Source organism: Cheilinus undulatus, linkage group 15 (assembly GCF_018320785.1).
Source record: "Cheilinus undulatus linkage group 15, ASM1832078v1, whole genome shotgun sequence".
Classification (NCBI taxonomy): domain Eukaryota; kingdom Metazoa; phylum Chordata; class Actinopteri; order Labriformes; family Labridae; genus Cheilinus; species Cheilinus undulatus.
This window is the reverse complement of record NC_054879.1, coordinates 6504248-6792605: the sequence shown is the minus strand read 5'-3', so window position 1 is coordinate 6792605 and position 288358 is coordinate 6504248. Positions and strand designations below refer to the sequence as shown.

Genomic DNA, 288358 nt, shown 5'->3' with positions numbered 1-288358 from the left:
GGCCTTAGTGGGCATGAGATTATTTGATCCAAGCTGGATACTAATCTGTGGTTCCACAGTGGGACTAGCTGGAATAATAATAAGCTCGGTCCTGGACAGGTTGAGCTGAAGGTGATGTTCCCTCATCCATTTAGAAATATCAGCAAGGCAGGATGAGATCTGAGCTGAGACAGGAAAAGCTGTGTATCACTGCATAGCAGTGAAAAGAAAAGACATGGGAGTGAATGATTGCACCAAGTGAGGTGGTATATATTGAGAAAAGTAGGGGGCCAAGCACTGACCCTTGAGGCACCCCTGTTGCCACTAAGAGGGCAGACCTTGAGATACCAAGTGCAGAGAGTGAACTGAGGACTGCCCAGCTGCTCTAGCCAAACGCAGTGATTCCGTTACCAACAAACGCGCAGTTTCAGTCGAGTGGCCCCACCTAAAGCCAGACTGATTCTGATCAAGTAGATTATTGTTCTGCAAGTATTCTGAGAGCTGGCTGAAGACTGTGCGCTCCAGTACTTTTGATAAGAATGGGAAGAGTGAGACTGGCCTGTAATTTTCAACCTGGGCTGGGTTAAATGTGGGTGACCTGCGCTTCCTTAAATGCAGCAGTGAAAACACCTGTGGACAGAGAGGAGTTGATGATGTGTGTTATTACAGTTAGTTCACCAGTTAGCTTCTCCCTTCCTATCTCAAAAATCAGAGCTTGTCCTGCTGGCAAATCAAAACCAGATGTTTACATACACTGTATAAAAATACACAAGCCTTTATTTCTCACTGTCTGGCATTAAATCAGACTAAACTTTCCCTGTTTTAGGTCAGTTAGGATTACAAAAGAAATGTTGGTAAATCCAGGAGGACAATCTTATTCAGCCTTTGAGAGGACTACAGCTTTGGAGAAGATTTATTTTTCAGCAAGACCTGAAGCATGCAGTGACTTTTTTTCTAGCCAAAAAAGCCAAATGGTTTAGAGCATGACTGATTTATTAAATCAAAAGTGTAAAACATCTAAACTGGAGAGCCTTAATTTATTTTTATTGTATTTATTTAGCCTTAAATTTCATTCATAACAGTTTATGTTATGAAATGTGTCTCTCAATATTCAGTGAATGGGCTACAACAGCTGGTCTGTGTGCAAGGAGGGTTGCTGTTGTTGGTGTGTAATGATTAGTCGAGCGCAGAATAACATCGCCAGTGTCAACTGCAGAAAAACAGTTTAAAACGAGGGGAGAGGTTTATATTAAACACAAGACAGCACACTGTCTCATCGACAGGAGGGGCGTTACAGCAGGTGTCTCATCTCTTTTTCTTCCTCTCCGTCTGATCAGCTGCAGGTATGCACAGCTTCCAGATTATAAAAATGTGAAAAGGCATCACATCCTATGCGTAGAATTTAGAAATAAAAAAATTCATTGTGCATTTTCAGTGCTGCTGTCATGCAGCACCTCCCTGTTTTCCTTCAGAAATGTGAGAAAATGCTGTGAATGCACAGCACCTAAACACGGGGGATTAATGACTTATCAAAGGATCCCAGGTAATGACCGCAGTTTTGCTTTCACTGAGCTTGAGAAAATGTAAAGCCATGCATCTTTGAGACAGTCAAAAAAGTAGGTCCAAAGGATTACAGCCAGATTTCCAAGAACAAGTAAAGCTGCTTGTCATCAGCATAAAGATGCAAAGAGATTCCATGCTTTTTCAAAATGGATCCAAGGGGAAGTTAAACAGAAAGAATAGCACTGGACCTTACTTGAGCCCTGGAGCCCAGAAAGCTAAGGAGACAGTTGTCTCAGGAGATTAGAAAGAAAATTATAGACAAGCATGTTAAAGGTAAAGGCTACAAGACCATCTCCAAGCAGCTTGATGTTCCTGTGACCATATTATTCATAAGTTTAAGGTCCACGGGACTGTAGCCAACCTCCCTGGATGTGGCTGCAAGATGATAATACGAATGTTAACCAAAGAGCCCAGAACAACTTCCAAAGAGATTAGAGTTGAACTCCAAGGTCAAGGTAAATCAGTGTCAGAACACACCATCAGCCACCGTTTGAGCCAAAGAGGACTTAATGGAAGACAACCAAGGAAGACCCCACTGTTTTAAGTCATAAAAATGCCAGACTGGAATTTTCCAAACTGCATATTGATAAGCCGCAAAGCTTCTGGGAGAATGTCCTTTAGACAGACGAGTCAAAACTGGAGCTTTTTGGTAAGTCACATCAGCTCTATGTTCACAGATGCAAAAATGAAGCATTCAAAGAAAAGACGCTGAACCTTGTGTGAAACATGGAGGAGGCTCTGTTATGTTCTGGGGCTGCTTTGCTGCATCTGGCACAGGGCGTCTTGAATCTGTGCAGGATACAATGAAATCTCAAGTCTATCAAGGCATTCTGGAGCCAAATGTCCTGCCCAGAGTCAGAGAGCTTGGTCTCAGTCACAGGTCATGGATCCTCCAGCAGGATAGTGACCCAAAACACAGAGCCAAGAATGACGGAGAACAAAACACTGGACTATGCTGAAGTGGCCTTGGATGAGCCCTGATCTAAATCCTACTGAACATTTGTTGAAGGAGCTGAAATATGCAGACTGGAGAAGGAACCTTTCAAACCTGAGACAGCTGGAGCAGTTTGCTCACGAGGAGTGGGCCAAACAACCTGGGACAGGTGCAGAAGTCTCATAGAAATAACTTGATTGCAGCGAATGCCTCAAAAGGTTGTGCAACAAAATATCATGTAAAATCGAAACTCAAATGAAAATCTCTGAAAAATATCATTTTGGTGCACAAATAACGGTCAAATGCAGTTTTGCTTTGCTTTTCATTGCTACTTGAATGTTAACTTGCTGACGCACCAGTCATGGCTTCAAAGAACTGCAGACCTTGGCAATTCGTTTTTAAGCACATCTAGACTTATTTAGTTTACCAAATACAAAAGAACATACTCAAGGGAAGCTGTTTTGAAAAGCAAATGAATGGCAGAGAAAAAGGCAGAAGAGAAACCAAAAGGAGAGAGAATCACATCATGGAAAAGCCAGTTTGATACTGACCTGTGATGAAAATGGAGACGTTTAAATCTCCTTCAAGGCATAAAGGATTCATGAGAATAACTCAGTGCTTCAGCAGAAACTTGCCATGACCTGAGTAGATACACACTTCTAAAATCATTATTGGCATTATGATTTTCACTCATTTCATATTTCTCACACCTTTGCCGTCTATTCTACTCACATGATTGCATTCCACTCTTTTCTGAACATTTATTTCATCCCAATTTTCACAGAAAAATTCAAAAGGTAATAGCCTATGACAAATGAACCGATGAAAGCATTGATTTCACTGCTCCAGCCTGTTCGTCTTCTGTCTCTGTGTCCTGCAGCTGCTCCAATCTCTGGGGAGAAGTGAGAAGAAATGCAATGCCTCTGTAGGAATTTTAAAGAAATCTTTACACCTCAGCTTTGGCTGGCTGCCGTCTCTAACAGGATTTTCTATTATCAAAGCTCTCATTTGCATCAGTATCACATGGCTTCATTTTGTCACCATTATTATTTTTCTTTTCCTAATTATCTGTGCACATTCACAGGAAACCAGTTCAATCTGGCCGTTATTAAAAGTCACCCGCTTTATTTGCTTTTCACTGCTATAATGAGCCATGTAATCCTGCGGTTAATTAGAGAAATCATTACACAGGGCTAGGTATAATAAAAGTTAAATGCACTGGGACTAATATCTGGTTGTAAAGGATGGCACATGTTTTCACATCAGATCTTTATAGCAAACAGACATCGTCTGTGTAAGGTAGTAACCGCTGAATCAGAAATAAGCCATTTAAGGCACGCTTCCTTGATCTGCCACCAGACTGCATTAAGTTTCTGTCAGTTCACCCACATAAATTTAAAAGCCTTCTTCAAACCAACTTCTCTCTCCTTCTGTGCTGTTTTGCATTAATGCATTTAAAATCCAAATAATCACACAGCCTGGATGTGTTCTTTCAACTTTTTCTGTTATGTCTCATCTACAATTTTTGTATACATTTTGACTAGTTTAAGTATTTAAAAGATGTCAATAAGATAAGTGTATGGAAGAAAAACATTTTTTTTTCACCTGTCTTATTCCTGGGGGCTCCAGTATAGACCTTAAAGGACCTGTAGAGTGAAATCCAAAATTTTTGATTTAACACTCTAAATATGTTGGAATATGGCTGCTGAAAACATGTGAAAACACTGAGATCTACATGGATCCTGGATTTGTACTGTTATAAAGTTTTCACCTCTTTCCTGGCTTGGTTTCATGTGGGCGGGGCCAATATGTGGGCTCATGATGTCAGGAGCCCACAGTGGGGAATGACCCCGCCCCTCTAACACTACTATATAAAATCACAGAGCAGTTCATCTCAGTCCAGTCTGTTGTGAGCTGGTGTCACTGCCTTTATTGAAAGTTAACAGTCAGTTAAATGCTGTTTTTTTTGTTCATTGTGAGGTAAATTTGCCAAATCTATCAGCCATAGTGGTCTATGGGTCATTGAAAGAATCATAACAGAGATTTGAGTCAGAAAACAGACTTTGTCTCTTCCTCTAAGGTCAGGCTAATGGCATTAGTGCTTTCCTCCATTCAAATTGGAGCTTTTTTTTAATTTGAGAGAATTGTATTTCGATTCAACAGGCACACCCACACCACCCTGGAGCAGATGTTACTGCCTCATGTTTCATGATTTTGAAGCTTAATTTTATAAACTTAGAGTTGCTTTATTTAACTGAAACTTGACCTGGGGGTTCATAACACAGTGACCTGTCATAACAAACCTAAATACAGATTTATTTTTACTTTACAGGGTCTTTAAGCATCTGACTCCACACAGTCTGTTCCTTCCAGCCTCCACCCGGACAGCAAAAGAGGCATGTTTCACACTTAAATGCTCATGCTAGATAAATACCCCTGTCAACAAATTCTCCACAGTAATCAGTGTAGTGCACATTTTGTTCACGGAAGGTTAAATAAGCTTATCAGTGCTAGATTCACGGTTTGATTCCCATTCCTTTTTCTTTTTTTCTGTGTGTGTTAAGACTGAGACATGACAAGCTAGCCAGCTAGATGTTTAGCTTGTGTCATGGAGAGGCACACACAGTGGATGGGGTGAGTAGGTGACTGAGACTTGAGTAAAATGCAGGGATTTAGTTTAGTACAGTGATTTATTTTAATTTTTCATTTGCATCCCACCCTGACTGTAAGCCAGGATCAGCCAGCTGTGGCTTCGTTGTGTGATTCATTTGCAGTCTGGACGTGGAGAGGTGAACATCTGCTCTGACTGCAGCTGTGAGGGACGGCTGAGTGAGGACCAGGCTGCCTGTGGGTGCTTTCGGACGGGGGAGGGGCCCACGGCAGCACCTGCTGCTTTTTGAGAAGGATAAGAATGATAAATGCTTTCAAGTCAGTCTCCAAAAGTCTCCAATAACACCAGAAAAAGCTGCTAGATTAGTTGCTTGTCACTTTTTTTAAAAGAGTCACTAGAAGGGTCTGAGTACTCGCTGGATATAGCTACAAAGTAGCAAAGTTGGCGACAATGTGAGGATGAGAAATAAGGCAACTCTTGTAATTCTATTCATTTTAAGAAGTTTTATTCTTTAACACTTAAAAACTTGATTTATATTTAAACAAAAATACGGCCCCTGATTTGGCAACCATAGTTTATCATCAACTGACGGCCCGGGGGCCAAATCCAGCCCCCCAAAGCTTCCTGTCTGGCCTCCAGAAGATCATCAAATTCAGAAAAGAAAATGTTGTGGTTTTAAAAATCTTATGGCTTTAAATGTCTGCAGCTGTTAAATCCAACCCAAAAGCAATTAATATTGAAAAAGTCACATTTGATCTGTCTTTACAGAAATTCACTCGTCAGCTATTATTAGTAAATATTAAAAATGTGTTAAAACTGGCAAAAATGAATGGATAAAGTGGGGAAAAGGGGTTGAAGAGTGGCAGAAATGGGCGATAAGCATCCAAATGGGTTGTGGAGTGGCACAAAGGGACAAAAACATGCAGGAAAAGTGGAGAAAACAGGTTAAAATTTGGCAAACCATTAGTATTAAAGGACAAGAGGGGCAAAAGTAGATCAAAAATGGTTGAAAAGTGGCAAAAATGGTGAAAAAAGTAATGCAAAGTGGCAAAAATAGACAAAAAGTTGCAAAAATTGATAAAGGAGTGTAATACAAGGGATAAGAAAGGCAAGAAAAGTGGTTTAAAGGAGTTGAAGAATGGCCTACAGCATTGTAGATTGGGAAAGATCTCACTCTTAATGCTTAAAAATGTCCTGAGTTTCCAAAGAAAATACAAATACTAATAAAATAATATGTTAACCAGGACACAATACTGATTTAATTTTTCTTTATTTGGAAGTCTAGCCCCAGAGACTCTGGCAAGACTAAATCTGGCCCTTGTTCGAATGTACTTGATGACCCCTGGTTTATCATTAGGAGTAGCATGAAGTGAGGCTAGTCAAGGGGGCTCAGACTACACTAAAGGTCGCACCACTAATTGGCCACTCACGCCCCTCCTGTCATGTCTCTGTGACTCCTTGAGAATCTGTTGAGCTGCACAATCCTTGTAGTGCATCCAAACAAAGCTCCTCTGAACTGTTATTGGACGTAAAGCCCGACTGGCTGCAGCAGTAAACGAGCGAGGCTCTGTTCCTGACAGAGCAGACCACATGAAGCCAGGCAGCTGCTGAGAAAATGTGCAGAAATGCAATAAATGAAGCAAACACTGATCAAAACACTGCAGCCGCATTATCAAAGGGATGTCTGTGGTAATAAGGTACAAAATAAGAAGGATTGATAGGAAACCTGATGAAAGATGCTCTAAAATGAGAAACAGGAGTTCTGCGTGTGATGTACAGAGTGATTGGATAAAACACAAAGAGGGCACCATGTGTGAGATGACTCAATGGTGTCTCATTTAAAGAAATGAATAAGAACCATGAAGATGAAACTCACATTCACTCTGTGAGATTGAAAAGCAGGAAAAAAGAATGTGGCAAGGACCATGATCCTTTGTAACCAAGGTTTATTGATTTCATGTAAGATCACACTGATGTGATGCATGGCAGCAGCGAGGTGGACATGTGTCACAGACAGCTGAAGAGCAGCATCTTTCATTAGCCGTGTTCAGCTCTGATCTCTGTGGCTTTGATAATGTCAGCCACGCAATTAGTCGTCTCCCTCTCCCCGACAAAAAGCATTAAGTATGCTACACGTCACCTTTTTGTAAACAGGTCCTCCTTCCAGTCTGCTTATTTGCATTTAAATGAGCGATCTGTATGAAAAAACAAGACCCACCGTATGAAAATATAAGCATTTGCAGATGCAAACCCATAAAAACATCAGTCCTGTCATGGAAAACCTTTTCAGGAAATTGATTCTTAAAAAAAAAAGCCTTATTTGATTGTTTAAAGTTAACTTTGGCAGGTCTTTAAAGGATTCATCTGTGTACATGTATTTGCTGCAAAGCTTTTACAACCTGTGTAAAGACATCTGTCAGTACAGTGCTGCCATCTAGGGGTGAGATCTTCAAATAGCAGAGGAATTTTAACGTAAGAGAAGACTTCTGCATTGCAATCTGAACCTTTGAACATCCTTTAACATAAAAATCTTATATTTTTTTAAATAGTCTATGGTGTCTCTCTGCTTGCTTCAGTTATGCTGCATTACTAATTTTATTAATGATTCTACAAGTATGACAGAAACAGTCCTGATCAAGCAGATTACAGAGGGGGCACCGCCTAATCTCTCATTTTCATGAAAAATGGTTTATGCTAATTCATCTCCTGAGGACGGAAAATTAAATCCCTCTTATATAAACATTTTTAGGTTTGTCTCATCATGCTAAAGTTCATTTTCATCCTGTTATTTTCTATAAAAGTTGAACTTTTATAAATTCTAGCTTCATTTCATACAAAGTGAAATATTCCACAACCTTTTTTTGGTTTTAATCTTGATGATTACAGTTTACAGCTCATGAAAATCAAAAATCTACCATCTCAAAGTATTAGAACATTATGGAAGACATGGGGAAGACTGCTGACTAGACAAATATCCAGAGGATAATCACTGACACCCTACACAAGAAGGGTAAGCCACAGAAGGTCACTGCTGAAAGGACAGGCTGTTCTCAGAGGCTGCATCAAAGCAGATTCATGGAAAGTTGACCGGAAGGGAAAAGTGTGGTAAGAATAGGAGCACAAGCAACAGGGATGAGCTAAGCCTTCAGAGGACTGTCAAACAAAGTATATTCAAGAACTTAGGAGAGCTTCACAAGGAGTGGACTGAGGCTGGAGTCAGTGGATCAAGAGCCACAGTGGACTACAAGTGTCTTGTTCTCATTGTCAAACCAATCCTGAACCACAGTCTTCATCATCAGTGTTTCACCTGGGCTATGGAGAAAAACAGCTGAACTGTTGCTCAGTGGTCTGAAGTCCTCTTTGCAGATGAAAGTACATTTTGATTACATTTGGAAATCCAGGTCCCAGAGTCTGGAGGAAGAGAGAGGAGGCACAGAATCGAAGGTGCTTGAAGTCCGTTTTCCACAGTCAGAGATAGTGCCACGTCATCTGCTGCTGGTGGTCCACGGTCTTATCAAGTCCAGAGTCAATGCTGTCAGCTGTCTACCAGGAGATTTTAAATGCTTCCATCTGCTGAGATGCTTTAAAGAGACTCGGATTTCCTTTTTCAGCAGGATTTGGCACCTGTCTATAGTAAGGCTTGCCCTCATTTTAATATTTTCAGATAGTGCATTTTTGATTTTTGTGAGCTGTAAGCCGTAATCATAAAGATTAAAACAAGAAAAGGTATGAAATAATCCACTTTGTAACAGATAAATCCAGAACAAGGAAGTTCCACTTCTTGAATGTAATGATGGGAAGAAATTAACTTTTTCATGATATTCTAATGTTTTTGGATGCACGTGTGGCTCTGCTCTCCCATGTTTCATGGTGAGTACCCCTCTGTACCAATCTGGGTGTAAAGTACATTATGTAAATCAATGACAGAGATGTAGTACCTGTTCGGTGCCGAGCCTGCCTCTCCTCCCTGAGGGCTTGAAACCAATGAGGCAAAAGGTGCTTTCAGCATTCTCGCCGTGTTGGACTCAATGGACCTTGACAGCTCTGAAGATTAATGAGGGTAGCTCCTGCTGAACAAGCAGGCTTAGTCTCAAAACATATGTAGACGTGTTCGCTGTGGCGGCTGCTGCTCACAGCTCCGATCATGGCCAGGTCAGCGGTGAGTTAGTATGTGGCAGAGCAATTTGACACAAAGGACGTCTAATTTACAACAAAAAGAAGACAGCATGTGAAATCACAATAGTTGTATTTCTTTATTGAAATATAATCGACCCCTGAGGCTAGATTATAAAGGCCACAGTTTGTTTGTGCCTCGTCTAGCTCCTCAGTCTGACACAGCCACTAAGAACACAACAGACCTGTCCAAAAACACACAATACACAACTCGGGTGAAAACTCCACATTTTGCTTTTTGATGTCCAAACTTTGAGTTCACACCACCCCCTTCACGAACTGACAACATTTCAGGACGTACACAATAGAACAAAACTTCAACAACACAAGGTGTCCATTGGAAGTTTGCTAGCTCTCCAATTCATGAAAACAAAAGTGCTCAATTTAGCTCAAATCTGACTAAGAATCACATTATTGACATGTCTTTTCACGCTCAGCATTTTTATTTGGTCTGCCTGAAACGTGAAGACGGCACAATGAATCAGCAGGTTTCTTTTTTGCAATAACCATCATGATTTCAAGCCGTATTTTGGACCGCTAACCAGAGTTAAAATGGCAAAGAGGACACCTTATTGATACACAAGTCAAGTCTAAATCAAGATATTGTGCTATTCTTAAAATACACCCACTGTTTGTTAGCGAGAGATACATGACAAGACTGATACCACTTTTGTTTGTGTACTTAATATTCAGCTAAGCTAGCTTTGCCTAGCATAAATATTGGAAACACCCAGCTTGCCTTAAGCCTCCTACACACTGTGCATTTTTAACTATCTTACACATTTCTGGCATGCTACTCATGAATCTCATGAAATTTAACTCCTACTTAACACTGCTGAATCGTGGCCAAGCCGATATGCAAAAAATAAACGTCATCATCGTACGCTGATAGCCCGTCTCCACCGCTGTTGCCGTGGTAAATAATGAAGCAAAGCAACAACGTCATTGATATTATAGCATTCATATGCTTAGAAAAGCATCTGAAATCAAGATTTTCCTCCTTTTATGAATAAAAAAAAAATCCAATTTTTAGCAGCGTCACGCTTATGGTTATGTCATTTCTTGCTGCATTCCTATTGGTTGGTTAGTTGATGAGGTCATAGCAGCAGTCATATTTGGAGATGGTCATTCTAAACTTCGACCGGTCAAAATTTTATCTTAGGCTATCTTTGGTCACAAGACACGCATCTACTACCTGACATACTTTTCAATGACCTTTTCTCAGAGTTGCTTGGAGTGTTCTTCTGTCTTAATGATGTAATGGTAGCCAGGAATACGGATGCACCAGTGACTGGACCTTCCAGACATAGGTGTCTTTATTATTCCATCACTTGAGACACATTCACTGCACTAAAGTGATCCAAATTTCACTAATTGTGAGACTACCAGCACCTTTTGGCTGTTGAATCAGTTCAGTCACTTTAAAGGGGATGAACATTTATGCAATCACTTATTTTACATTATGTTTCCATTTAATTGGCATTACTTTGAAGAAATGTTTCCACTTTGACATAATTTTTTTTTTTTTTTTTTTTGTCAAAGAAGTCAAATTACAGTAACAGCGATTTATTTATAATATAAATATAAGGGTAAAACATCCAAGGGGGTGAATACTTTTTATAGGCATTGTTTGACAACAAGGGCCACCAGTTGACACAGTGGCCTGTTAAACCTAAACACCCCTGCTCCAGTATTCATGCTAAGCAAAACTAAGCTAACTTGCTTTGTATTTACGGACTTAAAAGACATGGGTATCAGTCTTATTATGTAGCCATCAATAACACAATGAATCTCATTTTTCCTTTTAGAAATCTCACACTGAACATAGACATTTTTAATTTCTCAACTTGGACGATAAACTTTCCATACGTTTTACCAACATTTTCCTTTGTGAGGCTATCCAGATGTGCTCCAGTAAAGCAGAGGTCCTTTTTCCTTTTTCCAAACATCAGAACAAATTTTGTCTTGGTCCAATGGCATGTTCAAAGTCTCTTGATCTGGAGGCTCAAAGGCAAAAGGCCTGTGACCCGTTAAAAGTCCCAAAGAAAAAAAAAAGGGGGGAGCAGTTAAGCTTTTTGTCCAGGTCTGGGACAAGCTGAGGTAACATAGACAGTAATAAATTATTCAGTTGTTTAAAAAACACTTTGCAAGAATCATATCAATAATACAAAATGGTATCAAACATACATGATGCAACATTTTCATTAAACACATTCAGATTTTTTTTGTACTCCACTATGATCCAGTCTGTCTTGCTTCATTGCTCAATGATCAGTTTTTCTGGTTTCTGTCCTTCACTGGAAACTCTGTGTGCAGTCCCTTTAACAGCTGAAGTAGATTTACTGTTTCCTTCATTTGCTGAGGTTGATTTTCCACTTTCATACTGAGGTGAAGCTGTATGCCTTTGTGAAAATGAGACTCAATCATGTTAAATCAAAACAGTGATACAGAAGTTTTCTTTCATACCTTTCCAATTATTAAACTCTTATTTAATCTCTGTTACAATCACTGCCAAGGTAACAGGCATACGCAGGCACTAATCCTAATCATGTCTGCTTATTTTAATATTTGATTTACATTCAAATCAATTTGACCGTGCCTTACATTTCACTCGCAAACTAAACACAAGACAACATGCTGATAGGAAAGTGAGAAATTGTATTAAAAGTGCAAAAATGTATTCTTTCAAGAGACCTTTTTTTCCCAGACCGATAAAAGTTGTCCACTGAAACTTTAGTGCGTTAACAGTACGAGCCATTTCATAGTTTATTAAATTGTACATTCCTATCCACTTCATGGCTACAAACATGAGCACAATGAATGTCTTGTTGCTTTGTGGGTGGTTTTCTCTACAACTAAACATAAGCTGTAGCTAGGTCAACATGGCTTTAAGCCCCAGGAGCATCACTGCTGATTCATCTCTGACACATTCCCAGGGCTACAGTATGCCTCCTTAAACTGAAGGATATCCTTGTGAGAGCTGGACTCCTCTTTATAACATTGTCCTGAATTCTGTGGTGCTGTCTGAAAAGCCCCAAGATTGAAAGAAAATGACATCACATTATTTTGGTTAGTGGCCAGTGCAAATCAGCTTCTCCAGCCTGTTTCTCATCAGAAACACGAAGCTCTGACTATCCCTTATCTATTGTACATATACCAGCATTTAATTAGTTTAAATTTCCACCTATAATTAGATTTTTAACATGACAAATATAATTGTAATTGTCTATTCTTAAATAACAAAGAAAATGAAATGTAAATTGGCTTGAGGAGAATTTACATAGATGAAAAAAATCTGGGCTATTGTTGATACAGTACTGATGAGGACTGCACTCACCATGCTGCTGGTAATGAGCGGAGGCAAACTTGATTAAACATAATTATGCTCTAATACTTCATGTAAAATGGCTCTAATATACTGTCTGTATCAATGATGAGATAATTAGCCATTTATGAGTGTCTGTAAACATGGCTACTGACATGTCAGCGTTGGTCCAAACCCTGCTCTCTTTACATTTTACTCTAACCACAAACACTGACCAACCTCAGCATCATTTACAATTACAATATTTAAACAATCAGAACTGATATGACACTTTTCTCTTCGCATCACATCACATTTCTTTGCTCTTCACATCACATCCCCTCCACCCTTTCTGAACCTACTTTTCAAAACCAAAGCAACACAAGAGCACAAGGTACAGATGTACTCACATTCATCCACAACACCACACAAAAACTATTTTGACCACAAACGTCGCCGTCACTGATCCCATAGCCATCCACTCTGCCCTTATGATGTTCAATCTACAAAGAGAGAACACAGATATCATATCCTGAAATTGAGGGAGGATAGAAAGCTGAGACCAGACCGGCTGTTTGGAGTTTGTCCTGCAAAATAAACTGCCATTCTCAGCCGATTCCTCCCTTTTTCTTCCATTTTCAAGATAAAAGTCCCAATATCAGGATCACTTCCATCTCTGGCTTTTCTCCCAGAGTCTGTTGTCTTGTGCCACATTTGATATCAAATTCAAAAGTTACACTCGATTAAGAAAAAGTTCTCAGACACTGCAGTTCTGCGTTGAATACAGATGGGAGGGACCAAATGACCTTTGGAAAGGACCGTATGTTGAAGAGAGAGGGCAGAGCACTCATCCCAAGGCATTGAGGAGGTTAAGGGGACATCCGACACTTCACATCCTCCTCTTCTTGTGTCCCATCCAGCTATTCATCCATCCATCCCTCCCTTTTGTGCTCCAGTAGTTAACCACTGCTTGGGAATTCCCTGAAATCCAAAGGTGTGTGGGTGTGCGTGTTGGTGATTATGTTACTAGAGATAAAAAAAGGGATGAGGGAGGTCACAATATGGCGCAGTGGAACCTGTGAGAACCTGCAGAACGTTCTGCTCTCCATTTCATCTTCTTTTTCTTCTTTTGGTTTCGCTCTGGGACCTGTTGTCTGTTGGGGAAGAGAAAAAACAACAAAGAGGAGATGGTTTAATCGATAAAGTCAAAGCTAATGTTAAAGGAACAATCCAACAAGTTAGGTCTGGAAAAATGCTAATTTTCTTTCTGCTTCAACAAAAGATGACTGGTATCACTCGCATGTTTGTTCAGTAAGTATAAAACGATAACCATTATTCCTCCACACAGAAGTTTGGGTTATTATTATAAAGAATATTACAAAAACAGCTTGAATTAGCACAGAGAGAATAAGTGGAAGAAACTGCTAATTATGTTCTTTCTTAAGTCAGTTTAATGTGTTCTTTAGGACCTTCTTTTTATTTCTAATGTCATAAATGTATAGAGCTCTTAAACTTTGATACAGTTTCTTTAAACACTATAGTACATTTCTCCTTTTACATCTATTAGCGCAAGAATATTCTGAAACTTACCAATAGAATTTTTAAAATCTTATTTATAAAGGATATCATTGTGTTGTCCTCTGATCTAACAATAGATTATTTTTATTTTTCATGGGCAGACTTTGCAAGCTTTGATTTGAATGGTATTTGAATTAATTTACTGATATTGTTGGTGTTCATTATACATTGTCCATGATGGTGGGATGCGCTCTTATATTAATGGATTACAAATCCTGTCAAACTGGGATTTTCTTTGTCCTTAACTCTATTTGTTGATGCTTTAGGAACTAAATGTTGTATTTCTAATAAGGTCTGCATAAAAGAAGAAAAGGTTGACCTCTTTTTTTTTTTTTATCTTTTCTTCTTTATATTACATTTTTTCACTGTGTCTATGATTTCTGCTCCAGAATGTCAAGCTGCAGCTTTTTTAACAGTTAAATAAGAGGCTATAGAAGTGAGACATCCATTGTTTGAGCAACTTAAGAGCTATTCAGGCCCCCAAATTTTGAAAAAACACACTGCAAAGGCAAAGTACACCATTATGAAGAGGGTGGAAAATTTTGCCTGAACTGCTGAAGCATCAGTCAGAAAAATGCACAGTCATTATGTCTTTATCCACTTCATGCATGTCTGGTTTGCCTTAGTCTGACCACAAGAGGGCAATATTGATTCATCTGTCAACTCTGCTCAACTTTGGTTGAAGCTTGGAAAAAACATCTATAAAATTCTGCTGAGCTTAGTTTTTTCTTCTTGTTCTTCGCAGAAAGAAATGGACTCAAAAATAATGAGAACATTTACAAAACACGCAGAGTTTATCTGAAATTACACGAGAGAAAACAGCTCAGGGATGTTTTCATTTAATTTTCTCTTCTTACAAAGAACCTTTCCAATCCATCACTTACCAGTTAAACACATTCACTACCACTAAAATCAAAAGGAATTAAATGGAGATTGAAATAAAGGAAGAAGGGTGGTATACTTTAAATCAAGGTTAAATCAAAACAGCTGTTTTTACAAACTATCAGCTCAAAATGTATTTTAGTGAATAGGAATCATAGTATTTGTCTAAATGATAAAGTAGAATGAATCAGGACTTACCTTATAACACGAACAAGCTCATGAAAGGCTTTATCCACATTCATTGGAGGATCCTTGGCACTGGTTTCTATATAAGTTATCTAAAGAAACAAAGAAATACATAGAAGCAAAATGTAAGTTAGGGATGCACAATAATGTGTTTTTTCTGATATCCAATATTATACAAATTCAATTTAGCTGAAACTTAAATATAAATGTAGTTCAGACCTCAAACTTCAGTCCTTTCAACAAACTTTGACTTTTGAGGATGTGGATGAATGAAGAAAATGATTTCAGCAGACACAGGTATGTTGGCTCTGCTTAAAACTACGATTTTCATACATTTGGTCAAAATTTAAAACCTATATGTTGATATTTATAGGATATCTATAGGTTGATATTTGCAGATGATGTATCAACTACAGATGTGACTTACAGTGCATTCATAAAGTATAAGACCCCCTTCATTTTTTTTTTTACTTCTTATGTTGCAGCCTCAAAACCTGACTACAGTAAAAAAAAAAAACATTTTTATTCTCATTAATCCAAACTCACTACCCCGTAATGACAAAGTGAAAACAGACTTATGACTTTTTTTTTTTTGCTAATTTGTTTAAAAATAAAAAACTGAAATATAATATTTAGATAAGTTTTCAGACCCTTGGCGGGATCCTGTCTCTGACTATTGTTGAAAGGCACAGATATACTGTACTACAGAGTGCAGTGGCCTCCATAAATCTCATTTGGTACAAGTCTGGCACAACCAGGACTCCTTCAAGAGCTGGTCATCCAGCCAAATCAAGCAACTGGTGGGGAAGTGCCAAAGTAAGAGAGGTGACCAAAAACCCAATAGTCACTCTGACTGAGCTCCAGTGAGCCTGTGTGAAGATGGGACAAAGTTCTAGGAGGACAACCATCACTGCAGACCCCCACTGATCTGGGCTTATGGCAGAGTGGCTAGTAGGAAGCCTCAGGTCAGTGCAAAACACATGAACGCCCATATGTCTTATGTAAATGTGATATTTCTGTTTTTTTAAATTTTGCTACATAAGACAAAAGAAAAAAAAGTAAAAAGGGTTTGACTACTTTCTGAATGCACTGTAATTGTAAAATTATGTAAGCAATAAAACAACCCAACTCCATTCTAAATGGTCAAAATTAACAGTTTGCTGATGGTCCAATCTATTGGAAAATCATGTCAGACAGAACTGATATCAGCAGAGTTAAAACTCATTCATTCATCCTCACTAAATCATATATACAGTGAAAAAGATGCTTTCTTACAAGTGACACACCAACCATAAAATGACACCTCCTGTATGTATGAGATTTGTCTAATGCCAACTAGTGTGTTGCATTTATTCACTTGACTATGACTGGTTATCAAAGTTATGAAACAAAAAGGATATTAAGTGTGTAATAGTGAGGCTGTCTGTTGTTGACATTAGCGCCAGTTTTAAGCCAAGACATTTTAATGTCACGTATCAACAGCCACTGGAAGGCAACAGAGTGTGGAGGAATAAGGAGCATGCTTTAAGCACAGAATCATAGAGGCGGGTATTAGCACCCCACATTATACAGTAGAAAAATGCACTTCCTATTAATTTTCATCATTATGATCAAGATCTGGTGCATACAATTATTACTCTTCATTTTGAAAATTTGAAAGGGACACTGGTTTGCTCAGTCAATATAGCGGGCACCTCTTGCACAGTGTCTGCAGTCTCGGTGTTGTACTGGTGGCTGGCTTGACTCCCAGTCCTGACACTAGCTGGTGCATGTCCTATCCCACTCTCTCTATTTATATATCCCGTCTCTCTCAAACTGTCCTATCTAAAAAAGGCAGAAAATCCTCCCACAAGAAAAAAAAAAAATTCAAAAAAAGAATACATTTGAATCTCTACGATTCTCATAATTTGCTCTAAAACATGAATAAGCTGTTGAATTACGTCAAGCCTGATGTTAAATTACCCAAACAAATTAACCCTATTCTCTTCTAGAAAATAGGGCAAACAGCAAGAACATTAACACTGGTACAACAAAGCTGTTACTTGCATCCTTACAAGAGGACCTGTAATAACCAAAACATGACTGTTTCTGCCAAAAAAAAACTTAATGTGGAGCCTGTTAGCAAAGGTTAACTACTTACACTATGCTTTGCAGCCATCTCTTGTCCTTGATCAGTGGTGACCTTCCTCAGGTGAACTAAGTCCACTTTGTTTGCCACTAACACCATCGGGAAGGCCTCCCTGTGAATACAAGCCCAACAAACACACAATATATCATATCATTCCTTTACAGTTGAAATACAGAGATCAAAAAAGACCAAATGGACTTAAATTTTCATTAAAAACAGATCATAAGCTACACAGGAGGCAGATTTCTGCAAAACTCTTGATCATGAAGGAGCTACAATAGAGCCCAACACAATGTCAACTTTCATCGGCTTACTTAATAAAATAAAAAATAAATAAATAGATAAACTAACCTGTCCTTTACTCGCAGAATGAGCTGATGGAATCGGTCCACATGTTCAAAGCTGGCCTTGTCCGTCACCGAGAAGACGATGAGGAAGCCGTCTCCTGTCCTCATATACTGCTCCCTCATCGCGCTGAACTCCTCCTGTCCAGCTGTGTCTAGCACTGCCAAGATAAAGGAACACAGTTTTTTCATTTTCACATTCTGATAAATTACTATACACTTCTGAGCTGTACTTTGGGGAAGAAGTCATTAGCTTTTACAACTTTTCCAATTAAATGCACCATCTAACTTATGGGCCTGTGTCCTCTGACAGCAGGGTTGTTTTTTTTCTTTTTTGTGCTGTAAGTGCTACGACCTCAATTTCAGGGCACTTCTCACAGGAGCTTACTGTTGCTGGGTTAAAAAAACGTTGCTCATGGAATTCTCACTTTTACTGGTAGAGGCAGTCTGTTTCAAAGTGCACAGAGAGTGTAGTATTTGCTTTAATTCAAGGAAATTTCATTGAGAAAATGAGAAAATAATGGGAAGGAAAGTCATTCTAGTTGAATTAGAAACAGTCTGGAAATAGTTTGGTTTCCTCCTTGCCATTGTTGTTGACAAATTGAATGCGATTGGTTGGTGAAGTGACATTGATGAGCTCAGTGGTGTTGCAAAAGTTGAACTACTTTCAAATGGGAGCTTTGCAAGTGCAGCAGCAAAAACAGTGACACTGACCATGTTTTTGCACTTAGGAATGTAAAAACACTGAATGGCACTGATATTTTTGTAAAATATTGCAGGACACATGCTCATAAAAACATATTTTTTAATGTCTCATTGGCAAACTGCTTATTTACATGTCATGTTTTACTGTACACGTACCCTCAAATTTAGCCTAACATTTACAAATCAGTTACAATGCCAAGATCAAATACAACACCAAGTCCATTAAAGTCTGAGCACTGTGTAAAATGTAGAAAAAGCAGAATGCAATAATTTGCAAATCTCATAAACCCATATTTTATTTACAAAAGAACGTAAACAACATATCAAATGTTGAAATTTAGACTATTTCCTTACTATTTCATGAAAAATAGTAGTTCATTTTAAATTTTACTGCAGCAAAACATTTTTTGAAAAAAGAAGGGACAGGGCAATGAAAGGCTGAATAGGTAAGTGGTATTAATGAAAAACAACTGGAGGAGCATTATGCAACTAACCAGGTTAACTGGCAACAGGTCAGTATACTGAAAGGGTATAAAAAGAGAATTCTAGAGAAGCATAAAGGCAAAGTCTATCAGAAGATGCGCAGAGGTACACTAATCTACAAAAAATTGCATGTAAAATTTTCAGGAAAAGGTTTCTCAACATGAAACTGCTAAGACTTTTTTACACGATATAAAAAGATTTAGAGAATCAGGAGAAATCTCGATGCTGAAAAGTATATAGAGGTGTTAGAGCAAAACAGGTTCCCATCCAGACATCTCTTTCAATGAAGGCCTTGCATTTCATTTCTAAGCAAGACGTACACCCATCACAGCAGCATGGCTTTGCAGTAGCAGTCCAGACCTTTCACTAATAGAAAACATTTGGTACATCATAAAGTGAAAAATCCAGCATAGATGACCCAGGACTGCTGAGTAGAGTCCTACATCAGACAAGAATGGGAAAACATTCCTCTCCTCAAATTCCCAAATCTAAAAGAAGAGGGGACGCATTACAATGGTAAACATGCTGCTGTCCCTACTTTTTTGAGATGTGCTGCTGCCAACAATTTCAAAATGAGCTAATATTTTTCATGAAATGGTAAAATGTCAGTCTTAGCCTCTGGCATGTTTTAAGTGCTATTGTGAATAAAATATGGGTTTATGAGATTTGTAAATTAATGCATTTTTTTTATTATTATTATTTTCACATTTAACTTGGCATCCCAACTTTTTTGGAGTTGGGGTTATACATAGTTAAGAGTTACACCAAGACTTAGAGTATTGTTGTGTATATTTACTAAAGGAGAAACTAGTCTAGTTTTCAGTAATCATTGTACAGATAGGATATTCTGTTTGGTTGTTTTAGTTTGGTTTAGTTTAAAACGGTCCTCACTACTTGTGAGATCACTTCCATCTATGTAATCTCTTGAGCTTGAGGTGCCTGGCACTTTTAGTGACCCTATAACCAACTGGCTCTCAAACTGGGGTCCAGGGACCCCTGGGGGTCCACGAGCCACAGCTTGGGGGTCCACAAAATAATTCAGAATAAATTATTATAGTAATGCCATGTAATTAAAATACGTACATACAGGGACCACAGCTCCATAAAACAATCATACTAAACGAATAAAAACTCAGAATTGATCGTGACATATCACGTAAATCTATCACTCATCACACATCAGTCACTTTGCTCAGGACACATTTGGTGTGCAGGTCCAGCTAGCAACAATGAATAAATATTTAAGCATGTCCACTTCATCAAGTGATGCTAGGCCCAAACCAGCTAAACTGAGAAAATATGATGACAGCTATCTCAAGTTTTGTTTTATTGAGAAGAGCGACAGAAGACCAAAATGTGTTGTGTGTCTTCATGTGAAGCCATGAAACCGCCAAGCTAAAGCGTCATCTGACAACAAAGCATGCAGAACGAAGCGAAAGATTTTTTCTGACGAAAGGGTGAGGAATACATCAACCAGAAAACACGAATGGTGAACCTGACCACAATCTCAGAAAAAGCACAGAGGGATTCTTATTTGGCTGCTCAAAGGATCGTAGAAAGTAAGAAGCCACACGCTGTTGGACTAGAGCTTGTATTTAGGCTTAAGAGTTTAAAATACAGCATCTAGAAGTACAAATGGCTGTTAACATGTTTAATCAACGTGAGAGTTATGTGGGGGTCCTTGGAAAATTTTTTGCCCTGTAAGGGCTCCCTAGCCCCAAAAAGTTAAAAAAAGTAATTAAAAAAAAAAAAAAAACCCTGCTACAACCCCGTGCTCTTTCCTACACTGTCAACCTTAAGATCTTTGTTCCCCGGACACATTTGCTGAATCACAACAGCTTTCAGCACTTCAGAGAGCATAATATTCCTATTTCATCATTAGTTCAGTGTGTTAAACAGCAACAAATGAAGTGTTATAAATCTAAAAAAAAAAAAAAAAAAAAGTCTCATTTGAAAATAAATAGCCCAATGACACCCATGCTCAGTTGAAACATAAGAAAATACTGACTGAAAATGGGACACGGATGAAAATAAAGTAAAATGATCTCCCTGTTTCTGTGACATTACTACTCACCGTCCAGTATTGCCCATTGTCCGTCTATTTCTGTGTGTTTCAGATATGAGTCTTCTATTGTGGGATCATAGTCTGGCACAAATATCTTCTGGAAAAACTGAATGGTGAGGGCGCTCTTTCCAACACCACCATCCCCCACCACCACAAGCTTGTATGTTGGCAGGTTGTCACTTGGCACGGCGCTGGTTGCCATGGCTACTTCGACAGAGGTGGTAACGGTGGGAAGTAGGGTAGTAGAATGCTGAAGGGTTACACCTGGCTGTAGGGAAGATCAACAGAGAAAAATCGATTCAGTGAGGGGGAGAGGACAAGGGACACAGGTTAAGAGTTTTTTTATGTATTACATTTTGTTTTTGTACACCATGGAGACCACAGACCACAGTTAGATGAACAAAGGAAGAAAAAATATAAAAGGTGTGAACAAAAGGCAGAAAAAAACACTGCCACACACATTATTCAACAGAACAAAAAGTTAAGTGATAGTTTTACACGGAATTAAGAGAAGGAGGATAAAAAAGCAATGACAAAAAAAAAAAAAAAAAACGGGGGGGTGAGTAATCACCCTCACTAGTCAGCAACAGCACTCTTAGAGGATTACATACAGTTACATTCTTTTATTTGTGTAGGCCCACAATGCTGATTCAATGATGTGTCTATGCTGTAAAAATTCCAGTTAATAGGCCTCCTTTTCCTGATCCACCGGCCAGATGTAAACCAGCACAGAGGAAGCAGTGCAGACCTAAAAAAGCAAGAAAGACCAAAAACTGGTGGTGCAAGCACTGCTCGCTTTAGCTACACCGGGCAAATCGGTGCTGAAAGGAAAATACTCTGCAGCTCATCACGTCAATGACTGCACAGGGTATGTTGAGTTTTCTTGCCTTTAGGCAACTCAGTCAGTTCAATTTAGATTTCTGTTTAATCAGCAGGGAAACTAATTACTCGTAAAATACCTCATCTTGGAGCCAAAGTCTAACAGCTATCACAATAACTACCTGCTTCTAATACAACTGGATATCTGAATGTAGTATTTATGCAAGCCAGGCAAAATTTTATTCTGGACTTCTACTTGCTCAAAAAATATTTCATTACCATTAAAGTGACACAATTAGAGTACTTGAGCTTCATAATTTTTTAGTATTTAGTCCTTGTTATTTCTTAATTTGGACTTTGTGTTTGTTGTCTTTGAAGGTCAAATTTCACCCACCCTGTTAAACGGTTTTTAAAGTATGACAGCATAAAGTGTCTGTTACTTCTGTGTTGCATCATTTTCTTCAACTCAATTCTATCTTAACATAAGTTTTACACTTTTTTTCTTAAATTCATGACCATTATGCCTCTTTTGTATGAGATGGTTCCTTGTTTTTGAGCTTAAAAATAATACGACTTAATTTTTTCTCTCTAGTTAGGTTGAGAGAAACATTTGATGATTGATGATTAGAGCCTGGTATAGGTTAAATTTAAGTTACTTTACTTTTATCTGCTCTTAAGTAAAACTGGGTGACCTGTCACACACTAACACTCGGGTCATCTTTGACCAATGAAGACAACAAATGCTATGCACTTTTAGAAAACTTCTAAGTTCACTGTAAGGTAGATCATGTAGGGTATGTGCAAAGTGTGTGTTATGGAGAACCATCCATGTTATTTTAGGCAACTCCATAAAATAATCCCATATTTATTAGTTAAATAACTTTTAAAAATGAATTGTGACCCAAGGACAACATAGAGAATAATGTTAAACTCATATAGTTATGTAGGGACTTCGCTGTGTAAAATCACACCTTAGATCCTAATTAATAAATTAATCATATCAGCCAATGTTCATCCGTCGTGTCCAATCAGTTTAACAATGGCATCTACACCTTCCTACTGAATCAATAAAGAGATATTTGACTGGGCAGAGGAAGTGACCCATTAGACCAGTTCTGATTTGTTGTTGTGATTAAACATCAGAGAAATCATCGGCACAGTGGGAGTCTTACACCAAAGGATGTGATGAAAAACCGTCAGCAACATTGGCATCATTGGCAATTAGGTAAATCGATTCAATTTAAACATCACAATTGGCTAACACATTTTAAGAAGCCAGTTGGTCAAATTCTTTACTCAAAATTACAGAATATTGCAGATAACATGGAGCTGTAGCTTTTGAGCAACTGGTCACTTGTATGCCTTCATAAAACAATAATATCAATGAATATATAAAGTACAGTTACCAGGACAACTAGCTTTCTTACTTGAGTCCTTCTTTTGCTAATATTGTACTAAATATTTAAAGTTAGGTCTCTGTAGTAGGGACTACAGAACTCTATTACACAGCCCAACACAGAGAGCAGATACCAAGTTTGAAGGTAATTTTATACACTTTGCATTTCCTTGTGTCTTTTAATATCATATTTCAACATATTTATGATGTCTTTTTGCTTTTTTCATAACAGCCTTTAATGTTATTGCCCTGTTTTCTAAGGTAGTACTTTGGCACTAAACTGATTAGTAGCTGTTATGTGATCTTAATAAGCACTTAAACAGCTTTGGTGTAACATATAAGGGCAAGTGCATTCTGGCTAGTTAATCAAGGACATTCCAAACAGACTTAAGGTATTTTTGTTCCTGTACTAGCTTGCCACAAAAAAGATACTGGAATGGATTATAGAGAATGAACATTCATACATTATTGTTGATTTTTTTAAATCATATCAATCCCCTTTAAACATAGACCTCTCCTTCTTATAAAGCACTGAAGTTCAAGCATCTTTTATGAGAACACTTACAGTTTTCTCCCAAACAGAAACTGAATTTTTTCTCTTCACAGTTTGAAATATCGTTCAGCCACTCAAATACTTAAAATAGCATTTGTCACTTCTTTCCAATCCTTTTTAAAAATTTGGCTACATGTTAAAGACCTGGTGATTGGGGGGGTGTTCTTATCACTGACTGTGGTTTTCATCAACAGGATCTCAAGCTGCCATTGGAGGAATTTCATCTCTGCTTTTTGCAGATGATGTGGTTCTGTTGGCTTCCTCAGCTGGTGATCGCCAGCAGGCAGCTGAGTGCAAAGTAGTCATCTGATGCCATGGTTCTCTGTCAGAAAGTGGTGGATTGCTCCCTCCAGATAGAGGGGCTGGGTCTCTGCCTCAGGTGAAGGAGTTTACATATCTCAGGGCCTAGTTCACAAGTGAGGGTAAATGGAAGCAGGAGATTGACAGGCGCATTGGTGCAGCATCAGCAGGACTGCAGCTGTTGTGTCAGACCCTTGTGGTAAAGACGGTGCAGAGCCAGAAGGCAAAGCTTTGATTTACCGGTTGATTTACCTCCAAACCCTCACCTAGGGTCATGAACTCTGTGTTATGACCAAACGAGTGAGATTACCAAAACAAACGACCAAAAAAAGTTTTCTTTGGAGGGTGGCTGGGCTCAGCCTTTGAGATGGGATGAGGAGGTCAGACGTGCATAGGGAACTGGGAATAGAACAACTGCTCCTTCGCATTGAAAGGAGCTAGCTGAGGTGGTTTGGGCATCTGATCAGGATGACAATGTGAGGCCTCCCTTTGAAGGTCTTTTGGGCATGTTCAGCTTTGGGAGACCCAGAATGCACTAGAGGGATAACATATCCTGTCTGGTCTGGGAATACCTCAGGATCTCCCAGAAGGAGTTGAAAGTATCACTAGGAAGAAAGATGTCTGGGCTGGCTTACTGACCCTGCTGCCTCTGCTAGCTGACCCCGGATCAGCGCGGATGGATGGATGAATACATGTTGAAGACTTAAAAAATGTTTTCATTAGTGTAATCAGAGCTGAAAATTAAGGGAAGAAAAAAATTCTGATAAATACACAAGATCATAACTCTAGTAGTCTCAATCAAATCATGAAATCACCAGAGCCACAGGTCTACCTCAAAGTAACAATTTGGCAAAATTCACTTACGTTTGACATCTGCAACAATTACTCCGATTACCGTGCATTTAAAGGACACCTGGGGACCACTGACAGGAATTAATGGTACTAATTGACTCATCAGAGGGAAAGGTTTAACTTGAAACTTTGTAAATAGTAATGAGTCAGAACAACAAGAGTGAAATGTGCAAAAACACTGATGCCTTGAGCTAGCAGGTGGTACAATGTGCTTAACACTTTGCAACAATAACAGAAAAAACAGCCCAAATATAGCTGATTTGGAATGATCTCATACTATGTTATGTTTCTGCTTTTTAAAGACATGACAGCCTTTGATTTCTGTACTGTTGCTGAAGAGTTACACTTGAACTGCATGAAGTGTTGGGGTTTTATGGTTGGTGTACTGTTTTTTGTACATGTGCAGAAAAACACCCATGCATCCACACATGCAGGATATGCAATCTGCTTTGGTGCAGATGGTTTCACATCTAGACAATGCTGAGCAGTAGTAGCACTATAAATGGCAACATTAGTAGTGTGACTTAATTTTCCAGTAGTTTCAGTGATGTTTTCTGAATTAAATAGCTTTTCAGCAGCTTATCTGCTTTATTGATCAAGTTAAACTTTCATCACAACAGCAGAGCACATTTTGTAAAACAAACTTTAAAGACTTAGTAGAAAGCTCCAGCTGAAACATGGATGTGCTTTTTTCGGACGGACACTTCTGATGATGGTGGAACCATCGTCTGGTCTTTGATGCCTACAATGTCCCTGCTGCTGGCAAACATGCAGACAGGTGGGCATTAGTTTACCTCCTAGGAACACACATGCAAGTGTTTACCCAACAAGCCAACATAACTACCACCTATAAAACTAAACATTACAGTGCAGTCTGCAAACACCAGCTAGCAACTTGTCAGCAGCTAAATTCAAAATTTAAAAGAGGGAAGAGGTTCACAATACTTAAGAAAACAATAGAAAAGTTGGAAATTAGATTTGGCTTTTTCCCTAAATTAATGAAATCATCATTTAAAAACTGCATTTTGTGTTTGTGTTGCATTTAAGTGCAACCAAAAAAGTAGACTAGCACTGTAAATCATTTAATGAGTTAGTCAAGTTTGTTTTTATAGCCCCTTTAACCATTTACCTACTGACCCAGCACTGGCAATGTGTTTTATATGTCCGTAGTATCATTACTGTAACTTCAGAAAAATTCCAACAGTGTTGGAAAGCTGAGAATTGTGGGCATGTGCACATATGTGGCTCATTACGGTACTCACAACCATATAATGTGTAACCTTGCAAAGCAGATGGATATGCCTGTTTCCTTGGTTCTCACTGGTGAATCCATCTTGCAAAGCTCTCATCTGAACCGTTTGGGCCCGGTTAGAAAGTGACAGGACCAATCAGCAACGAGGGGCAGTACTTTCAGGCGCAGTCATGACGTAAACAAGCAGCAGCAAGAGCTGGTGCAGTTATGGAGGAAGAGCTTAGCGTGGATGCTGCCAAAGCGCCAGTTTTATCAGAACTTGACTACATTTCTTCGTTAAAAGAAGAACAAAGAACAGCAGTGAGTTGTTTACTTTTCAAAAACGACAAAAGTTGAGCACTTACTGTAGTAATGTCTGTAGTCTCCATGTTTCGTGTTAGTTCTCAGTAGCTGCGCATGAGCAGCTCTATAGATGCTACGTCACCTTTTTTTGTTGCTCTGATTGGCCCGTAGAGATGTGTTCACTCAATCACAAAGCCTCTGCCTTTTCTCAGACGTTTCCTATTGAAGCTTTCCCAGATGGATGTGAGAAACAAATCCATCTGGTGTGTCAGGTTATATGATGTGGGCATTCATAGCAAAACACCATTTCTTTAATTGCTCTTCTTTTAAACTGCTGGCAATTCCATATAATGTGCAATAATCATTAACCAGATGTTGAAAAGTCAAGTTCAAGTAATCCTGGGAAAAAAGGGACCAAAACTTTCAAATTTCCAGCCATAATAACAAAATATGTCCATATCACCATTTTAAACTCAGTACGTAAAGAGTAAAGATCACACATCACAAAGTGCTTCATTTTACCAGTCCAACTAAATATGCAGAAAAGCACAGACTGTGACTATACGCTAATTGGTTCAATAATACTACAGTGACTACCACTACTACTAACAATAATAATACTACAGTGACTACTACTAACTATAATAATACTACAGTGACTACTACTAACAATAATAATACTACAGTGACTACTACTACTAACAATAATAATACTACAGTGACTACTACTACTAACAATAATAATACTACAGTGACTACTACTAACAATAATAATACTACAGTGACTACTACTAACAATAATAATACTACAGTGACTACTAATAATAATACTACAGTGACTACTACTAACAATAATAATACTACAGTGACTACTACTACTAACAATAATAATACTACAGTGACTACTACTAACAATAATAATACTACAGTGACTACTACTACTAATAACAATAATAATACTACAGTGACTACTACTAACAATAATAATACTACAGTGACTACTACTACTAACAATAATAATACTACAGTGACTACTACTAACAATAATAATACTACAGTGACTACTACTACTAATAACAATAATAATACTACAGTGACTACTACTAACAATAATAATACTACAGTGACTACTACTAACAATAATAATACTACAGTGACTACTAATAATACTACAGTGACTACTACTAACAATAATAATACTACAGTGACTACTTCTAACAATAATAATACTACAGTGACTACTACTAACAATAATAATACTACAGTGACTACTGCTAACAATAATAATACTACAGTGACTACTACTAACAATAATAATACTGCAGTGACTACTACTAACAATAATAATACTACAGTGACTACTACTAACAATAATAATACTACAGTGACTACTAATAATACTACAGTGACTACTACTAACAATAATAATACTACAGTGACTACTACTAACAATAATAATACTACAGTGACTACTAATAATACTACAGTGACTACTACTAACAATAATAATACTACAGTGACTACTTCTAACAATAATAATACTACAGTGACTACTACTAACAATAATAACACTACAGTGACTACTAATAATAATACTACAGTGACTACTACTAACAATAATAATACTACAGTGACTACTACTACTAACAATAATAATACTACAGTGACTACTACTAACAATAGTAATACTACAGTGACTACTACTAATAATACTACAGTGACTACTACTAACAATAATAATACTACAGTGACTACTACTACTAACAATAATAATACTACAGTAACTACTACTACTAACAATAATAATACTACAGTGACTACTACTAACAATAGTAATACTACAGTGACTACTACTAACAATAATAATACTACAGTGACTACTACTAACAATAATAATACTACAGTGACTACTACTACTAACAATAATAATACTACAGTAACTACTACTACTAACAATAATAATACTACAGTGACTACTACTAACAATAGTAATACTACAGTGACTACTACTAACAATAATAATACTACAGTGACTACTACTAACAATAATAATACTACAGTAACTACTACTACTAACAATAATAATACTACAGTGACTACTACTAACAATAGTAATACTACAGTGACTACTACTAACAATAATAATACTACAGTGACTACTACTAACAATAATAATACTACAGTGACTACTACTACTAACAATAATAATACTACAGTGACTACTACTAACAATAATAATACTACAGTGACTACTACTAACAATAGTAATACTACAGTGACTACTACACAATGCTGACTGTATACTCATGCATTACAGCAGAGTTTTTCCATCTCCTGGACATAGTAGAGCACTGCTAGTAGAATTAAAACATAGTTGAAAACAATGCTATAATTAAATATTATGAGTTACACTTTACATTGCATTTAGACATGATCACAACATAAATTAAAAAAAAAATTGTCAGTCACTTTTGGTTTTCAAGAAAACAGCTGTTTTTGAGGCTTAAAAGTGTGACTGATCTATCCGTTGTTTCTTTGCATTTCTAAAATTTGGCTGCTTAAACTGATAAAAAAAAGGAGGATAGGCTTTTAGAGGCAGTTTGTTTCTGCCTATGCCTTTTCAGTCATTAGTCAACACATGACCATAGACTCAGTTTAAAATGTCTATACTGTGTAAAATGTTTGGAGATTGAAAAAACTACTACTACTACCACTACTAAGCTACTGGTCTGGCAGGCTAACACTTTCTTCATAATAAGAGCTTCGCATTGAAAAACCACAAAAGGCTTTCATGATGCTACAGACTCAGGAAATGCAGCCACGTCTGTCATCAACAACCCCTTCTTAACTGCTAGGGATTCTCCATTAGGACATGGACAGCATTTGTACATCATTGTATGCATGTTTTTAATAAAGTAGTAAAAGAGCAAGCTGCAGCTGCTAATACAATGGGTGGGGTTGAGTTAAGTAGCTGAAAAGACACTGTTCTGGGCTCTTTTCAAAGTCATTCAGAGCAAAGATATCCCAACTGGATGGAAAAGCAGCTAAAATGAGCTTCGGTGAGCTTGGTTTTGGCCTAGCAGCAGAAAACAGTGGAATGACGTCTACCCTCAGAGGCCCACTGTAACCACAGAGCCGGCAGAGAAATATGATGGCTTCAACACAGATGGATTGCTCTAGTTTGCAATTATGGCTTTTCAGAACAGAAATACACATCTCGTAGCTACGATATGAGAGGTTTAACAAAGAAGCAGGATAGCACAGTGCCTGTACTATCCTTTCGGGGCTGCTGTAGAAATTACAAAGATATTGTAAAAGGGGACCAAATACTCTCTTTAGATAAAAAGAGCTCATAATCAAACTTAACACAACGATTAATGTTTTTTTCACGATTATACAACAATGAAAACATACATAAAATATTATTTCCATTTCTGCTAATAGTTTCCAGATTTTACACACTGGACCTTTAATATGTGTCACGCTAGGTCAGGCTCATACGAAAATCTCAGTGCACAGCTGGTCTCAAATATTGAGAGTGCTACAGAAAGAACAAGTCACAGGAGGGAAGCAAAAGCGGGGAGAGGGAAAGGAGGTTGAGAGAAATCGGAAACAGACGAATGAGGGGAGAGGAAGCGAGGGCACATGAGGACAGAGCTGAAAGAAATGGTACAATATGGTGTTGAGTTAATACAATAAACACCTCCATTTTACCATGTGCTCCCCATTTCTGGACAGTTTTTCCATTGTTATTTCTAATGACAGCTGTTTCCAGCTTAAAAATCATCACTTCAAGCGTGTTTAAAAGAAAAGAATAATCAAACCCTTTCTACTGAGTGATCTGATCTCTTAGGTATCATCTGTAACAGGCCCAGACTAAATGGACAGGGCGGATTTCATCAGTCGTGACACCCAAATCACCATTCTGGCATCTTCAACAGAGTTGTTTCTGCAGTGTTTGCATTTTAAGACAAAGGAAGGGTAGAGTCAACACTGAAGTTAAGTTGCACCAAAGATGCTCATGTACATGAGAAAGTGAGTAGGCGAGACAGAACCCATTCCTGCGGCAGGTTTCACACTATCCCACTGATGGTCAGTTGGAGGTGATAACAAACAGAGAGAAAGAAAACTGCAGCAACAAAGGCAGAGGAGAAGACTGTGGATGTAATCGAGTCAGGATTTATTATTTCTTTAGGAAATAAACAGGAATCAAATATTTTTGGCATTGTAAAGCTCCAGTATGTAGATTTTTATACTGATATGTCTACATTAGTTACAAGTGACCACTCAAATTATGTATTTAAGATGAGCACTTACATTACCTCAACAATTTACAACCGTTTTCAGAGTCAGAGACAAGTGGTCGACAAATATTGATTTCTGAGGGCCGACACAGATACTGATTATAAGTAGCTCATGAGACAGATAACTGATATATTTGGAACTGATATGAATTTATTATGACGTACAAAATGAACTTAATGTGGCAAAAGTAAAATAACACAATCAAAAAATGAAGGAATATGAAACATCTAGCCACACTCAATTAGTATGAGAAACAGCAGAGACCAGAACACAGGAAGTGATGCCATGCACCCAGGATCAAATACTGATTGGCTAGTGCTCATGTGACATCTAGCTAATCAGACTGTATAAAGGACATATAGCGAGACTGTGGGCAGAGAAAATAAAGCCAGAGGGGAAGACGCACCTTAAAGAGGAACCACAGTTGCACAATTTGATGAATTAGCTTTATTGATTATCTGTAAAATAAAATGCTGATACCAATAAACGGCAAAAAGGCCAAATATCGGCCTCATTATTGGTCAGACTAGTAACCAGTCTCCCTATCAGAAATGCCCTTACTTTTTATGGTTGTAACTGGATGTGACCTGTATGAACTGTGTTTTGTGCTGCTTAGAGCTTGGCAATTAATTGAAAAATAATCAAAACCAACATTTAGAGCCTCTAACCGACGTAAACATGCTGTTTTAATTATTTCAATTTTAAAAATTAGACTTTTTATGAAAAATTTTTCATTTCAGCTGATGTGTGTTTTGATTTCAAAGGTTTCAATGAATAACCAGAAATTGTTCATCTGTGCCTGTTCCTTTCAGTTGTTTGTTCTAAAATTATTCAAATATTTTACAGAACAAACAGAGTTGGAGGTTGGGGGTGGAATAATTATCCATTAATCATAATCGAGGTAAAAAGTTCACTTAATCATAATTTTCATTTTTGCCATAATCACCCAGCCCTAGTGCTGCTTATCTTTGATGGACCATGATTCATCTCTACACTCTGGTGAATACTCGGTCGCCAAAGCCCAAAACACACCAGTGCCAAACAATCGCATCGCAACCACTGTCCCTAGCACACACAGCAATACATCAACAGCAAGCCATTGCATGGTAAGGTGCTTGATACCATAGCTGCCAGCCTGCTCGGGGCTCGCCTCCCCAACTCACCAGGTATGTGAAAAAACAATAGGAGCAGCAGTACTGCTGCACCAGCAGGTGAGGCCTTCCACTTATTTTACACCTTGTAGCGCCACATTATGTAATAACGCCGCATTAGGTAATAACCCTAACCACAGGACTTAGTGTAGGCTCAAAGGCATGCCCTACCCTACTACCTTGCTCTAACTAACCGCTTAGTGACTTATGTCTAAACCTAACCCCCCTTTCGGGCTCTAGACTAAACACCTAACCGTAACCCTAGGACTTGAGGTGGGTGCCAGGGTATACCCTACTACCTTGCCCTAACCCTAACCACTTAGTGGCTTACAAAATGCGGTGCTATTACAAAAAGTGGTGCTTAATTTCTTTTACTGTGCTCTCAAACAGAGCTGCTACTACAGCAGCAGAGACGGACAAAATAGATGTTCTCTCAGAAAAACTCTCAGTCAGCTGTGGCTGGTAGAAGAGGGAATAGAGCAGAGGCATAAAGTGGCACGGGGCCTCCCCCCAACCTTGTTCTCATGCGGTTGTGGCCTAACTAGACATTTCCAAGCCAATTAGACCAGCAGAGATATGCTACTCAGCTCCATCCATCTTCCCTGTTCATTGTATTTTATTGAGAGCCCTTCTGGTGGCTGCTACATACTGTGAGTGTAAGGAAACTGGTTTCTTGTAAAGTTTGATTTTGCTTTCTGTGGCTGAACAAAAGTAGACAGGCGAATTTGCCACATACACAAAGGCCTAAATTCACACTAAGAAGCACAATTTCCCATGTAAGTTTTCAATTATTTTAGAAACCGCTAATGTAAATTCAGAACAAAGTGGAGGATCTGTGCATTTACGGGTTGCTTTGAAAATTTGGGCAGCAGTAGTATGAACATTTTAAAGTGAAACAGAATCTGAAAAATGGCTAATCTACTAGATGTCATTGTGAAACCTTCAGATGAGATTTGTAATTCTCATAAATCATTCCAGCAGTTCCAATTAGACACAAAAAGCCACATTCACTCACTACTAGCACAACACCCACACACCCACGCACCCATTCCTCCTCCATCCACCAGGAAACAGCTGTCAGCTGGCTATGGTCCATCCTTTCCTGCCCAGCACAATGGAGGGAAGGAAGATGTTTCCTTCCTCTCCAAAATCAGCCAGCCACACAGCCAGTCACTCTGCAGCAACCAGACAGCAAGGTTAGGCAAAGAATTTCCAGGCCAGATTCCTGATGTTCAAAAGCCTCTTCAGTCAGGTCAAACGCTGGCTTTCATAAAATCACAGAGCAACAGTGTATGCCACCGGAGCATTTCAGGCTTTCAGTGGGCTCTGCATAGAAAAACAAGTCAAATGGAATCAGAGTACCTGCCAGGCGTTTTCTCGGCAGTCATGCCTGGTGTGGCTGAGCTGTATCCGTGCCAAATCACAAGCGTGTGCGGTGTGTCAGCATTCCCCTCTGTTAGTCTACTCGGTGGAGTGAACAATTCCATGAGATGCCACTCATCATTGTGTGAGACTAAAATAATCCACACACATGGCTTACACCAAGCATTTTTTGGGAGTGGAGCCTGGTTAAAGACATTTTAACATGTGTCCAACCAAATATAGTCATCTGGCTGATGTGGCTGACTCTACAGCTTTATAGGCTATGGAGTTTCACAAAAACAATGAGTGCCAGGTGAACCCTATGTTTATGTCAACCAGCTTTGAGAATAAAGTAGAGCCACTAATTACCGGTAGCCTTTGTCCTGATAAACACATGAGCAGAGTTAGCATATTAGAAGATATGAAAACAATCTGTACTATTAGCTTAGAAACATGTGTTTTCAACAAAGATATATTAAGATACAATCAAATAACTTAAGTCCTAAAGGACATTTCAGGATTCCAAAGTATATATTGTTAATTAACTTATCAGCATTAAAATTCCTTTCTTTTTTGGCTAAAATATCCAATCTTGCTTTCCAACATCCCAATGTTTCTGACAATTCAAATGACATTGTATTAGGCAGCTTCATGGTCTGGTTAAGATTAGGGAAAGGAAATTCACTTTAAGACTATAAAATCTGACCAGAACCTTTTATTTGCTGACCTCAGCATAAAGGCTTTATTCGTTCTACAGATGGGACTACGCTCAAAATGCATCACTCCATCTCAATTCTTACATTTTGCACTATGCTGACAAGCAGATATTTATGCCACAGTTTAAAGTGGTAATCAACTAAATCAAGATTTTTAAATAAACCAAGATTGGGCCAAGGGATGACAGCGCAAGAGTGGAAAAAGGTTTGATGAGGTAATTATAGCTGAGAACAGATAAATGCTGCACAAGTCTATGTTAAAGTTATCCAAATCTTTGATACTTCGATTCTTACTCATGTTTTGTTTGGATAATAAGACAATCTGCATTTTTTTATGTTCCAAAGCAATCAAAAAGTACCAAAATATCAGATATTTGGTCATATATTTATGACAAAAAAAGTGGTCAAATACATTTCCATATGAAACACTACCAAAATGCATAATTAACAGTGATTTTAGACCAGGTGCGTGGCAGCTGTGTCTAAAGTGAGCCTTGGCCTGATTTTCATTTCGGTGTCCATGTTAACAAGTGAAGGAGCATTTACAATGCCAGCAAGCACACAAGTTTGGCTTGCTGGGTGGAACTGGTGCCAACATACATGGCCTGTTTCTTTTCAGCTGTCCCATCCAAAAAGAGGCCAAAAAAGCCCAAAAACAATCTTTAAGAACAGAGTCAATGCCAGTAGGTCTAGTGTCAAGTCCCTACACCACTTCCTTATTTATGAATCACAACCCAAATTTCTCAAACCAAGTGTTTCAAATTAAAAGAGGGCAGTTTGGACTTAAGATGCAACAAACCAAAGAAATGGAGGCATGTCCTTCAAAATAAAAACATATCAAAGACTAACTGCCATATGCAGAGCTTAAAGGTGTGTTTGGACCAAAAACTGAGGCTGAAATTGTGAGTATGCCTGCCTTAGAGAACCATCAAGCAGAAAGGGGGACTGACACAACCCAGGCTGTGCTCTGGATGTCCTTGCATGTTGCCAGGGGATGGGAAAATAATCTGTTGGCAAAATAACAAGGTCCACACCTTTAAAGCAGAGTAGTGGATGTGGGGAGTAAGCACAGCCAAGGATACAGGTACAAGGGTTGCTCAGAGCCCCTGATCATGCTGTGGATATTCCAAGGACCCTAAAACAGTCTGTGGCCTATCACCAGGGGTTATAAAGCCTGTACAAAGGAAATGCCCCTGCCCCCACCCCCCTGGTTGTGGCACATACATAAAACTTTTGCAAATGAGTGTTTTTTCCTGGCACACTTCAACAACCCACTTTTGGGTTCTGACTCACCAGTTGAAAACCAAGAACCTAGAGAATAGAGGACTTGCCATTTTTTTTCTGCAATCATCCTTTAGCCTAAAGAGACAAAGAAATTATAAAAAGAGGGCCTTATTGATATTGTTTAACAGATATGTTTGTCCACACTGGAAGATTATGCTTGCAATGCTTTCCTTGACTACCCTGATACCACAAACCAAAATGCATCAGATTAATGAGCTTCTTCTCTAAATTACAAGTGTTGCAGGAGCTTTCTGTTTCCACATTGGCAGAATATGTCACAGCAAAGTAAATACAGTACAATTACACTTCTGGTTTGTGCTTTTTAAAGCTAAGTGTGCAGGATGTTTGCAACTTTCGGTGATTACAAACAAGGAAATACTCAATGCTTGCTGCTCAGGACTTGCTGTGTTACTGAAACAAGTATCAGTCTATAATTATACGCATTTCCTTTTTTTTTTTTTAAATATATGCGCTGTACTTGTCACATTATCATGTTTTCTTGTTCCTCTTTCTTATACGCTGTTATATCATTTATGCTGAATAATAAAGGCTGTGATGATCAGTTGCGTGACCTCATGTATTAAGCACACTTGTGTATGCCCGTTTAATTATGCTGAGTGAACATGAGGAGCCATGAGGAAGAATTCTCAGTGTGTGGTGAATTATTTCCCTCCCTTGGTTACTTCGCCCCCAGAACCAGCATCCCAGAACCTAGACTGTGCACAGAGATCTCTGTCAAACAGATATCAGTATCATTTGATTTTAAGTAGCATCATACTGAGGTTGAAAATTCTTGTATCGTGACATCCCTAGTCCATACATGTCAACGACTGAACCATTCAACGGATACTATTTAAAAGATGGTAACAAACAACGCGCATATTTTCTTATGTCTTGGCCTTTCCTATAAAAAAAAGTTTAAAAACACTTTGAAATGGCATTGGTTTTTAGATGACACATTTGGAATGATCCATACTATGACAAAGAGTTGATTTTTTAATGGTTCATTAAAAAATAATTGTTTAAACATTAAAGATACATCTTTTTTACACACACAAAAAACTTTCAACCAAACTTTAGGCCCAAATGCAACCAAAAACAGATGTTTTAATGTGATAAACAACACAGGCAGCTGGAGTGTATTAGACGTCACATTTTGCCTGCTTAAAAGCTCACCGGGCTCTTGAGAAGTGGCTACTTACTGCCATGAGAAAGGATAGAGGGACTTCCTTCTTCACATGGGAACAAAGCAGCAACATATCACACAGAACGTGTTTAAGGAGGAACACAACAGTTCACAACCCGGCCTGTGCATAGTGTTCATATCAACACACATCAATCATCAAAAGGAGGTGCTAAGACACAGGTCACAGAGTTCAAGACATACTTATGGTCTCATGTTACTGCAGACACTTTTTACTTAGGCCAATACTACCCTTGATTTTCATTTATTTCATTTGTGGAAACAATTTAAGCAATAAAAATGCATTTTAATGTATTGTGTAGTCTTCCAGAATAACTATTGTAAAACTACATCTTTAATTAGAGTTGAGAAGCATTTTTCCCCAACTAAAGCAGCTGCAGTGAAAGCAATAACCTGTGTGGGGCTTTCTTTATCTTTATCCTTTGTGCACAAGGAGGGAAGCAGTAATATTTGAAACATTCTCCACTTTTTAAGGCTGCTAGGAATAAGGAAAACAATATTTTGTTTTCATACTTAAGCTTAGTCTTCCACTACTCTTGCCTAACAATTGAAAGTTTTTCCACAACAGTTTGTTTTTTTCCGATGCCCATTGGGCAGTTTAGCTTTGCTAATAATGCTCTGTACTTAGGCATCTTTTAAATCACTTCTCATTTTAGTTAAGCTAAAACAAAAGAAAAAGTCAAACTGAAGCTGTTTGTTCATCACATCTTCTACAAAGGTGACAGATTGCATCTTTAACACCTTGTACAACATTAGGCTGGGAGGACAAAGTGCAAACAGTGTTAACAGGGAGTTTTTTAACAGGTCACACGAGTACAAATAACTACCTTCTTACTTGGTCTAGGGTGTAAATCGCTTGTGAGTGATAGACTAAAACATTTTTGTCTTACAATAAGCAGGTAATAAGCCTAATCTTTACCAAAACTTTGAAATTCAGCTCCATTCTTTTGTTTCTGCAAATATAAATAGGATCCAATCTCATATTCTAAAACAGAGCCTGAAACAATATATTTAGATACATGCAAGAAGCTTCCATTTGTTGACAATAACAAAAAACGACTTAGTAGGCGTAACTTAATAGTTTCATTCAAGAACTGGCAAGCGGATAAAAGCTGATTCCCAAAGAGCTGAATCATGCGAAGCTTAGTGAAGTCCAAGAATAAAACTATGAAGCTGGAGGTAAGCACAATCGGTCAGCTTTAAGGGGCAGAGAATCAGGAGAAAGCTTTGACCTGGCAAGGGAACCTGTTGGTTCAAAGTTAAGTGTTTGTGTGCAAAACACAGAGCCAGCTGAGTTTCTATATATGGAACATTAAGCTATTTATTTAAAAAAATAATAAAAAGACTGTATCAACAGCATGCCAAACATTTACTTCACGACTGATGTATTAAGATCTCATTAAACAAACTTAAGACTGATAGGAAATAAAGCTATTGCATTATTAGCATAGTGATAGGAATGATGTGTTGTGGCACAGTAGCTGCTGAAGAAAGACTAAGCAGTGGAAAACAACTACAGATACTGTGGCATGTTTAACAGAGATTTTTATCCATGAAAACCACTAGTTTACCCCCCTTTTTACCTCAATAGGAAGGTTATCTCCAACATAATGTATATATTAACACCAGCTATGATGTGAGTAAATACATAAAAAAGTATTTATTTATTCTTATTCATCAAGCTTAGTTTCTTACCCATGTTGATTTGAATTTTATTGCAATGAGATTTGCAATAAACACAAAACAAAAGCCTGACCTGATCAGAAAGTCAGTTTATGCAAATGAGCAATGCTTTTAAACGAAGCATGTGTACATTTTACATGCTCTTGCACCATTTGTATGCAGTCAGATGAAATTGGAGCTAGCTATTAGCTACCCTGTATAACTGTTGCAAATCTGGCCAGGAAAAATGCTTGTATTCACAAGAAGTAGCTAAAGGAAACCCAGATTCTTTAGTATTAGTTGGTTTAACCCATCTAATGTCAAGGATGAGCAATACAGACCAAAAAGCATGTCTTGATTGTTTTAAGCTAAATGAGATACAAAATATTTACCTTGCATTTTGTCTGTCATGCCTTAGTCAAATCCACATCGAGCAAATGCCTAACAGCCAGCTGTACAATGTTAACATGTACATAAAAATGGCACTAATATAAATGGCCCATTTATGAAAAAAAATAAAAATGCACTTTAAATATGATGAAGCAGATAAAACGTTGATTCTCCATTTAACCATTACACTTCAAATAGATTTTCTTGTGGGCTGTTATTGGTTCTGAGAGTTAGCCTAACTATCTTTTCACTGAGAACTGGGCCTAGCATCTACTGTTTCTTCCTCAAACTAACAGCAAGGTAAACTATATAGCTAGGAACTATATGGTCTTGAATTAATTGACTTTAGTATGGTTCAAGTAAAAATCAAAATATTTTGATGCCGCACTGATAACAGCAAGAATGCATGTCCTACAAATCCAATTTTAAGCAATAATATGTTTTCAGTTATCAAAAAAATGCAAATAAACTCTTACAGATCAACTCATTTATCTCTTATTTGTACAGAAACATTGACAACATTTCAAAATATTGAGGCTGCCCTCATTTTCTCTTAAATATCATGTGTTTCAGAATGATTAGACATATTTTTAATCACTAGTAAAATGCACAGAACCTTTATTATTTATTGTCTACTTCTGGTGCTTTACATGGTATAACGCAACTGAATTCAGCTGTTTTTTCAACCTAAGTTAACTTGCAACTGAGGATGCGCTGATATGTAATTTTTCTAGACCAAGTACGAGTCTGATAACAGTTTGAATGTGGAGCTAAAGGAATTACCAAACAGAAACCTTTTCAAAAAGCAGAATGGGAAGATGATTTCTCGAGGTACAGGGATGAAGAAGGCGTTTGATTCTTACTTGGTGTTTACTGATTTTTCTATTGTTTTGGTATTGTTCTACGTTGACCCTCACCTATTAAAATTATTTGTTTTTTTCAGCTGAAAATATTAGCTTTAATTTTCAGAGACACTGTCTTCAAGTTGTTGAAGCATTAATGATTTGGTTAATTTATTTCTTTAAAGGTTTTCAGGTATGGTTGAATGACATGTCAGCATATGCTGCATTTCATCTGAATTCACAAATCTGCATTGAGGAAAACGATGTTTTGATAAGAAGACTGACAATTATTTCTGATTAGGATGAATATACAAACAAAACAGTTTTTAAATGTGCTCATATAGAACTACACTTTATGATTGTGATATATATTGTGAATTATTTATACATTGTTGTTATACATGTTAGATCAATATGTAGTAAGTGTTTAAGAAAAATGTTAAAAATTATTATATGGATTTATTTTAATATGGAGGCACAATGATGGTATTAGTCTAAACCAGTGATACTCAACGTGTGGCTCTGGAGCCACGTGTGTCTTTTTTGTGATGATTTGTGGCTCTTTTATGTTTTAATTTAAAATATTATTCCCCAAAAAAAAACTTAAAAAGGGGACTCTGACCTCAGAAATTAATCACAGTGATCAGTTTGTTTCCTAGACTTATTTAAAAGGCTTTGTCAAGCTTAATTGTCCCATTTATCCAATTTTTCACACATTTTTCCCATTTATAGGTCATTTTTATTTATTTTTTTGCCACTTTCCAACCAATTAAACTACCTTTGCCATTAAAAACCACTTCTTTTTCCTTTTATTAATCCATTTTTTGCCCCTTCTTGTTGTCACTTTTTGCCACTTTTATCAATTTTTGCCACTTTTTACCCATTTAAGCTACGATTTTCTATTAAATACCTTTTTTTTTTTCTTTTTTTGCCCATTTTTTGCCACTTATTTTTTGTCACGTTTATCACCACTTCATGCCTATTTAAGCTATCTTTCGCCATTAAATACCACTTGTTCCCTTTTTTGTTGTCCATTTTTGCAACTTCATTTTGCTACTTTTTCCCCATTTTTGCCACTATTATCCCATTTTGCCCATTAAAGCTACTTTTTGCCATTAAATACCACTTGTTTCCTATGTTTTGCCACTCTTGACTGCTTTTTGCCCATTTTAGTCACTTTTCTCTCATTTTTTGCCATGTTTTGCTACTTTTGAATATTTTTTTTTCCTCCTTTAACTTATTTTTATTGCTACTTCAAGCTGTTTTTGACACTTTTCACCACTTAGATTATGGCTCTTGCGAAGGTTTTTTTTTTCAACAGTTTGGCTCTTTAGTTGAGCATGGTTGAGTAACACTGGTCTACACTATGTTAAAGGGGTGGGATACAATACGTTTATACTTCTTCCTGCTCTTCCTGTTATCGTTTCCATTTCATCACTTCATTATTTTTTAATTTTGTGTTTGTCTCTATGAATTTGTATGATAACTTTATTTTCTTTATGCTTTTTTAAACATGTTTGAAATAAACATTTCAATCAATCAGTCATTTAAAGCTAACTAAATGCGACTTATTAACTTGAGAGCAGAAAAACGAATTCAATTGCTTGTTATAAACTGATGCAAATGTTAAAAATAGTTCCGAATACTTTCTTTCAGAGAGTCAATTAAATACATATTTTAAACTACCCATTTGAAAATAAATTACTACATACAAATGCAGCTTAAAAAATAAAATGAAATGAAGATTCCCCTTTTTTACATAGCAATTCAATCCCGTAGTCAATAAGCATGTTAACAATTTCTACTTTTAGCATTAGGCCTGACGTCTATTTTGCATCATTAATTAGGCTATATAAGCAATATTATATATTACATAAGCAATTTTATACCATACTTGATTGGAAAATGTATCCATCTATCTTGATAACTCTTCCTAGTTAGGATGGCAGGATAAATAGGATCTGTCTCCAGACTGCTAAATTATCTGGTGATTTCACTTTGCTATTAATAGTGATTAACGCGTGTCTCTGTGTGTGTGTGTGTGTGCAGACTCTGTGTGTGTGTGTTTGAATGTGTAGACTGCCTGGTGCTTCTGAATGATCTCATCCTATGATTTGATACATGAAGAATCTCTCTGTTCTTTGTGTCCAGCGGTTAAACGTGCACTCTGCTTCAGTGCTGGACGCCACTGTCTGTACTGTACACAGCTGCGTTGGTGGGAAAAAAAAAACACGGTATATTTGGTTTAAAGACATTCTTCACTGACGAGAAGAGACAAGCAGTGTGTTTTTGTTTCGTCCTCACGGGAAAATGTTTGACACACGGAGGAAAGGCCCGTCAGTTAGTGCACGAGCGCCCGAATGGAAAACCCAACAGTAGCCGCCCCTAAATAACGGTTTTCGGTTGCTTCATCTTTCTCTTTAAGTTTGCAGCAAAAAGGAATTTCCGCAAACGGGCTACACTCGTTCAAATTCATAATAAAAACAAGCTAGTCTCCTTTGGCTGTTTCCCCCGCTGTCATTTAACGGAATACTGTGTTGACAGTTAGCTAGGCTACAGTAAGTTGTTGATACACTGAGAGTAGTTGGGAATTTTACACTGACACTAGGTGTTGCCAGCGCTGTCCGTGGGTACAGACGCCTGCATTCACGACCTCTTCTCTGTCAACATGAAAGCTACTTACCGATAGGAGCCTCGCTGTGGTGAACACAAAGAAACGTCCTCACACCGACATATTCCTCCTCATTCCTCTCGTTTCTTAGCTTCGGACCACCGCCGCCCTTTCACCACAGCCGGGAAGTGTGCTCCTCACATCTGCGAAACAATACGTTGAGTAGCTAATCTTTGTATTGCAACAGCTGATGCTAAAAATAGAAACGCCCAAAAGGGGTGAACGCCGTTTTCGAGAAAATATTAAGTCATAACGTATCAACCTTCAGTGTTTTATAGTATGTATATTAAAGAGTTGTAAAGAGTGGAACTGTTGTTATTCCTTGTACTAAGCTCTTTTTCATTTATACTCGGATATCTCAGCAAAAACGACAGAGAGTTCCCCTTTTAGTGAAATGGGCTGTCCCTTTATGTAGCGGACTTCTTTAAAGGGATAGTCCTGTCAAATTAGCCTTGCCAAAACTAAAGGAAGGCCAGATTTTCGGTGAAAAGCCTGACTTACAGAGAATTGGTATGATTAAGTAGCTATTATTAATTCGATTATAAGGATAAGAGTTCAGAGGTATTGACAGGTCGTTGAATTATCCCCATCAGCCCTATGAGGTCAGATTTTATCTCTTTTTTGCACATTTCTACTGCAACTCCTGCAACCCTTATAAACCATCTGCATTTGTTGTTCCGCAACAAAATAAGTTCCCAGGCTTTTGTTAGACCAGTAATCACTAACATACAAATAAAGAAGACAGCATTTCTTTTATACAGGTGCTGGAAAACTCAGCAACAGGTGAAGTACATTAAAGCTGCAAGGAAGCCAGGTTTATCAGTTTAGTACTTCATGTTGCAATCTATAACTCAACTATTTATCTGTTCTTCTGCTTTACTTTTTGCTTTTTTATCCTCAAAATGATTCCCCCATGCTCTTCTCAACCATTTCAGTGTCTTCTTTTCAATTACCATACACTATAAAAACTAGATGCTGCAGCAGCTAAAGGAAACACAGCTATAATGACTTCAGTAATTTACCTGTGGTTTTCCCACTGTGACTTTCGAGAAAGGACCCATAGGCAAGGCCGCCCATAAGGGGCATAAAGAGGGTAGCTTTCTGGGGTCCAGCCAAACTAGGGGGCCATGGTGGTCAGCAAAATCAGGGTAAGCTGTGACAATAACCACTCTTATCTAAGCAAAAAAAAAAATGTATTTATTTGTTTAAACTTTGGTACGATAGCCTCCTTAAAAATGTAATTCCTTAAAAAAGAAAAATTATCTTTTTATTGGTTACAATAATATGGAGGGGACACCAAACTAAATGATTAGGAAAGTGTGTCCGACTTCATAACTAAGCCACGATGTGCACAAATATCAAACGTCAAAAATAAAGTAAAAGAAATGCAGACAACTTTGATTGAAAATAACTGAATAATTTTAAAGAGACAATTGATAAGGGTGACAAGCAGCTAAACAGGGTTAAAATAGCAAAAAGAAGTGGCAAAATTGGGGGGGAAAGTGCAAAATTGGGCAAATAGGATAGAAAAAAGAAAAATTGGTTAAAAGTGTCAAAAAGAGCTGGAAAAAATGGGCAAAAACAGTAAAAAAAGGGTTCAAAATGGCAAAAGAAGCAGAGACATTGGGTAAAAACTGGCAAAATGGGTTAAAAATGGCAAAGAAGATGCAAACAAGACCAAAAAGCAGAAAATAGGTTAAAAGTAGCAAAAGATGCAAAGAGGGCGAAAAGCAACAAAACTGACTACACGTGGCAAAAAGTGGAAAACAATTAAGGGCAAAAAGCAGTAAAAAAGGTAAAAGGTAACAAAAAGAGGTGGCAAAAATGGGCCTTTATTTTACAGAAAATGGGTTAAAAGTGGTAAAAAAAAAATAAACAAGGGCAACAATCAACAAGAAATGTGTTGAAATTATCAACAACAAGAGACAAAAAATTATTTAAAGTGGGAAAAATTGGAAAACAACAAAGGACAAAAAGCAGCAACAAAACTACTCGAAAAGTGTCACAAAGAAGTAGCAAAATGGGTAGAAAAAGTGTTGAAATGAGTTAAAATGTTGCAGGAATAAATCATTTCAACCTTAGAACCCAATCAAAGTTTGATATTTTTCAGCTCCAAAATGAGGAAACTGTTAGCCAGGATGCTACTCATCCAATACACATGCTCTGATATCATCAATAAATCACAGCTGAGGAGGGATCCTTCTTTGGATTTTTTCAGGGGCCAAGACAAAATATTTTCATCTGCCAAAAGCAGGGGTTTGGTAGGGAAGGTTTGGGAAACACTGTTGTTGGGCATGTTCATATAAAGACAAGCAGGCTTAATTTCACAGCAGCATATTCATTCATCAAAGATTATGAAAGAAGATATTTTTATCAAATTTCTCTTTTTTACCTATCTTTTTTGCATAATAATTTGAGGCTTTTTATTTTCTTTCTTTAGTTTTTTGTCTTTATTGGAGCAATAGGACAGAAGATAGAGTTAGAATCAGGCATGAGAAAGAGTGAGATGACACATAAAATATAGTGATTAAGCTCCTTCATATTTATTGTTTGTCTTTTTGTCTGATCATAAAGGTGATTTTATACCTATCCCCGCTGAAGTCTAATTTATAACAAGTGTGTTTGCCTCTAAAATCAGAGCAAAGGTAAAGTGGTGTTAGAGAAAGAGGTTGGTGATATGAGAGAAGATGCTGTTGCATGGAGAGAAAATATTTGCATGCACCAACAGATCAGTGCAGATGAAATAAAGATATTTCTACTTACACACGTCTTAATTACTTCTGAGAAATCCCACTGTGATGTCAAATCATCCTCAGTCACAGGTTGGTCAATTAAAACAATGCAAATATCAACTAAAGATAAGCTGTCAGTCGGTTTAACTGTTGTTATCAAACATAAACAGAGACCTGATGATCAATGACAGGGCAGAGTTCAGGAAAGAGCAGGTCTGTGTTCTGACATTTATATTGACTCATGCATTATTGATTAAATATAAATATATATAGCAGCAGGGTATTAAATAGGATCACATACAGTAATACACAAGTGCTAGATAATGCTCAGACCATGGAAAACTCCTGATCTGAGCACACTGGCACATTACTGGCAAGACTGTTTCTGATGAAGCAGTCCATTAACCATCAGTGTGTGAAGCGAGAAGGAGAGAGATGTAAATAATTCAATTGAAATGAGGAAGAGTGTGCTTGATATGAGTTTACCTCTGTAAATAATCCAAGCAGAACTCACATTACTGTATGAGTGCTGGGAAATGAAGTGATCGCTCTCCTCATTGTTCGCTTTTTCTGGACAAATATGTGCTGGGGTGGATAAATGCACAGGTTAGCCAAGGCTGCAGCCTAGGGGCCCTACCTACGCAAGGGTAGAACACTAGGGTCTCTGAGGCCATTTAAAGTTACGTCAGAGGAAAAAGACAGTATTGGAAATATTTATTTATTAAATTAGCACCAGATTGGTTGGATATAAAGGGCCGCATGTAGCCTACTAAATCAGCAGCTGGCCTCAGTTTTGTTTTCAAATAACATCATCACTTTCACTGTGGTGAAATGTCAGAGAGAAAATATGAAAAGCTAAAGCTGTTACCAGTCTGCAGATGCACTTAAACAGCATTTTCCCCGCAGCATTATTGGTTGCTAAAGGCTCTTATGATAAATGTGCATAGTCTGCTAGTGGGCCTTAAGTGTGAGCTACAGTGTAATATACCTAGTGTGCTTTTATGCACCAAATGACTTCTTCTTGTTATGCCCCACAAAAGAATATCCCATAGGTGCCCATGACTGCACTAATCCCCCACTGAGCCTGTGCTTGCATGGACAAACAGGCCGTTACTCTGCTGATTCTTAACCTCCTAAGATCCTGCATGCACTTATGCTCATAGGAGGGCATTATATTTTTGCTTTCCTACTACATAATAAATTTCTGCTGCTAATTTTTTTAGATAATTGTTATTTGCCTGAATGCTGAAAGAATTGCTGTGAAATTTTCAAGAAATTTTATGAAAATTTTGGGAATATGTCTATTTATTTTTGAAAGCTTCACTGGAGGTTTTGGGGGAAGTTCATTTTGACATTTCTAGGCATTTTCATTTGAATTTGTTTCTAAGTTTGGGGAAATTTGTTTGGAAACTTTTAGGCATTTTTATGAAAATTGAACAGATTAAACAGATTTTTTGGGGGGGGGATTTTTTTGGCAATTTTGTTGTTGATGTCCTATGAAATTTCAATATTTTTTGTGAAAATTTCTAGGGATTTTGGGAAATGCATGAGTACATCTGGGGGGATTTGATATGATTTTTTGGGGGGTGTGGGCTGCTTTGAAATTTTGGGTTATTCATTTTTTAAAAATCAGGAAATTGCTTTGATTTTTTTCTTTAGAGAAATGTTTAGTCTTTTGATAAATTTTCAATGAAAAATATAAAGAATAATAGAAATTCTGAGGAAGTTATTATGGGATACTTTGAAAAGATGTTGAAGTATTTTCAGAGAAATTTTAGTTTATTTATTTGAAATTTAAGGGAATTTGTGTGGATTTGGAATGTTTCCAATAAATTCTGAGTTTTACTTATCCAAATAAGTGGGAGAAATGTAAACTGCACTCCAAGCAAAAGCTCAAGTTTCAAGAGGTTAAATACATTTTGGGTATGCATATCTTTCTCTTTTGAATGTTGGAGATTGTAGCAAATAGAAATAAAAGAAATGTTCATCAGTGCGATATATTTTATTGATCAAAAAGCTTTAATTAGCTGTCAGGGTTATTTATTCCAGTTGATACAAAATCCCTCAAAAGGTGAGTGATGGTACCCGTTTAGCTTGGCACCAGATGTGAACAGCACAACAGCTGGGGTCAAATGGACAAGCCTATGTCTGAGCTGTCTGGTTTCACCCAAGTATGAAGGTCCATTTATCAAGAGAGTTTTGAGACTTGAGTTCATGTCCAGTCATTGACTTCCATCTTGCGTGTCATTCCTCACTCATCTTTGATTTTTTTTACTCTGTTTACTGTTGGATTCAAGACATTATATCAAAGATTTTTTCAGCTTTTTCCTTTATTTGGAGAGGAATTGACTGATTAGGAATCAAGAAGAGAGCAAGGAATGACATACAGGAGAGGAGATCAGTTTTAAATTTGGACTGTCCGTTTGGAAAACCAGCTGGGATGCGACCTAACCACTCTGCCATCTGCACTCCTGGGATATTTTTAAATGCATAAAGGTGTAAAAAAGCAATAACATTCTGTATAACGATTAGATCTTGAAGTTAGTCTTTTCTGCTTATTTTGTCCAACACTTTCTTTGTAATGTCACTTTATTGGGTAGCAAAAATCATGACACTATTTTCTTCAAATTTTCAATCATAACCTTTGTTTATTTTTAATAAATTATAATGTAATTAGTTTACTATTATTTTTAATGATAAATGGGGCAGATTGGATTTGAGATGGAACAAAAGATGTGGTTATACAAAGCGATGGGGACATGTCCTCCAAAATAAAAGCACATCATTGACTTTTGCCACAGTTTCTTCAGGGAGACATCCACAACCCACTAAAAATGGCTTTGCAGCCCACTTTTGGGTCCCAGCCCACCAGTCAAGAACCACGGCCTTAGGGTATTTGAGTATTTAGAATGACTTGACCTTGTCTACTACTTATTATGTAATTATGAAATAATGGTAATCAATGCAACAAAAACAACAACAGCAATTTTTATATGTGCAGTGGAGGAAAGCTCGTGGATGTTTCAGACTGTGGCTTAATATTCTTGACAGAATTTGGCCATCAGAGAAACTAATTGAGGAAATGAAAAGAGCATGTTGACCAAAGATGCATGTTCTCATGCAACAACAATAACCCCAAATCACTTTAGAGGGCATTGTAGCCTTCAGTGTGTGAGTGTCTGGAAATGAGATCCTGTTTCATACAGACAGGCGTCTTGTATGGCAGCCTCTCCAATCAGTTTGTGAGGGTTTGAGTGGACGACTGTTTACATGAAAGTGATTAGAGTGATCTGAAGACTGCAAATGCCATTAAAGAGCCATCAATGTTAGAACCAATTTAGGCTGACTACTGAAGCATTCTTCCAGCATGAAGTGCACACAGCAGAAGCTGATGTTGACAATCAAACACAGTATCATATCTTAACAGTCTAACAGGTTTCATGGCTGTCGTTTTTTTTTTTTTTTTTAAGTTAAAAAGCAGTACAGGAGTAGGGGGCGCTGGTCCAAGGCCTGGATCCACATGGTGTTCTGGTTTTGACAGAAAAGAAATAGGAGTTGCAGAAGCAGAAAATAACAATGAAAATGATTCAAGGTGAATTTCTTGTTTAAACTTTTTTTCCAGCTGCATGATGCCAGTACAGATCTTGCACTGTCTTTGCACTCACCAAGCCTCCTTCTCCAAAATTAAAAGTAGTAGTATGGGAGTAGAGGGTAATAATTGTCACCACTCTAATTGCAGGTTCACACACCTGGTGCTGTTTACACCACATTCCAAATTATTATGCAAATTGGATTTTAGTTTCACAAACATTACATTTTTTGTTTTTCAATGAAACTCATGGATGGTTTTGTGTCTCAGGGCTCTCTGGGTCACTGAAATTAATCTCAGACATGATAATAAGTTTGCCAGGTGAGCTCAATTAAAGGAAAGCTACTTAAGAAGGATGTTCCACATTATCAACAGGCCACAGGTTTCAGCTATATGGGAAAGATAAAGGATCTCTCTGCTGCCAAAAAGCATCAAGAAGTGTAATCTCTTGGACCAGGTATGAAAACATTAGATATTTCAGGAAAACTTAAGCATGATCATCGTATTGTGAATAAATTTGTGGCTTATTCAGAGCACAGACGGGTTCCTGCAGATAAAGGCATAATGAGGACGGTTTCTGCCAGACAAATTCATCAGATTTAGAGAGCAGCTGCTAAAATGCCATTACAAAGCAAACAGGTATTCAAAGCTGCTGGTGACTCTGGAGTCCCACATACTTCAAGGTGTAGGATCCTCCAGAGGCTTGCAGTTGTGCATAAACCTACTATTCAGCCCCCTCTAGCCAATGCTTAAGCAGAAATGGTTGCAGTGGGCCCAGAAATACATGAAGACTCATTTTCAAACAGTCTTGTTTGCTGATAAGTGCCATGCAACCCTGGATGGTCCAGATGGAGGAGTAGTGGATGGTTGGTGGATGGTCACCATGTCCCAACAAGGCTGTGACGTCAGCAAGGAGGGGGCGGATTCATGTTTTGGGCTGGAATCATGGGAAGAGAACTGGTAGACCCCTTTAGGGTCCCTGAAAGTGTGAAAATGACCTTCTGACCGACCACTTTCTTCCATGGTACAAAAAGAAGAACAGTGCCTTCAGTAGCAAAATTATCTTCTTGCATGACAATGCACCATCTCATGCTGCAAAGAATACCTCTGTGTCCTTAACTGCTATGGGCATAAAAGGAGAGAAACTCACTTTGGAATCTGGTGTAGTACATTTAATTCCCCACTCTTTTCCTCCTTGTTTCCTGTCTTTCTTTTGCTGTATAGTCAAATTAAGGCCAAAAATAGCCCCAAAAAGTGGTATGGGAGGTGCTGCATGACTGCTCAGATCTAAACCCTAAGTGGAATCTCTTTCAAGCTGTACTTGAGCTAAATACTTATGCCAGCATTCCAACATACACTTATGACTGCTTAAATAAGGTATGTTTACAGGGTAATGTTTACCTTGTTCACATCTTAGGTAAGCACATTAGCATGCTAACATTTGCTAATTGGCAAATTCTTGATCCTCTTACTTTTCTTTTTGGGCCAGAACTAATCTCTGAACTGAATTTAACATGAGCTGTTGTCAAGAGAGGAGGTACAAACGTTACATCATCTGGGAGTCATAGATACCTGAGCAAAATTTCATAGCAATCCACTGTGCTATCATAAATTTGGACTAAAGTAAACACACTATCAGTAGATCAAACTTTAGTGTGTTATAAAGCACTCAGCTGAGTGAAATTCAAATGCAAACCTCAAGATTATGACAACTTGAAGGCAGGCTTCCTTATCTTCAAAGGGGTCAGCGTGCTTTAACACATTTTAACACAGAGGCACATTTTACTTTTCTAGTGTAATAATTGAGGATTTAAAGGCTTCCTCTGTTTGACGTCAGCCTCTATTGATTTGGGCTTTGGAGGACTTGTAGGACCCAATCAAGAGGTGTTGAATTGATTCGCTGAGTTATTGATTTGCACATTCATTGAGAGGTCACTCCACTGGATTGGATGGGCAAGTTGATAGGATCTTAATTTGAGAATTGATTGCATTGTGACTCACATGTACTCTTGATTTTTCTTAAGACAACGTCTGTGGTTTAAGGGCAGGGGTCAGATGGAGTGATGGCAGCCCTGCATGTACAATCATAGACATCTAAATACACACTGATTTAAAGTAAATGCCATGTGTGATTGTTTTATTCTCTCTGGAGTCCATATACGTATGCATTAGTGTTAATATGGGTAATATGGGTCCTCATGTGCATTCACAGTGTTAATCATGTGCACATTTGAAAGTGTGTTTGACAATCAGAGTCAGGATCATTAAGCAACACTGACGTCAATGCATGCTTGTGCTCTTGTGTGCTTTGATGAAGTGATACCTTGAATACATATGTGTGCTCACACATTCACATGTTAAAAACAACAAACTCAATTCAATGCACATCCATGTCAAGCACATGCCCCCTTTGACCTCAATGTATTGGATGCTGTCCTCCAATTGGACTCAATTGGCACTTGTGCAATGACATCTCAGGTCATTTAAAGATCATGATTCTGCAAGTTGAATGTATTTTTGATTACAGCATAAAGGTACACTGGTCTGTTAATGTCCAATTTGAGTGACATAATCCTCTTGAGAAGGCTAAGAGCAGAGAAATGCAAGTGGAAGTGATCATCCCATGAAAACAATATGATGACAATATGATATAAGCTTTTAACATATGCCTACAGCCAGTTTAATCATCTCTAACTTTATGGGAATATGTTTTATCTGAATGTGCTGTGTGCAAACAGCTAAAAATAGCGTTAATGCTCATTGGATATCATATGACTGACATATCTCCACAAGAAACATCAATTTCCTCATACTGCCTATCCCATTTGGTGTTTTGGGGGTACTGGAACCAGTTTCAGGTGACCTGACACAGCAGATGGACTGTTTAAATTATCCACTGCAAGGATATAGTTCACATTTATCTGGAAACACTCCCATAGAAAGTGTTTGGGAAGGACAGGACCTTCTCAGAAGGTGATTGGAGGAACATTCTGTTTGTCACAGTCGTGACCAATCAGAGCCAGGAGACAAAATGACGCGCCATACACGTGATACTCTTGAGCTGACAGGCTACCGCTGCCATAAATTACTAATGGCATGGAAAGGATTTTTCCAACAGGGGATTTGAAACGGGAACCTTTTGCTGTAAGGCAGTAGTGCTAACCACTGTACCACCATGGAGCCCCACTAAAGAAACAAATATTTCACTAACAAACTGACCATACTTTAGCTGTTAGAATTATTAATTATGGCCCTTTTATCTCATTATCACCCCAGATTCTAATGCTAATTTTGCAGCATTCTGTTATCTCAGTCATGGCTCTTTTTGCTTTTTTCCTCACAGATTCTTATCATTATTATTGACATTATAGCCATATCCTACAAAATGGAAGATATGTTGATAGCCATGACAGCCATGAATTTGTCTTCTATTTGCTGTTTGGTTGTTTCTCTTGTCCCTCTTCCTGGGTTCACTTCCTACATCTTTCCAAATGCAGTGCAATTTAAATAGAATAAAGGACTGAATAATAGAATAAAAGGGTTAAATAGAACAGAACAGAACACTAAAGATCTGAAATTAAAGGAATAGTATATAAGATAGCAAATATACTGTATAGAAGCCACAAGTATTAAAGAGAAGAGAAGAGAAGAGAAGAGAAGAGAAGAGAAGAGAAGAGAAGAGAAGAGAAGAGAAGAGAAGAGAAGAGAAGAGATGAGTTGGTATGCTTAAGATCTGAAATTAAAGGAATAATATGAAAAGTAGCAAATATAGTATGGAAGCCACAAATATAGAATGAAATACATCACAGTAAAAAGAAAAGCAAATATTGAATAGAATAGAATTGCAAATATCTAATCTAATCTAATCTAATCTAATCTAATCTAATAAGATATAATATAACATAGTATAGAATAACATAATATTATATTATATCATATATCATATCATATTATAATAACATAATATAATATGATATGATATGATATGATATGATATATCATATCATATCATATTATATTATGTTATTTCATATCATATCACATCATAGAATAGATTAGAATATATTAGAATAGAATACAATAGAATGTAGTAAAATAGAATAGAATGGGCATTCCTCAGTTGTTGCTCCTTTACACACACATTACACACATGGAGAGATTCTCGCTTCCATCCCCTCTCGTCTGTTTCCATGGAGACAGTAGTGAGCTCTCTCTTTCCATCTGTCTTGATCCAATACATATGCACACACACATGCATGCACACACAGCTGATGAATTTTTCAGTTTCACCAGATTAGTCAGCATACTGTAATGATGGTGATAGCTAACAAAAGGCCAACGGACTGCTCTCAGTGTCACTCTCTGAGTTTTGCATCTATAGCTATTGCTTCTGTATTCTAAATCTTGAACATTCATATTGTTAGTGAGGACTTGATTATTTAGAATTGCATGGATAATATTGATCTTTAATTCATGTGCAAGCCAGACGAGAGTAAACAGTGCACAGTGAACAGACGGCGATGAGGGGCTGACATTAAAAATGTACTTTATGATAAAATCATCACTGATGACTGTGGTCTGTACCACGTATTTTAAGTCTTTATAATGGCTCTTATCTATGCAGGAGTGTTTTTCCATTTTGTTTTCCCAGCAGAATGTTAAAACTGAAGACTTCCCTATCAGCATCGCACTGCGTTCCACATTATTATGCAAACAGGATTTTAGTGTAATAAACATTCCATTTTTTGTTTTTCATTTAAACTCATGGATGGTGTTGTGTCTCAGGGATCTTTGGGTCACTGAAATCAATCTCAGACATGATAGTAAGTTTGCCAGGTGAGCTCAATTAAAGGAAAACTACTTAAGACGGACGTTTCACATTATTAAGCAGGCCACAGGTTTTAGCAATATGGGAAAGAAAAAAGATCTCTCTGCTGCTGAAAAGCCTCGAATAGTGCAATCCCTAGGACCAGGTATGAAAACTTTAGATATTTCAGGAAAACTTAAGCATGATCATCGTACTGTGAATAAATTTGTGGCTGATTCAGAGCACAGACAGGTTCCTGCAGATAAAGGCATAATGAAGGAGGTTTCTGCCAGATAAATTCATCAGATTTAGAGAGCAGCTGCTAAAATACCATTACAAAGCAGCAGACAGGTATCCGAAGCTGCTGGTGCCTCTGGAGTTCTACCAACCTCAAGGTGTAGGATCCTCCAGAGGCTTGCAGTCATGTATAAACCTACTATTCAGTCCCCCCTAACCAATGCTCACAAGCAGAAATGGTTGCAGTGGGCCCAGAAATACATGAAGACTCATTTTCAAACAGTCTTGTTGACTGATGAGTGCCGTGCAACCCTGGATGGTTTAGATTGAGGAGTAGTGGATGGTTGGTGGATGGCCACCATGTCCCAACAAGGCTGTGACGTCAGCAAGGAGGGGGCGGATTCATGTTTTGGGCCGGAATCATGGGGAGAGAACTGGTAGACCCCTTTAGGGTCCCTGCAGGTGTGAAAATGACCTTGGCAAAGCATATAGAGTCTCTGACTGACCACTTTCTTCCATGGTACAAAAAGAAGAACCAGGCCTTCAGTAGCAAAATTAACTTCATGCATGCCAATGCTCCATCTCATGCTGCAAAGAATCCCTCTGTGTCATTGGCTGCTATGGGCATAAAAGCAGAGAAACTCATGGTGTGGCCCCCATCCTCCCCTGACCTCAACCCTACTGAGAACCTTTGGAGCATCCTCAAGCTAAAGATCTATGAGGGTGGGAGGCAGTTCACATCAAAACAGCAGCTCTGGGAGGATATTCTGACATCCTGCAAAGAAATTCAAGCAGAAACTCTCCAAAAACTCACAAGTTCAGTGGATGCAAGAATAGTGAAGGTGCTATCAAAGAAGGGCTCCTAATATATAACTTTGCCTGTTAAGATGTTTTTGATTGAAATAGCTTTGATTTCAGTAAATATAACCTCCCAATGCTGCAAATTCAACAAATGACCATTTTCAGTTCTTTACAACCTATAAAATGTTTTGAAACTCTGCTTTGCGTAATAATGTGGAACAGTGCAATTTGAGTTTTTTATAATTTTTTAAAGTTATCATTGGGAGGTTTGTTGTATGGAATTTAAATTATGCTCTAATTATTGATGACTTGAAAACTATACTGACTGTCATCTGTATCGACTATTTAGGAAAATCAGAGAAAAATATCATTTGTATAATATTTTGGAATGCAGTGTAGTTAATACCAGTATGTTATAATATCAGAAAATAATATTGAGTGAATTAGTTAATGTATATAATGAGTTAGCCTGGGAAAACATGCCAGGTGCCCATAGAGGCACAGCTGCCACCAGAAGCTGACCTTTCCCATCCCAGCTCTCCTGAGCACATCAACATTGGACACATAGACTTCCCAGTGATACCCAAAAATGTATGGAAGGGACACAAAGGAGTCCAGCCGGCATCTCTGGCCATCGGTCAGAGTCCAGGCCAGGAGGTAAAAAGACCAAAAGAGTTTAGTTTGCAGATGCCCTGAGTGCCACATTTCCTTGCAAAGCAAACCCTCCATGCACAAGGCCAAGTCTGAGGTTGATCTCAGCCTCCCTAGATAGGTGTACTGCTCCACAGCTTCCATGCTCTCACCATCCACAGCCTATGATCTGATGGCAGCACCCAAAGTATCCTTGAATGCTTGCATCTTTGTTTTGGCCCATGAGATATTTCAAATCTTATGCAGCCATTTAACCGCAGCCCGTGGCCATCATGGCAACAGTTAAACACACATAAACAAGCTCAATGTGCAAACAGTTTGAAGCAAGGGGCTGTAGATGCTAGCAGACTCACAACATCCTCAACACCCTCTGTCAAGAAATGCATGCTGTCAATGAGATGACAGCGCCATGTCTGTTGTACAACATTGCAATTGCACTGAGAGATCTTCTACATATTGCTGCTTTGATAAGGTTGCTGGTTCATTAAACATCTTTAAACGTGATAACTTTACTGTTTCTGTGTTTTCACACTGATATTTTCACTACAGTAAAAAAAAAAAAAAAGAGGCTAACTCGGGATGATGCTACAAGACTCTAACTACTTAAAGTTTTCTTAGGAAACTGTGAGACTTTCACTTCCTCTACCATGCATTAGCATGTGCAGTCAGCAACAGCATGGAAATCAGGGCTTTCACTCCCTTGTTCTTCATAAGCATCATAAGTTTTTTCCACAGCTCACAGGCATGAAACCACATCTCAAAGATGACTGGAGAAACACACATCATTAGAGATCAGCAGCAAACACACACGTTCACCCCTTCCTCTTTTTCTGATCTACAAGAGATCACATGCATAATTAATTCTATGTATAGAAATGTGGAAATAAAACATAGAGTACATTTCGTAGTAACTGTATTGTTCTGTTTCTCTCCAAAGACTGGAAAATACCAGCAGGGCTGAAATGAACGGTTCCCTTCTCTTCATCACACCCACAGCTGACAGCAGTGACTCCATGTGGGGGAGGCTTCTTTATTTTATTCTGCTGCTGAGCTCTACCTGCTTTGTTCCTCTTTTTCTGCTCTGTTTCTTGTGATCAATCAAGTGCTAATTTCATAACACTGTCGTGATTCCTTTTTTAACCTAAGGCTTCAGAACTGTGCTCTCTCTCTAAAACTGATATCAAATACAGCAATGAAATATAGAAACATTTGAAAAAATTAACCTTCATTTAAATTAATTTAGAAGATTCAATAACCTTACATTGTGCATTTAATCATCCTTTTTTTTAAATCATTTTTATAGCACACTCAGTCAACAAATGTTATCTCAGGACACAGAATGCAGACCAAACAGATTCCTACATGGAGAGCAAAGGAAATTCAAAATTTTGACACAGCAATAATCCTGTAGTCTTAGTTTTAAGAAGGAAAACATCTTATAAAGTTGACTTCATTATTAAACATAAATCTTAAGGTTAACTCTTTATACAAAACTGCATTTACAACCATTCAAAGGTTTCTTTTTACATCCTGTTGAAGTAAAGTGCAGGGGTGGAAAGTTACTGAGGTGGAAAAAAAAACACACGATTATTGTTCTCATATAAAAGTGCAATTACTCTGGCTAGAATTTACTTGCTTACTGTGTAAAAATTAAATACACATTAAAATTAACCATGTAACTGAAACTCATATAGAGATAAATTTAACACTTTTAAAGCATACACAGTCATTGATGAAAGTACTGGCACCCCTGGAATTTGTCCAGAAAATACACCATTTCTCCCAGAAATTGTTGCAATTACAAATGTTTTGGTATACACATGTTTATTTCATGTATGTGCACTGGAACAACACAAAAAAGCAGAAGAAAAAAGCCAAACTTGACATCATTTTACACAGAACTCCAAAATGGGCCAGACAAAATAATCTTCACCCTTTTAAAACTGTGGGTAAATCATTTATTTCAAGCATGTGATGCTCATTTAAACTCACCTATGGCAGCAACAGGTGCTGGCAATCTAGAAATCACACCTGAAGCCTGTTAGACTGTATAAAAGTTGACTCAACTTTTGTGTTGTGTGCCTGTGTGTGTCACACCAAGCATGGAGGAAAGACAGAAGAGCCCAGAATTGTCTGAGGACTTAGGAAGCAAAAAAATATGAGCAATCTAAAGGTTACAAGACCATCTCCAGAGATCTTGAGAGTCCTTTGTCCACTGTGCGTAATATAATCAAGAAGTTTATAACCCATGGCACTGTGGCTAATCTCCCTGGATGTGGACAGAAGAGAAAAATGGACAAACGAATGGATAGTTGGAATGGTGAATAAACATCTTCAGTCAACTTCCACACAAATTCAGCCTGTCCTGCAGACTCAGGGAGCGAAAGTGTCAGCTCTGACCATACGTCGTAATCTGAATGAGATGAAGCGCTATGGCAGGAGACCGAGGAGAACACCACTGCTGACAAAGAGACATAAAAAATCCAGACTGGAGTTTACAAAAATGTACCTGAGTAAGCCTCAATCCTTCTGGGGGAACATTTTGAGGACAGATGAGACTAAGGTAGAGCTTTTTGGAAAAGCACGTCATTCCACTGTTTACAGAAAATGGGATGAGGCCTACAAAGAAAAGAACACAGTACCTACAGTCAAACATGGTGGAGGTTCAAGGATGTTTTGGGGTTATTTTGCTGCCTCTGGCACTGGGTGCCTTGAGTGTGTGCAAGGAATCATGAAATCTGGAGACTATAAAAAGATTTTGGGCCGCAATGTAGGGCCTAGTGTCAGAAAGCTGGGTCTGCGTAAGAGGTCATGGGTGTTCAAGCAGGACAGTGACCCAAAACATACCTCAAAAAGCACCAAGAAATGGTTGGAGACAAAGCGCTGGAGAGCTCTGAAGTGGCCAGCAATGAGTCCGGATCTAAATCCCATTGAACACCTATTGAGAGATCTTAAAACTGCTGTTGCAAGAAGGCACCCTTCAAATCTGAGAGACCTGGAGCAGTTTGCAAAAGAAGAGTGGTCCAAAATTCCAGTTGAGAGGTGAAGAGAAGCTTGTTGATGGTTATTAGAAGCGATTGGTTTCAGTTATTTTTTCCCAAGGGTGTGAAACCAAATATTGAGGGTGCCAACAATTTTGTCTGGCCCATTTTTTGAGTTTTGTGTAAAATAATGTCAATTCTGGCTTTTTTCTTCTGTTTTTTTTTGTGTTGTTCCAATGCACATAAATGAAATAATCATGTGTATACCAAAAACTTTGCAATTGCAACAATTACTGGGAGAAATGGTGTACTTCTAAAAGTCCTACATTTTTTTACAGTATTACAGAGCTGCAGTTACCCTTGAAAATCAGTGGTAAGGTGAGTCTCCTCTGGCAAGGACAAAGTAGAGTCAATCTCATAGCAAGGCAATTGAAACAGATGAATAATATACACTATGTGTCCTTTAGGAACACATTAAAAACATCTCATTGTTTTAGATGTGTCCATTTGTGTTTGGATGTTGCCTGTTGTACAGTGAAACCCGCTGGGGTTCTTTTGCTCATGTTTCTGATGGACTGTTTTTGATTTTTGATGTGAGATATATTTGCACCATGACTGAAGTTATCCACTGAGTTAGAGCTCCCACCTGTCACTTTAGGTGTTCTTAAAGGATCCATAATTCATCGGCATGCATTGCCTTGCTTTGATGTTGATTCTCTGCCTTGTTCTTGCCAGAGGATGTTAAAATCGTCAGTCTAAAAATAAAAGCAGGTCTGTATCCAAGCAGGAAGTCAACAACCCTGAGTTTAAGTCAGCAGGAAAACAGGTTAAAATGCAAAATAGTTGAATTTAAAATGGGATAAAAAGGGTGCGATTATCATGATTAACTACAGAAAATCTGAGATAAATCATGAATAATATTTAAATCTTATGACAGCCCTACTTTTCACCTCAACATGCTTAATTCATACAGTAAGTTTACTTTTACTTCAGTAAATTTTAACCAGAGTAACTGTTCTTTTACTTGACTACAACAGTCGGGTTTTTCCACTTCTGGTTTAGTGTAAGAGTTCTCGAAAAAAAATTTTGGAACAAAGCATATTGGCAGAGATGCAGGGTTTTCATTGATACCTGCATAAACTTAATTTATTTAGCTTCTTTCCAAGTTCCTTTTATTGAATTTTACGCACATTTTCACAAACATTAACAAAACTAAATCCCTACACCTTCCCCAAACCCTACACTCTCTTACCCCTACTAAACAGTCTGTTACACTTGATTACAATGTTCTATAAAAAGTCAAATAAAACAGAAAGAAGACAATTAGAGGGCTTCTTATCAACAAAAATGAAACAGCAACCTGATTTATAGAAGATGTTATGCATCGTCCCCATCGAGCCATAACCCCTAACTCCAAACAAAACTACTTTTCAGGAAATGGAAACCACAGTGTTTTCACATTTTCAACAATAAACGGTCATGGTCAGCACCATGTTTGACGTCATCCATTGGTCCAGAATTTGTAAATCCTACTGACAAATTCAAAAGATGATCACTGATATGGGGAAAAATAAAAATAAATAAATAAAATATAATAATTTAAAAAAATATTATTTTTTTAGCCTCATAACAGGCAAAGCTACTTTATAGGTGCTCTAGACCAGTGATTCCCAAAGTCTGGGTCCGGAACCCCAGGGGGGTTGTGGGACAGTGAAGAGGGTGTGTGGGATGTTTTCTAAAAACAACAAGAAATTTATGAAATGATTAAAAATCATAAATTGTATATATTATTGTCAAAACTATTGTAAGAAAGAGTACAATTTGAAATAAAAATGTAGTTATCAAGTAATATTTGTGCTTAAATGTAAGAAAAAGTTATGAAAACTATCTAAAATGCAAGTTTTGTACATTATGCTTTGTGCAACATTGTGCACTTTATCCCCCCAGGGAAGGTGGGGGTCCACGATCTCTGTCACCTTTATTTTGTGGGTCACTGGCTGAAAAGTTTGGGAGCCCCTGCTCTAGACTGACACACAGATGTGACAAAATGAGCTTAATGGGACCTCTTTAAACTCATACCTAGCTTCATTAGGATGCAAAATTGTTGAATTATGTGTAATTCTTATTAGTAGTAGTAGTAATAGTGGTCGTAATAGTATTTTGTTTGTGTAGGAAGGGGTCAGGATAGCTGCAGTATAAAAACACGAGGATAGCCAAGGTGGGAACGACCTAGCTGACTGAACATCACTATCAACAGAGGCTGGACTGAGAAACAACGCCCCCTGGTGGATGGGCCGAAACAAGGAGAGAGTGGATGGATGGTAGGAAGCGATGGAGATGTCTAACCTCGAAACTCACCATGTAGAAATTTGCCTGCTGGTTTGAAAGGTGTAAGATGTGGACCAACAGGGCTCCTGGCCGAAACCCCAGAGATGATCCAGACGCACTGCTGGGTTCTGGTCTTCAGGAATGTACAGACCGGTAAAAGTCCATAAAGGGCTCTGGGCTCAGTGGCATAAGATAAGGGTCTGGACGGTTTTGCAGATAGCAGACTGAAATGTCATGCTGAAATACAATCCACTGAAGACGCTGGGAAGAGCAGGTAGGCTTGTTCGTGATACACAGCTGCTCGTACAAAGGCCTGAAGATCTCTGAGAACTGTTCAGTGACGAGAAAGATCTCAAAGGGAGCTGTTTTCAAACCCCGGGGGGTGGGGGGTCATACTGCAGAAACGTGCGTTGTTCCAGTTTCCCAAGCATTTACTAAGGATATTCCACTTTGATTTTTTTTTTAAATTTAACATAAACATGTTATTGAACAGTTACACGTTCTTGAGGGATAAATCTTTTCATATTTTTATTTCTACCAGTCACATAGATGCCAAGCATCACATATGTGCCTGCCCCTGCAGTCATTATGGAGGGTAAGCAGTATTTTCAGGTCAAAACTTATTTTTCCTACCCTTAAAAACAATAATATATATACATGGCTGTCAGATGAACACTGCAGAAGAAATGAACAACAATATCAAATATAAATTATATCATGGCAGTAATTGTCCCTCAGTGTCATGTTGCTGGTGTTACCCTATAATATCTTTTATCTTTATATTAAAATCATGCTGTGGATCACTGGACTTCCTGTCTCTGTTCCTTGATGATCTATAGAAATGCACAGGATAAGTTCACAAACCCTTACATTTTTCAGGACATTTTAAAAGAAATGTCTTGATTTCCCATGAAGCTTTTAGACAGTGTCACTGGTGTGACCCACCTTTCGTCACAAAGCAGTACAAAACAGATTGGAAATAGGTTAAATAGTGTCATTTTGAAGGATTATATCCTGATATCAACATGTGGTTTGAATCCATGGGTTTTTATTTGCATTCCCATCATTCTTCTGTGACTCTGATTGCACGCACTAAAGTGACTGAGATATAATTTTTCATATAAAAAAAGTCTTTGATATTTCTATGTGGATAAGTATTTTTTTTCTTGGCAGTATTAAATACCAAAACACGTTTTTTTACATATAAAGCTTTCTCTATGCATATTCATGAAACCAGTGAGATTGTAATGTGGAATAAAATTTTTTAATATATTTTGCAAACCTATAACTGCATGTTTCCATAGAATGCCCCATAAATAAATAAATAAACCCAAAATAGGCCGCTTAACCCCTTAAAGCCTGAAACCACAAATAGTATCTAGAAAATTCTAATTTTTTGGAACTTAAACATTGATTTAACTTTCTACTGAAATTTAAAAAAAAAATTTCCATAAAACTTCACAAATATATTTTTAGTATCTTATTTCATTCATTAGGTGTTTTGGTAACTGATAATCCACTTAAGGGTTTTTTTTATCATTTATCAGATTTATTAAGGATATTGATTAGATAGACGTATCATAAAAGTATGTATCAAATATACGACAACAGGCATTAAGAGGTTAAATACAGTGAAATATTTTGTTTCAAAAACATTCTTTTGGTCTGATTTTATACTTCTTGAAGTTTCTATTAAATTATTCCTACTTGTTAATGATTAAAAGGATAATTTAGATCAAAATCTAACTCATCAGCTGCAGCATTGATTGAAACATTTTGTATATAAAGTCATTTTGTTTTGATATTTCTATCAAGCATGCCACTTAAATGACATTATGAGTGATCGTTGTTTTTGAAGATTTAATTTTTTTATTTCATTTTTATTTTTTATTTTACTGGTGATAAAGTGAACAAAAACATACAAACACAGAACAGTCACAACATCGAACAAAAACACACGACAAAAACAAGGCAATACATAATACAAGCCTTGGTGTTGAATAATCTGTGGATTCCTGGCTTGAATGATACGTTATTCCAGTCTTGCTGGGTTAGAGGGGAAAGTGTGGTTATACAGAAAAAAAGATTTTTTTAATATGAGATAGAGATTGGGTGGCTTTGAATTATTATTTTAAAAAGAAAAATAAGCAATTGAATAAATAAGCAATTGAAAAAAACCCAGATATATAAGGACATTTTTTGAAATAAGAGTAAATGTATGTATAATTCCAAAAATGTTTATTGTTGAAAGAACGGATGGTTACACATGTGGAATAATAATGATAAATAAATGCATAGAAACACAACCTATGTACGACCAATAAAAACTATTTATCATTATAAAAATAATATTAACAAAAACAGAAGAAAAATAAATGGGAAAACACTTAAAATTATCGATAAAGACATAAATTACAATCACAGTGTTTTAAAGGTGCTGAAGTAAAAGCCTTGTTGAAAAGAAGATGAGGAATTATATTAATAGCGAGAAGAAAAACAAACAAAAAAACACATGAATAATATGTTTGCGTCCTTTTTTGAGAGAGAGAAAAAAGATTTCAATAAAGTGGAACGAGAGGTGAATTTAAAAAGTAAAGTACATTTGATAGGCTTTATAAAAGACGCTACTTTGGAAACTAACTGTCGTAAAACTGTCGTGCAACATCTTAACGGCAGTCGCTTTACGGAAACTGTTTTCCCACAGTTATGAAGCGGTTACATACTGAGCAGCTGTCCTTGTGAAGATGTGGACAACGTGTAAGTAAAACCATTTATTTTATTTCTGTAAAAAAAAACAGGGTTTGTTGTTTTTAGCCGTACATACATACGTGGTTTCGCTACTGTGGTAGCCTGTTGTAGACTTTCATTATGGAGTCAGTTTGCTAAGGTCACTGTTACATTAAAGTGTTATGTCAGTTTGCAGCGACTGAGTTCAGTTTTATAGAAATATTAATTAAATTTTATTTAGTGGTATTTAAATATGTTGAAACAGTGGTTTTCTCGTAGGTTGCACTTTAAGGCTATTTTCTATTTGTCAAAACTAAATGTTATCCAGCGGAGTACCGACCTAGAACATCTATGCTGTCAATCTGATCATATACATATATATATATGTATATATGTGTATATATATATATATATATATATATATTGCTTGCTTGCTCACTGTTGAAATCTGGAGAGCTAAAGCCTCACATTCTTTGTGGTTTGATATTCAAACATTGTAAAAATATAGCCCTCATTTTTTGTTTATGTAAGCCAAAGAAGATATTTAAATATTCCCAAGTTATGGAGCATGCAGTAGCAGGCATTTATTACATTATTAAGCAGTCAGGCTGGGGAAACTTTAAGAATGTTTGCTCTGCTATCTCTAATGAATGAATGGTTAAACCTGTGGTATATATCTTTCAGTTGAATACTTACATTACCTCAAAGTTACAAGTTTTCAAAGTGAGAGAAGACCTTGATTGTTTTTAACTGAAATAGGACATGTCTTATCAAGGCGGCTGCCATGACACGTGGGCTGAATGTGTAGAATCTGTTGCCTTCAATCAAACATGAGCAAGCACATTTTGTACTATTGTGATCTTACTATAGTGAGCATGCCTCTTCATCCATGCACTGGGGTTTTACTCAGTGGTTCTCAACTGGTGGGTTGACACCCAAAAGTAGGGCATGAAGCTGTTCTAAGTGGGTCGTGAATAAGTTATTATAGTTAAACTAAAACAAACTAAGTAACAAAACACAAAAAAACACATGAAACTTAATTAAAAAAATCTAAACATGACAAAAAAAAACTATTTTCTGTGCTTACAAACCAACTAAAATAGAATAAAATTAGTGACAAAATAGCCTTTGTTACAGTGATGGATGAAAGTATTGGCACCCCTGGAATTTTTCCAGAAAATACACCATTTCTCCCAGAAATTGTTGCAATTACAAATGTTTTTGGTAAACACATGCTTGTTTCCTTTATGTGCATTAGAACAACACAAAAAAAAAACAGAAGAAAAAAGCCAAACTGATATAATTTTACACAGAACTCCAAAAATGGACTGGACAAAATATTTGTCACCCTTTTAAAACTGTGGGTAAATCCTATTATTTCAGTCATGTGATGCTCATTTAAACTCACCTGTGGCAGTAACAGGTGCTGAGATTCTAGAAGTCACACCTGAAGCCAGTTAGAGTGTATAAAAGTTGACTCAACCTTTGTGTTGTGTGCCTGTGTCCGTCACAGCAGCATACTGAGAGACATGTACACCCACGCCTGGGGAAATCAAAAAGACAGTCTTTACTGGATGGTTATCTTTAGGGCCTAAACTGTATTCAAATGTCACATCTGAATGAAAGGTGACTAGTAGCCTGTTTGAATGCTTTTTTTTTTTTTTTTTTTTTTTTTTTTGGGGTCTTACCCCAGAAAATTGTCCCATATTGGAAAAAAAAAAAGCTAACACTAACACTAATACAACCTAGGCCTGGGCAATTAATCGCAAATTAGGCTAGATTACAGTGCATCCGGAAAGTATTCACAACACTTCACTTTTTCCACATTTTGTTATATTACAGCCTCATTGAAAAATTGAATAAATTCATTTTTTTCCTCGAAATTCTTCACACAACACCCCATAATGACAATGTGAAAACAATTTTTTTGAAATTTTTGCAAATTTATTAAAAAATAAAAATGTCAGAGCACAAACCAAGCATGAAGTCAGAGGAATTGTCCGTAGACATCCGAGACAGGTTTGTCTCGAGGCCCAAATCTGGGGAAGGGTACAGAAAAATTTCTGCTGCTTTGAAGGTACCAGTGAGCACAGTGGCCTCCATCATCCATAAATGGAAGAAGTTCAGAACCACCAGGACTCTTCCTAGAGCTGGCCGCCCATCTAACTGAGCGATCGGGGGAGAAGGGCCTTCGTCCGGGAGAGAGGAGAACCTTACAGAAGGTCAACCATCTCTGCAGCAATCCACCAATCAGGCCTGTATGGTAGAGTGGCCAGACGGAAACCCCTCCTCAGTAAAAGGCACATGGCAGCCCGTTTGGAGTTGGCCAAAAGGCACCTAAAGGACTCTCAGACCATGAGAAACAAATTTCTCTTGTCTGATGAGACAAAGATTGAACTCTTTGGCGTGAATGCCAGGCGTCATGTTTGGGGGAAACCAGGCACCACTCATCACCTGGCCAATACCATCCCTACAGTGAAGCATGGTGGTGGCAGCATCATGCTGTGGGGATGCTTTTCAGGAACTGGGAGACTAGTCAGGATTGAGGGAAAGATGAATGCAGCAATGTACAGAGACATCCTGGATGGAAACCTGCTCCAGAGCGCTTTTGACCTCAGACTGGGGCGACGGTTCATCTTTCAGCAGGACAACGACCCTAAGCACACAGCCAAGATATCAAAGGAGTGGCTTCAAGACAACTCTGTGAATGTCCTTGAGTGGCCAAGCCAGAGACCAGACTTGAATCCGATCGAACATCTCTGGAGAGATCTGAAAATGACTGTGAACTGACGTTGAGGTGCTGCAAAGAGGAATGGGTTAAACTGCCCAAAGATAGGTGTGCCGAGCTTGTGGCATCATACTCAAAAAGACTTGAGGCTGTAGTTGCCGCTAAAGGTGCATCAACAAAGTACTGAGCAAAGGCTGTGAATACTTATGTACACGTGATGTCTTAGTTCTTTATTTTCAATAAATTTGCAAAAATTAAAAAAAAAAAACTTTTTCACATTGTCATTATGGGGTGTTGTGTGTAGAATTTTGAGGGAAAAAATGAATTTATTCCATTTTTTAATGAGGCTGTAACATCACAAAATGTGGAAAAAGTGAAGCGTTGTGAATACTTTGCGGATGCACTGTAAATCACAATATGGCCTGCTGCAATTTTCATACCGCAGAAGGTGCAATATTACTTTTACTTGAAATTTGTGTCAAAATACCAGTTTAAAACTTTGATTTGTGGCAGAGATGTTATGCATTATATATCATTCTAGTGGCATATTTTAGAATAGTGTACAAAGAATTAATATTTTCTTCATTTTTGTATGTTTTTCTTGTTAAATATGAGAATTAAATAAAACTGATCATTCCCTTTTATACAACATTTTCTATCTAATTTGCAAAATGAGTCGTAATCATCACAATTGGAGATTTTTTCATATTTATTCAGCCCTAGTTTAATCTAATATTATGTTAGTTATAGTTTAGAATGAATTAGTGTTTGTTTTTTTTGGAAAATACATGAGATGAGGAACTTGAGAAATAGTCGTGTATTAAATCACAATATTAGGTAAAAAACATTGCAATAAGATTATTTTCCCAGATCATTCTGCCCTAATAAAAGCTAAACTAAAAAACCTTTTTTTAAAATGGAAACTAAACTAAAAAAAATCAATAGTAATAACTAATTAAAACTAAACAAAAATGGAAACAAAAACTTAAAAGATAGATAAACCAATGAAAAATCCAGAACTGTTATAACCTTTGTTGTGAATGCAAAGACAACATCCAATTGTTTATTTTGCTCTTTTTTGCCACAATAAGTAAATTTTGGTTGTTTTCTGGAGATTTTAACTTATTTATCTCACTATAGAATAACAAAGCTGTTTTACCTCACAGTAATGTGTTTAATTCCTTGAAGTCTCTAGAAAACAACCAACATTCACGTTAACACTGAAACAGGATAAAATAGAGTATGAACATGCATGCCCTTTCAGAGCTTCTGTATTTATGTGTATTTTCACTTTCTTCAATCATGCTTTGTTCCACCGAAGGCCCAGACCTTAACATTTTCAATTTAATACATTTGAGTAGTTGAAAGTTTCCAGAAATTTAGGTCACAGTCTCTTGTTAAAGTGATGGTGGGTCCTGAGGCCAGATCAGTTGAGATCAACTGTTTTAACTCATCCTTCAGACTGTGTGTTTCTGTTTCAGACAGTGTGTAAGTAGAAACATTCCCAAATCCATATTGACAACCATGCTGGTGGTATGGTATCTGCATAGTGACCTGACTGTAGATCACTTTAAACTTCTATTGTGACTCTTCAAGTACTTTCCTCATCATGAGTACGTCTCTGCATGCACTTATGAATTCTTATAAAGGAATAAAGGTCGCGTGATTGCATGTTCGATATTAGGAAGGCAAACGGGAGTCTTCTAAGGCATCAGAACATCTTCTTGAATTATCATTGGTTTATTCGGCACCAGTTAAACTGGCACACCGGGGCTTCTGTGTTCACACTGATAGCTAAAGTGAGTAGTAGACATGAGCTGGCATCAGTGCTGGTAGAAGGGATAATATGACAATATCATATTATGGTAGCACAGTGAAATGGCTCGTACTGGAGCATAGCTTGGTGTCATTCACTGAAACAAAACACCTTGAATGTGTCAGTTCATTTTTATTTGGGGTGGATTAGCAGGAAATGACTCCCATGATTCCCTGCTTCTCTTGACATCATTGATTTTAAGCTTTGTGATGCTTGAATGTATAGTTCATTCACAGCAGTTTTATGACACTTAAACTATAGTTAATGTCATATTCATGTACAGATTTTCTGCTCTCTTCACAGGTGCCACCCTCTGAGCTCAGAAGCACACAACGCATACAAAATCTACTAACCAAAAGTAAGCGACATGGCATCTCGCTTCTTCAAGTTCTCCGTGCTTCTTCAGAAGTACCGGACCCCGCTGCTGGTTGCCAGCTGTGGTGGGGTCTTTGCAGCCAACATGTTCTACCATGTTTTCCCTGACATATCGTACCGTAAGCTCTACCAGGCCTGGCACAAAGGGGAGCCTGTAGAGCTGTCTGAGAAGCTGGAGGAAGTTTTTCAGCAGGTAATGTTTGTATGCGTATGTAAACAGGTTTTTTAGTGCACTTTCTTTGCTCTTTTGACTTACTTATTCAATTACTAGATTTTCTTTTACTGAAAATAAGATGAGAAGAATTAACATAGAAGTATAGCAGAAAATAATTAAGTCGCCAACTCTTAAACTAAGCAATTTACAAACTCAAATTCCCAAGAAGTTGGGACTTTGTGTTTATGTGAATAAAAACGGAATACAGTGATTTGCAAAATATTTTTAAGCTATACACACAATTGGAATTAAATGCCTGCTACATCTTCCAAAAAGTTGGAACGGGGCAAGAAAACCTAAAGTTATGGAATGCTCTAAAACACCAGGAAGATTCCACAGATAAGTAGGGTAGTCAGTGAGGTGATTGTACCATGATGATTGGGAATAAAAGCAGCCTTCCTGAAAGGCTCTGTTGTTCAGTCAATGATGGTGCAAGGTTCTCCACTTTGTAAAAGACTGTGCAGGCAAATCAGCTTGATTACGTGATTCCTATTGTAGTATACTGACAGCATGCAAGTGATGCAGGATGGTTCGATGCAGCAGTTTTCCCCATCGCTCCTTTCCTATTTTCCTCTCTGTTGCTTGCATTGAGCAGGTCAGGAAACTTTGGAAAGAAGCAGATGACAAGGCATCAGGCATTTCAGACAAGAATATTTCATTGATTTTCTTCCACTGATTTGATTGATTGATTTTTTTTGCTCAACAGAGCTTGTTAGACAGTTGTGCATGAATGATGTCATTAGGCCTATCTGTGTGTGTTTGAAATGTGTTAACGTGAAGGCAAAACAGTTGCCTCAAAGACTCATCAATACAAAGCACCACACTTCCCTTTGTCTGCATTCAAAATAAAAGTGCTTAATATACTATTTGCAAGGTGAAACTTAAATTCACCGTGCAGAGAATCGATTTCAGCGGATGCTGTGTTGGCAGCAAGCATTAGATGCTGTGCAATGCGACACAACGTCTAATGTTGGTTTGCTGCTAGGACATGGTGTAAGGGGCAAGGCCGAAAACCAACATCACATGTCGGTGACTTTCAATCTCCCTGGAAGCAGTGCATTTCCTCATTCTGTGACCTATATTACAAACTGTTGTCAGTTAATCCGGTTCAAAATTAAGGCTGCTACCGTGCAAAGTGAAAGCCATACACCCACAACATCGAGAGGCGCTGTGGATTTATACGAGCCTTGGTTTGTCTGAGATGGACTGACCTAAAGTGGAAAAGGCTACTGTGATCTGACAAGTCCACTTTCACATTGTTTTTGGAAATTAAAGCTGTTGAGCACTCTGATTTAAAGCAGAAAAAAGTTTCATTTCAAAAGCTAGCATCTGTGATGGTGTATGGGTGTATTCGGGCCCACAGCATGGGTAACATGCACATCTGTAAAGGCACCATTAATACTGAGAGGTAGACAGAGGTTTTGGAGCAACATATGCTTCCATTTAGATTCCATCTTTTTCAGGGATGTCCCTCCTATTTCAATGCCAAGCCACATTCTGCATGAGTTACAGCAGAATGGATTAGCAGTATAAGAGTGCATGCAGTAGACTGGCCTGCATGCAGCCCAGACCTGTCTCACGCTAAAAATGTATGGTGCATTATAAAGTGTAAAATTCAACGAAAGAATCTTTGCACTGTTGAGCACCTTAAGATGTACACTAAGCGAGAATGACTTTAACCTCCAAGAACCTGTATGCACATGAGGGTGTTAAATTTGGCTGTCCTATGTTTTTTTTTTAATAGTTGTTGAAAATGTCCATTAAAATTTAAGTAATTTGCTTGAAATGTTGGGGAAAATATCTGTTTAGATATTTTGAAAGATTTGCTTGGAAATTATCAAGTATTTTCATGGAAATTTAGGGATATAATTGTATATTTTTGAAAGTTTCATTGAAACATTTGGGGAAATTGCTCTGAATATGTTTTTAGCATTTTCATTGGAATTTAGGAAATGTATTCTTAAATATTCAGGAATTAGACTGGGAATTTGGGGTAGTGGTTTTCCTTTGAATTTTTTAAGAAATATCATGGAAATGTCTGGGAATTATGGATGTTTCATCCATTTTCATTGAATTTAGAAGAGTATATTTTTTAGAATTTGCAAAAAAACCTGTCTACTTGAAGAAATGTTGGGGTACTATTTCCTGTAATTTCTCTGAAATCTCAGGAAATTTGTTTGGATTTTGAAAAAGGAAAATTTCCACTGAATTCCTGTTCAAATAAAATGCTGCTGTTTTTACTGATCAGACCCTACTTTTCCCAATAGGTGGGAGAAACGAGAATTCTCAACAAACAAAAGCTGAGGTCTCATGAGGTTAACAATTGTATTCAGTCCCTAGATGCTGAAAGTGTTGTTACAGGAGAGATGCAACACAGTGTTCCTGTCCCAACTTTTTTGAAATGTCTTGTAGGCAATGAGTTCAGAATCTGTGCATATTTCCAAAAAACAAAAATCAGTGTGAACATTACATATCTTGCATTTGTGCTATAATCAGTTGAAAAAGTTTCGCAAATTACTGTATTTGATTTTCTTCAGGTATTGCATAATGTCCCAACTTTTTTAGAAAAAGAAGTTTGTTTATGAGCATCTAAGTTCTGTGAGGAGTTTAACAGTTCTTTAGTATGAACAAAGAAATTGCACAACTTTAATATGACTAGTTATTGTTTTACTAAATAGGTTCACAAACAATCTATTATTAATACTTTATTGGGTGCATTAACAATTGAGCAGAATAAAACAATGTAGACTGAAAAAGCGAAATTAAAAACAACATTTTACTGCATCTTTTGTAGGTGGCGAAGGACTATGGTCTGAGCTCTCCTGAGAATTTCTCTGCATTCGCCTCCTTTGGGTTCCATCCGGTGGGTGCTGGCGTCCCTTGGCTTCCTGCAGGTGCCCAAATTGGCATCCCGGCAAATTTTAACAGCACACCAGATGACCTGGGTGGAATCACTAACCGCACCATTTTCATCAACGGCAAAGCGGTGGACTGGAGCAGCGAATCCGGATCAGCTCTGAAGGAGGCACTAGTGTTTTCTCTTGATGCACAGAAGTTTGCCATCGCCAGAGAAGTGGCCCGCTTGCAGTCAGGAGGGCCTGTACTGAGTGCTGTTGTTGCCCCGTTCTGCCTGGGTGGTGTTTGGGTGTACAGCATAGTGCTGAAGCAGGTGTTGGGGCTCCATGGTGGGCCTCCATTACTTCGCGGGGCAGTGAATGTTGTGGCACTGGGGCTCGGTGCTGTGTCCTACTTCCTTACTTCAGATGCTGTCGGCCAGTGGGTTGACTTGGGTTCAGACCGGCGTGCGGCGGGAGTGTCCCGCGATTATGCCAAAGGAGGGGTTGAGTTTTATGATAAGATTCTGTGCAGGAACAAGATACTGCGCTCCCTCATGGGACAGAAAGGAGAGGATATGTATGCTCCTAGTGGAAACCTGTTTCCTGCTCACCTGCTTCAGCTGAAACACACACCATACACATCCAGGAGGGACGGGATCCTCACGCTGATGAAAGAGGAGAAAGTTTGAAAAGAACAGGGACTGACTCTGAATTGGACTTTCCTCTAAATAGACGACCAATAAAAAGGGAGGGTGCAGGACTTTTTTGCTACAGAAAACCTGCCATCAAATCTTTCACCCTAAAAGATCTCAATGTCAGTTTGTGCATCATTTTGAAAGAATGTAATTAATCAGGTGACAAGATAGTGTGTCAAAGAGGGGCTTCAGATGTTTTATTTATTCTACAAAGTTACAATTTTGGTGGCTAAGTCTGGAAGTATTGTACAAATAAATGTTTTTGAAGCCTGCTCAGAGCATGTCATGGAATTATGTTTTTCTGTTAAGTTTTTCATTAATTCATGATGTAGCTTGGCTTTAAATCTGTCGTCTAGAAACTATTAGGAATGACAAATGAGTGGCAAAACACTTTAGCAGCTGAGTTTTCCAGTTTCCAAAAAAAAGGAAAAAACTATTTTTGGTATTCAGTCATACATGGAGTTGAAGTTAACTTAAATTTGAGCAGGACTTAAGATGTGCTGTGCAAAATGAAGTTCAAGATAGATGTGTTCCAGTACTGTTGTTGTGTTCGCCAAATCAGTTCAGCGGCCTGCACTTGTCTAACAGGGTACAAAGTACCCATTTGATACTAGTGAGGTTTGAAAAGAAAGCAGGAAATGTACATGTATACAATAATAGTAACACACTAGTGACACGCCATTAGGCACAAGACTTGCAGTGTTTCCCTACTCAGGCAGGCCACCAAAGTAAATTTTCAACCAGCCAAGTATATTTATTGGCTATTTTTCTCTTCTTTAAAAAATCAGAGCAACAAGACAAAATGATATGCTACTCTAGAGTTGACAGGTTACTGCTCTCTTAGATTGTTAATGGCGGAGCTTCACAGCAAATAAAATTGGTGCCAAGACCAGTCGGAGGACGTGCAGAAACATCCTCTTTGCCAAGACAAGCTTTCTGTGTGGCTCTGTGCTCTTGTTTTTATAAAAATGTGATCCATCTCCAATTTAAATTGCTGCTTTCCTACAGCTACATTGAGTTAACAGCTTAGCCAAGTTCAGACAAAACCTCTGCTGTGGCCACGTCTTAGCTAATCACTCCACTTGTAGTCATTATATACATCCACTCACAACAACTAACCCTTTCACCCCATAACTCCCACAAACTCATTCACATCAGCTCAAAGTACAACTAAACCTCGCCTGTACTGCTGCCTCTTCTCTTAAAATGAAGTCTGGCAGATCCATCTGCTTTGCAAGCTTACAAAGAAACTGCTGTGTTTTTCTTGCCAAAATACCATTGTATAAAGGTCCCAGGTTGGGACCCACTGCTCTAGTAAATCCACTGTTTCAGGAGGAACATCTTAGGTTAAAAACTACGCTTCTGGGAGCTGGTTTAGCTCAGCTGGTAGAGCAGCACCCATAGACTAAGGCTACAGTACTCAGTGCACTGGTTGCAGGATTGATTCGTGGTCTTGCCACATATTTTCTGCATGTCTTTCCCCACTCTCTCTACATACAGTGCCGTGAAAAAGTATTTGACCCCTTTCTGATTCCTGATTTTTTTGCATATTTATCACACTTAAATGTTTCGGATCATCAAACCAATTCTAACGTCTCACAAAGACAGCCCAAGTAAATACAAAATGCAGTTTCTAAATGATGATTTTATTTATTAAGTGGGAAAAACTATCCTGATCTGCTTGCAGGTTTACCAAAAAATTGCTCTACACATTTTTTCTTGCCAAAAGACTCAAAAGATGTATAAACTATTAAGTTATTAATATTAATATGTGCAAATCTATCTAAATTTTAACAACCTCAGAGCCGAACTCCCTAAAGGGTCCCAGGCCCACTGCTCTAGTAAATCCACTGTTTGAGGAGGAACGTCTTAGGTTAAAAACTACACTTCTAGGTGCTGGTTAAGCTCAGCTGGTAGAGCGGCACCCATAAAATGAGCCTACAATACTCAGTACTCAGTGCACTGAGTTGATTTGTGGTTTTTCCACATATTTGGTGCCCACTTTGTCTCCATATTTCCTGTCTCTCTTCAGCTGTCCTATCTAATCAAGCCTGAAAACAACCTCTTCCATCTTTTTAACATTTTTCTGCATCTGTGTGGCCGATATTATCCTTACGTTGCACACAAAGATTATGGTTGTTGTATGCTACTGCATCAATAATAAGCATTCACACCTGCTGTGGCCATGAAATATCAAGTGAAACATTTCAGAAGAAGGGGGATAATATTTGAGCATCTTGATTCAAAGGGCTGCAGATAAATACTGATGAACGTGCAGAAATGCACAAAAATAAACCTATGAAATGAGGCAGGGTGGGGTGCTCCCCTCTTCTGTCCCTTCCACCCTAATGCAGTATTGTTCTGTGGGATTCACTGCAATGCATATTTATAAGTCACTGCTCTTCAAGAAAAATGTATTGACAAATTGCAGACATTAGCAAGCATGACAGATGTTACATCATCACAAGGCCTATTTTTGATGTCATGTCCCATAGCGTTGTCATTTCTGTTTGCCTGATGACACACTATCCTGCCCAGCAGCTACTGAAGACAGAGGTCGGATGGATACCATCCAGGTTTAAGATTGTATGAGAGGGATCTGCAGTTCTGGAGTTGGAATCAGCAGGACAACTATGCTTCATTTTTGCCACCAACTCATCAAAATGGTTAAATGGAGTTTCATCTCCAGTGTGCTTGATAACAGCATTCAAAAATCTTAGAAGCATTTCATCCACCTGTTGAGTTTCTCATTTGGATTGTCCATAAACACACTGACCCACAAGCCTCTTAAGAGATCAACAACCTGTTATTTCTTTAGCTGCGATATTGAGATGACTGAATAGATATGAAAAGGGAACCAGAATAAGACATTGTAAAGAACATGTAACAGTGGAGAGGTTTCAAGCACCCGTCATGGACTTACATTTCCAAACATACTCAAGGCTTTGCTCTAGATTTTGAGGTGCTCACTCAAATGAATCAACGCTTCTTTGTGAACAGCCTGCAGAGAAGTGGCAACTCATTGTACATTTTCCTAGAGAAATTGATGCAGGTATTTCACCTCTTAGTAAGAAAGACTATGATATGTTTTGTTATGGAATCGACTAGGAACTGAGACCAATGTAGTTGCATGTGCAGGTGCATCAAAAAAATTTAATATCAAGTAAATGTTCATTTTCCATTGATTTACTTCAGTAAGTTGCGTTTCCATATATATGAAGGTTGATCTCATATAAAGAGAATCATTTCAAGACTTTTTTGTTTAAATCTTGATGATTACGGCCTACAGCTCATTGAAATCAAAACTCCACTGTCTCAAAATATTAGAATATTGTGGAAAGTTTGCAAAGGTTTCCTGAGCCTTCATTCTCTCACTATGGTTCAGCCCACACAACCACAATCATGGGGAGGACTGCTGACTTAGCTCTTGTCCAGAGGACCATCACTGACACCCTTCACAAGGAGGGTAAGCTACAGAAGGTCACTGCTGAGAGGGCAGGCTGTTCTCAGAGGCTAGCAACAGGGATGAGCTCAGCCTTCAGAGGATTGACAAATCCTGGTGAGGAACCGATCCCGAACCACAAATGTTATGAACTTCTCACCTAAGGAGAGAAAGAACTGGACTGTTGCTCTGTGGTCCAAAGTCTTGTTTTCAGAGGAAAGGCTGTTGGTCCACTGGTCTTTCTCAAGTCCAGATTCAATGCTGTCAGCTGTCTACCAGAAGATTTCAGAGCCCTTCACGCTTCCATCTGCAGAGATACTGATTCCCTTTCACCTGTCCACAGTGAAGCCAAAACTACCAGAAACTGGTTTGCTGACCATGATGTTAACCCAGAAATGTTAAGCAGAAATGTTGTAAAAAAAAATTCATGAAAGGGGGTTAAAGAGAGGCAAAATCGGCTAAAAAGGGTTTAAAAGTGGCAAAAAAATGTTGCAGAAATGGACAAATGCAGTAGTGAAAGAGGGTTTAAAAGTGTCAAAATGAGTTAATATTGGTGCTAAATCCCAGTTCACAGATGGGAAGGGCTAATTCTCTGGGATTTTCAGGGGCCCAGCCAATTCTGTGGGCTAGCCTGTCTCTTTGTGGCCTGCTGCATTATAGATAGTAGGGATAGATCTCACTGGTAGTGTCTAAAAATGCATTTACTAATGCAATGACATGTTAATCACACCAGATATTTATTTGATTTTTGTTCATTGAAAGTCCAGTCCTCAGAGTCTCTGTGAAGACTAAAATCTGGCCCTTGTGCAAATGGACTTGATGACCCCTGCTGTACACTGTGCAGTTCTGTGTATGCCTTGCCTGCCAGCATCTTACACCCTGCTGTGCTGCACTGTCTCGGGTGCGTCTTTGCACAATCTGCATCTGGGATCTTGCCTGGTGTAGTAGACCCCAGCCTCTGTTGACCTTGTGTTGAGGGCCTGTTCTTAAGGTCTATACCAGTGGACACCACTGATATAGACCTGACGCTCTACGGTGAGCCTTCAGGCAGGACTAAGTGTGCCTATTACTGCTAAAATTAACATCACCTGAAGATACTGGAATATGGCATACCTTGTTATTTTGGCTTGACCTTAGGTGTGATTCAGGCAAAAACATTTGAAAACCCCTGGTCTATACTATTGTGTAATTATGTTCAGCACTATAATTTGATTTATGTGTAGTGAGCTCTCAAATAACCTTTAGTGACACTAACAGTCTGTGTACCCACACATTTGCATGATGATAATTAATTTGTTCAGCTATATTAATCCTAATATGCAGCCAGGGTGACTCAGAAATAATCATATAGCTTCCAAGTTTCCTTATGTCATTACTCTATGTGTTATCAAAGCTAATATATGGCGCTTTAATTACACTTCTGATGTTTTACTCTGTGGACTGAACTAAAGATAGAAGCATGTAATTAATAGTGCTGAAGATAGGCATTACCTGACTTTACGTCTTTGTCCTAAGGTACACTTTACCATAGAGGTAGCAGCTAAGGGAATCTATTTCCTTTAATAGATCAATTGAATTCAAACCTGAAGGCACATTTGACAGAACCCTGGACATAAAAACATGCAGATGGTCGAGCTGGCAGAGTGTACGGACTGTTGTTCATAAGGACAGCTTGTACTCAGTGTTTTCTGACAGCAATCATCCCCTCTATATTAGTGCTCTCGAGCAAGATGGACAATTTGTTGCAGCAGATTGTGGGCTTTGACACTGTAAAATCTTCATTAGGAAGTGTTTTCCTTAATATCTGAACAAAAAAAAGGCGGTATCAAAAATCCTCCCCTCATTGTTTGCTGATTCTGTATTAAGAGGAGTAAAAACATGATTAGGAATGTCCTTGTTAAAGAGAAGAAGAAGGAAAAGCTTTGATTTTTATAGGTCTGCTCCATAATTTACTTGCTACAAAGGGCTTTTGAGATATGCATATCAACAACACTAGGCTTATTGTCTTCTTCTCACCACTCCGCTTCATCTGCTAACTTCATTGTATGCCAAACAGAGTGGCTGTACAATGGTCCTTTGTTAGTTGCATTGTACGCTATTTCTGCTCCAAGCCACTTGAGGTCAGTACAGCCCACATTACCTCTCTCACAGTGTGTTACTTTCTGTCTCTCTTTGACACTGCCATTGAATGACAGGGCCACGGATTCATTTTGTCTGAATGGGCATGTTTGGACTCAAAGAGACGAAGAACAAGAGAAGTAATTTTCATAATTAAGCTCATTTGAAAATCTCGGCCTCATTTGTTCTGAAAACAGACTCCCTTAGGGATGCTGCTCTTTTAAAATAAAAGTCTAGCTAATGACACATTCAAACTAAATTAACATCCTAGTGAGATGGAATCCTTGTGTGTGTTTATATGTGTGTTTGCGTGCATTAAATCAAAATATTAGGCATGGTATGGCATAAATTCTCACTGCTTACACACAGAGACCTTTTCCTTCCAAAAAAGTTTTATTTTAAGTTCACTACACTGATATGAAATCCATAGAACTATTAAGTAAAACTCATTCAAATGCATTCTTGTTAAACAGGATTTTGCAAAGCATAGAGGACATACAAACAGGGGCGGAGCCAGAAGTGTTTAATATCCAGGGCAGAGCCCAAACTCAGGAGAGTCCCAGGGTAGTTTTTGCTCATCAGGCAGTTGTATGCTCTATATTCAAGCAATTTTAATTGAAACTTAATTAAAACAATCAATACATCCATGCATTATTTGGGCAAAAATGTTGCAGTTCCATCTTTAAAATAAAGGCATCCTTTACAGCAGAAATGATTAACCTTAAATGTAATGGTTCCAAAGTGTGACCATTATACACTTTAAAACCTAACAAGTTAATATTATTCAAAGTATTGTTGTAACTGATTGTGTAAAAGTTTTGAAGAAGTGGAACTTAACATTTTTGAGCATGACTCAAGCTAAAATATTTGATTTTCACATTTCTCATCTACTGTAATTTTCCCTAATGTCTTTTATGGATTATAAATTTGAACAACCATGCCACCAAAGTGCTAATTTGACTAAGAGTAACAAAAACTAAGAGGTGCACTTTGACACAGGAAGTGCTCTTCCTGAGTTCAGTACATCATCCTTGCTGAGGAGAAGCCCCACAGGCAGGGAGAGGGACCCAACTGCAGTCATGACGGCCGATATGGGCGTCGCTATACATCCAATCCATGCCAGAAGTCCCAAGCAGGAGTTTCTTCTTCGTGTTGGACTCAGCTGCCAGTGTTTGTCAGTCTTTTCACCCTTAACCCTTGGTGCTGGATCTTAAATATATCACCTTCCCCACTACCTTACCCTGAACCTAACCACTCTGGTTTTAATGCCTGAGCCTAACATTAGACGTATGGACTTCCGGTTGAGACTTCTGGTATGGATTGGATGTATGTTGGTCATCTTGTCTTCAGCAAGGTACTCTTGCAGGCAGGACTTCTCTAACTGAGTTGGTAACTTCACTCATGGTGCAAAAGGGTAAAATGCTCAAAGGTGTTCTGGACAAACTATGCATATTGAGTGATGACTGTCAAATAATTCAATAACAATGAAAAAAATTTAAGAGGGATTTAGCACCTAAAATTAGCTCTATCAACTAAGAAAAATAGCGTTAAAATAACTATTTGGATGTTTTTTTTAAAGTTAACACAGCTCAATTAAAAAAAAAAATCCGGTTTGGTGTAACAGTATAATACACTTTATTGAAGATCAATAATTCTGAATTTCACGTCTGACATTTATTTTTTAAATTTACACAACATGGATGGGGTTTTAATTTAGTGTAAAAAGTTCACACTTACTACTATACATTGAAAAAGAGTATTAGAAGCAGCATGTGGGGGTCTAAATTTGGATGTTTTTTAAAAATCGTCCTTCATTTGAAAGACAATATTTTTTTTATTCATTTTCTTTTTTTTGGAAGGCATGTCGCGACCCCAAGGGGGTCCCGACCCGCACTTTGAGAACCACTATGCTTAAACATCATTAGTTCAGATTAGTTTGCTTATCTATTAAGTCATAAGGTCAGTAATGTGGCCAACATATTTTAGACTAAGAGTTTTATGGAGAACATATTCTTATTGCAGCATTTAATTACAAAAACGGATGTAACTGTTTATATAAAATGTTAAAATGCAGCTTGTTGATAATCTCTATAGATTATATATAGGAGCATTTCTACTGGGGTACACCCCAAAACAAACTGCGCGCCTCCCGCTCCACAGCCCCGCCTCTGTGCGCTCGCTTTGCGCCATTACGTCGCTATGCTGATCGCTGCTGTGCTGCAAGGCACACAGGCAGTCAAAGCAGCTGCAGAGAGACCAGGGTACGCTGACTACAACGGACAGGCTCGTGTTGGCAAAGCCCAAAAACGCAACACTCGTCTTTTCAGTGCTTTAATGTCCAAATATCTTACGTCGTTACATTTTACTGGTCTCATTATTCTTATATTACCCCTGCATGGGAGTATGTTTTCCATTCTGTCGACCTGAAATGACTGCTCGTCGCCGTGTCTAGCCAATGGTTACTGCGGGGGCTCCCGTCTTGTGGATTATCCGTCGTCGCCGAGCCAGTTGCATGGTCGAGCCCGGAGGAGGCCCCGCTCTGCTGGATGGATGTGTGTGAAGCAGCGCCGGACTCCGAGTTCTGATGAAGACGGTGATAATGATGATGCTTGGGTTTCATCGGCAGTGGGTGAACTGATCTTGGATGTTCGGGCTTTATCGCCCCCACACAAACCATTTCCTCATACAGAAAAAAATATATTCCTTAAAAACTGGACGCCCCTGGAGCAGTTTATGACGGTAAGAAAGACGCTCATTCACAGGCCACCAGTTTTTTTTTTTTCTCACAGCCAGCTGACGTTAGCTAGCTAGCTTAGCGCTGTCACTTTTATCCAAGTTGCTCCCTGCACAGCAAAAAAGGCTAATGTTGCGAAGTTACAATGGGAAAAGGCTTCCATAAAGGGCCTGCTCTGCTCTTATACTTGTATCTTACTGTGCATGTCCTCACAGAGAGCAAACACTGGCATTTTATTTTACATAAATAGCTGTTGGTTTTGTAGCTTGCTTGTTAGCTAGCTAGCCGTTTGTCATCCCATTCAATATCTTGCTACTGACTTTACATAGCTGCGGAACAGCAGCTGATACACAAAGCGCGGTGAATGTATACATTTTAAGGTTTGTTAAATTTATAAAACTTTCATGAACCCTTACTTTATTGTTATACAGAGAGGCCGGTAATAGCTTCTTCAATATACAGTGTACAATAAGCCCTTTAATGACACAGTCCAGTTGGCGTTCAATGGGACCAGTGCGGCGTCTGTCATGTTATGGATTTGGTGTTTAAATGACATTCCTTTAGCATATTTTAAAGCAATTACATGGTAATTATTGGACTACATGCATTATTTTCGAAGAGACGTACAGTATATCAGATAGAGCTAATGTATTTATTTTTGCGCGGTATGTAGGTAGCAGAATGTAGCTCCTTTATTTAAAGTATTTTTTGTCATTTATTGATTAATTATTGTCGAAGCACCGACTCTTTAATGCACGCGTCATATTCTAGAAATGTCACAGGAGAGGGCCTTAATGGATAAGCTCCTTATTGCGACCATACATCTAGCCTCCCATGGAGCAGTAAATGTTTATTTTATGCGGAGTAAAGGGTAAGAAACGGTATCTACGTCCGCTTAAAAGCTGTTAACTACTGAGGTGTTAAGTAATGGATGTGAGGGTCTGCTGTGATGAGGCGTCCTCCTTTTTCTCGATGACGTAATCCTCCACCATCCGTGCCACATCTTTTGGGTCGCAGTCGGTTCCTCCGCTGCCTGCTGCTTGCCAGTCTGCTGCCGCTGCTGAGATCATATGGACCCTGCTCTCTCTCGTTTGCCTCACCTCTATCCCTCCATCCATGGCTTTTTTTTCTTGTCCCTTCCCATTATCTGAGCCTCAAAAGGACTTCAGAAACATTGCCTGGAGAAACGAAATTTAGTCTGAATGGGATTCTTGCAGGGAAGGGAATTGTGAATGAAATCTAGTGGATGGGGTTAAGTTATCCTGGCCAGCAGCCATAGATATCTGAAACTTGAGCACCTAAAGCCTCCAGATGCAAACCTATATGATATGTTGCGCATATCAATAGCTCTTTTACTGAAAGTAGTAATCATCAGGGATGTAATGGTATCAAAATCTCACAGTACGATAATACCTCTGTAACAAATCCACGGTAAGGTAATTATCAAAGGAGGCATCTGTTGCAGACCTCTATGGTTAGGCGTTCTGGGCTCATCTGTTGCAGACCTCTGTGGTTGGGCGCTCTGGGCTCATCTGTTGCAGACCTCTATGGTTAGGCGTTCTGGGCTCATCTGTTGCAGACCTCTATGGTTGGGCGTTCTGGGCTCATCTGTTGCAGACCTCTATGGTTGGGCGTTCTGGGCTCATCTGTTGCAGACCTCTATGGTTAGGCGTTCTGGGCTCATCTTTTGCAGACCTCTATGGTTGGGCGTTCTGGGCTCATCTGTTGCAGACCTCTATGGTTGGGCGTTCTGGGCTCATCTGTTGCAGACCTCTATGGTTGGGCGTTCGGGGCTCATCTGTTGCAGACGTCTATGGTTGGGCGTTCTGGGCTCATCTGTTGCAGACCTCTATGGTTGGGCGTTCTGGGCTCATCTGTTGCAGACGTCTATGGTTGGGCGTTCTGGGCTCATCTGTTGCAGACCTCTATGGTTGGGCGTTCTAGGCTCATCTGTTGCAGACCTCTATGGTTGGGCGTTCTGGGCTCATCTGTTGCAGACCTCTCCAAGGGGGGCGACCTCGATTGTGGATGGGAAGTGACGTATTAACCCTTGTTGGAGTTTCCTTCAGTTTGTGGTGAGTTCTTTGATTTTGTCCCCCTTACCCAAATCTTTGGGGCAGGGGCCAAATGGGGCCCGCAGTCCATTTTGAATTGCCCCGCAGCAAATTCTTAGAATAAAATGACACATGGCCCATATTAGAACACAAAGTTTGTTCTTGACTACTTTGTAGTCTTGGCATAAGGCAGTGCTACCATGCTTATTTTGTAAACAAACATTTTGAGCAGGCAAATTTATTGATGTTTTTTTACATGACTAAATTAAGACAAAGCTGTAAATGGTAGAAAAGTTGGAAACCAAAATAATAACAATATCTTGATAAATAACACCCTGATGGATTATGGTAGCAGCAGCATTTCAGGGATGGAACAAGTGGTAGCCAGGGCCAACCAGGTCCCCCTGAAATCTGATTGGCCTCGCCATAATCCTTAAAATGATTGGCTATTTGCCCTGCCCGCCATAAATTAGCCACTCAAGCATGCTCAATCACTGAGCATTTCACTGGTTTTACTTACTTCTACATCTTCTTACCCTGACCCTAACCCAAACCCTGACCTTCTTTGGGTTTTCCTTGGTTTGTGGTGTGTTGAATTTAAAATTTTGCCCCTCAGCAAGCTCTTGATTTTATTTATATAGGTCATTCTGGTTCCAGCTTGGGTAATGTATGTTACTTCCTGCACCATGGCCGAGGTCGCCCCACTGTACAGATCTTCAGCCGAATGCCCCACCATAGAGGTCTGCAGCCAGATCCTCTCGAGAAAAACCCAAGAAGAAATCTATATAAACAAGCAGACAAGGTTAAAATTTGATGTTTGGCTACTTACAAGTTGAGGGTTGGTGTCCCACATAAAACTTTACAATAGGGCAGGTCTTTTTTTAAAGATAAGTAGTTCAGCTTCATGGAACTGCAGATTTAGACAGGGATTCCATAACATATTTGGGTCAAGTCCTACCACCAACACAAGATAAAAGCTGTGCTGTAGTGTTGCTGACACTCAAACATGTGTCAAACACTTGTATGGCAAAAATCCTAGTCATGATTATTTTGGTTGATATTGACATCATGGTTGTAATGTGTACTATTTGTGCGGTGATTTATGTGGTTGTATCAACTTTTCTGTGCCTGGAAGGACAACCACAGCTGTATTAGAAGTTCTGCAAGTTATTTTGCATTGTCTCAGGTCCATCTTCACAAAACCAGAGCGGTTCCACATGACTGAGGTAGAATTTTTCTACCTTTATTCAGAAAGGTGGACAGTGGATAGAGTTGGAAACGGGGATGAGAGAGTGTTTTTCCTTTTTTTTTTGTTCACCAGTGACTTCTTTTCTATCAGCTTCCAAAGCTCTCTCACTTTTCAAATAAACAGGATGCTGAAGGCTTGCCCTGCTCCTCACTTAAATTAAAGCAAGGGCTGTTTTGGTGGAAGGAACAGAACATACACTGTACTGTAAAGGAAATAAGGGTGCACTTAATTTACCACATGGCAAAACCTGGGAAGGTCCATGGGAAATTGTGGGAAGTTAAAATCAGAAATGCAGTTGACATCTTGGGTAATTTCCCAGTATTACTCATGTATTCTGTTGAACCTTAAGAATTTCAGAGTTTTAAGAGTGGATGGACTCAGCTGGTGAAGATTAAATTGCCTGTGGCACTGTCCTTGGTTTATAGGAGTAGCACACCTGAACCTGCCATCCCAATGGAGTACAGCAGAAGTGAGTGAGAAATAGTGAGAGAGAAAAGGAGAGGGGAAGAAGTGAGGAGAGGAGACAGGGGACACAGGTGTGGCATGGATGTCAGGGATGCAGTGCACCTGGTCGTGAGGGGCGCGGCAATCCTAAGGGAGCAGGATGGGAAACATAATCAGATCCCAGGGTAACTTGCTTAAATTTCACTCGATAGCATCTGGATGCAAATTGTAATTCAACCTCAGAATTTTATTTTGTTGGCTAACAACCAGTCTGCCAGTTGTTTTCACTTTGAATTATTTTTAGTCTTGGGGCATAGCCTGCAGACCTGAAAGACATTCGTAACACTTAAAGAAACTATTGGTCAAAACTGCTTGTACCTTGTTACATGTAGGGTTTTACAAGCAGTTTCTCTGTACCCATCACTGTATGATTTTTGTTTGTTTTGATGGGAATCTAAGAAGCTACAGTGATGAATAATTCTTTTACCATTTGCACCACATCTCCAGTCCTTTTGGTTGATAAATTCAGCCAATTAGACTGTTTCAATCTGGGTAATGTAGTACACAGGAGGTACTGCAGATTCATGACTACTTTAGACTCTTCTACCACTTTATTATCATGCTGCTTTTGCAGATGTGTCCCTGCAGGTTTGCCTTGTGCCTGTACAGAAGATGCATAAAGACGACAGCTTCCTGGGCAAACATCATAAACCAGCCCACATAGCAAAGAAGTCAAAGGTCAGCTATTGTTCTTGAAGGGCTGAGATGTTTATACACTGTAGGAGGGGCTAGAGCACAGAGCGTGTACACCTTTAAGTGCCTACAGCTCCTCTGTTACAGAATGTCGACGTTTTAGAGTTATGCAAAAAGAAAAGATAATTATTATAGCATTTATTTATTTCTCATATATTTGGGTCAACATAGGAGCATGTCCTGTTTTGAATACTGAGATTTGCACCAGCATCTCTTTTACTTTCACATCTACTTCTTACCTCTTTGCCTCTTTTTGCTTATCCTTTTCTCTCTATCTTTCCCTGACACCTTGTGTCTGGTTAGTCTCAATGTTGGTTTAGGCACACCCTGCCACTCAACATGGTGCTCAAAGTGCTGACAGCCTTGCATTGGTGTTAACTGACAGTGTTGGTAAGAAGACTGCAGGCTGGGGTGCTGCAGGCAAGATACATTATCAGGCTTCAAAGTTGCTAGTGTTTGCATATCGTCCTTAAGTAGGCATGAATTCAATGCCAAGAGCAACAAAAAGAGTTGGTATAGCTGAACTTCCTCTGCTGTCACTATCACGGTCGTTTTAGTCTTTGTGAAAGCAGTGCTGCCATATTTCATTTTCTCCCCCCATAGAGCAGTTTGTGACCTAGTTATTTGATTTCTGCTTTTGCATGTTTATACTGAGCGGCATCTACCTTGAAGAGACCTCACTAGATCCTTCTCTGTATTTAAGTGTGACCAAGCTCCCTGTGACCCTGCTGACTAGTGACAGCCCTGTCAAAGAGCAGCCTGTTCATGTTTAACCAAGAGAACCAGCTGTCTGCTCTGTTCTATTATATCCCTTTGGAAAGCTCACGGTCCTATTTGCAGTTGGGAAGGACAGTAAGCAGGGCCTGTGACAGACATTTTAGTTAACAGTGGCTGCACACTGGCCAAAATGTTGCCAAGTTACAGGTAGTTTTGTGCCAGCGTATTTCTTGCATGCTGTACATCTTGCATCAGTAATTACAAGAAGAGAAATTCCTGCCAATAAATCGTTCTGAAATGGGTTTCAAGGCAGTAGCCGTGTATTTACAAATTTGCCTGATCTGGCACAGGCTGTAAGAAGCACAATTATGCCCCACATGGCACATGCTGGCAGCACCGTCAGATCACTGTTATTGTCCGAGCTACGGTTCTTTCAGTCTGTCTGACTGGCAGTCTTTAACTAAACCAGCCAAAAAGCCGTCCATTCATATAAATATCAAGCCAGACAGCTCCCAGGAAGGCAGCTAGTTAGTGGTCTGTTGCTGGGGCGGATATGGCACAACTCTGCAGCGAAAATCTTCTCCCGAGCCCCAAACACAGCTGTGTTTATTCTGTGCAAGACACCACAGCAACAGAATGCCAGGACAAAGGTGTCGGGACAGATCTACATTTCCAAAATGGAAAGTGGCATATTAATAATTACATGTGAGTTTGATAAATAGTCATAGTATCATGTGGAGGCCTGTTTTAAGCTTATCATTTGTCGTCTCAGTGTCATTCAGAAAATAGAGAGGACTCACATATTCATACTACTAAAAATAATGATTCTCTGCCTGTGAACCGTGGCACAGAAATAACAGTGGCCTTGTGAATTTGGGGTAGATATATTTAATTGTAGCAAGGAAAACCTGCTTAAGTGCTGGAATAAACAATGGCTGTTTATGGTTGGACAGTATGGTCATCTATTAAACTCAGGGATTTTTTTATGCTTGTATAGGAATAAACTGGAAGAGCTTGCCCTGCGACGATCGTGCATAAATAAACACGAGTTTAACAATGCAAACTGCTGGTAGATTTGCTTGGTTGATCAGCAAAACGTAATCATTAGGGATGCATTGCTACCACTTTTTTCAGACCAAACACTGTACTTACATTTCACATTCAATACTGAGTACCAATATAAATACTTAATAATACCTTCACAGTTATTAAAATTAATCATTAAATGTCTTTATCCCTCCTCTTGACAATTTATCAGTGCAGAGTTTGCTGTCTGCTCTACATAATATATCTTCACTTATGTTAGAATATCAACCTTGCCTACCAACTCAAACATTAAAGGTTAGTATTATGCTGTAAAACGATTTCAAGTAAAGTGTCTGCAGTGTTTTATGAGTTTTATGAGTACTTAGGCTTGGTTAAGGCACCGAAACACGATACTGGTTTCTGCATTGGACCATTACCATTGATTATCACATACTTTACTGTGAAAATGTAGACATTTATCAGGCTACCGTTCAAAACAAGTTCATTTTGCTACCCGATTATGAATGACATGATGGTGTCTGTAAAAAACAACTGAATCAAGAAATTATTGCATGTTGTTTTAAAGAACACCGAGTCTCTCTTGTACTAGAATTGACCTGTCATTAAAATAAATTCTTCTAGTCTAACAGCAGGCTTGCACAATGGTTCCATGTGCTTGAAATTAACAAAAAAAATCTTTCCAAGTGTGAAATTCAAACTACAAAATGTTCAGACCTCAAACTTTTGGCCTATTTGAAAGCTTAAGGAGTGAGTGTAACCGTTTGGTCCATTGTTTCTGCTTTTAACTGCACAAACTTATTCAGTGATATTTTGGATTTAAATATCTGTAGAAATTTTCACATCTACATACAATTTACTTTTGGAGTTATTTTCCATGCCTGTAATATCTATATGGATGCACAAATGCATTGGTTTATTGGACGATATTTGCTATTTTTCCAAACATCAGCCATATGAGTAAGCATGAACAGATATCAGTCACCAATATTTATCTGCTATGTCCTGTCATTTTTATGTAGAGATTGGCTGATCCCCTTTTTTCAGTCCTAATCCAATTTCAATACATCAGTACCAATACCTGATATCATTCAGATATTTTAGAAATCATTTTTAACATTCATATTGATTGTGGTGTTATTATTCGTGAGGTTGCACAAAGCTCTAGTAAAGTTGGAACTTTACGAGAAATGCATAAAACCTAATATTGTTCCCAATAAATGTATTTAAACTTTGTACTGGCTTCTGCAGAAACGGGTAGCAGCAACAAAGGTCATGCTTTCAAATGATCTGAAACTACAGTGCACAGTAAAAATAGCAGTGACAATTGTAGACAACCAACAGCACCGCAGAGCTACTGCAGCAAGTTGAATAATTAAAACATCACTGAGACACTGAATAGAAAGTAAATTTGTAGAAATAAGTAAAGCCTCTTCAAATGATTAAAAAGCTACAATTCAGCTAAACTGGATCAGTCTCAACACCTTTAGACGACTGTTGAAACCATTGTAATACGAGGCGCTGCAGCTCGTATTAACGCAACAGACAGGAAGACCGAATAGACTCCTTCATGTTGCTGGGGGAGAGAACACACCTTTTGCCCTTGTCACTATACTTCATATTAATAACACAGATGCAAACGGGTGACGTCAGGGTTGTTATCAGACTTCTCTTTAGTGTCAGAGTGAAATATGATGATGAGTGGACTCAGACTGAGATGCTGTCTATCACATGGCACACTGCTAAGCTAGCGGTGGTGCCTCGAGTCTGCATTTGCTGTGTTCACAGCCCAGTGAAGGCGTCCGAACTTGGATCTGTAATGTGGATCAGCAGCCCATCTCTGATTTTATGCTGGCATCCCATAGATCCAACAGCAGAATAAATAAGAGATTTCTTTGACCTGATTTCATGCTTGAATGTGACAGAAAATGCTGGGAGCATCATAGTGCGATCATCACAGAAAATTACATTGGCATTGGCTAAATTGTTATTTTTAAAATCTGCATGAACATGGGCACCCAATTCTCAGAATCAGTGCTTTTCTAATATGTTATTTGTGTATTAATGTCACATCAGGGTCACCTCTAACCTCCTCTCCTCCTTCGCTCTCGGTCTCTCTCTCCCTCTCTGTCCGGTGCTCTCTGGATCATGCATAACTAATCCAATGAAACTGCATATTATGGTAATGGTGTTCTCTGTTAGCAGGCAGTCATAATGGCTTCATAAGCTGAAACAGCATGTTATCCAGCCAGAAACAGGAGCTTGAGACAGACCTTGTGCTTCTTACTGTGTCTCTCACTCACTGAAAAACACAGACACACAAACACATGAATAAATCACTTAATGCATTCAAATGTGCAGGACTAAGTAACACCGTAGAGAAATGTAACTTTAAATTTTCCAGGAGTATCCATTTGTCTGTGAAAATTTTAATTAGAATTATTAATTGTGAACGAGCCTGATTTTTACTTCTGACTTGAATCCAGACCAAAAGTAAGAGTTTCAACATCTGTGAGTATTTTGTTTTAATATTTTTTGTTTGCAGCTGTTTCTGTAAAAGTGTTTAACCTTCAGCAAGTCAAACTCCAACATGATCCACATTCTCCGCAGAACCAATGTTGAAATAAAAGACAATGGACAAACTGGTCAACACATTGGGTAAAACCAAACAGCCAACTGTTGTCTGTGGTTAGTGAACAACACAACACTGCAGTCACCTCTAGTGAACCACAGCACAGGCATTGTGTTTACTAGTCTATTGTGTATCACTCAATCATGCATTAATGACCAACCGTAGACATTGATTGAATTTGCTTTCTCTTCTGCAAAGAGCTGACCTCAGTTCGACATTATCAGCATAAAAATCAATAATCAAAGTTTACTTTATGGCCTCCTGGAGATCTTCCTTGTTTATCATCATCTGTTTGATTTTTCTGGGGAAAAACACTGTCCATTGTTTTCTTTGATCTACATTACAAAATAACTGTGATGGATTGAGAGAGATTGACTCTTTACTCCACTAGCCCAGTAGCCTGTAGGCCTTGGCAACATAAATAGAGGCTCTAGATATCGGCTGTAATTCATCATGGATATCTGCCCTATTATGAGTCACTTGTGTGCTCTAACCCAGTTTCTGGAAAATGCAGGGCTAGATTATGCCAACAGAGGCAGGAGATAAAGCTGGCTAGATTATAGTTAGAGGACTGTGAGATGGACTTAGCTTGCCTTGCAGAGGTGGGATTAAGACAGCGCAACATAAAGACATTAAAGGATTAACATGATCATTGATGATCACGGAGTATGAGATGGACAGCGGCATAGATGGCCTAATAAAGAGAGGAACGGGGGATGAGGTGGCTGGGCAGGTTGGCAGTTACACATTACCCTACAGAGCAAAAGAAGCACCATATTATCTGTAATATAAGTCGCACTGGTGAATAAGATTCAGTTTGTTTTGTGGGAGTCTCAGAGGGAGTAACAATTTAAACTGTCTTTCAGTGTGAAGGCTTACATTATAGTCAGCAAAATCTACAAAATGCATTTTCTGTCCAGCTCTTTAGCTCTTAAGTAGCATCTGTTTCCACCATGTGAAGTTTAAAGTCCTGCTAGCTACAGGTGCAGAAGTTGAGCAACCAGATTACAGATAGGTGTGAGGTTAGAGCCCATAGCCTATGGTTTATTCTGCCCACCTCTGGGTGCTTGCCTTGTCTTTAACTGAGAAGGCTTTTAAATTTGACCAGCTCTCTAAAACGTCTGTTTATTTATTAGTTTATCACACTTTTCCTTGACTGCAGCATTATGGCGTAATGAGGGAGGAAACAGTCAAAAAGTGGCATCACAAGCCACTGCATATCCCACCTGTTATTTAGGACATATTTTGGGGCTTTTCATTTCTTTATTTAGAGCGAAGGACAGTGGATAGAGTTGGAAACAGGGACGAGAGTGGGGGATAAACATGCAGGAAAGGAGCAACCCTGTCAACCCGTATACACGGGGTGCAGCCTAACCGCTAGGCCGTCTATGCCCCTATCCCACTAACTTTTGAGCAGTGAAGGGGGCACTTGCAGTATCGGCTGGGTTGAATTTTCAACAGCCTCAGGTTGCATGCAGTGGGTGATGTTTGCATCTGCTCTTACAGTAATGCATGTGCATGTCTCACTGTTCTAAACAGGTATTTTGGTAACAGCAGCTTAGAAAACAAGCCAACCTTTTAGATGGAAAGAATATTTATTAAAAGTGCATGTTATACATCAGATTTAAGCTAATTTACAGTACCAAAATGTGATTTACTAAACAGGCACTGCTCCATGATCTCATGATGTCTGCCATTTAAGATTTCTGTTGGCAGAAGATGCAATGTAAAGTAGTCATGGAGACAGCAGAGTGAGCAACCACATGTTGATGTGGTTGCAGGGGCAGCATACCCTTGACCTCTTTGTGGGGAGATGACCGACTGTACCACTGAGCTACAGCCACCCCACACCTGCTACATTTGAACCACAAGTTCATTTTCCTGAGTTCCCTCTATTAATCAGTATGAAAAAATAAGCAATTTAAAAAAAACCCAGCAAACCTTAATAGGAGCATCTTTTTTTGCAGTTAATAAAAGTTAACATTTGAAGTGGCAACACAACTACAAAATGTGTTAAATCAAACTTTCATCTTTCATCTAACTTATGCCTGACTAGTACTTAAGATTCCTTCAGCAAATATTTAATGCCCTTGCAGTTCTCCAATGCTGGCTTTTTGAAAAACGCTGTACTTGAGTAGCTAGAATAAACAGAAGCAAGAGACTTAAGGTTGGCACAAATTAAAAGACTTTTAAAATCTGCAACGAGATGACCTACACAGCACACTGTAAAGTGACAGATTCTGTTCACTCTCCACTCTCAAAACTCAAAATATCACTTGTCCACCTACCTTAATGCTTCATGTTTACTGTCATTGCCTTGCCTTTTTTGATTGTGCTTCCTCCTTCTGTCAGCTGATAGCTGATATCCTGACTGGCTAATGCTCTATTCCAACATAACAATCTTACCCATGTCTGCTTGGCTGTCCTAGGTATTCCCCAACACAACAGGATTTCTGATCATAAATATTGAACATGTTTAATATTTACGATCTGTTCTGCAGACTATCGGTGGGACCCTGATAGTCTGCTGAACAGATTGGAGAGGGGAAGATCACTCTTAATGCACCTCACAGCACAGGAAAACCTGGCAAGATAATCTTGACAACCATCTGATAAATGAGGAAAGAAATGGAGAAATACTCATTGCATGAAGTAGACATTTAGTTTGTCGACTTGGTTTTACTGTCTTCAATAAGAAAATATTTTTCACTTTACTTTAAAAAAAAAGGAGGCAGTTTAAATTGGCTCGTGAGACCAGTCCTCTCTTATCACTACTGCTCTGTTTCATTACATCAGTGGTTCTCAAAAGGTGTGGCATGGCACACTAGTGTGCCTTAAGGCAAGTCTAGGTGTGCCGTGGGAATTGTACCATACGTTATTACTACAACTTTATGGCAAGTGTTGTAACCAGGCCTGCCCACAGATCTGGCTGGACCCAAGAAAAAACCCAGAGAATGGGACCTCCCCAGCTGGGATTTATTGATGATATCAGTGTCTGTGTGTTGGATCAGTAGCATTGGTTTTAGGCTCCTGGCTAACAGTTACCTCATTAAGAGATGAAAAGCATGGCAAGCTCTTATTGGATTAAAATTGGTGTTGAAATTATTAATTCATACTATTTTTAACCAAGATTAACAATTTTTCTACCCATTTTTGCCACTTCTTTTGACAACTTAAACCATTTTGCTGCTTTTTTTTTAAAGCATTTTTGCCACCTCTTATTACTACTATTGACCCATTTTTTCCTTTTTCTGAACTTTTGGCCACATTTAACCCATTTTTGTTACCTTTTTGCCTGATTTTGCCCAATTTTGCTATTGTTTGGTCTTTTTTTGCCATTTCTGCCATCACTTTCAACCCAATTATACCACCTTTTGGCAAATTTAACCCTTTTTTGGCACTTTTCTTCCACTTGTAATCTATTTTGCCACCTTTTTGACCCTTTCACGCATTTGTGCAACCCTTTTGCAAATTTTTGCCCTCTTTTGCCTTTGTTTGACCTTTTTTTTTTACCCAATTTGTCAGTTTTTTAAATCTATTTGAATCCTTTTTACCACTTTTTTTTTTTTAACAAAAAATAACCCTATCAGGCCACTTGTAACTCATTTTTGCCACTATTTTGACTCTCTCAACAAGTTTCTGCTAAATTCAACCCCCTTGTTTGGCCACTTTTTACAAATTTTCGCCCATTTCTGACTTTGTTTTGCCACTTTTTGCCCAATTTTGCCATGTTTTTTCATCAGTTTAATCCATTTTGCCCCTTTTTGTCCACTTTTGCCATCTTTATTATCCCCCATGATCCCCAGTTGGCTGGGCCCCAGAAAGCCCCTTTATCTCCCCTTATAGGCCACCTTGACTGTAACATTATTTAAAAAGTCTGTTTTCTATCCATTTAAATATGGTGTGCCTTGAGATTTTGGCTTAACCTTAGGTGTGCCTTGGGCAAAAAAAGTTTGAAAACCACTGCATTACATTATTTTAATATTACAAGAGGATTGTATGGTTATACCTAAACATTTTTCTTCTTAAAGGCAGGTCTCCTCTCTGCAGTGCAGCCCCACCCCCACCTTTACACTCCTCAGGTATGCAGGTACAGCTGGCTTCAACTCCTTACTCAAGAGTTATGTTCCAATGCGTGCTTTGGCTTGTCCTTTCCTTCCCTGAATCCTCCTAACATCCAACCCAAGCTGAATACACACCTCCCCTTCTCTGAACACAAACCCACACACCATTTCATGCATAGTGATTTCTTTAGCAAAGAGTTGTAGACCTATTGCCAGGTGCACATTATAACAAGCTGCTTGTGCAACCTGAGCTTAGCATGGGCGTGTGTAAGTGAGTGATCCCCAGGTCTGCCTTTGAAACAGCTGCTTAAAGAGACTTGAATACCTCAGGGGGTCAAAGGACACAGTTGCTTAAGAACAGTGGGCTACAGTGAGCCAAAAATGGATCCCCATCCTTTTTCTGCTGTGTTCCCCTCATGATGATTGTGTTGATCCCAGGTTGAGGTGAAATGTGACCAGTTGAGGTCAAAGAAAAACACTGGTTTGCTAATGTTTTTCCCAGAGTTTAACCAGATTAAATTGCAATAGTGTAGCTAAAACATTTTGACATTAGAGGTTACAGAACCTCAAGTTTCCAACCTCAAATAATTCATGTTTCCCAGTCATGGATCTTCCAATGAGCAGAATTAGAGACGGTGTATGAGTTGTGTTTTGGTTCCTTGATTAAATGGAAAACAAAGCATGAAGTTGGTTACCATTTTTCTGAACCTGTAGTTAGTTGCCCTCTTTTTTAGGCATGTAATGTGATTCTGTGTGACACTTGACAGAGTTATTTCTGGAACATCAACAGTTTACATGGCAAAACCTTGTTTTATCCGCTGCTTGTTTTGCTTGGAGATCTGTGGAGGAAGTGTAAAGGGATTCAGGATCCAATTCAAACAAGAGAAGTCGAACACATATAATACAGCTTTTTAGTAGCTTTTAACAGCTCATTTATCCAAAGCATGGCTCATTTTCCACCAATCAAGTCTTATTTCCCTTTTCTCTTGAATTAAAGCTAACATGCCCGATTTTTTAATTCCAAGGTGATGTCTCTCTGTCATTTCTGCTGTTTAGTCAACAGAGGGGTAAAGCACATGTATGATCGTAGGTGTGAGCTGTGAAAATGTTATTACTGTACATGTGAGACGATGTAGTGACGAAAGCAAGGGGGAAGTATCAGCAGCATACGTGCAGAGATCTCTGGTTACAAAGGCTGGCCATGCTGTTTTTGGAGGGTGTGTCCACCTCCGTGAGCTCAACTGCACACGCTCATAAACATTCACTCCCAGTGCTCTTTTGTTGACATCAGGGCTCTTGAAGTCACACCCTGATGATAGGGGTGATCCTCTCTTCAAGCCAACTTTGTCACAATAAATCACAGGGATGCACTTTAAAGCCATATTAAAGGTTTATGGAGGTGTGTAGTGCCTAAAGCCAGAATTTTCCATGTCACAAAGGTGGCTCTCATTTAACCAGACTAGGTTAGCATGGTAACTATTCCTGCACACTGAATACTTATTTCTTAGTCAGCTATAAAGACGGCCACCCTTTTAGTGCTTCATACTAATCTCTGTGTGGGATATAAACTTTTAGTTGGGGGAATACTTAAATGAACCAAAAGTTTGTGTTGCCACTGGCATCCCTGCAGAGTATGCATTGCTAAGTTTTGCAATAAGAACATTCAGGTATTTAGTAAATGATGCAGGGAATCAGTGGCTCCTTTAATGCTGCTCCCTCCCTCCTCAAGACTTCATTATGGGAAGCTTAAGTTGTGTGTGGCAACAGGATTTAAAGGTAATGCAACTATAAACATTAACACCTCTGCTTGCCTGTTTTGAAAGTAGTATTGCAATCTTAACCTCAGCATAAAAAGCACAAATAAGGTGAAGTTAGTTGTCTTATTGCTGTATAGCTACTTAAAATGACCTAAGCTACTTGGCATGATCAAATACACATGAACTTTTAAGAGTTTATTCCACATTAATAGGAATATAAGCTATATTGCTCTCTAGTAAGTACATTGGCTGTGTCTGAAACCTCATGGTTGCATTTTCAGTCTAGTGTATATTGGGTTCAAGTTCACATTATTCACTAATTTTGTTTGCAAGTAATGCAAAGATGTATGCTAGATAGGGCTGGGCAATTAATCGCAAATTCGATTAAATCACAATATGGCCAAGTGCAATTTACAAATCACAGAAGGTGCAATATTTCTTTAACTTGAAATATATCAGAATACCAGCTTTATGCATTCATTTTTGTAGGAGCAGAACTTTTGTGCACATTATGCAAACATTCAAGTTTCATTTTTTTAGAATGGTGTACAAAAATCCTCCTTTTTGTTTGTTTTCTTTTTTTTTTTTTAAATCAAAACAAGAATGAAATAACAACGATTATACCATTCAATAAAGGAAATTATATCAAATTTGAAATAAGAGCAAAATCAATTGTAATTAGATGTATATTTTTACAAATCTTCATAAAATGAGGAACCCAATAATAATTGCATATTAAATCACAATCGCAATATTGGGAAAGAAAATCGCAATTAGATTATTTCTGTGAATCGTTCAGCTCTAATGCTAGATAGTTTTCAGGCTTGGGACAGGAGCTCACTTGTCATACTCAACTGCCCCAGAATGCATTGGGACTTTTCTGACAATGCAATTGCTACACTTGCCAGCAAGCAGCATAAACTAATCATGTTATAATACGTTTAAACATCTTCTAATTTTTACATTTTACTCAGTCAAAAGTTCTTGAATGACTGAGTAGCTGTAGATGTGATGAAAAAAATGAGTGATAATGTTAAATTCTACTGCTTGGAACTAAAATAAGCAGTTGCAAGTTTTGTAGGTACTATGCTTTATGTAGCTTTGGACACAGTTGTTTTATGGCTGAAGTAAGGCACATGTCTCTATTACCAATATTTAAGCTTTGTCAAATAGTGTCATCCACTGTGATACCAAAAAAACTGAAACAAAACAAATAAGAAACAGCAACAGCCAGTGTCTCAGCCCTTGGTTTGAGGATAAAAACCGAGCAAGCAAAGGGGGAAATTGCTCAGGAATGGCACTTTATGAGTCTTTCTATCGCTAAGAAGTTTCAAGAGAAGCTGCTGTGTCAGCTCTCTGTATATAGCACATGAAAGGCTTAAGTGTACAGCAGTGAACGTAACACTGGCGGCTTTAAAGACCTTTAATCTGATGTGAAGAATTCTTGCTCCTATAGGGTTTAATTGCAACTTTTTTTTGTTAAATTGAGTGCACTGTTACCACACGGATGAAATGCAATATTAAGGAATGGTACTGTTATTTTGACTACACAGGTTAAAGAATCATTGCGCCTTCTGCTGTCTGAAAACTGCAGTAGGCCTTATTGTGATTTAATCTAAATTTCAATTAATTTCCAGCCTTATTTACTGTATGGTGGCTGCTGTGGATTGGTCTCAGTAACTACTGTAATGTCTGACATCACTCAGGCTGTCCAATTTTTTTCTGCAGACAGTGATGCTGCTCTGGTCCCTGCCTGACAGCGTGCACACACTTCTCCTTTATGCCCCTGTTTTGATAAAAAAATTAGTCATGCAAAAGAGAAACACTATAGATTTGGACCATCTGATAGTCCACCACTAACATTTCACTTGCATATTGTTTGTTACCAATCTCTAGTATATGTAGCAGAACAAAGACATATAGCACGATGAGTTTGACGTTGTTAGGATCTATTCATCCATGTGACTGTGTGCTATGTATGTCCTGTGTCAGCTTGAGCTTTCTGTGGCCATTTTTCTAGATGTTTCTACGTGTCTGGTACCCTGGGGGTTTGCAGCAGTCCTCTATAGGAAAAACAAACAGCAGTGTATGTGCTTTTGCACTGTCAGGTTCTTTGTATGAGCGTTTATATTGTATCCGTGTGTGCAGAAAGAAGGCTGAGCAAAATGGACAACCTTACCCTGAGAGAATTGGTGTATGTGTGAGTGTGTATGTGTGTTGGAGTCGAGAGTGAGGAATTGGTAGAGAACATGAGAACAACACTGTGTGTATGTGAGAGGGAGGGAGAGAGAGACAGGCAGCCTCGTTCCTATTTTCTGGGGCATCAGGCAGCAAGGCAGCAGGGAGGGATAATAACAGAAGCTGTTACATTCTTGTGGTTTCTCTGATTTCAGCGTGAGGCAGGGGGCTAGCTCAGGCTGACTCACGGCTGTTCTCTGCCAGCACTGAAGCTGCTAGCAACAGGACAATGCATGACATTTCTCGGACACTTTGATCTAAGATGCAGAGCTATTAATCTGTGCAGTTTAAGGCACCTCTTTCTGAAGCATTAACCTAGCAACAGATTAACACTGGCTAAACTAACACTGTGAGCTGCTGCAATAATTTGACTTTTAGGTTGTTCATTTGGCCAATTTAAGATGCTGCATTTGAGTTCTTACTTGAGTTGAAATGTACTTTGCCTGCTGTTCATTGATTTGAAGAGTTAATTTAAAGAGTCAGCCACAGAAATGCAACAGAAACACAGACCCACAAAGACATTCAGCTGTGTACACTGAATGGGATTCTGCTGCAGTTATATCAGTAGAAGTAAAGTGGCAATACAAAAGCATTATGCAGGTTTAACATCAAGCTTAGAGCATGACAATAGAAGGTGTGGATAAGGAACATTAAAGGGGACATATTTTACCCTTTTGAGACAAGTTTATATTGGTCTCAGAGGTCCCCAAAACATGCCTGTGAAGTTTGTTGCTGAAAAAAAAAACACTCTAGAATAGGATTTTTCGTATGTCTAAAAACCCCTCTGTTTCAGCCCTGCTCAGAACGAGCTGTTTCAGAGTCTGTTGCTTTAAATGTAACTGTCTGACTCCACCCCTGACCACACCCCTCTCAGGAATTGGATGTAGCACTCCTGATGTTACAGACACTTTTATCCAAATTTAAGGACCTGACTGGGATCTGAACCGCCAATCTCCCAGACCATAGTCGGCAGGGTAACCCAGAGGAAGATCAGGAGAGGAGGGCAGAGCTTTCTTCCAAGAGGGAAGGACCAACCGACCATGGGGGCGGGGCTAACTCCCCACATGATATCATAAGAGGAAAAACTGAGAATGCTTCAGCACACATTTCTGAAAGGTGGAGAAAGAAAGGGGGGAAGGGAATGGATACTTGAGGTAACTGTGGACAGGCCAGGGGCATAGTTTTGTTAGAAAAACCTGAAAAAGGGATTTTTGCATAATATGTCCCCTTCAAGTGGCTGGACTGGTTTAGAGACATCAGGACATCCAGATAGAGAGGAAATTAAAAAAACATCTGCATGTGATCAGAACCCTAATTTGCTTTAAATTTCGCATGTTTTGAAGCATCTCAAAAAAAATCTATAAAGAATGCATATAAAGCATTCCCCCTAGGTTAGTCTGTTAGCAGTGTTGCCCTGTTTAAGTTACGGCCCTGTCGAAAAGTCTGAATGTGCCCCAGAGCTTGCAGACATGTTATGTTACTTTGATCAGCAGGAGTACAGAGGGCTCTGTTGATGAGAGGGAGGGAGTACTAAGAAGGACAAGGACAGGGCCAACCATGCCTCACACTAGTTAGTCAAGCTGGACCTGTAGCTGTGTATTAGGGTTATTGGACTTGTGTTTGTGGCTTGTGCATGGCTGCCTTAGAACATTTCTATTCCATATTCCCCCTCATTGTAACACAACACAATATAAAAGCTCTGTGATGTCATATTTGTGTCATTAATTGATTTATGTTCGGTTGCACTAATCTTTCTTTCTGCTACATCGGATTCATGTTTAGATTTTTTTAAATGAAACATTGTGGTTGCAAGATATCAGCCTACTGCTTCATTACAGCACTAATAGAGCTGAACGATTTATTGTAGTTCTAACACAATGGTGATGTGCGTATGAGCACAAGTCACTCAGGTGACCAGGTGCCTGTCATGCTGCACCCTCTGTGCGTTTGGATTTTAGCCAAAATTGCACATTTTCTCGTTTCGGCTACAAAAGTGCGTTGCAGTCTGCCTGAAATCATCATCTCAAGTCAGAGAGGTGAGCTATGTGCAGGGGAGTCTGTGAGTCTCCTTATATCAGGCAACAGGTGATGCTGCTGCTGTCACTGCACGGATATGAAGCTTCAGGCAGATGTTAAGCTAAGCGAGGCTGATCCTATAAATGGCAGTGTTTGATAATAAATGCACTGTTTGTGGCACGGATGTGCTGATTGTCTCTGGAGCTTCAGTGTGTGTGCTGCTGAAAGCCACAACAGATCGACCCTGTGAGCATTTAGTGGGGCCTGATTTTGTAGGTCAGACTAAACTTTGAATGTTGTTAGAAAAAGTTGATGACATTTAGGGAACATACTGGCAAGTTTATACTAAAAGAAGATGATGAGGAAATGCTTCAGCCAGCCTCTATCGCCTCCTCCTTCTGTGTGAGTGTGTGTTTGCTGTGGCTACACAGTGTGACATTTGAAATCTGAGTTTGACATAAAGACCAAGAAAGAAAAAAATACATTTAATAAATGTACATAAAGGCACTTTATCTTATTTTATTTCATTTTTTGATTAAACAAAAAATCTCAATATATATATCCTGTCCTGGGCTGAATATTTAACCTTACAAGCTATTAGAAACAGGCAATTTTGTTCATACACAGTGTAATTTTTTTGTTAAATTGGCTGCGCAGTGGTGCAGTGGTTAGCACTTTCACTTCACAGCAAGAAGGTTCCTGGCTTGAATCCCTATTGGACAGAGCCTTCCTGCGTGGAGTTTGCTTGTTCTCCTTGTGCATGTGTGGGTTTTCTCCAAGTACTCTGCTTTCCCCCTACAGTCCAAAAACACGTCTGACTGCTTGTTTGTCTCTGTAAGTCTTCTGTATGATTTGCTGGTGGCTCTCTCCCAGTGACAGCAGGGATTGGCTCCTTACAGTACAGGCTATTTTTTTTATTTGATCACATGCTATAACGTCTCATGTTGACTCATCAAAGCAAATAAATGGTGCACAAACATTCATTGATTTTCTGTTACAGCTTTTGAACAAAAGTGAATTGACAGCCAACAGTAAAATCAGCATCGTGCATCAAAGTAAACCAAAATGTTGCAACTTTGAATGTCTTCTGGTTGAAAAAAACTCCGGATGCTGCCGCTGCTGCAGGGCAGACAACCTCCACCTTCACTCAAAGCAGCTGTGGATAAGAATACCCGAGCTTTTGTCTCAGGTCTTGTTAGTTCAAAAGGTAATTCAGTTTTATAATCCACGTTGTAATCAGCATGATACGAGCTAACTGCAGATTTGTTCGAGACAGGTCAGTAAATAATTGTTATGCAAGAAAATACAATTTCAGAGTGACATGTGAAGTTAAAATGTTATCAAGGGGTCTCTGATGGTATCATTATTTGAAATGAACGATCTCCATCTCTGATATTTGGGAGTTTCACGTAGTCATATTAGAACAAATCTATTGGTAGTCATTTCTGCCCTCTGCACCATGTTAAGTGATGGTAAAGATAACGTTTTACCTATTCTGTGATCTGTATCAGAAGTTTGAACTTTATATGCTCCTTTGTGTTTTATATGCAAACTCTGTCCTTGAAAGACATTTAATCCCGCAAACATACGTCTGCCTTCACACCTCGGGACAACATGAAGTGACTGGTTGCTGTATAAGCACTTTCCTGCAGCAGCTAACCTTATTTTCTACAGCGTGGAAACGTTGTACAGGCTGTGAGGTGATTGTCAAGTTGGCCCACGCTTTCCTGTTTTGGCCTTGTTTACCAACCACAGTGTGTTCCACCCTGCTCCATCTCCTCATCTTCACCTCTTCATACAACCATTTACACCAAGACACCTCTCCCTCGCTAATGCTTTATGTGAGGCGAGCTTTATTACATTGAATTAAGCTGTTTATTGTACTTTTTAGTAGTCTCTCCCTCTTGGATGATCTGCAGCAGGCCCTACAGCCACATAGCGCTATTTATATTTAGTTCACAGTTAGTACAGCTCATAGAGACCCACTTATTTTATGTTTCGACAATTGAAGTGTTTTTTTTTTTTATACCAATAGCCGCATGCTTTATGTGTCTGCACATCTCTGAAAAAATGTTTCACTTAGTTTTTTGTTCTCACAGAAACTTCTCAGCTTAAACCGCACAGCTTGTGAGTGATTTAAAGTTACAAAGTAGACACACCATGTGTTGAACTTCATGCTCATGAGAGTGTTCAAACTGTTTTTTTTTTCTTAAGAAGGTAATGCACAATCAGCCAATGTTTCTGAAGTAACTTTATCTTAAAACTTAGCTGTGACCACAGGCTAAGGCTGTGCAAAAAAGTAGAAAGGTGGTATAGTGTGCAATATAAGGAAGTGCTTAAAGTTTTCTGAATTATGCATCAAACCGAATCTCTTTGATCAGCAAAAAAGATCAGACACATAAGCCTATGAGTGGGTGCACACATTCAGAATCAGACTCCAGCCACAGAAAGTACAGCAGTTTAAAACAAGCCGAAGGTAAAAGCAGAGTGTCAAAGATGGGAACTCGAGTGGCAAAAGCACTTACAATAGCTTTCAGAACTGGTTGTGGATGTAGAAAATGGGGCATGAGCTGCCTATTTTGGTCATTTACATGTGAGTGAGACAGTGGGAATTAACATGTGGTGGTGTGTAGTGTGTTTTGGTGAGAATGAGTCAGTTAAAGAGGTTAGAGTTTGGTTTGTACTGTGGTTCTGGGTCATGGTTCAGTATGAATTTGGTTCACAGTGGCAAGAAACACCTGCATGCATATTTCTACATTTCTACAAATTCATTTAGATTTTTATTCAGAACTAACAATAGTCTAAGTTAAGGTTTGTTCCATATAGAGTTATTAAGATCTACTTACAGTCATACATCCTGAAGTGTTTTAAACTCATAAATAGAGGTTAGCAAATAGCTGAGAATTGTGGATGGGTGGACGTTGGGTGCTGTGTGGTTACTGTGATATGTGATATATGAATACAAATACTATTAGACCCCTCGTCTGAATAATTCATATAGCAATTCAGGGTTTATGATTGCATCAATTTTAATGCCGTTGCCCTCATTCTCATGGTATAAAGAACAGTATGCATGAAATTGGAGTAAATAAAATCAGAACGAGTGCATTTGTGACTGTGTTATAGTTGCTGTCATATCTCAAATCAAAGCACTACTTTTTGTTTGGCCATTAAATAGAACTTACACATGCATGTATCATTGAAAAACAGGGTGTCTGCAGGGTCTGAAAGAGTATTAAAAGTTGATACATCAATTTAGCAAAAGTAAAGGCTTTTAAGAAGTATCAAAAGTTCTTAAATGCAATACTACAAATTCTGTTTATATTTTTTGTATTTGTATAAACACTTCTAGACAATTAATTTCTGCCTTTGTTTTTACATTTAGCTTTAAACATGAGTAATATCCTGATTTAATTACACTAGATCCAACATCAGTCTGCACACTTGTTTATAGTCTAGCCCACTAAACCATCAGTGCATCCTTAAAGCTCTGTTCTGTCCCTAGTTTGCAAGTTAACTATGTGATCAAGTGTGCATGTAAATGATATGTAAATGCAATGTTTCTGAGAAATGGAAGAGGCGGTGTTGTAGTTGAAGCTGGGGACATACTTGTTATTATTTTGCAAATAAAAAGCAGTTTTGCAGTCAAGCGTTTGCCTAATGTACCACTAGCACAGAACTAGATATATGATTTAATCTTCTTTGTTTGGTGTCATTTGGAGCAGCACCGCATCCACTTTACATTTAATTCATAAACTGCTGACATTTCCTTGCTATTTCTCTTCTCATGTTTGTGTGCATTCTTGTTTTGCATGCTGCCATGCAGTCTGATGCCCTTAGATAGGCATAACAGGAGCATTCATATATGCTAATTAGGAGAAAAATCCATGCGCTTCAAGAGTACTAGCACCTGGAATTCATCAAAAGTTTAAGGACATGTCATGAATCTCAAGAACGTTTCTCATAGAATTTTTCCTCTGGAAAATTTAAGAAAAATCTTAGGGCAAATCTGATGCATGAGGCCCTATGTTGTCACATTTTTATCTTGCAATTTACACAAAATAGGCACATAACTGTGCCATTAATGTAACTGGTTAGAAATTGAAGATGCAATGGGATTGCAGAAAAATATAATTTTAAAACATCTTAAGAAGGCACGTGAAAAAACTACTTTAAAAGCATTAACCAATATCTAAACCAATCTATAATGTTCTAAAGATCTAAAATGTCCTTTAAACACATACCAGTGTAAATAATGTATATTTATGGCAGATCTAGGCCAATATTTACAGCAGATAGAGGCCAATATTTACAGCAGATAAAGGACGATATTTATGGTAGATAAAGGGCAATATTTACAGCAGATAAAGGCCGATATTTAAGGCAGATATAGACCAGTATTTACAGCAGATAAAGCACGATATTTATGGTAGATAAAGGGCAATATTTACAGCAGATAAAGGCCGATATTTATGGTAGATAAAGGGCAATATTTACAGCAGATAAAGGCCGATATTTAAGGCAGATATAGACCAGTATTTACAGCAGATAAAGCACGATATTTATGGTAGATAAAGGGCAATATTTACAGCAGATAAAGGACAATATTTAAGGCAGATATAGACCAGTATTTACAGTGGATAAAGGACGATATTTATGGTAGATAAAGGGCAATATTTACAGCAGATAAAGGACGATATTTAAGGCAGATATAGACCAGTATTTACAGCAGATAAAGCACGATATTTATGGTAGATAAAGGGCAATATTTACAGCAGATAAAGGACGATATTTAAGGCAGATATAGACCAGTATTTACAGCAGATAAAGCACGATATTTATGGTAGATAAAGGGCAATATTTACAGCAGATAAAGGCCGATATTTATGGTAGATAAAGGGCAATATTTACAGCAGATAAAGGACGATATTTATGGTAGATAAAGGGCAATATTTACAGCAGATAAAGGACGATATTTAAGGCAGATATAGACCAATATTTACAGTGGATAAAGGACGATATTTAAGGCAGATAAAGGCAGAAATTTATGGCAGATAAAGGCCTATATTTATGGCAGATAAAGGCAGCTATTTACAGCAGATAAAGGCCGATATTTACAACAGGTACAGCAGACAAAGGCCAATATTTACAGCAGATATAGGCCGATATTTACAGTAGATAAAGGCCAAGATTGACTGCAGATAAAGGCCAATGTTTATAGCAGATATAGGCCGATATTTACAGTAGATAAAGGCCAAGATTGACTGCAGATAAAAGCCAATGTTTATAGCAGATATAGGCCGATATTTACAGCAGATACAGGCTGATATTTAAAGCAGATCAAGGCCGATATTTACAGTAGATAAAGGCCAAGATTTACAGAAGATATAATCCTACATTTACAGTTGATATATCAGTCATTTATAAAGATAATAAGCTTTTTGAGTGAATATCTGCTGATACTGGTATCTTGCTGATAGTAGTATGCATCCCCATTGTCAACAGTGTAAAAACACGGTATCAGTATCATTAGTTTTCTTAGTCATATGATAGAAACCTACTTGTTACATATGAGTGGATTTGTTGCTCAGCTTTCTGTTTGTATCTTGAAGTGTTTGTTCTGGCTGTTGTGAAATAAATCATAGTAGTGTCTGCATTTGTGGTAATCATAAAGTTTGATTGTTTCTATAAGTAAAGCGTTTTTGCTGGGAGGTAGAGAGCTAACGTGCTACTACTTTTGATGGGATGTTGTGAGCAACTTTTTCCTCAAATACATCTTCTTTTTATTCTTATGTCTGCTGTTTTAGAAATAGATCTACATGTTAGTCTAGATTGTGATTTGCCCAGAGCTACCTTAAGAAGTCATTGTTAAATGTAAAAAAAATAATTTACAAATCTCTTTAAATGCTTTTGGATTTTAGAAAGATATTTGGCTTCAATAAAGTGTGCACATCCACCAGAAGTATAACAGTATATCCTCCACCAGCAGTCATAGGTGCAGATATTCCAGGAAGACGACTATTGTATCGCTGCTAAAAGATTACACTGGTTATAAAAGCCTTTTTCCTAGTACTCTTTCCTCTACTGGCTGTTTTTGTCTCATTTCAAATGTCAACCTCAGTCTAAATCTGTTTGCCAGCAAAGAGCAGAAAGGGAGTATAAAAGGCTACTTAGAAAAAAGGTTTGAGTAGTTAGCGGTAAAATGGTAATGCATGAAATAGGCTGAAATTTGATGAGATGAGTCGTTGGTTCAGTGTTAGGAGCGCCATGGCCTGAACAGCTATAGCTTCTAAGAATAGGAGAATAGGGTCATCCAGAGGGTGCAGGAGATTAAGTCAATCATGTAGTCATCATGACTATGTCACCGGCTTAGCAGTCTCTCTGCGCTTCACTCAGGCACTCACACAATTTTTTATTTCGGTCTTGCCAAGAAGTATGTCTTAATTTAAGTGTTCTGTGTGATGGCCCGTCCTTTACCTTTTTTGTTCTGTGCCATATAAGCAGATTTAATTTTAATTTTTTAGTCTAAAATAGAATATTTGCCTTCTATATAGAATCTTTAAACCTTTCACATTACCGTCAACTGAAGGCCTCTCCAAATACACAAAAAGATCTGAATGAATACATTCTTGCATTCAGGCTACAATCAGAGCTGCTTTCACACCATCAGCATCAGGTAGTTTAACACTGCATAATAGCTGTCTTATTTTACTGTTTAATTATAAAACTCCAACTTTGACCCAGTTTGTCTAAGTTGAAATTGAATGAAAGTTATGTAAGTCATATTTGGGTGCTAAAAGGCTTCTTTTTTTGTAGCAAATGTAGGTTTTCAAACCAGTTTTTTCATTGATTTTTTGAGCTTTTTGAACTTTAACAGTGAAGGATTGTAATGTCTATTGTTAACATGGAATAGCATGTTAAAATCGAGTTATTAGATATGCGTTTGTGTGGATTGTTCCTGTAAATATCTGCAATATCAGGAGGCTCCTGGTGATCAAACTTCATGTTGATTAAGAAAAATTTTGATTAAGACTATATGGCATTTAAATGAACAACAAAAAAAAAAACAGTCAGAATTGAACACTGTTTATATAACACAGCCAAACACTACCCAGGCCTGGTCCTATGTGTTGATAACAAGTCAAACCAACGACTTACTCTGATGCTGATCAGTGAGGGTCATGATGTAAAAGTAATGAATAAATGTGAGGAGTGTTTGATACTCACTAAAACTGGATGAACTGTATTTGAGTTTCTGTCTTTAAAATCTAGATTTAATGACAGGAAAACTTTAAAAAAGGACTAAAATGTGACTAAAATTGAAAGGCATTTTAATCAAACAACTAAACTAAGAATACATTTAAAATGAACATTTCTCGCAGGTTAGCAAGTAGCAGACTTTTATGTATCAAAGGCCAAAAGTATGAAGCCCCTTGCATTTCGATGTGCCATCCAAAGGATGAGGATATGATTAAGGAGTAAACATGCAAGAGTATGTTGATCTCCAACAGCATTATTGAGCTTTGCTAAGCTAAATTAAGAGACACGCAGTTTCAGCATGACTTCAGTCAAACCAACATATTTTATCTGCACATTTTAAAGGTTCAGCCCTGTGATTGACTGGCGCCCAGTCCAGAGTGTACCCCGCCTCTCGCCCAGGGACAGTTTGGATAGGCTCCAGCCCCCCGCAACCCCCAACGGGATAAGCGGTATAGAACATGGATGGATGGATTTTAAAGGTTCAGTTGTAGTTGGACGCACTGACTGATGCAGAAAGGTTCACTCACTCCCTGCTTGTATTTGTCGTTAAACTCACTGATGTTGTGGTTAAAAATAGCTGATAAATGTTAATACTATTCTGAATATACTCTGTTGAGGGTAGAAGGTGCAAAGAAAAGCCAGTGCTGCATACAGACTTGCTGACTGAACAAGAGGTGAAGCATGGAAATGCCAGTGTTACAGTTATTGATTTACCTGACATCACCTTCACCAGTCTCTTTACTGCAACAACTGACTTGATTATTTTTGCAACTTTTTTTCTTCTTTTGGTTATTTGAGGAAAATCAAACTTTTTTCAGTGTTTGATGGGTTGGTGCATTTATGTTGACACTGTATAACCACTGTTTGAATGTTTATTTTGGAATTGAACAAAAACAGACAGGAGTTTAGACAGAAAGCAGGTGTGAGTGTGGCTCTAGTCCTCATGTAGGCGTGTTGTTATTCAGCTAACCTAGCCTAGCAGCAGGGGGTTTGTGCTCGGTGCCGAACACCTGGCCTCCCTGCCGGTGGGGCAGGAATGTGCAGGGCTGAGGTGGATGCGGGTGGAAATTTGCAGCGTGCTCAGAACACGACCCCTGCTAACATTTAAAGGTGCCAGCGTCAGCAGGAAGGGAAAAATCAGGGGAATGTGCTGCTTTAATCAAACCTGCATCTCTGTTTCTCTGCTTTCTGTTTTTCTGTGTGCGCACCGGGGTGTGTGTTATGTGTGTGTATGAGGGCCTGTGGTTATATAAATGAGCTGAACACTGTCCCACCCCTCTCCTATTTCTGATCTCTGGGTTCAGTTTGGCAGTATAGTTTGAAATGCGTATATTTTTCCAGCTACCTTGCATTGGAGGTAAATAAAGACATGCCTTTTTTAAATAAGGAAAGTCTACTCTGTGTTCTGGTAGCCTATATTTATTCATCACCTTGTTTTATCCAAGAAATTCTGACTTCTGATTTTGTACATCATCATAAATCCATATTGGTTCCAAATACTAGTTTAAAAACCAACATCTGCTGTTTCCTGGTATGCAGTGAATCTGCTCTTTGCATTTTCTGATTTTTTCTTATGTAGGTTCTTTTATGGGTCAGTGTTTGTGCAGGGCTGTCAGGATGTCATCAGTCTGCAGGCTGGGATGTAAAAGAAAATTTTAAGGGAGCAGGAAACATCACTGTCTCTCTCCTCTGCTCTCCATCCGTCTGTATCAGACACCTAACATTAATGCTTGAATGTTTAAGACTTTAATTAGTCTTAAAACATATTTGCCGACCGGTGGGTAAAAGAGTTTGTGGAGATAGAGGCTGTGATGGAGGGCAGAGCGGAGAGAGACACGTCTTCTGCATTAGCCAATGAAATCTCATATCTGTCTTCACATCAGGTCAAATGTTTTGGTGAGTTTGTAACTGTTTTAGAGTGTAACTACGCAGGAAGCAATCAGGGAACAGCACCTCTCTGTATCCCTGCTCTGTTTTAGCCACAGTACACCAGCACATGCTGACCATCACTGTACACTCAGTCTCTCTCTCTGCTCACGTCTTCTTTGAATTGAAAAAGAGTGAAGCATTGGAAATATTGACAAACTATGATTTCTATTTTTGTTGCATAAGAATCACAATGCAGAGGTTGTAAATTAGTATACCAAAAGCAAGGCAAATTTAGATTTTTTTAAGATCTTTAATGTCCACAGAGAAGCAAAAAGTGTTTTTGTGAGTCTAAAAAGTATTTGCCCAATTTTATTTCAAGTTCAAATGTACACTATATTGCCAAAAGTATTCACTCACCCATCCAAATAATTGAAATCAGGTGTTCCAATCACTTCCATGGCCACAGTTTTATAAAATCAAGCACCTAGGCATGCAGACTGTTTCTACAAACATTTGTGTGTGTGTGTGTGTGTGTGTGTGTGTGGAGGGGGTGGGGGGTGTTCTCCGTGCTTCTCCATCTGGCAGTCTGATGGACGAGTCTGGGTTTGGCGGTGGCCAGGAGAACGGTACTTGTCTGACTGCATTGTGCCAAGTGTAAAGTTTGGTGGAGGGGGGATTATGGAGCGGGCTTGTTTTTCAGGAGCTGGGCTTGGCCCCTTAGTTCCAGTAAAAGGAACTCTGAATGCTTCAGCATACCAAGAGATTTTGGACAATTCCATGCTCCCAACTTTGAGGGAACAGTTTGGGGATGGCCCCTTCCTGTTCCAACATGACTGTGCACCAGTGCACAAAGCAAGGTCCATAAAGACATGGATGAGAGAGTTTGGTGTGAATGAACTTGACTGGCCTGCACAGAGTCCTGACCTCAACCTGATAGAACACCTTTGGGATGAATTAGAGCGGAGACTGAGAGCCAGACCTTCTGGTCCAACATCAGTGTGTGACCTCACAAATGCGCTTCTGGAAGAATGGTCAAAAATTCCAATAAACACACTCCTAAACCTTGTGGAAAGCTTTCCAAGAAGAGTTGAAACTGTTATAGCTGCAAAGGGTGGACCGATGTCATATTAAACCCTATGGATTAAGAATGGGATGTCACTTAAGTTCATATGTGAGTCAAGGCAGGTGAGCGAATACTTTTGGCAGTATATAGTATATATATTTATATAGACTATCTATATATTTATATATATATTTTGTGAGAAGACCAACGGGTTCTTAGTAGATTTGCTGAAAGCAGGAAACCCAAAATATGTGGGTTTCCTTTACCCTGCTAGCAAGTTACCACAGCGACGTTTGTGCTATATGTAAATTCAAGACATGGAGTACCCATGCCTGTACCTGCTCTGAAAGTGTGTGGTAACTGTGGTTTTCTTACAGCAGATATCTTCAAAGTGCTATTGCCAACCCAGACTTAAGTGTTAATAAAATAGTTTCAGTTGTTGGGGGAGAGCTCTTGAATTTGAAGGTTAAAGTCAGGCATTAAAGGCACATTTTTATCAGCTTTGGTTAAATTATATCATTGTTTTTAAAATGTGCTTAATATTTAAATCCCTTTTTTATGTTAAATGCAAATAGCAAATCTCTATACCCCACACATGTAACTCAGAAGTTATAAACTACATAATAAAAAGTGCAACCATAGCGTTTAAAGTTGCCCGGGGCTTCAGTTTTTGAATCCTGTGCGATGAGAGGAATGTGCTTTTACCCTGAGGGTGTTTTAGAGAAGAAGTTATATAGAATCAGGAGGGCGGAGTTTCCTCCTCCCACCTGTCAGTCGGCCAGGTGAGAGGACTTGTGTTACGTCTCGAGGAGACGACTGCCGTGTAGACTTTAGAAAGCGCTGGAACGCACCACTGCTATAAAAGCCTCTCAGTCTCCATTATCTGCATCTTTGATTCACTGGGATTCTCTGTGACAGGTGTTGGGTTTTATGAATGGCTCTGTGTGTGTTTGTGTGTGTGGAAGTAAATGGATGCTCCCTGGCACTGATGACTATGATTTGCATAATGGACTCACAGGCCATACTGAGAGTAAAAGACAGGAGGAGAGCAGAGAAACAACTGTGCTTCTTGTAAAGTGAAGTAGAGCGTCTTTCATGTTGGGTTCCTGTAAAAGGAGATCTGATACACATTTGTTAATCCTGAATTCCCCAGAATGAACAAACACTGATAGGGCTGGATCTAAAATATCTCACCAGTAAGGGATTATACAGTATTTTTTGCTCCAGATTAGTATTACCTGTGGACCTCTGAGAATTTATAACAGCTGTGGAGGACGTCTGTGTTTTCAGTCCTGTGTGAATAGACCGTGTCTGTAATTTGTGATGCTAAAATTCCAGAGCAAATTACAGACTGTGTTTCAGCATGCACCAAAGTCATCTGATAAAGGCAACATAGTCTTAATTGGCAGATTTGTAATTTGAATTCGTAATTTTGTTTATTTTTTGAATGTTTTATGCAACTTATTCAGCCTTTTTTTGGTTAAAAATCACACAGATGTTGGTTGTACGTTGTAAGTAAAGGTTTTGGCTCATGAAGGCTATTTATAGTGCTTCTCCTTCCCAAATGATTTCATTGTTTGTTTATAAAAAAATATTGATTTGTGTAACTTTATTACTTTCATTTCTTGTATCCACACATGTACTTGCACCTCTGCTCTCTTCATACATGCAGCGTCTTCCAGCTCTGCCTGCTACCACTTGTTTTTACCAGTGCCTGGTCTTATTTCAGTTTTCTGTAGCTTTATGTTTCATAATTGTTAAACTTGGGTTTGAAATATGTCACTCAGGGGGTTCATTTTATGAGACTCCTTGACTCTCATGCAGTGATACTCAACGCGTGGCTCTGGAGCCACATGTGGCTCTTTTGTAATTATTTGTGGCTCTTTTATGTCTTAATTTGAAACATTATTTCCATTTTCGCCGCTTCTTTTTAACACTTTTATCCTGCTTTTTGCATTTTTTGCCCCTTTTTTTGCCCTTTTTCCCCATTTAAGCTGTCTTTTGCAATTAAATGCCACCTACTTCCCATTTTGCCACTCTTTGATGTGTTTTGCTTCTTCCTACCTTTTAGCTGATCTTTGCCCATTTTAGTCACTTTTCACTCATGTTTTGCCACGGTTTTGCAACTTTTGTACCATTTTTGCCACCTGTAACTCATTTTTTTAACACTTCTCACCCATTTTTGCCACTTTCTCCCCTTTTTTACCACTTATCTACCAGTGTTTGCTGCTTTTTCTGATTTATACCCATTTTCCCACCTTTTTTCAGATTTTTGACACTTTTTGACAACATTTTGTCAGTTTTAACTGATTTTTTGGTCACTTCCCACAAATTTTTTCCATATTCTGCCCTTTTTTGCCACATTTTTCCCAGTGTTTGCTGCTTTTTGACCACTTTTGCCACCTTATAATTGCCGCTTTTACCACTAAGATTGTGGCTCTTGCAAATGTATTTTTCAACAAATTGGCTCTTTGGTTGAGCAGCATTGAGTAACATTGCTCTAGTGTATGGATAGGAGGGACTCTTAAGTGCAAGTAAAATGCTGAAACATGTATTTCTAATAAAGGTAGGGTGAGTGACTTGTGCATGGATGTCATCTGATAGAAACTCTTGTTAACCACCTGCAAAACTAAAGTGCTATTCTTGCCTTGTGCATTTGTAAAGACGAGTGCAGTGCATTACTTGCTGCCCCTGTCATGCCTTGGCATTTAGTTACAAATGTGAATATGTTCCAGTCTATAACAGACCTCACTTATCCAGTGTGAATGGGCAGCGCCAAACACTGACACCAGGAGGTAATTCCCAAATCATCAGAGGTTTCCAGGTAATCCTATAGGAATAGTGCTTAAGGCCGCAATCCTTTTACATCCTTGTTGGTGTAACCCATTTGACTTGTCAAACACATGTAATGCTAATGACATAATTAATCACTGTAGTTTGAAGCAACAGGGCTAGAGCCTATCTTAATGGCATTAGTTTTAGCTGTGCTTCTTTTAATAGTGCAGATAAACAGTGTGCTGTTATTTTAGATAAATAAAACTCTCCTTTCATTGCATCTATTCCTGGTAGATTTATTGGAAAACTTTTAATAGTTTACCTTGTGGAAAACAGGGGCATTTAAAAACAGGAAGTTGTTTGCTTGTGTTGCACTGAAGTGCAATGACAAGGAGGATAGGCTCAGTTGAAAAAGTTGACAGTGAATCTGAAAATGACATATACTCAAGAGAATTTTGGAACTACCTATTTGCAATATTTCCAATTAAAATATCTAATCACAATTTCACCCATCTTTTATTATTATTTGTAATTAAAGGAGCAGGTTAATATGCTGCAATAAATGATTTGAATGAGGCACATTTTTGCACATTTTTGAAAGGATGTGCTGCACAGCGCACAAACACCAGGCAGCAGCTGTATGCTCAGCAAACACTGCCCTGCGGAGAGAAGCTGATAGAGAGGGCAGGATTTATCTAGAGCAGTGTTAATCAACCCTGCTCAACCAAAAAGCCAAATTGTTGAAAAAATACCTTTGTAGGAGCCACAATTGAAGTAGCGAAAAGTGGCAAAAACAAATAGGTACAGTATGGCAAAACCTGGGTAAAAAGTTACGGAAATGGGGAAAAAAGGTGGCAAAAATGGGTGAGAAATTACAAAGAATGAGTTACAGATGGCATAAATGACCAGAAAGTGGCAAAAACTGAGTGAAGAGTGAGTAAAATGGAAAAAAAAGGAGGAAAAAGGTGGGAAAATGAGCAAAAGTGGGAAAAAGTAGCATTTAATGGCCATATGCAGCGTAAATGTAATAAAAGTGGCAAAAAGAAGTGGCAAAAATGAACTAAATCCAGTGAGAATGGATTAAAAGTGGCAAAAAAGGAAAAAAAAAGGCAAAAATTGCAAATAAGGGCAGTGAGAATGTACAGAAAAAACAATAAAGATTGACTGTTAAAGATTATCGTACAAGCTTGGGAAACAAACTGATTAATGTGACTTGCAATAGACAGTTTCTGAGGTAAAAATGTTCCTTTTCTAAGGTTTTCTAGGGAATAGTTTTTCAAATTAAGGCATAAAAGAGCCACAAATCATCACAAAAGAGCCACATGTGGCTCCAGAGCAACACGTTGAGTATGACTGATCTAGAGAGATGGAGAGAGAACTATGTTTTTTGTTTAATTTGATTTTAACAAGGTACCAAGACTTTAGCGCAGAAGAACTTCACCATCTGTGCACAGCTTCACTACGACCTCTCATCTTAACTGAGCCCAGTCCTGTCCATTTTTCTGACCAGTTTCTGTCATCGTCGGGTCTTAATGAATGTTAAAGATTTTTGCCTTGTATAATAAAGCTTCTTCCCCTGAGTGAGCCACAAACAGTTGTAGATTTTTTACAAACATGACCCAAATAAACTGGTTTAGACAGCTTAAATTCACACCCAAATTACTCTCAGCTCTTGCTCCTCTGATGGGGAATATTTGTTGTAAACTTTAAAGGTCCACAGTGTGAGAGCTTCTCCTGCCATCCCTGACAATCTCTGTTGTTACTTGCTGTTGCATGTCCAGCATTGGCTGTAGAACAAGGAGAATAAACTAATTATAGGTAGCAGATATGGAGGAAAGACATTGTAGAGTGATTCTGTTGACCCTAAAGCCGTAAAACTTTATTGTACTGTTAGTGAGTCTTGATGTCTCTCCCGTCTTTCTCATCTTCTCCTTGGAGACTTTAGCAATCAGATTACAAGCTGCACTGTATGGCTTTACCATCAGCCAGGGCCACATATGGCTATCCCTAAAGGAGGCCAGAGGTCATTCGCTGCCCACATTCCTTAAGCTGCAACTTCACCGGCACCCCTCCTCCCCCACACAGACACATTTGAAACGCTTTGTTTGAATCTGTCAATTACAGACACAAACACATGCAGACATGAAACAGCCCTCTGTCTGCTGCTGCTTTTGCCCTACATAAATTAAAGAGAATTAAAGGGATCATGGGAGTTTTCTGATGTTGGAAGATGAGGAAACACTGAAAGAGAAGGGGTGGGGAATGAGATGAGACGTGTATGGTTGTAGAAAGGGCTAGATATGAAGATGAAGGGAGACTATATTTGCAGTGGGGAGAGCAGATAAAAAAGCTGCCAAATAGCTGAAATATAACAAAAGGTTAAGCCTTGCTAGAGTGTTTTCATACCAGTAGAGACCTCCACTCGTTGTGCAGTACAAGCCATATTTCTGTTTTTCTAAATGTCAGAAACACATAGAAACAAGGGATGTTCCCAAGCAACTAATGTAAAATCTGATTTATGCAAAGGCAAGCAGTGGAAGAGGGTGTGTCCTTTGGATTTTTTCTAATACGATGCTAAATTGATACTTTGAAAAGGTACCGATGCCTACACAGTGCCTGAATAGATACTTTCAACCCCCTGAAGATGGCATTTTCATGTAAGACAAGAAGTAGCATGTGTTGTTTAAAGTTAAATAACTTCTGAACCATAAATCATAAGCACTTATTTTTATTCCCTCTGCTGTGCCATTCTAATGACAGTGTCCATGCATGAATGTGACTGCACTCAATGCAGTAACTCCGATTTTGGACGCCTTTTTATCCAATTATGATCAATTTTTTAATCGTTTCTTTAGCTAGCAGGCTTAGCCTGCTGCCATATTGTCTGTCTGTATCCCAGAATGCATTGTGATTGGGCTGTGACAACCAATGGCAGGTTGTTCCGTTGTCATGCCATGCTTTGCTGAGCAGCGCGTTTGCACAGACTGAAGAAGAGAACCTGAATGACTCAAGATGGAGAGAAAAAGACACAGAGAGGCTGTAATGTGTCTCTCTTTGTCACTGCAGACAGGAACTGCTTTGAATGGCTCAAATTCCTAAAAGAGCAAAGACTTTTTATTGTAAAAATGTGAACATTTTTAAGATTTTTTGTTGTAGAAAGATTGTGTATTTTTTTTAAATTTTTTTTTTTCTCAGAGTGATGGGAGAAGAAATTTGTGCAAAAAACAAACTCTAAGTCTTAATATTTACTGCTTAATACATAGAAATTTTTGAGTTTTATTTTCTGAAAAGTTTTCTTTTGTCTTTATTGTCCCATAACTTTTTTTAAATTCCAGTGACATTCCTGCAGCACACATATTCTCAAAGGTTATCCTGAGAAAAAAAGGATGTTTAGAGCTTGACTGTGCACCACAGGGTTGATGTTTTATAAGCTTTTTAGGACAAAAGAGCAGGAGAGAGACAATAGTTAAAACATAGCCAAAGACAAAAATGTTTTACAAGTTGACAGCTGAAAAAAAGCTGTCTCAGTGTTGAAAATGGTTCAAAAATAAGATGCCAAGGTTGTAGCTTCTTTACATAATAGATTTTGTACCTTTGTACCTGGGCAAGGTACAACAATCTTTGTACCTGGGCAAGGTAGTTATTTTTCAATTGTTATAGACATATCAGTGCAAAAGTTCTATTTATTGGAGCTGTAACTGAATTTTAAATTTAACTGACCGGCTATGGCACTGACTTTAATTGTTTAGCTGGCAAATCATGCACATCTAAATAGAAACAAAGACCTCTGGGGCCCTTAATGGTGTTTTCTTTTTTTGTCATCTATTGTGAAATCTCAGCCATCACAAGCCATCTACAAACACACAGAGATGCTTCTATGCTGCCACACATCCGTAATTGACCACCTGTTCCTCTGTGGCCTAGTTAACGCTGATGTATAACTCATCTGGGAATACTAACTGCTAGCCTCTTATTTCAATTGTTTCTAAGCAACAAAAAGGGACAGGGAAAAAAAATATACGTTGCATATCTTTGGAGTTCCTTTTGAGAAAATAGGGGTATAAATAGATATGTATAGGGCAAATGAAGTTCAGCAGTCGGCCTTTATTTGAACTGGGAGAGGCAGCTGAATATTGTTTAACTTCAGCTTAGAAGACTAAAGTTCTGTAAGAATGACTAAAAATATGAGGAGATTCATAGTTCAGTAGGTAATCTTCAGATGACTTTTGTAGTTGTGCTTGTTTTGATGTTTTGTTGTGTGCTTGTAGGTTCAGTGAAGCCAGGAAGATGCTGTTAGATAATGTGTGTTTATATCTATGTGCATGTTTCATTGGGTGTGCTCGTATATGTGTATATCTGTGTATACAGACAGGAAGGCTCCCGGCTCGTCTGTGTTTGCAATAAGCTGAGAGAGCCAGAGGAGCCCACCACTGAGGGGAAGCTTTAGGGTCAACACACACACATACGGGGGTACACACACTCTCCTGCCTGTTTGTAAGCTCTGCTGACTGCAGGAAGCAATAATGGTAGCGTGCTTCCGGAGTTCCGGAGGCTTCTCTCAGGGGAGTGTGGCTGCCCTGTCCAGCTCAGCAGAGAAAAACTGAAAAGAACACAGTGGAGCAGAAAATTATAGAACATGGAGAATAGGATGGAGCAGAATAGAAAATGGTACAATGGAGCAGGATTGTGATGGGTACAGCAGAGCAGAACCAATAATATAAACAAGAGCAGATTATTAATATAAGACTGAACAAGAAGAATATCGGTGCAAGCCTTAAAACTGTCTTTTTGTTTTAGTATCCCAGTCTTTTTCAGTTTCATACAGTGGTGTTGCATAGGATGAAATGTGGTTAAATGGTTGCACACCACAGAGATGTTGCTGCACTCTGCTCAGTGGTCTCTAAACTGTCCTCAGCTGCATGGCATAAAAATGTTAGGACATAGAGAGTAGGGAGGCCGAGTCAGCCTGTGGAGAGAGTCTGTGTGTCAGACCTCATCATCTATGTATCCTGTAGCCCTGCAGTGTGAGGCAGTGATAGGAGACTGTCCCTCCCTCTCTCTCCTTCCCTCCCTCCCTCCATCTCTCACTCTCCTTCCTTCCTTCCTTCCTTCCTTCTGCATGGCTTCATCTCTGTGTTTCTTCATGTTCGTTTCTCCAGCCCATTCGCTCCATTTCCCAAGCTGACATTGCTGTGGCTGCGTCAGTATGCATGTACGCCTGTGAGTGTGCGTGCCTGTGCTTAAACATGTGTGCCTGCCTGTGCGGGTGTGCAGCAGTTCTGTTGGCAGTCAGAAAGTATCGATCTCTGCAGGATGGCTAGCGTCACGCTTGGTTTGATACTACCTGCTAGCATTCAACCACCTACACTTCCTGTAACACAGCTCAGCAGCTCGTCTCTGTCAGAGCGTCCCTGCCGGGTACATCTTTCAAACTCCAATCAACCCTTTGAGCCTTAACCCACGCTGTGCTTCACCCACATCCACACTCATTATTTCCCAAAGGATGTTGACACTGGAGATGTTAGACCTTCTTACCTGTTCAGGATCAGACATTGAAACTGAAGTAAAGTGAAGTCAAGTAAGTCAAGTAAAGTAAAGTCATACTTTATTAATCGCTGAAGGGAAATTCACAGTTTACACTCAAATGGTTTAAATTGGCAGTGATGGCCTTGCTGCTCTCGTTGATGGCTGCTGTGAGCTGTTGGGGGTTCAGTGCCTTGCTCAAGGGCACTTTGACAGTGCTCAGGAAGTGATCTGGCACCTCTCCAGCTACTGGACTTTGGCCTGGTATTTATGGTACTGGTACTAATGATACCGGTACTAATCAAAATTAGTGTATTTTGTTATTGTTTTAGTATCTAAGTCAGTGTTACTCAACCCTGCTCAACCAAAGAGCCAAACTGCTGAAAAATACCTTTGCAAGAGCCACATTGTAAGTGGTGAAAAGTGGCAAAAATGGCTTGAAGTGGCATTAAAAATAAGTTAAAGGAAGCAAAAATGGTCAAAATGCAACAAAAAGGGGTGAAAATGGGGAGGAAAAGTGGAAAAAGGGTCAGAAAGTAGCAAAAAAATGAGTTACAGTTGGCGTAAAATGGTCCAAAAGTGGCAAAACCGTGGGGAAAAAAAATGAGTGAAAAGTGACTGAAACGGGCAAAAAGCAGTCAAGATTGGCAAAAATGGGGAAAAAATAAGTAACAAGTGGTATGTAATGGCATAAGGTAACTTAAATGGGTGAAAAGTGGAAAAAAATGGTGAAAAAGGGCAAAAATGGGATGAGAGTGGCTAAAAGAGGTGGCTAACATGGGCAAAACCAAGGACAATAGTGGTATTTAATGACAAAAGGTACCTTAAATGGGTGAAAATGGGGAGAAAAAATTGTGTAAAAGAGCAAAATGAGATAAAAGTGGCAAAAAACAGGTATAAAGTTGGAAAAAAGTGTCAAAATTGTCAAAAAAGAAGGGAAATAGGGGCATTTAATGGGAAAAGACAGCTTAAATGGGTGAAAATGGCATGAAAGTGACAAACATTAAAAAAAGTGGCAAAAAATGGATTAAAAAATGGCAAAAATGGGCAAAAAAGTAGGAAAAAAGTGGTAGTTAATAGCAAAAGGCAGCTTAAATCGGTGAGAAGTGGCAAAAAAAAATGTTGAATCAGTGCAGAAAGTTTCCCTTTTTTGAGGTTTTCTGGGGAAAAAATATTTCAAATCAAGACATAAAAGAGCAATAAATAGTCACAAAAGAGCCACACGATGAGTATCACTGATCTAAGTGATAGTTTTGTTACTACACTCCACATTTTCCTCTTTTTTTGACAGCTTTGCCTGTGTAATCATGCGTGCTCTTTTCTCCTCTTTTATCATGGCAGCTTTTCAAATTCAAGATCATACTTTATTCGGTTTAATCCTGCAGGGTATATTATGAACCTAACTGACAACATGCCAATCAAAAGCCAGAAGGCTGCTTTAAAGAAAATTACACATGCAAAATCAATAAACAAGTTTACAGCCAAGATTTTATGCATATCAAGTAGAGAAAGAGGAGCGGAGTCATAAGTAACAATAAAGCAGAGCGAGAAACCAACATATTTTATTTGGATATGCAGAAAAAAGCCTTACATGAGGTGGCATCTCTGGATGAACTCTGCTGATTTTTTTTAATCAGAAAATGTGATTCAGCTGGGGTTTCAAAATTTTTGAAACTTGATAGTGTTCTGATTCAGCTGGAAAAGCACTGATTTTAAAAATCAGAACCAATTCATGTTAAAGAAACACGATTGCTAATACAGACATTTTTTTTATTGCGTCTTTTAGTGCAAGACTCCCTTAACATCCCCAAGTTTGTCTCAGAGGTTGCCTCTCCTACCTCATTAAAATCTCTGTCAGCAGTCTGGTGTACTAAAGGGTTAGAATAAAGTAATACTAAACAGCACATAAAAATCTGCTACTTCTGTAAATGTCTTATTATTTCCTGATGTGTCAATGTATGTCAACAGGGCTGATTCCAGGAAAGTCTGGTGTTGATCTGGCGCATTTGTTTGTGGAGTTTCTGCATGTTTTACTGGCAAATTCTCTGTTGTATATGATCCATAGTATCAAAAAGTACTGAAACTTTAAAAAGCCACAACAAAAGATGTATCAATTCGATAAGACAGGTGCATGGGAGAGATATGAGTTGTAAAAAAACATGGGCAACATTTTGTCTCTGTACAGTTTATACTACAGATGCCCTGACACATCGCTTACAGCCATTGTAGGCTCATATTCTGACTGTGTTTTGAAACTTACGTTGTCTTGGATCACACTGCTGTCACTGGTACACTTTAACAGTTTGGCTTTTACAGTTTGACTAAAGAAGACCATACTATGGTGCCAGCCGTGCTGTGCCATGGCGCGTGAAGTTATGGCGATTTGCGTTTATAGTTTGCCAGATCAGCAGAACATCAATAACAAGAGTTCTTTGATCACTTTTAAAGTCTCTTCACACACCGACAGTGGTGCTGCTGGTGGCAATGGACACACACTCTCAAGACATTTATTATAGATGTGTGCTCATTATGCAGCACGGTCCTCATGACATACAATACCGTGGTGATGTTTTAATACCCTGGGATATGGCTTTACTGTATTACCACCCATTCCTTACTGGTAACAGTATCTGTGCATCCCTGAGTGTCAGTAGCCATTGTTTATCTGTTGACTCCTATCAATTTAATGCTGGCGTTTAGCACCTTACAGCTGATTTAGAGAAGTGATTAATTATTGAACAGAAAATGTGATCTGTCGGACAAACTCTGATTTGTTGTCATGATCAAACATGAGAGAATAGCTGTAAATTTGGGAGTTTTGACACCAAAAGAAGTAGCTAAAAACATTGATATGTATATCAGCCGTCTGCTTGATTGTCATTTTAAACATCAGTACTGGCATCAGCCCTGATTTTTACAATTGGTGTGTTCCATATTTCCAAAGTGTGCCGGAGTTTCAAATTTTTGGAATTCAAAACACAAAATCATCCTTTATTGGATTCAAAAAATGTGCACACTTGTTGCTGTTTAATAAAGCAGATATCAAAATGTTTTAATTTTAGTTTCTTATAAAGTTTTTAGATTCTCGTGTTATGACATCCTTATCATAGTTGATTAGATAAAGACAATTTAACCATCTATAATTGACAACAAGCATTGTAAGCAAACTAACAAGCTAACAGTTTGCTAGACTGGAGAATATAAATGTGTAAAGCTGTATAAACATGTAAAACTCTTTTTATAAGCTCTATTCACACTGGCACAAAAGTCCTAAAATTTCCTGAATTTAACCAGTGGGGCTGCATTCGTGAACACAAACAGTAGAATTCTTTTAAACCCTGATTTTACCCTGACATTTCCCTCCTTGCCCCTTTGTATTTTCCCCTTCCCCCACCCCACCATGACTGACAGGCAAAACTGCAGGAAATCTTCCTGCTGTGAGGGACAAGTGTGAATTTGTTGGGGACAAGTGGAATTTAGTCTCATGTGTCAAAGGGGCTTGAGAAGTTATATCATCGTCTCTGTAACGTTGGCAAAAATCTGACTATTTTACACTTGCTTCTGTGGTTTCATAGTCATGGAGTTGTCCAGAGTGTAGCTGTAGATTTAAGCTACGTGTGCATGTACCTGAAGTGTTTTTCTCTTCACTGACATGCACACAATTTAACATAACAGCAACATCTTCTTATGCATTAGTGGGGGTGATCTTGATACCATGCAAGCACTATGAAACTGATGATACATGGTAGGTCATTTGCAAAACTCCGTATAGGTCTGAAAGCCCAAGCTGATATAATCCAAGTGACATTATTGATATTGATTATGTTTTATCATTGCATCATTAGCTGCATGGTTGATAGTTTCCTTTTGCTCCTCCTCAGTTAGGCTGTCTGTATTTTCCGTGCTTGAGACATCCACCCTCATACCATACATAACATAAATACCTTATAGTGTGCAAATCAAAACCCCAAAGATGTAATAATCTCATGTTTTTGAATGTCTGGATGTGAGAATGGAAGCGTTTTGCTGAAGTTAGCAGCGACACCAAGTATAGATACGTATGTGTATGTGTGAACGTACCCAGTGTGCGCACCATCTGCCAGTGGTCATGGGGGGTTTGTGCTGATGTATAGTGACAAGCAGCTCAGAGACGCAGCGAGCCCTCCATATATACTATACACACACACACAAATACGCTCACACAGAGCCATCGTTACAAATACAGCAGCTCCTGATGACGGGGCCGTGACCCTTGTGGGGGTTATTATGTCTCCTGTCAAGACAGATCACCAAAGAATAAAAAAATAGGGGGGAGGTGGACAGGGAGGGCACAAATCCCACTGAAGAGGCATATGCTACACAACAAAATACTAAAACACCAAAAACAGCACTGCATCTGCATAAAACAGAAGGAGCATGTGAAAGTTTCAGATATCCTTACGCGACATGCTTTTCAGAGCTTTCAATCTTATTGAGGTTAAGCAGACAGTCCAGATTTGACATGGAAACGTCTGCATATAAATACAGGTCTTCAAGGCCATTCTTTAGCTGTTAGGATGAGAGGACTGTGACACATTCATACCTGCAAATATGAAGCTTCCATCAGCCGATGGTAAGCACAGCACATTAAACCAACTTACTTTTTCCATAGAAAAATAAATCTCTCTTACTATACCCTTTTTCTTTAAATACTACAAATATAAGCCACAGCCAATTTAACAGAACATGGTTTAGTGTGTGGTGAGCCAGACTGTTCTTTCACAAGGTGCAGTAACTTCCTTAAAGAAAACGCACCATACCCCTTTTCCACCTTTGAACTCAGCCCTCTATGGTCTACTGAAACATTTGCTGTGCCTTGGTCAAAATATAGTAGGGATGGAGTACCAGAGGAGGTTATTAACCCTGTATAAACCAGCTTTAACAGCCTTTACCAGAATGGTTTTGGGGTGTCTCTTTAAATGCAAATGAGGTTCTTCTCACCCTGCCTCTCTCTCTTTGTGGGATGTGCCAACATGAGTACTGCTGTGTGCTTCAGTGAAAATGGGTAGAGATCAAAAGGGGAAGACTTGATAGGAGCAACCGTCTGAGCACTTTACCAGACAATGCCAATGCCGTAACAATGCTGTATTTCAATACTGCATGGTATCAAACCTTTAAAACATCATCTGTTGGTTAGTGAGTGTAGGAAGAATCTTTTAACTGGCAAGCAGACTACCGCTCCTGCTGTCAGAGAGTGAATGCTTGCTTTTAGGTCAGTACTGCAGGTGGAAAGAGTATAAAACTGTTATACTAAAGTACAAGTACAGTTACTTCAGTAAAATGTACTTAAGTAGGAGTAAAAGTACTGGGCTGTAAAATCTACTCAAATAGAAATAAGAAGTAACTCGTTTAAACTTTAATCAAAGAACTGAGTAGCTGCTTTTGCTGTAAACCCTTGCTGTGCAACAAACAGTAATATATTTCTAAATGTGCAATAACAGCAAGAGAATACTACTGCCATGATGTGCCAACCAATCACTTAACCGATCACTTTCACCGGGGCATGCTGCAGGCATCTCATAAAAGCTTCACCATGGCAAAACTAGGATCTCCTTACCATGGTTTAGCTTCTTTAGTAACCTGCAGTAGTCTCTTAAATATCATTACATTGAAAAAGAAATAAGGGAGGATGTTGGCATACACTTGAAATTCTTTTACTATGGTATTTTTCACACTGTATTGTAGCTTGTGAGTGTTTTAGTGCTATTCATTTTCCACATCCCCCGGTAGGGAATCTGCAGCTTGCCTACTCATTGACATTCTTTTCTTATGAAGCACTCAGTCGTTGCTGCTTCTCTCTGCTTGTACAGGCTTGTCTCTCTATGTGGCTGCCTTCATCAGAGAACATGTTCTACATCATGTCTGCTGGCGTACTATGTTCTTTGTAGCTGGACCAGGCCTTTGCTCAAGTGTTTTTCTCAGTTCTGCACACTCATATTGTCAATTTGAGTGTGCACATTACAAGCGTCCATAAAATATGCTCCAGGTTTCTTTTTTGTGTGTGGCTGTTCCAGCTCATGTCTCATTCCCTCCTCTCTGCTGTGTGTTTGGTTCATTGCAGACCCTGGTAGGAGCGTGATGAGCGCGCGCTTCCGCTTGCCTGCTGGCAGATCCTACAATGTCCGGGCGACGGAGCTGGAGCGAGACAGGCAGCACACACAGGTTGTGTGCAACGTACTGCTGCTGGACAACACAGTCCAAGCCTTCAAAGTCAGCGTAAGTACAACTCTCCCAGTCCGCCAGTACCCAATACTCTGAACCTGAATCGTATCAGTGATGGAAGCTGTTTTATCTGCAGCATTATTGGTGTGTTTAGGGTGGCACATTTGCACTGGACAAGCAAAGTCTCTCACTTTTTAATTCTATTTAAAAGGGCAACTCATGTCCATCATGTTCAACTCTTTAGTTTGCTGTTCACCGTCAGCGAACAAGTGAATGAGCTTCCCTAGCTCTCCCCCCTAAGCACATGCATTGAAGTAGCATCCAACACCTATCAGAGCAGGTCCATCTGCAAGTGAACAGAGAGAGCTGTTAGGTTCCTCATGTTAATACGTTTTATTGGGATGAGGCTTCTCATTTTAATCAGGATCAATTCAGTGTTTTTCTACAGCCGATGCTATGGATTATTTTATTCTGCGCTCTATTTGGAACATTGTGATATGCATCAACAAAATAAGAGCTGTTTTATTTGAACGATTTATGCAACCTACTGCTGAAAAATATTGACATAAACTAGGCTGGAGCTGGTTAAGGGAAGCAGTAGGAGGAAGGGTCAGAAAAGTGCTTGGTGTATTAAGAGAGGATAGGTGCAGAGCAGAAGTGTGTTTTTGGACAGTAAAACTGAAAGGGAAATTAATATTATCTTTGAGCAAAAAATGGAATAATCTGGTTTTCAAGGTTCCACGCAGCCTCTGTTTTGTCCACCAGAAAAGAGTTGCAGAAATCAAAAAAGAAATCTACTACAGGCCAAAAGAAATCTCCAGTGAGACAAACTGATCTGTTTTCATGGTCAAACACGAGAGCAAACACATTACAGGCGCGGTCAATTCTCACGGGATCAAAAACACTGACATCCACACTTATTACAGATTATCAGGGATCCCCAGGTGATGCTAATCCTGGGCTCTCTCAAACTACCTATCATGTTTCAGCACACACGCAGCCTCTGATAATACTAGTCCAGTCTGAATAAGATTTTCAGTAATTAGGTGTGGTGGTTTTATATAGAGGCTGATCAACATGGCTTTTAATGCCTAAAGATTTGGGAAAAAAAATCAGATAAAGCCCTATTTGTACAAGGTAATTTGGTTAGATTATGTTGTTTGTTGTCACAGTGCTTTTTTCTACCTAGAAAAAAAGGTTTTCTTAACTACATAGATTTTCACTGAAGTTTTAAGTTTTGAAAGTCTCCTCTGGTACAGATTTTTTACGGTACCTTTTTTGCAATGACAAAAAATACATTTAAAACCATTTTTATTAGTGTTAAGCAGTTTTTTTTTTGCGATCAGTACCTGTACCAGTTATTAGTTGCTCATAAAACTGATAACTGCTATTTGAAACAGATTTTTAATTACAGCAAAAAACTTAGAAAATTTTGAATTGGTATAGATGAATACGTTCAAGGCGAGTTTATTTGGCTAATAAACCCTGTCCACGTACACAGCAGCTTAACGTAGCGCCAAAACAAAGTTTACTTTTCAGGCATTTTCTGTGGTTTAACTGTGAAACTGGGCAGACTTGTCGTTGTAGAGATTCTGGTGTTTTTGTCGTTGTAGGATTCTGGTGTTTTAGGGATTTCACTGTGGAGGATCGTAATGTTTTTATCTTCCTGTATTACCTTCATGAGCCAACACAGGAGAACGCACTTCAGGTTGGTCTCGGTTTTCAAAGGCTGCAGTGTTGATTGGCTAGAACTCTTGATATCCTAGCCAATCAGGAAATGATGTGGGTGGGACATTAGATGACAGTAAATGCAACTCAGTGACGATTTAAGCCCTAGCTGCATGTATAGAATGGGATTTTGAGGGACAGGAGGCATTTAGAATTACCTTTATAACTTCACATATCCACGACATGGTTCATATGTTCCACGTACCATGACTGTGTACATGACTTCCACCCCACACCAGCTTAGGACCTGGCTGACCAAATAAAGCCAGATTTCGGACCAAGTGTTCTTGGATCTGGAGCTGGGTCCCTCGCATGAAACTACCCTTATAACTACCCACGTAACTACTTAACTACCCTGACCAATTAGATAACGCAAATGTTTCACTCAAGAGCTCATGCAAAACCTCAAGAGGAGTAAAAATAGAAATAAGACCCTTGTATCTCTCCTCGCCCCACACCCTACTTTCACACCATAGTAAGTTTTCTCCTGAAGTCCTCGTCAAAATAACTAATGAGGATTGAAGGGGAATAAGCGTGTTGTGCCATGTTTTTATCTATTTTGTACACACATATTGCATAGAAGTTTTAAGTCATTTTCTCACACCGGTATAATATCTCTTTCCTTGGACCTGAGTGTTGACTTCAGGGGTTGATAAGGCACAGCCAGCCATTATCTTGTGTTACAAGCACTGAGCAACAAAGTCACACCTCAGGGAAAGAAAAACCAGCGTGTGTGTGTGTGTGTGTGTGCGCGCGTATGATGGCTGTATGTTTAGCTCCCAATCAGGTGACAAAATGACTTGTGACTAGCGATACACTCATCTGTCACTTTATGACACATATCCTCTTTCCTAGTCATCTCTTTGTGTCTCGTCTCGTCTGTTTGTTACCACGTGTTTGATCAGAGTACTAACAGCAGAAGACGGGAAATTCCCTTTGTGATTCAAAAAAACACAATTCCTCCAATAACATCCTGCCAACAAATCACATCCTGTGTGCATTCATGTACAAATACGTAGAGGAAGAACATAAATATGCACTATACAATTGCTCCATAATGTTCTTTTAGTGTAAAAACAGCTTTAAACAGTACAGGAACAAACATTTTCTTTGTTTTCTAACTAGCTGGCTCATAGTTGGTGTCTTCAAAACTTTCTGGTGCTCTTTATGCAGGAGATTATATGATCTGTGTTTGGACTTTGCAGATAAAAGCCTTTCAGAAAGTCTAAAACTTTATACCCTCAAACTATGGCCTTAATACTTTTCAATTTGCTTTGAAAAGTTTGACATTTTGTCTATAAAGGTCATATTTTGATCATGAGTTAGTTTAAATAACCACAGTCAACTTTATACATGTTTTTAATGAACAGGGTGTTACGTTTATGTGTAACTGTGATCCTGACAGTGAGATGTGGGTGAAGGCTGGCCAGTCAGCTGTCAGGAAACAACACTTTACATCCTCGCTGCTCACAAGTTAACATCTAAAAATAAAAGCATGTGAGCATACTAACTACTAGGGCTGAATGACTTTGGAAAATAATCTAGCTGCAGTTTTTTCCCCAGTACTGCAATTGTGGTTATTTCTAAAGTTCCTTATATTGTATTTCTTACTAAAAGGCACAAGCAAAAATCATTCTATATTATAACCATCACAAAATAAGATAAAACTAGGGCTGAACAATTTCAAAAGATATCTAATTGTCATGATTTTGACTCATAAATTGCAATTTCGATAGGAATTGATGTATTAAAGGGAGTTATAATGTTATGTAATTCTCATATTTAATAAGAAAATGTACAGAAAAGTAGAATTTCTGTAGACTATGCATGTGGATGATTGCATGATCTGTAATGCATGACATCTCTGCTGCAAAAAAAGTTTTAAACTGCTCTTTTGACAAAAGTTTCAGGTTAAGAAACCTTGCATCTTCTCTGATTTGAAAATTGCAGCAGGCCATATTGTGATTTAATCTAATTTTTGATAAATTGCCCAGCCCTACTAAGTACCCGGTTTCACTTTTAGAGTGCTATAACTTAGGCCCCGTCCACACGGAGACGAGAGCGATATATTGCCGTTTCGTTTTGAAAAAGTTTTCCGTAAGGACGGGATCGTTTCAGGAAATATCTGTGTAAGCATGGAGCCACTGAAAATGCTGTAGTGCATATGCCAAGCCTGTATGTGGCGCTGTATTGCTGCCACGGAAATGCATGAAAAGAGAGAAGAAGATCACAGAAAACTGACACAAACTTTCTTCTAGTTGCCCTTCTGGTTGTTTTCTGCGTTGGATTTAAGAACATATAGTGTGTGTGTTTTGTGGTGGTGGTGAAGGAGCATCAGATTTTGCTGTAAAAGTCATAACAAGCTCAGTAGCTTATGCAGCACGAACACAACCCTGTAGTCCGCTATTGTTGTTTTGGCCGGACCCGCACAGGCATCTTAAGAAAGCTATGCTATGTGTGATGTAATTGTTTCAAGAAAGATGCGGTTAGCCGTCCACATGGAGATGAAACGGTAGTCATTTTTGGGATTTGTGCACTCTGGGACTTGTTTTCAAAAAGTATCGTTTACAGTCACTGAAAACGCTGATGCCACAAAAACCTTTTGCGTATAATCCTGAATTCGTCTCTGTGTGGACGGGGCCTTAGTTTTGCCATACTCATTCAGTCCACTCATACAGTAGACATGGTCATTAAGGGGTATGACATTTTAGAGCTAGTTTTCGATTTTTTTATTCATGAAAGAGGTAGTGGGATAAAGAGTTGGAGTTTAGATTTATGTTTATTTGTAGTCACAAGTGACATTTTGGTAGCCCTCTGGCACATCTGATGTCATTTTACATGCCTATTAATGGCCCACTGACCTGTCAGTGCATCCTCAAAGCTCCTGTAGCTTGCATGTTAACTCTATGAGGTTGAGTGTTATGCATGTTAGAATGATGGGTAAATATAAGTTTCCTGAGGAGTGGATCAATGAGAAGGAGTCACAGCCTTATATATCATACTCACACAGAGCCTACTAATGTTAGCGCAAGGAGCATTTGTGATGCGGCAGAAGGCAGCAGCTAGCAAGTCCATGATGAAGTCTTAGAGAGCAAGCTAACATCCTGGACACCCCTATGATGTTTCTATTACATAAGCCTTGCATTTGCTTGGTTACTTAACTCCATCATTTGCTTTGCTTTCACCAGGAAATCTTGTTACACCACATTCATAAGGAGTTATCATAAACCGGGACTGTTCAACTCTGCCATCTTAATGAGTACAAAATGTATGTCTGTGTTGCTAAAGCAGTGGTTCTCAGCTGGAAGGTCAGGACCCAAAAGTGGGTCGCAAAGCTTTTTCTGGTATTTCACAAACTTGTGCCAGAAAAAAATGCAGCAAAAGCCACAAGTTGACATTCAGTAAACTCAGAGATGTATTTTTGGGGGGTTTTTTATGATGACAAGTAACTTTCAGTATTTGTCTCACGATTTCCTCTTATTTACTGTATTTCCTCTAATAAAGGCCAGGAGTCAAACTGTGGCCGGGCCCCTTATTGCAGCCAGGGCTGTGGTCCACACAAGCAAGTAAGGGCCAGCTCCCTTTAATGGCCCGGTCTTATAAATGGGGATCATGCTAATTCTTGTGTTTTCACTTGAAACAGCGCAGCTTTTACTGCTTTCAGACATGAGTCTGTTTTAAACTGCACAGCTTTTCTTGACTTGATGGTAAAGATCATCCCATGTGACGCTGCTCAGCCAATCAAACCCTTTGCTCAGAGCTCATGAGCAAACCGGGGAAAAAAAAGTTCAGACAGGAGAGTTTTACAGAGGGATGGTCGGAGGGAGTCAGTGACAGCAGAGGCAGTTTGATCATTAGAAGACAGATAAACAGTGTTTCATCTTCTTTTGTTGACTACAACAAAATTAAAGTGTATATTAATATTTTAATTTATTATCTTAATAATATTTAGTTATAATATAACCCATGACTTATTTTTTTTAGGCTATTTTAAAGTTAACTTATGCTATTTTCTGCAGTTATAATTCTCAGTGATAATCAGAAATAAAGGTCTGACTCTAAATAAAGACACTCCCTCTTATAAAGGCCTGGTGCCTTCATCAATTTTGTAAATAAAGGCCTCTGTCTGTATTTGAGGATTTATGGTACCTCTTTTTTTTGTATATCATTACTTGTTCTAACAAGAAAATGACTGTAAAAATATATAGTAATGTAAGTAAAATAAGATGTTTGCATACATGTCCTGTAATGCTTGTCTGCATGATTGTTTTGTCTTGATCATATATATATTTGAATTTGGGTCGTGATATCTCTTAAGGAGGTGGTGGGGGGTCCTGATGCCCAACCTGTTAAGAACCTTTTTTTTTTTAAGTACTAAATTTAACTTGTGATTTTAAATTTGAATAACTAAAAGACTAGAAAATATTTTAAATTTGTCTTCATAGTTTTACAGCCATGCCTTAAATGTTTTCATGAATAAAAAATTAAGTAAAACCTTGTTGAAATGACACTTTATAACAAAAACTCTATACTTTTTGCCCCCTTTGAGAAATTTGTCTTGGACTCTGATGTTGGATTAAATAATCAGAGGATATCGGATATCCATTGGAGCATAAAAGAAGAAATCTGGTGTTGTTAATTAGTTTGTAAAGTGAAAGAATTTATGCATTTTAAAGCCTGTGAGCTCATTTGTAGAGTAATCCAGATGATCATTTCAGCCATATTTGCAGATCACTATCTTTCACGGTCTCTTTTGCCCTTTCTGCTTTCTGCTCCATACTCCCCTAACTCTCCCCCTCCTCCTCCTCCTCACCCTCCTCTCGCTGAATGAATGAGCCGCTCTCTGTCCGTCCCTCCGTCCGTGTCATTGATCAGACCCTTGCAGCAGCAGTAACTTCCTGGAAAGACAAGCCAAGCCGTCCTCAGAGCAACAATACTTCTATTGATCCTCTCCCTGGCCAACTTGATTCGAGCCGAGTCTGAAAAATCCAGAAGCGGTCCCTTATCGTCATGGGAACCAGAGTGCTCATGGTGCACATGATGGCTAGTTTTGATGATCTTTATAGATGTGAAGCTTTTGGCTGAAGTGATACAAATAAAACCGAATCTGGTGTGGCCTGAAACTTTGATAGATGATAAGAAATTTAAAAAGCCCAGCCTACTACTGACCCACCTACGTTTAAACTAAAGCAGGGTCACGCCCAGGATTTATTCAAAGGAAAGTGGCATGCCTGTTACCGTAGCAACCACTGCACATTCAATAAACCCTTAGCTGTCTGCAAGAGCTAAAGGTAATCAAGTAGCTCTTAATAGTGAACAACTAGAGCAGCAAAGGGCAAAGCAGTAAGAATCTTGTACAATACACAGTTTAAACCCAGATTACTGGATTGTAGAGAGCTGTAGGTGTTTTATCAACACTTACTTTCAAATTAGATTAACCTTCAACTATTTCAAGCTAACACTCATACCTCACCTTTAACTCGTTGCCCTGCATGAACTAAAAATGCTTAATAAAGCTGTTTGATGTATGTAAGCATGGAAAAGCAAACTGCGCCCATATCTGTCAGACTCTGCATTCCAAAATGCTCCATACAAGGCATTTGGCAAGTCTTTTCGGCACAGCGACTACCACAGAAAGTCAGACACGGGAATGCGTAGAGCATCTGGTTAAATTTCAAAATAAAAGACCGTGTTCTGACTGCTATACACAGCAAATTAACTTTGGACAGGAACAATTGCATGCCGTTTGTACAGTGTGAAGAAGTATTTGCTCTCTTTCTGATTTTTTTTTTGTTTTTCGTATTTTTTGCACATAAATGTTTCTGATCATCAAGCAAATTTTAACATTAGACAAAGATAACAAAATTACAGTACAAAATTCAGTTAATAAATGATGATTTATTGAGGAGAAAAAACATCCAATTCCATAAAGAGGAAAAACAAGAACAGTGGTTTGAAAAAATATCTTATGCATTCATTTGGCTCGTTTTGCAAATTTGGCATCAATGGCTATATTGTCATTCTTGTTTTGATTATGAAAAAAACATACATAAACAAGAAAAGCAGGGTTTTTTGAATTATTCTAAAAAAAAAGGAACTCGAATGTTTGCATAATGTGCATAAAATCTCTGCTGCTGCAAAAAATGAATATATCAAACTGTTATTTTGAAACATATCAAGTTAAATATTGCCAGTCCTGTGATTTCTAAATTGCAGCAGGCCATACTGCGATTTAATGTAATTTGAGATTAATTGCCCAGCCCTGGTTCAAAGTTTTTGCCATTTGTGGACAATGGCTCTCACTGTGGTTCACTGGAGTCTTAGAAATGGCTTTGTGACCCTTCAGGCTGCTAGATGTCAGTGACTTTGTTTCTTTTCAGCTCGTGAGTTTCTGTAGATCTTGTAGTCTACTTTACTCTATCAGATTGTTTCTATTTAAGGGATTTCTTGATTCAACAGGTTTGACATTAATCATTTACACGGGTTATCTTTGTCTAATATTAAAATTTGTTTGATGATCTAAAACATTTGAGTGTCACAAATGTACAAATGTTAAGCCAATGAAGCAGAGGTACTGACATAACAGAGAAAATGTTTTCAAGTTTTTCTCTGGCTTTGTTGTGAATATTATCCTGCACACAAAACTTCCAGAGAACAGTGATGATACCCGAGTTTCAGCACATTTAAAGCAGATCAGAAGTAGATGTTTGAGGAACTCACAGATTTTTAAGACTTTGCAGAACCCAGCATATTATATCTACCTTTTTTCAGTTAAAAAAAGAGAAAAACCCATATCCTGACTCTTATTCTGGCAGTAAAAACAGCAAAAGTTCATGCAGTTTGCCTGACATCTTTGTGACTGGGCACACCAAAACAAACTACGATGGCTGCTCTGTTTTTGTAAAATAATTTCATTTTAATTATGTGTTCGAGCCAGACTTAGAATTAGTGTGAAAAGTGCGGAGTAGGGCTCAGCATATTTGTGTTTGTGCTGTGGGCTGGGTGTGGCTGTGAGAGCATTAACCCTGCTCAGCTACTTCTCCATCCTAGAGATGGGAGGGGGTGTGCATGTGCGGCTTAAATATACAGTAAGTGTTCTTATTCAGTTATTCCTTTTTTATTCAGCCTAAAGCCATGAATTTATTTTTAAGTAGTGTGTTGTTTTTGTACAATAAGACTGATGAAGGAATTTAATCCTTAATACTTGCTTTTGAGTAAACAATCTCACCATAAGGCCTGCTTTGTAGCCTTTCAGGGCTTTGTGGATTATTTCACATCTACCTTTTAAGCAGTTTGGCCAGTTGTGATGGAATTGAAGCCCATTGCAATTTTTGATGCAATGTTTTTCCACTTTCCTGATAAACTTGTGAAAAACTAAATCCAGGCTACAAACTACAGTGACCTAGTTAGGATGAGAACCTCAGTGCTTAAAGAGTAACTGAACCACAGAGCTTCAGCTGACGTGCATCTACAAATGTCATCACCACCCAAGGTAGATTTACTGCCGGCTACACGAGTGTGAAATGATAGTTTATGTTTAAGTATTGAAGGCACAAGCCAGTATGTTAGTAATCTTTAGGTTTATTTACTATCCCAGAGAAAGGAACCAAAGGGCCTACAATCCTAAGGTGTCAAGTGCCGTCTTTGATTGGTGGAGCTGTGAATTTGTGAGTTTGCTTCTACTGAATGTAGAAGCTGTTTTTAACTAGGGCGGATTTGAATGGGAAAGCAATGGAATATGCTCCTGTACAAGACACAAGTTGGTATGTTATCTTTCTTTATGAAAAACACATTTACTTTTTAATCTTGGGAAAAGAACTGTACCATTCACGATCAAACTTGTCATTTCCACAGACACTGGCTGTACCATACTCTGCAGCACCACAGTTTTGCTCTGACCGAAGGTGAGCGACCTCATTCACTGTAAGAGTGTCTATAGTGCTGTGGAGTGCAGCACAGCCCTGATCAGCTTGAAACAAAAGGGCATAGATTATGGGGGAGTGGTATGTGAACAGCGTATTATTTTGCCTTTTTGAGGTTGATTTGCTGTTTATTTTGACATGATTCTGTGATTTTATTGCTACCGCTATGGGTGAGTACGTTGTGATGTTAAAAGCTTAAGTTTTACCACAACCAATCTGTTATTTCATGCAAAACTCGGTGGCTTTTTACCTGAAAAGTTTACTTTTCTTCATCAATGGTGATGTTGTAACTCTATTACCCACTGACCCTTGATTACCTTTTGCTAGTGCTGCAGAATGAGATGTAATGTTGATATAATGATGATTTATGATCGGGATTATGTGCATTGTGTATTTGAAATTGACCCGATACTTTGCAAGGCTTTTTGGAGTGACGTGATTTGGCAGCCGCCAGTGCTGAAAACAGACCTTCAGCATATCGGAGCTGGAGCGGAGCACGGGCATTATCTAATTGCAATTTTTTACCCCAATATTACGATTACGATTTGATATGCGTTTATTCTTAGGTTAATCTTATGTATTTTTCGACAAATTCAAGCAATAAATAATTCCATAGATAAGACCATGTGTACTGAAAACAATGAAATTATTTCAGAAGCAATAAATCCATAGTAGCATGAATCTGAATATGGGGATTAGGGGTGAGTATTGGCAAGAACCTTACGATACGATACGCATCACGATACTTGGATCACGATACAATAATATCACGATATATCAGGATATCATGATATTGTGATATATTGCGATATTCTACACAGTTAACTAAGAAAAATATAGAGATGATGTATATGTAAATCACACGATACGTTGGTGGTGTTCCTGCTATATTTCATGGCAGCAAGACAGAGCTTGCAAACAGCATTTCCTTTCTTTAACTCACTGTTTGTGCTCACACAAACGTGTGAGCAAGCCGTATTTTACTAACAACTCAGCTAAAATATTAATTTTTATTTTTTTACGAAAAATCAATATTAAGAGTTGAAGTATTGATATTGTATCGGATGTCAAAGTATCACGATATATTGCCGTATTGATATTTTTCACAGCTCTATAATGGGGATGCAACAAGCTTTAAGCTATAAAGGAGACGGCTTGGGTGGGGGAGTCGAGGCTGGCTACCAGCTGACTTCTGTGAAGTAATGCGAGGCGTCATCAGTTTTAGACAGTATGAGCTAACTATTTTTGCTCATATTGCAAATGTGATGTCACTTGCTTTGTTTAAGGGCATTATCATGTTTATGTCACTCATTTTTAATTAAGAAGAACTTTCATAAAACACAAAAAGGAGGATTTTTGTAAACCATTATAAAAAAATTGACACTTAAATGTTTGCATAAAGTGCAGAAAATGTCTGCCGCTGCAAAAATCTATTTATTTAACTGGTATTTTGACGCATTTCAAGTTCAAGAAATGTTGCATCTTCTGCGATTTGTAAATTGTAGCGGGCCACATTGCGATTTAATCTAATTTGCGATTAATTTCCCAGCCCTTCTTCAAACAGACTTTAAAGTTTATGAATGATGATGAATACAGAAAAATGCATCTGCTGACGTAGATCTGTTTATCCAACCTAAAACTCTGTTTACATATTTGTTTGTATAATATTTATAGCTGACATAGGCAGATTATGGTAGCCAATAACCTGGCACGAGTGAACCACTCACAGACAACGTTTGGGAAAGGGCAGAGCCTTTGAAAAAGAACTCGGAGGGGAATTGGATGAACGTTCTGTCTGTCACATCTTTACGGGCCAATCACAGCAACAAAACATGTGACGTAGCCGCTACCAAGCAGTGCCCCTACCAAAAGGAGTTACATGACTTTTCTCACCGATGTTCTTTGTTCTTCCTTTAATGACGAAATGCTGTCAAGTTCTGATAAAACTGGTGCTTTAGCAGCATTCATGCTCATGTGTTCTGCCATAATTGCACCGGCCTCTTGATTGCTTACATGACGACTATGCTGCGCCTGAAAGTACTGCCCCTCGTTGCTGATTAAATCTTTCTTGTAATGTTCCTTCTTCCTTGCTAGACCACATAAACAAACTTTATTTTACTGAAACCACTTTTAAATTAATACATTTTCCCAGTCATTTGTGCATTTCTTTAGTTTAGTTTAATAAGTCTATTTGTGTCATGGACAATGTAAAAAATTACATAAGTCTCAAAAAGAGAAAAGATGCTTTGCACCAGATTTAGCTTGCTAGCTAATTTCCATCTTTCTATGTTTTTCCCTCTTACCAGGTGACATGTTTGTTTGCAGTAGTTAGTAGCTAGCAAGGTTATAATAATTTTGGATTTTTCATTAGTTTTTATTTTTATTTCGTTTTCCCTTTCTGTGTTCGATTTCAGTTAAATTTGTATTAGTTTTGATGGCTGGTTTGTTAGTTTAGTTTTTATTAGTTTCGTCATTGCGTCATACATTTTTAAAAACATATTAAAACAGGCTACTCTTCACTTATCACTTATTTACTTAATGATGATGTTTGAATACAACTCCAGGCATAAAACTACCGCTATGTGAAGTCTTAACCAATCAGATCAGACAATTTTACACTCCTTCTGTCTCCATTTTTATTTTATTTTAGTTAGTTTTGTAAGCACACATTACAGTTTTAGTTAGTTTTCATTTTTTTGGTAAAGCTTAGCTTTTATTTAGTTTCAGTTAAGTAATATGATTTTTGAATTTTAGTTATTTAGTTAGTTTTAGTTAACTATAACAACCTTGGTAGCTAGCACTTAAGTTGTTGCTGTTGCACATGTCTTTGGTTCCTTCTGAGAGCAGGATGGGTGTGGCCTTCATTGCACATGTGCAGCTGAGACTGTGTCTGTGATGGCAGGGCAGGAGTGTGTGCTGGTGTGCATGAGTATTTGGAATGTGTCTACTTTGTTGGCTGTGAGCGTAAACAAAGTAGTTTACTTAAGCTTCTGAATTTTGTTAATCCTTACTTCTGATTAAGAAAATAAATCTACCTGGCAAGACTGATTGCACTTGCTGGATTTGAAACCCATAGAGGGTGAGTGTTCTCAAGATTCAGATTTTATCTGATAAACAAACCACTGAATGTCCATATAAAAAGGTTTTCAGCTGCAGAATTGGGTGTTGGGGTTAACTTTCTATCAGCCTCTTTACGTTCAGCTGTTTATGAGCAGAAAAAGAGAACACAATAGTCAGCTCCATTACAACTATGACATTCCTGTGTTTGGAAATGTTGCTGCTGAAGACACTATTTAATGTTGTGTTATTTTGTTTTGGATACAGAGAGATACAGTGATAGAGAGAGACAGATGGAGAGGTATATGTCAGCGTCTCCTTCTTTAGGTAGTTTTCATCCTGTCTGGACAAGCTGCCTCACACATTCCTGAATTTCCATCATTCTTTAGCACAAACACGTACATGTAGCACATTCAGCTGATTCATGTCAGAGAGGGAAAGAGAAAATTGCATGGGCTCTCTTTATAAATCAAATCTAAGCTGCTTTTTGTGGGATTCCCCCTCTTGTGCGTTTGATCTTTGTGGGAGTCTTTCCCCCTTCAAACCCTTGAGATACACCCTGAAGAGTGAGACTTATCAGAGCATCACTCTCTCTTCCTCTCAGCCGCTCTCTTGTGTGCTGACTGTGCTCTATCACCACGTCTCCCTCTTCTTCTCCTGCTCTCACGCACACAGACACTATTTCAGTCAGTGGTACTGCTGGACTGATGAAGATCGACACAAAGAGCGTTTGTCTCACACAACCACATCGTTAATCACTCTTTCGTTTTCTCTTTCTTGCCCTTCTGTCTGTGAGTCTCTGTCTTCCATCTCTTTGTTGATCTTTCTTTTACGATGCCACTTTTTTCTCTTTTTAACTCAATTTCTTACTGAGTGAGTGGCCCACAGGATGAACAAAATAAGTTTGCTGCTGTAGTCTGTTTTGTGGAAGTACAGAAAAAGAAAGTGTGGAAATGTGTGGATGGGACACGCCTGTTTTGTATGTTCCTGACTCAGATTTAACAATGTATGCCTGTGTGTTTCTCCTGCAGAGCCAACGATCGCTCATTTGGGTGGCATTCTTTTAGACTACAAGGAGAGACTAACCAGCAAACACACACATGTATAAGGACACACAGAGTGGTGATGGGTTTCCTGGGAGCACAGTATAAGAAGCGCACAGAGAGCTCTCACAGCCAGCTTGAAAAGCTTCTTCATACAAAGGGAAAGCAATGGAGACACACAAACGCACACACAGACACAGTTTCTCAGACATGTCTATGAATAGCCTTACATGAGGAAACTTCATATAACAGGCTGGCTTGTTTTTTTTTCCCATTCTCATTTTGTTCGTGTGACCCAATTCTTGAAATCGGTCAGTAGTTGATTCTTTCATTAAGGGGATGTTTTGGTATTTTTGAAGTTGGTTGTATAAAGTACTTGGTAATAGTTTTATTAGCCATAAGAGATTTTAGCCTGTGTTGCTTCTTTAAGCCAAGCATTCACTGTGCGACTCATTGGGAAGTATCAGACTTTCAGTCTGATCATGCGTTGTTTGTCGTTCAGTTTACAGGGGGGCATGACGGCCAATCAAGGGTCAGATTGATTTCTGGTATGCTTGACATTTTGGTTGTTTGACTGCGCACAGTCGCTCAGTAAGCCCTGAGCAGATTCTCAAATTGGGCATTTTTTCCCTGTGTAACCCGTTGAACAGCATCTTAAATCATGATGAAAACTGATGGAATGCCTCTTTGAAGTTTTTTCCTCACACTAAAGGAAATAAAGAGCAGGATATAGGCGTACCCGCAGACCTTCAGCTGATATTTAACATAATTTTGCTGCTAGTTGTGCTTGCTAGGAATGCTGTGTGTGAGAGAGAGAGACAGGGAGAGCTGATTTATTTCTGTTTGTGTCTGTCTAAATGCGTCTATTTCTAGGGGTGGGAGAAAAAAATGATACAGCATAGTATCGCAGTATTTTATCTGGAGATATAACGTATCGTCTTGTCCACCAAGTATCGATTTTTTCACATCATTTGCTAATATGAACTGAAGTCTATGATAATTGAAAAATCAGATCAATTGTTTGTCCAGTGAAGTTGGCAGAGGTGACGGTCATTCAGCATGAAAAAGTTAGTGCAATGAATCAGCACCATGGAAAGGACATTAGGAATACAAGCTGGGCATGAATGAGATGGGCATGACACATGAGGTTTGCAAGAAGTGCTACATGAAAATAAAATAGTGCGGAAATACAACAAACATGAGGGCAAGACTAATACTAAATCAGCTAAACAATTGAAAAATGGTATAAATCGCAATATATCGCAATATATGGTATCGCAATACTCTATGTATTGCAAAATGTTTAAAAATCACAATAATATCAAATCATGACCCAAATATCATGATAATATCATATCATAGGGCCACTAGTGATTCCCACCCCTATCTATTTCCCCATTCATTAACCAACTAGTCTAACGAGGAGGAAATATTAAGATAAAAATAGTCAAATTCATCACAGGGTCACTGTGTCAGCAGATATGATGTGAGCCTGATATACTCTGTAGACATGGCTAACAATAGCAGCTAGCTTGACCAGCTTTCATTCCTTTTTGCAGATTAATATTGTGCTATGATAGGTGGCCTCTTCTCATTTAGGCTGATATGAATATAGTGTCCCTTGAGATTTTGGCATGATCTTGGTTGTGAAGTCTTTTTTCCTTCATATCCTAATCCTACTGGCATTTTTTTCCTGCATTGTTACATTTTATCCAATAATCAGCACAAGACTTATACAAAACCATACTGCTAATGAAACAGGTTAGAAATGGAAGACAATAGGGTCCTGAAAAGCATAAAGAAGGTCTTGAAAAAGGTCTTCAAAAGTATTACATTTGATGTCAGATTGTCTGCATATATCCTGATTGAGCTGAGCTGTGTTGCTGCAGTATTTTACCTGATTACCGCATAGCTTGCATATTGTTATCTTCAAGTCCAACTTAAAACTTTTTGGTGTTTGAAGAAACCCAAAATTATTCAGTGTCTTTGCTTTCAGTCTTGCTGGCAGAAGATCTTTTTCATCCATATTTTTCATTTTGATCTGAAGCGTGTGCTCCTTAGCTTTTACATCAGCTACTGCTTTTTGGCTTTGTAGTTAACTAGGTATGGATATCAGTTGTTTGTTTTTTTCTGATACTGGTGCTGAATCCATACTTTTTATATGGCGCCAGTGCCTAAATGGTGCCTGAATTGATACTTTTTAGAGAAATTAAGGGGTTGAAAATTCACAGGGAGACTGAAAGATGAAAGCACAGATATATATATATTTGTAAGCAGTATCGAGTTGTACCGAGATCTGTGTTGTAATGCGGTCCAGTAGGTATCTGATGTGTTGGTAGTAGTACCATGTCAGTACCAGATTTTGATATTCACCCCTATAGTTAACTGATCATATTTTGTAACTACCATCCTTCAAAATGTGCAGCCATATCTTATCTGTAACATCTGTTGTGATGTACGTTTTGGAAAGGAGTGCATAACAATAAAGAGCCATTTTGATTCTTTGAGCACAGGTCTGGCAGTTAGTATGAATCTGTTATTTTGCAGTGCACCAGTTTAAATCTGGTGTGCTTTTAGACCCATCTACTAGGCTAACTCATATAGGGATCTTTCATTGGGCATTTAAAATGACTTTTATTAAAGTTGTATTACAAAAAACAATGGTATTTAAACTGCAATCAGCAAAATTGACATTTGTAATATCAGTGCCGGTATTGACCTTGATTCACACAGTTGGTGCATCCGACTAAAAACCTGTTTTTTGATTTTGGTCGACAAACTGTTGAACTTGTGAAGTTTTTTGGCCAGGCATACCAGCACTTACACCATCAAGTGCTACAGGACATTCATCTGACATAAACATGTTAAATGTGGTTTGTCTATCACCTAAATGTGATAGCAAAGCTGTAGAGAAGTGAGCGAGGAGTGAAGTAGCACAGAGGGAATGAGGGTTGACTCACTGGCTTAACGAGCCTTTGACAGCGCTAGATTGCAGCAGACACTCACACACAGCGCTAAAAGACTGCCGGTGATCCTAGAGGGCTGCCATGTCAACATGTCAATTGTCAACTATCATTCTGTCCGTTTCCTTCACACACACACAAATCACACACACATTCACACACTCTCTGTACTCGCACATGCTGTGCTGCAAAAGTGTGTCACCAGGGTAAAGGAGAGCAGTAACTGAGTGTATGTGTGTTTGTGAGTGTATGTTCTCCCATGGGAGCCCTGATGGAGTTACACTCTCACTCTTTCTCTCTCTCTCCCTCCTTCTCTCTCAAAGTCGCAGCAGGATCAGGTGTGAATTTCTGCTCCACTTGCGGTCCCACAGTTTGTCCTCTCGCCCTTCCTACTCTCTCATGAAACGATGGGATATTAATGATGTGTTTAATAAATAATTCCTCTGCCTTCTTCCTGTTTCCATACACCTCTCCATCTCTTTTCCTCTGTCTTGTCTTCCTCTGCTGCTCTGTTTGTATCACAGCACAGATTTAGTATTGTTTGACTGCAGTCACTACCTTTATTATGACTTTGGAGTATTTGTTTCAATGCAACTTCATGCAAAAAATAAGGCTGTCAAGATTAATCCTGTTAATTACAATGAACTAAGATCCACAATCAGTACGTTAAATTTTTTTTATTTTTAATTGCAATTTATCCCACACTTTCTTCCATTTCAGCACACTTTGATAAGCCACTGTAGCGTCTCTGCAGCAGTAGTGATGTGAAATAGGTCCACCACAGCTCCTTAATGTGAATTTTCACTTTGAAATACTCACAGACAGCTCAGTGGACAATCTAAGCCATCTGCACGTTTTGTTTTCAGACATTCACCTTTTTTACTGCTCCTTTATTTGTTTCTCAATCCATAACAAGCTCCTTTTTCTTCAGTTGAATATTATGTTAATGTGCAATAATCTTTGATTTATCTATAAAAGGTCTGTAACAGGAAGTTAATTACCCTTAGTTTAAGACAGTAGAAAAATCCAAAGTGACACAAAACCATTTCAAATGCAAAAAAGTGGAATTTAAAAATGCGTTGAAAAGAATGCAGTCAATCACAATCAACTAAATAAATTCTGAGATGAACCTCATTTAAAAATTTTGCTCATTTGACAGCCCTAAAAATAAATTATTCTGAAAAGCAATGGTAATGTAACAATGCACATTTTCATTTCCATTACATTTTACTGTGGTACATCAAGAAGTTAAATTTCGCTTTGTTTCCTCTGCCCTAGGAAGTTGTGCCAGCTGGATTAAAGCTAACTACAAGGACCGTGTTTTTGATTGTAGGATGTTCTTGTGTGCTTAAGCCGCTTTCCAAGGTTTGCAAGCAAAACAAAGATTATAGCCGATACAAATCGCTAAGGCCTGGCTCAGAATGAAGGATTTATACTCACTTCATTCACCCCTTCAGACAAAAGGAGGAGAAGCTTTGGCTGGTAGTAGTTCTTTAACAAATATTATTTTGTAACATGAACATGGCCAACTTATCAAGGCTGACAAAATGATTTAATTTTTAAGAATTAAGACTTAAATTGTTGGCGATTTCACCAGTACTCAAGCTTTTTAAAGGATAAGTCTATAAAGAGATGGTCCCACCATATCAGCTGTGTTTAAAGATTGAGCTAATGCATAGTCTACCAAGTAGGTGCATTATGACTGTTTACCTTGTGGAGGGGGCATCATTTTAAAATATCTGATCAGAGTAATTTGATAAAATTTGAGGATGTTGCATCATAAAATAAAAATGTGTTTTTTGCATATTTTTACTGGTGCCCAGTTGTAATACAGTACTACTGCCAAACAAGGATTGTAGAGGGAATAATGAAGAAGGAGAGAGAGGACTTGTGATATAAAAAAGATTAGGAATGCATGACACTTGATTTTTGCCGATATCTGTCTTTAAATATTAGCAGAAATTCTAATATCTGCCCTTTTCCTGCATCCCTAAAAAAGATGTTTCAGTGGATTCAGTGGATTTAATGCATCTTCATCAGAGTCTGATTTAATCTGGTTTTGACTCTGATGAAGACTCATTGCATGTTGAAACGTAAGTCCTCCTCTGATTAAATAAATAAAAGTGACACTAATTTAGCATCTCTTAGCTAGGATTGGACAATTTCCATTATTTTTTAACACTGTTAAACCATCTCAAAACTTTCCAGCAGAAGACAGTATGTCCACCAAGTGTTTAAAGACCAGATTAAACAAGAAGCCGGCTTTGATGAACAAGCACAGCAGACAGAGCACATTTTTATTACAGGGGGAGTTAGAAGTGTATCCCTCCCACCTACCCAGAGGTAATATGAGAAATAATAATCAAAACTATTATCAGGGGGGTGCAGATGGCCTAGTGGTGAGGGCACCCCATAGGGTTCACATCTGGCCTGTGGCTCCTTTCCTGCATGTCTCTCTCCCACTCCCTCATTCCTGTTTTGAACTCTATCCACTGTCCTCTATAAATAGAGGCATAAAAAGCCAAACTATACATCATTAAAAAAACTGTATCAGACAAGATCTAGAAATGTGGGTCATGCTCCTTTTCTTTTAAATAGGTAAGGATATGAAAATATTATTAATTTTCCAATGTGAAGTAATGGCGAGCTCTGTCCAGCCATGGCCTAACTCTGCAAGAAGCTTTAAAAATGTTTGGCAACTTAAGTGCCAATAATATCTAACAACTACCAATTAACTTAATCTGTGTATCCCACACACTAGAACTGCTGAGTAGCTCTAAATATCTACAACAGCCAGTCGGTAAAATGTACCTGTTACACGAGTGCATTTATTTCCATTAATAGTGCTATTCAAGAGGAATTATTTAACCTCAGACATGAACATCTCACTAACCACAGAAAGAGGCCTAGATCGCTGACGGATGATGGTCTGTCACATCCAAAATTGTCTCAGGACTGACCGCTCAGTCCTGAAACTTCCCTGACATTGGATTCTTCATCACTCAAAGCATTGAGCATTTATTCCCGTGGTCTGCTTTAGTACAGGTGTGTGAATGTGAAATATAGTCATGCAATGGATATTTGAAACAGTCTGTTGGGCGGCTCAGGGTAGCTGTTAACTGTGAATGGGGCTTTATGTTTTCAACTTTTGGGATCCTTTAATTCTCAACCTACGGACAGAAGGGACAGCACGATTGTACACCCCAGAAACCTATCACCTGGCCAAAACACACCATTCTGTCAGGCCTTTCAACAGGAATCCCAGGCGTTGCAGTCAGCCATATACTAGGTTTCAACCTCGTCTCATTTTTTCATTGTTTGGCCAATGAGCCCGACATCATGCACAGGAGTTCTGTCGTCACTTTTATAGCATCTTCAAACACAGGCGGTGCTGTCTTACACTCTTAAGGTATTTATTATAAACATGCACACATCACAGAACAGAATTCTTTTCATGACTGTAATTAAAAAGATACCAAAGCTGTTCAGATACCTCTGTATTACTGACAAAGCTAGTGGCTGGTTTAGTCTCCCAGTCTGTAGGACTTTTATTTTTGTTATTGAAACAGGTAATGTGTTTGTATCAAATGGGTATTGTCTGCTTTTTTTAATCAGAATTATGTCAAAGAGTAAAAATCTGGTATCCTGATGAGCCTAATCGCCAACTGTATGAACCACAATTGATGAAAAAAGGTCCAGCGAAGCACGAGGGCGTTATTTTTCTTCCTGTCGGATTATAACAAAGCACTTCCTGTCCAGAGCAGTTTTCAGTGTACTTCTAAGAACAGGAGGTCTGAAGTTACTTAACCATGTTAAAGCACGCAGCACTCATTGATTCACTTTAATCTAATTATCTTCCTGAAGCTTCAGCCTCTTTCTCTGAATGGTCCTCTATCCACGTCTTTCTTTTATGTAAGCCTGACCACAGACAGACGCTGTGGTTTCACTGTTGAACTCTGTCAGTCCTTTTTTTTTTTCTGCTACGGCTCTTGTTTAGTGCCAAGTGTTTCTCAGTAGTGAGCTCCTGACTTTTCTGTTTCTGCTGCTCTCTGATCTCCTGACAGTTTTCAGAGAACGGTTGGCCACACATCCTGTCCGCTCTGCTCTTATTAAACCATTTTACATTTAGTGATGGGTGCAGAAAGGTGGATTGTTGTGCATGTTTAACAATTCTTATCCATGAAGAAATGGCACCAAATGTGTGGATGATAGCGTGTGAGCCATAAAATGACATTCACTATAAAACTAGTACATTTTATGGTATTAAGTTTCATTATGTGTTGCTACTCACTAACCTGAGTGAATCCTTAGTTTTCTCTGTCTCTATTGGCACAGTTACAAAGCCTGAAAATGACCAAGATACTAACACACTAAATTTGTTGAATTTTAAGTGCATTTTCACACTGACAACATTTTATCTGTGTTTTTTTTTAAGGACAATATAACTGCTCTATAGCTCAAAAGCTGTCAGATGGTGTTACACGGTCACTGAATTAACCACACTCTAAAATGTATGACAATAGCCCTCAGGCACGCATCTGCTTAATCCCCTATACATGCTTCACCATGTGGTTAGAAACATATTAGTTAAGGCTCCACACTGGTGAATCACACATGAATCAGAGAAACATGTAAGTAGACATGGTAGTATTTAAATTATTGAAATTTCGCTGAAGGGAAAAAATTTATTCATTTGAAGAGTCGCCGCACCGTGCTTCTGCCCCTTCTTTAATATGGGACAGGATGTGGTTTAATTACTCTCTCAGCCTCACTCTCATGCCCTTGTTCTTTCCCCTCTGACCTTTCACTAAAGCAGAGAGGACATGATTCAGATTTCTGTGTAAAATTCACCCGTCTTTCCCTCTATTCCTAGGGGTAGAAAATGAAGCAACATGTTCTAATAGTTTGCTTTCTTCTCTTCTCTCTGCAGAAGTCGGATCATGGCCAGGTGTTGCTGGATGTTGTCTTTAAGCACCTGGAGCTGACTGAGAGGGACTACTTTGGCCTGCACTTGGCTGATGACTCCTTAGATTCACCAGTCAGTATGACATTTGTGAGCTTTAAAATTGTTTAATTCTCAATGTATGGAGTGCTTCCTCACCCAGCATGCTTACATTTACCTGTTGAATGGAGGCCTGAGAATGACAGCATGCTTTCATTATAGGGAATCATGATATTAGATTTTTTTCCGGTATCCCATAATCTGATATTTTCAGACTCATTTTGACCAGTTCAAATATTGATACCCATAGATACTAGCAGTTTAACCCTTGTGTGGTGTTGATGTTTTTGTTATTCAGCCAGTGTTTGTGGGTCTGGTGGACCCGCTGCATTTGTGGGTTTTTACTTCAATATAATCAAACAATTTTATGTTAAAGTACTCAACAGATATTTAATTCATCCCAATTACAAGCAATACAAAAAGCATTTATGTTTAATATTTGCCTTTTGCCTTAGTTATACCACATTTATGAATTAAAACGCTACTCGTTTTTAGTTTGTTTTTTAATAAAATGTAATATAATCTTGATATGAGGGGAAAAAAATTCAACAAATTTACAAATTAAGCCAAATTATTCATAACTATTGATTTTTCTTTATTTGAACTTCAACAGAAAGTTTACCCATTCAGGTCAGTGAGTTGAACGGAACGCATACAGTGATTATGTCAGTCTAGACAGCACAGCCCCACTGAACAGACTGCCTTATCATACCAAAGAGAGAGATCTTTGGCACCCCCCCGGGGGGTCTTGAACCCCAGGTTGGGAATCAATGACTTAGACTATTATGGAATTATCTTGTTTTCCCCTTTTTCTTATTTTGTTAAAGCAAAAAGTTATTTTGATTCCATAATTGGGTTCAGTCGTTCTGTATTTAAATGAATCGTCAGTGAATCGAATCGTAGCCTGTGAATCGAGATTCAAATCAAATCATCTCCAGAAGGAGAGATGAACACCCCTAATAGATACATACCTTTTTTCATTGTAAAGATTGCCACGTCTCTCCTGTCCTTGGAATGAGCCATTCTTGATGATGAAATATGGCCAAAAGTCCTTTCATATAGTCACCATAAACGTTTGCAGTTGCTGATCAATTTTATAACAGTGCAGCGGTAATGTTTGCTGATTTCCTAGTTAATTTTCAATCTTTGGAGCTTCCAGCCCAGAGCGTGACATCAGAAGAAATAACTGCTGTTTGAATATGATGAATTACATTAAGCTAAAGGTCATCGTCAAAGCTGTGTGTGCCTGCATGTGCATGAAGATACATGAGTCTGTCTCTAGAGATGCTCTGTATTTGGATCAGTCTCATGACATCAGATGCATAGTATGCTACACGTACATTTACAGCATCTCAGTGCATATGGAATATGAATGTGTGCTTGCGTCCATGTGTGCCGTGTTTGTGTATTTCTGCCAGGTGCGTGCTCATGTGTGTGTTTGTGTGGCCTGTGGTGAATAATTTACATTGTGTATTCATGCTGTGGAAGCGTTCTGGTGTCTCTAAGTGTCTCTCAATCAATATTTTACAGCGCTGGCTCGATCCCAACAAGCCCATCAGGAAACAGTTAAAAAGTAGGTGAAATCCACAACATACCACCTTTAACTTAACCAGACCAGAGATTATTCAGGACTCAGCGTAAAACCTTAACGCTGTAACACTTCACTGAAGTCTTTAAGTGCTTGCTTTTCAGAATCCACCAGCTGTTTGAAGCAGTTTTGTGCTACTCACAGTTAACAGTCCATGTTCTACCTAAAGCTGAAGTGACCAGTTAAAAATTTCAGTCTGCCTTGAGCAACAGCTAAACTCCAGCTCAACTTGACTCCTTTTTGATAATGAGTAATAGAATTTGTAACATGTAGAACAATTAAGAAGTAGCCCGAGTGAGAAATTCAGTCCCCCTCGAGCAATGATTGAACTGTGTTTCAACTCTGTCGGTCGACTGATTCATTGAGGAACAACCACAGAAATTCTGCTTTTAACACGCTACTTTGAATAACACTGATGTGTTTGTGCAAATGCAAGCTTTCTTTTTTTACCCTGTGGGTCACTGATTACACTTTTTCATGCTCTTGTAAAGAAGAAAGAAATAGTTGAAACCTACAACGATGCTTTTAGTATGTAAATTACTGTCTGTTTTGCCTCAACAATTGGCTTCTCTTTCAGTCATGATGACTACTTTCTCAGAATAGAAATTACACGTCCAAATATTCTATGATAATAATCAGAAAAACATATTTTACATGCACATTTTGTTTCAGAAAGGCATTTTTTAAATCTCTGAGTTGTGTTTTCCCCCTCTAACTGCTACCATTATTTTCCAGGAGGGTCTCCTCATAATTTGAGCTTCAGAGTCAAATTCTTTGTGACAGACCCCAACAAACTTCAGGAAGAATACACACGGTAAGAGCTGATTTTACTTAATATGGAAATATGGAAAGATAATAAGCTGATTTATTCATGACAGGGTTTTAAAGGAATCAATTCATGGGTGTTTGTGGTGAAGGTTTATTCACTGATTTAGGTCATAGATGGATTTCTCTTGTTGATACCTACATTAGTCACATTTACATGGTCAGCAATAATCAAACTTTAACCAAGTAGGACTTTATATTATCTGAAAGGTGTCTTATAGCCCTTTTCAGATACAGAACCTACCCAGAAAATATCCTGACATGCTTGTTCACACTCACAGGAAAACTTACCTTACCAGAGGGAGGGAACGAAATAAGGTTTTTAAAACTTCACAGATCAAGTAGAGATAAAACACCACTGGTGACAAACAAAGCAGTGGCTTAGAGAAATAAGATACAATTTTCTGATTGTTTCACAGTGGCAACACTCTAAAAAACTTAAAAGCACCTTCACACAAATGAGCAGGAAGGAGCAGAATTTTGTTTAAAAGCTGCAGAAGTGGCACTGCTCTCTGTCAGACACAACATTAACAGTTTTACTCACTGGACAGCAAATAGGTTGTTTTAAGTCTCTTTAGCATCTCATCAAGATTGTATGGTTTGGCTTAAACAAACAGTGTACAGAGGAGTGCAATGGCAAACCTGGTTCCTAAAAGTTTATCTTTACATCCCAGCCTGCTGACTTTTGTCAGCTTTGCACCCAAGATAATTAAAACACAAACAGAGGGCAGAATCATTAAATAAACTTTTCTGGATCATTAATGATAATTCAGATGAATTATTTTGTTTTAGGTATGCATTCTTAAGAAAAAACACTTATTTTGCGTTTTATTACTATTGAAATGTTGTCTATTTTAGCAACGTGTTTCGTGATTAATGTGCAGGTTTGAAATAAAGAAATAATAATTTAAACAGTTTAAGCCGTCTAAGTATTTTTGTTTCTGTGGCATTTAAATTATTATTGGTATCATATCATCTTCATTTAGATTGTATATAATTCAAAAATTGGATATTTTCGCAACTCTAGGTGGGGGAGGGGTAAATACAAAGGGATGGTAAAGTCAACTGTTTATATTCCTATAGCAGCTCACCTGGCAACATTCAGGAAATTTTCAAGAGTTGCAAATGTAAATAAAGCTAGACTAAGTTACTTATAGAACACTCTGTTAATATTCATGTTTAAATGTGAAATGACATAGTTGGAATAATCAACCATGCCAATGTGACCTATATATATATATATATATATATATATATATATAGTTTTTTTAGTTTTAACATTAACAGCATCATGGTTACTATAGCTAACTAAAACAAACTAAATAACTATAACAAAACATAGAAATATTTTTAGTTAACTGAAACTAACTAAAACTTGAGTTTTTGCTTAAAAAACAATGCAAAAAATAAAATAAAATAAAATAAAATAAAATACAATTTGGGACAAAATCTCCTTCATTTTAGTTCTGCAAAGCAGACTTACCAAAATTTAGACCCAAGGATGGAGAGAGATAAACCGCCTGAAACCAAACTAAGATACAAGCATTAAAAACTAATTAAAACGAAACTGAAATTTAAAATGAAAGGAAAACTAAATTAAAATTAAAAAAATATGAAAAATCCAAAACTATTATAACCTTTAACAGCCGTATGATTCTGCTGCCAAGAACTCAGGCATTTCTGTTTTTTTAAAACAGATCAAAAACACTCTTTATTTAATCCTACAAACAGATTAGATTAGTTTAGATTTGATAGATTAGATAGATACTTTATTGGTCCTGAAGGTAATTTGAGTTCAGTTGTTCCATTACACACACAGCAAGGGCAGAAAATCAGAGAATCAGCTTTGAGATTAAGAATGTCCATGAAGTAAGGCAAGGTATAGAAAAAGAAATATATGTATGAAAATACAGAAATTATAAAAATAAAAGATGTAAAAGATTTATCCATTAATACAAGAGTAATGTGTAACTTTTAAAGGAAAATAAAATATCAGAAGAAACAGGAAACTTAAAGAAGTAAACGGTTTGAAATGACAGAACCTGTTAAATAAATAAATGTTCACAAACACAGTATAAATAGAATATTACAATAAATTACAAGCAATGTAAGGTATATAAAAGTAAAGTTTATAAAAATATTATAGGTATCATCTGAGCAGTTATGAGTAACTGAGAACAGCACAGACTAATCTAAATAAATATAGAGAATTTTGCAGTTAAATATTTGACAAAAATAGATAGTGCAGATGAAAAAGACACGTGTTCCTAACAACAAGGTTACTATAATTTACAAAAACTAGTCTTGTATGAGCTTTGCTAATGTTAAACATTAGCATCAACTCCATACTGATCATTAAGTAGATTTATGTTTATGTAGACTATCTGCTCTTAAAAAGTGTGTTGATTGGGTCAGACAAAAAAAATCAAACATGGAGTGTGCATTAAAGGATTTTTTTCTTCAGCATTAGCACCAAACAGTGCTCTGTAACAAAGTTTGTTTATTTAAGCTTGAAGTAGCAGCCTACAGAAGGCTGTAGCTTAATGTTTTGCTCCGCTTCTGATAGTTTTATTATAACTGGATGAGAAATACAGATATGGTGAGATGAAACAGAGAAAGATTGCCTTGTCATGTATGATTATCACTTCTCCATCCCCTAAAAGGCGCGACTTCCTCTCACCCGCAGAAGTCATTTCTTAGAGTCTACCCAGGATGTGCCACTGAAAAACGCTGCCATTACAGTACAGTAAAGGTGTTTACATGTGAACACTAATGCAACTAGGATCGTTGCAGTCCACATGTCTAAAGTTGATTATGGTGTACTCTGAACATGACCTTATTTGGGTTTAGGTAATCAGAAAAGAGAGGTTATATGGCCATGGCTTATTCAGACTATTCTCTCAATGGGGTTAATATCAGATTATTGCTGTCCATGTAAGCGTGGCTACTGTAACACTAGACTGGTGCATAACACCAATATGACCTTAACATGCCTTGCATTGTTTAAGGCCCATGTGACTGTACATGTGATAACACGATCACTCATTTTAAAATGAGTATTTTCCTGCTGAACATGTCCCTTAAGTCATTATATTCACACTGCTTTACTCAGAAATAGAATTAAAGTGTAAGGTTTATGGTATTACTTTTTTGTTACTCATTCTCTTAACTGTCGGCTAGGAGAAAACACTGTTACAGTACAGTGACTGGATCCTTTATTTAGAAGCTACATTTTTTCATTGGTACATGAAAGCACTGGTGTTGCCCACATCTATAGCTAACAAGCAGTTAAGTCTGTAGGATTATTATGCAGCAGATTTATCATCAGGTTAAACTGCTGGCCAGCTGCCACTGAAGTAAACAATTGGTACAATTACCAAGATGGAGAACACAGCTTAGAATGGGTACATAATGTCCCACAGCTCATCATAGCAGGGACATACTTTATGGTGCATCAGTATGAAAAGTATTTCAGCAGATGTAAACACAATAATGATACAAAGGTGGGTTGTATGAAATGAGCTTTTGGGATCCAATTATAAATAGATACTAAGGACCAGAGCTCCATTCTCTGGAGGATATTTGCTCATTAAAGGAAAAATAAGAAACCGGTGTGTTTTGTATCAAGGCCATAATGTGAACTCCAGCCCACAGTTCTGCAAACATAAGGTCTGCAGCAGTGCGCTCCATATAAACACCATGCAGAGGGGGTGTCGCAGCGCCATATCGTCTTTTCCGCCCGCTGTTTATTTCAGTCTCTGTCGTGGCCCTGCTCCCTGAGCCTCATTAACACTTTGTATACAGCTTGTTACAGCAGGGAGTGAGCTCTGCATCTGACATGTCAATGTGGTGTGATGTGAAAACCAACCAAGACTCATCCTGATAGTTAAATCAGACTGTTTTTGAACTTATCCTCCTTCTTTAAATCAAGGAATTTATAACATTTTACGGGGACTTTCATGGAAACTTATTTGAAATTGACTAGAAAGGAGAGCTTCCGCTGGACAAAAAAGGAGCTTTACTGTGCTTTAATTGAACAACGACCTCTGCTAAAGGGCATCCATTTGTTTTACATAACAGACACGACCATTAATAGTGTACTTATTATAATGTGACCAGCAGGCATCTCCTTTTACACCCAGTTAACAGAGAGGGATGGGCCACTGGTATCTCATCCTAATGTATTGTGTTTTTCACCCTCAGGTACCAATATTTTCTTCAGATCAAGCAGGATATATTAACTGGAAGGTGAGTGTTACATCCTTTTGTATTATGTAGCTGCACAGACAGAGTGGCCTCATAAAAGTTTGCTCATATAGAACAGTAATTGTGAAATTTTACTAGAGGTGTACAAGTTTTTATCAGTGAAAGGTGTATAAGCTTTTGGCATCCTTCTGTTGGGCTACCAAGTGTACTCATCTGACCTTAAAAGGAGAGCTAGATTTACTGCAGACCCATGCAACAACTGCAATTATAGACAAACACAAAACATTCCATGTTTTTGTACTGAGCTGACTAGATTATCTCTCTCATTTAGAAAATATTTTCATAGGAAACTGCAAATTACTATTTAGCAAATAAGCCATAATAAATAAACTGGTTAGGCTGAATTAATTACTAATTTCAATATGACAAGTTGCAAGCCAGTAGGGATTTTTCATATCCAAACGAACCAGTTCAGAGGTCGCACCAACACCAGGGCCAGTTGCCCTGTACTGTACTGAAGCACACTTGTACACTCTTCCCAGTCCTCCACTCACTTTCCTTGAAGCTCAGCAGGGCCAAAGCACGGATAACTCAACATGTCATAATATGGCCAATGCAGTTTATGAGATGCAAGAGGACCACAGAGTCAACACAATGGAGAAATACACCAATCACTTGACTGTAACTTAAGTTGCATTGTGTTTTTAGTCATTTAGGTCAGATAAAGCTCTCTAACACTTCGCCGTTGTTTGAAAGAATCTTTGGGAGGAATGGTTGTATCTGTTGTACATCATGTCAACCTTGTGCATCCATGCTTGTGAGCAATGCCACAGTGTTGAAGCCGGTATGTTCCAAGAAGGTGCTTTAGTATATTATGGATTGCCTAATGCAGGGGTGTCCAAACTACAAAAATGAAATGAAACATGACCCACATTTGAACATGAGGCGTGTGCTTGACTGTATTGTACTTCTTAGTTGCAGCACAGGGGAGTGCTGCCATGTTAATTTTGTAAACAAGCATTTTGACAAGAGTAGTTTATTTTTACTATCACTAAACATATCTTAACTTTGGGTGTTCCCAGGCGTCTATTTCCCCATTTGGCTAAATGCTCATTCAAATGGCGTTTAACTGACTAGTCTAAATGAGGAGAAAATACTTAGAAAACCACAGGGTCATTGTGTCAGCATGTATGATGTGAACCTGATATACTCTGTGTAGTGTGGCTAACATTAGCAGCTCGCTGTGCCAGCCTTCGTTCCTCCTTTTCCTCTGATATGTGGCCTTTTTCCACTTTGGTTGAGTAGTTATACGTGAGTTCAACCCTGACAGCCAATGTACCACTTTTATTTCAATTTACTACTTTTTAAAAAAAAAGTCATACAGTGCTGTTCCTATTACACTGTACCTGCTAAGCTTTTCATATTTACATCTGTTGAAGTCCTGGTGGAGAACTCAGATGGAAAGGTAGTGGCCATTAACTAAAGATAAAACAGCCTCTAGTGGTGAGAGGTTCATTACAGTTCAAAAGAGCATTATAGTCTGGGATTTCAGGCCCATGTTTGTAAAAAATGGTAAGTAATTAGTGGACCAACTCGTAGATCTTGCGTGGGCAAATTTTATAAACAAATTTATTCATTTTACGGGCACGCATCCCAAATCTTAACCATCATCAGATTGGTTTTACTAACTTTGATATCCTTAAGGTGAGGCATATGGAAGTGGCCCCACCATCCAGCCCACAGTGGAAAACGTTTGAACACCCCTGACTTACTAGGACTGTGTCCTAGAAGCTGGTTCTTTTATGTAAACTAGGAAAACAGGATCCTGTTACAGAGCTGGTTTCTTTTTCACCAGTTATTGATGTTTAAAGCCATAAAAAAGCCAAAATGGTGCAAAATGAGAAGGCATTTTGGAGCCAAAAGACAGGCTCTTATTACTAATCTCATTCCTCAGCAGGAATTCCCATCATCCAAGCAAGGCTGTACTGACATTGGCTGTGGAAACTCAAGCAAGATCAGAGTATTCTGTACCAGATTGTGCCAAACTGTGCTGAACCAAACTGGGTTGAAATGCTCCAGTTGATTTTTGATGTTTTGTTTGTGAACGAGCTGGTTCAAAGAACCTGCTTTTTTACGTTAACGATGAGATGCAGATCATGATTGAGAGCTGTGTGATATCATCATTATTATTACTATAATTATAATTATTAATGTATATTTTGTTAAGTCTGTGTGTGTATTTTGGGGAGATGGTGTGTTTTGAATAATAAGTACATGATATTTTCATTGATTTAAAAAAAAAATGCATAATTGGAGTAAAATACCTTTAAAAAACATTAATCATAGGCCATAATGTTGCTAAATTTTGCAGGCCAAATGAAGGCAAACTAGTAACCAAATGAAAAAACATTAAGAAGCTGAAAGAGCTGACTGCTCTTGCTGAGCTGAGCCAAATGACCAGGAACACTAAAAAGAACCATAATGCCCATACTTTAACACTAGTATTACGTTCATTAGATGTGAACTCTTTGTAGGTACTTTGCATGGATCCTGTATTAAATACCTGCATTTCTGATTGATTTTGTTTATGCTCCTGTGACTTCCAGATTGCCCTGTCCACACAACACAGCAGCTCTGCTAGCGTCCTATGCTGTTCAATGTGAGTACTTCTCCCCCGGTGCATCCACTCTACACAACGATGGAAAGGCAATTCATTAAGCCTCTCTTTAGCTGCACACATTGTTAAATGTAATGACTGTGGTTGCTCCAGTGCATTTATAGCTGCTGCTCTGAAGCCATTATCATTCAATTAAGCTGTGTGGTGATATTTGATGGTGTCTGCAACGATATAAATATTCAATGGAGTGCCAGTTCTATTTTTCACTGTTGGGACTCTTTGTTGGCTAAATATGGTACAGTAGCAAATGGAAAAATTATCTACAGTTAGGAAAAAATGTGCTTACTTGCCCAAATAATACATTTTTATTTTTCACTTTTCATAGAAATATCTTTATAGTAAACAAAACTATGATACTAGCATGCACTTTGCAAACAAATAAGTGATAACAGAGCAGTTCTTTCTTGTTCCTTGCTCACAATGCTGTTCCATCACCTCTTGGCCTACTTTGAGCCAAACCAGTGATTTGAAAACATCTCTTCAGACCCACAGTGGAGTCCATGCCAGCGGACTTTCAGCCTCAGCGCTAATCTCATCTACTGTTGTGATGTAGCGTGTGGGTTAAATGCTGACTGGGCCCCTCTGTCATCACAATAATGACTCCTGACACACTGCTCTGTCTGTCCGTCTCGCTCGCTCTTTCTCTTTTTTACTGCAGCTCATTGTTTTCACGCAGCCTGTTTTGCCTTCTGTCTGTCTCTGTCTTTCATCTCTGTTTAGTCTTTCTCATCACTCTCTGCTTATCCCCTTTTTTTCACACTCATACACCCTCCCCCCTTCTCTCTCTCACTCCCTCCTCCTTTCTGCTGCCTCCCTCCTCTCTCCTCCACATCCTCTCTGGCGTATTTTGTAGGGAATTTGCTCAGCTACTGTATATAGGTCAGTGAAGAGATTTGGTCTAGACTACCAACATCATGACACTACTGCTTTTACCCAAACGCATGCACGCACACACTCTGTTGCTAGGTGCATGTTGTCACTTCTCTCAGTGCCAGCCCAGATTATGAAGATAAATGTTTGCTTTGGGAAAATACGGCTTGAAGCAGCTGCTATGCTGCTAATTCAGTTAGCTGAGCCCAAGTGCCAGCAGTGATCACTCTAAATCCTACACTTAAGCATGCATTCTCAAAACACCACAAATCCCACCCAGCAGGCTTGAATTCTTCTTTAAAATTGACCGAATGCAGCCTGAAAACCATAGCATCCCCCTCCTCAGTACTGAATCGTTTCAGTGATAGAAATGTTGAAATAACTCATTTTTATTCTCCACTTTTAACAGGAGATGTGGGTTGAGTAATGCAGCATTTCATATTTACAAAAGGGTTGCATCATCACACATTTATACACTTTTAAAGGTGCTTTCACTGATTTGTGTACTGCTGCATTTTAAATGTATTCATAATGTTTGGTCTAAACATACAGTCAGATTTCTATTAGGTATAAATTCAGAATGGAGACTCAAATGGAGACTTGAATGTCTTCTAGTGATTTGATTGATCTATGGAATCATTATGAGATGCATTAGCTCATGCTAGTCTTTCCACTTATGGTCAGTCTTGTCTTGCATATGGATTTCACTTCAAACAATTAATAAATGAAGAGAGATCAGGCTGCCAGCTAGTCTTTGAGCTTTATTGGGCTTGACATTGAGCCTTGTTAAAGTAATAACCACAGCATAAAAAACATTAGCTGACTGTGTGAAGATGTAAGCTATTGACTGAACACAGATTTTTCCCTGGAGTGTGCACATCAATAGGAGGTTCAGCCTGAATGGATTCACTGGTCAATATGTTTAGGCCACTGGCTACTAAGGTTAGTTCAGGGACTACTTGAGTGAATTGATGATTTTGAGCCCCAGCTAGTGAGCTAAAGGCTTTGGGGATTTGCTTTGTGATCGGTTTCTGTGATGACTCTGAAAGAGAGATCACAGCGATCTTAGAATCATTTTATATATATCATACAGAAGTCCCTCGTTTAAGTGAAACTGCTCTGTTTGTCAGACAAGTAGGACTGAGAGAATACATCTCAATCATGGTTTGGGCTGAGTATCAAATTCTTGTACCAGCATGTTATTAGTACAAATACATCCAGTACCTACTGAATTAAACAGATATCAATACTTCATTTCGATACCCTGCCTCCCAAATGAAAGACAGGTAATATTTTATGGAATTTGTGGGATTTTGGTGCACTCTCACACTTTTTTTTCTTTCAAAAGTCTTGATTCAGGCACTGTTTAGGCACCGGAACAGTATAAAAACTATCGATTTAGCACTGGTATCAGAAAAACCTGAACAACACCCAACCCTAATCCTGATTCGATTTCTTCAGGGCTTTCCACAAACGTGGATTAGTTAGCATGTGGGGAGATGTAGCCCACTAGGGGCGTTCAGAAGCTTTCACCTCCAGTTCATAAAACAAAGTAAATAATAAGAGGATACCTGGGAGTCAGTCCTCTGAAAAATTTGAGCATCCAAAACTTAATTCCCTGCAAACTGGTGAATATATAGAAAGACACTAACTTGCTGGCTAATTTTAACAATACATTTTAGCTATGCAGGAAGCTTACACTGTCACAAAATTTGACATGTTATTTTTCACATGATCATTTTTAAAAACACTTAAATTAAATGAAGACTTTTTGAGTTTGAAACCAATGTGAAGACAATGCATAAAAGTCACACTCAAAATGTATAACAGGAGGTTTAAGCTGAGATAAAACATTTCAGCAACACAGCACAAAAGAAAGTTGACGGGTGGTAAAAATACAGTTGAATTCAAAAAGGATAAGCAGCATAATAAACACATATTATAAACTTGAAGATTTACAATTGACATTCTGTGCTGTAATTAATGATTAAATGGCAAACTGGCAGCCTAAGGGCCACATCAGACCCCCAAAAGCTTCCCCAAAAAGTGGCCAGCTGTAATTAAGTGACCAGTCAGCAGTTTAGAAAGTTTATATTGTGGACCACACACTGCTGATCTTGCATGCAAGCTAACTGTGGCTAACCCTTGCAGGCTAACATTGATTAATTATCAGCTCAGCTGTGGTTTTGTCAGGTGTTTGTCCTTGCTGAGTGAGGTTTTCATGTAGGTTTGAGTCAGTTTTATATGGGACTGAAGATGAAAATCAGCGCTAAATCTGGTGCAACCATGTTTCATTTATTAAATATGAATGATTAATATCATTGCACAGTGCCCTTTGATAAATAAACTCAACTAAATTGTTATATTCACATGCAACAGATCATATGTCTTTGGCCTAATATCACTGGATGAAAATGAAACTGCAACCGGCTGCTGCTGGTGTTTGTTCATGATTTGCAAGGACACAGTATCTCTAACTCATGCACATGCCTTGACTTTAAATGCACAGAAGGATTTTGTTATCTTGTGGGTTCTGATTTGAAGTTTAAATTCAAGGATGTCATTTATATGCATGTTGTAAAAATGCATAGTGTCTAGAATAAGGATATTTGTTCAAGGCTGTGAGAATTTCAAACAAAGTGTGAAGATCCATTTTTTTGCAATGGTTTTGCAAAGTTCCAAGGATCTCTATTCACACCACAGAGTAAATAGGATCTTCAACAGAGTGAGAAAAAGTGTCTGTGTAAAGAAAAATATACAGAAAGATGGGCATTTAAACCAGAGAAACTTGGAAAAGGAACATGAACAAATTTTTCAGAAATTATTTTTGTTGTTACTTATCACCTAAACATTGAAGTATGCATCTTAAAATGTTTTTTCATTCATGTAGCTATGTCTTAATGTGATGAGCGCTTCTCATTGTCAGTTTTCAACATTTGCCAAGAAATATATCAGGGATTGAAGATGATGGCGTTAGATAACATAGAAGAAGAATCTCTGTTCTAAACAGGGTTTACATGATCTTTATTTACACGTGCTATTCTTTCTTTTTTTTTTTTTTCTTAAAATCATCAGTTTAAATTTTTGAACCATTTGCCTCTACTCTCAGGTGGTTTTTATGAAACTTGGCAGAACAGAACTAAACAAGAATAAACAGATTCTGATATGGGCTTATTCACTTGTGTATAATACTAGTTTTTACAAAAATTGCCGCAACATTTCCTTCAAGGGGGTAATTATATGAATCATCCAAAGGTGCAGACCTGTTTGTCATCCTTGTTTTTTGTTTGTCTGTGTGTGTACTTTTCTTTGACTAGTAAAATGAGAGAACAATGATGCAACACTAATCTCTCACTCTCTCCCTCTCCCTGGTGTAGCTGAGTTGGGGGACTACAGTGAAACGGAGCACTCACCAGGCTATCTGTCGGAATACTGCTTCATCCCAAATCCCCCTCAGGACTTCCACAAAGAGGTCTCCAAACATCACCAGCAGCACAGGTGCGCAGAGATACACAAAAAAGCACATTCTAATGCAGATTCAAGAAACTGGTACATTCAGCTGAGCATGTGAAAACTGTAAAAAAAAATGCTGTTTTATGACATTAAAGTAAAACTTGTGTTCAGATTAAAGTATTTCTCAGGTTGTTAAGGTGCATGTGTTCATATTAAATGGTTTCAGTACACATCTTTTGGTATAGTGCAGACATTTGCTGTTCTGAATGCACGAGTAAGACTGGATGGTAGGCATTCTAGACCACCTCTGCATGCAGTTTGAGCTACACTATATGGACAAAAGTATTTGGCCTAGAGGGACTGTAATGACATTGTTCACAGATACATGTACTTTAATATGGAGTTGGCCCCCTTTTGCAGCTGTGACAGCCTCCACTCTTCATTGAAGGCCTTCCACACGATTTTGGACGTTTTTTATGGGAATTTATCCCCATTCATTCTGTAGAGCCTTTATGAGGTCTGGCAGTGATGTTGGAGGAGAAGGTCTGGCTTGTAGTCTCTGTTCCAGTTCATCCTAAAGATGTTCAATGGGGTTGAGGTCAGGGCTTTGTGCAAACCAGTCAAGTTCTTCCACACTGAACTCATCAAACCAGGTCTTCATAGTCCTTGCTTTGTGCACTGGGGCACAGTCATGTTGGAACAGAAAAGGGCCTTCCCCAAACTGTTGCCACACAGTTGGAAACATAGCATTGTCCAAAATGTCTTGGAATGCTGAAGCATTGAGATTGGCCGTCACTGGAGATAAGGGGCCTAGTCCAAACCCTGAAAATCAGCTCCATGCCATTATCTCTCCTCCAACTTCACAGCACCATGCAGTCAGGCAGGTAATGTTCTCCTGGCATCTGCCAAATTTGCCCATCTGACTGCCAAACAGAGAAGGGTGATTTTTCACTCCACAGAACACGTTTCCACTGCTTCCACAGTCCAGTGTTGATGTGCTTTACTCCACTCCATCTGATTCTTGGCATTGGACTTGGTGATGTGAGGCTTGCCTTGCAGCAATAGAAACCCATTCCATGAAACTCCCACACACCATGCCAGTGGAAGTTCAGGACTCTTCAGCATTGAATAAGCAGAGCATTGGCTTACCAATCATTGACCCCAATCTGTGATTTTATAAGGTCTTCTGCTTTGTGGCTTAGTTGCTGTTGTTCTTAAACGCTTTCATTTTCTAATACTGTTGACTTACAGGGCTGAAATTTCACTTAACGTCTTATTGCGAAGTTGCCATCCATCAGAGCACCATGCTTGGAGTCACTGGGCTCTTCAGGATGACCCATTTTGTATCACAAATGGAGACTGCATGGCGTGATGCTTGATTTAATACACCTGTAGCAACGGGTCTGATTGAAACACCTGAATTCCATTTGGTATCCAAATGCCAAAACAGATATAAATCCCTGTTCCATTGCATAAGTTGTGTATTTCTGAATCCTGGATTTAACCGTGAGCCTGTGGAAGCACTCGAGAATTGTGCATAAGAACTTTAGGATAAACTTCAGATACCTAATTGCTTTTATGCAGTAGCAGCTTTTTTTAATAAACAAAACAAAAGATAAGAAAATTAACAGAAAGTTAAAAGTGTAGCAGAATATCATCGTAACCGTAATTGATTTTTCCTTGTAACTGATTTTCTAAATAACTTTCAAAAAGGACTTGCTTTCAAATATTGGTAAAATTACACACCCACAATAATCAATCAGTAGTTGTTTTTTATATACAGTAGTTCACCAAACATATTGAAAGATATCTCAAGGCATTTTACAAAATAAGCTAGTTAAGATCTTGCCCTTTGTTGTGTTATATAGAGAGACCCAACATTTGTCCACTGTGAGCAAGACCTTGGCATCATTGGCTACTGTGGCAATGAAAAATTGCCACACTTTGTCTCTAATCAACAATTTCTTTTGTTTTCTCCTCTTATCTTTCTGTCTCCCATCTGCCTCTCCTTCTCTCTCATCACTGCTCCCTAACACAACTCTTCATCCCTCTCTGTCCTTGTGCTCTCCCTCTCTTTTTCTCACTCTCTCCCTCTCTCAGTGGTCTATCTCCTGCCGAGTCAGAGTTTAATTATCTGAACACAGCACGAACGCTGGAGCTCTACGGGGTAGAGCTGCACTATGCAAGGGTAAGTAAGGTTTTACTCAGCGGCTTTTAACACCTGTCTGCTTTAGTGTTTGTGTGTGTCCGTAGGTGTTTTCACAGTGCATTTCCATGGCAGTGGCGTGCCAAAGTCTTAAGGCATTCGTATTGATTCCCAAATGGTGTGATATTGGTGTCCCCTTCTGTTAATTCACATTGCATTGTGACGTAGCGCGTTAGAGCATGGCGCAGTGGGAGGTCCACACACACACAAACACACACACTGTCAGTTGTGCACACACAAATCCAGCCTCACCTCTCTTACTACCTCTGATGTGAACACTGAGGGAGAATCACATCATCCCCCCATTATGTCTTAGTCACGTTTACAGCTAAGGTAGAAAACAGAGTCAGAAATCTTACGCCTTAAAACAGTACAGTGAATAAGCTTTGTGTTTGTGTTCAGAGCTTTCAGTGTGCATTTGTAGTGTTTCCTCATCAAAAGCTGTGCTACCTGCTGGCAATGAATCTAAAATCTCCTCCACAAAAATTGTGAGCAGCAGTACAAGATTCACTATCAGTCCATATCCAGTTTAGCAGTGGTATCTGAATTTATTCTACAAAGTCCCAATCGGCCCTCAGCACTCTCAACATTGTCGATTCATGGATGTTTTCTTTACTTCTACAGCTGAGGAGGAATGTGATTGAGTTGGAAGAACTGCTGTGTAAAGCTCATATTGGGCAGAAATGTACGAGACAAAGCAGACTAGCTAACAAAGATTGTTTTGTTTAATCATCTTTTGGATGGTAGGTTATGGTATATCACACCAAATCATGTGAAATTTTTGATGGCCTCACATTTCATTCAAGTCTGATGAATGCTTTGTAGTAGTTTAAGTTTACACTTCAATAAAAATACTTATTCATTTTATTAAGTATAAATTTCAAACTATTCAGTGCTTAAAGCAATAAAGAATGTGGCTATTTCTAATTGGGTCACAAGTAGGGCTGGGCAGAATTTAGGTTAAATTGCAATATGGCCTGCTGAAATTTTCAATTCCCAGAAGGTGCAATATTTAATCAACCTGAAATATGTCATACTTTTTTGCAGCAGAGATGTTGTTTTCTGCAAATGATGCAAGAATCATTTCAATTTCAATCATTTCAAGAATCATTTTTTTAGAATAATCCTACTTTCCTTATTTGTGTATGTTTTTTTTAATTTCAAGGAAAATGGCATAATAATGATCACTCCCTTTTAGATTGCAATTTATGATTAGTTTGTAATTTTGGTCAAAATAATCATAATTAGAAATGTATCAATAGTTTGGTCATAATATAGTAAAGTATTTCTTTTGTTTGTTGAAATATACAATAGCTCAGGAGCTTCAAAAATAATTGCATATTAAATTGAAATTGCAAGGTTGGAAATGATAATCACATTTAGATTATTTTCCCAAATTGTTCAGCCTTAGTCACAAGGACAGCCGATCTTTATAGACAGCCTATTAGTGCTTTCACGCATGCACAGAAGTTTTGAAAACTGCCTCATATTTTTGTGCTGGATACGTGAACACAAACATACATTTTCATTCAAACTCTCAAATTTCCACATACTCCATCAGCACAGTGATCTGTGATCACCTTTTAAGGATTTTTTGAAAAGTCCTGCCCTTCCCAGAAGCTTTCTATGGGAGTTTTTCCAGATAAATGCGAAGAATAGCCATTTAATCGATATACAAAACAGTCTTATCACCACAACTAGTGGCACAAACCACAGGTCAAAGATCAGTCAGAGGTTTACAGAGGTAACATGACTCCATGGCTGAAAAAAACTCAATTTTTGAGGTGGAAAACTACAGAAATTTGTAACATGATGCATCTTTTTGAGAAAAAAATAACATCCTAATGTACTCACCCATTGTAGAAGCAAAAAAACAGTGTTGAAATGAAAAGAAAATCAACTTCAGAAAGCCAAGTCTGTTTTTTACACACTGTTATTGTGTGACCCTGAAATTCCCGTGCAAACTTGTCGTTTTCCCAAGATCTTGTGATCTCTCATCTCCAGCGGCTCAGGGCTGTGTTTTGCTACACTTCACTCCAGAAACATATCCAGTGAGCGAGGAAGCTCACTGTCAGTCGAAGCAAATCAAACACACATGCAACATCACAGACACGGAGTATGTGGAATTTTCTGGAAACTTTACCCAGAATTTCTCCCTTGAAAAATTTCTGCTCCAAGTCAGGATGAGCTGATGTGAGAACACAGCAGTTAATATTCAGGGCAAGTGGGAGAGGGAGATGACATTTACATCATGCCTCCTGTGCGCAGCCACTGTGATCTCTGTGCTTATAATGAGGCTGGTTCTTAGTGTTTTCTGCTTATCAGTATGTTCTCCTTTTCTTCTCTTCTGTTGATGATATGGATAAGTTGAACTACATGTTATATTAATCAAAAGGCATGAAGCAAAATAGCTATGTCCTTGGTTGCTTCCTCCACCACTCTCTTAACATTCTTTTTACCCCCTGCCTCTCCTCCTGAGCCCCTCAGCACCCCTGCAATAATCCAGAAATGATCCCTTTACCCATGCAGTATGTTGAGTGCATGTTGAGTATCAGCATTTGTTTGGGTGTCTTTGAGTTATTTTCCTCTACATCCACTTTACTTTTTGAGGCTTTTGTACCAGGCCTCCCTGTTTTCAGCAATGCTGTCTTTGTTGTGAAGCAGGGAGGACACCTTTTATCATCTTGTACTGTGTGTGCTTTCTTGTTTCCACTCTTCTGTCTCCATCTCCACTACACTCCCACTCCTTAACCCTCTCTGTTTCCCTCTCTTCAGGACCAGAGTAACACGGAGATACTTATTGGGGTTATGTCAGCCGGGATTGTGGTTTACAAGAACAGGGTACGGATCAACTATTTCCCATGGTGAGTGACACACCCACGCACAGAAACATCAAATTACATGAGTCATTAAATGTGCCTTCTGTGTACCAAAGTGTTGCTGCAGTATTTATCTGCAGCTATTTTTAATCTAGTAAACAATCATAAGAACAAACAGTGAAAAAATTGAACTTAACAACTTTTAAAGGTAGTTTTAGAATTAATTTTGCATGGTAGAGAGAAAAGAAATAATAAACCAATGTTAAAGTCAGGGGAGTGAGTATAAACATAAAGGAGGACACCTTTTAAGGGGGATATTGTCTGCAGCTTGGTCTTTGGGAGTAATTTCTTACACTGAGTTCAGAATGGGTGAGAAAGTTGACTGTGCAGCTGTGCTCTCATATTAGTGAGGCAGTGGGTCAGGCTGGTAAGTGGAAGGGTGATGAAAACGGACCGAGTACTGAAACCCTGTGGGACTCCCTGCAAATAAGAAACAGAAAGAGGTGCTGCAGTTAATGTGCAGCTGAATTTTAAACCAAAAATGTTAATCTGTAGTTGGCAGGAAAATAGTAAATGGGGAAACTTTCTGGGGCACATTGTTTAAGAAGCCAAAATGTCATGATTTTAATACATTTTTATTCAATAAGAAAAGAGCATGATCACAACATGAGTGTTATTTTCACACTTTAGATACAGCAGGGGATTTTATTTACTGATACTGAACTGAATTTGCACTAATTAGACAGTTGTAGTGCTGGGCAGTTAATGGAGTTTCAATTTCATTCACAATGTAAGCTTCCCATGATCATGAAAACGAGATGATTATGACTAAACAATTACAGTACCACATATGATTTTGTCCATAGGATTTGTCTTGAAGTTGGAGTTTCAGTCTTTGTTCTTCTTAATTAGCCATAAAAGTTAATATTTTTGATAATTAGTTGATATTGTATATCATTTTTTAATTTTCTCATCCATTGGTTTTATATAAAGTGTTAAGAATACCTTTGCTTTTTAATGCATGTTTTGCAGATGTTGTAAAATCCACGAGTAAATGCATTCTCTGTTCATGATCTCATTACTAATCAAATAATCATGATTATGGTTTTAACCATAATCCAGCAGCCCTAGTCACTTGACTTCAGAGGGCAGGAAAATCTTCTTTTACACAAGCAAAAATCTTGTGTGAAACCAGACTCATTGGAGGACAGACATCTTTGACATATAGATAAAGACAAAGGCATTCAGAGTTACTTTTTTACAGAAGTTTCCGAAATTTCTAAATTAATTTTAAATCTCCTGTGTTGTATATTTATATATTTTCATGGTTGTTTCAAAGGCAGAGCAATTTCATAGTTGTAACAGAGCAGGTCTTGTCTCATATGACAGACATGGCTTGCTTGACATGATTATGGACTCAGCATATGTTACTGACAGGACTGCTACAAATGAAGTAGAAACTACTGCTGGAAGTCAACTTTCTGATTAGGGCTCTGCAATTAATTGCAAATTAGAGTAAATCCCAATATGGTCCACATTTGCACTATTTCTTTAACTTGAAATGTGTCAAAATACCAGTTAAATACAGTACATTTTTGCAGCAGATGTTGTATGCACATTATGCAAACATTCAAGTTTTGTTTTTTTTTTAAAATAATTTACACAAGTCCCGATTTTCTTGTTTATGCACGTTATTTTCTTAATCAAAACAAGAATGACGCAAAAGTGACCGATCCCTTCGATATAGGAATTGATATCAAGTTTGCAGTATGGACAAAATAATTTTAATTTAATATTGTTTTTGATCTTTCCGCCCTTGTTTATTCCATCTAATATTGTGTAGGTCATAATAAGGAATTATTGTTTTTTTTGTTTTTTTTAGATATATATTTTTTCATTTTTCTTTAACAAATGAACAAACAATATTCTCCCAACCCTGGCAAAAAGATACAAATACATACCTACAGTAAAATTGAATTGAATCGAATACTGAGAGAAAAAGAAATTAAATATATATATATATTAAACATAAATATATAAATAATATATATTAATAATGATAACAATAATAATAAAAAAATAAAATGACAATACAATTATAAAAACAGACCTTAGCAGTGTACAGAATATAAATCTTATCATGCAGGACTGTGGTTTTCCAAGAAAACCATATACGGACCCCATAAATACACACATTTTTTGTCCTTCTTTTTAACAATATATGTAAGTCTTTCCAAGGCAAGATTAGCTGCTAGTTCTTTCATCCGTAATCCAATAGAGGCTGTGTCCACACTTTTAATAAAAGTGCAATTATCTGTCTGGCTTGTAAAAGTCCAAAGTCAATGAGCAGTGCCTGCTGCAAGGTTACAGGGAAATCCTCAGGATACATGCCCAGTACACAAAGTTTGGCACATGAAGTGACTTCCTTTCCAACTACAAGGCTTATACAATCAACCACAGATTTCCAGAATCGTTGTAGTTTTTCATACTCCCATAGACAATGAATTAAAGTACCTTTTTCCTCGCTGCATTTTACACATAAATTTGGAATATTAGGGAATATCTGACTAAGCCTACCCGGTGTGAGATAAGTTCGCATAAGCCACTTATACTAGGAATTATTTGTTAATTATTTGCTCTTTTTTATATATATATATATATATATATATATATATATATATATATATATATAAGATAAGGACTTTAAAATTAATTGCATATTCAATCCCAATATTGGGGGAACATTTTTTAATCTGATAATTTTCGTGAATGGTTCAGCCCTAGTTCTGACACTGTGTCTCAATTATACTTTAAACTAGCTGTTAACTTGTGATGGACCATGATTATTCTCTGCTACGTGTTCAGGGGTGGGATGATTGAGTAGCAAGGGGAAGCAAGGAATCAGTTCCACGATTCCCTTTGGCCTTTGGGAATTTGTTATTGTTTTATTTGAAGCCCTCTTGAGCTGCGCTGTTAATCTTACTGCAGTTGCAGTTGTGATGCCAGACTTTGCAATTTCATAGTTGCATCAAAGTCTGTAATTGCTCTGTATAAAGAAGTACAGGGGAGACTGTGGCTCAGTAGGTACAGTCGGTCGTCTTGTGATCAGAAGGTGGTGGGTTTGATCCCCAGCTCCATTGGTGGCATGTAAATTTGGGTGCGTTTGAAAGGGGTTAGCTAGTTCTCCATAGCAAATGTGTAGTGAATGGGTAGGTGTGACATTCGGTGTAAAACGCTGAGTAGCTAGATGACCAGAAAAACGCTATACCAGATCAAGCACATTAATTGTTTCTTCCATTTACTTGGAAGTTTAAGAAAAATGCCTGCAGAAAGACCTTCAAGTTTAAATTAGTTTGTAGAAGTTTTTGTAGAAGTACCTTTATTTTCTGAAGAGGAGTTTTTTTTTTTTTTTTGCAAAACGTTATTTTGAAAGCAGTACTGTGAAAACTTTGGGTTTTGTAAATATTTTATGGTACATAAAACGTGTATGTTTTGAGCTGAGAAATACACACTTAATAACTCTTACTACTCTCTGCCTTTTTCTTGATAATTAAGCAGGTAGACTCATGACACCATTTATGTTCTTTATTCAAATCCCACATTGTAAAAGGGTATTTACAGTTGAAGATTATTACCAAATTGGCACTAAAGCCCTCTGACATTGAAGGTTCCTGTCTGGCATTTTTGCAGGCTTTGGTTGACTCTTAAAGGCAGAAGTGATCATCAGCTTGAAGACAGATTATTCTGTCTTTCAGCTTTGATTTCAATTCCAACTGTTGTGAGCTATTGTCAGTTTTGAAGAGATGGGTAACAATACCCTGGTTGAACATGTTCCATGGCAAAAATTATGTTTTAAAAACAGAATGTTTTTTTAATTACAAAAAAGAACATGGAGAGAATGGGTCAGGTAAGAGGTAAAAGAGATAAAACACACACTAAAAACACACATTTTTCTCCACAGAGGGCATGAAAATCAACAAAAACTGAAAGTCCCTCACAGTAGGTTTTTAAAGAGACATTTCATCCTAACAAGCATGTGTACCTGTAAGTGTACTGTTGTGTTAAAAGCTTTTAGACCTAACCCAGTAAATATTAAATGAGCTTACAATCAAGGGTTAAACAGCCTGGGTTACACCTATGAGATGCCCAGAAGCAAGGTGGCTGAAAACCAGCTTTGTCAGTGAAGCCAACCACAGAAAACCTGCCAGCTCTCAGGAATGACTGAGTGGATGGAAAACAGAGCACTGTCTGAATGAAAACAAACTATCTCCATTGATATACTTAAAACTCATTCATCATCAGTAGCTCGACTGTGACAGGGGCATTTTTATTGCTTTGCTCTTTTAGATTCAGAAATAATAGCTGACAAGAATAGAGTGTGGCTCCCTCAGATCTCTCCTTCTCTGGGGAATCAAACTTTATATTTTCTTGTTAGAGACAGATCTCTATGTCCATCAATCTGCAGCAGAGTCCACATCATCAGGAACTGTTTTTTTGCTGAGAAATGTGCTGTGTAATATTCTAGTAACCTCTCACACAGTGATTATTGGCGTGGCATATTAATGTTTAAGCCTTAGTTGATCTTTTTTAGAATTATGCAGATGATTCCACCAGATTTTTCTAGGCAGAGGGCTTAATATTAAACTAGGTTTCCAGGAAATATTAAAGGCATCAAATTGGGTTGTTCTCCATCTCTCTCTGTCCCATTTTATCTCTCTCTGTCTAATTCACTTGCTCTCATCACTCTTTATGTTTCTGGCTCTGGTTCTCTCTCCAAAGCATTGATTCTTGGAAATCTCTCAATACTCCACTGCTGCACTGTGGGAGGCTAAATGTTAATGGGTGCTGGGGGTTGGATAGTAACTACTCAAATCCCTGTAACTCTGGAAAATAATTCACTTGTGTGCAAGCCCAACACACAGACTCACAAAACCACCTTCACTGAGTGCACAAACTGTGGCAGCTTGGGCACCATCAGTCTGAACGGAACGTTTAGTCACACGTGCTCTTGGTGACAAAAAGTTATTTAGCTGTGTCGTAGTACACAAACCTCTGCAGGCTGGCAGGGTGTCATGTTTCCAAAAAGGTCTCAAAATGAAGGTTTTTATAGGGAGCTGAATTATCGGCAGAGGTCTCCTCCTCTCCTAACCAAACAAGCCAGTGATTATAAACAGTGATATACTGAATAAAGAAGTCTTGTGTTGGGAATCCGGGATTCTCTGATGCTTTCCTTGGCGAAAGGATGTCAGCGGAGGCTGAGCAACCTGCGTTCTTTGTTTTGTGGACTCGGCTTGTTTGTGCTGTGGCTCAGAGTTAACTTTTTGCTAATGTTAGGCTAATCAGTGCCCCTGCTTGGCTTGTTGTCAAGTCAAAATTCCTTCAGTGTTTGGCATGCGCAATTTGATTCTTGTCCCCAGCGTTTCGGTCATCAGGGTTTTTCCTGGCTTAAATTGAGGCAGAGGTGGTTTCTTGGGGTGTAGTTACTACAACAAGACACTGAGATTACATGCATCCTGTCAGTTAATTCAGAAGTTATATTTGTTAATTACCTGTGTCATAGTACACAAACCTCTGCAAGAAGAACTGCTGGCAGTGTGTAATCTTTCCAGAAATGAAAGTTTTTATAGGGAGCTGAATTATCGGCATAGGTATCCTCCTCTCTTAACCAAACAAGCCGGTGATTAATAACAGCCATTGATATACTGAATAAAGAAGTCTTGTGTTGGGAATCTGGGATGCTTTCCTTGGCAAAAGTATGTCAGGAGAGGCTGAGCAAGCGTATTTGTTTGCGCTGTGGCTCAGAGTTAAACCTTTACCAATGTTAGGCTAATCAGCACCCCTGCTTGGCTTATAGTTGAAATTCCTTCAGTCTTGATTAATGTTCACTGATATATCATCTAAGTAAAAATATTGGTGGACATTCGACAGATGTTGATCAGCAAATAATATGGCATTCATTATTTGCAGTAACTGATTCATAACTGCTACCTGACATTGGTTTGAGTGTGGAAAAGAGGAAGTCACATACTTTCGTAAACTATAAGGCTTTCACAGACAGACACTTTATTAATCTGGAGGGAAATTCAAATATTTTAGATAGCTGTATTGTCGTAACATAGTAAAGACACAACAACATTTCGTTTAGCAGTCTCCTCTGTAGCAGCAAACATAGACGTCCAAGCAGTGGTTAGAAATTCGCAGCCTCTACGTCGTTTGGCGAGGGAGCAGGCACCCACGAGAAAGATGCTCTGTAGACAAGTTTGTGTAGGGCCGCTCTTGGCCAAGCCTGCAGCCCGGCTCATTTGCCCCGCTTCCACCTTCTCACACAACACCGTCTCTGCCTCCTCCTGACCAGGCTGTAGATGTCGTACTGCCTCCGCATCCTCCTTATTTTAGTCTCCGAGTGCCCCCATAATCTCCGTCAGGAAAGATGCAAAGATGCAAAAGATGCAAACCTCACGGACACACTTGCTTGTGCATGTTTTTCTTGATGGTAATTTATCGTTGTTTCTCTCAAAAGTGTCCTGGACTATCCTTCATCTTTGTTGTCATAGGTTTCAACATATGTTCTTACTTAATTGTGAAAAACACTACAATTACAAGATATAACTCGAGTACATTTTCTTGCACTGCCAACTGTTCTGGTTGCCCAGCAACAGAACTTTATAACAATTTATGCTTGAAATAATTTATTGTTTATTCTTAAATAATGTTCTTTTCTCATAATTCATGCATTTGATCCAATTTTTTTTTACAGTATTTATGTTTTGAAATCTGACTTTTTCTGTTTTATATCTGGAAATAGCTTCTTGCATGCATTATATGTAGTAAAATGGAAGCCTGTATGACTTCAGCCACGTTTGCTTGTATTTTTATCTCTTTGAAGAGTCATCATATTTTGCCCAGACAGACATTATTTTCTCCAGGTAGATCCTTAGCGTAAATTGCTTTTTGCCTAAAGGTGAATTAGTAATAAAGGGCTTTGCCTTTCCAAACCTGGTTATATAAACAAGTACTCCCAAATTAAGCAGGTTTATGTTTTGAAGCTGTGCACCTTAAAGTTGGAAGGCTGGGTGCAGGTTACTGCTCACCTTTATGCAGTTTGACACAGGCAGCAATGGTGGCGTAGCTTGAGACATTAAGAAAGTTGCCAGCTAAAGATGTTTAAATGTCAGGCTGACAGCTGGTCCCAAGAAATCCTCTGGCATATACGCATCTGAAGTGTAAACATGATTATATAGGACTTTTCTCTGTCTCTTGGCTAAAAAAGTCTAGCAGAGTCAAAACCTCCCTTTGAACGTCCAGAATCTGCTCCCAGTGACAAACTTCAGAGTCGGAGACAGCAGGTATAGGATAAGTTTCCATGGATACAGCATAAATCAGTGTAAAGTCTTACAGGGGGAAGTAAAAACAGCTTAAGTCAGTGTGTGCTTGCATGTGTGTACCCTGTCAGCTGAGCTAAATTTGGACCTCGACAGTGGTGTTCCCAACAGCTGTCCACTGCCATGTGTGAAAAGGAGTGAGACACATAATAGTCAACAGTGTCTCCTCTGTCTGTGCTCACAGATATTCTCTCTCTCCTCTGCATCCTTTCTGTCTTCACCCTCTCTTTAACAATGGCCCATTATTTCTGCTGTAGTCCTGTCACTTCTCATGCTATCTCCCTCCTCTTGTTGCCCCTTTTTCTTATCTTTTCTCTGACAAATCAAACTGTAAGATAACTGTAAGAATGGGTCAACGGAGAGGGAGGCGTTTAGATTTTTACCTCTTTCCTATTTCTGCTCACAGCAGCTTGACAAATGAGCCACACTTAGATGGGGCATGACTCACACTCTGCCTAAGCATGTGTGCGTCTGTGTTTGTGTGTTTCCTGTCCATGCAAGTGTGTGAGTAAGTATGTAAAATATATTTAGCAGGGAGGGATGAGTCACAGCAGCAACAGAGCTCTAGGAAGGGATTATGTTACTCTGCTGCTCATCAGCAGACCTCTTACTGTGGCTGTGCGTGTATTGGTCCTCCAATCTGAACACTGTTTCATACCATCTCTGCCACTTCATATGTATGCAGGACTAGTTAACACAAAGGATGATAAGAAGAGATGGCAGTCTTGGACTACTGGAAAATTCCAGTGTGGCGTTAGTCTTCTAACCCTCACCCTGCAGCGATGGAAAGAGAGAGGGGTTGGAGGTTAAATGAACAGTTGGGATGAGACACGTGGGCCTGCTTACTTAAAGGACAGGCGGATCATCAAGACATGTGCATCATAATTCTATTTATTGATTCCTGAAAAAGTTTAGATCTGCTGTCCTCCTGAACACTGATCCAGAAATGAATGCTCGCAGTATATTGGACAGAGGAAGCTCTGTCTCTGAGGAAAACTGCAGAAATTGTTAAAACTCTGAACTCTAAGCTTTATTTTAAATTTGCAAATATGACTAATAGATTTAATGAGTGGTTCAGAGAGTAAACCATGTATTTTCAGGTAAATGCATCTACTCGACTGTGGTTATTGTTTGTATATTTCCTTGAAAAATCATTGGTTTGATGCCGCTGTGAGTTTATATCCTTCTACTCTGTTATGCATTAAACCATCTTCTTTTGCTCCAGCACTAATACTGATCCAACATCTGGGCTTTGGTTTCTGCCAATACTGATTTGATCCGATGCCAGGGTTAAATAAATAACCTTTATGCCCCACTGTGAATATGAGACTGGGAATCATTTATGTGTAAGGCAGCATCAGGCTTTTCCAGCTTTTTAAAACAACTTTATATAAATCAGGACATAACAACTGACTTAATTGTTATCACAATCTGCCCCACAATTGTTGCCAGTTACAGTGCCTATATGTATTCACCCCCTTGGTTAGTTTACCCTTTTATTGATTTCATAGCATGGTCAATATAATTTGGCTTTTTAAGACAAAAGAAACCCAAAAACCCTCTTTAATGTCAGAGTGATATCGATTTCTGCAAAGCAGAGTGATATCGATTTCTGCAAAGCAGTGTCAGTTTAATAAAAATATGTGATTTAAAATAAACGACTGTATAAATATTCCCTCTGTTCAAGTCAGTATTTAGTAGATGCACCTTTGGCTACAATCACAGCGCTGAGTATACCACTGGTTAGGTCTGTCAGGCTTGCATGTCTGGACACTGTAATTTTACGCCTTTTTTCTTCTGGGCTTTGACTCAGCCACTCCAGAACATTCATCTTGTTGTCTTTGAGTCATTTATGTGTAGCTTTTGCTGTATCCTATCCGGGTCATTTTCTTGCTGGAAAATAAATCTTCCAAGTCGTAGTTCTCTTGCAGACTGAATAAGATCGTCCTCAGGGATTGTCCTATATTTTGCCACATTCGTTTTACCCTCTACCTATACAAGCCTTCCAGGTCCAGCTACTGAGAAACAACCCCACAGCATGATGCTGCGACCACAATGGGGGATGGTGTGTTTGCGGTGATGTGCAGCGTTTGGTGTCCACCAAACATAACGGCCAAAAAGCATAATTTTGGTCTCATCAGACCAAAAAACTTTCTTCCACTTGGTCATGGAGTTTCCCGCATGCCTTTTGATGAACTCTTGTTAAGATTTTATCTGTGTTTCTTCAACGGGGCTTTCTCTTTGCCACTCTTCCATAAAGATTTGACTGGTGAGGAACCTGGCCAACAGTTGTTGTCTGCAGAGTCTCTCCCATCTCAGCTGCTAAAGCTTGTAACTCCTCCATAGGTGTCTTGGTTGCCTCTGTCACTAGTCTCCTTCTTGCACGCTCACTCAGTTTGTGAGGACAGCCTGATCTAGACAGATTTACACATGTGCAATATTTCTTCCATTTCTTGATGATAGATTTAACTGAACTCTAGGGGAAGTTCCTTGCCTTGGATTTTTTTCTTATCCATCCCCTGACTTATACTTTTCATTAGTCTTTTCTCTGTGTTGCTTTGAATGCTCTTTTGTCTTCATGGCGTAATGGTAGCCAGGAATACTGAGTAACAAATGACTGGACCTTCCAGACACAGGTGTCTACACTACAATCACTTAAGACACATTCACGGCACTGAGTTGATTCCCACTTCAGTCAGCCACCTTAAAGTGGGTGAACATTTTTGCAGTCACTAGTTTTACCTTGCATATTTTTATTGAATTGACTTTGAAGAATTTAACTTTAATGTTTTTTGTTGATGATGAGTAATATTTATGTCTACATTGTGTACATATGCAACTTTAGTAAACTGATGAAACATTTCCTTGATGGCAGTTGAAATTAAGCCACTGTTATATGGAAGTTTTACAGCCCTAGCCCTGCATTATATGGTAACATGATAGCTTCAGGTAATGGTGGTGTAGCTTAAAGGTTTTACATCCATTGACTTTGCTGATAAATGTTCTCATGTGTTCGTATGCACTTTAAAAATATGACTGGAAGTTTCTTATGTCTTTGCAGTGTGGCAGACAAGGTTAACTGCTTCTTCTAATTTTGTCTGCCTTGTTTGTTTAAACTCATCATAAAACTATGACCCCCTCAGGCTGTTGTTACAATAAGCCTGAAATATGTCCAAACTGTTTAGCTTTTGTTGCTGCTACATGCACATTTTTGTAGTAAACACAGATTAGCATACAACTTAGCTGGCCCATTGACAGGGGTACCTAATCTAGCTTTTTGAGTCAGGATAAGACCAACATGCATCATCAGGACAGGATCAGCCCATCTCCTCCTGACTGGAAAGACAAAGAGGCACCAAATTGTACTTGTTCTGCTCTTGGACTTCCTGTCCATCACAGGATCTGTTTCAAAATTTTGTCAACCATCAGCTTCTCCTAAAATTAGGCTGAAAACTAGGGGTGATTGAGCCTTTAGAGTATCTGTTGCTAAAATTCAGGACAGCCTACCTCATCCAATAAAATCTACCTTGACCCTTTAATGCTTTAAGCCGAACAGGGAAGATCAGATCATCTTTCTACATAGTTGGTTAGCTTTTTGGCTGCATCAAATAAAAAATATCAAGTTTTAATTATAATAAGGGCTGTGAAGATTGATTGAGTTGATTGAAATCAATCAAGGTCCACCATTAGTGCACAGTTCTTTCCACCACGATTAATCTCATGTTTTGTTGTCCCTTTCAGTACACTTTGGTTGAGGCACATCAGTGTCTCCTGCAGCCACAGTGATGTAAAATAGGTCCACCACTGCTCCTTTATATCTTAATTTACTTTAAAAAGCTGACAGACAGCTCAGTAGATGACTCAGAAATCATCTGAACTTTTTTTATTTTCTCTGATTTCATTTTCAATCCATAAAGTTCCTTTTTCCACAGTTCAGTTCATGTTAAAATATTCATTCTACTACAATAGTATCAGGTCTGTATCTGAAGAGGAAGTCAGTCACCCCTAGTTTAAGATAGTAGATAAATAAAAAAGGTACACAAAAACCGTTAAAAATACAAAATCATTGAATTTTGAAGTGCGATTTAAAGAGTGTGATAAATTGCGATTAACCAAAGGAATTCTGGCAGCCCTAATTCTCATAATTGCTCAATTTGTTTCATGTCAGGTTAACAGAGTGACAGTGGTCAGATTTCCAAAAATAATGCAAATGCTATACAATTTGTCTACACATTTTGGAGCTAAAAACATGTTCATAACCAGCACGGGACTTTTGTGTTTAATAGTCTAATGTAAAGCTTTCCCGAGGGAGTGGAAAAATCTAGAATTTAAACAGTTTAGAAAAAGATTTTTTTCTAACCTTACAGAAACAAAAAAGTTAACTACATTATTTGAGGAGCTAGGGTAAGTGAAATGTAATGATCTAAGAGTAGCATCCAAACTTTAGCTAACACAGTTTTAGAAAGTAAACATTGGTGTTTCAGTGCAGATAAAAGGCTTATTAATGGCTTATTAACACTGGAGTCACTAACTGTACTTTTTGACTTTTTTTGTCTTTTTGTTTTTTGCTCCCAGGTTGAAAATCGTGAAAATCTCCTTCAAGTGCAAACAGTTCTTCATCCAGCTAAGAAGAGAGGCGGTAGGTGAACACAGATTCATACTCAAAGGCAGACACTGACTGAGTACCAGCTCCCTGCCACACTTGTGTCCAGTTTTGTGACCAGATGGACTTTATCCAAATGTGTGTGTTTCTGTGCATACTGACTATGAATGTGTGTGTGTGTGTGTGTGTGTGTGTGTGTGTGTGTGTGTGCTTTAGATGTGAGCAGAGCTGCATCTGAATTTCTGTGTGTTTAATCAGATTCAGATTAACCCCCTGCTGTCTGTGTCCTGGTTGACTGTGCTTTAATCCCCGACTGTGTCCTGCATCTCTTGTTTGACACGTTGATGCCTTTTCTATACTTAAAACAACAAACGGACAGCTTATCTGTCACCTTCACAGCCAACTTGATATTTATTTCCACAACTCATCTCTGCATAGTAGGATTTTATATAGTCTTACTTTCTCTAAATTATGATCTTTTGCTTTGCATTAAAAAACAGATTTTTGCTTTCATTGCACACAGTTCTTTTTTCTCTTTCACTTTGTAATCCTTTGTCTTCCTTCTCTATCCACACTTGGTGCATCTGCTACAGTCTAGTTTTTGATGTTCATTTAATCTGATTTGTCTCTGAAACACATAAAAAGGAATATTTTAGAGGGAAAAAGTGAGGTCCATCTAGTATTCAGGTAGCCTGAAAATTGCCCTCTTGGTCACCTCAAAGTTAAATAAGGATTCGCTGCAGTCAATGGGACATATCTAACCTGACATGCCAGGTAGACTATCATGTATCCATTGTATCCACAACATCTTTTCCACCAAGAGAAGTTTTCAGTATGGCTGTTGCTCTTGTGTTAATAAAAAAATATGGCCTAGTTTTGATAAAACTCCCGCTATACTATAGCTACATCCAAGGGGGACAGGAGGATAAAGGGAAAAGCTTTCTGGGGCCCAGCCACATGGGGGCCCACAGGGGTCGGCAAATCCTAGTTTATTATAAAGTTAAGCTATGATATTCTTATTTGATTTCTAACCTGAATAGTAATCATTCTTATCAAAGCAAAAAGAAAAATAGCAATTGTGTTTATTTATGATGTTGTATAATATAACATTTTTTAAAATGTGAACCTCTTGTCTTAAAACAAAAATAACTTTATTTAAAGTAGCAAAAATGGGTTTAAAGTGTCAACAGTTGGCCAAAAAAAGTGGGCACAAAAGAGGTTACAGTGGCAAAAATGAGTTGTAACAGTCATGAAAAAGTGTTAAAATTGGTGAAATAAGAGTGGTGAAATACATGGGGGAACAGTGGTTTAAAGAGGACCGAATGGGTTAAAATTAGCAAAAAAATATAAATCTGACAAATGGGTTGAAAGGGGAAAAATGGGCCAGAACAGTAGTGAAAGGGTTAAAAAAGAGGTTGAAGTGGCAACAATGGGTTAAAACAGGCAAAAATTGATTAAAAGGGGCAGAAAAATTGGTTAGAGGTGGCAGAAATGGTTTGGGAAAGTAGTGAAAAATTGGTGAAAAAAGGTGAAAATGGAGTTAACATGGCAAAAATGAGTTACAAGTGGCTAAAGTTGAATAAAAATGGGAAAAAGAGGCAAAATTAGTATTCTGGCGGACCAAATGAGATAGCATGGGCAAAAATGGGTTAAAAATAGAAAAAAAATCATAAACTTGGCAAATGTAGGTTAAAGAGGCAAAAATGGAATCAGAGGGGAAAAATGGGCCAAAACAGTGCTGAAAGGGTAACACATTGGTTGATGTGGCAAAATCAGGCAAGAATCAGTTAGTCGTGGCAAAAAACTTACAAGTGGCAAAAATGGTGTGAAACAGTGGTGTAGAGGGTGTAAAATTGGTTAAAAAAAAAAAAAGGTTAAAATTGAATGAACATGGGTTAAAAGGGTTAAAAGTGGCAAAAATGGGATAAATGTGACAAAACTACTTAGAAAAAAGGCAAAATTAGGATACGGGGGCAAAGATGGGTTAAAGAGAACCAAATGGGGTAGAATGGACAAAAAAATGTTTAAATGTAGCAAAAATCATCTACAGAGGCTGTTGTTTCTCAAAGCAAGTGGCCCTGGTTCAAATCGGTCCTGTTGCTCCTTTCCTGCTTGTCATTCCCCCCTCTCTCTTTCCCCCAGTTTCTGACTCCATCCACTGCCTTTATCTAGAATAAGGAATAAATGACCACAAATAAATCTCAAAAAATGAAACAATTTGATACTTGTTTAGCCTATTTTAACACAATCATGACTACTAGAGTTGATAAAAGGAAACTTTAGTTGACTTGTGCCATGGTGGGAACTTTTGTGACTAAAGCTGAGGACACACTACAAGATTTGCGTCAGATGTTCTCCACGATTCCCAAAGTCTGGACCAGTCTGCACTAGTTGGGCACAGTCTGCATGACTAGTTGGCACATCTGTTAGTGTGATGGGAACAGACCAGACCTGACGTCGGTTGCAGTCAAGTTGGGTCACTGACCCAACAGCCAATGAAAAAGAGAGGGTGGGAAACAGGAAATAGTGTGTTACTTATTCTTCCTCGTCCTCCTCCTGCTCCACCTCCTCTTCTTCTTCTTAAAGTTTTATTGGTAGTAAGCAAACAATAATTTTTTTTTTTACCCTTTAAATTGTAGCCCTTGTGAGAGTTTATGCAAAGTTTGATGGGATCAGTTGGCTTTAGTTGGTTAGACGAATCATGTAGACTGTGATCCCCCATCAGGCGCAGTTAAGTGTGCCCCAGTCTTTCAGTTGTCACACAAAAATCTGCTGAAACCAGTCTGTTAGTGTGTACTCATTGTCTTTTTAAAAACTGTAAAGACTGAAAGTTGTGTAGTGTGTCCCCAGCTTTACATTTGAAACCTGTGGATAAAACTTTGTGGTTTGTTATACGCAGCTATTTGGACGTATTTACTCTACTTCTATTCTTACTTGTTGTACCATTGAATTCAGATTAGCTAGCTAAATACCAAAGTGTTACAAAGCAGCCCTCTGATTACTATCTCTTCCTCCCTGTACACAGACTGAGACTCGGGAGACGTTGCTGGGTTTCAATATGGTGAACTATCGGGCCTGTAAAAACCTGTGGAAGGCCTGCGTGGAGCACCACACCTTCTTCAGACTGGAGAGGCCCATCCCACCACAGAAAAACTTCTTTGCTCACTACTTCACCCTGGGCTCAAAGTTCAGATACTGGTAAGGACGAGAGGACACGGGCATATGCACTCTCAGGGGACAGAACACGATCCACATCGCAGACGGGGAATCTCTGAGACGTCTCGTCTCGACAGCCAGACAGATTGACATATACACAAACGTATTCAGACACAAACAAACACACATGGTCCAGACTCGTGGACGACGTGTTTGTTTGGAAATCGATGCAGTTGTTTCACTTTGGGTTAAAAGGCTGAATCACTGGAAGTCTAGTGAGTGTCTGACTTTCTACCTTCCCTCAGAAAACCACAAGTAAATTATTCATGGTTTTCCTCAAAAAGAGGAAAAGTAAGTTGTTTGTGTCTGGCCTTGCAGTCATTCTTTTAAGTTTTGCAAGAACTGTTTGTGTCCGTCTGCAAGCAGCCGGTGCACACCACTTCACATTTTTGCACATTAATTTATTTGGTATGGCCTTATACCACGGCCTCCAAATTATTTTCTCTTCTTTGGTAGCTTTTTGATATCCTTTTTCTCTGAAATGTGAGTGAGATGAAATGAAAGTTGAAGGTCTTGTGATGCATTATTGAGCAGCAGTGATGCAACGTTAGCGGGCCATGCTCCCAGGCTAGACAGAGTTTGTGATGGTCTGATTTCGCCCTGAAGATATTCATGGGTGTTTTACTAAGGATATCCTTTCAAGTTCAACATTTGACTTTTTATTTAGTCATTAACTGTGAATTAAATAATTAACTTCCCTGTTGAATATGTTGTTTTGTGCTTGTTGCTATCGTGAAGAGAAGGCTTTGCTCAAGTCTTAATGGTGAATTTGATTTTATTTATTCATTCAAAGCACTTTTTTCAGAGAGAATCAAGGAGCTGATAGCACGGCCTCTGAAGTAACTCTTTATTAGAAAAAGTGAAAAAACAACAGTGAAACTCTGCTGTCTTATTTTTATTGAATAAGGCAAATCAAAATAAATGTAGCCTTTGAGATGAGTTTCTGAAACTTTTCTAAACCAATTGAGATAAATATTTTAAGCCTTCTTCACTTCAATAAAAGTTTAATTTTCCAGGCAGCCTGTTCTGATGGTTGTTTTTGATGTTCTTGTCCGCAGTGGACGGACCGAGGTGCAGTCTGTGCAGTATGGGAAGGAAAAAGGCATCAAGGACCGAGTGTTTGCCAGGTAATCAACACGCTCATTACAAACCTTTAGGTCATAAACGCTTTTTTAGATTGATTGCATTCTTACTCTTGGTTGGTCACAGTTAATTAAGTCTTTGTCTACTCAGATCTCCTAGTAAGCCATTGGCCAGGAAGTTGCTGGGTGGAACAGACTGGGAGTCAGTTAGCAGGAACAGCCTATCAGATGAGAGACTGGAGACCCAAAGCCTACCCACTCGCTCTCCGCCTGGGACGCCCAATCAGTGAGTCCAAATTTCAGATTTCATCTCAGAAGCATTTAAGATGACGACCATACCGGCAAATGATTTACACTTATGAAGCTGTTTATTCATGAGGTTAAATTGGGAGCCAAAAGGGTGGAATCTTTCGCTTGTCACAGAGTTTAGAAAAATACTCATCTGATTTTTTTAAGTTTGTTTAACCAGGAAAGATCCCATCATGCATTACACTCAAAAATACATCAACTTTTGCAATCACTGGTCAAAATATCCTGGGTCACTTCTGGGCAGAAAGTCATCATTTAAACATCTACAACCTGATGCATTGTCCTCTTACACCATTAATCTACTTTTATAAAGGTCTAAAGAGGTCAAGGGCCTGTGCTATGAAGCAGGATGTTTGGTTAGCAAGATGACTTCAGGGTTGAGTCTGGGTTCTCAGTGCTACTAGGGAGGTTAATCTTACAGGGTTAGATCACCACTGTTATTAATGCCGAACACCTAACCTGCTCCATCAGTTCATTTTCTGGATAAGAGATCAACCAGTATGAATACATACCCACTGGACAATTAGATCTCTTTATTATGGAGGTCTGTGAGCTAATGGGCAGTCAGGGCTAACAAAAAAATCTGAAAGATTTTCGTCAGACCTGTAGAGCATGTGATTGTGAAAGATAAATCATTAGAACTGCAGGTGGAATATTGTCTTAAACTGCTTGACAAGTCACAGATGATAACATGATTGATCTAGGGAAATAAATGGTAGATAGGCAGCCATGCAGACGTTTTAGGCATGTAGGGCGGTAAGGATTCATTATGGGGCCAGATGTGCCACATCCCAGGGCTAGCAATGAGGTGGGGGGCTGCCACAGTCAAGCTTGACACATGTGTGTCACTCAGCAGTCAAGGTCAAGCTTGGCGGCATGTCTTTTGTGGGGCCTTTTTGTCCCTGGTAATACGCCCAGAGACTGCCAGTGGTTTTCAGACCCTTGGGACATCTGCAGTATGACCAGGGGCTTGTTGAAACCCTACTACCCACCGGGCGGGTACCCTAGGCCAGTGTTACCAACCTGTTTTCCTTAGGGCCCCCCTTTTCAAATCTAAGAAAAGCCAAGTCCTTCCCGGGCCCACTTGGAAAAGTTACCCATCCATTTAAATTGTTTTCATTGACAAAATACCGACATAAGAGGCCTACATACATTTATTCTTGATGAAAGATCTATGGTGTATTAGTGCTACTCTAGAAAATAAAGAGAATTTGTTAATTTTTAAGCAAAACTTGAAATTTTCATGTTTAAAAAGTTGTTAATTTACAACAAAAAAATGACTGCAAAAGTCCTAAATGTGCGAGAACCAAAACTTGGAATTTTTGAGATAATAAAGTCCAAAATTCCCAAATCCAGCCACCTATTTTCAGTTTTTTATGTAAAATTTTTTGACTTAACACTGCTGTAAATTTACAATTTTAAAAACTTATGAGTTTCTAATGTCAAAATTTAAGACTTTTTTTAACTTGGAAGTTTCAAGATTTTTCTTGTAAATTCACAAACTTTAAACTCTGAAATTATGATCTTGTTTTCTTGTTAATATTCGATTGTATAATATAAAATATTCTTATTTAGTTTTTCCTTAAAAATATGACTTTTTTGATAAAAATTAAAAGATTCTCTCTTCATTTTTCTATCTTTTAGGTAGACTCCAATGCATTACGTTTCTAATTATGTTTTCAAAAACATACATATGTACATCCAACTTTGACAACGTCAGAGCAGACAGGGTCCCGCACCCCCCAAGATCTTTGCTGCCCCCCCAGTGGGGCCTTGACCCCAGCTTGGGAACCACTGCCCTAGGCCATACTTACTCGCCACATCCACCTCTTACTCTACCCTAAAGGTGTGGACTTTATTTTTCAACTGAGTATTTTCCCATGCCCCTGGTAAGATGCAAGGACATCCAGAGCACAGCCTCAAGGCCAAAGGTGCCCTCAGGCAGTCTTACTTGTCATTACACGCCTTACTGCAGCCCCAGTTTTTGGCCTTAACATGCCTAAGAGTTCTGCATGTTACTGTACCATCTTATTTTTGAGTGCCACCTTGCCTCTTCAAACATATGTCTATAAAGGGTAGTTGTGAAATCTGAATTAGTTAAGAATGACTCCTGATGTCTTTCCACTTCTTTTGATGCTTGAGCAGCCATCTTGCCGATAATTTGCAAAGCATTCTTGTGAATCTCCCATATCATATAGCTGGCGAGATCTCTTTTGTTAGTGTACCTGAATGATACCCTGTCTTGGTAGTACAGGTCTCGACTCCCACAGACTCAAATCATACCTCTTCCTTTTCGTCATTGCAACATGCTCTTTGGGAAAAGATAACAAGAACAAGTTTTCAACTTATATATCTTACAAAGTCTGGGGAGTCTATTTTCTTCTATTGAAATATCCTTTTTAGAGGATGCCACAGGTCAGTGACGAGAGGACAAGCAGGTCCTCCAGTGGCAAAACAAACATTTCCCAAGTAGGAAATAATTTCACTTATTATCAAATATTTATGCTGAAGAAGTGTGCTTGAAAGAATCACTGAAGCCCACTTGACATATAATTGGACTCTGAAATTACCGAATATTTTAATGAATTTATACGACAGCCTTTTAACAAAGAGATTGTATTTTTTTCTTCACCAGGAACTCGCTGTTTGTTCAAGAGGGCACACGAATACGCCCGTCGTCAGTCGGGCACCTTGTTGATCATGTGATCCACGCCTCACCCAGCCTGCCTGTCTTCTCCTCCAATCACAAATCAGCATCGTCAACGCAGGCTAACAGCATCAGCTTGGACTCCACACCGTAAGTTCCACTATGTCACTATTATCCTGTTGGCTTTTTCAGAGTGTGATATTTACGCCTTTGCAGTGTTTCACCTTCAAAACTAATGTCAAGGAGGTGTCAACGAAGGCCTCAGAGGTTGCAACAGAGGCGTTGGAGCAGCGAGGTGCGCTTCTGCAATGTAGTCATGCACTGTGAATTAACAGACATGGACACAAATGTTCAGCTGTTGCAGAATTAATATGAATATCTTTAGGTGTAATAAAAGCAGAGCTTCATTACTGCACTGTTACAGAGATGCAGTGTGAAAAGGGCTTATGACCTATATTTTCCATGTCTCTTGATCTTTCCCCTCTTCCTCTGTACCGCCCACTTTCTAAAGCTGTTTCTCTGAGGAGAAAAAGCTTGACATGGTGACAGGAATATAGACTTCTCTGTAAATGAACTACCCCATAAAAAGAAGCACCCCAACAAACCAGGCACCCTTTAATTTAGAGGTTTAATTTTACTCATCAGTGTTAGTGCCACTCTGTCTGAGAGCGCTGCTGAGTTGACGTGTTTTTTAAAAGTCTGTCTGCGTCTGTGGCTTCTCTCAACAGTTCACACCCTCTCACAGTGTCACTTAGCTGGCCTCATTGGAAAGATGAACCCTTTGAAAAGCAGCTTGTTAAATGTGTTTATGGAGGATAACAGGGTGGAGAGCTTGTACAATAGGGCTGAACTGAGCATGTGTGTGAGAGTAAAGGGGATTTCTGCTGTCCTGATTGTTCTTACTTTGTAAAATATATGGTGAATTTCTTTAACGCTGCACAAAATGTCTGTTTCCCAAACCCAAAGTCTATCAGTAAGAGTGAAGTTCTAAGGGAACTTACAAAAGGAACATTATCTATGGCTTGGGAAATAAAAGTTTGGTGTTTGTTCTAATCTTCATAATTGATTCCTAATAAATGTTCACTATTAACAAACCTTGTCTCATTATCTCAAGATGCCTAAAAACAACCTTAAGGAGTCTGGGATTGTTTGCTTAACTGATCACAAATCTTCTAGAGGGCAAAGTATAAAGTCAAACGTTCTGGTTAAGCTGCAAACTTATCAGAAGTTGTATGCTTTTGTCTGTTCACTCAGCAAAACTTTGGGGATGTTGCACAAACCTGAGTTTGGGTTAGCACATTGATAAAGCATTTTTTAACAGTGTTTAGGGATGCACAATGTCAACTTTATGCCAGTATTTCCAAACTCCTTTTACCTGATCCTGGTACTGGTATTTATTAGCTTTATTTTATTGCTAGATTGGGCAACTGGCCCAGGGGCCACATGCAGCCCTCCACCTCTTTCAGTGCATCCCTCAATGTCAGTTTTAGATAACTGTTAATCATAAACATGAAGAAAAATATGACAGTAGAGACATTTTTCTTCATTCTTTGCAAGAAATCAGAAGAACTCATTGGAAGCAATTCTAAATGTAAAATATTTTTATGCATCACTGCATGTACTTACAAGTAAAAAAGTAACAGTCAGTTTCACTGCATTAAGAAAACGGCCTGAAATAAATTTAATTCTGCATTCATCTCTTAAATTTCAAATTACTATTTGCACTTGAGTTCAAAAACATAAATGTTGGTGAAAAAAAGATAATGAAAGCGACATGTTCTTTCTTTTATTTAATTAAAAGTATTCACAATGCTTAAACTGAGAATATCTGGCTGTCTGTAACAGTTTGACCCTTTGGCTTTGACAATAAAATTAATGCAGTCCTCTCGTGTCTTCTGTACTCAGTTTAGTTACTCCTATTATAAAGGTATGAATGCTTTAGAAACAGGCATAAAACAAGACAAATATTTAATTCTATTAAAAATAATAAATGTATCCTTTTTCAAATTAAGATGAATGAAAACAAATAAATCCACTGGATTAGGAAAGACGATATTATTGGTATGAAATACTTTTCTAAAGATATTAAAATGTCTGCCCAATTTTTACAACTGATTTTTTAGCTATAAAAATCTGCCTTTATCAGCTGTAAATTAAAAACAAGTTAGCAGAGTTTTAGGCTGGATCAACAGACCTACAACAGCTGAAGTCTTTTGCTTTATTTATCATCATTCCTTACACTTAAAGGGCATTTTCAGGACTTACATTTGTTCATCCTGAAACTTAAAATTGTGTGCTTTAAGGACTGAAGTTTTAGGTCCAAGCAACATTGAAATATCAGTATCGATGTTGGTTTTGGCTGCTTCATTTACAAATATTGGCACATTGGATACCGACAAAAATTCATTATTGTGCATCCCTACTTTGGATTACATGTGTATTATATGTAAAATATATTTTTGAACATGAGGAGTCGAACCAATCTTCACGTGCCTTTTTAAAGACTTCAGACAGCACTGCAAAAACCTGCTGCCAATTAAAATATGACTCTTTTTATTCAGTTTATATTTCAAATTGCTTATTCTAACAATAAGGTTTGCAAGGTTGTCCAGGGTGTTGGAATATTATTAAATTTTAATACCAACTTTGGCATCCAACAATCGTGAAAACAATGTAAATTTGCCAATTATTGTGCCATAACTGCGCTTTTTTTTTTTAACATGATTTATTTTGGTTCCTTGAGAACATCAGCACTACCTTAAAAATCTAGTTAACTTAATTCATTACAACTGTTCAGTATTTTATGATAGTATTATTTTACTATTTCTCTTTTATTGATTTTGTATTTATTGCTTGTTTTTCAAAATGGTTCAGATGTGTTAGGAGTATTAACATTTTCCTAATAAAGTGATGCAGATGTTGTAAAATGAGTAGTCACATATATAATAATCATGATCCCAGTACTTTTCAAAATATTCCTGATTTTCTTTTCTGCCATAATCGAGCAGCCCTAGTTGTGAGAATCCTGAAGAGTGCCTGAAACAGCACAAAAACAAAAACTCTTCTGAAGTGCAAAAAAACGAGACTGGCTGGAGTTCAGAGTGAAAACCTCTGTCCTTGAAACATTCTTTAAGGAGTAAGGATGAAAAAAAGATCAAAACCTAGAGGTAGGGTTGTTGTTTATGCCTAAAACTTCACAAATTTATTTTTACATTCTGTCCATAATTGGCCATAATAATCAGCAGATATTTTCATAACTGCCGTGCATACCGTTGCTGAATCTTTTAAGCTAAAATCTGCCATTTCCAAGACTATGCTTTGCATGCATTCGTAAAAGTAATGAAAGAATAACAAATCTCAGAAAATTTTTCAGCATTTATCAAAGGCCAAGTTTATTGCCATGCTGGATCAGTTGAGGCAGGTGTATACGATGCAAACATGCTGGCTGGACTTCCATGCTTGCATGGCTGTGATTTGAATGAATTACATTGTAGAAATGGCATGCTTTTTCTGTTGACACTGTAGGTGTGTGTATGTGAGTGAGAGAGAGAATGGAGGTGGAAGGAAGGAACATTGCTCAGTTGGACATCAGAGTGGTTAAATAACATTACAGTGCAAGTTCCGCTGCCTACAACGCTACACACACACACACACACACACATAGAAGCCAAGTAGTTGGTTCATCACTATGTTACAGAGCCAAGAGATGACATAATCAGCTGCTCTCTTTCTCACTGAGACAACAAACACATAATCCATGCACATTATGATGTTGGCTCCATTTATTTTTTGCATCATGTTTTCAATAAGATCTCAAGTTTACAGCTTTAAACATCACCTTTGGTGCTCATTTAATCCTGAAAGTACCATGTCGTGTCATATTTGACCAATTTAATAACCTCATTAGGGGAAATGAGACACACATTCTTTCCGTGCAAATGAGTGCTTTTTACTTAATTGCACACAGAAGAATCTCTCATAGGTTTTGTGGCTGTCGTTTACCACATCTTATAATCTCATTGTGATGTCTGCTTTGCTTTGGAGGGCTGTCAGCTGTGGTTCATACCAATCAAAACCAATCTTGGATCTCCTTTTTTCTTAAGTTTAAACGAGTCATATCTAATCTGAGAGACTGGTATACAAAGACTTTGTATTTGTTGTCTTTAATAACACGGTTCTGCTCAGGTCAATCAGTTTGTTTTCTTGGTGCTTCACTAAAATTTCCTCTTGAATTAAAACCCCCTTGGATGTTTTACCCTCTTACTAATTTTAAACATCAATCATGATCAATACAATTTGGCTTTTTATCCCCAAAAAAATCCTTTTTTGATATCAAAGTGAAAACAGATTTCTACAAGGTTAATTACAATTAGATAAAGAGAGGCATCCCCACAGCATGATGCTGCCAATGCTGTTCTCCACAGTGGGAGTGGTGTGTTTGTGGTGATGTGCAGTGCTTGGTGTTTGCCAAACATAGAGTCTTGTCTGATGGCCAAAAAGCACTATTTTGGTTGCATCATACTAAACACCTGTCTTCCTCAGAGTTGTCATGGGTGTCTTTGTGTCCTCTCTCACTAGTCTCCTTCTTGCACGGTCACTCAGTTTGTGAGGGCGACCTGATCTAGGCAGATTTACATGCGTGCCGTATTCCTTCCATTTCTTGATGATGGACTTAACTGAACTCTGGGGGATGTTCAGTGCCTTGGATTTTTTTTTATCAATTCCCTGACTTTAACTTTTCACTAACCTTTTTTCTGAGTTGCTTGGGGTGTTATTTTGTTTTCATGGTGTAATGGTAGCCAGGAACACTAGACCTTCCAGACACACATTCACTGCATTCCCATTTACTACTCGCATCAATTGGCTGGGTCGCTGTTGAATCAGTTCAGTCACCTAATAGAGGTGAATATTTTTGCGATAACTTATTTTACTTTACATGTTTTTGTGCAGTTGACATTACTTTGTAGAAAGCTATTACCACTTTGACATCAGAGTGTTTTTTTTTTTGTCAAAAAAGACGAATCATATAGCTCACGATTGATTTATAAAATCAACTAAGGGGTTAACATCATAGTGACCAGTTTTTATAGACACTGTAAACAATACGACAACGCCGAAACCCCTGTGCACGCTCTCTGTAATGTTACGTTTTTAACCATGCTGATTGAAAATGACCAGTAATAGCTTTTAAATGTAGTGCCTCCATTTCTTTGATGGTGTCATGAAAGGACAACTGCAATTATACAATACACTGTGACACAATATTGCTATAATCAGATCTGTTTAATCACAGATGCAGAGCAAAGTATGGTTTTGGAAAATAATTACGTTTTAAATACGCTAGGGTGTGCACTGAAAGGGTTTTAAATTCATCTTCTGGTGGTTTTCATTTCAAAATGATGCATTTTGCAGCTTTTTTAGACTCAAGTGTACTTTTTGGTGTTAACTTGTGGCTGTGCATGCTTATTTAGTTTCTCCAACTGAGGTTTTCATATTTCTTCAAACTTTTTTTGTTCTTTGTCCAGGGCTTCTGGTTTTGTTGCTGTGGTATCAGAAAAGGCATCAGTATTGTTTGATTTTTACCACAACCCTATCAAAGTCTAAAATTTGGTGCCTTGATTAACCCAAAAACATAATGCAAGCTTTCAGACTGTCAAAATTACTTTGACCTACAGAACAAATCAGATAAACAACTAAATTATGTGCAATCCTAAGAGGGAATAGTAAAATAAAGCATGCTTTACTATGTCCAGTAAAGACAAGGCTCATATCTCCCTATGCTAGGACTGTGGCCAGCTCAGCATGAAGACACTCACATATCCATCTCACTTGTCTGTGTCGTGTTGAGGAAACACATCGATGTAGGAGGATGCTCAGTCTTGGCTCAGACCTGCTGTGCGTTGCCCTCGTTCTGTAAGCGTGACCTGATTCTGACCCATAATAAATGATTGTTTCTGTGCGTGTGTATTAAAGACGTAAAATGGCACCAGCAGCAGCCAAAACATTGCCGATGCTCTTTGACTGGTGCTCTTTTCCCCTAAGGAGAATCCGCACACAACCTCGCACACAACCTCACACACACACCCACTAACACTTACAGACACACACGCAGTGTGAAATGGGAGGCTCTTACCTCCCCAGAGAGTGGGACATGATGCTGCTGAAAGCCTTACCTGACTGACCGCGTTGTTTCATCATACGCACTGACTGCCTTTTATTGTCCAGATGATGGAGGAGGGGGGGTGTTTTCCTTCCTCGTGCAGCTTTTTATTGAGGTTAATGCATTGTGACTAACACAGTGCTATTAAGCCTCTCTGTCTCTTGCAATCTCTGTCTCTCTCACTCCCCTTTATCTGGTTTTCGCTGTTTGCCACCCATTTTTCTTTTTCACCCAACAGCCTCCTCTTTCACAGACAGGACAATAAGCTGTGAGACCATGGTGTTTGTTTTGGCCATGCCTATGTGTCTTAATATCATGATAAACCAGGCTGCTGTTTGAGTTTCTAATTATTCACAACCATTATTAAGCCATTTCTCCTCTGTCTCCTCTTTGTCCCTTCCTCTCTCTTTCTCCTCACCTCTATTAGGTCTCCAGAGGGGGTCGATGGCCAGCCCCCAGCCCTGCCCCCCAAGCAGCTGAGCAGGAAGACCTTGAGCCAGATCATCCAGGCCCACTCCCAGCAGAGCCTCCTGGATAACCACCTCAATGAGATGTATGATGTTCCTGTGAACGCTGATAAGACCACGGTCAGTACTGCATCACAGCACAGTCTTTAAATAATTTAGACAGCAAGTATCATGCCCAGTTGTGTAATATTTTGAGAAGATATTCCAAAATAGTCAAAGGATGCCATTTTATAGAATTGCACATTGATTCAACTATAGAAATATGTTGCCCTCTTTAAGTGATTTTTTTTTGGCTTAAAAGTACAAAAATGTGTCTTGTGTTTGAGTTTAAGCAGCCACAGTCATCCTTCTATATAGCTCTGTTTCTCTCAAACATTTCCCCACTCATCATTACTTGTTAAGCATCAAACTACAGATGCAGCTGCTGGTGCAGGGCTGGTGATCATAGTTCAACATCTTGAATAATAAAAAGGAATGATGTTGAAATTTTTATGTCATTTTTTGTCAGCTTGATTTCATTTTTATTTCTTTGCCCTCTGGTGGCCAGAAAAATCTCAATTTAAAGCTTTAAGTGTTGTTTATACATTTAAGAAGTAGAGTTAGCATTAAGGTCGAGAGCACATTCATAACACATGATGCAAAAAATAAATAAATCAGGGTAGCATACGTTTTAAAAAATTATCAAGCAAGTTATATCACCTACTCTCACATCTGCGGCTCCTATTTCTGTGGAGGATGGTATGATGGAAAGTAGTGCACGGATATAAATGATGTATCTGTGTCTGACTTTGCTCTCGCAGCTAAATGGAGTCGTCCCTCATGATAACCTGGTCCTGATCAAGATGAGACCCGACGAGCACGGGCGTTTTGGCTTCAATGTCAAGGTCAGAGCTGATGCGAAATGGAAAAGTTTGTTCACAGTACATTTGTTTTTGCTTGTAAATTCACTTGTCTGTTCTTCTTTTTCTCTTATCTTGTGCCAGTTTTTACTCTTTGTCTGAAAGATTGAATCTTCATTGTAAAGAATGGGAAATAAGCTCCAGGTTTTGAGCTGTTAACTGATCCTGCATATGTGTGTGTGTTTCCAGGGTGGAGCTGACCAGAAGATGCCAATCATTGTATCTCGAGTGGCACCAGGAACATCTGTAAGTTCAGGAATACCACACATACATAGTTATAGCTGAGTCTGAGTATTATCTCTATACCAGTGGTTCTCGAGAGGTGGGTCAGGACCAAAAAGTGGGTCGCAAAGCTGTTTCTAGTGGGTCTGAAATGTGTGCCAGGAAATAAATGTGGCTATGATGTATGGCATCCCTCAAAGCACATCTGTGCATTTTTGTTGGTTTTCTTGTGTTGATAAGTACATTTCAGTCTTTTTCACAAGATTTTGTCATAATGAGGTGATTGTGGGTCCTGATGCCCGATGAGTTGAGAACCACTGCTCTATTCATAAAAATATGATACCATATTTAAAATGTTAACAAAGTCGTAAAAGTTGATCTGTTCTCACTTTGTCTCCATTCCTCCCTCCTCAGGCTGACCTGTGCGTGCCTCGCCTTAATGAGGGCGATCAGGTGGTCCTCATTAACGGACGGGACATCTCAGACCACACCCATGATCAGGTGGTCATGTTCATCAAGGCCAGCTGTGAGAGCCACTCTGGGGAGCTCATCCTATTGGTTAGACCAAACGGTGAGTTATATCCAGCCAAGGATATAATAGGTTATAATAGTTTGGGATTTTTCTTTAGTTTTTGTTTTAAGTTTTTACTTGATGTTTTAAATTTCAGTTTAGTTTGAGCTGTTAACTCATGTGCAGCTATAATGCATACATACTCTGGAAAAGAAATCACTGTGGTTTTTCTTAAATCAGCATTTCTACATGCATGGTAGTGTTTCTCTTAATTTTCAATACAAATACATGTCATTCTGGTCATACACATAGGCACTTACTGATTTGGTCAAACATAGCCAAGCAGCTCGAAAGCTTGTACAAATACCAAACCATATGAAAGCAAATACACATATTTTCATGGCACTACTTGCAGTCTGAAGGAAAATGTATCTTTTAGTCATCTTTTAACCTCTGTGTTGAGTTTTTAACCAGTTATTAAGCCAGATGAAATTTATACTGCTACATCTTTGTGACCTACTTAAGCAAAGAAGACCTCAAAAAGAAAAATACATAGTTGTTTTTTATGCCTGCAATCCTGCAGATGGGTAGGTGTCAAATAAAATCATCGATGGCACTCTGTAGCAGCAGACTTTGGCCTAGTCCACACGTAGGCAGGTATTTTGGAAAACAAAAATAATCGTGTCCACACATGCAGCATTCTCAAAAACATTTTCATTGACATGAAAATGCAAAAATGCATTGGGTTGTAATGCAGCTTTATTCTTACCCCTTGCTCCCTGTTGTTTCCAGTCTTTGTGCTAGGAAAGGTTGCTAGGACAGCTGGCTACAGCTTTACCTTACTGTACAAAGAAGCTAGAAGGGATCAAAAAACTTTAACTTTGCACTGAAGGTGCATAATTGACCAAATGACACTTAACATTCATTAAAGCCTCCTTCGTGTAAATGACAGTCTCATGTCAGTCTCATGCAAACCCCTAAAATGTTACCATGCATTTACATGCTGTGAAGAACATGCCAAGTGTGCCCTACACTGTGTGGGCAAAGCACTTCACTCAGACACAGCAACAATATTCCTGACATGAGAAAACTGTCAAAGTTGTCCCACAAACCTGAACTAAGTCTCATCTACGTTGGGGTGGGGTTTGTGTCTTTAGTGTGACATGAGGCACCAGTGACCTCCATAGTGCATTCAGGTGTCTCTCTGTGCTCATCAACACAGTGGCAAAGCGACTGTTTGTGTATGTGTAAGCATGTCAGTAGTACATAAACACCAGCACAAGTTGGTCATCTGTCATTGCCAAGTGAACGGGATGATAACATCACACACCAGTGACATCAAACAGAAAAGAAACTGGAGCACGGTGTGACGTTTCACTCCCAAAACTCTGTTTTAACATAGAAATGGAAAGTTTCACACAGGATATTTTTCTCTAGCATTACTCTAATGACACTTACTTATTCTGATGTTAAGAGGTTTGAAGAAATATTGCATAAATAAATACATCTTATATTGGCAGAAGATTAGAGGATTTACTCACAAAGGTTGTTCTTTCTTTATTTACTTATGGAGATGGTTCAGATTAGTGGTTCCCAACCTTTTTTCTTTACCCCCTCCCTGATCATATCTAAGAAAAGGTGAGCCCCCCAGGTCCCACCTGGAAAAAGTAAACATCAATTTTTATTGTTTTATTGTTTTTAGTTTTTGAATAAACGTATACACATGAACACTTTTTACTTGCCAATCCCACCTCCCCTGTTTCTTTTTGTTTGTTTTTTGTTGTTGTTGTTGTTTTTTTGCTTGTTTTTTAGATAAATGAATGTGTTTCTAGATTTGTGTTCACCCAATTGTCTATATGTCATTTCTTTATTTAAAGCTCTGTATTTGTACTTAAAATATGTTTTGATTTGCTTTTGTATTAAAATTTAACTTGATACCATTTTGTTAACTACAAACCATATCTGACAGCTGAAAGAAATCTTAGAAAATGAAAAAGCCGGAAAATTGTGAATAAAACTGTGCCAGAAGTTTACACTGAAATTTAAAAGGAAGTCGAACAATTCTAATAATGGACACCTTTTACACTTGGAAATTTCTTCTTTTTTTTTTTCTTGTAAATTTTCAACTTTTAAACTCTGAAAGTTTGAGTTTGTTTTCTTGTAAACGTGATCTCAAATATTCTTATTTTGTTTTCCTACGAATTTGACTTTTTTGCTAAAAAATTCACAGGTTGAACCCTAATACATTGTGTTTATAACAATGGTCTTAGAAATATCTAGGTACATTCAATTTTGACAACAACAATCTAGACTGCTGGTTTAGATAAACCTTCTCTGGGGCTGAATGCCTCTGATCATTCACAGTTACATGTGGAAATTACTTTTTAAAAATTTTGTGTAAAACCTACTGTTGTCAGTAGAATAAAAAAACATGAAATAAGTTATGGGCTTAGTAATTAATTATCACATTTAGTCTATAATTTGAGAAAAACGATTACTGGGAGGTTTAATGAAAAGTAGCACAACAATCAGAAAGGACATATTTCTGAATGGCTTAAAAACTTTCTATTAGCTTTTGACACATGAGGTGTGTGGACTGAGGGCAGACTGATCAATCTAGGAAGGTGTTAATTCTGTAGCATGTGTTTTTATTTATAAAATTATGAACATTAAAAGCACAGAGCATTTTTAGCATGTGTTTGAATCAAAGTTACAAAGCTATGTTTGATGGTCATGTCATGGCATCAGCACTTTGGCATACATTTTTAACTACGTTTTTCACCCCTGTGATCGAAAATTTTAACAGCACTTGGAAAAACTCATCTTAACATAAGAACTACTAAAAATGAGTGTAATTTAGTGATGCATTAATCTGCACTTTGTGAATACTAAAGCAACAGACAAAAGTGCAACATATGGACAGCCTGTTCTGTCCTCTCCTGAAGATTAACAGCTGCACATCTGCTCACCAGTGTGGATTCTTCTTCTGGTCTTTTCTGGACTGCTCCCCCCTCACATGTCTAGTTTTAAAATAGATCTACTGATCAGAGGGAACACTGTGCTATCTATACATCTTAGCTATACATTTTCATCATGTGGAAAGACTGCAGTGGATTTCTTTTTAATCAGCATCAGCGAATTGGGGGGGCAGCTTTAAAAGATGATGAAACATGAAAATTCTTGGTATTTTAAATGGGTCAGTGAGGGATTTATGCATTCTATCCTCTCTTACATCAGAGCACATATAAGATTGCATCAATAAATGTAAGGCCTGTCAATTCTCATTTGTTTGTCCTGCTTATATGGAATGTATGGCTATAGATGCTTTCTCTTATTAACTGCTTGTTCCTGTAGTGCATTGGCTTTGGTTTTCAGAGTTTCGTCTTCTTTGATGTTTTTTTCTTTCATGACATACTGAAAGATAAATTAACTCCCCTCAGGCCTCGGCCTACATAAACAGCTGTTTGTACACAAACTTTGACATATTTCCTTCCTGTCCCACACAGCCATCTATGACGTGGTGGAGGAGAAGGTGGACTCAGAGCCAGATTTTCAGTACATCCCTGAGAAGTCCCCTCAGGACCCCACACAGCTAGACCAGCATGCTTTGAGGGACTCCATGGTCACATTGAAGGAAGGCCTGGGGGGTGGAGCCATACTGGCGCAGTTTGATGTAAGCAAAGAGATAAGCAAATATCAGAAACGTAGCTTAGAAGCTGAGAAGTTTCTAGTTTTTTGAAAGGAATCATTTGATTCGGTATTCATCACTCACAATTTGTTATTTTCTTGCAGCAACTGTACAGGAAGAGGCCGGGGATGACCATGCTGTGTGCCAAATTACCTCAGAACGTTTCCAAAAATCGCTACAGAGACATCTCTCCATGTACGTGACTGCACACAGTTTTCTCTTTCTGCTGGCTGATGTTTTTAAATATACACCAGCATTAACCTTTCTACTTCAGAGGTGTCTCCTCTATTTTTCCCTCTCTGTCTTGCTCTACCAGTTACTCTCTCTTCCTTTATATCTTTACATGTGCTCTAACCCTCTGTCTCTTTCGCTCCCTCTACAGATGATGCCACCAGGGTCATTCTGAAAAGCACAGATGACTACATCAATGCAAATTACATCAATGTGAGTTGTTTGACCTCCTTCTTTCTTCTCTTTTATGTTTCTGACTATATATCTGCTTTATGTCAGCTTTGAGGCTTGGTGGGTGGTCTGTCACGTTAACTACAAAAACACGTGTAGAAAACATGGTGAATGAGTTAACCGCATCTACTTTACAAGCAAATAATATTGTGAGTTAATGTTTTACATGTTTTTATGGAGGACAGTTAAGTTAACAGAACCTCATTGATGTTTGGTGGGTTTGGGTTTTTAAGTGAACCTTTTGTTTAATAAGTTTCAGTCCTTTTGAGTAAAATTGTAACTCCTTTTTTTACCCCCTTGGATGTTCTACTTTTTTATTGATCTTATAAATGGATAATGGTTGATTTGATATGGCTTTTTTGACAAAACATAAACAAAACAACTATAAACAGCTATAAAGACAACAAGGGGGGATGTTCTGGAGTGGCCGAGCTAAAGCCCAGACTTCAGTCTAATAGAGACCTGGTGGATGGACTTGAAAAGGTCTGTTCACCCCCACACAAACTGACAGAGCTTGAGAACTTTTGTAGAGAAGAATGGAGTACAATTGCAGTGTCCAGATGTGCAAGCCTGATTGAGACCTATCCACAGAGACTCACTGCTGTGACTGCAGCCAAAGGTGACTCTACTGAACACTGACCTGAAGGGGATGAATATTTATGCAGTCACTTATTTTACATTATGTATTTTTTCACTTTGTGGAATTCTGCTTGAACTTTGACATTAAATAGTGTTTTTGTCAAAACAGCCACTTAACATTGACCATGGTTGATGTATAAAATCAATAAAATAAAGGTACAGTATATGCCACTGTGAGGCAAAGAGGATATGCTATCATCAAATGATTTGCTCTGATCTACTTGATAAGTGCTAGCCATTTTTTAAGATCAATTGTAGTAAGTTGAAGTTACATCAATGCATGTTAGATCTTGAAATAAGACTTGCTTTTGACTTCTATTTGAGTCTTTGTTTGCACTGCTATAAGGTAAAGATTCTGGGGTGACATTTAATTTGCACTTGAGTGACGATAATAATAATACATCTGACCTTGTAAGTGACTCAGAGGCATATTCAAACAATAAACCAACCACTGTTAACTTCCTAGCACATTAGATACCTGAAGAGTGTTAAAAGGCTAGATTCATGTTTTGTTTAAGTGTTTGGACCTTTAACATTAATCTTAAGGCATGCAGCTCTCTGTTGTAAATGCACAGCAGAAACTCTTTAAGTGGGAAATAAGACTTTTAAAATGAGATCATTGCAACCTCACAACTTTTGTATCTCATACTCTGTCTGTCTTTCCGTAGATGGAGATTCCAGCCTCCAGTCTTATAAACCGCTACATAGCGTGCCAAGGCCCGCTGCCCAACACCTGCTCTGACTTCTGGCAAATGACATGGGAGCAGGGCTCATCCATGGTGGTCATGCTGACTACGCAGGTCGAGAGAGGGCGGGTATGTAGAAGAATTTGGCACAGTCAAGAAGTGGAAACCATATATGGGCTACAGCATGATAGGAAATAGAAATTTATTGTTCAATAATCTTCCAAAAAGTGCCAGAGCTTTGAACTTAACTCCCCTGATATATCCTTCTTTTGGCCTTTGTAGAAATGCCAAATCTGACATAGAGGGAGTCTGTTTAGAGCTAGATTCAGAGCTGTATACCATCAAACACACAGAAGATACATTCTTTGAAATTTCACATTCCTTTTGTTAGATATTCACCTTAAACAGCTCTGAGGGTTCCTGCAGATGAAATGAAATGAAATGAAATGAAATGGAAGGCCATAAAAAGTAGGGATGGGAAATTAATCGCAAGACACAACTTCACTTTCATCAAGGCACACCATTGGGAACCAGTGCCTGATACTATTGTACACTGCATAAACAGTACATTAAATTAGAAAATTATGCCCTAATTCCATGTACTGAGAAATCTTAATTGCCTTTCATTTTTGATCATTTGCTGCGTTTAAAATGTTATTAATTTTTCTCAGTTCAGGTCTTCAAAGGTCTTAAAAAGTCTCTAAATTTCCTTTTTAAACTGTGGAGTATCCTGATTTGAGCTCACTTCATTGACAAAGAAGGTAAACAATGTGTTGCCAACTAGGGTCTCTTAATCATTAATCTAGGTGTGAAATATTGAGGGATCAAAATATATTTTCAGAAACATTTCAGGAGTTTCCCTTATTTCCAGATGGATTGAACGTATGGTCCATCTTGTATAGTAGTGCATTAATCATAATATCAAGAACAGATGGCTATCTTTAGAAGAAAGGGATGATACCTGGTACTTAGGCAGAGAAAAATCAGCTCGGATCAGTGTGTAAATAAAGAGTTGTGTGTGTTTACAGGTGAAGTGTCACCAGTACTGGCCCAATCCAGACAGCAGCGCCACCTATGGAGATTTTACAGTTACGTGCCACAATGAAGAGGGCAACTCAGCCTTCCTGGTCCGGGAGATGACTCTCATGCATACACAGGTAACCACACAGACACACAACCTCCCCTTTAAAACAGAATAAAAGGAGAATCAGAGGAAACGGAGTGAAGGTAAAACTTTTCAGAGTATGTGAGCGGCTGTTTTAGCAGCTGACAGAAACAGGTTACAGAGAGTGAGAGAGAGAGAGACGCTGGGTCCAATCAAAAAGAGGGACCGGCGTCTCAGGAAGGATGAGCTGCTAAGGACCCCGAGGAGGTGTGTTGCCATAGTGACCGGTGTGGGCTGTTCTTTTTCTGGCTCCCTATGCTGAATGCGGGCCACGTATTGGGATCTGGTTACTATGGCAACCCAACCACCCTAGTAAGTCACATCGCTGAAATAGAGAGAAGAGAAAAACAAACAAACAGAGAGTGGGACGATGCGAGTTTTCAAAACAGAAATGGAGGATGTAAGATTTTCTATGCTTTATTCTGTCTTCCATGTGTTTGAGTTAACTTTTTATGTTCTTTATAATAGGAGTTGATGCTGTTTTTTCAATGCACACAGTGGTGTTGCTGTAATTTATGTAACACTCCATCTCCCACACTGGTAACGAGGACAAAGTCTCATTGAAGATTAACTTTTAATGTTGGATTGAACGTTCCTGCTGCGTCCTCGTCACTTCCTGCTGTCTGTGTTTTCCTGATTAGCTCCCCGTGTGTGTTGCCCGTTCACCGTGACCTTTTGAAATGTGCGGCTGTAGGAGGAGGCAATTAGCATTCTCCTCTGCCTGTGATTGTTGCCATGGAGATAGATGTGTTACCATGGCGATGCAGCAAGGCAGTATTAAAGAGGCACACAGTGGGCTCTGAGTCGCACATGAAACAGTGGTCTGTTGTTATCTGCTGTAGGTTCTGTGTGTGGGCTTGTGTGTGCATGCATGCGTACAAGTCGTCATCACTGCGTCTCTGTTGGCTTTAAAACTTGCTGACTCTTATTTTTGGCTCATGTTCATCATTTCTCTTCATAAGAAGGTGTTTAAGCAGTTTTACAGCTTTTTTGGTCGTTTTTTCTTTTCTTTTATTGTTTTGTTGACTGCTATTTTATGTATTTTATTTAATTTTATTTAACCAGGAAAACCTCATTGAGATCAATAATCTCATTTACAAGAGTGTCCTGGACAAGAGATGCAGCAGCACAATGAACAGAGTTACAGACAAGAAATGTAACGGTTATACAAATCAAACAAATCGCGAATCACAGAGCACAAAGTCATTGGTCAAAACATCTAAAACTTGAAGCATCATCCTCCAATGCCTTCTATCGACTTTTAAAAAGATTTAAGGAGACCAGCTCCCCACGACATAGAGTCTGCTGCAGTAGATTCCAGGCTACGGGAGCAGCATACCTGAAACTCCTTTTACCCATTTCAAGATGGACTCTTGAGAACAGAGAGCAAAAATAAGTCTTGTGACTGAGTCACAGAGCGAAGACTATAACTTCCAGAACTTTTCACATGAATAAGATCACACTGTTGTAATGCTAACAAAATAGTTTTTGTAGGGTAAGTTCTTTTTAAGGGGAATTTTTAAATTTTAATACCTGAACCTGTAACGGGTCAACCAAAACTCTGTAAACTCTTTATATACACTCAGGATGTTGGTGATCAAAAGTGCCCAATTGAAACCCATTATAAACACAATTTTTGATCCCACAGTGAATAAACATATATTTTATATTTTCTTGGTCGTCACCAAATTTCAGCAATTTTCCCATGTTTAGCATCAGTGGAAATTGCATACTTTTTTCCAGGTTTCCTATGGATAAGAACAACCCCTTTGGGTGCTTTGCCCAAACAATGCCAGCCCCTCCCCTTTCTGGGGGAAAACCTTCCATAAAAGTGAACAGGCAATGGGGAAGACTGGGTCATCAAGGATTTAAAAGCTTAAAATATGAAAACGGTGCAGTTAAATGCACCTTTCAAAATTCAGTGGGCAGTGAGAAACATGGTGTAGGACATTTATGAAAAAATACTTGCATTGTAACAATATGAAATAAACAAAAGTATAGATGTACACGGGTGTCTGTTCAAATTCTCTCTGTCAAACTGGACAAACGTCCCATCTTGTGACTGATGTCATAAACTGACATCACATGCCTTTTGTGTGTTGAATCTTAACACTTAAATGTGGTTGATAATATGGCTGTCTAAAGATTACATTTTTTAATCACTAAATTTACCCAATTTAAATTTCTTGAACAAAGAATATTGAAGATTTTGTCTTATTTATAACAAAATGTGACTAAACAAAGGGACAGAACAAGCAGGCCATTATGGAAAGTGATATGCAGGCAATTGCATGATTTAGTAATAGTTGTGATTTTGCTAGATAATATTGTGATTTGTGATTGTGATTACAGTGTAATTCATAAATGGTATCACAAGTCTTTGTGCTTGGTTATCCATGAACATGCAGAGAATAATAATAGTTCTAGAGTGTGTATTTCTCAGCTCAAAATATAAAAATATTAGGAAGCATTAAAGAATAAAAATAAACTCAAAGTTTTTACAATGCTGCTTTCAAAATGATATTTTTCAAAAAACAGTTTTCTTTCTTTGAAAATAAAGATACTTCTACAAGTGTAATAGTGGCCCTAATTTAAACTTAACGGCCTTATTGCAATAATTTTTATAAACATTTAACGTGCTACTCAATGCACATATTTTGCTGCCTTTATGCTGCCTTTACAATTGCAATTACATTAACTGTGCAGCACTAGCATGCAAGCATACATTGTTTTTTTTCCATGATAAGGTGCACATTATTGATGTTTTCTATTTGAATATTAATAATTGAAATGAGAAAACAATTATCTTAACCCCAGTTAAACAGGTTTAGATCTGAGGAAAATGACCAAAATGAACATATCAAGGATAAACAGTGTATTATTAAACAGACAGATGTGTTTCAGTTTACACCTTCTGTACATCAGACTTTTTACAAAAGTTTTTTTCCAGGCCACCTTCGCGACCTACTGAAAACATCTCTGCAACCCACTTTTGGGTCCCAACCCAACAGTTGAGAGCCACTGGTCTATTAATTAGGTCAGTCCCATGTATGCGGGTGGCCCAGGTTCTAGTGTGGCCAGTGACTCCTTACTTGCATGTCTTTCCACCACTCTCTCATCCCTGTTTCTGACTCCATCCACTGTCCTTCTCTCTAAATAATTTACATATTTTAGGCTGTGATATTCCCCTTCAAGGAAATCAATTTTCCATGTAGTGTATAAAATTCTCTTTTTGTTTTTATTGTTTTTTCTGTCACATAAATCTGTAATCTATTTAATCTATTTGTTTATTTAACTCAAACTAACATTCAAAGGCTTTAAATCCCTAAAACAAACAAACAAACAAAAAACACCAATATTTGACATTTATGATCAGGTCTGATCTCTACTTAGAAATGAATGCAGGAGAAGTTGGAAAAAAATATTAATACATATTATTTTTTTTTTATTATTCATGTGTTGTATGTATTTTTTGCCACTTAGACCCTGTGTGTAACTGTTTCTTTATACCACCTGTGGGTTAAACAAAAAAGTGCCTCACATCTTGGTTTTTATGTATGATTGTAACACAAAATATTGTATAAATTCATCTTAAAGCAGAAAAAGGGCCATTAGTATCTGATTCATGATATGGCAGGGAAAGGAGGGAAAATAAATCACTGTTTGTTATTCACACTACCTGTTTCATAACATGATTTAAGGCCATAATTACACAAACATGGTTCAAGCCAGTCTCTCCTTCTGTGATTGGCAGCTCAATGAAACATGCGATGAGGACGCCCACATGAAATACAATGGCCTATCTAGAGAATGAGCAATATGTGGGAACGTAATCACTTGTTTCTGAGCTCTTGGTTTGACTGCGGTAAAAGGAGCTCCATAGGTTTGTGTATCAAAGGTTTCAGAAAATAAAGACGCCTCACTGAGGATGGCTGATTTGGTGTCCAAATCCGCTGCTTCAGAGTGAGTTTGATGCTATATGAAGAAATTGATGGTCATTTGTTTTCTTTGTGTTTCCAGAGTGAGCAGCAGAGAGAGATTACACAGATCCAGTACCTAGCATGGCCAGACCACGGCGTTCCTGATGACTCAACTGATTTTCTGGACTTTGTGGCTTTGGTACGGACCAAACGGGCTGGACAGGATCAGCCCATGGTGGTGCACTGCAGGTACGGATGTTTTTTCTTTGAATTGGTAAAAATGTTTCACCTAACTCCACTGCTAGAAATGTTGTTAAGGCCTTTATTTGAAAGGACAGTAGATTGAGAAGAAAATTAGGGAGAGAGTGGGGAATAACATGCAGAAATGGAGCCGCAGGTCTGACTTGAACCTGGCCTCCCTGCATAGAACCATATAACTTCTGTACATGGGGACCACCATCAGCACCCCTATGATTCCCACCTGCTTTGTTAAATTGATGCATATAATGTCTTTGTAAGTGGCAAGCTTATGCATGTTGTTCTTACTTAAATATGTAGATAACCATCCTTGCGAGCAATGGAGGAACATGAGCTCTTACAGGAATTAAAAAAAAAAAAAAAAGATGAGAGAAGTCAGAAATGCCCCACTTAAACTCTCAATATCATTGTGCATTGGATTCTAAATACGTGAAATATGGAAGTAGCTCTGATGAAGTGACCAGCTGACAGACAAGTTTGAGGTAAATGTAGAAATATGAGCCACTGATCTGGAATATTCATTCCTGGATGTGAATTACAAACAGATACATGGAATGATGCCTCGTGTTCAGGGAAAGTTTTTACTAGAAAAGGAGCACATTGGATGAAGTGAAATGAATTTATTTGATATTACATCCAAGGGAAAATTGCAGAAGAATGACAAGAAATGAACGATTTTTTTAGTTATGGCCAAAAAAATCCAGAACACAAGTTGCTCCAGTGTGTAAGACACTTTTTGGGGGTGAATGTGGAAACAAGTACCCTGATAAAGTATAGGACAAATATTTTTGCCTTTAGGACTACTGTTTCATTTGTAAAAACCTGATTTCAAAAAAAGCTAGGATGTTTACAATGTCATTAAGACAATACAGTTATTTGGGAATTATTTTCAACTGACAATGCATTTAGAAAGTATTCAGACCCCCTCCATGTTTTTCTAGTTTGTTATGTTGCAGTCTGATGCTAAAGTTAAAAAAGAAAGCATATACATATACTCATTAATCTACACTAAGTATCCCATCGTGACAAAGGGACAACAGATTTTTTTTTTTTTTTATTCAGACCCATTGCAAAAACACTTAAAGTTTAGCTCAGGTTCCTCCCATTTCCCTGGATCTTTGCTAAGATGTTTCTACACCTTTGTTGGAGTCCACCTGTGATAAATTAAATTGATTTGACATGATTTTAAAGGCATACACCTCTCTATAGAATGCCTTACAGCTGACATTGCATATCAGAGCAGAAACCAAGCCATGAAATCAAAGGAACCGCCTACAGAGCTCAGAGACAGGATCGTTCCAAGGCACAGATCTGAAAAATGCTACAAAAAAATTCTGCAGCACTGAAGGTTCCCAAGAGCACAGTGGCCTCAATCATTTTTCAGTGGAGGAAGTTTAACACAATTAGGACTCTTCCAAGAGCTGGTCACCCAGCCAAACTAAGCAATCAGGGGGGAAGGGCCTTAGTAGGAGAGGTGACCAAGAAACTGACAGTCACTCTGACTCAGCTCCAGGGATCCTGTGTGGAGATGGGACAAAGTTCCAGAAAGATGAACATCACTGCATCCCTTCACCAATCAGGGCTTTATGGCAGAATGGCTAGATGGGAACCTCTACAAAGTGCAAAATGCATGATGATATTTTTTATTTTGTACTTTAAATTCAATATTGAGATCCAAAAACTCTGGTGTGACTCGTTTATTAGTCATGAAAAAAAGATAAGATATGTTCAGTGCCTCTCCTAATTCTTTTGCATTTTGTCCCCTTGGATTTAATATCACAATATCTTACTTCATCTAGTGTGCACCCTTTCTAGTAACAGCTTTCCCTGAACAAGAAGTATTATTCTGTGTATCGGTTTATAATTCACATTTATATTGGAATGAGTATCAAAATTTGGTACCGACATGGTACCAGTACCAATACATCCGATACCTTCCTGGCAGAATTACTACACAGGTATCGATACTCCATTTCAATCCCCTGCCACTGTAATTTAAAGACAAGAAAGATGTTATGGAATTTTGTTAAATTACACCAGTTTCCTTGTCTCATCTTATCTCTACTGGTGTCTTTTAATTATATTTCTGCAAGTTATTTACAAAACCAAGACGGCTTTTATTCTCCTGCTGACTTTCAACCCTGATTTTATAGCTACTAACAAATATTCCAAATATCAGCAGCTCATACTTCTGAATATAACTTAATAAATTAGAACCATTAGTTGGTCCCTTCCATCAGAACTACTTCTGTATATGGACTGCTTCCTGTAAATCACATATTAGGAACAAATGCTCAAATGATATTGAGAGTGTAAGCTGGGCATTTCTGACCTCACTCTGCTTCTCTTTTAATTGCCATATAAGCTCATGTTCCTCTATTGCCCTTATGGACAGGCATTTACATCCCTGCATTTAGAAAGTATTCAGACTTCTTGCACATTTTCCAGTTATGTTGTAGCTTAAATAAATGCATTTTTGCCTTTAGGATTGACGTTCAATTTGTACAAAACTTTCAAAAAGGCTGATATGGTATGTAAAATGTTAATAAAACAGAATACAGTGATTTGCAAGTAATTTTAAACCTATATTCAATTGAATACTGCATAGAAATTATATATGTAATGCTCACTGCTAAAAAGAAAAAAATGTACATGTGTTTTGACTCTGATGCCTGTACCATGTTCCAAAAACGGTAGGGATACAGTCATATTTACCACTTTGTTACATCATATTTTATTTCAGCAACACTCTGAAAGTGTCTGGGAACTGACGACGCTAACTGAAGTACTGAAACTGGAATTCTTTCCCATTTTTACTTGACGTACATGTAACATAAACCCCCACACCATTGCAAATCCCGGCTTTTGAACTTTGCATTGATAACAATCTAGATGGTCCTTTTCCTCTTTAGCCTAAAGGACTTAACGGCTGTTATTTCCAAAAACAATCTGAAATGTGGACTCATCAGACCACAGCACATTTTCCTTTTATTGCCTCTGTAACAATGATTTGGAGTGTGCTGCAGGCATTACATACATAAATTTATTTAAAGAAGGATACCATAAACAGGTTCCCTGCAGAGCCTTGAAAAGTCTTAAATAGTCTAAATTGCACATTCCACAAAACTTCTTAAAAAGTCAGATTTTTAATCATATAATCTTTGTTTTCTAGCCATCCGTATAAGATTTGAATCAACATCCCCCACAAATTGTTGCATAAATATTCTCTATAATTCAGGGAATTCAGTTTTAAATGTTCTTAATTATCTGGAAGAGGACCTCAGACCTCTGATTTAATAAGCTCTGTACTGTCGTGAAAGTTAGTCCAGCTCTCCAACACCTGAGCTATTACGTTGCCCTGAAAAATTCTTGCAGCCCACCCTTATTTTAACAGGTCTTCGCTGAAAAAGAGCATTATTTTGCTTTTTTAATAGTTAATCTATTTAGAATCAGCTCAGCAGACCTGCTTAGCACCAAAACTGTGTTTTGATAGATATCAATTTCCTCTACATTGGTAGAATAGAGGCTTTTAAAGTGCCAGAAATGATCCATTTTGGGCATTTATTACTCAAAATATTTATTATGCCCTATACAGTTTGACATTTTGTAAACACTTTATTAAATCAGGAAAATTCAGTCCTGGTCTGGTGTGCTGAGAAATCTCATGGCTCTCATTTTTGACAGTTTATGGTGCAAAAAGTGGCTTTTTTTATTCAGTTCTTAAAACATCTTAAATTAGATTTTTAAAAGTGTGTAAGAACCCTGACAAGTTGACACAAATAATATGCAAATCACTGTATTGTATTTCTATTCCTATTTTAATCATGATCTCAGCTTATTGGGCCTTTAGGTTTAAATTATTTATGAAATATGCCATGACGTGGCTTCAAGTGTCACAGGAAGTTCATCCATCTGTTGTTTATACAACAGAGGGAGCAGCAGCTATCCATGCTTAATCACAGCTCGTGTATGCCAGTGAAGAGCAGTGGCTTATGTATGCATGGGCAGCATCATTTTAACAAGCTGGGGTCTGCACTGCTGTATAGCCTCTAAAATGTATTAGCTTCAGTCATACCTTCAAATTTAGTAAACACAATAGCCTAAGTTTGCCCTAACATATCAGTGCTTAAATATGTGCAAGTTTGCTCTTGAGTGTGTTGTCAGTTAAAAGACATGGTTTCCCTGTGTGTCCTTTTCCAGTGCGGGCATTGGTCGGACAGGAGTTCTGATCACCATGGAGACAGCTCTGTGTCTAATGGAGTGCGGTCAGCCAGTGTATCCTCTAGATATCGTCAGGACCATGAGAGACCAGAGAGCCATGATGATACAAACACCCGTATGTACACTCATGGGTTATTTTTGGTTTCCAGCTGTTGCTGCTCTGAACCATCAGCTCTAACACCTTTCTCTTTTTCTCTTTACTAGAGCCAGTATCGCTTTGTATGTGAGGCTATCCTGAAAGTCTACGAGGAGGGCCTGGTTAAACCACTCAAGACCGCCATCTACCAGCCGAGAGAGAAGGTGGATGAAGAGAGAGCGGAGGAGAAGAAAGAGCAGCAGAAAGGAGACGGAGAGGATAAAGCAGCGATGGAGGAAGGGGAGGCTGCCGTGGTGGAGCTGCTGGAGGGAGGACTGGATGAAGAGGACGATGACGACGAAGAGGTGGAGGTGCTAGATGTGGGAGAGGTGACGGAAGAGGGGGAGGACGAGGATGAAGAGGAGGAGGAGGAGGAGGAGGAAGTGGAGGAGCCAAGTGTCGCAAGCGCCACCAGCGTGACCAGCGAGACCAGCGTGAACCCCGAACCAGACCCTGACCCTGCTAACCCGTGACGCTTGGCCTGGTTGGGTCATCCTGGGTCACCGGAGGAGAGAACAAAAGCACTGTTGCACTTTATGCTGACAAAAAAGGAAAAAAAGACACAAATGAACAAAAGTGAAAATCACGGACAAGCTCTAATTGAAAATGAAATCCAGCTGTGTTGAATAGGTACCATTAGGGGATATTGTATGTTCAGGGTGAAGAAAAAAGTATTCAAAGAGCGGAAAGATAAAAGTACGAGAAAGCAAAGCATGGATGGGGAATTGCTGTAGTGCCATAAGTATGAAGGGGAAGGGCTGCCCCCCCCCCGATGGAAAGGTTTTTCCTGTTTTTATTTTCCCCAAAGGGTCGCCCTGTCCCCTTCTGAGCGAGTCTGCCAGACGGACCTGCCTTTTTTTTAGTCCTTTTAGCTGATAAAGAGATATACCTTATCTTTTGTTCCTCAGAAAGAGTATTTATTGTGTTTTAGTTTGTGTCAAACCCTGTCCACTGAACAAAAAACTTGTATGTTTGTTTTGTATGAATCTAGAGCTTCATGCTTTCCTGATTAAATCTTAGCTAGTAAAGTAGTGCGATTCCTCTTCTTCTAACTACTTCTTTATTTCTTTTGCTTTTTGTGGAAAAAACAAGTGATTTAATTTATTGTACTTGGTTTTTATCTTTCTCAGCTTTCTTGTCTAAGTTTCTGACAGCACAGACTGACAGATGGACATCTGAAAGCACTTTGTGTCTCACCTCTTGTTCAATGCTGTGGCGAGTTGTTATTCTTTCTCCTGCGTTGTGCTGTGTTTTTGAGCTTGCAGACACACGCGCTCTGAGGCGGCCGTCGTTTGGCGTGGTGACGAACGTTACTGGTTTACAAAACTCGAGGCCTGTGTTTACTGGGCACCTCTCTTTCACCTCTGGGCTACTCATATTTCTGACTTTTAGACAAAACTTTAACATACAGAAACTATTTAATGTTCAAACCAGTTTCCTAACCTGAGCAGCGCATAATGTCAACACAAAAACTTAAAGCTGGCTTCATAAAGAGAGGCCCCAGAAAACATACGGCCTCACTGATTTACAATCTAAGCTATTTCCAAGCCGTCAAATAAAGCTAAGAAACAAAGCTGAGGTCAGTTCGGGGCTGTTTTCAAACACATGCAGATAATTTGGCTTTAAAATAAAACCTACAATATACTGCAGCAGGCTGTAGTCCCTGCTGAAATGTCCCTGAGCCAAACATGGAGAGCAAACCCGACTTTTTAGTACTTGTATCCGTGACTTTTCACTGTTTTAGCCTGAATTGGACAACTGAAGCAAATTAATTGTCAGAAATTGAAAAACAAATATTGGTTACCATGTTTTAAATGATCACACCAGTACCATTGATGAGTTCTCAATTTAATAAAAGCTGCTACAAATTTTATGCAACCAGTATTTGTTTTTCCACACTCAAATCTGCTTGATGAGCTGCCAATGAACTGATCTCAGCCTTCGTGTGAATGGTAATACATGACTCTAAAGACTCCCTCCACTGACCTCCTCACTTTCTTATTTTATTGACGTCATAAAGGTCAAGACATTTGGGAAAAACCAAGATCTCTGCTTGAATATTTGTAGTTTTCATGAACTCAGAAAAAAACAAGTAATGTCTTCTCTTAGTTTCTTTTTAACAAAGGGTTGAGAGGTCACTGGAGCGGAGGCTTTTAAAACGTTTGCTGTTTCATTTTTTCTAAATCTGTCTGATTATCTGCCAGAGAACCGTTGATAGTTCAACAAGGCAGCTCAAACAGAACATTCAACCAGTACTCTTCCTTTTTTTTATTGACTTTTCCCAATGGTACTTCATTTTACGGCACATTTTATCAAGGCAAGGTGATGTGTTAATGAGTGAAAAGAGACTAAGTGATGACTTGTATTTTAATTCACAAATCCCAGCATCAGTTTACTTGTTGAGTCATTTTATTCGTCCAAGTACGGACAGGTTAAGCTACCATTGTTTTTAAACATATCGGTATGGATTGAAGTGTAGCCTCTTCATGATTTGAGATCTTTTTCTGATCGGCTGCTTCAGTACCTGCTGTCATTAGCTCCTTCCATGGATTCTGCTGGAGAAACCTACTGCTGTGAGTGTGTGAGAGTGTGTGTTAAGATTTCAGTCTTTAATTTTCTCTTCCTTTAGACCTCTCCCTCTTCCATTTCTAACACGTAGTTTGTTAGCTGTCTGGTCTAAGCCTGCTTGTCTGTTAACTGGAATGAAGGGTTGTGTTGTAAAGCCACAATCTAACGTGATCTCGAGCTTTTCTTGGTGAGAGTTGAAGTCTGTCCTGAGAAGCAGGCTAGTGAAACATTTCAAACCGTGTGCATACCTCCATATCAAAAAGCTGAATCATACTTTTGCCACACGGAGAGGTGGGATCAAAAAGAGCCTTTAAAGTGCTTTTCTCTTCCCTCTTCCTTTTTTTTTTTTAGCTCTCCTATATTGCGGCCCTCTCCCAAAATCTTTCTAAATCCTTCTCTCAGGCAACATCAGTCATTTCAGCTAAGCCTACGCAACATCCACAGCCCATTCTTCTCATTGTTCCTCCCCAGATGCCTCTCTCTTTTGGATCATTATACATGGATCCCACTCTCCCTGCATGGCCTCAAGGCAAATGACACATCTGAGCAGAATACTGTGGGGTACGGTAGCACAGAATCTGGCTTGTTTTACACCGAAGGACACACAGAGACCAGCCACAGAAAGATGGAAAACTAGTTTTAAGATACTACTTAATTGAAAAACAAAAGGCAAACCCTGCAAACATGATCATCAAAAGAACAAAACAGTCAGCCTGAAGTGTCTTCTTTCATCACTTTTTGCATTCAGCTGCAAAGAAACTTTCACAAAGTGAAAATTAATTAATGCAAAAGGCCTCCTGTTTAAGTGGCATCAGTGAAAAGTTCAAAAACCTTGAAAATTTCCAGCTCAACTGAAGCATCTGCCCTCAAGTGAAAAAGTTAATAATTGATTCATCAGGGCTGCCAGGGTTTCCATCTGCACAACATGTCCAGCAGTGATCTGTCTGTGTTCAAAGTGTTTTGTTGTTGACACATAATTGGTACTGTCTGTGCGTTTAGGGTACTGATCAAAGGTAGTTTGGAGGGAGACCAGACGTGGGGAGGGCTCGGGGTCAGTTGTATTTTTGTAAAGATGAAAACAGCTCTTGGCGGGTAGGGAAAGGACAGCACTTTGTTGAAGGTTGAGTGGCAGGTAGTGCTACTGAAAAAAAGAGTTGGAGACATTTAGCATTGTTAAAATTCTTTTCTTTATTTGTCATTTTTGTTTTGTTTTACGAATACGACCTGTAGGGAACAAGAAAAAAGACGAGAACTCCTAACTACACAGTGCCACTTGTTAATTTTGTGTAAATAAACTAGACCATGTAAATACAATGTTGTATATGAAAAAAAATCTTTAAAATAAAAGGGAAAATCATTTGTGAGCAGAAAGATTTTGTTTTTATTTTATTTTTGATTTTTTTTTTCTCTTTTGGATGAATCAAATGTGACACAAATGGTGTGTATTTCAAGACTGCTATTTCAGAAGTTTTGTTTTATTTGAAACTGGTCTATAACAGCGAGTGTATATATAATGAAACACAAAGTAATGAGAAATGTTTTACCGTATTATACCCTTGGTTAACTTCTACCTGTGTCATAAAAACCTTTGTCCTCAGTTGCTTGTTTCTTTCTGGTATCATGGTTTTACGGTGCTTTGGACATGTCTATAAGCTTGATTGTGAACAATTAAAGCTTGTCTGTCAAAGCATGGAGACGTGGCTTCAGATCACCTTGCTTTTCCACACTGTAAAAGTGAGGTTGGGCAATGTTAGAGTGAGCCAGGGTACTACAGGGTACCTGCTCTGAAGACCTCAAGTAGAATCATTAATTTCTAGTTTATGATATTTAAGACTTAACCATGAGGTGGAATTATAAGTAACAATAAATCGCCTAAAGGCATTACCTGTTTTTTTTTTCTTTTGATGTTAAAATTACAAACACACTAGGGGGCTTTCCAGGCTTTTTTAGGTCTTAAATTGTGAGAGAAGTCCTAAATAAGGAGCTTTTTGGGGAAACAAACTGTAATAAGTAGCAATACTGTTTGAAAAGAAGCCAACCTTAAACATTTCCTTTAATCCCTCATCATTTTTTCAGCATAGGCACATTTGAATCTCCTGTATCACTGCTCATTAAAGCCTAGAGAAATACAAATACAACAGTCCCTGTACTATCTACGATGATTTGGACTAAACACGTGGTTAAGATTTACCAGTTGACACCCTCCATATCTGAGGTATAATCAGTGCAGACCTGTAATAATTCAATGATTAATTTTTAAATGCATCTGTAGAGATTTAAGTTACAATATAATACCTCTGTTTATTGATTAAAAAATGATATTTAGCTGTATATTATGACAAATGCAGTATTCTTCAGTCGAGCCAGCCAGATGCATTATAGGGATTGTCACTTTTTTAAAGCAGTCTATACAGACATATGGCTTAATTTTAGCTGTAACTTTAAAGAATCACATCAAAGTGATTGCTGCAAGAAAAAACATTGATATGCTCTCTAGCGATGCACCAAAAAAATGTTATAAAACCATATATTTATAAAAAAAATCAGCAGGGCTGGAAAGGTAAAGTTAATGGAAGTGACCCTGCTCTTGTCAGGAATATAAATCTATGTCAAAAGACACTTAAAAACATTATAAATAAGATATTTATCATGATTTGCATACCCATCTTACTTACCAAATATATTACTTAACAATGATGACAGGAGGTAAAATAACTGTTTTTGCAAGACCAGCTTTATTAACCATTGAACATAAATGAACCAGGCGGGGGCGCTGTTGTCAAATAATATTTGACTACACCGTTAGGTTTTTATACAGAATATAGAGGAGAAGCCCGGTTTGAATCGTACCAATTGTAAATTATATTAAATTTAGATAACATGAATGCAAAATTATGAGGTTTTTTTTAATTTCCTTTACACCACTTTATAATACTCTAGTGTTTTTTCCTCTGCCTGGATAAGCATACTGCCCCAAGAGATTCAGTTAATTTTCAGTTTAAATAAAAACTCAACTAAAATTGAGTGTGAGTTTGGTGGCTAGGAAAATAACACCACAAAGAATATTTAAACATTTACATCGTGGGACAGCCTTGTAGCTTTAAAAATGCTAATCAGGTTTTTGTTAGGGATTTATCGTGACGTCACATCCTGAGCAGAGCTTTGCCTCCTACTTTTTGTTGGGACCTGGGAAGAAAAATTGCCCCGCTGAGGTACCGAGGAGGCGAAATAAAAGAAAAAGAAACCGCCCGAAACCATGGACATGTACGAGGCTGCTGTTTAATCGCCTAAAATGCAAGCGGACGTGCTTTCGCCGTGAACTAAACTGAGGAGGTTTTCGTAAGTACCCCCTTCTTCCAGACCTTTACGGATCTACAAGTGGCTGTGGAGCAAGTGTATGTCGGACTCGGCTCTCGGAGCTACAAGCGGCGTTTGTTTTGTTGTACGAGGCACACTTGAGTGGTCGGAGTCGTAGCTGTCTACAGCCGGCCGTTGCTAAGGGTTAGCTTTTGCGGTAAAACAAGCGCACACCTGTTGCTTTTGCCTGCTCCAGGTATCTCGGGCCTGGAATGGAGAAAATAAAGACTGGGGGTAATGTTTTTGTTTGTTTAGAACGCATTTTATTACATATTTTTTTAACATATTATCCCATTTTTGTATCCCACACTTAATGGGTACCGTCAGCCTCTATTGCGCAGATAACTATCTTTTCTCCGGTCACCCCGAGACATCAAATAGCGAGCATCCTTGCGCATCTTTACTGAGGATAAACATTTCTGTGGTTTTTCAAATTAATTTGACTATAATATAGGGGTCTCTTTAACCCCTCTGAAACCATTTTCTTCGAATTGCTGGGTACTCAATTTCCCAGTTAGACTTTCTAAACATTGGTAAATGCTACCCTGTCAATTTAACGTAACCCATGTTAACGTTAGCTTTTTACAAATGGCCTAATTAACCATCACTGTTTCAAAGTCCTGCCGATAACCGTCACAAATATTGTTGAATTAAGGTGCAAGTGTGATGACTAACGTTTTATTATTGTGAATAATAACTTGAAATATATCATAAAAACTACTCTCTGTAACTAACGCACAGTGAAATCCTTTTTTCCACCTTTCACGTCAGCTGTGACCTCCAAGCTAGCAATTACTGAAAACAACCCATTGTTAGGAGCAAGTAATACTTGCTGGCTGACCTATCATAATAGATAGGTACTGCCTGGACACCTGAAGCCAGCCCACTGTGGTTTCCCATGTTTAAATAGCAATGAAATGACAGAGGAAATAGTATGCCTGTGCACCATCTTAGTATTAATAGTGTATGACTAGTCTGCAATTGCAAGCATATATCATGACTGTTTACTGAACTGTTTAAGACAATAGAACTTCTTTCCAAGACAGAAACATGCTCACTGTATCCCTTTCCTGGTCCTAGTACTTAACATTGGCCTGCTGAGTGGGCCCTCACCTGTAGACTTTGCTTTAAATATATTATAATTCTGCAAGCTTGTATGGTTTACAAATCCAAAACCCACCTCTTATGTAACTTTATGTCTGGCTCCTCTGTTACAGGTGTGGTAGAGTAACCTTCCCTCTCCCTCATCATGCTGAGCTTCCTGCGCAGGACGCTGGGGCGACGCTCCATCCGGAAACATGCAGAGAAGGCCCGGTTACGAGAGGCACAGCGTGCCACAACACACATCCCTGCAGCTGGGGATGCAAAGTCTATCATCACTTGCCGCGTTTCCTTGCTGGACGGGACAGACGTCAGTGTTGACTTGCCGGTAAGAAAAGTTACAACAGTTTCATCTATTTAGGTTCATGTGTTTAGTACCCCAAAGTGGAGGTGTCGATCTATAATAGAGGTTTTTCCTCCTCTATAGGGACTGTAACAGGTTGGCTCTAAAATCTTGAGTTACTGTACTGTGAAAATGCTTAAATTGTAACTTTCAGTTGCTGCATTTGAAGAAAGAGTGTACAAATACTCTGTGTATTCTGTGGCTGTCATGTGCCTGTGTCACTAGAGCAGTTACTCTGAGTCTGTAGTGAGTGTATGTCATGGTTTTGCTGATCACCTGTAATTCCATGATCCTCTCTGGAGAACACGCTTAATCACGTGACGGCACCACATGACAGGTTTGGCTGGTCAACAAGTAGACACCCAGCGGAGCGTCACTCTCTCCTGTCCTCCTCTCCTCAGTCCTTCACCTTTCTCTTTACTCCTTTCTCTTTCTTATTTTTTTGCACAAGGTCAAAAGTGTGTTTTTAACATCATCTGTCTTAATGCAGTCTCTAACTTGTTAAGCAATATTGTAACAGTTATTTTAGAGAGGAAGTAATGAGCACCTGTATGTTTTCCCCAAATGCGACCTTTCTTTGGCCCAGCTCACAGATTTTTCATCGTTTTGTTTCTACTTGCATTCCTTGTGTCAAGACTGCAACATTCCAGTGAGGCCAGTCCGGTATCTTACTGTCCTGTTTGGCTCAATCATGTATTGAATTGAGACTTAGCCCTTTGGCATAGATTCCCTGGAAGATATGTTGAAGACAAAAGGTGCCCTGATCTCAATGTTATCTGTCTTCCACAATCTGTTTTTTTTTTTAAGTAAAATCAGTGTACCTTTTTCACTTTCTCCTAAAAATCACAAAGGTAAATGTTTACAGTTACTAATGCATGACCTAAGAGTGATACTGAGACTTGGCAAATAAAATTCAACAAGCTTTGGAATTCCTCACCAGCTTATTGAACAAGCATGCAGCAATACGTTTCCTTCAGCATGTCTCACATGTGATGTCACACATTTTTGAGTCGAAGACCCAGCCAATCATTAACAGGTCTTCCTTCCTGTCAGCTCAGTTTTATGTTCAGAGAGAGGACAGACTCGTATCATTGTTCAGTCTTTCTTCTCCTGGAATGTGATCTGCTTGGACTGTTTGTCTCTTTCTCTGTTCCACTTCCTCTCTCGCCGTAATTAGTTTTCTGTTGGCGAGCGATGACTGCTGGAAGCTTTGAAATGTGGAGATGATTCTTGCTAGTGTAGGTCTGAGTCCCTGTTTTGCTGTTTGATTGAATTGATTTTACCTTTGAGTTAGAGTCCTGACTGCCAGATAGACTGTTTCATATGCCCATTAGATGGGATATTTTACATTCATCTGAGAAACCTCACATGCAAAGTGTTTGGGAAGGGCCAGATTTTTCAAAAACTTCTTGGAAGGTGACTTGATGAACATTCTGCCTGTCACAATCATTACGGGCCAATCAGAGCCACAAGACAAAATTAGGTAGCAGGCATGAGGAGCTCCAGTAACTAAAACTGGGAAATTAGCACTCAAAAAATGCCCTTTAAGCGGTTTTATTTTAGGCAAGGCAATGATCACAACATACATGCTTTGATTTGTGGTCTTCTTCAACTCTGAAGAAGACTCATGTCTAAACGCATCAATGTTTTGAGTGCTGACTACTCAGTTTTAGTAAGTCTGTTTTATTGTGCACTTTAAGAGGTTTATTGTTGGAGTGTGCTCCTTTTTTGCTTTCTTTTGTCAGCTGCATTTAGTAACATGAGCTCGGCAGACAGGTGCTGTTGTAGTTATGAATGGTGGAGCATGTTGGTGGATAAAACTCATGCTGAAGCTGGTCGAGAGAAGTGCAAAAACATCTTTTCTGCCAAGAAAAGCTTTCTGTGTGGTTCTTTGCTCTCATTTTAATGAAGAAATGAGGCCCAGTCCTGATAAAATTGGCGCTATGCTATAGCTTTATCCAAGCCACTCACTACAATAGTACAGCTCATTCCTAAGTAGGTTGGGAGAAGAGTGAAAACAGTTTTTGTGTTATGAAAAGCTTTCAGTTCTATTCTTTGCTCTGTAGCTAATCAAGAAATGTGGTCCAGTTCTGGTAAAACTGCAGCTATACTATAGCTACATCTGAGTGAATCGTTATAATAGTGTTTGCCATTGCTATCTGTGCCCAGCACAACCATTCCCCTGTAGCTATTGCCTTACTCTCCTCAAATGGTGCTGATTGTTCAGTTGTCAGATGTTCTTGGACCTGGCTTAATCCTTTTAGACTACAGTTTTTGCAAAAATGGATTTACCTGATAACAGACATGGCATCCATCTGCTTTGCAAGGTCAGAGTTAGAGTGCTGTTAAAGATTTCCGTTTTTTTCTCTGTTTGGGTCTAAGATGTTTCAAGGGAATGCATCCCCTTGGACCCTTTTATGCATCCCCACCCCACAGTGTGAGCCTCTTCTAACTGTTCTTATCATCCAGTTATCTGTAAGTGATAGGGCAAAGAGATAAAAAAAAAAAAAAACTTCTTTTAGGCACTGCTCTGTTGGAATGTTCTGCTTTACAAAAGTGTGACAAAAGAAATGTCAGGGGAGTATTTTTCTGTGTAAAATATCATGTAGACAACATTTTAAGATATCGACCCCCCCTGAATATTAGCTTATGTCAAGTCAGATTTAAGTTTATTCACATAACGCATACACAGGGCAGCACAGTGTGCCTTACAATTGTGTAGGCAATCAGTCTTGAGTCATATTGTGCCAATTTATAATACATTTTACTCATAAAGAATGAGTTTAGGCTTTATTCTTTGTTACCAAGACCTAACATTTATCCACCATGAACACGGCTCTAAGCAACAGTTAGCAGACTTACAATGGCAGGACAAACAGCTTTCTACCAGCAGGACTAGACTAGGGCTGAACGATTTGGGAAAATAATCTAATTGCGATTTTTTTCCCCCAGTATTTCAATTGTGATTTGTGATTGTGTTTTTTTTTTTTCCCAACAAACACAAGCAATAAATTATTCTATATTACAACCAGCACAATATTAGATAAAACTAGAGCTGAACAATTTTGAAAAATATCCAATTGTGATGATTTTGCCTCATATTGCAAATTGGATAGGAATTGATGTATTGAAGAGAGTTATAATTTTTATGTCATTCTCATATTTAATAAGAAAAACTTACAAAAAAGTAGGATTTTTTGGGGACTATTCTAAAAAATTGCCTTTGGATGATTGCATGATCGGTAATGCATAACATCTCCACTGCAAAAAAAAGTTTTAAACTATTTGACACAAATTTCAGGTTAAAGGAAAAGCTATTACACCTTCTGGGATTTGAAAATTGCAGCAGGCCATATTGAGATCTAATCTAATTTTCGATGAATTGCCCAGCCCTAGACTAGACTCACGTTGAACATCTGTATTAGAGGATAGAGGAAGATGGACAAAGTGACAGACAAATATAGATAAACAAACAGAGCAACAACAGTTAATAAGATGAATTTGTGACTTTCTAGGCCATACAATTATCTAATTTTTTTTTTTTTTCTGTATGGCAACAATGCCAAAATTATGTCAACACTACAGCTAACCTGCAGAATGAGTCTGTATTTAGGTGGTTGGGATGGCCAACACAATCACAGCAGCTGTGATGTGTGTGGGGAGGCTTATTATCAGTGAGGTTGCATAGCAATAATGTCATCTTAGAGTGCAGGAATACACGACAATATTGGCAGCTAGGAGCTGCAGAAATATGTTTAAACAACAGCATTTAATATGAGCACTTCAGTTGTTGGATCTATAAGTGAACATCTCTTAGGCACACAGGTCGTTAAATACAAATAAATAAAAAAAGAAAGAAAGAAAATATGCTTGGATGGCTGTAACTATACCTGGATAGCTCATATCATCTATGTTTATAGACTGATCAATGTTCATATTAGTGATAACTGTAATGATCATGACATAGGGAGGGCATATTGAGAATTAGATCAGTCTTAGACTCACTGTAACATAAAAGATGATGATAGATTTGAAGCTGGCATTGATAATTAGAATCAGGTGGGCCAACAGCAGCATTCCAAACGTAGTTTAGCGTTTGTGATGTCGATGCCTCTGCTCATACTCCAAAAACTGGACAGCAACTCCACCTTTTTTCAATTCTGCTGCTACTGCGACTGCTGTTAAAGTTCTCTCTTCATTCTCGTAGATCCTACATGCCTTGAGACTTTGCTCATTGAAACAAATGGATGTATTAGGTAACATGTTTGCATCCATTTTTAACCATGTTCTGTGCATCTTTTTGGCTTGTATGAGATTTGTGGTTGTGAGTTTTGTTTGGAGTTTGCCTGAAGCATTGTTACAAAAAGAGCAGAATCAAGTTGTAAATATGAAGGACTGTGTGAGATGGCAGTAAGACCTCTTTATTTTTGTTTTTACTGAGTGTTTGTGAGACAAGACTCTAATTGTAGTGTTCATTTCAGCACTTATTCAGAACATTACTTCAGAAAAGTTGAAAACACACTTCCCCTGCTGAGAAAATCCCAGCTGTACTAGTGATTTGTGTCATTTTTGTTCAGCAATAACTGCTGTGTATCCCACCAAGATGACCTGAATAATTTTGACTTTTTGTTGTGTTGTTCTGTCAGAACACTTCCCAAATACTGTGCAAGCTGTACAATAGGAGGAACTTAACTTTATTAGAGGAACAGCGTGAACAAGGAAGTGAGGGAAGCTGAGCAGGTTTGCAGCAAAATATCCCAACTTCTTACCATCTTTGTTTTGTGGGAAAAGTCAAATTTACCATACCAGGACTTTTAGTATTTGATTTAAGGAGCCAAGGGCTGTAGAGTTACAGAAATGACACCTTGAAAACAGTTTAATAACAGTTTGACTGTCAGTTAAAATGAGCATAAATAATAATATAATCGGCATGTGACTGTTGGAGCTGGGAATCGAACCAGTGACCTTCTGGTCAAAAGATGACAGACTTTACCCACTGAGTCACAGTTGCCCCAATACTAAGCAATACTAGTACAGTTCTAGACAGTGCAACTTTGCCAGATTACAGGCATTCCAACCAGTTATTCAACATATATGTTGCTTATAAAACATCCACTTACTTGTATGATCACTTGTATTGCTTTGCACAACACAAATGTTTTTGATTGACTCCCAGGCTGCCAGGTGTCAGCGGGGTAATTTACAATTCAATTCAAACAGGCAGAAACTTAGGTGCTGCCCAGTGCAGAAGTGTGCAGTTTGTTTTCTTTTTAGATGTTTAGGTGGTTGTAAAGAACAGCCACAGTCTAAAAGCGAATAGGACTCATTGACATGCTTTAATGCTTTTCCAGCTGTGTTTGTGTCCGTAGAATTTAAGGCCACCCAAAGTCATCTCCTAGGGTTACCTCTGTTTGGCAGCATCCATGTCCATACATAATCACACCCAGGCTTATGATTTGCATTCCTTTCTTTACATTTATTTACCTTCCTGTCTTCTCTGTCTTTTTTTCTCACCCCACTCCCCACAGACATCCACCCACAACTGTCAGCCTCCTCCAACTTGTTGAAGATTTGTTGCCATGAGAAAACACTAAGCTAATTCCTATTTACATAAAATAGGTCCTTCTATTGATGGTAGTTTACAACCTGATGCCATTGTAAAATCTAAAGGAAGTGAGAAGAATTGAATAAGCTGTACATGAATTTTCATCAACCTCAACAGAGATTTAATTTGGAGTTAGCGCTATCATGCATGCATTTATGTGACTGAAGAATTTATTAAAACAGACTCGAGTGTTGGGCTGATGGAGCTACAGCCTGTGGAACAGAAAACATTCTGCTTGCACACATAAAGTCAAGCAGGAGCTGAAGGGGTGTGCTGATAAATTGGTTGCTAATGGTGGACTGACCAAACAAGCAAGGATAACTTACACTGACCATTCTTATGAGAGCAGCCAGTTATCTTCTCTGCTAAGAAAAGCCTCTCCTTTCAAGCCTGTTAGGATAATGTTTTGATTCAGTGTGTTTGGAGAGGAGGGGGTATTCAAAGATGAGTCTGTTGTCAAAGATGTTTCTTTAGGAGAGGACGAAAGTGCGAGGAAGGGGTGAGCAGATCAGTGTGCAGACACAGTACTAGATAAGGATGTCTGCTGCCTGTTTTGGCCAGGCCATGCTGATGTTCAAAGTAACAATTTAACCATTGCCGATTCTGATGAGGTTTTTTTTTTCTTTCACTACTTTTTTTGGACTCCTAGTATGCCAACATTTTTGTCTCATATATGACAATGAAACAAGTGTTTGTGTAACTGCTCACTTTTTCAGTGTCATATATGAGACAAAAATTGCTAAATATAAATCAGTTTTTCCGCATTATTTGGCCAGTGATCGATGTTTGTAAACAAGGCCGATATCAGCTGATACGGATGTTAAACCGATGCATCGGTGCACCCCTAATTGAAAAAGTTTCATGTGTTGTGACCGTTTTCTTCGTACATGGGAAGCCTGCGGTTAATGAACTGGAGCTTTAGGGCCTGTCCACAGTTGGCAGTTTTAGAGCTGGAAGGACTCACAACCTCATTGGATGAACGCTTCTCAACAGCATTTGTTGTTGCTAAGTTCCAAAAGTTGACCCCCACTTTCCTTAGCAGAATCTTAAATATTGGTTTACAAAAAGATATGTGCTCCGTATTTCTGTATTTTAACGAAATTTCACCAAGAAAACATGAAGACAAAGTAAAGGGATCCTGTCCTGGCATAGGCAGAATCTGTAGACCTGGAAACTAGTCGAGTCAGATTTGTTTCTCTCCCCCCATTATCAGAAATCCTGCTTCTTCAGTGGTGTCAAATTCAATCACAGCAGGGGCCAGATTCTGAATTTAGGTCTAACCTGAGAGCCTAACAGGGTCAACATTTACCCGTAAACTGTCAACCTAATTTTCAACAGTAATAAATTATGAGGCAAAACCTTGATGGAGAATGATTTTGAGATCAAAATGATAAGTTTAAAGGCTCAAAATCTGACATTAAAAGTAAATGTTTTTAGTTTAAAAGGTCAAAACACAAAATTAAAAATCAAAATCATGTTTTAAAAGGCAAATATATGAAATAGAAAGTCACAATCATGTTTTAGAGGTCAGAATATGAGAGGAAGTTTGAAATCATGAGTTTTAAAGGTCAAAATTTAAGTTACATTTTTAAATTGAAAGTTTTAAAGGTAAAAATATGGGATTAAAAGTTACAGTAAAGTGTTGAAAAGGTCAAAACATGAGATTCAATTCAAAATAATGACTTAAAAAGGTCAAAATACCACTTAAAATTTCGAACCTAAAAGGTCAAAATATGAGATAAAAAGTCAAAATTTTAAGTTTAAGTCGTAATTGTGAGATTCAAAATTGAAAATATGAAGACACAAATTAATTTATTTTCCACATCCTGACTTTTTATCCAAATAATAGTACTCTTTACTTTTTCAGTTTTTTATGACTTAACAAGGATACTTTAAATCATCAAGGTTAAGTTTAAGTTTTTACACTGGAGGAAATCTACAGACTTCATAATGGTGGGCCAGTTATAATAAAAATATATGATCTTGCCAGGTATAACTGTACCACAGGCAGGATTTGGCCCCTAGGCCTTGAGTTTAACACCCCTTTGCTTCTTTCTTGATTTGAATTGGCCTGTTAGGGAGAAGAGAAATTGACAAAGAACAGCGCGTCTTCAAAAGTTGAAAGTTTTCAACTGAGAACACTGAGAGTGAAGTGACAAGAACAGCTGAGAACGCTGGACTACTTTGGCTTTGTATTAAAAAGCACTGCCTGTAGATGCAGGCCCTTAACTCAGATGAATGTGCAGCAATGGTAAGACGGTCATCTTATGATTTCAATGTGTCCTGGTCCTATTAGACGTATCTTCTTTTGTAAAGGCCCACATTGAGATTTTTTTTTAAAGGTTATGAAATTGGATGTGTCATTGATAACAGGACCAGGGTTTTTAAAACCTAACTTTTGATTTTCAATCTTTAACCTTAGCTAGGAAAAAAAATGTTTTTTCTACATTCTTTCCATTTTTTTGTAATGAATGCTTATGATACTTGTTAAATGTGTGAAGGACTCCCACATAATTGAACAGTCTTGAAAACCCTAGCCTCCTACCTGTCATAGACATTTTGTCTTTTGAAAACAGATGCATTTACACAATGGCTGGTGTTCAAAATTTAAAGAAAGCTGAGCATCAGCTGAATACTTCAGTTGTAACTTAAAAGACAGAGCTGTGTGCTCACAGGCAGGCAGAAAGACAGCAAAACAATACTGCGGGCAGTAAAATAAGGCCTTGGGTGCAACACATAACCACACATACACACACAATGAGTCCTTTGTACTCTCTCTCCCTCTCTCTTTCTCCCTCCCTGGGTACTGTAGGGGTGCGGTATGCCTTGTCAACTATGCCAGCTAGCATGGGGCCAGCCCCCCTGAGCTGCCCAGGAGCTCTCTTGGGTGTGTGTGTGAGGCAAAGTGCACAACACAAGGAAACTTTTAGATAGCCCTATCCTTTCCCCATTCAATTTTGAACATTTGTTTCTCAGTTTTCCCATAATTCCTACTATAAAACTGTTAAAAAGTGTTAAATTTACCTAAAAGCAAACATTTTAAGCTGATGGAAAGAGTCATGCACATTTAAATGGCATGCAGGAGTTTTGATAACAAGTAACAAATACAGAGCATGAAAGTTCAGTAAAACTGAAATTGCACTATAAAAGAGTCGAAAAATAATTGATGAAGGACATGAGGGGGCAAAATCCAGACAGAGAAAGGAGTGCCATCAGTGATCTTGGACTGGTTCTTTCCCCTAACTCAGAGAAGGGCCACACAGCCAGATGATCACATGATGTATCCAGTCACCTCACTTCTCTCGGCTTCTCAGCGTCTGGGGCACTCTAGACCCCGTTACCATGGAAACCCTGTCGCTGTGCCTCATGGTAGGGTTTAGAAGTTGGACGCCTGTGCTAGTGTGAGTGTGAGTGCTCATGTGAGGGAGAGATCTCCCAGTCCTAGGCAGAACACAGGCAGTAACTGGTACGGCCTTGTTAGAGAGGGCAACACCTAGTCAAACGCTGAGTGCATATGATCATATTTTCTCTGATGAACTTTTACACCATTGGAACCTCATCAGAAAAATCCAGTGCATACTTTGACGCATTCAGAAATAAACTATTACTAACTATTAGTAACCCTTTAGTAGTTTTCTAAGAAGCAGTGTAAAATACTAAACAGGAGGCTGCAGGTATGAAATATTAACCCCTGACTAGTATTTCTATTCTTAACAATGTGTTTTTCTTAAATACATCCTGTTTTTGAACTTTGGATGACCTGATTCATGATATGAGGGAAGACCCTCTCACACACTGAAGATTTAGGCTCAATCCTGAGACACCTCTTGCTCCCTCTGTTTAGCCCTTCCCCTTCATTTTGCACATTCATGTCTAGAGGACGGGCATCCCAATTCTTGTTGGAATAGAGGGGTAGGATGTAGTGCTAGGGCTACATGGTCCTTCATTCTCACAACTGAGAGGGACTGGGAATTTTGCCTAGAATGACTTGAAAGTTATCAGCAAGATTTAAAACTTGCAACAGTCTAAATTCATAATTTCATCTTGTTTCAATGCATTATGGTCATTTTTATTTTGAACAAGCACTTTAAAAAATTCACATAGTAGATGTAGTACACTTTAAAAGTGTGTTTGAGTGTTTGTTGTGGCAGTGTAATATTTTGCATGAATCAAATCCAGTTTTGTGCCTATGTGGCAGTAGCGTACTTTTGTGGAGTATTTCAACTTTAAATTGCAAGTTGTTCCTCTAATGTAGAACTATGAGCTCAGCTAAAGTGCATGGGTGTTTGCCTAATCTGCACCATTAGTAAAGTTATTGACTCAGTCAGAGAGCTCCCACTTGTGGGGACTAACTAAAACATTGTAAGGAGGATGCACTGAACTCTCTGGAAGTGCACTTTTTAAATCAAATGCATCTTTCAGTCTTTCACCTTAACACTGAACAGTTTAAGGTGAACAGCAATCAATCACTTGGAGTTTTTTTTTTTTTTTGTAAATTTACTCCAATTATTAGACAATCATCCCTTAATCTGCAGAGTTTTCCCTGAATGCCTTTGAGAATTTGACACTTTTGCTTTGGCACCATTAGTGAAGTTACTGACTCAGTTAGAGAAGTCCCGCCTGTGGGGATCAACCATGAAACACAATCAATGGTGTACTGATCAAGATGGAAGAGAACCTCCTGGTTCAGTGTGTACCTTTCAGTTATTGTCACTTGTTGTCATTTAAGTTGGCTTGCCTTGTTAAGTGTTCAAGAATAAAATAAGCGATAGAAATAAGGGAAAAGCGCATGGGATGAGACCAAAAATTACTTAAACAGGTTGTTTTGAGTTGGATTTAAACAGAATTTTGAAGTGTAGGAAAGCTTCCACTATGTAGTTTAGCTTTCAATTAAATAATTGAGTGACTTCAGAAATGTACAAATAAGACTAAGTTGATAAAACTTAAAGGTAAATTTATTTGACTCAAATAAATTGGGTTATTACAACTTGGTAATTTGAGTTGGGAAAACCTAATTCAAAAGTGTGTTACCACTTGAAGTGATTTTTTTAAGTCTGTCCAGTAATTCTCTTTTTGCAGTGCAGTAGATTATGTGTTGTTTACATAGAGCCTTCAACAACTGCTGACATGTCGGGAACTTGAAGGGTCTTCTTTATCTTCTACCTCCTCTAACTCTGTTTCAATGGGAAAGGGGGCACTTAAAGTGAGGGGTAGGGGTAAAACTTAGAAAATGGACTGTGACGTCTCAGCACAGGACAAAAAGTCATCCTGCTACTATTGTGATCTGAGATTTGTGATGCCAGTTTCTTCAGGACTTTCATTACATTAAAAATCTTATGACATGCTCTTTCACTTATTTGCATTAAGCTAATAATGCATGACCATCGCCATTCCTGTCAATATTGCCTCTATAAATTACTCTGTGTAAGTTTCCATTGTCGTGCCATCTTCTTGACCCTTGGTACGGCCATCTGTCGCAGAGATAACAAAGTCCTTTGTTTGTCTGTGTGTTTACCTGGACAGAAAAAAGCCAAAGGTGAAGAGCTGTTTGACCAGATCATGTACCATCTGGACATTGTGGAGAAAGACTACTTCGGACTGCGCTTCATGGACTCGGCACAAGTGCCGGTAAGAATGCACTCTGAACTATCGTCTCTAATCATATTATCTGTAAGAGGTGAAACAGGTCACAAGTTTGTCTTGAAATGTTTGGCTAGGTGTGCTTGGTCGGCCTAGGTTTATCATGTAACCCTAGCTATAGTAGTCCCACTTGTGAAACAGAAATTCTAAAAGAGTTAAAGAATCTGCAGGACCTAAGCTGTCATCTATCTATCAGCCATAGCATTTTAGATGCATTGTAGTTGCAGTGTGTATTGCATTTTCAATACGCACAATTTATCACAGTAAATCAGAGCATTTGTTTATCTAAATTAGCAGTGCATTCTGACTAAGTGTGGTTGATTTTAACCACTGGATGGAGGCTTAAGCACAATGGCCATACTTTCACACATTAGGTTAAAGCCATATGATGTGCAAACTAGCTATCTGGGGCGTAAGTAGTGACCATAATAAGGTTAAATACAGCCAATAAAGTAGTGTAAAAAGATATTTTCCACTCATTTTAGAGTCTGGAGAAACGTGACATGAATTCTTGAATATTCCTTCATTTATCACCATAATATACTTTTATTTCTAGACTGAATCTTGCTCTGAGGTATGTTATATTTTCTCTAGTGCTGTTAATTGGTTTTAAAAAATCATCAAGTTAATCACATCACTCTGCTGTGATTAGCCTAATCATTATTAATCACAGCATTTCTTTAGTTTTAGTAATTTTTAGATTTTTAAATGTTCTTATTATCAAGTGTTTATTTTCATTATTTTAACTTAATGAACAGCACTTTGAAAGCACTTTATAACTAAAAAATGTATTTCTTTTATTATCAATATTATTATTATTATTATTATTATTATTATTATCATCATCATCTATAACATTTAAAATACTACCATTTACTTGCATTTTTCTTTGCGATAAATTAGTAGAAGTATGGTGTTTAAATGAAGAAATATTAAACAAGCTAGAGTTTTAAAACTTATTTGTGGTTTGTAAATCAGAGTGTCTTAATTCGCTGAGCAATAATATTTATAAACTGCAGTAGAGCCCAGCAGACAAACACATCAGGTAGAAAATAACTTCTGCTGTAAAGTGAGTGATCAGGTGTGCTGTTACCCTGAGGTAGCTGAAGTTGCTGACTGATGTCCAGTGGTCTCTCGTCAGTCTGATAAATGTAGCTCGGGCCAGCTGCTCCACTTTAGTTGCCTTTTTAGCTGTCATACAGTTCACAGATTCTTGTGACGGTAGTTCTTGTAGGTGTTCTGCGGTACGGGTCATGCGAGGCGACCCAGATGACGTCTTGAAGCCCCTTGTCGTCAGCGATGTTGAGGGTCTGCAGTCTCTGGCGACCCATTAGCCATCGATTAGTTAGCTTAGATGTTGCGTCTTTGTTAACATTAGCAATGACATGTTGTGCCCGGAGGTGGGACTTCAGACTCGTTTTGCTTTGGTGTACAGACAGTTCATCACCGCGGTATGTACACAAAACTTTTGTTTCATCCAGACTTCCATTAGGCAGCTTTTTAAATCGACATTTGCCATGAAGCAGACCTGGGTCTGTCTCCTCACTGATCACTGATCACTGCTGGCTGCTTTTGACCTGCCTTTAACCTTTTCACCTCGGACACCTAAACATCCGCGCAGGAGGACTACAGGATGAAGCTGTGGTCAAACTTAGTTATATGATTTAATTGCGTTATTATTTTTTTAACGCGTTTAAGCTGTCCAGATTAATCAGAAGCATTAACATGTTTACATTAACAGGCCTAATTTTCTCATATCCCACATGCCTAATGGGCAGGCTGTTGTTCTGAACTGTTATGATACATCAAGCTGTTGACTGTAATTTTGGCACCAATAGAACTGAGATATCTGCTGTAATGAACCTATCTAAATTTTATCCATGTCTTCAGTTCTGTTTCTATTTGCACTATTTCAAGCAGTTCTCTAAGCTGCTGTTCACAGCCAGACTTCAGACTTCATTTCAAATCTCAGGCCAGGCATTTTGAAGGAGAGCTTGAGGCCTTCCAGAGAATGGGCTAAAGGGATTGGTTATGGGACTCTTGTCAGCTCTGAGAGTCAGACTGTGCTCTGTGACAAACTGTTTTAAGTCACTGGTTTGCCAGTGACCCTGTTCCTTCAGCCTGATACTATTTGAAGGCCATGGAAGGAGGGAGAGCCGGTGGGAGGAAAGATGTAACTGATGGGAGGGACGCAGGGGAGAGGGGGAGGTAGAGAGTCAAAAGAGTGGGAGGGGGAGCTGAAGAAAAAGAGAGAGAGAGGGGGAGAGTGAAGCCTGTAATAAAGGAATGTGGGGGAGAGGAGACTAGAGAGTGCTGCGAGATCTTCTGTTATCTCTGTCTGTTTCTCTTTTACTCTCTCTTACTTACACATGCACCGCCACCACCGCCTCTCCTTGACATTTTTCATGCCTCATAGAGCCTGAACTTCCAAGAAGAATTACAGCACTGAGCAGAACACTGACTTCACTGTTTGTGTGCCTCTTCTCTCAGACCTCCCAGTGTAAAAACTTTTAATAATCCTAAAGCCTCACTTAGTTTTTATTTGCTCAGTCACATTTTTCTTAATCTTACCATTATTTTGACTTTAGAAGCAGCTTTGTTATATTATTATGTCTTTATATTATCTTGTTTTCATTTCAGCACTGGCTTGATGTCACAAAAAGTATCAAAAAGCAAGTGAAAAGTAAGTATACAAAGACCCTCAACAAGCATGCATAATTGCTTTGTCCTTTGAAAATAGCCTTAGTGTTAACAACCTTTACACACAATTATTCTGAAACTTGATAAAAAATTTACTGTGGTCTAATTCTGTTTCATTTTTCAGTTGGTCCACCATACTGCCTTCACATGAGAGTAAAGTTTTACTCCTCAGAACCAAACAACCTGCACGAGGAGCTAACCAGGTGAGGAAAGCTAAAGATATTTTAACTTTGCCTTGTCTTACTTTATTTTATAAAATTGCAGTTTTATATTTTTCTTGGGAAGGATTTACTAGACCATTAAGGTTATTTCTCTGTATTTGAGTCCAAAATGTAAAAAAATATTAGTTCTGCCAATTTTAATCTTACACTGTATGGACAAAAGTATTCAGCTGCCTGACAGGGACTGTAATGACATTGTATTCAAATACATGTCCTTAGATATAGAGTGGAGTCCAGCTATAATAGCATCCACTCTTCTTAGGAGGCTTTCTACAAGATTATCACATGTTTATGATGCATTTATGAGTTCAAGCACTGATGTTGGATGAGAAGGCCTGGTTAGCAATCTTTAATTTCAAAGGTGCTTGATGGGGATCAGGTCAGGGCTCTGTGCAGGCATGTCAAGGACGTCCACACCAAACTCATCAAATCATGTCTTTATAGTCCTTGCTTTGTGCACTGGAGTACAGTCATGTTGGAATAGAGAAGGGCCTTCCCCACACTGTTGTCACAAAGTTGGAAGCATAGCAATGAAGCATTAAGACTGGCCTTCACTGGAGATAAGGGGCAAAGCCCAAACCTTGAATAAAAGCCTCATACCATTATCCCCCTCCACCAAACTTCACAGTTGGCACAGTACAGTCAGACAGGTAACGTTCTCCTGGCATTGCCAAACTAAGACTTGCCCATCTGATTGCCAAACAGAGAAGGGTGATTTGTCACTTCACAGAACATGTTTCAACGGCTCCACACTCCACTGTTGGTGTGCTTTACATCACTTCATCTGACGCTTGGCATTGGACTTGGTGATGTGAGGCTTGCATGCACGAAAACCCATTCTATGAAGCTCCTGCTGCAGAGTTTTTGTGCTTTAATTACTGCCAGTGGAAACGCAGAACTCTGCAGCATTGAATAAGTGGGGCATTGGCTTACCAGTCATTGACCCCACTTTGTGATTTTATAAGGTCTTCTGCTTCGGGCTGAGTTACTGTTGTTCGTAAACTATTCCACTTTCTAATAATATTATTTACAGTTGACAGTGGAATATCCAAAACAGGGATGAAATTTTACAAACTATCTTATTAAAGGTCACATCGAGCCTTCAGAACGACCCATTTTGTATCAGAAATGAAGACTGCATGTCTAGGTGTTTGATTTTATACACCTGTGCAACAGGTCTGATTGAAACACCTGAATTCAATAATCAACAGGTGTGAAAAATACTTTTTCCATAATGTGTATCTTACTCAAATAAATCACATGTTGTAAATGTTTGTTTTTTGTAATAGCCCTTTAGAAAACATGTTTGCAAAATATAAATGGCTTAAAGAATATTTGCTCCCTTAATGTATCCTAAGTGGCACTTTAAACCCTGTTTGATTAGCAAATTAAAGAAGTGATGAAGTAATATTTTCTAACCTATCTGATCCTTTTTTCTAGATACCTGTTTGTGTTACAATTAAAGCAAGATATCCTCAGTGGAAAGTAAGTAGTTTCCTACATTTGACTTGAACATTTCAGTTAATTGCCATGCACCTAATTTTGCATCATAAGACAAAGTACTGTATTGTCTTTTTAAATAATACTTGTCTTAGGTGTTACTGTTAGAGGCTTAAAGAAATCCATGTTTAAAGGAATAACCACAGAAGGCGTAGTTTTGTTGCATCATTTTTTAGAATTAGCAAATGATCCTTTGGAAAAGAGTAATCCTTTATTAGGGTTGTAGATGACTTTTAGCCGTATGCTAGCTTATTAGCTCAATGTTAATTTGCTTTCGCTAAGTCTTGAAATCTGCAATTTCAGGCTAGAATGTCCATTTGAAACAGCGGTGCAGTTGGCTGCCTTTTCTCTTCAAGGTGAGCACTCCGTCCTCTCAAACTCTGACAAAATACATGATGATTCCAATTAACTATGCAAACAATACTGGTACATGCAGTGCTGTTTCTAGGAACACTTTTAGGTGTGTGTGATAGTAATAGTAATCGTTATTTGCCAGTTTTGAACTGGAGTACAGCATATTTGTATAACAAGAAGCCCTGGTGGTTTTCAGTCGGCAGTGTCTGAGTCAGTTTTCTAAAAGCTGGTTCTACACTACATTTTTAAAACTTCATTCGGTTTTTAACCTTCAAATTTTAGCCCCCATATGACTCACCGGTTCCTTATTTCCCGTACTCTGTGAGCATGTCAAATTCATGGGTGCATTATAAAACTGGCAAGAAAAGATTCCAATTTTGACTAGTCAGAGCCATGTACTCACAAACCCAGCTTTAGCTGCTGGAAACAGCTTCAGAGTCCCTGCACCATTAAGTTTCCCTTGATCCTTTCAAACCAGTCATGGCTGTCTCTGTGATTCACCATCTTGGTGAGGCTCCTGGTAACATCGCCTCTTTGGCAAACCTTTCCACCACCATAAGCCTACAGAACAAGGACTGCTGTAGCCTTGAGAAATGGAACAAAGAATGAGACTTCAGACACTTGTGGCTGAGAAGTGATTTGTCTGTGCCACATAAAGCAGGGTAACTCTTTAGAAGTGAGCCATTGCTTTTCTACATAAAGAGAACCCAGCTAACATGTGGGGATGTTCCCATAGTAAAATGCATTGCAGTTAGAAGCAGAAATAGTTGGGACTTTCTGTTTCTACCTCATGTTATAAGAAGAGATTCAGTTTGAACTGCACTGATCTGCAGTTTTTCAGTGTTACCTGAAAGAGCTAAATAAAAGCTGCTACTTCAGAGAAACAGAGGTTGAGTCATTAGAGATGTTTATGGAGTGGGATTGCGTGCACAAACCTTTGAAAACACACACACACAGATACACACAAACATAGTCACTGTGGGGTAAATGCCAGCTCATTAGTGCTCCATCCTCTTCGGAGGCCCCCTAATCCAGCACCCTTTCTGTCTTCTCTCTTTCCTTCAGTTGAGCTTTCTGTCCTGGTTTTCCTTTTTTTTTAGAGTTATGTTGGTCCACTGACATTTACTGGTTTAGGGATAGGATCAGCTTATCTTTTCTCTCCTCTATTTCCTGAGGCTTTTCTCACAGCTGGACTCTAAAAGTGAAGTCCTAGTTTCTTCTTTCTACACAAACACAGCAAAATGAAATCAGAAGGCTTTTGGTCTCTCTTCTATTTCTGTTTTCTTTAGGATCACTTTGTTGTGTTTTATCCATTTGTCTCATGCTTTTCAAGATAATATTTATCAACTAGATTAGGGATTTTTTAACCTCATTATTGTTTTAGTCTTTTTTCCTGATTAATGAGTGACCTCTAGAGAAGAAGGAAAGCAGATAAGCATCAGTCCATGACCTAATGCTACATGTTATCTGTGCTTTCACATTGAAGGGGGATCATTTGTTTATTTTGGTTTTAGGGATTACCCACTTTAACAGCTGGAGGTAGACCTCCTGAGGTTGTCTTCTGGGAGTTTAAAGTCAAGGTTTAAGTGGACACTAAAGCAGTATTTAAGGATGTTATTCTTCTTTCAAGTCCAGTCTGTGCACTTGTACAGTCTCAAACAGTCCTAAAAACAGTTCTTTAAGTGAGCTAGCTTGTGACCTTTGTATCTCACACCAGTGGTGTGACCAGAATTGAATTTGCCGAAACTTTCATTAGTCTTTGGCTGTGTGTTATGTGAAGATCAACCATGGAACTTTAACAGATAAAGGCATACATTCGTACCCTACAAACAGGCTATAACGGTGCAGGGTTCGATTTTGTGACGTTTATTCGGATTATAGATCCCCCCCCAAAAAAGAGCATCTGAAAATAATGGACCCAGTGTGTAAAGATCTTAAGTCCTAAAGACCTATACAGATCTTTACTAAGTTTTCAAATGTTTTTACAAGCTCAGAACACAGCATCCTAAACCATCTGCTGAGGTTCAAATGGAAGAAATCCACACTGCTGTCAGTGGAGGAAAGTGTGACAGGGGCAGCTACTGTTATTTTTTCTATTAAAGCTGGAATTGCTTTGGTTTTGTTTTCCTGAGTTATTTACTTTTCTACCTCTCTCCATGAAGTGTGTGTTGTCTAAAAGGTCTGGATATCAATTGTTGTCAGAACATGTTTTAAACGGTATAATTATTTTATTATTACTGGTATAAAGGACACATCTCTGTCTCATAGTATGTTTTTTTGTGTATTTTCAGCTGAGCTTGGTGACTGTGATCCTTTGGACCATAATTTGGACCTGGTTTCTGAATTTCGCTTCATTCCCAATCAGACAGAGGATGTCGAGCTGGCGATATACAATGCATGGAAGGAGTGCAGGTAAGCATTTCACCATAACTAAATCGGTAATTTAACAAAGGGCCACTCACATTAACCAGTTCTGATTTAAAAGGGATGGTTAACAGTTAGCATATCTTATGCGTTTTCATTTGGTAGTGACTATTCTGTGCAGGCTAGCAAAATTATATTCATCAGTAAGCTGCATTTATGTTGTTTATTGAAAGACTTCTCAGTCTTCTTTCTTTTCTTTCTTCCAGAGGTCAGACACCAGCCCAAGCTGAAATTAACTACCTGAATAAAGCCAAGTGGCTAGAAATGTATGGTGTGGACATGCATATGGTTAAGGTAACTCCAACACAAAGCATGGACTCTCTGCCCTGAGCTGATAGTTCCTTCAGGAAAGACAGGAATTTGGAAAAAATTCACATAAGCACTTGAAAGACTTGATGTTGTCTGATGTCCTTTCTTCGTCTTTCTTTCTGCATTTGCCCTGCAGGCAAGAGACGGTAATGAGTACAGTCTGGGTTTGACACCAACTGGAGTTCTGGTGTTTGAAGGAGAAACCAAGATCGGCCTCTTTTTCTGGTATCCTTGCCAAATCCATTTAACTTAATTTTTTTACACTAATGTACACTAATGTAATCAAAAATATTTTAGCATTCATCATTCACTCAGTAGTATGTAGAAACATGTGCTTGTTTGTTGATTTCTGCATCATTTTTGTGTCTATTTTTGTAGGCCCAAGATCACTTCTCTGGATTTCAAGAAGAGCAAACTGACACTTGTGGTAGTAGAAGATGATGAACAGGTAACAACGAACACACTCCTTTTATACATAAAGGGCTGAGAACTGAAATATTCATTCATGCACATCGTTAATCTGCTTTATTGATTACTGTGTTATCAATAAAGCAGATTAACGATGTGCATGAATGAATATTGTTAATCTGCTTTATTGATTACTGTGTTATCAGTGAAGCAGTCTTTATGTTGCCAGCTTGAAGTTCCAAACAGTAATATGGAATGAACTTTGCTTGCCATAAAGAAATAAAAACTGAATTGTGAGTTAATAACCAATTTATTAGAGTTAATTAGGAATGGAATCGTAAGTCCTCTGATGTTCACATAAATCAGAGAGGTGCTTTCTCAGAATTCAGAATTATTCATCCAGATAGAAAAAATCTTTCAGCAGGCTCAAAAAAAGGTTATAGATCTGTTGAAAATAGAAGATGCAGTCTGGAAACATTAGAATCCAACACTGATGTAGCTCTATACAAAGGTGACCTCTGGTAGCCATTTGTTTGCTTTGAATATTGCATTCCCTCAAACTTTCTAAAATTTCACAAACATTGAATAGATCAGTTAATTGATAATCCAATCAGACGAAAAGAAAGTCAAAACATCGATCCAAACCATCAACTTAAATCTTCGCTTTTATTTTGAAATTCCTCCCACACGTCTGTTGACAGTTTCCTCCAGCTGGGAGACATCCAGAGGTTTCAAACAAACTAGAGGTAATGGCTGTTGCTAACAGCTAGCAGCCAAGATTGAGAGGATATCCACTTCTCTCCTGGCTGTGTAGACATCTTTCTGACATAGTTCAGGGTTCCTACAGATCCTTAAAAAGCCTTCATTTGATTAATTTATTGGCCATGAAATTTCTTATTAATATTATTAATGTTATTTTTAACATATCCCTTTAGTGTGATCAAAATACATGAAAGGAAATAACAATGTGGGGTTCTGAAAATGTTTGATGTGTTTAAATCAACACAAATATCTCTAGTTATGTTCCTGATTTAAAGTTAATGAGGAGCTCTCAATTTTAAGTTTTGTAAAATAACATTTGCAACATGAAAAAGCATTGTTCAATGAACACATACTGTTTGTCTTGTAACACAGATTTTTAATGAAAGCACAGATAAATTTCAGCTATTAGATTGGCAAACGGTGACGATATGAAATTGGTGCATCCTATCGTCTGATATCAATCGTAGGATCCTGAATTGAATCGAAATTGTATTGAAATCGCAGCAGATTTTGTATTATTGGAAAAAATTGTATGGTGCTATGAGAGGTTGGGAGAGAGAGAAATGTGTATGCGAGCATGCGTGTCAGCCATGCACATGTGACTTTAAACTGAACTTTAATTTGCGTCTCAAAGATGGCAAGGATATCATCACCTGTAGGGGATAGACTGGGTTGGCTCAAAGCATACACTATTTTGTGTTGTGGCTGTTACTGAAAAGCTGTAAAGCTATTTTAAAGCATATTCACTTACCAAGCATATTATTACAAGTAATTGAGTTGTTTTAGAGATGTAACAGGCATAACTTGTATTGTTCTGCAAGTTTTTGTCTTGTGCTACAAGACTATCAACCTCTGTAACATACAGCCCTGGTCCCCGGCATTTTTAAAAACTTTTATTAAGCAGTAATCTCAGTTAGACATGCTTGACATTTTCAAAAGAGATCTGATCAAACTCAGGTACAGTAAGCAAGACTTTTTAAAAAAAATTGCTTTAAAGATTGAACAAACAAGATCTCTGAAGACTGCCGTTTGTAGTGCTTGAGCCCTAGAAAAGATTGGTTCAGAATCTAAATGAAACAAGACTTACAGTAGTAATGTATCACCCAGAGGCAAGAGTATATGAAAGAGGAGGAGAGTCTGTTTATGTCTGTCCTGGAGGTCTTTGAGTGAGGTTAATAAAGAAGCCTACCCCCTCTGGTATTTCTGGTATGCACTATTCTCCTACACACACAAACACACACTCACACGTACACACACTTGCGCAGTACTTGTCTGCCAACTATGTCCAAAACAGTTAAATACTGTATGTTAATCTGGCCACCATAAAATTAACTGTTTATACGTGAACTCTCAATTATCAGTCAAGTTGTTAGTCACACACTCTTGGTATGAACATCAGAGCTGGAACTATGACAAAAAACACTGCAGTATTTCTCAGTGCAGTGAGCTCTGGTAAGATTAACTGTCAGATAGTTATGGTAAATTGTCTCTGCCATTGGAAATGAAACAGTTAAATCCCATTGTTAAAGAAAAAAAGAACAGGTGTCTACATGAAATCTAAGAATGTTTCTTTGTCTGCAAGCTTGTGTGCAATGTTCCATGTGAAGGCAAATTTGTTTGTTAGGAATTCAAAGTGAAAAGAAGAGCTTGTTTTGGTTCTGAATAAAATAGATACAAACTGTACTTTACCAGTTAAGAAGTAAATAATACAGAGCATTTTAGACACTACTTTGATTTCTAAGTTCGCCTTATTGTCTTTAAATGCATCACTTTAAAAGGGGAACAAACTTTTTACTTGAAAGATGCAATTGTAACATTAAACCATCATCAGGTGTTTTTTTTAGTTTGGCTGTCAAATCATTACATTTTTATTGTGATTGATCCCAGAATTCCTGTTGTAAATTGCTATCAATTTCAGCTTTTTTCACATTTTGAAATTGCATTATTTTGCCTTTAGTACTGTTTTTGTCTCATTTTTGGATTTTTGTGTTAAAATAAGGTTAATTGAATTTCTGTTTTAATACAGATGTGTTTTATTTTGAAAGAAGATAAGCGACTTTGGGTAGATTGATGATTATGACACTATCTTAATCCTGGAAAGTAACCTTGTTATGGATTGTAAAGGAAAATAAGAATGCAAAAACGTAAAAGTTTGATAACACAAGTTCAGATGACTTTGTGCTGAGCTATCTGAGTATTTTTTATTTGCTCTGCCTTTTGTGCCTTTTATTTAGAGAGGAGGACAGTGGATAGTGTTGGAGATAGATATGGGAGACAGATTTGTGAAAAGACAGTCAAAATCATGAATAAAGGAGATAGGAAGTTTCGGCCTGACATCGATATGTATCTTAAAACAGTCTCACCAGTGTGACTGTTAGTGTAGTCCGTGGCTTTACTGCTGGGCAGACTTTCATCTATGTCTCAATGAGAAATTGGATTAATGAGGTTGCATTTGCACAGTGAAGTACACCCATTCATTCTTAACATACAGTATTTGTCCCCTACCACAAGCATGTGCTAGCACATGAGCTTTGTTTTACTGAGGTAATGTTGGCAAGGACTGAGGGCGGATTCTGAATGCATAAATGTGTTCTAGTAAATATGGCATGGGAAGCTTGGAACATAAACTGTGCCATGATAACAGGTTCTTCTGACTGGTGATGCCCAAGAGTTTGTCATTTACTCAGAACTTATCATCTTCTCTGTATCATCCACATCTATTTATCCATCCATTTAACTTGTGCCAATCTTCCCCAGGGCAAAGAACAGGAGCATACCTTTGTCTTTAGGATGGATCACCCTAAGGCCTGTAAGCACCTGTGGAAGTGTGCTGTAGAGCACCATGCTTTCTTTAGGCTGAGAGGGCCGGTACAGAAGAACTCTGCACGCTCTGGATTCATTCGCATGGGATCACGCTTCAGATACAGGTAATGCAGACAGATGCAATGTCAGAATAGAGAGAAAATGATCATTTTTTATAAGCTGAGTGGGTTGATATTCAAAGGTTCCAATATCCTTTTGCAAAAAAATCACAGGACTTAGAGTTCACCCGCATTTTTATTTTCTCAAAATGAACTCTCAGTGCCCATGGCAAAGTAGCAAAACAGATTTTGTTGGATTGAGTTGTACCTATTAATGTTGAGCTCTGCTTTATTGCAAGTCAGCATATTAAGTGCTATACAAAATGAAGTAAAAAGAAACCACTGCATTGATTTTTTTTATCTCTTCAAAAGAAAATAGATTAATTTCAGAGTTTATGTCAACACAAAAACCTAGTTCAAGCAAAAGCAAAGGTCTTAGGGTTCATAAATAAACAAAGAAAAACTTAAAAATAGAAAAAATGATGGTCAAAGTAATCAGGTCCTTTATTGTAACTCATTATGGTTGCCAACAACAGTTTTTCAAGGTCACCTTATTGGCAGCAAATATATTGGCAAATATATTTAATTTTAAAAGTGTGCTGTCATCATGAAATGTTTTTAGGCTGCAGATTCAGACCAGCAGTGTTTGCTAGGTGGAAGAGCGCTGCAGTTGAAACTGTTGTGGGGACAAGTGCAGCTGGGCTTACTTAAAAAGAAGACTTGGTGGGGGATGGGAAACTGCTGATGGGTTTACTGCCACACATAGAGAGCCTCATGTTTGTTTCCGTGCCGTATGATTGAACTTATCAACAGAGATTATCCTAGCTTTGCACATAGTTTCATTCTCTGTACATACAAAACCCCACGTGTGTACACATAGATACTTGCAGTGGTATAAGACAGGCACTCAGTGTCCACATACCACAGTAGCCAGCTAGTTCCCTTCTGTGTGTGTTTAAACATTGCCCAGTTGGATAAGCATTGACTGTAATGTTGATCTAACACAGAGGTTAGAGGGTTTGTTATTAATAGAAGGTTATCGCTTGGATGGGTCCAGAGTTCAGCAGGGGTCATCACTACGCCCTTCTGGTCAATCAGATTTCATCACAGTTATATATCCAGTGTTGTGCTGCAGTAATCAAGATTGCTATTTAGCAGATTATAGAAATGATGAAAGTGCTTTAAAGTGTTTTTATTTTTTTATCTTTGCATGTGTTTGTATGACTAGTGGAAAGACAGAGTATCAGACAACCAAGGCCAGTAAAGCAAGGCGGTCTGCCTCCTTTGAAAGAAGGCCCAGTCGACGCTACTCCAGAAGAACTATGCAAAACAGAGGTGAGGACCACGCTCACACAGTCTCACACAATGCATGAACAAAACAATCAGGGTTTACCACAAAATCCAGTGTGTACGCCACACTGTAACACCTATTTTTTCATCTAAAACTCTAATAGAATTGCATTTTTTTCCTCCAATATTGCGATTGCAATTTAATATGCTTTATTTTTTTAAGTTCCTTATCTTATGTATTTCTCTGCAAACATGCAAAATAAGATATAATAAAAAAACAGTATTTGTTAGATTTTGAAAAAATATCTAATTGCTCTTATTTTGATTAATTGCAAATTTGAAGGGATATGTTGAAGGGAATGATTTCATTTCTTTCTCTTTTCAAATGCCAACATTTAAAAACAAGGAAAGTAGGACTTTTTGCAAATCATTGTAGAAAAAAATTCACACTTGAATGTGTATATGATGTGTAGAGCATAACATCTCTGCCACGATAATATGTATTACCTGGTTCTTTGAAGCACACTTCAGGTCAAAGAAATATTGCACCTTCTGCGATTTGGAAATTACAGTTGGACAAATTGCAATTTAATCAACATTTTGGTTAATTTTCCAGCCCTACAACAGGGGCAACTTAAACACCAGTATGAAGTGCCTGTTGCTGCCATGTCATATGCTGCATGAGACATAATGCAACTGAAAATTCATCCCCATTCATTGTGTGTTGCAAGTGGCAGCTACATTACTCAGAACCTGCTTGAATTTAAACAACACAGACAACAGCCTGTGTCCACCGGTACAACAGTATCATATCTGTATTGACATTGGCTTGCTGATAAGAACTCTGCAGATTTACTACAGTATAAAAATGTAAACTTAACCATTGAAAGGTGAAAAAGTAAAGAGTAAAAATATTTAGATAAAAAGTCCAGAATGTGGAAAAGAAATCATTTTGTTTTCATTTCATTTTTTCAATTTTGAATCTCACAATCAAATTTATTGTTTGACTTTTTATTTCATATTTTGACCTTTTAAATTCACAATTTTGACCTTTTACATCAAAATTCAACCTCTTAAATTCACAATTGTGAATTCAAAGTTATATTTGGAGCTTTTGAACTCCTAACTTTGAATTTTAATCCCACATTTTGACCTTTTGGACTCACAACTCAAAATTTTAACTCATGTTTTTACCTTTTAAACTCATGAATTTTATTTTTATGTAATATTTCTATTCTTAAAACTCGAGACTTTAACATTCTTACCTCATATATTTGCCCTTCAAAATCGTTATTTTGACTTCAAATTTTGTGTTTTGACCTTTTCAAATAATAAGCTTGACTTTCATCACAGATTTTGAGCCGTGAAACTTATAATTTGACTTTTTTTAATCTCAAAACCATTTATCATCAGTGCTCAGTTAGTTTTCCCTGTTGTTTTTTTACTGGTTCAAATGACAGTTTATGGTTAAATGTTGATTCTGTTAGGCTCTTAGCTTAGACCTGTGATTAAGTTTGACACCCCTGGACTAGACTGATGGGGTACCACTATTTAATCACTCTATTTCCTTGTTATGTCTGAACTGTGCATTTAAAGAAAAGGGAAAGTATACCAATAGTGTGACTGTCACTGTTAAGTGCTGGTATGAAACACTCCTCAGTAAGGTCAACAAGAAAACAGAAGAGCAATTCCTGGTCTGTGAGTCTGTCTCACAACAGTGACTAGTTACAGTACTGTAACTAGTAGATGCACAAACTCCATATGGCAAAAACAGGAAACAGGCATGAAGGAGAAACAGAGCTGTGCAGGAACTATACATTGTGGACTTGGCTGAAAGAAATCGTCACACAGAAGGAGGGTTTAAACTAAGACTAAACTAGAGCTGAACCATTTTCTCAAATCATTCAGCTCTGCTTTAAACCTTTTTTTCCCTTTGAAGATCATAAAAAAATAAAAGAAAAAACTGTGGCTTGTATACCAGGGTGATTTATGTCTCATGGTACCCTTTGAATACACCTCCCCAGTGCAAGAAATACACAAATGCAAACACACATCAGCTTCCTGTATTTTTAGCACAAGCAAACTATTGCACATAATTTGAAATGCAGAAACAGAAGTCTTGCCTAATTCTATTTTTTTAAAAATATATATTTATATTTTTATGTATAGAAAAATACATGGATAATATATACACTTACATGTGTGTCAGTATCCCACAGGCAAGACTAACCGTTTAAATCAAATAATTTTTTGACCAAAACACTTACCGTCTGCTTTTTGTGTGTTTTTACAGGAACATTCAGTCCTAATGAGTGAGTATGCTGATATATCACAGTTATTTTTGTGCCAATGTCTAATTGAATTATGTTCTGTCCTTCTTGTGCATTTTTAATGCAAGAATAATCCTGTCCTATTGTTACTGTCTCTGAATTCACTGCTCTTGTCTCATTTGGGACTGATTAAAAAAAACAAAAAGTAGGAAGGTCCGGTACAATGTGTATGCTGACCTTTCTGCTTTTTTTCTGCGGTCTAGGATTTTTTAGTCCTGCATCTGCATACATTTTGTCTTTCAGTGAGCACAATAGTTATCTTTTCATTTGTGACAGATACCAACAATCCAGAGATTGCACCAAAAGTTGCTTAATCACAAATAACATGAATTTGTCTACAGTCATGCAGTACTATTGCTTAGAGTGTTGTGACTCACCCACTCTGTCTCTTAATTCATTCAGTTACACCATAAGCCCTGACTGTAATCTTGTTACAGAGGTAGCCTTTGTTAAAGGGATATGAGTGTGTGTGTGTGTGTGTGCTAAAGACTGTCAGCGGTAGTTTAAAGCCATCATGGGACCTGTTGACTCAAAACATTATGATGATAAATGCTCCAGTGACTTCTTATCACACATGATTGGACTGATCTTCACTGAGAGGATGCAGTTCCTCCTAAAGCAACTAGATATTGAACCGCTGAAATTTTTAATAGAGTGTCTTTCAGAAGGCTCTAAAGGCCGGCTCAGACTACACAATTTTTTTGGTCGTTCACAACAGCACCAATGTCAGACTATGCAACAGACTGGGTGTGAGTTCACAGGTTGACGGGTGGGGTTGGGGTCAAAGAGTGTCACTCTACAACAGAAGCGCTAAGTGATTATAGTTGTCTTTTGCTCTTAAAAAAAGGAAAATAAGAAATATTATGGATAACATTTATGGATATCTCAAGAGGAGGACAATATGGACTGGCTGTCCTTCAGATAGAACTTAAGATATGCATGTAATAACATAAATACAAAAAAACCCCAAATGAACACATAAGTTTTAGTGAAAAAAGGGGATCAAATGTGGTAAATTTTGTAAATGATGATACAAAGACAAGGACAAGGAGGAAATGCCCTCCTGTTGGTAAACGTCAGGATTCACGTCGTTGACGTCAGGTCAGGGTGTCAAACTAGACAACAATGTAAGAAAAATTCTGACATTGTTTGCTTTTTCGGTGGTGGAGCGTCTTGGACGCGTCATTAATTATGTCACACCACATGACCGTTTGCCGTTCCTGACGTTCTAAATCAGGCCCAAGTTTTGACGATGAGCTATGTAGTCTGAGGCGGCCTTAACACTAGCCTACTGAAAGAGTTTGGCTTTATCATCACCTGATTTACTGGTACTTGAAATGAAAAGTGATATTGGAAAAATGTTCTGGTCCAAATTTTTGCCAAATTTCACATCAAAATTAGGTCCATGAGAAACATCTACAAAGGCAAGACACAAACTATAAATTGTTTCTGAAACCACATCAGCTATCAACAGCATAAATACATGTTTAGCATTTAGTATTTCTCAACATCGTTGATATTTGTCTCTTGGTTTTATCATATTTTTCTCTTGGTTAGGGCTCTTTCTCCTGGCAATGGAGTCAACTCCAACAAAGACAAGGTGAGGAACAGAGATGAATGTGCATCATCGAATTTCTTTTCCATTGCAGGGATAAATTAAGCATTGCAGTGTAGCCTAGAAAGATTCTCAAGTAAGAAATCAAACCTAAGGCCATCAAGGCAGAGTTAGAGCACATGCAAGGATATCACACTGATAATGATTATGCCCTCATATATGAAATAGCTGATTCACTTGAGTGTTATGGTTAGGAAATGGCTATTACAAAATCTCTTCACAAAGAATGCATTTTTGTTGTATGTTTTTGTTCCAACTTTGTGTCCGTATGTTCCTAATCTTTGATGTGTTTTTCTCTGTTTTTCTTTAGGTTGCCTCCAGTAGAGGTGCCTGGTCCAGCGTGCCTGTGGTCAGTCCTGCAGCTGCTTCTGCTTGTGGACCGATGGAAATTGAGGCTCTACCCAGAAGTCCTGGTGGAGAAAAGAGAAGGTTGGTACCTGAAATTTTTAAAATTACACCTTAATCTGCCTCCTTTTGGTTTTCATCTTCCTTATTTATTTTGTTTTGGTTATCTTGGCAATTTTACATACTCACTTTAAGTTCAGTATTTGATGAAAATGCCCCATGCAACCATTAGAGAATATTTACATAAGAAATGGAAGGATTTCTATTGCTAAGGTAGTTGATGTTTCATTCTGCATACCGGTGGCAGTTTGCAACATCTTTGTGCTTAGGGAAATGAGATGATTTCATGGAATGTTAAGGAAGGCAAACTCATCCCTGCTAAAAGAAATGGGTAGATAGCTTGGTGTGTTTTTCACGGTCTAATGCCATGAGAGTGGCTTAACACGGCTTATCCACTCACCATGTCTTGCTGTGACCAGAGAAGCCAGGGAAGAAAGAGAGTTAGACTTGTGAGCAATTTTGTATTTGTTTCTGCATGACCCTACATTTTGCTTTTCAATAAAAGATTAGGGGCTCTCTTAAACACCATAAAGAGGTAGATCCATGTGTGTCTGTGTGCATATTAATATCCAAGTGGAAGGCTGAGCTTAGTAGAGGACTAGAATGCAGCAGCTCAATATCCAACTGTCAAGACGTGATTAGCCATAGAAAACATGAGCATATGAGGCAGACCTACTCTGGGACTGTCTTAACTTTAGTTTGACATACATACTTTTTCTAAACTGACACAGTTTACTTTATCTGCCTGTATGTAGTTTTATGTTTCCAGTACTCTTGTCTCTCAGGTCCTGTGTTGGCATTTTGCCTTTAATGCCTCAACATTTCTGCATCCAAGAGTCATGTGTTAATGTGCAATCCTTCATTTTTTCTGTGCAATGCTTTTTTATGAGTTTTTGAATGAAAAAGCAGATTTGCCTGTGCACACATGTATATATGCACTCACCTCTTACAAACCACTGTTCCCCTGTGTGTTCCAGTATAAACATGTACTGAGGGCAAATTGATCATGTGTGGAAGCAGGCCAGGTAGGTATGGTCCAACACTAAACCTCGCCATCGCTCTGGCTTAACAAATCAGTTGCTATGAAGTGGCAGGCTTTTTCAATTTGGCTTTGGAAATGGGATTTCATGCAATGGTTTTATGTCTGTCCACTTCTGATCAGCATGAAACTTTAACCTAATCGGTGCAGGGAATGGTCTGATCTTTGGGATGCTCTGCAAGGATCTTGTGTTTGGCATCATTAATCAGTGATGGGACTTGATTTTGGCTTTGGCTCTGTTCTTTACAAGACTTTGCTCAACTCTAGTGTGTAGGTGTCTTTGCTTTCAGTCATCTAATGACATGCTGTGCATTCTCTGAGTCACTGCTCCTCTGCAAACCCCTGTTTTATTCTCTAAGCTGTAAAATGTTACACAGATTTATTGAATGATATTCAAAGATGAGTGGAATTTGTTTGCCACTCAGCTTAAAGAAAATAGAAAGAAAAACAGAGGATTTAGTTTTGAGGCTTGAGATTAAAATAGATATTTGAAACTGCATATTTTGTTTCACACTTTGTCCCCTTGTGTAGTAGGACTTCCCCTTTCCTGCTCAGACTTCTCTGACTTCAGAGTAAAAAAAAAGCTCATTCAGATTTACAGCTTAGGTTGATCCTGCTGCTAGTAAAGAACATTTCTGGTCAGTTGTTGTAAGAGGATTGACTGTCACTCATTTCTATTGAGCAGCGATCATTTTTTCTTCATTCACTGACAAAGAAAGAAAGAAAAAATCAGGGATGGGCAGATGTGACTTTGGATTAAGCCTCTTTTTCACCAGAGTGATTACCGATGACACCAGTTGTGCTCTACATGCCTGTCCCAAGACCATGTCACTCTAAGTAAATCCTTATGAATTTAAAAAACAAAATCCAGTATCTTTTACTCTCATTTTGCCACTTTTGTAGAGTATATAAACCTTTAACTCCCCACTTCTTTTTTACGTGTTTAAGCAAGTTTACCCAAACTGCATACAAAGCACCGGCCCACATTACTCAGCAGCAGTTTTGGTGTTCTTGAGAGTTTTGTAGAGCCTTATCATCTCTTATCAGCTTGTTTAGTTATGAAAAAACTCACTAGCACAAAAACAAGCACGTTCTTCAGAATTTTATCAGCACAAAGTATTACACTGAGATGACCTATCAGTTTTTGTTTTGGGTGTTATCCCATGGCAACAGTTTACAGCTGACTGAGCGGATTTCAAGAGAACGCTTTAAGAGACTTTGCTATAACTCTTAACACATCAAACTAATCCATGGTGCTTTTTCTTTTCTTATGCCATGCTTTTCTTCCTTTGCTTTTAGACCAATACCTCAGAGGATTTTGCATGGAGCATGATAACCACTGGCTCTAAAATCCTCAGTTCTCCTGATTATATGAGACTTTATCCATAAAAATAGAAATAACTACGTCATTTAAATGTGAAGTCATGATATTATGACCTAATCATTTAGGTTTTTTTCAATGACCAAGTTACTTGCTGTAGCAGTGGCGATTGGAAACCATATGCTGTCTTGCCTCGTACACTCCAAATGTTATTGTTACTACTATGAAAAATCTTGCATCCCAGCACTTTCAGCATTACATTAATAAACACAAATTAGATACAGTGCATTTAGAAAGCATTTAGACCCCCTTCACATTTGTCAGCTTTGCTATGTTGCAGCCTGATGCCACTGTTTAAAAATATATATATATATATTCTCATTAGTCTAAACTCAGTACCCCATCATGACCCAGAGAAAACAGAAATTTACAAAAAAAGGTAATGAAAAAAAAAAAATCCCATTGACATAAATATTCAGACACTTGAAATCTAGTCCAAGTGCCTCCAATTTCTCTGGATCTTTGCTGAGATGTTTCTTCACCTTGATTGGAGTCCACTTGTGGTAAAATAAGTGGTTTGAACATAATTCAGAAAGGCACACACCTCTGCAGAAGGCCTCACAGCTGACAATTCATTTAAGAGCCAAGACCAAGTCATGAGGTCAAAGGAACTGCATTCAGAGTACTTGGCAGTTCCTTTGACGTGACTTTCATTTTGAGTTTTTAGCAAACTTCATGCAGGCTTTCATGTGTTTTGCACTGAGGAGAGGCTTCCGTCTAGCCACCATGAGCCCATACTGGTGAAAAGATGCAGTGATGTCCATCTGGAACTTTGCCCCATCTCCACACAAGATCTCTAGCTGGAGCTTGGTCTGAGAGACCATCAGGGTCTTGGCCACCTCTTACTTAGGCCCTTCTCTCCCAGTCGCTCAGTTAAGCCAGGTGACCAGCTCTTGGAAAGAGGCTGGCTATGCCAAACTTCTTCCATTTGAGAATTATGGAGGCCACTGTGCTCTTAGGATCTTTCAGTGCAGCTGATTCTTTTGTAGCCTTCTGCAGTTCTGTGCCTTGATATAGTCCTGCCTCTGAGCTCTGCAGGCAGTTCCTTTGACCTCATAGCTTGTTTTTTTTCTCTGATATTCATTGTCAGCTGTGAAGCTGTCTATACAGAGGATCATGCCTTTCCAAATCATGTCCAAACAATTTAATTTAGCTCAAAACAAGGTGTAGAAACATCTCAGCAATGATGGAGAGAAATAGGAGGCACTTGAGCTAAATTTCAAGTGTTTTTGCAAATGGTCTGAATACTTATGTCAGTGTGATATAATAATACATTTGCAATTAAAAGAAATGTTTTTACTTTGTCAACACTGGGTACTGAGTATAGATTAATGATTCATTCGTTTTTTGACCGTAGTATCAGGCTGCAACATAACAAAGTTGAAAAAGGTGAAGGTGAAGGTATAGCTATCAGACCTGAAACACTGGAGTTGCAAATTCTGGTTGCTCATAGATATCTACGGTGCTTTTCCACCAAGTGTTGTGGTTTGGTTCAGGACAGTTTGGCATGGTTTCCAGATTTTTTTAAAGATCTGGAGCATTTGGTTCAGCTCAGTAATAAGAGCTGGTCTTTTAGTACTCAAGTGTTTAATTTGTCTGTTAAACAACAACAGGTCAAAGGAAACTGGTTTCCAAACTGGAGCCAGCTCCTGTAATTAACATAGTGTGGGCTCTTAGAAAAGCCTTGTACACAAAAAACACATCACTGCAGCTCTTAACTTGTCACCTTGAACTGAGTTGCCAGTCAGTTTAAGCAGAATCTCAGAGCATATTTATGACAACATGAATGAGAAAAGCTGTTGAGCTTAGTACAAAACATGGTACATTTTGTGTCTGTCCTTTATTTTACCTGTTGCAAGGAAAGTGAAGAGCAACCAATCAGTAGACTTCAGTGAGTCTCGCTTCACTCTTTAGGGTCAGATGGGTACACTTGGTACCCCAACAGTAGGGAGCAAAAACAGTAGGAAAGTATGGACCAGTTACTTTCAGTGCTATTAAGATTAATCAAGTTATTTGTGATTATTCAAGATCCACAATTAATGCACTTATATTTTTTAATCCCAATGAATCTCATGCTTTATTGTCTCTTTCAACACACTTAGGTAAAGCCACATCAGCATCTTCCTGCAGCCACAGTGACATAAAATAAGTCCATCACTGCTCCTGAATGTCTTATTTCACTTTAGAAATTCACAGACAGCTCAGCAGACAAGTCAGAAGTCATCTGATCATTGTGATAACAAATATTTACCTTTTTACTGTTTCCTTATTTCCTTTAAGAACTATTATAAGTTCCTTTCTTTGTGGTAAAGTTCATGTTAAAATCTTTGATCTACCCATAATAGCAGGTCAGTGTCCTAACAGGAAGTCAGTTGCCCTTGGTTTAAGGCTGTAGAAAAATTGAAAGCAACACAAACACATTTTTGAATGTAAAATAGTGGAATTTTAAAAGACCATAAAAAAGTGCAATTAATCGTGATTTAATCATGATTAAGTACAGAATTTCTGGGATTAATTGCAATTGAAAGAAGTCATCTTTGACAGTCCTAGTTATTTTGGTACTTCTGCAACTTTTGATAGTAGAAATCCAAATTATTGCTTACTGTGTCAAACCAAGCTAAACCCAACCACTTCATGGAAACGCCGCTCTAGCCTACGTTAGCCAGTTTCAGACTAGACACGTCTTTGCCGCAACACAGTTTGATTTTCAGGTTGTTTGCGTGTTATCAAGTCAGGGCTTCAGACTGCCTGCATGTGCGCTGAGCCTCATTTGTCACTCTGTGCAGCTCTGGCGTGGATAATTTAAAGAATCAAGGTATCGCCGTGCACAGTTTGTACCAAAATCCATGGGAAAATGATAAATGAAGAGCTGTTTTTACCGTGTTGCAGCACATATGTACATCCACGTTCTTAGAACAAGTTTGCATTCTGTTTCTTGAGGACCCAGATGAAGGCCACAAATATCTACAATGGTAGAATACGTCAGAGAAAAGGTAAACACTGTATGAATGCACTTCTAGTTTGTGCTTTTCAAAGGAAAAGCCCTGTTTCGCTTTTCTTTGGAGAAATTCCCTTTGTTTGTACAGACACACTTCCACTGTACACTGAATAAAGTCACCTGTAGGGGTGTTTATTAAGGTAAAACTTAAGAAGAATGCCGGGGCATTGACACCTAGGAGATGCAGCTAACACACAGCAAACTCACACCTAGTGTGGAAGCTGCACTGACAGGAGCCGGAGCAGACACGCTCAGCACATGTGTGCAGCAAAACACGCAGCCAGTCTGAAACAGGCTTCAACAATTAAGTATGTAACAGTGTAGCAGCAATATTTTAGTTTTGAATAAATAAACACTATCCTGATAGTGCTGCCTTTGTCATAATAAACCCTCTGTTTATGTATTTATGCTGTTTTATATTAACTAAAATAAAATAGAATTATTTTCACTTGCATTGCTTCCCAGGATTAGGTTAAAATGAGCAAATAATCTCCTTTGACAAAACCAAAACAAGCTCTTATCTCTCCAGTAGAAAATCATCAAAGAAACCTGCTTGCTGCCTCATAGCCGACCTGCTCAAACATGAAAGGACAGGCTATAAAATGAGAATGCATTTCAAGATATCTAGTGAATTGTACTTTTATGAATGAAGCCCTTTTTCTTTCAGTCTCATGTTATCGGCCCTCTCTGCTCTTCCTCTTTCCCCGTTTCTCTACAAAGCCAGTGTCAAACAAGCTGCATCTCCTTCACTCATTTGCATACAATCTCCCTTTTCTCCATTATTTCCATTCAATGCTCCCCTTCCCCTCTAATCTCACTCATAATTTACATACCCTTACTCCCCATCAGTTCACATCACCCTCCTTTTTGACCCCTCCCCTCTCTTTTTCCCCCTAACCTGTTCCTCCCAGGTCTCCTCTTGCCTTCATCCTCCCTGCTCATGTCTCATCAAAGCTCCCTAGAAAGGAGTTTAATGGATCCAAGCGGCTGACAACGGCGTCACCTTCTGTACTGAGTAAATTGGGCAGCAGATTGATAGACGGGAGTGACTCTGCAGTGACTCACCGGTGAAAAACTTCTGATATTCGTGGTTAACACATGGAAGGACACATTTGCTGTGAACACAAACAAGCCTTATTAACTGAAACATTCCTCGACACAAGCAGCATAAAGTATCAAAGAATCAGTCAGGCTTCAATGAAGGAAACTGAAAGAAGGTTAATGCCATTTTCTTCTTAATGTTCAGTTGGTCCCTGACTGTATTTAGTATTACTATTTTTTCACCCATACCCCGGTATAGTTATCCTTATTTGTCCACTTTCTCCCCCTTTTCACTCCGTTACATTTTATCTCCCTCATTTGCACCCCTCCCCTTCTGTCTTTTGCCCTTCACTCTTAACCTCATACTGATACCGGCCAGCTGGGTGAAATGGTATCGATGTGAGGCTTAGGAATTCAGTTCTACTTTCGTCTCTGCAAGGAGACAGGAGCCACATAGTTTCCTGAGGGTTTGAACCTGTCCTCCTTGGTTAATAATCTCAGAAACAGCCTTGCTTTTGTATTTAAAACACTGTATGATTGATTGTAATTCCATTCCTTTAAATGATTACTCATAAGAAAATGTGATTTTCTGTATTTTATATTAAATCAGTTCTGCATTATTAAGGATCTGCTGCACTGTTTAAAATGAAGTTGTATGAGCTCACTGTAATTTTCATCAGTAGATTTTGTTCCAGAGACTGTTAGTCTATCATAGAAAACAAATATAGAAGCTGGATACAAGTGTTCCATTTGTTTTCTCAAAGTTGCCTTTCTAAAATGCTATTTATATTTTATAAGGTAATCATGTTGGTCTGTTTTTTTTCTTGTGTCAAACACATTTTAGAATTGCTGAGATATGCGGTTTTGTCTCTGATTGAACTGTTTTCTCTTTGCCTAGTATTAAGCTAACCTAAGCAGAATTTGCTCTTTGTACCTGCCTTCTTATTTAACTTCTTTCAAGAAGTCAGAAGAACACATGATGACGATGATCAACACTGAACAGCATTTTTTAATCGTCTGCCTTATGTACACTGTTCACTTTGTTTGGTTAGGTGTGTAGACACAACAGGGGCTCAAACCGTCAAGTAGATGCAGGATTAGCATCTGCACCGTGTAGATTTGATATTTACAACTTTCTCTCCTACACATCAGTTTTACCACTGAAGAAACGTTTCTTGCACAGCTGCACCAATGAAGACGATAATAGTACTGTTTAGTAAAATGTTTACAACATCACTGACCAAAGGTTGTTTATCTTTCTGGATTGTATGTTGAACCTTATTTATGAGAATAAAGACAGGGTAATGCCTGACACAGAAGCTATTCAGTTACTCTGTTTCTGTGTAACTGATCACTTTAATGCTTTTTATGTTTTACTATATGCACACAAATGGAGGTGATATTTTTAGAGGAAGCTCCACCTCAGGTCAACTGATAATTTTAACCCTGTCAATTAAGATGTCTCTGATCCATTTAAAAATGCCGTCCACTCTCTGGTGATCATATGTCATTGTTGGGGGGTGTACCATGACGTGAGTTTGGAGGGTAAGCCAGGTCTGTCCAGCATAAACTCAGTTTTCTGTCTCTTTTTTTATGGGTAGGGATTCATGATATGATGGATCTTGGACGATATTGGACTACTATGCCGATATTTACTAAATGATTGTAGCTGATACTGATATTTAAATGTAGTTCAGACCCAAATCTTCACTCCTTAAAACATACTTTAAAGCAGTGATTCTCCAATGGTGACTTGTGGCTTTAGTAAATCTTACTTGGTAAAGTAATCCCCCCAGAAAACCTTAAATAAGGAAAATTTGGGCCTCAGAAATTATCCATTGCATGCTGCATCAACCAGTATGTCTTTTCCACACTCAGTAGGCTTTAAATGTCACATTCAATGTCAAACTTTATTTTTTGTCTGTATATGTCCATTAGATTTGTGTAAGAGAAAAAAAGCAAGATATTAGTCACTCATTCTTGAGAAGGGAAAACTGGAAATTTGACTCACCTAACAGCTGTATGGAGGAATGGATTTTTTATCAGCATTTTTTTTTTTTCAAAACACTACATTTTTGCCAATCATATCTTGTTTTTTTATAACTGCCAGTCACACTTAAATGTATTTAATTTTCATTTTATTGATTCAAGATAAATGTCTAATTTTTCAGTTATCTTATAGTTGTATTATTGTATTATTTAGTAGATATTATTCAGTAACTATTTGTAGAAATAAAAGGCATTATTTTAAATGATTTTTATGTTTTTACTCATGATTTGTCATCACTAGTCACTAGTCATGACTAGTCTTTTGAAATAAATGAGTGATTATTTTATATAGATGAATGGGTATTTCAACAAATAAGCAAAAAAATGAACAGAGAATAATGCTTTTTTTGACAAATGAACACAAACATCATCTGCCACTGTTAAAAAAAAACAGCTGACAAAGTTACAGTATCTAACGGAGATGACAATGGGGATAAAAAGTAATGGCTTAACAAGTTTATTAACCCAAATAATGATCTTAATTGACTATAGATCAAGAAAAATGATTAAAATGAAAGGTGGATACAAGCCCTCTGCATGCTTTGATTGATATATATTTAGATTATTTTAGCAATTATTGGATTCACACACCTCTGAAAGCTCAAAGCTTAGTCAAGCTAACCTTGCAAAGCAGATGGATATGCCTGTTTCCGTGTTCCTCACTGGTGAATCCATCTTGCTAAGCTCCCGTCTGAACAGTTTGGGCCCGGTTAGAACGTGACAGGGCCAATCAGCGGTGAGAGGCAGTACTTTGGGCGTGGTGGAGTCGTGATGTAAGCAAGCAGAGACCAGTGCAGATACGGCGGAAGACATTAGCGTGGATACTGTTAAAACTCCAGTTTTATCCGAACTTGATGACATTTCTTTGGTAAAAGAAGAACAAAGAACAGCAGTGAGATGTTTTCTTTTCAAAAATGATAAATGTTGTGTACTGACATGTCTACAGTCGCCATGGTTCACTTTATGCAGTTCTCTATGGAGTTTACTCCTTGGTAGCGGCTACGTCACGTGTTTTGTTGCTCTGATTAGCCAATAAACATGTGACAGAACGTTCATCCAATCACCCTCTGAGTGTTTTTTTTTTTTCAGAGCCTCTGCCCTTTCCCAAACACTGTGTATGAAAGGTTTACCAGATGGATGTGTGAAACACTTCCATCTGACGTGTCAGGTTATAGTCAAGCTTACTTAACCAAAGAAAGCCTGGCTATGTTGAGCTCACACTGTGGTACACCCCTCTGTTCTTGGCAAGATGTTAAGTCTAAAACAGCAATATTACTACCAACATGACTTGATGTAGTACAATAAAAAATGATGAAATAGACAACTAGGATCAACATAACAAAATACTGATAGTTTGGATTTAGAGATGGACAGCTCACAAAGTACAGATACATTTGTACTTTTTCCACCTCCTTTCGTATGTTTAATGCCCATGTGAAGGTCGGGTATAAACTTACTGTTTGTTTCACGAATTACTAAACATGTGGGGATGTTTATTCACAACTGATTTATGAGTCCTTTTCGAAGCGTAGTATTTCTCTTCTTTTCTTTGTGTGCTTTAGCTCCTGTTCTCCCCTCAGGTAGTATACAGTAATATAAACCTCTTATGTTTCTCTGTGTCTTCAGGCTACATTTATATGAGGTAATTACTTTTGCTGCTAGAAGAGCTCCTCCAAAAAACCCATGTATCAAATGTTTTATGCCTGTTCACTTTAAAGTTTGTGGGTTTTGACCCATGTTATTTCACACTGAAGTTATTGCTTGTTTTGAAGATAATTCACAGACTGAAACTTAAACTGTTTAGACCAATTTTGGTGATTTGATTTATTTCAGTGGCAGAGTTCTATTCAGAAAAAGTACAGAAACTCTCCTTTGTTTCCATACATAACTTTCAACCTGGATTACTTGCTTTTGCCGCCAGCTTTGTCAATTATTTGATATTATGATATGATAATCCTTTTCACAAACAGCCAATCTCTGTTTTTTGTTTTGTTTTCGAGATACAAGGCAATTGTATTTTATAGAAGAGACTTATTTCTTCAACAGTGTTAATTTTTATTCATGTTTCCCTGATAAAGGGATGTTATTGCACATTTTCTTTGTAAATATACCCATGAGTGAGTTTTGCCATCTTCTCAGAGTCAAATCATGTCCTGTGGATGATACAGGTACGTTGTTTGGATGTAGAATTCTTTTGTTCAATTCATATTGCAATGTAATTTGTTTCTCTTTATGCTTGTAGTCAAACACAGTTGCTTTGTGCCATCTATTCTGATCACCTTCTACCTTTTATCCCCCTCTTTTCTTTATCTTCTTTCTCTAGTATGCCCATGGTTGCTGATCTGATGGAAACATGCATCGATGATGTCCTCAGAGCTCCTGTAGTTCCACCGGTAACAGCAACAGAGGATGCAGGACCAAGCACCACCTATGCCAACCCCAGTGTCCCTGGAGAAGAACCTCTAAGCCTCTCAGGTGAGCAGTGTAGCAGATACTCTTAATTACTCTTTTCAGTCTAAGGAGTAACCTAACGTGGTAGTTCTGCAGTTCAAGCAATGTGGCCATAAAATAATCTGCTTACTTGAAAAAAAAGCTCAGTTACAACAGCCTCCACTCTTCTTGAAAGGCTTTTCATAAGCTTTTTGAGTGTTTCTGTGGGAATGTGCCCATTCATTCTGTAGAGCATTTTTGAGGTTAGGCACTGATGTTGGACGAGAAGGCCTCTGTTCCAGTTCATCCCTAAGGTGATTGGGATCAGGTCAGGGCTCTGTGATAGCCAGTCAAGTTCTTTCACACCAAACTCATCAAACCATGTCTCTATAGTTCTTGCTTTGTGCACTGGTGTACAGTCATGATGGAATAGAGAAGTGCCTTCCCCAAACTGCTGCCACAAAGTTGGAAGCATAGTATTGTCCAAAATGTCTTTGTATGCTGAAGCATTAAAATTGGCCTTCACTGGAGATAAGGGGTGTAGCCCAAACCCTAAAAAACAGCCCCATACCGTTGTCCCTCCTCCACCAAACTTAACAGTCAGCACAGTGCAGTAAGACAGGTAACGTTCGTCTGGCATCCATTGAACCCAGACTCACCTATCTGACTGCCAAACAGAGAAGTGTGATTTGTCACACCACAGAACACATTTCCACTGCTCCACAGTCCAGTGTCAGTGTGCTTTACACTCCTTCATTCAATGCCTTGCATTGGACTTGGCGATGTGAGGCTTGCATACAGCAGCTCAGCCATGGAAACCCATTCATGAAGCTCCTGCACACTTCCGTTTTCTGACAGTATCTGAAAGTATCACTTACATTTGACTGTGGAATATCCAGCACATATTTCACGTACAGTCTCACTGCAAGATGACACTGATCACAGTACCACACTTGAAGTCACTGAACTCTTCAGAAAGACACATTTAGGATCACAAATGTTTGCAAATGGAGACTGCATGGCAAGGTGTTTGATTGTATACACCTGTGACAACAGGTCTGACTGAAACATCTAAATTCAATGATTTACAGGTATGGCCAAATACTTCTGTAAACATAGTCTACATTAGGGGTTTAATTTTTGTTGGTTACAAAGGGGTTTAATTTTTGTTGGTGTTACTTATCTCCGTTGGTAATGCAGTAACAAAAGATGCTTTATAATGGCAGTCATCTTCTAATGTAATGAGTTAATTTAAAAAGTAGTCTTAAAAAGCACTGCTGGTGAGCTGACAGAAAGTCTAATATACACAATAGTGCATTCAGAGACAGTGAAAACTATACAGTAGCTTTCACAGCCTAATAGTTACAATAAACTACTGTGGCTGAACATGAACAGATCTACAGATAATCCTGAACATTGTCTTAGAATGGTGCTGAAAATACAGATCTGTGGTAAATCAAGATAAAACACAAATAATACATTTCAGAAAAAATGGCAAGAAGCCTGGTTGTATTTAATTTAGGTTCATTGGGAAAAAAGGCAGACTGTCTTGTTTATAACTGACCTGGGAGAAGATCATGCAACTTAGTAACTGTTTGTAATGAATTGCTGAATTTTAGAATAATGCAATGGTATTTCTGGTGTCTTAAAAACCCACAAGGGTTGGACACTTTTTCTTGCATGACACATTGATAAAGTACAGTCAGTCAGTTAACTGTAATCCGGTGAATATGGCCCCTGTGTTTCAAAATGAAAGTCTTAAAATGTAACATTTTTCTCTCTCTAGAAGCATCAGCTCGTCTGAAGCAGCTGGCTTTGGAGAGTAGTCCACTTCCTGCTACTCCAAGAAACAACATCAATGTCAATGTGGCCATGAATAATCAGGTGAGGTTTTATTCTTTAATTAACCTGTTAATTGTCCACTTTAAACTTGAGGCAAAGTATGTGGTCAAGCTCATTCAGATGTGAAAAAACATAATTTTGCTCTCTATCTCTTTTTGTATGGGATCGGGGCCTAACTCAACCCCTCTCAAACAGGACGATGTGGTGAAGCTCACAGAGAAGTGTGGTCTGAACAGCACAGGCAGCAGTCCAGTTGTCACTCCACTGCGCACCCCAGAGGATCTAAAGAGCAACATCCTGAAAGCACAAGCTGAGGCTGCACTCAAGGTGATGGACCAAGTCCCAAAAACTGAACATTAAGAAGACAGACAATACTTTCAAACTACCTTGGTGATTTTACACCAAACATTGATGCATTATGTTGTTAAGTGATCATCCTTGGATATGATAACAGACCTTGCATTAAAAAACTGGGATTACATATTTCTGTCAGAGCAGAACTAAATTTGAATATCAACAAATATCCGTGCCCAGTCTGCCATCTTTCTGCCTGCATGCTTATCACTCTGCTTTCCTGTGTAGGGATCTATGGAGGAACATGTGGTGATGGTCGGAGATAAAAACTGTAACATCCAGGAGGCTTCTGCAAGGTACGTTCACACAAAGCCACTGCTAATTTTCTGAAGCACTTTGAAGTGAAATGCCAGAGTACACATAAGGAGGAGGAAAACCATTTTCACTGACGTTCCAGTGACAATGGCTTTGTCTTGAAGTTCTCCCTCCTCCTCCTCAGTCTTCCTGAGTCATGCCAACTGTCAACACATTGTCCCAGCCAATCAGTGCTCTCCCTCCTGCTAGAGCCGATTAACTACTTGAATATTCATGAGGATTATTATAGTAGTTCACAACATTACATCATCTTCAGCTCATCCTTACAAGCAAAGCTCTGCATTGTCTTCTATTAGAGGGAGACTGTCACTGGCTCGAGATGATAAGGGGAGAACGAGCCATATTAGAATTGGAAATGCCGTTTGTCACAATAATATGTTTATTATAAATGACATGGAATTATTTTCTATTATAAAATATATTTTAATGTAATGTCAACACTATCTCCTCCTTGCCTGTAACACATTTATATTTGATTCGTGTGGAATTGGTATATTTTTCTGCAAAGCTTGAACTCGGATCAACTTAACCCTATCTTGAAAGCCATATTTTCCTTTACGCTCACAAATTTCACGAAGACACCCAAAAATAAAACTTAAGCTCCAAACAAAAATATGATGGTGTTTTCCAGGTTGAAGGTGCGTACAGGTCGCATGGGCAGTAACACGTCTCTGTCTGTTAGCGGTCGCCCAGACATTCAAGACTCCTGGGACCTGCTCAAGCCAGCCTCACTGGTCTCATCAGCAGGGGCCAGGTCAGTCTGTCTGCATATAAATATATATATATTATATATATATATATATATATATATATATATCTTTGTGTGCAGTCACTTTAGATGTGTAGGTATTAATGTCCCTACTGTGGCTGTAAAATAAAAGCAAGAGAAAGTGGGAGTATAGAGGAGAAATCTTGAGAATAGCTGCAGAGAAGTCAGACACAATAGATCTGTTTGGTTTTTTTGCCTTAGCTTCAATGTATTTTTAAAAATATGTATTTTTAGGCTTTGTATGCTTTTATTTCAAGAGGAGGACAGTGGGAAGTTGGAAGTAGGGATGAGAGAGTGGGGGTGATACATGCAAGAAAGGAGCTGCAGGCCAGATTTGAAAACGGGCAGCCTAACACCCCTTCAATGTTTTTTTTAAGTCAAATGGTGCTTTTTAAACTTTTAACATGTTAGAATCCAAGTTATATAGATGAGTATAGCAAATGTTCTGAGGTTTTAATATACATTTTTAAATACACAATGACTAAACTTATTCGTCTGTTCAAAGGACAGAAGGCAGAAAATCTGGCCTCTTCCTTTGTGTGATTATAAGAGGAACTGACAAAACAAATGAAAATGTAAAAAAATATGACAAATGGCTTCACTATACTGGCACCATCTGTTAAATTACTAATAATACTGTGTTAAACAGTCTCATAGGCCTGCATTTCTCCGAATGGAGCATAAAACGGATGCATTATACATTTCACAATGTTCCAGTTTAAGACAAAGGTGTTTGGTTTTTGTAGTCTTTGCTGACATCTGTTGGCATGTTGGAGCATCGTATGGGTTTGGGGGTGTGTGTCTCTGTGGTTATGTGCATCTGGGCGTGATGAGTCACATGACTTAAGTTCTGCCTGGATACTGCTGCCATCCTTGCTCAATAAGTATTTACAGTAGGATGACACAAAAATACAGACATTTGCAGACGCTTGCCCAGACACTTCACAACGGCCGCAGGGCCTCATGCTCAGCAATGCAGTAAATATTCACAATACTCTGTTTTCTTCTGTAGGGGAGAATATCAGCTCATGTTGCTCTTAAACAAGATATTTATTAATATGTGGTAAATCACATCTTAAATGAAGGCATTTTTTTATATATCAGTTAATTGACTTTGTAAATTGCTAAATTTCTGTTACATATTGTTGTTATAATACCTCAGGGTATGAGGCATTGGACTGTGTCTTATCTTGCATGAGGTATTCTGATAATAAAGGGGATTTTAAATTACATAAACAAGAAAAATACATCAAATAATTTACCAAAGACAACGTTTTAACCCCTATACATCCAGAATTTTACATAAATTCCTTTCTTTATGGATTTTGTTCTCATGAGGCACACAAACCTGATATCCTTTTTCTCTGCCTTGTTTGATATTATCAGTGCCGAAGTGCTTGCTGAAGATTCAACCCCCTCAGTTCCCAAGCTGCCCTTGGACTCTGCTGGTGAAGCCATGGCTCCAAAGGTAACAGGGCCACTTATTTTTTATGCATATGCAATTGAGGAATGAAAATAGCCATTTCACCCTTTAAGGGAAGGAGAGTAAAAACCTTCAGGTTTGATTGCACAGACGAAGTCTCATTCATCCATCCTGTTATTGATTTGTTCTGACTCTCAGTAAACCTCCTGTCCACAGAGTGTATAGACCTTCACTTCTAATTGCAACTGAGGATATAATGTTTACAAAGATTCTCCTTTACTTATGCAGGAGTTAGAAACTATGAAAACTAATTGTGTTATTTGGTATTTTAACACGTTTTCCTTTTAACATGTGTGACATTCTATAGGCTAAAGCAGAGGAGGTTGACCTGACTGTTAGCGCCCCAGTGTCTGACAACCTGATCGATTTCACTGATCCAACTCCTGTGGTAAGTTTACAGAAATATGTTTGTGTAGGCAGCATTACTAAACAGCATGCTTTATTGACTTACTCAAAAACACTATGAAGGAAATATTGATCATGCAAGGTCTAAACAAGCTTCCCTAGACTAAAGGCAAACTTCTCCTATCATGCAGCTGTAAATCACTTCAGATGTGTATAGCATATGCATGACCATGATACCATGAACAGTACGGAAACATTTTCAGCATAATAGTTATGATGACCACTCGTAGCATTTGGATTGTAAAACAAAAGAAAAGAAAAGTATTTTTATGTAATGTAATTCTGCATTTTAAAGCTACAATCTGCATTTTTTGCAGTTAAAGGCTGTATTGATTTAAAAAATAACTACTCTTTTGTTAGACATGTGTTGTTATGGTGGTTGTCATTAGGGTGTCTGCGGGGTCTTAAAAAGAATTAAAAGCTGATTAATCAATTAAGCAAAAATTAAGGCTTTTAAAAAGAATGAAAAAGTCTTTGTTGGATACTTTGTTATTATTAAGACAGATCCACTTAAATACTGTCTTGTTTTAAAGTCTTTGAACTAGAGTTACGTTCACAAGCCTGTAAACTACAAAATAATTCTGTATCAGTAGCCAAGTGTCCAAGCAGGCCAACCTGGTTAGCCAGTTTACAGGAATTTCAGGCATACTTCAGTCTAATTACAGTACTTATGCAGTGTCCTTACCTTTGGTTTGCTTTCAATTAAATGAGAAAACCAGTGCTACAGTGTCTGCTCCCTCCAGCAGCAGCAGAATGGCAGCACAGAGTAGTATGAGTAAGCTTTAAGGTAGCAAAATTAGGAGTGTTGCTCTCATGCACCAGAATGATGCCTACTGTCTGCCTGAGTCCATGTTAATGAGCTATCACAGCTCTATAACCAAAACTAATGACTCCAAATCTTATACTTGTCGCAAAATGCACTCATGATGTTCTCTCAAACATGGCTAAAAGCACCCAAATATATGGAAATGCTTCAAAGAGTTTTACAAGATAATTTTCTGATTGTTCTCCAGCTACCACTAGTGCAGCAGCCCAAACCACTCATCACCCCTCGCTGGATTATCCCTACCAATGCTGTGAGTAATCTGCCCTTCCAATATATCTACAGTGCATTTAGAAAATTTTCAGACCCCCTTTACTTGTATCATTTTTGTCATGTTAAAGCCTGACACTACAGTTGTTGAAATTCATTCTTTCCTCTCGTTAATCTACACTCAGTGGCCCATAATGACAATGTGAAAACTGAATTTTAGAATTTTTTTGCAATTTCTTTAATAAAAGAAAAAACTAAAATACCACACTGACATAAGTATTCAGACCCTTTATTATGTACTTAGTTGAAGCCCCTTTGGTTGCAATTACAGCCTTGAGTCTTTGAATGTGGCGCAACAAGCTTTTCACACCTGGACTGGGGAATTTTTCCTGCTATTCTTCTTCGCAAATTCTCTCAAGCTCTGTGAGGTTGGGTGAGGAGAATCAGTAGAAAGCCTTTATTCAGGACTCTCCAGAGATGCTCAAAAGGGTTCAAGCCAGAGTCCTGGCTGGGCCTCTTCAGGACATTCACAGAGTTGTTCCTGAACCACTTCTGTGTTGTCTTGGCTGAGTGCTCAGGGTCATTGTCATGTTTGAAGTTGAACCTTCAGCCCAGTCTGAGGTCCTGAGGAACAGGTTTTTGTTGTTGATATCTTTAATTTGATTCATTCAGCCCCCACAACATGATGCTGCCACCACCATGCTTCACTGTTTGGATGGTGTTGGGCTATTGATCACTGATTAAGGGTGTCTGGTTTCCTCCAAACATAACATTTACAAATGAGGCCAGACAGTTCAGTCTTGGTTTCCTCAGACTCTTTCTCACAGTCTAAGAGCCCTTCAGGTCCTTTTTTGCAAACCCTAAGCGAGCTTTCATGTGTTTTGCACTGAGGAGAGGCTTCCAACTATCTACTCTGCCATAAAGTCCAGATTGTGGCTACAGTGATGGTTGTCCTTCTGGATCGTCCCATCTCCACACAGGATTTCTGGAGCTCAGTCAGTGGGCCTTGGGTTCTCGGTCATCTCTCTTACTAGGGCTCTTCTCCCCCACTTTCTCAGTTTGGCCAGTCAACTGGCGCTTGGAAGAGTCCTGGTTGTGCCAATTTTTTTCCATTTGAGAATTCTGGAGGCCACTGTGATCTTGGGAACCTTTGGTGCAGCACTTTTTTTTGTAGTCTCCCCAGATCTATACCTTGTAACAACCCTGTCTCTGAGCTCTGTAGGCAGTTCCTTTGAGCTCATAGGTTGGTTTTTGCTCTGATATTCATTCAGCTGTGAGGTCTTCTATAGAGAGGTGTGTGCCTTTCCAAATCATGTCCAAACAATTTAATTTACCACAGGTGGATTCCAGCCAAGGTGTAGAAACATCTCAGCAAAGACTGGGAGAAATGGGAGGCCCCTGAGCTAAATTTCAAGATGTTGTTGCAGAGGTTCTGAATACTTATGTTAATGTAATATTTCAGTTTTTTCTTTTCAATAAATTTGAAGGAATACTAAAACTCTTTTTCACTGTGTTTTGGGGTACTGAGTGTAGATCAATTAAAGAAAGAATAAATTAAATTGTGGCATCAGGCTGACATATAACAACATTAGAGAAAGTGAAGGGTGTCTGAATACTTTCTGAATGCACTGTAAGTCCTGTGTTCTATTTTTGTTGTCTGTCCTACCTAGCACATGTTCACTGTTTGGAATTTGGTTTTTGATGTGTGTATTTTTAACTGTCCCATGTCTTAAAAGTAATGATATGTGGCCATGTGTTTTTTGTAACACACTTGCATAGTTGCTGTTCACACAGGCCAATGTAGCAGCTATGTAGTGAGTGACCTCACACCTTCTCCCTCATCCCCCTCTAATGCAGCCCACTGGTGTCTTTACTAACGGCCTGCTCGACCTCGAACCCCCTGCTAAGGTCAACCCTCCTCTGCCTGCAGATGGGGGAGCAGCTCTCACCCCAGCCCTCCCTCTCCTCGCTCACACACGCAACACCAGCTCTGCCAGGTAAAAGTCTAGATCACAAAGCAGTGTTTTACAGCAAGCTTGGTAGAATGCTGCCCCCTGCTGATAAAGCAGAGAATTGATTAACCAAACTACCAAATCAAGTAAGTTCAAGGTGCTGAATGTTATTCTTGCTTGTCCTAAAATTCTTGATTTCACTTAAGAGTTTCAAGGTTTTAATTGTGTCTGTTAAGTCTTAGTGGTTTTGCTCTGCCAGAAGAGGCTGTGATAGTCTTAGCTTGCAACTCATCATGTAGTCTTTTATAACGTGCCTATAACACCCCAGGGAGGTTTTACCCTTCATTGATTTTATTGTTCAATAATGGTCAATTTAATTTGCCTTCTTGTACACAAAAGAATTAGAAAATATTCTTTAATGACAAAGGTTTCTGCAAAGCGATGTCAATAAAATAAAAAATATGTAATGTAAAATAAGTGACTTCATAAATATTCACCCCTTCAAGTCAGTGTTTAGTAGTCACCTTAGGCTACAATCTCAGCACCGAGTCTGTGTGGATAGGTCTCAGTCAGGCTTGCACATGTGGACACTGCAGTTTTACTCCATTCTTCTCTGCAAAACTGCTGAAGCTTGTCAGGTTGCACATGTGCCATATTTCTTCCATTTCTTGATGATGGATTTAACTGATCTCTGGGGGATGTTCAGTACCTCTGATTTTTTTTTTTTTTTTTTTTTTTGCATCCATCCCCTGACTGAAACTTTTCAGTTATATTTTCTCTAAGTTGCTTGGAGTGTTCTTTTGTCTTCATGGTGTAATGGTAGCCAGGAATACTGATTAACCACTTACTTGACCTTCCAGACACAGGTGTCTTTATGCTACACCTGAGACACATTCACTGCACACAGGTGATCCCCATTTTACTAACTGTGAGACTACTAGCACCAATTGGCTAGACCTCTGTTGAATTAGATCAGTTACCTTTAAAGGGGGTGAACATTTACGCAATTAATTTTTTACCTTACATATTTTTATTTATTTGACATAACTTTGTAGAAATTTGTTTTCACTTTGACATTAAAGAGTTTTTTGTAGGGCTGAGCAATTTGGAAAAATAATCTCATTTTTTTTTTTGTTGTTTTTTTTCCCCCTCAGTATTGTGATTGCAATTTGATTAGCAATTATTCCTTAAGTTCCTCAACTTGTGTAATACATGTAATAAATAATTTTATATTATAACCAACACAATATTAGATTAAACAAGAGCTGAACAGTTGAAAAAATATCTTATTGTGACAATTCTGACTCGTATTGCAATTGGCTATGAATTGTTAATGAGAAAAAAGGCCAAAATTAAGAAAGTAGGATTGTTTGTAGAGTATTTATAAAAAATGGCTCTTGAATGACTGCGTAATTTGTAATGCACGACACCTCTGCTGCAGAAAGAAGTTGTTCACTGACATTTTTACACAAATTTCAGGTTAAAGAAATATTGCACCTTGTGCAATTTGATAATTGCAGCAGGTCATATTGTGTTTTAATCTAATTTTTGATTAATTGCCCAGCCCTAGTTTTTTGTTGTTGTTTGCTGTCCAATAAGCCAAATTATATTGACCCTGATTGATTTATAAACTCAATTAAAGGGCAAACTACCAAGGGGGTGAATATTTTTTATAGGCACTCTACATGCAGTGTTTTATCAGTGCTTGTTAAATGGCTTGATAGGATGAGAAGTAACTCCTACATCTGTTTATTTACAGCACTGGGGGTCAACAGCCAGCCTCAGAGGATGGAGCCAAACCCAGAGGTCTCCTGACCACTGAGCTCTGATGAAACAAGCAGCAGCTTTCCCAGCATTCATCTTTCCTGACTACTCCTCCTCCTCACCACATCACCCATTCACACACAAACAAGCCGGGCCTACTGAGCTGAACATTTCAAGTTCGGAGGAAAGTGGAACCTGGGAAGAGGCAGCTCGCACGCTCCATAAACACTACTCAAACTGCACCCACACTGACAAAAAACGACTGAACAAGTTCAACGTAGCACACAGGACAATAATAGGAATATGACTGCAGTATTTAGTCATAACAACACAGCCTAGTTTTTGTTGGTTAGTTTAAACAATCATGTAGCTTCAGTATGTTCAGTGACCTGCCATTCACTCAGTCCATCCAGTCAATAAACCCCACTCTGATGACACTGTAAGGACCGTTAAATAGCAGCCCCCTCTGGACTTAGAGACCTCCTTTAGGGCTGCTTCTTCCTCCTTTTAATCACTGTTGATTCACACCGCTGGATTTCTGTTACTCTGAGCTTTTCTAATCACACAGCACATTGAGCTGCTGAAGTACACTGGATGAAGGACAACAAAGAGAAATCTGTGCAACAGGGATGGCAGGGGCTTAAATCGTCGATTCAGAGAGATGAAACACCTGGACTCTTGACATGGATTTTACACTGTGCTGTCCCTGTATTCCACTACAAACCATTTGTTTTTAACCGTTACTACATGTGAACATCAGCTGGATAGGAAGACTTCACTGGATTATTTTTGCAACACTGGAATCACTGAAATGAATGACTTTATTTTTCCCCTGCTGTTTTTATTATGCAGCTCTTACCTGCGCTGTCTTATGAGATGTTTTTTAAATGACCCATGCTGTACCTTTAAATTCATCAGTAGAATGAGGATATTAATGTGTTTGGTTATACGCAAGTATTTACAAATGAGTTAAAGATGGCCACACATGAGTGACAAATTTTAACACTTTGAGCAAAATGTGAAACTAGATATTATTGTACACCTGTGGTGTTTGTTATCATGATCCCTGCAGGTGACCAGGATTGCTATCTGAAAGGATTTTAGACAACGATTTGACCATTTTATAGAGCATTGCTTCAGGTACTAACGTGTTGTAGCCACTACCCTGCCTTATGGAGATGAATGTATTCAGATAGTCTCATCTAAGAATGCTGGAGATGCCACATTAGCAACGTTTTACAACTTCTTATAATTCAGATTGCTGATATATTTTATAACTGGAGGAAAACTTGTGAAATATCTTAAAAAGCTGATTTTATACATGTAAAATTGAGGCCTAAGTGTATTTTTGAGTTCTTAATGAAGCATATCACGCAAACTCTTAAACATAGACATGTATTTGTACTCTATACTGAGTTATCATCACAACTGGACCCTCATTTAGTCTGCTAGTTTTTTCACTGTGATTTAATTGTCTGTATTCAACAAGGGAAGCTGACTGTTTGACAGAGTCGTCTTAGCAGTGACAGTTATTTATGCTACTACTCGGTGTAAGTGTTCCAACATTGTCCAAAAGTGTTGTAGCAAACAGTTCTTATGTATTGTCGGTAAAATGGCATCAGCTGGCTGTAGATATGAAGTAGATTTATATATATTTTTGAAAATTATGTTGGCAGTATTCTTACTACATTTCTGCATACAAATGTTTTCTAATTACAGAAGAAGTAGAACATGTGTTACTGATCACACTGACTGGAAAAAACACTGGTTTTGTCTCAAATGCAATTTTATATGAACTTTTTCTTTCTGGAGTACCTGATCATGATGAAGTAAAACTTTGCTACAGTAGGAGTTAATTTGTGTTTCATTCATTTTTATTCATAGGATTCTGTTGATAGTCTTTAACCATCTCCAGAGATTTCTATGATTACAGCTGGTTTCAAGATTGGACGTTAGAGTTTACTACTGTGTGGTCAGCTGTATGAGATTTTTCCTTTTTAACAGCCATCAAACAAAATGATGGAGGCAGGGGAGGCATGGACCGTTGAGTCTTTACATCAGAAATTTAGCATAATCACCTGTCAGCAAGGTTCTGTCTATTCAAAATGTTTTTAAGTGATTTCTGGAGGTCAGGGAAAGGCCTGAACATTGTGCAGCATCTTCGCAGTTTGATTGGGGGGGGGGGGGGGGGCATGTGGCTCTGTCTGCGCTGAGGCTGTTAAAAATAGATCTGCACATATTACCAAAAATCATGGATAACACTTGTAAATAATTCATATAATAGTTTTTGGGTTGAAGAATTTGTGTTTAAGGCTACTTTGGATTTAAATGAAAAACAATGAAAATTTAAGTTAATTTTGGCCACAAAGTATCACAGTTTTTTCTGTGTCAGTCCTGGAGGGGCTCAAATTGTGTTAGATACAAGTAGGGGGGCTCGAAAGAAAAAAAACTTGGGAGCCACTGATCTAGAGCAGTGGTTCTCACCTGGCCATTCATCAGGACCCACCACTGCCTCATTATGAATAATCAGGACACAAATTCTTTAAAATGTTCAACCTTGTTTTTAATGAGATATGGTACTGTTTAGACCTTTGGTTCTCGACTGGTAGGTCGGGACCCAAAAGTGGGTCACAAAGCCATTCTCAGTGGGTCGCAGATGTGCGCCTGGAAATCAAATGAAGTGCTTGAGAAATTTATTATTATTAGACCACCTTGCCATAAAAATGAGAAAACATTGTTTTTGTTTAAAACTAAAAATGTTAGTTATTTGGCAAATAGACCAAACCAACTGAATATTCCTTTTTCACACAATAATTAAAAGACGTCATATTTTTACTTGCCTCCTTTGGCCTTTATAACAACTTGCATTTTTGCTAGCATTGTTTTTATGTACTTTTCCACAGTCTCTTTTGTTGTTGAGGTCCAAATAGTTTCTAGCTGTTCCCTCAGACTTGCTTTAAACTTTTAATATGGTCCATCTTTGAATTTACTGAATGCCAAATGTCTTCAATAGGACTCAAATCTGGACTTTGACTTGGCCGGTCCATCAGTTTCAGTCCTCCACATCCTTTTTCTTGGTCAAATAGTCTCTGCAAAGCTTTGAAGTATGCTTGGGTTCATTGTCTTGTTGGTATATGACTCCACGACCAATCAGATTCAGTCCAGAAGGGATTCCATGATGCACTAAGATGTTTTGGTAGATATTCTTGTTCATCATATTGTCAATTTTCACTGATTTGCCCACACCGTTTCCACAAATAGATCCCCATACCATAATGGAAGCTTCAGCGTGTTCCATTGTGGGTGCATCTGGCATCCAAACATTCTTCAGCTTTTCTGCAGACATAAACATGACGATGCTGACTGAAGAGTTCAAACTTGAACTTGTCCATCCAGAGTACCTTCTTCCAGTCATCAACAGCCCAGTGTTTTTGCTCCCTGGAAAAGTCGGAGGTGTTTCTGGATGTTTCCAGGCCTCAATAATGGCTTCTTAGCAGCTATTCTTCCCTTTAAGCCTTGTTCCGTCAGTCGTCTGCTTATGCTCATTCTGGAGACTTTCTCAGACTCTGATCTAGAAGCATTCATCTCTGCCTGAAGATCAGCAGTGGTCTCTTGTCCTTAAACTCTCGAGGTGTCTGACATCTGCTTCAGTTAACTTTCCTGCCTCGTCCTGGGCTCTTTTTCTGAGTTCCAGTCTCGACATTTGACTCCTAAACATCCTTGACCATGCTGTGAGAACACTTTCTGTCTTTCCCTGTTTGTCTCAGGGGGTCATCCAGCATCATGAAGAGCTTTAATGTGGACTCTTTCATTTTCATTTAGCTCTTCGTGTTTTACCATTATCAACAAGAATGAGAAATTTCAAACTGGATTCACCTTTTATACCCAAAATATAGCCGGCTCACTGAGCTTCTCTGAGAAGTCAGAAATTAATCAAGAACATTTAACCATTAAAACTCATTTTCCCATTCAGGAATGAAATTAAATAACTATAATTTCCCATCTTTATCAAGATATAATTATGTGGGGATTTTTTGTAAAACAGGAAATTTGAAAATTCATGGACAACAATGCAGCAAACCTCTACATCAGTCCTGTAAACTTTATGCACTTAATTTCAATTTCAGCCTTAAGCTCAGCTACTGACTTGTTCTATTTGAAATTTAACTCATTTTATGTTTATATTTTATCAAAAATGTGCAAAATATACCATTTAAAAGCATTAACATTGTCTTTTATATTATTGAAGGCATCTTGTGATCATCTGTCACAGCTCCTGTGATTCCTGTGGGGCGACAGAAAAAGAGGACTGAGGTTCATCCGTAGGACAGCCATGTCTCTATGTAAGCAGATGAACAACAAGCATGTAAACACTCATGCTTTTGGTCCCTCGGCTGAGAGGAAATGTCTCAAAGACTAAATATTTAATCACACACTTTAGTGTGTGTTAGCCAGTTCACCACTGGATGGCAGCACAGCGCTGCTTTTATAATACAGACAGAGATCCAAGCAGCTGATCTCTTCCTCTATGATCTCATGGACTGAAAAATACCAGCTTTGTCTAAAACTGTTACAACAAATGTGAGCTTTTAGGCATTAATGAAGGTGAAAGTGTAACATAAGGTTTTCACAGACTGAGCATGTTCAACAAACACCCTCAAAAAAGATGCTTTAAAACTCTACAGTTGTAATTTACATTTATAATTAAGCAACATCGTTTATTGTTTTTATTTTGGTACAGACTACTGAGCCAAATTCATCACATCTTTTTAAAGCTGTTTAAAATTATGTCCAAGTGCTAAAAGCAGCCAATATTTGATCTTTCTGATAAGATCCAACACCAGCAGCACACCGGTGAAAGCTTTATTATGGTGTTAACCTCTAGAGTGTAGTGTAGCTCCAGAGAAAGAGCGGATCAACGTCTGGAATTATGATTTCTTATCTGATATTACAATAAAAAAATCTACACAGTCTTGATCACAGACTCAAACAGGATTTCAGTGATTATTTCCCTCAGGATACACTTCCATATCTATAAATCACAGTCTAATATCTGCAGGTTCAAGATTAGTGATTCATTAGCACAGGAAGGTCTGTTCATCAGACTGGATGTGACTGATGTCTGCAGCAGGTCGCAGTAGTTATTTGTGTGAGCTGAAAAAGTGAACAAATGATGAGGAGTGTTTTAAATTAAGCCAGCTTTTACAGAAAGAATAAAGGAAAGGAAAATGTTCCTCTTGGGTTGCATCATGTTAGAAAATCTTTGATTTGAAGCAGAATAAAAGCAAACACAGCTGTTATTTGTCAGATGTAATATCGGTTTACATTTCAGCATGCACTGATTTGAAATTGATCGATTGCGACTGGTCCCGGCTACAGAGTGATGCATAGTTGGACCATTATTAAACAGCAGACAGCAAGCAGCTCAATAACTCAGCCAGGACTGCTCCCCTCAGCAGATGGACCGACTTCCCCCAACCTCCAAATGAATAATTGATTACGAACATGGACCTTATGCCAGGTCATGATTGCTTAAGCATGCTCAAAGCTCTAGGTGGATTCATGGAGATTTGGCTCATGGCCCGTGCCCTGATGTCACTCATTTAGAGCCCACAAAAGCACACATTGCACGTCCTCTTTTACATTTTTATATTCTCTGAGTCTGGCTAACAGTTCTCTTTGTTGGAATCAAATGTACTTTTTGATCTGTCAGCCTTTTTTAGAGCTTGATGACCAGTTCTATCATGTTATTATTTTTCTTTTTGTACTTTAGAGGCTTCAAAGCATTCTCAGAAAGGAGAGAAGTGAAATAAAATATGGCATTCATGGTTTCAAGTCTTCATCAAAATGTTGGAATCAGGATAAGATACTAAATTTCAGTCCAATCAGTAATTTAGCTAACCTGACATGCCAGATGGATGTGTTTTACTCATCCATCTGGAAAACCTTCAATACACAGCGTTTGGGAAAGGGCAGAGCCTTTGGGTGATTGGATGTCTGTCATATCTTTACGGGCCAATCAGAGCAACAAAACGTGATATAGCCGCGACCGAGGTGTGCGTGCACAGCTACCAAGGAATAATGCAAACCATGGTGACTGTAGACATGTCAGTACATGACTTTTGTCATTTCTGAAAAGAAAACAACTCACTGCTGTTCTTTGTTCTTCATTTAATGAAGAAATGTCGTCAAGTTCCGATAAAACTGGCGCTTTAGCAGCATCCACACTAATGCCATAATTGCACCGCCCTCTTGTTGCTGCATGCATACGTCACAACTCCACCGCGCCTGAAAGCACTGCCCCTCACCGCTGCTTGGTCCTGTCACTTTCTAACCGGGCCCTAACGGTTCAGACGGGAGCTTTGCAAGATGGATTCACCAGTGAGACCTTACCTTTTAGCCATGAACTGAAAAATCAGAGCAGTTTAATCTCTAGTCACAGTGGACATTAGTAGAACAAAACCCCATGGTGTTCTTGAGATATTGCATTCACAATCAAGGAATAAAAACATAAAACCCAGTGACCTTGACCTTCAAAGTTTTATCACTTCATTCTTGAGTCTGAGTAGACATTTGTGCAAAGTTTGAAGATAATCCCTCAAACTCTTCTTGACATATTGTGTACAATAAAGACATGATCTCAAAGCCCATGACTCTTTTATGTCTGAATACAAAAATGCAAATAGTTCATCCTTGAGTTGGTGGATAATTTGAAATGAATCCCTCAGTATTCTTAAGATATAATGTATAAAGAATTAATTTGTAGCCCAAAGACATTGACCTTTAACCTCCATCCATCCATTTTCTTCACCTCAAATCCTGTTTGGGGGTCGCAGGGGGCTTGAGCCTATCCTATGGGGTGAGAGGCAGGGTACACCCTGGACTGGTCGCCAGTGAGTCGCAGGGCTGATTTAGATAACCTGACATGCTCACATTCACACCTACCGCCAAATTACAGTCACCAGTTAACCTAAGGAGCATGTCCTTGCTGGAAGAACATACAAACTCCGTACAGAAAGGTCCTAACCAGGAAGCGAACCAGGAACCTTCTTGCAGTGAGGCAACATCGCTAATCCCGGCATCACTGTGCAGCCTGACCTTTAACCTGCTGTATGACCTCCAAAATTAGATTACTTCATCCTTGAGTTGGAGTGGATAATTGTGCAAAGTCTGAAAGAAATCCCTCAAAGAGGCTTTATTAAAAAAGATAATAGGTTCACAAGATTGGCCCTGATGCATGGATGGATGGATGGATGGATGGATGACAACTCAATACCTCTAGCCATAGCTATCACTGGAGCAGAGGTATAAAAACACAATAGAACAATGAATATGTTATGAGGCCCTGAGTCTAACTTTAAATAGCACAGAACATACGAAGCCCATCAAGGGATGAGCAAATGATGGCGGATTGGGACGAGATGGTACGTGGTAAAAACGGACCTGAGCTCATTTAGTACTTTCCTTGTTGTCTAACCAGCATTTCACATCACTTTTACCCATTCATTCCCATTTATCATCAGTATTAACCAATTATATTCATACCTATTCAGACGCATTTGCTGCTGAAGCAATAGGGGCTTTTTGGGACAGGGTGTTTTGCCCAAGGACACATCGACTTAGCTGTAAGGGTTGGGGATCGAACCTCCAACGTTCCAGTTGAAAAACGACAGACAGAAGGCATCTAAACCCCCAGCAATACCCACTGATGGAAAAAAATGTTCAAGCTAGCTTTCCTTAGACAAAATTTAGTACATGAATAAGTGCAGAGCCTCAGATTTTTTAAACATATGGATTCTCATACGGACTTTGACTTTAACATTTGCACCAATGTTAGGAATTATGACAACAGAGGATCTGAATGCATTCATTATGCTGCTCTGTTGGTTTGATTGTGGGTTTTGTTGTTGTTTGGTCCTTTGTTTTTTATTCTGTATCTGTTTTATATTTTGTGTTTTTATGGAAGGGTCATAAACAGTCAGAAAAATAATTATCAATATTAAAAATAATTAAAAAACAAAATAAAGAAAGACGACAGGCTTTACCACTGATCTACACACACTAAATAAAAGAGAAGCAGAACAGTGAGAGGAAATAACGCTTTGTGTGTCTTTATGTGTGTTTATGAACAACATTTGATGGTTTCCTTAAAGAGCCTGTCTCAGGTGAGGCCCTTAAAAATTAACAGCTAAACTTTGTAATAAGAAAGTAATACTCTCCATCTCTCTTTTTATACAAACACACACACGCACACACACAGTTTCTCCTGTCATTTATTACAAAGAGCTATTGTTCTGTTGGGCTAGCTGCTGCAGGAGATAGCGTTTACTGAAAAGAGGCAAACACATCACACCTATCAGAATAGGTTTATAGCTTAGCAGTGTGTGTGTATGTGGGTGTGTGAGTGTAAGAGAAAGAGAGAGAGAGTCATTGTATATTTTTTCTCTTCATTCTATCAACTGGTGGCAGCACACAGGCCGACACTGAGTAAGAAAGTAAGATGGAGATTATGGCCATCCCTCTATGTGGATTCAAACATTTAAAAGTATATTTTTAACACAAATGAGAATATTGACAAACAGGAGGAGATTCCCTTTCCACAGCAGGACTCTGTGCCTGCCCACAGTGAAGCCAAAACCCAAACCCTCAAAAATCAAGTATCTCCATAACACTTCTCAGCAGATGGAAGCATGAAGAGCTCTGAATTGTCCTGGTAGGTGGCTGACAGTGTTGATTCTGGACTTGATAAAGACCAGTGGACCAACAGCAGCAGATGGCATGGCACCTCAAACCCTCACTGACTATAGAACTGAAAACACTGGACTTCAAGCATCTTGGATTCAGGGTCTCTCTGATCTTACTCCAGACTCTGGTACCTTAATGTCCAAATGAAGTTTGACATGTACTTTTATCTGAAAACAGGACCACCCAGCACAGGTCCAGTCCATTTTCTTCTTAGCCCAGGTGAGACGCTGATAACATCTGTGGTTCAGGATTGGCTCAACACTGAGAACACCACCTTTTTAGTCCATTTCCTGGACCCAACTGTGCTGTGGCTCTTGATCCACTGACTCCAGCCTCAGTCAGCTCTTTGTGAAGATCCCCCAAGATCTTGAATCTTCTTTATTCCCTTCCAGTCAACTTTCCATGACTATGCTTTGATGCAGCGTCTGAGAACAGTCTGCCCTTTCAGCAGTGACCTTCTGTGGCTTACCCTTCCTCTGAGGATGTCAATGGTTGTCTTCTGGACATCTGTCAAGTCAGTAGTCTTCCTCATGATTGTGGTTGTGTGTACTGAACCAGACTGAGAGAATGAAGGCTCAGGAAACCTTTGCAAATTGGACATTTTCACAATACTTTAGTATTTTGTGTTTTTTATTTTTAGAATTTCATGAGCTGTATGTCATGGTTGGATTGGTTTGTGCTTATTGCTGTGTGTTTTGTGTTCTCTTTTCCTTTCCGCAGGCTTGTGGGAGTGGCTTAAAGGCACTAAGGTTCCTCAATTACACACACCTGGCTGGAGTTTTTTTTTTTTTTAACATATTCTAACCTCCTTTTTTATTTCTCTTTTTTCCAGTGCCTCCTTCAGACTCTCAGTGCCTCTTCCACTCTGCCCACCCTCTACCCAACACCTTGGTCTGTGTGTTGCTCCTGGGTTCAGTCAGAGAGTTAACATCACACTGTCAGCCATTATCATAAAGAATGAAGCAAAGAAGGTCTTGAAATATTCCGCTCTGTAAAAGTTGAATCTACACTTTATGGAAATGTAAATTTCTGAAGTAGAAAAAAAAAAGTTTTTACATGATATTCCAATTTTTTGAGATGCACCTGAAACTAAAGCACTGAGGGACGATGTTCATTACAGGAATGAGGATGTTATCCTGCATAGAGGTTTGAAGGCTAGCGTTGCTAACACTGCTTCTGTTTGCAACATTCTTCAAACCATTTTCACTCTGGTTATCCACCGTCTTGAATAATGCATTTTGACTGTTTGCTGAGTGTTTTCTTGACTTTAGAAAAGTCAACTAAATGCATCGCATCTGCTTTAACTGGACTGAATTTGTTCCCCGAGAAACATCAGTAGCTCGTTCTTTCTGTGTTTAGTTTTTCATTAAAGTGTCTAAATACACTCATCAGTCTTAATCATCATCAAAGCAGATGGAATCGCCTCTTTCTGTGTTTCTCACTGGCTAATCCATCTTGCAAAGCTCCCATCTGAACCGTTTGGGCCTGGTTAGAAAGTGACAGGACCAATCAGCGTCGAGGGGCAGTACTGTGGGGCATGGCAGAGTCACAGCAACAAGAGGCTGATGCAGTTATGGTGGAATAGATTAGCATGGATGCCACGAAAGCGACAGTTTTATCAGAATTTGACAACATTTCTTTGTTAAAAGAAGAACAAAGAACAGCAGTGAGTTGTTTTCTTTTCAAAAACGACTAAAGTCGTGTACTGACATGTCTACAGTTGCCATGGCTCGGGTTATGCCGTTTTCTATGGAGTTTACCCCTCGGTAGCGGCTACAACGTCACGTGTTTTGCTGTTCTGATTGGCCTGTAAAGATGTGTTAACAGAAAGTTCATCCAATCACCCTCTGAGTTTTTTTTCAAAGGCTCTGTCCTTTCCAAAACGCCGTCTATGAGAGGTTTACCAGGTGGATGTGTGAAACAAATCTGGCATGTCAGGTTTTATCAGTCTTGCATTTAATGGAAAATTACTCAAAGAGGCTTTCACAAGTACTATTCCTGAATTCAGCATTTCATTTAGATGGAAGTCACCAGTCAACAGGGTCACATTTTAAACCATAACACCGCTGTTTTCTAGCATAACTGTTAGTCCATTTAGTGATTCAGAAGGAATTTAAACACTGTAATGTAGTGGTGTCCAAACTTTTTCCATTGGGGGCTACAAACAGAAATATATAAGAATGGCCAATTTCATAGACATCACTTTGATATTAAAGTTTGTAAAACCAATCTAATGTAGGCTAAAATGTGCTCAGTGATTTGGTATGCTTGAATAGCTAGTTGATGGCTGACAAGGCAAATAGCCAATCATTTTAAGGATTTTGGGGAGGACAATCAGATTTTAGGGGGCCCTGGTTGGCTCTGGCTACCACTGGCTCTGCCCCTAGAGCATCATTGGTGCTGCTATTTGCTGCTGTAATCCATTAGGGCGTTATAAATCAAGATATCTTTATTATATTTGTTGTGAATATGTTTACCATTTATAGTGTTGTCTCAATTTATTCCTGAAAAAAAAAACATAAAAACTGGTCAAAAAGTTTGTTTACAGTATTAGCATGATAGCACTGTTTTGTGCTGAAACTCAGAGCAATGATACAGTCAAGCACAAGTTTTATGCTCTGTTGAGGGCCATATTTCATTTAATTTAAAGAATTTTTTGGCAGGCCAATCAAAAATGGGCTGCGGCTCCATTTGGCCCCCGGGCCATAGTTTGGACACCCCTGCTGTAATGGGAAATGCTGTTTAATGCGTAATAAGATGATTTGCAAGTTTTTAATGTTGACGTTCCAGGCTTTCTAGAGAATTCAAACAGTATTTGTGAGTCACTGGCAGTAGGTGCTAGAGTAAGTAGCCTAATGTCCTCTCTGCTATCCAGACTGGGTTGGGGTCCTCTTATGCAAATGGTCGATTCTTGCAAAGCTACCCAAGTTTACTGAAAAAAAAAAAATCCCCAACAGAGGCAAAGATGGTCAGAACTTTGAACTAAAATGCACTATCATACCACAGACAATTAGTATGTAGCAGTATTACAGCTCCTCCCTCTGCCTCTCTCAGTGTGGGTGTATTGAATTATGCACGGCCAAATGTCAGTCTGGTCTTTTCAAGCCATCCACAGTGACAAACAAGTGACAGAGACTCCCCAACACATCACAAGATACATATGAATGAGAGCGGCTCTCCCTGCAGAGACCTGTTGTTGCTCTTATCAGTCTACCAGGTTCAATAGCTGGCTTCAGGCAGGGCTGACAGGTTGTGTGTGTGTTGGGAGAGTGAGTGTGTGTGGAGGGCACAGCGGAGATTCTCGGCCTGCAAAAGTGTGTGTTTGAGAGCGGAGAGAGTCTGTGTGTGTTAAACACAAAGAAGAGATAGAGAGAGATGCACTAGGAGAGAAGTTAAGATGTAGGTTAGTGTGAGTCTGACAGGCAGACAGCTTGACAGAGCTCATCTGTGGCAGTCACCCTCCTGTGTGTTATCGATGACGCCCAAAACGGGGGCTGCCAATCACCAACATGCCGACGGGACCACATATCTAGATGCAAGGCTAGACTGAGCACAGACGTGCATGCACTAACACTTGGCCCAGGTCTACAGGACTATCCATGCACACACACAGACATTAGGGTTATTGCATGCATGAAAAAGGACAGGTGTCACTCACATGGAGGGATAGAGATGGGTGATCTCTCGATTTTCATGTGCAGAAGCATCATGCCCATTTAGTCTGGGCTTGTGCTCAAAAAATCAATATGGTAATGTACACTCCCCTCCAAAGGTATTGGAACAGTGAGGCCAAGTCCTTTATTTTTGCTGGAGACTGAAAAAACTTGGGTTTGACATCAAAAGATGAATATGAGACAAGAGATCAACATTTCAGCTTTGTTACAGAACACCAGATTTTTAGGTGAACAGATCAGTCTCCTCTTTAGCAGGTAGAATGCATGCTCTATAGGATTTACCATCATGTGTTACATCATCAGCGTAGATCAATGAGTCCGTCCTAGAAGAAGACATGCAAGCCCAAGCCATGACATTACCTCCACTGTGTTTCACAGATGAGCTTGTATGTTTGGGATCGTCAGCAGATCCTTTCTTTCTCCAAACTTTAGCCCTTCCATCACTTTGGTAAAGGTTCATCTTTGTCTCATCAGTCCATAAAACTTTGTCCCAGAATTTTTGAGGCTCGTCTCTGTAGTTTTTGGCAAATTCTAGCCTGGCCTTCCTGTTCTTATTGCTAAAGAGTGGTTTGCGTCTTCTGGTGTCACCTCTGTACTTTGTTCATGAGGTCTTCTGTGAACAGTAGATGGTGATACCTTCACTCCTGACTCTGGAGGTTGTTGCTGATGTCACTAACAGTAGATGGTGATACCTTCACTCCTGACTCTGGAGGTTGTTGCTGATGTCACTAACAGTTGTTTTAGGGTCTTTCTTTACAGCTCTCACAATGATTCTGTCATTAACTGATGCTGTTCTCCTTGTTCTATCCGTTTGACATCTGCAACTTAGTACACCAGTGGTTTCTTTCTTCTCTAGTACATTTCAAATGGTTGTACTGGCTATGGCCAATGTTTGTGCAATGGCTCTGATTGATTTTCCATCTTCTCTCAGCTTCACAAATGCTTATTTTTCCACCCATAAGCTCTCTGGTTTTAATGTTGGCTACACCTTATCTGCACAAGCAAAAGGTTCAAAAAGTAAAAAAAAATAGGTTAAAGGTAACAAGTATGTTTCAAAAATTGCCAGTGAAAGCAGTGGAAAGGGATTAAAAAAGGAAAAATTACTTTAAAGGAGGCACAAATCAGATAAAAAGTGGCAAAAACAGGTTACCACAATGCAAAAAAGGGTTTAAAAATTGGTGGGGGGGGGGGAAGACAGATGGGGTTGGAAGTTGAAAAAGGGTCAGAAGTCTAAAAATGGGTTGAAAGTAACAAATATGTTGCAAAAATGGCCAAAAAAATCAGGGAAAGAGCAGCATAACGAGAAAGTAGGGTTCAAGTTAAAGAAACAGCTTACATAAGGGAAACAGTCGAGGAAAGGGGTCAAAAAGTGGCACAGATTATTTATTTCAACATCAGAACCCAGTTAAAGATTGTCACAATTTTCAGCTCCAAAATGCAGTAATGGTTAGCCAGGATGCTAGCACCAGTGCTACTGATCCAGCACACATGCATTGATATCCTCAATGAATCACAACCGGGGAGGGCCGGTTCTCTGGGTTTATCAGGGGCCCAGCCAAATCTGGGGGCAGGCCTGGTTTAGTCACTTCAACTCTGGTAACAAATAAATAAATAAACAAACGAATCAGTCAATAAATACATGGCAGAAGGGGTTTTCTTAAACACTTTAGACTGATATAAAAGTAATACCCCTCATGCCCTTGCTTTCACCAGTTTCATAGTGCAGAAAATTGCATTTTTCTTCCCTTTTTTTCTCAGAAGGACCCTCTTGACCTCACTCTAACTTAAATACATCCAACCACAGACTCACACAGTGCAGTGACTCTCTTTCCCATCTAATGATAATCTGGCTGTGCCTCATACACCATCCAGTCAGCTTCCACTCTCTCCTGTTCTCATTAATGTTGGTAAACCTGGTGGAGGTAGTGGACTAATGTGATACTTGTATCAAATTATAGAGGTGAGTCTGTCCCATTATCTCCTCGTTCAACCGTCTTCTTAAAGCCGTGTACTTAAAAACTTTCAGGACTAATTTTGAATCCTTAAATCCTGAGTGTGCACTAACAAGAGGACAGTAATGGCTCAGATTTAAAATTCAGGATAAGAGGTATAAATATGTAGAGTTTTTACAAGGAACTCCTCAGCACACCAGGTCTGAAGTAACACAAGATATTTGTTCCCAACTAAAAGGATAAGCGCTCAGTGAGGAGTTACCCAAAACCTAGTTATGACTTTAACATTGGCCCCTGCAAGTCAACAGTGCAGACCGATGGACAAAGGAGCCAGCGCTTTGCCAGGGCCGTCAAGTAGAACCCACCAGAGAAAGACCCTGCTGAAGAAAACTCAGATTAAATCTGACTAGAGTTTTCCAATAGGCATGAGGGAGACTCCATTGTTGTGTGGAAGGACGTTCTTTCGTCTGATTGGCAGGCACCAGACCCTTTACATCACCACAAACACACCATCCCCACTGTGAAGCATGGTGGTGGCAGCATCTTGATGTGGGGATGCTTCTCAACAGCTGGCCCAGGAAGGCTTGTAAAGAAGATGGCTTGGGAGAAGATTTATTCCCAGCAAGACAATGATCTGAAGCATACAGAGAAAGCTGCACAGAAATGATTGAACAACAATAAGGTGAATGTTCTGGGGTGGCCGAGTCAAAGCCCAGACATCAATCCAATTAAAAAATTTGTGGCTAAACTTTAAAAGGGCTGTTCACTCCTGACCCCCGTGCAACCTGACGGAGCTTGAGCAGTTTTGCAAAGAAGAATGGAGTCAAATTTAAGTTTCCAGATGTGAAAGCCTGATTGAGAGTCAGTGCTGTGATTGCAGCCAAAGCTGACTCTACTAAATACTGAGCTGAAAGGGGGTAAATATTTATCACTTACTGTATTTTGTGTTACATCTTTTCATTTAATTGACATTTCTTTGTGTAACTTTGACTGATGGTAGCCTTCTTTGCTCTCCAGTCATTTATATCTCCTTATGTTTGAACTTTCAACTGTGACTTTCGGCATTCATCTTTGAGTCACGAAAAATGTAGACAATTTCTCAGTTGCTACTCATTTATGTTCAAGAAAATATATAGAAATGTGGAGATAGTAGTGGTCAATGTATGCAATTCATTCATGTGTGTGTGCAAACACTTCATGACACAGCTACATAAGTCAGTACTCCAGATGGACCAGCTTGGTCAAAAAGTCTTGATCTGGCCCTGCAGCCAGCAAACAAAGCCAGAAAAGCAAGAATGGTAGAAGAAAGTAATGTTAGATTTATGAAATTCTCTTAGCAGAATTGTTTTTAATGAAGGAAGTCACACAGTAGCAGGGGTGTCCTTGCTCTAAAGCAATCTAATTTTTATATTAACCTGTTTTCTGTGTAACCCTGATCCAAAACCAAGCCTCTGTTGTGCTGAATAAACCAAAACATTCTGATTTTATTTAAACTTTGTAACCTGCAGCAGACGAACAAGCTCCTGGAAAGACTTCAGAAGTGTTGGCAGTGTCCAGGAGGTCATATTTGTGCTGTTTGGCAGAGTCCAGGAGGACATTTTCACTCTGTTTACTGTAGAAAAAAAGACTGATTAAACTGAACCTGACCAGATCAAGTCCAAAGCAATTAGGAGAGTGGATTCTGTCCAGAACCGGTCCGGCTGAATCACATTTGAATTAAAAAATAAAAGCAGTACAAGGAAGAGCATTTTTTGTCATGTCTTTAAAGAGCTAGTTACAGTGCAGTCTTGTGATTATGTTCCTTTTTTATAAACTGAAGTCTGGTTTACTCATGCATCATTGAGAGCAGTCAGACTCAGTTAAATATGAGTGTAGTATTCAACCAGGTGGAAACTCAAGTCAGATTGTTTGGACTTTAACTGGACCCAAGTCACATATTTGATTAATTTGTCTTTAACGTGACAATATCATAAAGAATATGAAACTCAACCTATATCTTCTTATACTATAATCAATCTCTTTTTTCATTTTTTTCCATCATATTGTTATTTAACTTTAAAATACTCCAGTCCACTGATATACTCACTTTCTTTTGTGGCCTAAGCTTCTTTTTATTGCCTTTATTTATGTTTGTGTTTGCTTTCATTGTACTTTTATTGATGCTCCAGCCTTCCTCTCTGCTTTATTTCTTATGATTGTTTGTTTTAACAATTGTAATGATATGCTTTTGTGTTAGATGTAAATTTAAAGATAAGGATGTAATGCAGAAATGTACAGTATTATATTGGCTGAGCACTGGGCTACTACTAAGTTTATTTTTCTACTAGTTGCATAGCCACCTTTTTTTTTAAACACTGTAATCTCATTGATTTAATATGTTTTTTAAATTTCTCTCTTTTTATGGTTCTCTATTTTTGTTTCTCTCTACATCCCTAGTCTCTGTGGTCTAAAGTCATGTTAGTTTAAGTTTAACAACCTCAGAGCAGACAGGCCCTCGCTAACCCTTGTTCTCTTCAAATGGTGCTGATTGATCAGGTCTGTTCTCTGACTGGGTACAAACATCTCAGACTGGAGCTTTAGTTAGACTAGCCTGATGACAGACATAACATCTGGCCAATCTATTTGTTTTGCAAGGTTAGTCAAAATATTCTTCTCTCACCATTTGATGGTCACTGACTGAGCTGAAACTCCCATTTCCTTTTCTTATAGAGAAAATATTTCTTGGGCTTCAATTTTATGCCGTTATTTCTAGAGGGGAGGACAGTGGATAGGGTTAAAAATAGGGGTGGGAGAACGGGGGAGAGACATGTGGGAAAGAAGCCGCAGCCAGACTTTACCCCGGGCTGCATGGGGCGCCACCTAAACGATAGGCCAACTCAGTCGGGACCATTTCGTCAAGAAACAAAAACTCTCTCTCTTTTTTTAGCAGTTATTAATGTGCTGTCATTATAATTATTTATGTCTGGCAGTGTGGCTGCTCTGGGATCCACCTGCCCTTCCATGAGCTTATGTAGAAAGCATCAATCAGGAACAACACACATTCCTGCTCTTCCTGTGCCTGCAAGGAAAGCCTGAGGCAGGGAGAAAACCTTAAAAAGGGAAACTTTTTTGCCCTTTCTCACCATTTTGTTCCACTTTTCACCCATTAAAGCTACCTTTTGCCAGTGAATAACACTTTTTCCTACGTTTTTGCCCATTTTTGCAACTTTTTACCCATTTTTTGCCACTATTATGCAATCTTTGGCCATTTAGGCTGTCTTTTGCCATTAATACCTCTTTTTCCCCTACTTTTTTGGCCATTTTGACACTGTTTTTTTTTCACAACTCTGTACTCATTTTTTTCAACCACTTTTATCCCATTTTTTGACATTTTTCACCCTTTTTCTCCCCATTTTAACCCATTTAAGCTACCCTTTGTCATTAAATACCCCTTTTTCCTAGTTTTTGCCCATTTTGGACACTTCTTTTTGCCACTCTTATCCCATTTTTGCCCCTTTTCACCATTTTTTTCACTTTTTGCCAATTTAGGCTACCCTTTGCCATTAAAAACAACTTGTTTCCTCTTTTTTTTGCCCATTTTTGCCACTTCTTTTTGCCACCTTTGCCCATTTCTGCCCCTTTCACCACTTTTCACTCATTTTATCTACGTTTTGCCACTTTTGGACCATTTCATGCCAACTGTGACTCATTTTTTGGTCACTTCTCACCCATTTTTGCTACTTTCTGACCCTTTTTCCACTTTTTCTCCCCTTTTTCACCCATTTTCACCCAATTTTGTTGCTTTTTGACTATTTTTGCCACCTTTTACTTATTGTTATTGCTAATCCAAACTGTTTTGCCACTTTTCACCACTTAGATTGTGGCTCACGCAAATGTATTTTTCAACAATTTGGCTCTTTGGTTGAGCAGGGTTGTGTAACACTGCTTTAGACATACTTGTGATTTGCAAAACGATGACTTTGTCCCACCTCAGATGTTTACAGTTCAATCAGGAGAGTCTTAGTTCAATGTGAAACATCTTTGGTGAATAGATTCCATCATGATGTTTTCATATATCTGAAGGGGAAGTAGGACAGCAGGATATCCTATACCCCCCTATGGAGTCTAGACACTGGTGGTTGGGATGGTAGGAGTAGGATAGGAGGAAGAGTAGAGTTCTGAGAAGCTGGACTTGTAGGTGGCGATAAAGGGGTGCAGGATTGCATGGAGGAGCTGAACGTGGATGCAGTGGAAGTGGCTGGGGTGGAGGAGGGCTGCAGCAATCGTTCTGAAACAACAGACTGACTGTGGAGGAGAGGAGAACAGATTTTAAGATATAAGAGCAGCAAGATGATTGGACCAACGGGTAACTGGGACTGTACCAGCTGATTACCAAAGCAGGATGACAGAGAAACGTAAATCAGTGATGACGAATAAAAGGATGGGTGTAAATGACACAGTCTTCCTGCTTGAGCTTATGCCAAGCTTCAAATCTTAGTTAAACTTCAAAAAGTAATTTGAATAACATTGCAGAAAGCATTTTTGTGGTGAATTTCCCTCAATTACACTCGGAAATGATATGGCGCATAACATTCATTTATATTTTAGTCTCTATTGTTAATGGGGTGGAATAATGATGCAGATATTTCCACCAGTTTGTTGGCATTTAGTTCCTTTTCTCCTCCATGAATGTGCTCATCTGCTCTGCCCATTACAATGACTCTGCATTGTGTTCTTATTCTTTGTTTTGTCCAGCTTCCTATTTGCAGTCACTTCATCCAAACCCATGCATGTCCCTCGTGGTTTGCCGTACCCTGATCTGCCACAAACACATCTGTCACAGCAAACATGGTTTCCATAACAACCATTATGGAGACGGGAAACTGCAGTCTGTTTAGTGAGTCAATTAACTCAAAAGAGAAAGATGCACAAGCCTATGAAGCCACACACTCTCCGTGCAAATGCCACAAACACAGAAATATCTCAATGACGGCACGGGTCACATTAGCTTAACAGAAGATTTTATTACAGCACCAATTCAAGCAGAAAATAATGATTAGTTACTCATTACCATGTCATTTATAGCATTATTCACCGCTCCATCTCATTCCCAAACACACACACACACATATATACACAGACTGATATCAGTGCAACACATTCTGGTTACGAGTGTCAAGCTGTCTTATTCAAGTTAATTGGTGAAGTGTAAATCTGTCAGTCTGCAGGCCTGACCACAGAAGGGTCTCTCTCTCTGTGAAAGTGCCATACAGACACCATCTGCTAAAACAACAGCAAATTATATTATTTATATTTCTGGATGAGGTTTTGTTTTAAAAATAACACTGATTTGAAAACAGGGCTGTAGGGTTCAGCGTGCAGCAACAGCTCATTAGAGATTCAGACGTTTGTTCACAGAAAGCATCAGTGCTTCAGTCAGAACAAGTGTGATTAGAAGGTGTGAAACTGAATGTGAATGAACACGGGAGGGATACAGACTCCAGCTGGGGAGTATGCTTGATTTTTTTTTAAGTTTACAGATCATTTTAAGGGTGTTTTTAAAGTTCTCACACAGTACATTTTTCAGTGTTAAAGTAACACTCAGAGAGTTAAATTTAACAATATATCTGAGTGTATATTGGTCCTCTAAATTGAGATAACACTTGCTTTCACTGTAGAGCATGGGTCCTCAACTAAGTTTGTACAATGGCCAGTTTTTGCTTGGAAGACACTAAAGGGGCCGGACTTCCCCAGAAATAAATCTTCTTAAAGATTTGGCTGTTTAATAACCTGTTTAATGATTTTTTTCCCTTCAAAAATGCAAAGAATTTTTTGTCTTTGGCAGTGAGATCAGAGCCAATGGCCTAAACTGCAGCTGCCACTAGGGGGGCGATCGTAATATTTTGGCAATACACCACTTTCCACATTATTATGCAAATGACATTTTTCTCTTATTTTCCGAAATATTAATGCAAATGACAGACTATTTTTAAAATTATCAGCTGTTAGAGCATAATTCAAATGTTAAACAAACTTCATAATGATAACCATTATTTTTAAAAAATAAAAGCCTCAAAATGCACTGTTCCACATTATTATGCAAAACAGAGTTTAAAAGATTTTACAGGTTGTAAAGAACTGAAAATGGTCATTTGTTGAATTTGCAGCATTAGGGGGTCATATTTACTGAAATCAAAGCTATTTCATTCAAAAACATCTTAACAGGCCAAGTTACATGTTAACATAGGAGCCCTTCTTTGATATCACCTTCACTATTCTTGCATCCACTGAACTTGGGAGTTTTTGGAGAGTTTCTGCCTGAATTTCTTTGCAGGATGTCAGAATATCCTCCTAGAGCTGCTGTTTTGATGTGAACTGCCTCCCACCCTCATAGACCTTTAGCTTGAGGATGCTCCAAAGGTTCTCAATAGGGTTGAGGTCAGGGGAGGATGGGGGCCACACCATGAGATTCTCTCCTTTTATGCCCATAGCAGCCAATGACACAGAGCTATTCTTTGCAGCATGAGATGGTGCGTTGCCATTGAAACTGCTCTTCGTTTTTTACCATGGAAGAAAGTGGTCAGTCAGAAACTCTATATACATTGCCGAGGTCATTTTCACACCTTCGGGGACCTTAAGGGGCCTATCAGCTCTCTCCTCATGAATCCAGCCCAGAACATGACTCCGCCCCCTCCTTGCTGACATCACAGCCTTGTTGGGACATGGTGGCCATCCACCAACCATCCACTACTCCTCCATCTGGACCATCCAGGGTTGCATGGCACTCATCAGATTTATACATGACTGCAAGCCTCTGGAGGATCCTACACCTTGAGGTCGGTGGGACTCCAGAGGCACCAGCAGCTTCGGATACCTGTATGCTGCTTTGTAATGGCTTTTAAGCCATTTTAATCTGATGTATTTGTCCGTCAGAAACTTTCCTCATTATGCCTTTATCTGCATGAACCTGTCTGTTAACAGACTATGTTAACATATAACTTTGCCTGTTAAGATGTTTTTGAATGAAATAGCTTTGATTTCAGTAAATATGATCTCCTAATGCTACAAATTCAATGAATGACCATTTTCAGTTCTTTAAATCCTATAAAATCTTTTAAACTCTGTTTTGCATAATAATGTGGAACAGTGCATTTTGAGGTTTTTATTAAATAATAATAATAATAATAATGGTTATCATTATGACTTTTGTTAAAAACAAAAAACATTTGAATTATGCCTTTACGGCTGATGACTTGAAAAATGTTCTGACTGTCATTTGCATTAATATTTCGGAAAATAAGAGAAAAATGTCATTTGCATAATAATGTGGAAAGCAGTGTATATTCCTGGAGCTGTTGTGTTGTCATCACTGGGTTTGATGCTGAAATGCTGTGTGTTGATTGGTGGGAAAATGGTTGGAAAACCAGTCTGTTGTTATGGTTCTATGGCAGGAAAAACTGAACTCTAAAAGTGCCTGAACTGGAAAATTGACATGGAAAAAAGCTGCTTTAATATGCATCATATTCACTAATAAAGACTGACTGGTGGATTTCTGTAAAATGGATCAAACATTAAGCAACATTAAAGCCAACTGGGATTTTTGGAAATACCATACCCTAAATACCACAACATATTTTTCCTCTGCACATTTACTGATTTTAAAAATCTTCTGGGGGCCGGGTGGGAAGCTGTGGCAGGCCTGAGGTGGCACCCGGGCCGCCAGTCGATGATCACTGCTGTAGTGTGAATAAAACTTTATACTATGGGTTCATAAACTTTGATGTGTTAGAGTGAGGTGCTCATTCAGCACTGTGACACTTTCCCTGAGTTAGTTCCTTTTCCGACATAAGCAAAAGAATTCCAGCAGTGATTCACCATACAACAGGCAACATTCAAATACATCTACATAAAACGTAGCACTTCTAAAACACATATAAACACTCTGCACAAGGGCATCCCAATACACTTTGGGAGTGTGAAATAATTAACACTGGGATATCAACACTGCAGTTTTTTACCATGTGCTGATATTTATGGCACACCTGCACCAACACACCTGTGAGGGGCCTATTTCTGCCTGCTGTGGTGAGATCAAGAGGGAGTTGGTGCAGACATGAGCCCAACTGTTGATAATTTTAACCACTTTCCCACTGGTTTGGGAGTTTGCAGCGTAATATACTGGGGATTGCAGGATTTTCCTGCATTATAAGTGTCAGATTTGTTGTGAAAATTTAACAAATTGTACGCAATTGCTGCAATCTCGCACCAAACTTCAGCGCTCATTAAACTATCTTGGACATAATAAAGCGGGATATCAGTTCATACAAAACTTTAGTGGATAAACCAGTCGCATTGGAGAACTCTCTCATGATACTGAGTCAAAGCATCCCAGCACACATGTGACCCCAGCTCTGGCATGGGGAAGAGGATTAGGGGCTCTCTGGTCAGTCAGCATGTGGGTTTACCCAGCTCTGCTCATAAAGTCAGAAGTAACAAGCAGAAAACCAGGACTCAGGAATTACATGCATTCATGTAAACAAGATAAATAACATAAGGCTATTTAGTTTGCTTAAAAAAGGGACAAGACATAGACCTGCTCTATAGGAAAGGTTGGGGCGCCCCCCTAATATAAAGGGGAAACACTGCTTATTACTTGGGGCCCATGTATCTTGTGCTGCCTCAGCTCTATTATGCACCCAGTGGGCTCTACATCATGTGTGGACTGTTGCTGCTTTCTTTTCAGAATTTTTCCCATCAATAAAGCTTTTGAACACTCCTATTTCTAAAGAGATTCTGACTTAATTCACCATTAAGAGAGTTGTTGCATATAAGGATTTGAGTGAACAGCTGGAAAACAGGAGCATTCATTATAAGAGCTTGGCACAGATCTTCACTGACTAACAAGACATGTCTTAATTTGACAATGATGCATCGCTGTGCCTGAATGAACTTATTGAGAAAAGCTTATCTGAGTTTTGATTAGAAAGTTTAGATAATAAGCACACTCAAGAGAAAAAGATTAACAACATGCTTTTTTTCATATTAGTGAGAAACCACATTGACTCGGATCACTGTGTGGGCCAAAAATCTTAACAAAACTTTTTTTTTTTTTTTACCAATAATGATAAAAAAACCACACACAACCTGTGTCCCAATTCAGGATCTGCATCCTTCTAAGGGCACATTAGCATCACAGCGGTGCATGAGGTCTGAACTATAGACTGTGAAGACAATGTGGCTGCACTGGGGCCCGTGCTTTGACAGGCCAGTGGCACAAGTCCCAAACATCAGATGAGAAGAGAACATTTTAACAAGATCATACAATCATAAAACCAAGGCTTTATTCACTTTGAGATGTTCCTTTGCTCAAAAACATGGAAGTTATCAGGGATTTACTCTCACACCATCCCTGTCATGATTTGGATCTAAAAACATATTAGAGGTAAACTTTAACAGAATAACAGACTCCTTCTACTAATACTATAAAAACAATGACTAAACTATCAAAGACTTCTCAAACCAAAGAATACTTTCTTATTTTTCTGGTTTTAGAATGTAAACATATTTTGCTTGAAGGTAGAGTTTCAAATGTGAAGGAAAAGTAAGACAGCTTGTCATAGTTTGACAATACTTCTAAAGTGTGTATGCTTTGTGTGCACCACCAAGGACTGCTGTCTTTTCTACTGTAATCTTTAGTCTCTATGCTGCATGAGAGTTGGATTGTGAGGCTCTTGTATTGAAATGGTCTGTAAAAGGCTGCAGTCATTTCAGCACCACAGTGAAATGGACAGCTCCTCTGCTCTCAGGTGCTTATTGTCACCTTTCAGCTCTGATGCTGTCTCTTTCACCTTTGTCCTTTGAAACACAAAAACCAAGGATACACATTGTCTTTGCACAACAAGTCTGTTTTTTCCAGATCTGTAGTGAGATAAAATAAATAAAAGTGACGTATATGTCATGCTGTGTGTACATGTATTCACATTTGTACTCCCTAAGGGGCTGGGGTCTATTATAACCAAAGAATTAACCACGTACCTTTGGGTGCATTGAAGGATGTCCAATTTTTAGCTTCCTTTGAGTGTGGCCTTCAAATCCATTCTTCTTTTGTTGAACACAGAGCATAGACATCATATACAAAATACCACATTCACTTGCTGGATGGCGCATCAATGCTGTTTTGGTAGTGTGCTCTAGTGCTGTAATTCAATACAAGCAGATGCTGAAAGTGTGAATTTTCAGGATAAAGGGCATGGGAAAATAATCTGATGAAAACAAAACAAAAACCACAGCTTTAGGCCGGAGTTATGGGTAGATGTAGCGCTTAAACATAGCCTAGGGTACTGTTAGGGGGGGGTAGAGGGGTTGCCACAACCCCCTGGTTGTCGTGTGTATGTTCTAAGCACCAGAAAACTGTTGGTGGTTGCTGGGCGTATTACCAAGGGTGCAAAGGCCAGGACAAAAGAAATGCTGTAAAGCTAAACCTTGGCTGCTGAGTGACACGCGTACATGTCAAATGTGTCAACATTGACCCTCCCCTCTTCAGCCCAGGGTTGTGGAACATCAGGACCTGTGAAGAACCGTTAGTGCTCTATATGTCTAAAACTTCTGCACAGTACTGTATATCAGGGGGAAATTTTTCTATCAGGCAAAAATCACTGGTAAATTAGTTAGAGTCCTTTCTTTTACATACATCTTGAATTGAAGTAGCTTTATTAATCACCATAGTTTGTCCTTTGTCTTCATCAATACGCCATATTTTTTAATGGATATGGACTTGGTGGAGACTCTCATGCATCCTCTCATCTCTTCAAAGGCCTGTGGTCACATATCATTCACAGGCATACAGTGCTGTGAAAATTAATTTGCCCCCCCTTCTGATTC

At 38.5% G+C, this 288358-nt stretch overlaps 4 protein-coding genes across 9 annotated transcripts; 3 read left to right on the top strand and 1 right to left on the bottom strand.

Annotated features, from left to right (window-relative positions):
• Positions 1-11797: 11797 nt before the first annotated feature.
• mrasa (muscle RAS oncogene homolog a) lies at positions 11798-42234 on the bottom strand. Its single transcript, XM_041806895.1, has 6 exons — positions 41989-42234; positions 20945-21203; positions 17690-17843; positions 17351-17450; positions 15223-15302; positions 11798-13718 (listed from the first exon to the last, which is right to left on the bottom strand). The coding sequence occupies exons 2-6, from the start codon at positions 21135-21137 to the stop codon at positions 13619-13621; spliced, it is 627 nt and encodes a 208-aa protein (XP_041662829.1). The 5' UTR covers positions 21138-21203; positions 41989-42234; the 3' UTR covers positions 11798-13618.
• Positions 42235-62777: 20543 nt separating this feature from the next.
• On the top strand, positions 62778-71766 carry tmem177 (transmembrane protein 177). The gene is made up of 3 exons (XM_041807301.1): positions 62778-62859; positions 67677-67941; positions 70757-71766. Exons 2-3 carry the CDS (start codon positions 67741-67743, stop codon positions 71486-71488), a joined length of 933 nt encoding a protein of 310 aa, XP_041663235.1. The 5' UTR covers positions 62778-62859; positions 67677-67740; the 3' UTR covers positions 71489-71766.
• Positions 71767-79272: 7506 nt separating this feature from the next.
• ptpn4a (protein tyrosine phosphatase non-receptor type 4a) lies at positions 79273-210644 on the top strand. Of its 5 annotated transcripts, XM_041806985.1 has the most exons (28): positions 79273-79793; positions 84170-84273; positions 123347-123501; positions 145091-145213; positions 146693-146735; positions 147486-147564; positions 151779-151823; positions 154388-154440; positions 158706-158826; positions 160882-160969; positions 163763-163851; positions 175764-175827; positions 178817-178989; positions 180066-180134; positions 180241-180375; positions 183034-183195; positions 189633-189792; positions 190473-190556; positions 190761-190817; positions 191208-191364; positions 194811-194977; positions 195097-195187; positions 195375-195436; positions 196762-196908; positions 197808-197936; positions 201965-202113; positions 206323-206458; positions 206548-210644. In XM_041806985.1, exons 3-28 carry the CDS (start codon positions 123364-123366, stop codon positions 206950-206952), a joined length of 3126 nt encoding a protein of 1041 aa, XP_041662919.1. In that variant the 5' UTR covers positions 79273-79793; positions 84170-84273; positions 123347-123363; the 3' UTR covers positions 206953-210644. The 5 variants fall into 5 exon arrangements, with proteins under 5 accessions (XP_041662919.1, XP_041662922.1, XP_041662918.1 ...); XM_041806988.1 differs by lacking the exon at positions 84170-84273 and having other exon boundaries at positions 145091-145198; XM_041806984.1 differs by lacking the exon at positions 84170-84273.
• Positions 210645-212221: 1577 nt separating this feature from the next.
• epb41l5 (erythrocyte membrane protein band 4.1 like 5) lies at positions 212222-264978 on the top strand. Of its 2 annotated transcripts, XM_041807695.1 has the most exons (26): positions 212222-212386; positions 213622-213833; positions 224977-225081; positions 227734-227776; positions 227918-227996; positions 229455-229499; positions 229818-229870; positions 232160-232280; positions 232499-232586; positions 232738-232826; positions 232980-233049; positions 236529-236698; positions 237861-237967; positions 240216-240234; positions 241810-241852; positions 242178-242296; positions 253104-253255; positions 254997-255094; positions 255248-255379; positions 255635-255702; positions 256353-256475; positions 257877-257958; positions 258281-258361; positions 259392-259454; positions 261269-261408; positions 263123-264978. In XM_041807695.1, the coding sequence occupies exons 2-26, from the start codon at positions 213654-213656 to the stop codon at positions 263190-263192; spliced, it is 2340 nt and encodes a 779-aa protein (XP_041663629.1). In that variant the 5' UTR covers positions 212222-212386; positions 213622-213653; the 3' UTR covers positions 263193-264978. The 2 variants fall into 2 exon arrangements, with proteins under 2 accessions (XP_041663629.1, XP_041663630.1); XM_041807696.1 differs by lacking the exon at positions 256353-256475.
• Positions 264979-288358: the final 23380 nt, after the last annotated feature.

Bases quoted from the DNA above. Each gene is read 5' to 3' on its own strand.
- mrasa (XM_041806895.1), bottom strand. From the start codon at position 21,137: ATGGCAACCAGCGCCGTGCCAAGTGACAACCTGCCAACATACAAGCTT. The intron at 17,844-20,944 runs GTGAGTAGTAAT...TTATCTTGGCAG, and splicing joins ACAATGGGCAATACTGGACG to TGCTAGACACAGCTGGACAG. The intron at 15,303-17,350 runs GTAAGTAGTTAA...TTGTTTCTTTAG, and splicing joins AGATGGCTGCAAAGCATAGT to ATAACTTATATAGAAACCAG.
- tmem177 (XM_041807301.1), top strand. From the start codon at position 67,741: ATGGCATCTCGCTTCTTCAAGTTCTCCGTGCTTCTTCAGAAGTACCGG. The intron at 67,942-70,756 runs GTAATGTTTGTA...CATCTTTTGTAG, and splicing joins TGGAGGAAGTTTTTCAGCAG to GTGGCGAAGGACTATGGTCT.
- ptpn4a (XM_041806984.1), top strand. From the start codon at position 123,364: ATGAGCGCGCGCTTCCGCTTGCCTGCTGGCAGATCCTACAATGTCCGG. The intron at 147,565-151,778 runs GTAAGAGCTGAT...TTTCACCCTCAG, and splicing joins CTTCAGGAAGAATACACACG to GTACCAATATTTTCTTCAGA. The intron at 151,824-154,387 runs GTGAGTGTTACA...TGTGACTTCCAG, and splicing joins CAGGATATATTAACTGGAAG to ATTGCCCTGTCCACACAACA.
- epb41l5 (XM_041807695.1), top strand. From the start codon at position 213,654: ATGCTGAGCTTCCTGCGCAGGACGCTGGGGCGACGCTCCATCCGGAAA. The intron at 233,050-236,528 runs GTAACAACGAAC...AATCTTCCCCAG, and splicing joins TAGTAGAAGATGATGAACAG to GGCAAAGAACAGGAGCATAC. The intron at 242,297-253,103 runs GTTGGTACCTGA...TTCTTTCTCTAG, and splicing joins CCTGGTGGAGAAAAGAGAAG to TATGCCCATGGTTGCTGATC.